The sequence below is a fragment of the Plectropomus leopardus genome, chromosome 18 (genome assembly GCF_026936395.1).
Source record: "Plectropomus leopardus strain MGB_pleo_1.0 chromosome 18, ASM2693639v1, whole genome shotgun sequence".
Lineage (NCBI taxonomy): Eukaryota > Metazoa > Chordata > Actinopteri > Perciformes > Serranidae > Plectropomus > Plectropomus leopardus.
The window spans coordinates 23,493,486-23,775,689 of NC_142193.1; the positions used below are offsets into that span (position 1 = coordinate 23,493,486).

General features: G+C 38.3%; 24 protein-coding genes and 1 long non-coding RNA gene across 33 annotated transcripts in view; 17 read left to right on the forward strand and 8 right to left on the reverse strand.

Annotated features, from left to right (window-relative positions):
- cabp5b (calcium binding protein 5b) overlaps positions 1 to 1,219 on the forward strand; it is a 7,772-nt gene extending 6,553 nt beyond the window's left edge. For both annotated transcript variants that reach the window (XM_088091030.1, XM_088091029.1), the window contains one exon: positions 1 to 1,219. This exon is cut by the window's left edge and continues 769 nt beyond it. The gene's annotated coding sequence lies outside the window, so the exon portion shown is untranslated.
- Positions 1,220 to 2,425: 1,206 nt separating this feature from the next.
- asphd1 (aspartate beta-hydroxylase domain containing 1) lies at positions 2,426 to 8,608 on the reverse strand. Its single transcript, XM_042505590.2, has 6 exons — positions 8,482 to 8,608; positions 6,078 to 6,550; positions 5,702 to 5,908; positions 4,926 to 5,133; positions 4,491 to 4,604; positions 2,426 to 3,865 (listed from the first exon to the last, which is right to left on the reverse strand). Exons 2-6 carry the CDS (start codon positions 6,528 to 6,530, stop codon positions 3,756 to 3,758), a joined length of 1,092 nt encoding a protein of 363 aa, XP_042361524.1. The 5' UTR covers positions 6,531 to 6,550; positions 8,482 to 8,608; the 3' UTR covers positions 2,426 to 3,755.
- Positions 8,609 to 8,636: 28 nt separating this feature from the next.
- sez6l2 (seizure related 6 homolog (mouse)-like 2) lies at positions 8,637 to 30,392 on the forward strand. The gene is made up of 19 exons (XM_042505588.2): positions 8,637 to 8,787; positions 9,537 to 9,617; positions 9,810 to 9,938; positions 10,053 to 10,268; positions 16,678 to 16,814; positions 18,054 to 18,246; positions 19,132 to 19,317; positions 19,409 to 19,592; positions 20,879 to 21,042; positions 21,735 to 21,929; positions 23,752 to 23,890; positions 25,246 to 25,442; positions 25,557 to 25,751; positions 26,683 to 26,877; positions 26,994 to 27,185; positions 27,416 to 27,454; positions 28,076 to 28,193; positions 28,340 to 28,451; positions 29,258 to 30,392. Exons 2-19 carry the CDS (start codon positions 9,560 to 9,562, stop codon positions 29,285 to 29,287), a joined length of 2,679 nt encoding a protein of 892 aa, XP_042361522.1. The 5' UTR covers positions 8,637 to 8,787; positions 9,537 to 9,559; the 3' UTR covers positions 29,288 to 30,392.
- Positions 30,393 to 31,227: 835 nt separating this feature from the next.
- Positions 31,228 to 38,169, forward strand: kctd13 (potassium channel tetramerization domain containing 13). Its single transcript, XM_042505636.2, has 7 exons — positions 31,228 to 31,650; positions 32,671 to 32,931; positions 33,727 to 33,896; positions 34,294 to 34,383; positions 35,155 to 35,207; positions 35,317 to 35,512; positions 36,705 to 38,169. Exons 2-7 carry the CDS (start codon positions 32,694 to 32,696, stop codon positions 36,942 to 36,944), a joined length of 987 nt encoding a protein of 328 aa, XP_042361570.1. The 5' UTR covers positions 31,228 to 31,650; positions 32,671 to 32,693; the 3' UTR covers positions 36,945 to 38,169.
- Positions 38,170 to 39,117: 948 nt separating this feature from the next.
- On the forward strand, positions 39,118 to 45,457 carry hirip3 (HIRA interacting protein 3). Its single transcript, XM_042505252.2, has 8 exons — positions 39,118 to 39,275; positions 39,927 to 40,047; positions 40,170 to 40,314; positions 41,890 to 42,285; positions 42,383 to 42,540; positions 43,055 to 43,202; positions 43,473 to 43,571; positions 44,475 to 45,457. The coding sequence occupies exons 1-8, from the start codon at positions 39,202 to 39,204 to the stop codon at positions 44,660 to 44,662; spliced, it is 1,329 nt and encodes a 442-aa protein (XP_042361186.2). The 5' UTR covers positions 39,118 to 39,201; the 3' UTR covers positions 44,663 to 45,457.
- A 61-nt stretch (positions 45,458 to 45,518) lies between these two features.
- On the forward strand, positions 45,519 to 50,160 carry antkmt (adenine nucleotide translocase lysine methyltransferase). Its single transcript, XM_042505719.2, has 6 exons — positions 45,519 to 45,596; positions 46,762 to 46,925; positions 47,009 to 47,113; positions 47,193 to 47,333; positions 47,668 to 47,718; positions 48,089 to 50,160. The coding sequence occupies exons 2-6, from the start codon at positions 46,764 to 46,766 to the stop codon at positions 48,320 to 48,322; spliced, it is 693 nt and encodes a 230-aa protein (XP_042361653.2). The 5' UTR covers positions 45,519 to 45,596; positions 46,762 to 46,763; the 3' UTR covers positions 48,323 to 50,160.
- A 187-nt stretch (positions 50,161 to 50,347) lies between these two features.
- xpo6 (exportin 6) lies at positions 50,348 to 68,934 on the forward strand. Its single transcript, XM_042505894.2, has 24 exons — positions 50,348 to 51,139; positions 52,858 to 52,948; positions 53,225 to 53,337; positions 53,771 to 53,968; positions 55,036 to 55,195; positions 55,873 to 55,950; positions 56,129 to 56,657; positions 57,971 to 58,097; positions 58,186 to 58,295; positions 58,485 to 58,593; positions 58,806 to 58,898; positions 60,075 to 60,144; positions 60,246 to 60,405; positions 60,663 to 60,755; positions 61,139 to 61,283; positions 62,106 to 62,255; positions 63,138 to 63,327; positions 63,434 to 63,589; positions 64,948 to 65,062; positions 65,239 to 65,410; positions 65,745 to 65,906; positions 66,132 to 66,230; positions 66,841 to 67,071; positions 68,289 to 68,934. Exons 1-24 carry the CDS (start codon positions 51,137 to 51,139, stop codon positions 68,388 to 68,390), a joined length of 3,456 nt encoding a protein of 1,151 aa, XP_042361828.1. The 5' UTR covers positions 50,348 to 51,136; the 3' UTR covers positions 68,391 to 68,934.
- A 1,282-nt stretch (positions 68,935 to 70,216) lies between these two features.
- On the forward strand, positions 70,217 to 74,223 carry nme4 (NME/NM23 nucleoside diphosphate kinase 4). Its single transcript, XM_042505896.2, has 5 exons — positions 70,217 to 70,397; positions 72,078 to 72,208; positions 72,290 to 72,391; positions 72,476 to 72,588; positions 72,718 to 74,223. Exons 1-5 carry the CDS (start codon positions 70,259 to 70,261, stop codon positions 72,836 to 72,838), a joined length of 606 nt encoding a protein of 201 aa, XP_042361830.1. The 5' UTR covers positions 70,217 to 70,258; the 3' UTR covers positions 72,839 to 74,223.
- Positions 74,107 to 85,324, reverse strand: eps8l1a (EPS8 signaling adaptor L1a). The gene is made up of 14 exons (XM_088069224.1): positions 84,923 to 85,324; positions 83,521 to 83,638; positions 83,297 to 83,355; positions 82,438 to 82,573; positions 80,376 to 80,464; positions 80,196 to 80,270; positions 79,968 to 80,116; positions 79,671 to 79,880; positions 78,403 to 78,511; positions 78,168 to 78,308; positions 77,885 to 78,023; positions 77,220 to 77,382; positions 76,550 to 76,682; positions 74,107 to 75,782 (listed from the first exon to the last, which is right to left on the reverse strand). The coding sequence occupies exons 2-14, from the start codon at positions 83,636 to 83,638 to the stop codon at positions 75,705 to 75,707; spliced, it is 1,599 nt and encodes a 532-aa protein (XP_087925350.1). The 5' UTR covers positions 84,923 to 85,324; the 3' UTR covers positions 74,107 to 75,704.
- On the forward strand, positions 78,240 to 82,431 carry LOC148186513 (uncharacterized). Of its 2 annotated transcripts, XR_015774832.1 has the most exons (5): positions 78,240 to 78,366; positions 78,749 to 78,782; positions 79,665 to 79,845; positions 80,379 to 80,531; positions 80,857 to 82,431. It is a non-coding gene; the product is annotated as an uncharacterized LOC148186513 (long non-coding RNA). The 2 variants fall into 2 exon arrangements; XR_015774831.1 differs by having other exon boundaries at positions 80,379 to 82,431.
- A 3,719-nt stretch (positions 85,325 to 89,043) lies between the features above and the next one.
- slc6a16a (solute carrier family 6 member 16a) lies at positions 89,044 to 105,147 on the forward strand. Its single transcript, XM_042505363.2, has 12 exons — positions 89,044 to 89,324; positions 95,552 to 95,780; positions 96,510 to 96,667; positions 97,685 to 97,811; positions 97,896 to 98,071; positions 99,141 to 99,251; positions 99,424 to 99,665; positions 99,800 to 99,983; positions 101,184 to 101,385; positions 102,968 to 103,127; positions 103,222 to 103,384; positions 103,955 to 105,147. Exons 1-12 carry the CDS (start codon positions 89,322 to 89,324, stop codon positions 104,306 to 104,308), a joined length of 2,109 nt encoding a protein of 702 aa, XP_042361297.1. The 5' UTR covers positions 89,044 to 89,321; the 3' UTR covers positions 104,309 to 105,147.
- A 1,385-nt stretch (positions 105,148 to 106,532) lies between these two features.
- On the forward strand, positions 106,533 to 130,291 carry slc17a7a (solute carrier family 17 member 7a). Its single transcript, XM_042505364.2, has 13 exons — positions 106,533 to 106,675; positions 119,894 to 120,146; positions 120,297 to 120,415; positions 120,532 to 120,646; positions 120,723 to 120,810; positions 121,808 to 121,894; positions 122,173 to 122,315; positions 122,493 to 122,642; positions 124,460 to 124,592; positions 125,034 to 125,144; positions 125,992 to 126,119; positions 126,210 to 126,279; positions 126,364 to 130,291. The coding sequence occupies exons 1-13, from the start codon at positions 106,614 to 106,616 to the stop codon at positions 126,657 to 126,659; spliced, it is 1,755 nt and encodes a 584-aa protein (XP_042361298.1). The 5' UTR covers positions 106,533 to 106,613; the 3' UTR covers positions 126,660 to 130,291.
- A 1,522-nt stretch (positions 130,292 to 131,813) lies between these two features.
- LOC121956927 (GTPase KRas) lies at positions 131,814 to 137,992 on the forward strand. The gene is made up of 5 exons (XM_042505366.2): positions 131,814 to 132,121; positions 132,357 to 132,469; positions 134,113 to 134,291; positions 135,119 to 135,278; positions 136,148 to 137,992. Exons 2-5 carry the CDS (start codon positions 132,359 to 132,361, stop codon positions 136,259 to 136,261), a joined length of 564 nt encoding a protein of 187 aa, XP_042361300.1. The 5' UTR covers positions 131,814 to 132,121; positions 132,357 to 132,358; the 3' UTR covers positions 136,262 to 137,992.
- Positions 137,993 to 159,667: 21,675 nt separating this feature from the next.
- On the reverse strand, positions 159,668 to 173,106 carry pold1 (polymerase (DNA directed), delta 1, catalytic subunit). 2 transcript variants are annotated; one of them, XM_042504939.2, is made up of 27 exons: positions 172,927 to 173,106; positions 171,462 to 171,650; positions 170,754 to 170,867; positions 170,277 to 170,417; positions 169,930 to 170,055; positions 169,375 to 169,543; positions 168,823 to 168,937; positions 168,566 to 168,695; positions 168,256 to 168,422; positions 168,015 to 168,119; positions 167,665 to 167,805; positions 167,431 to 167,541; positions 167,151 to 167,342; positions 166,976 to 167,064; positions 166,773 to 166,889; positions 166,009 to 166,122; positions 165,577 to 165,724; positions 164,186 to 164,281; positions 163,832 to 163,969; positions 163,318 to 163,493; positions 161,635 to 161,787; positions 161,451 to 161,553; positions 161,194 to 161,326; positions 160,455 to 160,568; positions 160,277 to 160,329; positions 160,032 to 160,129; positions 159,668 to 159,933 (listed from the first exon to the last, which is right to left on the reverse strand). In XM_042504939.2, the coding sequence occupies exons 2-27, from the start codon at positions 171,646 to 171,648 to the stop codon at positions 159,846 to 159,848; spliced, it is 3,318 nt and encodes a 1,105-aa protein (XP_042360873.1). In that variant the 5' UTR covers positions 171,649 to 171,650; positions 172,927 to 173,106; the 3' UTR covers positions 159,668 to 159,845. The 2 variants fall into 2 exon arrangements, with proteins under 2 accessions (XP_042360873.1, XP_087925642.1); XM_088069516.1 differs by lacking the exon at positions 172,927 to 173,106 and adding an exon at positions 172,853 to 172,873.
- A 2,479-nt stretch (positions 173,107 to 175,585) lies between these two features.
- On the forward strand, positions 175,586 to 190,004 carry gys1 (glycogen synthase 1 (muscle)). The gene is made up of 16 exons (XM_042504836.2): positions 175,586 to 175,746; positions 179,855 to 179,973; positions 180,277 to 180,458; positions 182,503 to 182,694; positions 182,979 to 183,164; positions 183,320 to 183,464; positions 183,714 to 183,831; positions 184,009 to 184,129; positions 185,060 to 185,166; positions 185,327 to 185,386; positions 186,141 to 186,333; positions 186,408 to 186,534; positions 187,233 to 187,328; positions 187,434 to 187,597; positions 187,687 to 187,767; positions 188,693 to 190,004. Exons 2-16 carry the CDS (start codon positions 179,856 to 179,858, stop codon positions 188,936 to 188,938), a joined length of 2,136 nt encoding a protein of 711 aa, XP_042360770.1. The 5' UTR covers positions 175,586 to 175,746; position 179,855; the 3' UTR covers positions 188,939 to 190,004.
- Positions 190,005 to 190,039: 35 nt separating this feature from the next.
- On the reverse strand, positions 190,040 to 194,178 carry aspdh (aspartate dehydrogenase domain containing). Its single transcript, XM_042504838.2, has 8 exons — positions 193,855 to 194,178; positions 193,686 to 193,748; positions 193,405 to 193,549; positions 192,741 to 192,825; positions 191,567 to 191,716; positions 190,759 to 190,982; positions 190,530 to 190,669; positions 190,040 to 190,202 (listed from the first exon to the last, which is right to left on the reverse strand). The coding sequence occupies exons 1-8, from the start codon at positions 194,024 to 194,026 to the stop codon at positions 190,165 to 190,167; spliced, it is 1,017 nt and encodes a 338-aa protein (XP_042360772.2). The 5' UTR covers positions 194,027 to 194,178; the 3' UTR covers positions 190,040 to 190,164.
- A 738-nt stretch (positions 194,179 to 194,916) lies between these two features.
- Positions 194,917 to 196,635, forward strand: tmem86b (transmembrane protein 86B). Its single transcript, XM_042505024.2, has 3 exons — positions 194,917 to 195,180; positions 195,342 to 195,585; positions 195,747 to 196,635. The coding sequence occupies exons 1-3, from the start codon at positions 195,130 to 195,132 to the stop codon at positions 196,196 to 196,198; spliced, it is 747 nt and encodes a 248-aa protein (XP_042360958.2). The 5' UTR covers positions 194,917 to 195,129; the 3' UTR covers positions 196,199 to 196,635.
- A 499-nt stretch (positions 196,636 to 197,134) lies between these two features.
- hspbp1 (HSPA (heat shock 70kDa) binding protein, cytoplasmic cochaperone 1) lies at positions 197,135 to 201,216 on the reverse strand. Its single transcript, XM_042505023.2, has 8 exons — positions 200,878 to 201,216; positions 200,509 to 200,639; positions 199,512 to 199,728; positions 199,166 to 199,390; positions 198,804 to 198,959; positions 197,981 to 198,077; positions 197,763 to 197,874; positions 197,135 to 197,401 (listed from the first exon to the last, which is right to left on the reverse strand). The coding sequence occupies exons 2-8, from the start codon at positions 200,626 to 200,628 to the stop codon at positions 197,321 to 197,323; spliced, it is 1,008 nt and encodes a 335-aa protein (XP_042360957.1). The 5' UTR covers positions 200,629 to 200,639; positions 200,878 to 201,216; the 3' UTR covers positions 197,135 to 197,320.
- A 520-nt stretch (positions 201,217 to 201,736) lies between these two features.
- tufm (Tu translation elongation factor, mitochondrial) lies at positions 201,737 to 206,732 on the forward strand. Its single transcript, XM_042505281.2, has 10 exons — positions 201,737 to 201,861; positions 202,587 to 202,633; positions 202,721 to 202,859; positions 202,977 to 203,143; positions 203,330 to 203,599; positions 203,792 to 203,924; positions 204,108 to 204,212; positions 205,295 to 205,446; positions 205,706 to 205,825; positions 206,303 to 206,732. Exons 1-10 carry the CDS (start codon positions 201,825 to 201,827, stop codon positions 206,471 to 206,473), a joined length of 1,341 nt encoding a protein of 446 aa, XP_042361215.1. The 5' UTR covers positions 201,737 to 201,824; the 3' UTR covers positions 206,474 to 206,732.
- Positions 206,733 to 212,346: 5,614 nt separating this feature from the next.
- Positions 212,347 to 218,242, reverse strand: kcnj12b (potassium inwardly rectifying channel subfamily J member 12b). The gene has a single exon (XM_088090975.1). The coding sequence runs from the start codon at positions 218,217 to 218,219 to the stop codon at positions 216,939 to 216,941; it is 1,281 nt and encodes a 426-aa protein (XP_087947101.1). The 5' UTR covers positions 218,220 to 218,242; the 3' UTR covers positions 212,347 to 216,938.
- An 8,222-nt stretch (positions 218,243 to 226,464) lies between these two features.
- LOC121957160 (uncharacterized) lies at positions 226,465 to 249,997 on the reverse strand. Of its 3 annotated transcripts, XM_088090973.1 has the most exons (22): positions 249,833 to 249,997; positions 248,825 to 248,885; positions 247,127 to 247,454; positions 246,808 to 246,910; positions 246,554 to 246,689; positions 245,126 to 245,224; positions 244,791 to 244,847; positions 244,627 to 244,695; positions 244,304 to 244,393; positions 242,572 to 242,681; positions 242,086 to 242,429; positions 241,037 to 241,275; positions 240,817 to 240,927; positions 237,737 to 240,592; positions 236,634 to 236,781; positions 236,389 to 236,494; positions 235,360 to 235,516; positions 235,115 to 235,204; positions 234,693 to 234,779; positions 233,931 to 234,072; positions 232,862 to 232,953; positions 226,465 to 232,762 (listed from the first exon to the last, which is right to left on the reverse strand). In XM_088090973.1, the coding sequence occupies exons 1-22, from the start codon at positions 249,850 to 249,852 to the stop codon at positions 232,706 to 232,708; spliced, it is 5,502 nt and encodes a 1,833-aa protein (XP_087947099.1). In that variant the 5' UTR covers positions 249,853 to 249,997; the 3' UTR covers positions 226,465 to 232,705. The 3 variants fall into 3 exon arrangements, with proteins under 3 accessions (XP_087947099.1, XP_087947100.1, XP_042361617.2); XM_088090974.1 differs by lacking the exon at positions 245,126 to 245,224 and having other exon boundaries at positions 226,466 to 232,762; XM_042505683.2 differs by lacking the exons at positions 244,304 to 244,393; positions 244,627 to 244,695; positions 244,791 to 244,847; positions 245,126 to 245,224 and having other exon boundaries at positions 226,468 to 232,762; positions 249,833 to 249,996.
- A 979-nt stretch (positions 249,998 to 250,976) lies between these two features.
- Positions 250,977 to 256,330, forward strand: natd1 (protein NATD1). 2 transcript variants are annotated; one of them, XM_042504968.2, is made up of 3 exons: positions 250,977 to 251,195; positions 252,664 to 252,782; positions 253,200 to 253,558. In XM_042504968.2, exons 1-3 carry the CDS (start codon positions 251,096 to 251,098, stop codon positions 253,263 to 253,265), a joined length of 285 nt encoding a protein of 94 aa, XP_042360902.1. In that variant the 5' UTR covers positions 250,977 to 251,095; the 3' UTR covers positions 253,266 to 253,558. The 2 variants fall into 2 exon arrangements, with proteins under 2 accessions (XP_042360902.1, XP_042360901.1); XM_042504967.2 differs by lacking the exon at positions 253,200 to 253,558 and adding an exon at positions 253,572 to 256,330 and having other exon boundaries at positions 250,992 to 251,195.
- A 2,299-nt stretch (positions 256,331 to 258,629) lies between these two features.
- tmem11 (transmembrane protein 11) lies at positions 258,630 to 263,136 on the forward strand. Its single transcript, XM_042505053.2, has 2 exons — positions 258,630 to 258,784; positions 261,511 to 263,136. The coding sequence occupies exons 1-2, from the start codon at positions 258,738 to 258,740 to the stop codon at positions 262,025 to 262,027; spliced, it is 564 nt and encodes a 187-aa protein (XP_042360987.1). The 5' UTR covers positions 258,630 to 258,737; the 3' UTR covers positions 262,028 to 263,136.
- A 1,826-nt stretch (positions 263,137 to 264,962) lies between these two features.
- Positions 264,963 to 271,381, forward strand: dhrs7b (dehydrogenase/reductase (SDR family) member 7B). Of its 2 annotated transcripts, none has more exons than XM_042505149.2 (7): positions 264,963 to 265,107; positions 268,258 to 268,447; positions 268,940 to 269,058; positions 269,623 to 269,833; positions 270,071 to 270,163; positions 270,496 to 270,648; positions 270,821 to 271,381. In XM_042505149.2, the coding sequence occupies exons 2-7, from the start codon at positions 268,294 to 268,296 to the stop codon at positions 271,024 to 271,026; spliced, it is 936 nt and encodes a 311-aa protein (XP_042361083.2). In that variant the 5' UTR covers positions 264,963 to 265,107; positions 268,258 to 268,293; the 3' UTR covers positions 271,027 to 271,381. The 2 variants fall into 2 exon arrangements, with proteins under 2 accessions (XP_042361083.2, XP_087947428.1); XM_088091302.1 differs by lacking the exon at positions 264,963 to 265,107 and adding an exon at positions 267,383 to 267,520.
- Positions 271,382 to 272,816: 1,435 nt separating this feature from the next.
- The window catches only part of cramp1 (cramped chromatin regulator 1), a 20,594-nt gene continuing 11,206 nt past the window's right edge, over positions 272,817 to 282,204 (reverse strand). For both annotated transcript variants that reach the window (XM_042505158.2, XM_042505157.2), the window contains exons 10-20: positions 282,056 to 282,204; positions 280,863 to 281,040; positions 280,301 to 280,473; positions 280,113 to 280,187; positions 279,855 to 279,936; positions 279,471 to 279,581; positions 278,585 to 278,742; positions 277,589 to 277,775; positions 276,795 to 276,962; positions 276,275 to 276,420; positions 272,817 to 275,929 (exon numbers count right to left, since the gene is read on the reverse strand). The exon at positions 282,056 to 282,204 is cut by the window's right edge and continues 793 nt beyond it. In XM_042505158.2, the coding sequence (XP_042361092.1) occupies positions 275,816 to 275,929; positions 276,275 to 276,420; positions 276,795 to 276,962; positions 277,589 to 277,775; positions 278,585 to 278,742; positions 279,471 to 279,581; positions 279,855 to 279,936; positions 280,113 to 280,187; positions 280,301 to 280,473; positions 280,863 to 281,040; positions 282,056 to 282,204 (1,541 nt within the window). In that variant the 3' untranslated portion in view covers positions 272,817 to 275,815. The remainder of the gene's footprint in view (positions 275,930 to 276,274; positions 276,421 to 276,794; positions 276,963 to 277,588; positions 277,776 to 278,584; positions 278,743 to 279,470; positions 279,582 to 279,854; positions 279,937 to 280,112; positions 280,188 to 280,300; positions 280,474 to 280,862; positions 281,041 to 282,055) is intronic.

Genomic DNA, 282,204 nt, shown 5'->3' on the forward strand with positions numbered 1-282,204 from the left:
TTAATGCAGCTTCTTGCCTGCTGCAGGGAGTGACTGCAGTGAATTGAATCAGATCCAAAGGACATTATCAATCAGCTGAGAATGTTAAGCATTGACCTCCCAAAAGAAAGCATTGACTCCGCCTTTAATGTGGCTGCAGCCACGACCCGGGCATAAAAGCCATCTGTCCCTCCGGCGACACCTTGAGAATATAATGTCAGCAGGGCCGACTGTCCTCTCCTGCCACTTCTTCACCTCCCATGCTTCTGTCTCACCAAGGTGTGAAGGCATCCCTCCGTCTGCAAGAAGTTTCTTTAAAAATGTTACCACTGGTTGAATGTGGCTAACTACATTTACTCAAGTACTATATTTAAGTATAGTTTGTGGTACTTTATTTGACTTTACTTGAGTATTTCCAGGAGGCCAATACTTTTTACTCCACCACATTTAGTTGACAACATCAGTTACTTGTTACTTAGCAGATTTATTTTTTTAGACAACATAAATCATCAAATAAATGTTGCTGGGTTAATAGGTTAAGTTAGGCCCAGCAGTTTGGTCATTTGTAAAATGATAAGGTGGATGGCATGTCACCCAGGTGCAGACGACTACCAAGTTATCGCAGCCCACTGTAGACCATGTCAAAAAATTAGCACGTAATTGCTGTGTTTCCAGCAACTTTTCAGGCACTAAATATTGGTGTTCTGTCCCGACCTGTCGCTGTTTTTCCAATGGAGATAAAGACATGAAAAATGAGGCTCTTTCATTCAAAATTGTATCTTTCCTTAGCCATAATCACGTAGTTTGTGTGCCTGAAACTAACCACACGTTAACCAAAGCATTGTTGAAACATAAAGAGTCAATATATCCACTACACAGTAACATGCAAGTGTAACATCTCCGTGGCTTGCATATGCAATGCCAACATATTTTTCCGGCGATTGGATCGTGCATTTTGAGTCAATCTCTTCATCCTTAAGTCTGTCCATCTATCTATCATTTTGTTCCTGAGCAACATACCGTATACCTTTCAAGATTGGAAACCTTTTCAGTTTGTTTTGATGATCCCTAATGATCATGTCTAGCACCTCTGTCAAGTCAAAAATCTGATCAACAGTTTGGACAAGTCTGCAGTGTGGGCTTCAATGGCACAAACATACTGATGAAGTGCGAGTGTAAATATCTATTTGTTTTTTTGTGTGTCAGCAAGGAAAATTCCAAAATAAAATGTCACAATCGATTTGTGTCTTGTGAGACTTAATAAGAATGGTGTGAGTACAACTGATTATTGCAGTGTTGATCTATCATTTTGTGGGATGTACATACTGTTGTAGTCAAAGACATATACAGCTCAACTACATCTTAGTTAAAATACTGTATATACAAAGTAGTTTAATTCACATTAAATAAGTATGACTGGTATTATTTCTAAATGGCAGATTGACAACAATATTAATAAAAATAGCATTTATTTTCCAACCACTTTGTTCATTTGGCATCTTTTCACTGAATATAATCCCTCTAAAGTTGCTAATGCTGTTGCATAACAAAAGGCCAACATGACAACTGTTGAGTGTGACAATAGCTATTTTTGTCTTTTGATAAACTTTCCGGTCCTAACCTTTAAAGGCTGTAGCTCTAATGTCAAGCTTGTCAGTGAAAAACACTGATGTCTGTTATAGAATTAATGTACTAACATATAATTGCTGGGATGCAAAACAATATTGTTTCATGAACATATGATATAAAAAAGATATTATTGCAAAATGTAAATCATAATAGTACAAATTTGCAAATGCCATCTCTTTTTGAAAACATCACATCGACACAGCGAGGTGCAAAACCTCACTTTGTGATGGTGTGGCGGACTGCAGCAATTTTAAGATTTAATTCCAAGACTGTCATTCTTTAATACTGACCTTTGACAGCGACCTCAGCATTATGTTATTTGCTTGTAAATTTGACAATCATTATGATGTTCAGCCTCCTATCAAACCCCCCACAGCTCATATAATAAATGTCTATTGTTGAACGATTCACACACCATGAAACACCATACATACCACTACTCTCAGGAATAATCTGTCTCTGTGGGTTGGATTAGTGCAGTCTCAGTAATCCTCATCATGGGACCCTCAGATGAACAGATGGCAGATAAGACAAAATCACCTCTAATTCTCATCTACTGACTGAAAAAAGTAACCCAAAAAAGCTATAGAAGCTTAATGAACCAGAATCTGTTCTTATAATACTATTTTATAGTGTTTAAATCAAAAGACATATTTGTTACAGATGTTTGTTTTTGTTGGGTTTTTTTTGTTTTGTTTTTTTTTTGCCCTGAAACAATTATACTGTCCATTTTGGAGTTCATAGAGAATTAACATGCTTTTTTTTTCAAAATAACAAGTAAAATAGTCAAAAGGTTTTTTTTCCTAATAAAAATAATATATTTTAATACTAAGTAGATAAAAGTGTTTCCTGCACAATTTAATGTCATATTTTGAGAGCCCTAACAATCAGCTTGGCATCATGCATTCTAGCTCAATAAAAGTGTATATATACATGTATTACTATGGTACTCTATTAATTTATGCACTCAGTACAGTACAATACAGTCAATGTTTTATTCGCTATTTGTTATTTGGATTCCAAGAAAAACAGAAGTGACAAAAAATCAGATGTATGCATGTCACACGACATGTAAACCACTATACTAAATATATTAATAAACAAAGAAAAATATATTTATAGATTTATATATAGAACCATACAGGCATCCATGTAGAGGTAATAAGGAGAGAAAAATTACCCACAGTATGCAAAAGTTAAAGGTCCAGTGTGTAGGATTTAGAAATGGGGTATTATATTCAAAAACTAACAAGCTCAGGGGCAGATTCACGAAAGGATTGTGCAGCTTTTGCGCAAATAAGAAAATTTGAATTTTCAGAATGCAATTATAACTGTGTTGCCAAGCAAACAGCATCTTGGTGCTCTTGTGCTATTTGCACCTTTAAAATGGGTGATATGCATACATTTGGCACAAAATTGGCCTCTGTCTTTGGCAATGATGCTCACTGCAAAAACCGTCCAATTCACAAAGATCAGCAGTATCATGGGCGATCCACATTTTTGAATCAGCCTCTGTAGTTCTCACAATAAGTTTCAGTCCTGCAACCTTACTGCTAGATGCCACTGAATCCTACACATGGGACCTTAAATATAGGCTTGGCATTATTTCTGTTAAACAAAAATAAAATCTACATTTATATGATTTTCACGTTTTCACAGTTTTTTGGTTAAGCCATAGATAATCTACGTACACTTCAAAATAAAACATCCCAGACTGAGTCGTGCACTCGTGCACATGCATCAGCAGCTCAAAACAAGGTCCAGTAAACAGGACAGATAGGTTTTGCATGCAAATAGCATTCACTAGCATAGTATATGATGTCAAGATTAGATTTACAGTAGTTAACACCTGATCTGCTCTTCTTAGGTTTGATCCTCATTGTGCTTTCAAGTGATGTCAGTTTGAAGCCTGCACCCGAATTGTCTAGCATCTAGCTTTGAATAACACCATCCATAATTATGTGCTCTTGTGGCACTAGGCCATAACTCCGACACCACTTGAAAGCGTGGCTAATGGCTTGTGTAATTCTTAGGGCAGATTCACACAGTGATTCATCGACTGGAATGAGATGTATGAACCACAACAAGCAGGGCTAAGATAAGGCATCCCTGTATGTTGTATGTTGGTAGTACTGGCAGGTGCAAAGTCAGAGATCAGGGCTGAACATGAAGTCCAGTGCTTGTCTTTCTGCTGCAGCCACATTTGGATGCCAGAGGTCCACACTCAAAATGACTCGGGGTCCAGCATCTGGAGGCCCTATAGAAACAGATACAGATACAATTTTAGGTAAAAACATTGCAGCTATTTAGGTTCACAAGATCATGCATTGGACGCCACTTTTATTAATGTTTTATTAATACATTTATTAATTTTATTATTAATTAATTTTATTAATGTTTGTGTAATCCTTTGAAACCCGCATCGACATCACTTTTCTTAAACTTTTTTTAACATGAGCAAAAACAAAGCAATCAGCAACTTGGTATGAAATATCTCAGAAAAAGATCATATAACTAGGGAAAGATGTCAAGAAAACTATATTTATAATCACTATATTTTTAAAATTCGGTTACAGAAAAAAATATATTATTTATTTCTTATTTTGTATTTTATTTGATCATTTTTCAGTTCTTTTCCTGTTTTTGTTCTTTTACTTTTCTTTTTTTGTAATAATTTCAGGTAATTTTCTTGTAGATTTTTACTAATTTCGTGCTCATTATGAGGTCATTTCTTGTTCAGTCATTGCATTTTTTTCCATGCTTTTGTGAGACATCAGGCAAATTCACACAAGTTTCAAGGGGTTAATAATGAGAATACAATTCGGAGCAAAAATGAGAGTAAAATGGATGTTAGAAGTACTGGTTTTTCATGATTTACTGACCCTTGTGGGAGACAGTGTGGAGAAAGGAGTCATCCACCAGGAGACAGTGTCCTTCCGACCAGCACTGAGGCTCCCCTCCCACCACCAGCTCACACAGGGGTGGAGTCTGCAGACCTAAAAGAGTGATGTCTGTTTTTAAACTTTGGAAACGAAATATGGTTTTCCTAAGCTAAGAAGGCCATGCACTCTAGCCCTGTCTGTTTAAAACTGAGAGGATTATAGCCAGACGGATCACAGAACAAAATAGGCTAAGGAGGAAATGAACCTAGACCCGGACCCAAAGTACAACATTATGCAATGTTTTACTATTTTTATCAGGTCATTTATCTTTGTCCACTTTTTTTTTTTTTGGTGTCATCAGTGGAGTCAGTGAAAGGCTTTTCAAATTTGTCTAGGGTGCAAATAAACCATGGTGAGTACATTTCTTCTACTAACCAAGGTGACAACGCAGGCGTGTATTGGTGGGTCCATATGAACTCCCTAATGTAGCTCCGGGCCCCAACAGCCAAAATCCAGCAGATCCCAATGAGTTGCTGCTTATAAACGTACGCAGAGAGAGGAGAGTCCGGTAGGTGCGGGGACAGGAGCGACAGTTTCCTGCCACAGAGACACCTGCACTGTACAAAGGAAAAACCGCCTGGCCCTGAAAAAATAAATGACCCACAATTAACATTTGACACCAAAGAAACACAAACAGCAGAGGATCAGTCAATATTCCTACTGATTAATTCATACTCCTATTTACATTAGGACCTATTAAAAAAAGTAAACAGTATTAACTAAAATTTTACTCTTATTTAGATTTTGTTTTTCATTTGGTACAATTAAGGATGACTGAACTACCTTTATTGTGAATGCAAACTAAGGGAACCACACAACCAAAATGTGACAATTTCCTATAACTGTCCTAGCAACAGGTTTTGTTATGGCATTGCTCGTGATTAGTCAGATGAGTGTATGAGTGGGAACTCGATTATGCAGGGATCACTGCTGCGCAGACTCTGGCTCCAAATGCTGTCACCAGTGCAAGATGGTGGTGGCTGTATCACAGATATTATGGCTTCATTTTGTCCAGTGGGAGGAAGTGGAGGCACATTGTCTATCTTCATATAGTAAAGTCATTAGTTTCTGCTGATAATATGAAACCAGCTTACACCAGTATGTTGCCTAACAGGTAATGATTTTTGTTCATAGGTCCTTTTCTTGTGTACCTTTGGTCCCAGACAGGTCCAGCCCAGTTTTGAGTCGATGCCCCTCTGATATACACCCTTGAATTCAGCCAGGATTACAGAGTAGTTGGCTTCCAAGACCTCAATGTCGTGCCGATGAGCATCTCGTGGGAAAAAAGGAACACTTGGGACATCTGGCAAGAAGAAGAGATGAGGCTTCTGAATCGCAGAGTGATCGTTCAGTCTGACCTACAGTGAAAACAATAAGAAATCAATGATTCATTTTTGATGATGTTTCCTTCCTCCACTGTTTGCCCTTGAACAAAAGTAGTTCCAAAATTACTGAATACATCATGTACACATGATTTACTACCAATGGCAAGTGCCAGCTTGTAGGCTGCATGGAACAGATTCATACCTGCTCACGTAGGCCTTTATGAATGCGGCCCATGCCCACCCAACTGTAGCGCTTGGCATACTCTTGCAGTGCTGCGTAGAGCTTCTTAGCCTCTGCAGATGCCTGGGCTGGGAACAAGGCATGACTCAGCACTGGGGTGAGGTAGCCCTGTCCCTGCTCCTCATCCTCCTCTGTTTCCATGGAAATAAATGGAGTAATTTGATCACTTCTTGACAGCTTGGATCGTGCGCTACACTTTGTACCAGCACAGCTACCGCCACGGGACATCATGGACCGCCTTGAGCCTGACTTGAGCTTTCCAGCATGTGCATGGCCTGGGAGTGGCAGATCGGAGCCCATCCGATAACAGTGCCACAGAAAGAGGAGCAGTAGAGTCCACAGAAGGCCACTCAGTGAATGGACACCCAGCTCAACATATGGAGGCAAGGGCAGTGTGTTCATTGACCAGTGCATCCCTTAAATTTGTGAAAATACTGAAATAGAACCAGATCAAGAGAAAATGGTAATACATACATATGTGCAATATGGCAAAGTATTTTTTTTCTACATCTACGTACTTGTTTTTTCCCTACAATTCAAAGACATTATTTTTGCTTGTCCCAGTCCTACGGATCATCATATAAGGGGATAGGCAGCTCTGTTTGCCAACAAGCACAGCCTAAATGGAATGAAGGATTGTCCTGGATTCAAACATCCCATTCATTCATTTATTTTCTTAATCCCCTCCAGGGTCGCAGGGAGCTGAGGTCTATCCCAGCATGCATTTGGAAGAAATTTGTGAAACAGGTTGCTGATCCATCACAGAGCCACTGACCCTTTGGGTAAGTTGCCTATGACACTGACTTCATGGTGTTATGTAAGTCCTGATCTTGGACCTCTCTTGGCAAACTAGTTGTGGATGTAGCGAAAGATTTCACTGCAGGCAATATTCTGAAGTCACACCAGGGCTTCTTTCTATCTCTCTTCTACACTTTTCCACCTTGGCTGCTAGTTTGGAGAATACCTATTTCTTCCCTTCCTGAAATTTAATTTAATTTTAAATTTAATTCAAATTACATTGAGGTCTACAAAGTAAACAGGCTACAGTTCAAGCACTTACCACTGGAAAGATGATCTTTTCATAAAACTAGGCTTTCTATGCGTAAGAAAGATACAAAATTCTTGAAATTGGTGCTACATGAAGAGAGTACACAGGAAAATGGTTGTTGCATTTGCTTTAGCCTAGGAGGTAGAACTTGTGCAACTTCAAACCGTTGAACACAAACAGCAAGTGTTTTTTTGAAGGCAATTTCTTTGTTGTTTTCAACTATATTTATTATTATTATTATTATTATTATTATCATATGTATTGTTGTTGTATTGAACTACTTTTCAGATAAATTTCTTGTCTTTTTGGTTTTTTTTTTTACTTACCTCTCACTAGTTTTTTGTCATTTCTGCTTTTGTTGCACATTGTCTTTTTCCCATGATTTTGAAAGAAATCTAGACAATTTGCTAAGAATTTCAATGGGTTAACTTCCCAATATTTCCCCCTATCAGCTATAACTTTTGTCCAATTATGATTCTGGCATTATGAACAAAGTTATAGCAATGAACTTTTTCCTATTAGTAGAAAAACGTGTCTTACTTTCAGCTATTGATGCTGACATGAAAAACATTTCTCACTTACAGTATTGACTTTTGGGGAAGTCAGTGTCATTCAAGATGATGATGTTAAAAGAACAGATATGAACATTACATCAGTGGCAAACTTTGCTATTGCATATTTTAAATGTAAAACCCAGCTACTTAAAATTTGCAGAACACCCATGACATGGACACTTATTTGACCTTGCAGTGCCAAAGTGAACCAAATGTTGCATGCGAGCTGTAAATGAATCATATTTTTAGAGAGTCGGAGAGGCAGACTTGAAATTTCATTATTATGATTTGTTTTTATTGTTCCCCAAAAGAAAACGTGCGTGCATGCACGATTGTGTGCACGTGCATGCATGGATGCGCGCGTGCGGATGTGTTTAAGGTGGGAGGGCTCTTTCCTAATAGGCTTATTCCAACGGATTCGTTCTGTAGTTGCATCAAGTACATGCTATGCGATGATACTGTCCACTGGAAACACCTACAGGCTACAGCACGGTTAGCATCATGAGGTGTTCCGTAAATTGTGGACTTGGGTCTCTCTTGTTTTGCATTCAATTCAGCATCATTTTGTTATTGCTCTGCGCCAGCCCCCATAGCTCAGCTGGCTCATGTTTAATGTCCGCATTCCGTGTTAGCGCAAACATCCACCCATAGCACGGTACAAAATGTTCGCCATGCATAGTTTGGCACATGCAGGCCTTTAAAATGAGCAAACAAACACGAATTAACCACTGCGTGCCGCATCTCACATCTCATGTCTGATTACCTTGATAAAACCGTGCAGCGCTGTGTCGGACACACTTCAGCACCGTGCTGGTGGACAGCTCCTCCAGCGCTCACACACAAAATGTGGATCTCTTCCCGCGCGCAGCTGCAGTTACCGCGTGCCACCGCTAGGGCGCACCTGGAGCTTCAACACAAATGCCCTCACATCATAGCCGAATGCGTCAACCACACGGTAACCAGCTAGGGGCATCTCACCAGCACAAACCCCGCCGTGTTCTCGGGGCCTAAAGCAACAGGATACAGTCCAAGTAGAAGAACACAGGAGGACGCAGCCTGGAAGACAAAGGTAAGCGGCAGACCCCTTTCAATGTAGCTGAGATGGTTGTCGGTCTCAGAGTGTAGATGACTGATGCCAAAAAATCGTCCTCCGCACAAAGAGGGCCGGGGGAGGTGCGAGTGATGCTGCCTCGTTTAGCCCCATCATTTTGTCACACACCAGGCTGGCATTTTCACCGAGGAAACGCCTCGAATCACAGCGGAGGTGCTTTTTTGACACATTACCATGAACAGGTTGATAAAAGATTAAGGCTGAGGAGCTACCTGCGGGCTCCTTGGGTGAATTTTGGAATAGCGCATTTTCGGGGCATGTTGTTGCAGATTTGGGTGAGAAAATGCAGGGGGGTAAGCCTGAATATTTCACCCACCGTGTGCAGTGTGTACCTGGCCTTTTTTTCCCCAAGACCTGCAAAATTACTTCTATGAGATTTTCATTTAGCCTGTATCGTATGAACTGAATGTATATTTCCCAGATTGTTGGAGCTGAGCTTTCACAATGATCTAATCCGAGTCATTGTGGCCTGTGTGATGTAAACATATGCTCTGTACCTGGATTGCGAGAGTGTTTGAAATGATGTGACTAATAATTTGCTATTCATTATACCCCCAGTCAGCATGGATTATTCCCATGCTTCCTGCAGCAATTAAAAGCTCCTAATAAGCAGTTACATTACAGTAGGAGATGCAGTAATTGTTCTATTTACAGCAGCCTATTACATAATAGTTTGCTAATCAATCTGCTCACTTTAACCTTCTCAGGTCATTCACTTTCATCCAAAGCCATGGGGTTCACACGCCTTGCTGTGATGCTTTCTGTCACCATGATCCACCTAGTTTCAGGTAACATTGTGTGTGTATGTTTTCTCTGAGCATGCATCAACCACAAACATGGACTGATGCAGACTTTTCTTTTATCAATACTGAAAAAAATACAATTCTTATGTGTTTTTTTTTTTTTTTTTTTGCCTTGTGCTATTTTTTGTTGTTGTTTTTGCAAATAACAAAATCACTAATTCGTCCTGCTTATTTCAGGTATGAGCGTTATGACTCCTGAGCCTGATACACCACCAACATCAACCCCAGACTCTTATCCTCTGGGTGACCTGATCCATGCTGCCCTGCAGAGCAAGGAATACTTAGGAGATGCCTCTGCAAGCACAGGTACATTAACACAAGCTTTTATAGCATTTTAGGTGTAGTGCAGCTTAAGCATCATATATAGATGAATGATTGTTTGAAATGACACACAGTGACTTGAACCTTTGGACTCTTTAGGTACAACCACCAACCCGACGCAGGCTGTGCCTGGGCTTGGGCAGACCGAGTCAACGGCAACAGTCATATCACCAGGTCTGCTCACCACAGCTTTAAGCTCGTCTTCTGCTGCCAGCCAGACAGGATCAAGAAATATAATGTCCTCGCTGCCCATAGAGGAGGAGACAACCACCACTCTGATCACCACGACAACCATAACCACAATGCATATGCCAGGTACCTGCATGCCATCATTCTGTTGTTTATTGGCGCGGGCTGATATGGTTCTGATAAAGCAATGTGAAAAAAGCGTTTGAGCAAATAATTCAGAATCTCACCCGTGGCTTTAAAAGCTGCTCAGATTTCGGTGGCAGTGGCATGGGCCGCGACGACAAATTCCCACTGAATTACTTTGGTGCTCATCGCGACTTCAGTCATTTCTCTTCCTTGCATGTCTTTGAAGAAAGTGTAACATGGACATCCTGACAGACAAGGTAACACAAAACAGTCATAAAATATTAGCAATGACACATCAAAGGGCTACTCTACAATTTGAGTTAATGCTAAAGAAAAATATGTATGTTTTAATTTGTTTTAGAAACACAGTTACATAATAAGTCTTTAGTGACTTCATGCTGATTTTTAGCTAGCTATGGAGTCAACAAAGCCACCTGCTAATAATGCAAAAGGACATTTTATAATATATTAAGTATCCAGTATTGGTTTAAGATTTTTAGCATGCTAAACACTAACTAACACTGTAGGATTTTTGTTTAGTAAGGGTATGAGTTGAGAAAGTTTAAACTCCAGATTGTGCCAATGTTTCTGGTCTTATTTCTGCAGGAATAATGTGCATCTTGTTCTTTCAGGATTCACGCTTTAAATGTTTGGAGGGACACAAATAAATACGAGAATACACTAAAAGCTGGTGAAGACAGTGAAGTTGGGAAAAACACTTTTTCTCCCCTATGGCTTCTCCATAACCTAAAGCAAGAAAGCAGCTTGGCTTACCAGCTTAAAGTGCTGTGAGATGACCGCAGCCAGATGTGCAGTATCAGTAATATGTCTTTCACAGACATGTGCATCTTTGACTCAGTTGATGGTGAGGATAGCTGGCATTGAAAGTAGTTGCACATATGGTGTGCACAGAAAATACAGCACAGGGCAGTGGAGGTGTCTGAGTTAGGTAAACAGGATGATTATTCTTTGCCATTAAATCGTGAGGATTTATGTGGTCTAAGTGACCAACTGAACCATATGCAATGTGCACTTTTCCCCATAGCTCCTTCTGTGAAGTACACTGATGATTTTAGTAAATAGAAAAAGTAAAAATCTGTATTCCTAATTTATTACTTAAGTAAACTCTATATCAGTCACAAAAGATTTATGGAGATACTGTATTTGATGTTGAAAGTTTCAGTTTTTATTAAGCATTTGCTAAAGGCATTTAAACAAAGTTTTATGCTGGACTTTGGTATATTCCATATTCTAAATATTGACAGAGAGATTTTCATTTTTATTGCAAATACATATCAGTTCCAAATATCAGTTATCGGCCTCATTAAGTACTGATGATCGGTATTGGTACAGGCCCTGAAAAAGTATTGGTCAACCCTTAGTTCACATTGTCATGTGAAAAGTTCTGTATCAGGAAGAATCTGAACAATAAAATCTAAATATACTATTTGTCCTGTAGTAATTATTGTGACAAACAAATTAAATTTAATCAGTGAGCATGAAAACAACTTCTTGCCTGAATAAAGAGCAGCCAGGTGAGCCCATAAATACTAATATCAGCACAGTTATAGTCCTAATAACATAATAAGAGAAGCATTAATTTGACAAATCAGTCAGTCAGCAATGCCATCCTGACCAGAATACTAATAGGGAGCGTTGAAGAGCAGGATAGCATCACTGTCAGAAATAGACTTAAGTGACACAACATTACTGCATCTCCTTTGGCTGAGGTGCCTGTGCAGCTCTCACTGCAGGTGGATGAGAGCTGTTACTCATTCTGGTCATGAAATAAAAGACACCATTACAGCAGCGGCTACAAATGAGAGAAATGTGAGCACGTAGGAGGTGGGTCAGCTGATTTAGAGAGAAATGTCATGCAAGATGAATGATCAGTGAGGTGTGTGTTGGTGTATTTGTCACTCACTAACACTGTGGTTTGTATTGTTTTTATTGTGTTTTTACAGGGAGTTGTCATTTCAACCCCCTATTAAATACCCTCTCATAGTGAGGAAATGTATCAAACGTGTTTTGTGCCTTAAGGGAGTAGTTTGATATTTTGGGATATATACGTCTGATGAGAAGATTGTCATCATAAGTCTGTTCAGAAATATGAAGCTACAGCCTACCCAGCTAGCAATTTTTGGTTCTGAAAACATTGTGAGAAAGTACAATGCAACCACTGAATGTTTTAGTAACGCTTTCAGTGGCGAGTTTCCTTAATGCTACCAGATTACCAGTATTTTCATCCAAAAAAAGAAAATGGTCTGTAATCCTGGTCTGAGTCCATTTTCTGAATGTCGCTTTGAAAACGTTCTTCCTTCGTTCTCATGTAACATTGTTGAAACGTTTTATAAAAATAACATTCACTGCTCTGTCACCTCTCAACATCTCCAAAACATCCTCAGAATGGTACAGTTAAAACGTTGTGTCTTAGTTAGCATTTAATCTTATAAGAACATTATTAATTATTACATTATTACTAATTAATGTGTTGTACCTTGTTTGTAAAATCTGTACAAAAACAAACTGGAAAACAACAAATTGTAGTTTTACATGGGGTTATGTGCTGGACTATTTCTTGATTAGTTGACCAGTTGCTGGGCAACCTGCGGAGACTCCAGGAGGTTCCAGCTACATATATTCAGCAAATAAATTAGAGTAGTAGGGTCAATCTTCACATCTAACTAGGCAAAAAAATGAAAAAGCCTATTTTCAATAAATGTCCAACTCTTCCATAACTTTTTCTGAAAAGAACTTCAACTCTAAAATGCACATTATGTGTTGTGGACAAAATTCATTATCAGCTGTGAAAGAAGTATGCAATACCACATCCTGAGAGGTGCTGCATCTGCGTAAGGGGACAGAATATTTATGTACTCCTGCATGCTCAGTTAACACTGTAAGCTGAATCACTTAATGGCACTTTTTTAAAACTCTGCCATCTAAGTGAAAAGTAATGGGTTGCTTTCCTTCTCTCTTCCCTTTCATTTTTTTTGTATCTCCTCATTGTTAGCCAAATGGACTGTAAAACCCTTTCCTCTCCTTAAGCCATTTGTATTACAATGGCTGATCAATAATTTGATTCTACCGAAGCATAGCGGCAGTTTCAGTCATGCCGCCGATAATATAATTTAATGCAGGGCAATCCAGTACACCACAGCTTCACCCAAGCCGGTGCTTCATTTCAGCGACTACTCATTGGAAAGAGGTTCTTTCCATTTTTTACCCATTTTAATTGGTGTACTGTTACTGACAGCTGCCACTAAGTGATGATAAACCAGATTAATATTATTGGGCTCAGATTGCATTTACCTGTTCCACAAGTCAAAAGACAAGGCAGAAATGTGCTGCTTGAAGATGCTGCTGAGATGAAGTGTGTTTATACGTAGTCATGGTAACAATAAATATCCTGGAAATTAGCCGCACATGAATAATGTGGATATTTTGGACAAGTATGTATACTTTTCATTCAGCCAAATCAGCTGAGCTACTCAACAATCTTTCCATGAATAGAAGTACCCTGTGTTGTACACATACTCCTAAATAATCGCTTGTTTAGAGTTTTGCATTAAAATATTTCATATTAGTGTCTTGCCCCTATTATGCAGCCATACCAATATGCAGTGGTGCCGCCAGAAATGTTTAAAAGAGGTGGGCACATGGTGCCACTGAAAGTCTTACAAGCCATTTCAGATGTTTCAGGAGTTTTATTATGCTGTTGTAGTATAGAGGCTTGTTGAAATCCATGTTAAGAGTGTCGGAACTGCATTCTGATATGCTTTGGTTTCCTATTTCAAACTGTTAATAACTATCACATGTGCATTGACTACCTTGTATGTTTCTGTGTATACATGTGTTAGGCGAGTGACACTCGTTTTGCTTTGCCTGGAGGCCACTTTTGGCAAATGACAAGACACCAGGGTTCTTTAATGAACAAATAGCAGCTCTGTGCAGTTTGCGATTTCCTTTTCCCATGATAGTGAAGGCATGGCCCGCACTGCTGCCTCTGATTGGCGTACTAGCCCTAACCAATATGCCTCAATTGAACCAACCCAAGCAACAAACGCAATGAACACTGGCCAATCAGAGGGTGACTAGGGTATGTCATGCCTTTGCTATCCAAGGAAATTTCAACAAATTTTAACATCTTCATTTTAAAATAATGACTAATAAATCTACCTTGTACCTTGAAATGCAAATTTGTGTGCATTTCAGCTGTCCCCAGGGGTGTTTCTGTAAGGGGTCTGGGGGACTGCACTTGCTTTTCCTGAACATGGTCTATCTTTGATGCTTTTTACACACATTGGACTTTATTTAGATTCAAGTACAAAAAGAATCAGCGTAAATTAAAATACTTTTATTGTGACTTAGAAAATGGTCGGCGGGCCACCTGGCACCCCATCATATGTCAGATTTTGTCCACAGGCCATAAGTTCCATATCATTGTGTTAGGCGATTCCTTGTTCTTCAAACAGGCTGGTTGTCTTTTTCTATATACAGACAAATAAACAGCTTTAATTTGAAGGAGTGGATTGATTGTAAGGAACAAAAGAGTTACTGGGAACAAGCCTTCTCAAGTTTAAAAACACCACACAGAGGCCTCCTGTTGTTTCTGATTATTTTCATGAGGGGAGCCAGTGATTGTATCAGGATGGCTGTCGTACCTCGCCAGTCTAAGGCGGTTGTGGTGCAGCCAGGTCACTTAATGCGTTTGGCATCAATCTGGCCTCAGCACTCAGATATATTTGCTTTTTCTCTCTACAAAGAAATGTGTCTGTGTCATTACAATAGGCCTCATTTGTCATGTAAAAACAAGTAAACCCAACAAAAACAAGTCTCGCCAGCAATGCACAAATAACCTGCAGCTGCTTGCTTAGAGTATCGGTACGTTTTTTTTTCCCATTCAAACACAAACTCAGACTGGAGCAATTCTGCAGTTATCATTTGCTGCAGTTTTATAAAAAAAAAATGCACATGTATGTATGTATGTACATGGTTACAGACAGTGTATGTTTACCACAAAAGTTTCAAGATTCTTGGCACTTGGATTTTTCTGGAGCTCATTGATGTTTCCCTTTATCTTTTGGGTACTTTGATGATTTGCACAGTAGGGGGTATGTCACTGGCTATCCAGCAGTGCACAGCTATTTTGGTGTCAAGGATGACTGTGATTTGCATCTCTCACCACTGACCTACTTTCTCAGTGAGGGTTGTGTTTTTTGTTTTGTCAATACTTGCATCAAGATGCACAGCCCAGCAGATCGGTTTTTTTTTAAACTCTTATGTTCATATTGTCTGTTTTCATACATTCCTCAGTAAGCGAGTGAATTTTTATGCACACCAGAAAAAAACTGTTTCAATTCCAAGCAGCCAAGCAGACTCTGACCTGTATGGTTATAATTCTTGTCAGCATCAGTCAGACACAATTGCTTGCAAGATCAAGGTCTGCCTTTCAGTTTACTAAATCACTACATCTGACAGCAGCAAGAGAGCCATTTCCCATCTGCACCCTCTAATTTGAGTAATCATTTAATTCCAGCACAAGTACACATGCCTCAATTAATACAGAACCTTGAATAAATGGTGAGTATCCAGCACCAGGTATTGCACTCCCTATGTGTCTCCTTACACATAATCATTTTTCTCATTACTAGGAATTCTTCATCACTTCTCAGTTTATGCAGTGTACATGTTCAGGAGTGTAGGAGGCATCTTCGAGAATCAGTGGACACACAGTTCACACAGTTCAATAAGAAACATTGTAACTTTTCTCTCATCTAAACATCACTGAACTCAAACAGCAGCAATCACTCCCACAAAACCTCATCCAAAAAACATAAGGTTACTGGGATGCAACAACAGAATGCCTCATCTGCTTCTTTCTGTGTAATTGTATTGCCTGCAGAAATGTTTTTTAAGTGGCAAGAGATGTACTGCACTGTTTGTGCAGCAAAAAACATTGTCAGATGTAACGTAATTTAATTTTAATCATTGTAAACAACAAAAGAGATCATTATTTTTTATTTTATAGCTTTTGGAGAAGTTGGTATGTTCTCTTACAAAACTGGCAGTATGCCATGGTGGGAGATGGCGCAGCTTTTAATGAGTTGAAAAGAGTTGATCGGATTTCCTCAGTGTGCACTGTGCTACATGCGTGTTGACTTGCCTTTGCACAGTGCAGCATTCACTGGCTGTGAAAATAGTCTTTTATGATCTCTTTTTTCTCAGAACTGCCAAGAAGACTGTGAACAGAGTTCTTTAACTGAATAAACAATTTAAAGTCACGTTGTTGCTGCAAAAAACCTGCATGTACATTCCCTGAAGATTTTCTGTATTTAAAAAGCAATAGATGTATTTCTGGACTCACATTTTTAATTTTTCTTTTCCCGCACTTTCTCTCTTTTCACAGTACAGTGCAATGCCACTTTGTCAGCAATGGAGGATGTTGTCGAGTCACCAGATCCTACATCATCATCCTCACCTTATTCCCCTCTGGAATGCACCTACAGCATTACTGTGTATGCAGGATACGGTGTGGAAATTCAGGTAATGTGCCCCATTTCTGATGAATCTGTAAACCTCATTCTTTTGGATATTACATTTTTTCAAATTACTTTTTCTACTGTTAGATAGTTTATTGTAATGCTTTCTTTTAACTGAATATGTAGGCTTCAGAATTATTTTTTTGTCAGAGGGAATATTTGCATAGAAAAATGGTGCCACACGTCCTATTTCATGTGATCTTAGATACACGTTAAATTAGGTGCAAATTTAGAAACGTACTCTGTGTGTCAATTTCAGTCTAATAAATAATGTGGCACAGTTGGTGGTGTATGTTGAGAAGGTAAATGATCTATAATTGGCTGCAAAGAAAAACAATGTAGCAGTCACATGGGAGAGCACTACAATTCAAATAGTAACAGTTGCAGCAGCAGTCGATCCGCCTCACTGTAATTACTTATAATTAAAGAGACCCAAGTGGAATGATAGTTAATTGTAGCCAAAACATACGTAATTCAGTACAACTTAATGCCTCTTATTATTAAATTTAATTAAATCAAGACCACAGTGTACAATCTCTTTATGTTTTCCATTTGTTTATCTTAAATATGCAATATCATAGGTATAGTAGTAGAGATTTTCCATTGGCACGTTTGACCACATCGAGTCAAACCATAATGTGCCAATTTGCATTTTCATTATCGGTTTTAAACATGCTGAGCCAAGCCCAGGTCACCAGGACCAAAAGCGCACCCAACCACCTTTAGGCGGATAGCAGTGATGTCTTGCAGATAGCAGCCAACCCCGGAAACAAGCGTGTGTTGTGAGACTCAACTCAAGCAGGAGATCAGAGAAAAAGACATTTTTAAAAATATCTATGTTTCATACCTCAGCACTTTTCTAACTTCTAAATGAATCTCTGTGATCGTGAGTTTAGTTTTTTGTCCTGTTTGTGCTTCAGATATCTGCTGTATGTTACTGTTCCATGTTCGTTTTCAACCGTACAGAAGTCATGTTAAGTTACTGCTGATGAAAACCCATCATTTCCTTATTTTGCTCTTTTCCATTAACAACAAGTCTACCAGTACCACACGGAGGAAGAGTAAAAGTAAAAACAGCAACAGTGAGAAGCCACATCGTGTGTATGGAAAAACTATGTCGTATCATGAGTTGGATCAGGATCAGTGTCAGTGACTTGTTGCTGAACAGTCTAGCGAGTTTATTTATATAAGACAGCTGTCAGAGCAGATTGTGTGTCATTACTTCCTCTTTGTTTCCCTCTAGGTTAGGAAGGTTAACCTTTCTAAGAAGGAGTCTCTGACGATCATGGGCTATGGAGGTTTGGGACCAGAGCTCTTAGCCAACGAGACCCTGATGAGAGAGGGTCAGGTGATCCGCAGTACAACCAATCAGGTGTACATACACTATCGCAGTCTCCGACAGACCAACCATGGAGTGTTCAGCCTCCACTATCAAGGTAAATTTAACTCTTTGGGTTTCAGAAAATAACTAGAAATGGCAGGTCTCTACATTAGTTTTTAGACCTACATATTTCAAAGCATGGCAGATGTGAAGCCAACAGTCAGGAAACAAACCACCCCTGTACTGTACTTTACATGTTTCTCTCAAGTTTTGAGTGTTTTTCGATGAGAATTTCTAAGCTGGGCATTCTTCGGTGAGTTCTCGGAGCCCTCCTTTGTTTAACCGAGCAACACTGAGCCCTACACTGTAGGTTGTTCAATTAGGAAAAAAAGATTAGAAACCATTAATAGTATTTCTTATGAAACAGGAAAGCAACAGAGAGAGGTTTTGGTGATAAGAATCATAAAACGAGTACCCATAATGATATTGGTGAAGAGACAGACGGTGGGAGATGGCACCTGCTCAGCCGAGTCATCTGGAACAATCTGTTGTGATCGTAGTGAAATTGTGGGAGGTGGATGGAGAGACAGACTGACAGCATCACAGACATCTAAAGATTTCAAGGTCACATCCAACTGATTATTTCATAGAATTTGGAGGAAAAGCTGAACTGTCAGAAACATATTAAAACTGTGAATGAGAGCTTTGACAGCATGCTTAAGTGTAGCTGACAAAGGTGTTAAAAAATAATGATCAGGGAGCTCAGAGTATATAACACAGAGTAAAATATATTGAAAATGTAAGAGAAAAGATTCTTTTTGAACTTGAACTTTTTATCTTCCACTTCATAAGAATATAAAAAAAAACAGTTCAGAGTGAGCTGAGGTGCTGGAGCTAGAAAACAAACAGAAAAAAGCATCTGCACACGCAAACTAATCAATTTAAGTCCCACTTCACAAATTTAGTTTCATTTTTCTTCTTGTCACATCGACATCCACAGCCTTTCTGCTGTCCTGCCCGTTCCCTCTGTCTCCTGAGGGCGGCGGAGTCACAGTGACGGACATCCATCCCGGAGGTCAGGCACACTTCCACTGTGATCCAGGTTTCCAGGTTCGCGGCCATGAGGTGGCCACTTGTGTCAACACAACACAACCGCACTGGAGCACTCCAGAGCCGCAATGCGTCGGTCAGTAAACTCATGCCTTCTTGTCTTGGTGACAGAGTGATTGTTACGGTGGCGGATTTGGGGAAATAAGATGTGTGTTATTTTTCCTCAGCTGTGTCTTGTGGAGGGTGGATTCGTAATGCAACAGTGGGACGTATACTGTCTCCACCTCCTCCATCTGTCAGCAACCACAGTAATGGAAATAACCTGAGCTGCCACTGGTTAATAGAAGCCAAAGAGGGACACAGACTGCACCTCCACTTTGAGAGGATTGCACTGGATGAAGATGATGATAAGTAAGTTGTCTTTATGGTTGTTTGTATTACATATTTTTTTGTTCTAGTATTTTTCTGCACAGTCTTAATATATTTGTTCTTACCCTCATTTAAATGTTGAAATCTGTTTTTATTTGTTGATAATTTAAAGCAAATTAATCCAGTTCAAAAGTTCACATCCCCAGACATACCAGATTTATGAGAGACAGCATGACAGTATGCCCAAAAAGACTTTTACTTACAGACTCACATGTCAAAAGACGTGTCTGTGAACCAGTGGATAAATATTTTGGGCGTCACAACCCCCGGGAAATGACTTGTTTCACATTTCCGACAACATTTGTCTGCAAAAGCTGCACCATTGAACAATATTATCCCAACTTAAGAAATCGCATTGCTAAACTGCAGGTTTGTTTGCCGGCCTCTGTAAGTGTGTTTGATTTAGGGGCATCACAGTGCAGAAGATCCAGGTAACTTCCAGGCCTTCAGGAAGGCTGTACATCTTTGCTTCCAATTTTTTCCTTTTTTTTTTTTTTTTTGGCTACTCACAGTATTTCAGCAGCAAGGAAAAGTCCTCTGTGGCCCAAAAAGTAATTATGACTCTTTATATTATCAATATTGAATCCATTGAGGTTGAATATTTGTAAAACTTTCAGCAGACCAGTAAGGGAAACATTCACTGGGCAGCTGGACGTGTAAGTAAACCAGAAAGCTAGAAAAATAATCTTCGGTATGTGCCAGGCGAGCAACTCCATTGGAATGAACAAGTGCCATCTTGCATGTGCTATCTACTTATTTTAATACGTCTATGGTAATTTCATAAAGCACAAATCAAGCTTTTTTTGTTTCTTGCACCTTTGAGCAACTTTCATAGGAATAAACTGGGCCTTCTGGCTAATACATAACAAATAAGTCAAATTGTTAGTGTGTTTTGCCTAAACTGACTGATGCTCTGCACCACTTAGCATTTTCACTATCATTTAAGGATAGGGAAACATTATAGGTACATTATCATAAATAATGCAAAAAGAAAAATGTTCATCTCATGTCTAAAAATGGAAAATAAACTTGTTTGTGTTGATTTTAAATGAAATGAAAAGTTTCGCTGGGGCCAAAGAAAACAAGAAATTTGACTTTGCTGTTAGCGTGCATCAGTGTCCTATATGTTACGCCAGACTTTGTTGACTTTGATAACCTTCAATCTACTATCCATGCACATTCACGCAAAACATATTCATACACTGATCAGAAAATGTTCCTTTCTTCTCCAGCTTACATGAGAGATCTCTGTGGTTTGTTCCTCTCAGGTTAATTGTGCGCAGTGGAAACAGCTCCCTGTCTCCACCGCTTTTTGACTCAGACCTGGATGATGTCCCAGAGCGTGGGCTGCTGAGTGAGAGCTCCACACTGTACCTGGAGCTCACAGCTGATTCTTCCTCCATCCCTCTGCTGCTGGCACTGCGATACGAGGGTGAGCAAAGAGACTTATATGAGGTCTTTTCCACATTCAGCAAAACACAAAGGCAGTGTGTCAGTGCACATCCTTCAGAACTCATTATTGTGTAATATTTAACACCTGGGTCAGTATTCTGCCTGAAAGCAAGTTTTTGTTATTGTGACCAGAATCCAACGATTAAGAGAATACAAAAGGTGATGTGTCACTTCCTACAAGTCATTTTAATCTAAGAGAAACTATCTGAAGGTTTACCTTTCTAATATTGATAAGTCATAAATAATTTATTTAGATCATTAATATGTCATTTATTATATCTAAAGTGGGAATGGAGTTCAATGGTCCATCTAAAAGAAAGAATGCTCTCTGCTTATTAATGTTTTGTCGTGTTTAAGAGAGCCATAATGAGCCACATAAGTGCTTACAGTCTGCCCACGCTTCACTGGGATTTATTTTTGGCTTTGGAGATCCTCACTGCTTGGGTTTTTAGCGCCTTACACCTGGGTTTTTTGTATTCAAGAGGGCTTGAAATTCTAGGTCATCAAGTGAAAAGCGACACTGCTCCCTCTTCAATTAAAAATGGTATGGCTGATTAATTTCGTCAAGCTGGAGAACAGCGACTAGACTGCAGAAAGAAAAAAACTAGGGGAATAGGAAATGCTTTTTCTGATCGGCACATTTTTCTTCTTTTTGTCTTTTTTTTTGTTAAGCTTTCGATGATGAACACTGCTGGGAGCCCTACATGCCCCATGGCAATTTCAGCAGCAGTGACATCACATATCAGCTGGGCACCACTGTTGCATTCACCTGCTCTCCAGGCTTTGTCATGGAGCAAGGCTCGGGGACGATTGAGTGTGTCGACCCCAGCAATCCCCACTGGAACGACAGCGAGCCCGTGTGCAGAGGTAAGACTTAGGACTGAGGTTCGGTTGCTTTAACGAATAAGTGAATCCAGTGGCATGAGGAAGTTAGTGCATGCTGTTATGCACAGTAGTCACTAGTTATGAAGCACACATGATTTACACCAGCTAAAATACTGTGCCAAAATATTCATCTTTCCACAGTATTCTTTCACATGAATTAGCATGGAGACTTTATGGTGGACTTTAGGGCATATGTAGCACCATTTTTAATTTAATGTGTGTTCTTCTTTGAGCACAGGCATTGTTGTTGGGTGTAAATGCACATGTTCTATAAATTTAGGGGTTGTGTCCAAAGTGCCCAAATCTACACCTATGATGTCAGCCCTTATGTCACAGGTTTATGAAAGTGAATCATTTTTTATTTCTCTAATTACAATTACAAACAGAATAATCTCATGTTCTGTTATGGGCTTCATTTTTCTTCATTTTACTAAACCTACTAATCTCCAAAAATAAGAGTTACTAATTTTCAAAACACATGGAGTTTTGTAAGTTTTTGCACAAAGTGAGAAAGTTGTTGTATTCATTAATATTCAGACTGTATTGTGTTGAGATGGGTGCCTCAAGCATCAAGATGTTGTAGCTTGAGGACTTCAGCCACGCCGACTGTGTCATCTGCTGATCTGCTGGCATGCTGTTAAAAGTGAGAGCAACAGAGAGACTGTGGCAGATTTAAAACTGGCAGAGACATTGCACCGGGTCAGGGACTGGCTGAAAACACAGGTGCTGTAGTTTCAACCAAGCGAAAGATATTCTGAAAGCCATATGCTGTGTGGTATTTCAGCGTGTAGCTTCATACACAGACAGTGGAGTACGGGGATGTGGATGGTGGGATACTGCGGACTTAGTTGCTCTGCATTGCAAAGAGTTTTTATGGTTCTTTTCTGCCTCCATGTATGGCGGAGGGCTATCTTTATTGGAATTAAAGCTGCTTAAAAATGAGGGCTCAGCAGGTAGTTGGGAGCACTTGTATCTGTTATTTGCTCATATTTGCCCGTTATGCTCTCACTAAAATATATCTGACAAATGTTGTGGTTAAAATTAATAGTTAAAATTATCCCAAGCAAATGTGTGTGCAATGCAACACTCACTGCACTGTTTTACTCCATCCATCTCTCACTGTGAACAATCCTGGATTTACTCTTCATCTGATGGCCATTTGTGATGTGTGTGTAAGTGTGTGTGTGCAGTTGCATGCCTCCGTTTTAATAGGGGGTGCTTCATATGAGAGCAAGCCCTGGCGTTGTGCTTGAAGTCAGCAGCATCCTCCAAACACAATCAGACTGAGTATGTCCTCACAGGAAAAAGGATTTGCATGGAAACAGAAGTGCTGCTTTTGGCTCCTATCACTGCAATTTGCACCCTTGAGTTGTATTCTCCCTTCTGACACACTTTCCTAGCTGTTTGTATTGTATCTCTGCAAACGCAGGTTGCTGTGGTTGATGTAAAGCAATGAGGTAATAGTGTCAAAATCGTCATCCGTTCATATTCTGTAATGTTTTTAATTACACCATGAAAACAGCACAGATGTGTAACTAATGAACATCTTAGGTAAGCTTATGTTGTCCTGTCCTATTCAGCGCATCTTTCTTCTCTCTCTGTGCCGTCTGAAATCTTTAGCATTTCTCCTTGATCGTTTTACGGTCTTTATTTTCTCCCCGTCCATTTATAATTCATTTTTCTCCAGTTGCTTTTCTGTATCCAGCCTCTGCTGTTATTTCATCAGCCCTTTCATCATTCTCTCTGTCTCCCGGTCGACGTCCTCACCTCACTTTCTCTCCTGATCTCTATTCCGCTCTGCAAGCTCTGTGCGGAGGGGAGCTGACCGAGCCGTCGGGTACCATCCTGTCTCCTGATTGGCCCCAGAGCTACTCCAAGGGGCTAGACTGTGTATGGCAGATCCACGGCAACGAGGAGAAACGCATTGAACTGGATGTCCAGATGTGAGTATTGCTGTGAAAAAGTAACCAGCCATGTTTTTATGTGTGAGTTTTTGGCATCAGATAATTAAATGATTGCATGCTGTCTTATTTTTGTCACAAAAAATCAAAAACCCAGTACCTAAATATAATAATATTGTCCCTTTACAGATGTTGCCTCTAATTTTCAAATTTGCTGAGTTCAGATTTTCACTGAGCCCAAGAGGTGCAATAGTAAGCAGGTGGTTATTACATACATGTGCTGTCATAATGACCTAGATACCAACTTTGTATTTCATGATCTGAATCAAACCACTGGAAAGCTAAATCTAGTTTGGAAATTTGTTGATTTTTATTTATAGGATTATGCAACGTTTTATATTTTTTGTTATACCACCCATGATCAGAAAAATATCTTAACGGATTTTGCATCCAAAAAACTGCATATCATTGTCTTAAATATTTGATGGCTATGATCTGAGTGCAAAATGTAAAGATTTGCTGGTTGGTGGGCTGCAGTACATGATGAAAAAATATGATATGCAAATAACGGTGTTGAATATCACAATAATATTATTACTTTAACTAGAAAAAACAGATATTTAGGTATACTCAGTTCTGGACTCAGAATTGCACAGTAAGCCAACTTTGCTTGTACCACTTTGTCTCTCCTTTATCCAAAACATTGTTAGACAGCTGACGTCTTATTTTTTTAAGTAGCAGTCCCTTTTTGGCATTTCCATTTTCCTCTGCCCTCCTTCAGTCATGCAGAGTAGCGCAGCAAAACATGTCCAACAAACCTTAAATGCAAATTCTCACCAATTAGAAGATCCTAAATGCTACCACACGGCATGTATCATACAAAATAGTGCCTATAGACAATGTAAGTTAATACGTTGTTGCTATGTAACAAGAAGTTGAAATCACACTGACATTAAAGAACAAAACAAAACACAGAAACACTGTTCAGTATATCTGCACTCCATGTAATGTACTCTCCTTTCAGTAAAAGGATCAGCACTCAATAAACTGCCAAATGAATTGTAAGTCTTTAACCAGCAAAAAGCGACTGAACCAGCAGCCTGCTGTCAAATTCAGCTCGCGTCACTCGGTTTTATTCTCCTTTAATAGCATGTTTATGATGATTATGTATTTACGGATTATGCATGGATTATACGGAGCATTCTGTGTACACACATGTTAATGTCACCTTAAAGAGAAAGAAAGACAACATGCTGCAGCTTTATGTAATCTTCTGCTTTTCCTCTCTGTACTGACTAATAAAACGCGTCGGGTGGGTGGACTGCTCGTCTTCGAAAGAAAGGATCTATCTGTAATAAAACCTCATTCATCTTTTTTATTCCCATCTCTCCTTTAAGATTAAATATCCGCCACACTGACGTGCTGACCGTGTTTGATGGACGTGATCTCATGTCCCACGTGATCCGACAATACCTGGGGTCCAAGGAGCGTTTTCAGGTTGTGTCTGGGGGGTCAGAAGTCACCATTCAGTTTCAGAGCGATCCGGATGATTCCAGTTTCATCCTGAGTCAGGGATTCCTCATTCATTATCGTGGTAAGCACACTCCTGAGTCGTAAATGTCTTCAACAAACATGTTTTTACATTGAAAATCAGATCATGAAAAACGTATTTTAATTTCTGTTATTGCTCTCTGGCCGTTTCGCGCAGAGGTCGAGCCCAACGACACCTGCCCTACCCTCCCTCAGATTGACTTTGGCTGGATCAGCTCGTCTCACTCGTCCCCTGTGAGGGGCAGTGTGCTGACCTATCAGTGCCAACCGGGATATGACATCCGCGGCTCTGACATCATCACCTGCCAGTGGGACCTGTCCTGGAGCAGCAGTCCACCCACATGTGTCAAAGGTGAGACACATGGCGGGACATACAGATTTTAACTGAAAACTGCATTAAGAACTTTTTATTTTAATACTAAGTTAAGGAATGTGATTGTTGTCTGTAAAGTTAAGATTTGATTGATGGATGTAAAAGTTTGATGTAGTTTTTTTGGTTTTATACTTAGACAAAATCCCCAGTAGTGGATGAAGTACCTGACAGCCATACTTGAGTAAAAGTACAGATATCTTACAAGAAAATGAATCTGGTAGATGTTAAAGTCACCTATCAGAGTATTACTTGAGTAAAAGTCTTACAGGATCTGATATTTATTGTACTTTAGTATCAAAAGTAGTTTAATTATTTTAAATGTATTTAAGTATTGGAAGTAAAAGTACACGTAGATGCTGTACTTAAAAAGCAAGCGGTCAGAATTTTGAGAATTTTGAAGTTTATTTTTTTGTAGCATACACTACCTTAAAAAAGGAGGCACACATTGCCCTTGAATAAAAAAAAGGCCTAAATAAATTAAAGTATTTAAAGAACAAAATACGGTTTTTACTTTCCTCCCATTCCTTCATTTTGTCCATCTGTCCTCTCCTCTGTCCCTCCCCTCCTTTCATATTTTCTAGTAGGTAACTAAAATGCTTAGTGGAAATGCAGTAAAAGTACACACTATATTTAGGAAATGTAGTGGAGTAAAAGTGAAGGTTGACAGGAACCTAAAAACTTTAATAAAGTACATATTCCCCCAAAAAACACTTAAGTACTGTTACAAAGTATTATTACTTCATTACATTACACCAATGCAAAACAGATCCAGCTTTTTTTCACTTTTGTCCAAAACATTCAGTGCAGTCATCACTCGTGCTGCTATTGTTCCTCCGTTCTTTGTTAAACCATTTTTGAAGCAGAATCCAGTTAAACGCTGTCATATGTGTCCCACTGTGTCCCCCCACAGTCCAGCAGTGTCCTGACCCAGGAGAGGTGGTGAACGGAGCGCGCTCTGTGCGCCCCGAGGCAGGTTTTGCAGTCGGAACGGTCGTCCGTTTCTCCTGTAATCAGGGTTATCAGCTGGAGGGTCCCAGCCAAATCTCCTGCCACGGACGAGACACCGGCACCCCCAAATGGAGCGACCGCAGCCCAAAGTGTGTCTGTAAGTCCCCGTCCTGCTGTCTGCTGTTTTATGTCTGTCCGATGCTTGTTGCTGCGAGTTGAGAAATTAACAGCAGTTACATGACTGTCCTTTGTGTGCTTTTGTGTTCTCAACAGTAAAATATGACCCGTGCCCAAACCCCGGCGTCCCTGACAATGGTTACCAGACCTTGTACAAGCACAGCTACCAGGCGGGAGAAACTCTGCGTTTCTTCTGTTATGAAGGATACGAACTTATCGGCGAGGTCATTATCAGCTGTGTTCCCGGCCATCCCTCTCAGTGGAACAGCCCGCCGCCTTTCTGCAAAGGTAAAGGTCATCATTGTCTCTGGACTGTCTTCGACAGCGGCTCCAAACATTCAGCTAGAATAAACCAGGTTACGTTTTTTGTTTGTTGATTGTTGTATGCCATCATTTTAGTAACAGAATGTATAGATCTGAATGAAAATATGGTAATGAGGTCCAGAAGGTGCATTTAAGATGTTTTCAGGTGTAATTTATAATCGTGTTTTGATTTTCTGTCTCTTCATTTAACACAGTGGCATACGAGGAGCTTTTGGATGATCATAAATTAGAAGGTGATTTATTTACTCTTTTCCTATTTGTGATGCGTATGAAGTCAAAAAAGGTCCTTTGAGACATGATTTATGGAGCCACTATATGTGGAATTTGAATTCTTAACTTTGGCAATATCTGGTGGTGATAGTTTGAACAACACTGTGATCGATGCTGCCGATTTTTTGTATTTTCGTACCCTGGAACACATGATCGATGCAACAGCTTTTACAATTAACATTTAAATGTGCTTTACCAAATATGTGGTGCAATTACTGCAGGAAAATATATTTTTTTAAAAACCCCACTTCACATAAGGCAACAGGGCTGTAATCAAAACCAATCAAGTAAAGTGTAATCAAGTCTAAGTCATGTCCAAAACTAGGACCAGTCAGAATCGAGACCAAATCCAAAGGCAGTCGAGACCACGTCCAGAGCAAAAAGTTAAAAGAAAATTACCTAAAAATAAGCACACAAAAAAAAACAAGGAGCAAGAAACATAGAAAGGTTTTCTTTTTTTAATTTAGCTGCCAGTCTAATGTGCTTGGCATTATTTTAGATTAATAACAAAATCCGCAAAGGAACATGAAGGTTGATTAAAAAAAAAAAGGTTTCTTTTTATGCTGACTCTGTGACTGTTTCAGTGTCCCAGTCCTTCGAGCCGTCCCATCAGATCCTGAGTGAGAACATCGCTTTGGCGATAATTCTGCCAATCATCCTGGTCATCCTGCTGATTGGAGGAATTTACATGTACTATACAAAGTAAGTACACCGAATACCAAAAAAATGACTTTTAATCCACAATCAGTGTGTCATGCTTTTAGTTTTCTTCACCTCAGTCCATATTATTGTACGCACTGTTAGCTTTATTCCTGCGTTCACGTGTCGCTTTATTTTCTCTCCCACAGCATCTGCAGACTAGAATGGAAGCCGCTCTTCTGGAAGTCTCTCTCTCACACACACTCCTACAGTCCCATTACAGTCGAGTCCGATTTCAACAACCCTCTTTATGAGGCAGGGGTAAGAAAGACGCTGGTACTTTTTTCCTTGTAATATATATTTGTTTTACTTGATAACTAGACTATTTTATATGTATGTTTAAAGGAAAAGCGTGTAAGATTTGGGGGATTTAGTCGCATATGACGGTGAGGATTGAAGATCGTAACCAGCTGAAACTGGTTAGGATCCCTCCAGTGTTCATTATTCAGGAGGTTTTTATTGGGAGCTGAATTATCCACTGTGGTGTCTTTTTCCAAAACAAACCAGTAAAAACACAGTTTCACATTACAAACCAGTGTCTCCTCAGTGTTGTTTGGCCTGTCAGAGTTGGGCTGCAAGCACCCGCTATTATGTGCTCAACTTTTTTCTCTGATAACTTAAGATCCAGATGTTCAGGAGGTTTTTAGCGGGAGCCAAATGCCAAATCCATAAAGGTCTCTCCCTCTCCTAAACAAATGGACCCATTGATTTCAATCAGTGAAAAACACTAAATAATTTAATAAATAAAAATAATAAAACACAATTTTTTTTTCCAACGTCAAAAGACGTGAATAGCGCTATCTAGAACCAGTGTTTGGTTTGTCCTATCTGGGCTACTGTAGAAACATGGTGGTGCAACGTGGCAATCTCTGTAGATGAGGACCTGCTCCCCGTGTAGATATAAACAGCTCATTCAACGGTAACACGAACACAATGGTTCTTTTTTTCGGGTGATTATACACCAAAGAAAACATAGTTATTACAGTATATGCCATATCCCCTTAAATCCTACACACTGGACCTTTAAATGATTTACTATGCTGATTTATTTCTTACTTTGCCCACAGGATACGCGGGAGTATGAAGTATCCATTTAAAGGAGGAAACGTCTTGGTGAGAACTGAAAAACCACAGAAAGATTCAATTCTTTTGGAAGATAAATTCCTTAGTATTATAAGGCCTCACTCCCCTCTTATCGTTCATTTCTGATCATCTTTCTGTTTGTGCCATCACTGTATCTCTGGTTTATTAATTTGTGGAAGTGCTTTATTTTTGATTTGTTGCACTGATGGTGGTTTGCCAAACGTGGGTCCTACTTCACGGTCCAACTTTCTGTATCATTAGGACTGGTGCCTTATGAAGGGTTAAGAAATTATAACTAATAAATAAAAAATAACAATGTGAGAGGCATACAAACAAGAGAGGTCAAAAGGATGAAGGGAAATTGATTTATTTGTTAAGCTAAATTATTATGAGGCCAAAACATCAGAGAACTTGGCAATACTTTATTCGTAACTATCAAAAGTGACAGTCGGGTGAGAGTCACAGTACACACTGAATGTTTTTTTTTTTTTTTTTCATTTTTAGAGTTGCTCATGTTACATTTTACAAAGTGTTACAGTAAAAGGGAAGAATATTTACTTTCTATCAGAAGAAAAAGTCTGAGATCAACACAGTCATTTTCTCTCTTCCTCACTTTGTCTTTCTCTGTGTAACACACACACACACACACACACACACACACACAAATTGAATGTAAATATCTGACTTAATATTGATTGAGGTTGATATATATAGTAAATTATATATATATAAGCCTCATATATACACTTATACATGGTTGCGGGAGGTTATATATTTTCATTATATATGTAATGAAAATTCAGTGCCAAAATATAATGTTAAATAATTTAATGTCCCTAAGTGTTTCATCTGTTGTTGCAATACTGTTTACAAAGGCAGTGTTAATTTTATTCTTCGCTGTTTCTGGAGTGCATCGTCACCCAGTGTCACATGACATATAAGGAAAAAGGTGAGGACATGAATGTCATTATGCTTAGAGCATGCACTGATTGTAAATTATATTGCTTCTGCTCAATCTTGCCATTATCATTATAGTTATTGACAGTTATCATTGTTATCAGATTTGATGTTGTATGCACTATGTTGATGAAAAATTACAAACTTGGCTGCTTGCTGTGATGCATTACGTATTTATTTACAACTGATTGTTTGAACAGTGAATGTAGTCTCATTCGCTGTGCCAAAATGAAGGATCTTGGAGACTGTTGCTTTGTAGACTTAATTCTTCTCCTATCATCAGTAGCATTTCTTTGCTTCATATATGAATACACTCTTTTGAAGGCAGTAAATTATTTGCTGAACTGGAAATAAAGTCTCTGTTGAATGGTGTAAAACTTGAAATTTATTAGCTCTCTTTCTCTATCATTTTACTGCTCTTACTCTATTTATCCTTTATCGTTCTGATGCCCTGTGCTGATCATCTTTTTATTTTTCAATTTATTTACTTGTTCATTTATCTCTTTTTTTATTTGTTTTTATCTTCTTATATTTGAAATAATAATAATAATAATAATAGTTTTTATTTTTATCTTTATTACAAGAAGAAGAAGATAAGGAACTGGACAATTTAATCGGCATTTCTGTAAATTGCTTTCTGGTCTTCAGTTTCGCCATTTTATTTTGAAAGCGGAAATGGCAGCACACACTCATGTCTGCATTTGCAGCAGCTTGACGAGTTGAAATGTTGCAATTCTTCACTGTGACCACAAGAGGGCAGCCGTGACTCTAAAAACATACAATTCACTTTTTTATGCCACATTAAAAATCATTACAGGGATAACTGATCCAAACACACTTAAACTGATGATAAAATGTTGCTGTTGGTATTTGCAATAATCACATTAGCATAAGTTATGAATATTTATATTAAAAAAATGATGATGATACACTGCTGCACGTTTCAGGTCCTAACGGTGGCGCTAATTCACATCACAATCTGCAGTTTAAAACTGGGAGAAGAAGAAGAAAGCAGCGGAAGCAGATGTGCGAGTTTCGTTTCCGAGTGACCTACTTTAGCGTTTAACATCACTTATAAATCTTTACGTCCAACAATGGAATCGGTCGCTCTTCACATGGCAGTTAACATTTCTTTGATGTCTAGTTTGTAAAATTTTAACTCAAAAAGCGACACAAAACAAATGAGCATAGCTAGTTTAGCGCGTAGCCAAACAGACTAGCCGCTGTTAGCCTCTTTGATTTAGCTAACTGCGATTAAAATGAGTTGTCAGACATCGGCTGCGCCCTAAATTCACTTGTTTTATTTGGACTGATCGTCGTATTTGCTCGCCTGCTGATTATAAACCGCCGGCTGATCAACATTTACACAGTTGGCTATCTCGGTTTCGCTCGGTCGCAGCCCCCTTGGATGTTCAGTGCGGTAAGTACATTTGTTACAAGCTAAATTGTTATATTTTGATCACGTTAGCCTCATGAATAAACGGCTGCTCCGTCAGTAAAGTTATGTTTGAGCTAACGGTGCTTGTGGTTGCAGCCAGCTTAGATGTTGGTGACATTTTATAGGTAAACAACAAACTTAAATGCAGCTTTAGATGTCTGTGACGCTGCTGTGAGACATCGGAGGACTCAGTCAGCTGACAGGACAGCCTGCACGTATGCAGCTAATGTGGGACAACACTTCAGGAAATAATGAATAAAAATAATAGCTGATGCTCTGAAACAACGCCGTCTGTATGCCACTGAGATGAGGTGTGCAAAGTTTTGTTGTGTTGTTTAGTTAATTTGCAAATACTCCTCAACGGTGTTTTCTGCTTAGTCCTCAAATTTGGATCAGTTATGCAATCTTTGTTTCGTATCTTTTCTTGAGTGATTGTAGGTATTTAGTAAAGAATGTATCGTACTCGGGGTTGAGTGATATTGTTGTTTTTAATGAGATCGATAGCCAATATTTGGAACCAATACGCATTTACAGAAAAAAATGAAAATATTCCTGTCGAAATGTTATAAATTGTAATATAACAATCAACGCAAAACTCTGTTTAATGCATTTAACAAATGTTTAATCAACGCTGATACTTTCATCATTATATGCATAAAGTTTCCAGCAACTTCTTTTTTTCATGAAGTCAAGTGAAATTTAAATAAAAAAACGAATGAATAAAAATACCTTCCTGAGGCTTTACAAAATAAAAGTTCCTCCCATGCTGACACTTTCTTTGCATGTATTGCAGACTGCTTTCCTCGGTGCTGGCTGAGTGTAATTCACACACTTTTTCCTCTATTAATTTTATAAGCAACCATTAAAAATAAAAGCAAAACGTCAAATGTCGGCTCCGACAATCAGCCAGGCTGATAATCTGGTGACCCCTAGTCTGTCACGCTGCTGTGGGAAAACAGTCTGAACTTGCACAACAAACCATCATATTCTTGTGTGTCACAGTCAGGAAGTGACTCCTCAGCCTCATGTCTGCTGAGGCTTCAGTAGGCAGTCATGCTGCTGACCCGGCCCAGTCTGCTGTTTCCCAGCCTGCCTGCCACGACACCGAGGAGCTCAAAAATCGGGGTTTGCTGGGGAGCAAATACGTCAAATTAAATGTGGGTGGCTCGCTGCATTATACAACCGTCCAGACGTTAAGCAAGGAGGACAGTCTGCTGCGGAGCATATGCAATGGAGGAACAGAGGTTTCCATAGACTCTGAAGGTGAGTGTCTGTGTGGTGAGCTCTGAACTTTTTACTGTATCCACACGTTACTGTTAAATGGATAACAGCTTAACCATTTTTATGAGTATGGAGTGGGATTTGTGTTTTCCGTCTTAACAACGTCGTCATTTCAGCGGCTCTGTTTTTAATTCATCCAAAATGCTAAATATTTGATTCACATAATTTCAGTTTTTCATCAGTTTCCTCCTTTAAGCCTTACACTTTTATCATTTCACATATTTTATTCAGATCTAAAAACATGATTTCTACAATGGAGGGAAATTCTGCCACTTTCATGAACTCTGACAGCAAGTTTCACAATCGTGATGTCATCACATTTTGTGTTGTAAGAGATAATAAATGAGGTCGGAGGAAAGATGATTCACAGTGAGACAGCACACGATTGTCTGCGCTGACTGTTATCAGCAGCCTTATCGTGTGAGGTCATAGTGCGGCCTGTTAAATCGTTTGTTTGACAAAGGTGCGTCTACACTAGCTCCAAACCTTTCAGTGTTTACAAACTTGGCGACGAACGGAAAACTGATTTCCGTGGATCCAGTTTTGGGGAAATAATTCCCAGCTGTTGTGTGTCAGAGCTCAAATGTGAGCGTGAGTCCGACACAATCCGGTTTCCAAATGTCCCAGCTAGAAAACGTTAAAAGGAGATTAGTATTGACACCATAACCAAAACTTCAAACGTGTCATTAATGTTCAGGTGCGCACAAAAACCACAAAATCTATGAAAGATTACTGAAGAATAAAAATGGCTCAACATAATCGTTCTTGCTGTTCCAGGTTGGGTAGTTTTGGACAGATGTGGCCGACATTTTGGACTGGTTTTGAACTTCCTGCGAGATGGCTCAGTGCCGCTGCCAGAGGACCACAGAGAGCTGGATGAGGTTCTGAAGGAGGCCCAGTACTATCGGGTCCAGGGACTGGTGCAGCACTGCCTCGGTGCCATGCAGGTAAACAGATGATATTTTATTGATCCTTACAGGAATCGACAGAGAGAACAACAGAAAAAAGCACCAAAGATAAAATTACTGAATGAAACCAAATCATACGGATAAAGCAATAAAAACTATTCGTAACGTAAAATTCAGATAAAAAATCATGGTGTGTAATGTGACTTATCTGAAAACAGTATAACAAATGTATGTAAGATGAGATTAGTCTTTATTGTTTCCCTTTGGAGAAATTCATCTTGGACATACGAGAGACACGTATGCTTACGTCCACATACATATATAAATATATAAAGTTTATACAGTTTGACATTAAAAATACTATTATTGACACAGTTAGCTGATTAATCGATACTTCCAAAAAGGGCTTTTAACTAACTTTCCTGTTTATCTTCAGAAACAAAAGGACGTCTTTGAAACGGTGTGTCGCATCCCGATGATCACCTCAGCCAAAGAAGAGCAGAAGATGATTGCTACGTGTAGAAAGGTAACTTATATTTTGTCTCCGTTAAACGGCTCGCTGATAAAACTGTCGTGTTCACAGCTGTTGAACCTGATGTGTCCGGTGTGCTCAGAGCTAAAAACAAACAGTAGATGGTGTAACCCTTAGAAAACAGAGCAAATTCGATTGATTTCTTTTAAAAACATGGCGAAAAGGCAAGAAAGAAGAAATGACCCCAAAATTTGCGCAAGAAATTAGTTTAAAAAAAAAAAAGTACAAAAAAATAACCTGAAAATCAGCACAAAAAACAAATAAACAAACCCAAAAAGTAATAATAAAAAAATAATAATAAGGAAATGACTCGAAAAACAATAATAATTCTGTTGTACATTTTAAATATACATTAAGAAATATAGTTTTCTGGACTTTTTCTCCAGCTTTAAAACAATATATATAAAATAATTCTAATTCAACTTATTTCTTTCAGTTTGCGGGACATTTCTTACCAAATTGCTTATTGCCTTTTAAACAACGCTTTCAAAAGGATTCAAACCAAATGTGCTGAGTTCAAAGGTTTAAATATTTGTGAGAGGTGTTTGAAAGCAACACTAGAAAAGTGACGTCGAACCAGATTTCCAAAAATTGTGAGCTGTGAAATTTGCAGTCTGCTGAGTTTGTTTTACAGATGTTTATCAGGATTTTTAAATTAACTGTCTGAGAATTAATTTCTCTCTCAAATTGTAACTCGTAACAGAATTTACGTTGTTTTTATTTGTACACAGAATTTGTGATTATTGCTTTTTCTTGTCTCTACAGCCGGTTGTAAAATTGCAGAACAACCGTGGAAACAACAAATACTCCTACACCAGGTAAAATACGTTAAAAGCTGAGCTTCATGAATCCTACAGTGCCAGACAAGATGTCGCCTCAACAAACGCTCAGTGTTTCACTTGTTCTTTGTTTCGCTCCTTTGACCAGCAACTCTGACGACAACCTGCTGAAGAACATTGAACTCTTTGACAAGCTCGTGCTGCGATTTAACGGCCGCGTCCTGTTTGTCAAAGACGTTCTCGGGGACGAGATCTGCTGTTGGTCTTTCTATGGCGAAGGTCGCAAGATCGCTGAAGTATGCTGCACTTCCATAGTCTACGCCACAGAGAAGAAGCAGACCAAAGTAAGCATGACGTTTCGTGCACACCAAACCCTTAAAGCAGCACTTCCACATTTTAGCACAACAATAATAAAAATAACTGTATTTATATAGCACCTTTAAAAACAGTTGTTTACGAAGTGCTTTGACAGACTCGGGGAATGATAAAATAAAAACATTAACAAACCTGCCAAAGAAAGGTCTGTCAAAGTCAAACCAAAAGGCGAGAACAAAATGCACATACGAAAGGTCAGCAAGAATAAAGCAAAAAAAAATAAAAATATGAGAAAGCAAGCAGATGTCAAAAGGCAGTTAAAGTTTTTAGAAATGCAAGAATAAATGCAATAAAAGACGATAAAAGTTATGTAAGAAATAATAAAAGAAGACAACATCACATCAGAAACAAAGAAAAGAAGATAAAAACAGATAATAAGAGATAGATGACAAGTAAATACATTTAAAACTTGAGCAGATGCTCATAACTGGACATAAGAAGGATAAGCAACGGATCAATAGAGTAAGAGCAGCAAAATGAAAGAATAGAAGATAAAAAGATAATAAATAAGTAAAGGTGACATCACATAAAAGCAAGTCTGTAAAAGTGAGTTTTTAAAGTGATTTAAAAGTTGTCGCTGATCCCGCGGCCGGAGTCCGCATTTCAGAAATGTAATTCGGGGCGAGACCCATATGTCAGTAAAATCTTAAAATCAACTCTGAAACAGGCAGTGGAGGGAAGCGAGGATGGGAGTGATGTGATGCCGTCAGTTAAAACCAGTAAGAAATCTATCTGCGTTTTCTGGACCAGCTGGAGGCGGGGGAGTGATTTTGGGATTTTTGGGTGACACCTGAGCGGAGGGACATACAGACACTTTGACCAGTGTTGGTGTGTCAGGGCCCAGACATACAGATATGAAAGTGAATTTACTTTTTTTTATCAAACCCTTTTTACAGAAAACAAACGAGATTATTTTCCAAGATGCAGAAATATTCCTTTAAGCTGTAGATGGAAATTTAATTATTTCTGAAATTCATTGTGCGACGGACAGACAGAAATAAACAGACAGCCATAGTAACACCAACAACAAAACCAAACAAAACATCAGTAGCTGTTGATGCCGTAAAAGAGCTGATATTACTGCTTTGACAAGGGTTGAGAATTTGTTTTTTGTATTGCACTAAAAAATAATAATCCTGAAACTGAACGTTTTGTTTTCAGGTGGAGTTTCCCGAGGCTCGAATCTTTGAAGAAACCCTCAATATCCTCATTTATGAGAACGGCAGAGGATCTGGTCCGGGAGGCTTACACCTTTTAGACTCAAGAGGTTCGGGTTCGTCGCTGGGAGCCGAGGAAGAAGGTGCTGCGGGAGGCGACAGGCGAGTGAGACGGATCCACGTGAGGAGGCATATAATGCACGATGAAAGAGGGCACGGTCAGCAAACTGTGTACAAGGACTAATCAGGTGAAAAGCGTGGGAGAGTGACTTCACGTAGGTTCGTGTTTCTTTTGTTGGTGATAGCGGAACGAGAGCGATGTCCTCGGATCATAGCAATAGCTCGGTAGTTATTTCCTGAAATGTCTTTGGACGTCACTGCACAGAGAGTTAGGAGGCGATGACTGATCTGTAACCGAAGTAAGAGTTGTGGGAAAGGCTTCTGTTTACAAGAAAAACAATTGTGTACATTATTTAAATAGGAAATGCTTGTAAAAAATTATTCGGGACAGGAAACTGGCATAAACATAACTTTGCTAACGTTAAGGAACTTCCTGCAAGTTACTGAACGGGCCTAAAAACCCAACTCTCGCCGCACCTGTTGGCGTGGGTGTTAATGATATGCACTGGCGCCTCCTCTGTGTTTGACTTATAGGAAACACTGTCAGTCTTTATTCAGGTTGTGAAACATCTGTTGCCTTTTCATACGTTGGACCGATGATGCTGCCCGACTGTGATGAACGGAGGACGGTCTAAGTTTAGCCGAGATATGTTAACACTGGAATAAAACTGAGGAGCCATTTTTAGGGAGGTTGTCCACGAATGAGGTTGTTGAGCAGCTCCATTTTTTCTTTGTTTAAATTATTACTGCTGTTGCTTCAAGATGTTTTTATTAATTTATGAACCTAATTTATTGTTTGGTATTTAATTTTTTTGTATTGTATGCAATCTTTGTGTTAATTAGTGCTCGAGTGAGTTTTAATTTTTTTTTTTTTTTTTGGGGAATGATACGATGCACTCTATAGCACACACTCAATTTTGAAATTTCTCCTGTAAATGACTAAATAGTGAACTTAAATTTCAGTTTAATGTTTCAAGAGGAACCGTGACCATTTCTTTGATAATGTTTTCTATTCTGAGCCATGATCTGTCACTTTCGCTTTATGTCTTACACCAAAACCCTGAAATGTGCTCAAAGTAATTGGCTATACAGTGATGTGAAAGGATATTAATACCGGGTTGTATTTTTATTTCTCTCAGGGAGAGGATGGATATTTTCTTTCTGAGATTCACCAGTGTCTTGTGTAAACCTAATCACTCTGAATACTGAAAAAAAACATTGAATGAGAGCAATATGTGTCTCAGACCCTTTTATAAAATCACCTTGGATACTTTAAAATATGCACTAATATGACTTCCGTCCAGAAGTGGTCATGGAAATGTTCTGAATAAATTACTTATGAAATTCAACTGTAGCTTCTTGGTTTTATTTTTCCCTTCTGTCCTAAAGTACAATAAATTTTAAAAAATGGAGAAAATCCCTTACATGTTACAGAAAACAAGTGAAAGTTTCCCACGGGATATTTCTTTACTTAGATGTAGATTTTGGAGATGTCAGAGTGGGCACATCCACCTCAATATTTACATGTGCATTTTTCACCCCTCAATAAAAAAAACGTTGTAGCAGACCTTTATTTTGTCAAAATATTAGACATGTATGCCATGAGTATTCATGGAGAAATGCCACAAATTGGTGCATAAAAATTAACCAAAATGCAGGAAATTATGTGTTTGATGCTCAAACTCATTTCATTATGTTCACTCTCATGTTAAAACAAAACACACGTGTATTTCTGTACATTTAATTCACTCAGATGGTTTATTATTGGAGACTGGATTACTTTTGACAAGATAGGTTACAGATTACTAGTTACCCTGTTCAAATGTAATGTTATGTAACTATTTTAATTACTCCATCAAAGAATTGTAATTTAGTACATCTGATTACTTCACTAACAAATATTTTATAAAGAGGTGAAAAGGCCTTAAAACCTGTGTAAATGTTGTGCTCAAATTTGTCTCAATTGTTTTACTGACCTGCCATGTCCAAAAAACATACCTAAAGATGGCATTCCTGCGCAACAAAAATGTGTAAATCAGCAAAAATTAATGTTTTATTCAACATGTAAACTTTCTACTGAAAAGTTTTATTTCACATGTAACAACATTTTTATTAGTAATTTATTTTAAAAAGATTACAATAAAAAATGTTTATTTGTTTACTGTGACAGTTGCACCCCAAAACCGATTTGGGTCTTGGAAATATACTTAATTTTAAATATAAGAAAGAATTTCAGTTTAATTTTAAGGGGGAAAAAAGTTCAAGCTGTTTGGGTCTAGTCAGCTATTATTTTGAAAGGGTGTGGCGCTACTCTTACGCCACTTCCCGTAACTTCCGGGGGTCCATCCGCCGCCAAAAAGGAAAAAACACTGTCAGAAAACATGGTGTCAGAGAAAGTGACAAAAAGTATCCGCAGGTTTGTGCGTGGTCAGCTCCGGGATGAGCCAGACCTCAGGTATTGTCGAAACACCGAGGAGTTTGTTTTAATGTTGTTTGTTTGTACCGGAAATATGTGAGAAACGGGCTCGCGCACTTTGTTTGTGTGTTAAGACTTAATTGTTGCTAACTTTGGCGGAGCAGTTAACAGTGATACACACCGTGATAAACAAACCGTGTCTCCTTTTCAAAAACTGTTACTAGGTGTTATTTAACTTCTTAGACTAGTTGCTTGATGCGTATTTGACGTCTTTATTGTGTCATTTACAATGAATATAAGTCAAAACATACGTGACGCAGTTTAACGATGCTGGCTGGAAATTGTATCTTTTAGTGGACCAAGAGTTAACCCTTAAAATTTGGAGCGGCGTCACTTATCTAATGCTGCTTTCAGGCACTTTTCACAAGTATTATTTTTTTGAGCAAATTGCCTTGATTTTCTTCAGAAACACAGGAAGAAGGCACTGACCGACTCAACAAAACAAGACCTAAATACTAGCAAGATTTTTTTTAATAGCAAGAAAATTAACTGAAATTAGCAGGTTTATTTTTTCAAGTTTATTTTTCAGTCTATTCAAAAACACAAGGGCTGAAATAAATTATTTCTGCTAATATAAATACCTGTCTCCCTCACACACCATGATGTGATCTTTCTGCTGTCCTATTCCAGCACACTGACCTTAGGAATCCTAAAAAAGCGATATCTGGCACTTGTGCAATGTGAATCACTAAGTCCAGAGGTGAAAAATATCATGAAACAGGTGGTTGCAGAGGAACTGATGAAAATGCAGGTGTGTGAATATTCCTTTGACAGTTTCTACCTGTTTCTTACAGTGTTTGAGATTTTTTTAGGTGGATCATTTTAGTGCTGTTGTTATGACTGTAATCGTCATCCTCCTTTTTTTCCTGCTAGGACAAAGATGAAAGTGGAAGTGATTTGGAGACCACAAAGCCCCCAAACAAAAGGAAGAGAGAAGAGGAAAATGACGAGGGGATGAGTGGGAGAGAAGATGAATCCGAGGCAAAGAAATCCCGTCGCCAGTTAAGCTCATCATCAGGTAGGTTATACCTGCTTGTTTTTTAATGCATTTGGAGGCCTGTATGTTTAATAAACTAGAGCATGTTCCTCTGTGCAGTTATTCGATGTAAAATGCTGTGGCTCAGAAAAAAGCAGGTCAGCTACTTATAGAGTTTGCAGTTTGATCCCGAGCTCCTCCAGTTTGCACCACGTATTGTCCTTGGGCAAGCCACTGAACCCCAAAAATTGCTCCTCATTTTTGTGCAATCGGTGTATACATTGTTTGTACATATTATATATATATATATATATATATATATATTTTTTTTATTTATTTATTTTTTTTTATTTAATTTTTTTTTAATTGTTTTTTTTTCTAGACTGTGGACTTTATTTTACTATTTTGCACCTTGTTTTTTTATTTACTTAGCACCTTGCTTTTTATTATTCAATATTTTTTATATTTGTAATTATTTTTTACTGTTATATTGTTCTTTTTAGCCTGTACCTCATAGCTTCTGTAACACTGCAAATATTCCCACTGTGGGACTAATAAAGCATTATCTTATCTTATCTTATGATCAGTCAGTGCCTTACATGGTAACCTTTAGGGATGCACGATAATATCGGCAGATATTAGCTTTAAAATGAAATACTGGAATTGGCTAACATACCGATTTCTGCCAATATCACAATCTAATATATTTTTTAAGATTATTATCGACAAAGTCAACATATGCAAAACATCAACTATAAGTTGAGGTATTTTTGTTGTTTTGCACAATGAGTGATTATTACATACACTGAAAAGCATTTTATTTTCATGTCTCCATGTGCTGGTTGGCCATCGAGATGAGAGTATGATGTTAATAACACTCCAAAAGACACTTGATAATCACTAAAATAAGGTATGAAAAAACAGATATATCGATATCAGTAGCGGTTATCGGCCAAATGAGTTGTTATATATCGGATATCTGCAAAATATCCAATATCATGCATCCCTAGTAGTCTTGCAAAAATTGAAACCCCTTATACAGCATATAAACACAATCTATCATTAACAGTAGGACGAGGGCTGCAAATAATGATTGTTTTCTGTATTGATTAATCTGCAGATACATTTCTCGATTAATTGTTTGGTCTTTAAAAAAAAACGATCAGCCCAGTGATATCAAAAAAGCTCTTCTTTAGTCCAACCAACTCTGCAAAACCAACAAATATTCATTTTACTTTGATATTGAAAAGATAAATGTTGAAAATCTTTATATTTGAGAAGCTGGAATCTACAAATCTTTGGAAGTTTTGCGTAAGAAAAGACAAACATTGCATGGATTATCAAAATAGTTGGCAAAGAAATTTCTGGCAAAGGACTAATGGATTAATCCACTAATGGTTGCAACTCTAATTTGGACATGTGCATTCACAATATTATGATTTGGCTGCATCTCAGGTCAGCTGTTCCACATAAAACCACACTTGTTGTTGGCATGCAGCTCATGAAAGGCCGTTTCTATTTTCAGATAGTCTTACTGACCCAGCACCTGTGTTAACCTTACCTTGTCTGTTTTATCCACACCTCATGAGTTTATTTTTGTTTTTGTTTTTTTTTCAGAATCAGAGGACAAAGAGAACCGCAAAACAGGAAGTGAAGAGAGTGAGGAGGAAGAGCAAATGAAATCTGAATCTGAGGATGAAAAGCAACAGGTGAAAAAATCACAGAAAAAAACAAATGGAAACAGTAAACAGCAGATACAGAACAATGAAGACTCAGATGAGGAAGTGAATGAGTCAGAAAAAAAGGGAAGTGAAAGTGAATCTGATGACAGTCCAGAAGAAAAGGTGATTAGGAAAGCAAAAGATACAAAGAATCGAGAGGCAAGAAGCAGTGATACAAGTCAAAGAAAGAAAACACCACAGAGTGATGGAGAGAAGGAAACCGACACAGATAGCAAGTCAGAAAAAAGCGACAAAATCAACAGCAGCGACTCCTCAGATGAGAGTGAAAAAGGTGAGTATGCAAACATGTGCACGTCCTTTAGATTAACGTACATTCATTTCATGTTTTTCTCTGTGATTGAATATGACTTTTTTCTTGTGTTCTGCAGAAGAAAAAGTCTTAGTTGAAAAGAAAACTAACGAACCAGATTCAGATTCATCGTCGCTCCCCTCATTGGACGATGAACAGGACAGTAAAAAAGAAAAAACACAAGATGATAAAAAGAAGAAACCCGCAAAAAAAGAGAAGAGCTCCAGTCATAAAAAGGTGAGCACATGAGTTATGTTACCGAGTAGAATCAGGAAAATAAAGCTTTTGAAAGTTTTAATTAAAGTGGTATTAGACAGGTTTTTTGCTGTAACTTATAATTATGAAGTACGTAATCTAATGTCTATAGAGTAATGATAGTCCCTGCGTTTAGATCGGTTCCCTTCAGCCTCGTTTTCACGATACAATTCTGTATGCCATCGGGTATGATTTCCCGGAAAAATTAAGGCTTGATTTACAGCACAAAGGAAGTGCGTCACTAACAAAAAAAACATTTGAAATTTGAAAAGTTGTCTAATTTCACTTAAAATGTCCAACATTTGTCCTCTCCCTCCAATATCGCCCTCAGAGCTCTGATTGAACTCAGGAGACAAAGTGCAGCATGAATGGTAGAAAGATGGAAGTTTTCAAAATAAATGACCAAAACATAAGTATATGTTGGGTAATCTTAAGAGTGGAGACGTAGCATAATCATATCTTTCCTTCACAATTTGTCCTCTGATCCATCCTGCAGGAAGACGACAAAGCAGTTGTGAGGCTGAAGCGCTACATTTCTCTCTGTGGTCTGAGGCCGAATTACAAGAAGCTCCTGGACGGCTGTCCCTCTACTCGGTCTCAGGTGGCTGTTCTGAAGAAGGAGCTTGAAGACCTTGGTGTCCGGGGTCAGTGGGAATATTTTCACATTTTAATAGACTTCACATTCTGGGAATCACTGTCTTGGTTTTGTTTTTTTTTTAATTTAAGTTGTAGAAAAAGTAGTATTGCACACAACTCCAAAAATATATTTATCAGCGTCAAATGATTTTTTTTGTCACTCTGAGGACGGCTTATTAGCAGAAACGCATCCATGATTGCCCTAACTAACTGAGTTGATGTACTCAGTGACCTGTGGATTTAAGTAATAAAGTGTGTGTGTGTGTTTTTTCACACAGGTCAGCCATCTATTAAGAAATGTAAAAAGGTCAGAATGATGAGAGAGCAAGCTCAGGAACTAGCTGAGCTTGACGTCAGCAACATCATTGCCACAAAAGGTAACTATCTGTCTCTTTTCTTGAGTTTTGACACCCATTACTGTGTGATCTTCCAGTTTTCTGGAGGAAAAGAGTCATTACTGAGTATTTATAAGTAGCCAAGCAGGATTTCTTATAATGATTCATTGGTCAAGTTTGCTGTCTGTGTGTAATAACATTTTTAACACTTTTGTGACTTGTTCATTGTGAATATTTCTAAACTATAGACGAAAAACAAATGTATTTCAGTCATCACTCAATTTGAATTCTGGAAAAGCGAACAAATATAAATGCATTGGACTTGGCAACTATGTGAGGGGGGCAGGTATGCAAACATTGTTAATGTAATGAGTATGCACAGTGGATGTAAACAAATATAGCACTAAAAAATGGCTTTTAAATTAAAGATCCAGTGTGTAGGATTTAGGGGGATGTTTTGGCAGAAACAGAATATAATAACTATGATTTCATTTGTATACAATCACCTGAAACTGAGAATTGTTATCTTAAAATGAGCCATTTATATCTAAATACAGAATCCTCCATGTTTTTTCTTCTGAATGAGCAAATGAAATGCTGTCTGTTGATATGCCACCGTAGTTTGCCTACGTGTTTGGCACGTTTTAGTTGGCTGCAGTCTTCAACTTCACCACTAGATGTCACTAAATCATCACAATAACAGTGGACCTTTAAATTGTTTTTATTGAAATTTACACATCTACTAGTTTCTTAAACACTAAATACTGTTAAATTGCTGTGGTTTATCACCTGGTTGGATCAAGAAGTGCACAATGCACCTACAGTACATTATTGAAGTTGTTGCAGCTGTGTCTCTAATTATAAGTAATTCATACATTTTTATCATATTGTTGCACATGCAAAATATCAGTTAATGAGACCTGTTAATGTGGATACCTCTCTCAGGTCGGCCGAAACGCAGAGCAGCCTCAGCGTGGGATAAACAACCCGACCCTCCGTCCTCCACGTACCTGCGTACTCTGAACTCCGGCTCTGATAGTGACGAGGAGAACAATACAAACAGGGGGCGCAAAAGAACAACAGACTGGTCCAACCTGCAGGGGATCATCAGTGATGATGCTGACAGCAACTGACAGGGACACTTCCACTTGTTCAGAGGCTACTTATATATGGACATTCATTTTTCTTTGTACAAGTTCTGTTTTTGTCTTTGCAAATTGTTTTGATATTAAATATTTTTTAAACCTTTTGCAAAAAAAAAGAAAATTGATATTTGAGGTAAAATGTACATCTTTGTTATATTTCAAATAAAATTATTGTGCGCTTATGGAACAATTATTTTATTTTAATCAGTGATTAAAACATTGCTGATTTAACTATTGGTTTCTCTAACTGAATGAAATGCTGCAGAGGCTCTATGGTCCCATAAAGTAATATTTTTATTTTGTGCATGATCTTGTACTGGTTCGTGTATATAAAACATGAAAAAACTTACAGGGTTGAGACAGCGTAGTAATGAACCAATGCCTATAAAAGCGTCCAAGAGCAAATAGCCACAATTTCATTTTACTCAGAAAGTCTGAGTTTAGCTACAACACACCAAAATTTGTGACCCAAATAGGTATTGCCATTGTATAAGTGTTTTATTATTCCTTGTCACATAACTTTATTACGATAAAAATCTTCCGGCATCACAGAATTGAATGTGTCACCATTTTCTGTGACTTGATAAAAGACTTTCTGCTACACTGCATCTGCAAATGTTTTTATCTTAATTGCATTTATTTTGATCGCTTTCCAAATATAGTGTCATTATTGTTCTTAGGGTTGCACATTTTTATAGCTGAGATTTGTGAAATTTGTCAGAATCTGTGACAATAGAATATATGTTAGGCCATATAAAAAAAAATTAAATCCTATTTTGGTGACAGTTTCTGATTTTGCAGTTTACCCTGAAAATGCGTGAGTCACACTTCCGGAACTAACGTAAGTAAGCCCCCTGGTACACGGGATGTTTTGCAGAGGGACTGGTCCTACGGGCAAGTGTGTCCGCACGCACTCCTTCAGGTCAATGAGATATTTTTTTGCTAATTATTTTAATAACAGCGCAGATTTTGCGGGATGTTTTTGTGCGTAGGGCAGCTGTTGTGTTGCTAATGAATGTGTTAATTCGTATTCTCAGTCAGACCTCTGGACATATATTAATAACTGCATGCACGTGACCCTCAATCTGCTGCACACAGCCCGTCTGTCACAGAGGCACCTCAGTGTAATAATTTAGAAAAGTAACGTTACTTTACATTGGAAGTGAAATGCATTAAACCAAAGGTTGATAAATTGTTAAAATGTATGGATTTTATGTTTTTTTAATCCCTTAAAATTAATACAATCTGACCAAGTGTTATTGTACACTTTATATAGGACGGAATGTAAATGAAGTTACACAAGGCTGTCTGACACATCCACACATTCACTACACTAGTAGAGTGTAAATAACCTTTTTTGTTGGCAAAATTACAACTAAGGTGTTTTTGTAAAACTGGCTGTGTGAGATGTAGAGGGATTGTTAAAAAAAACACCTAGTAACCTAGAAAAATTATGCATATGTAATAAAAAAATGAAGGTATAGCCTGCAATCACTGGGCAAAGCAGCCAAATTGGTGTACACACTATTTGCACAGAGTGAGATGACAGATATTTGGCATTTCAAAGTCTCAAGCCTTGCTGCCTTGGAATACACTACTTAACCCATTGAACCCTAAGCAAACTGGCCAAAAAATTGCTAAAAAATTAATAAAGAGTTACAAGAAATTACCTGAAAATAGGCAAAAAAGAGACAACCCTAAGAAAGTGCAAAAAACAAAATCAAATAAAGTCTGTCATTTTCCTCTAACATAATTTTAAGCAACACATTCCCTTTTTTATATCTAATAATTTCCCCTTAGCTCATTTTTGTTGTCAACATTTTATTTTATTTTAATTTTCTGGACATTCCTTGCCAAGTTATCCATTGCATTTTTTCATATGTTTTCAAAAGAAATGAAAACCAATTTTCTCAGGTTCCTTGGGTTTTATCGCTTGCTAAAGATGTCTGAACGTACCACAACAGAGCTGATGTCGATCCATGTTCTAAAGGGTTCATTTGAAGAACTGTGTTAAACCCCTTTCCCCATGAAATTTAGTATATTCTGTAAAATATTCCTTAAATTTTACCACTACACATTCCATGCAGGAATGGATGACGATGCACCAGATGAGGTCTTCGCTGAGCTCACGGCCAGGCCCCTCGGAGGATGGGCGGTTGCTCAGATAGCTGCTGGCACTGGGCTCGCTATATATGCCATGTGGGCAGGAGTCCTCCAGCCAGGCTTCCGAAAAGTCCCCTTGAGGCTGCAGGTATGGTCTCCATTTAGAGTATCATTTTATGTATTTACCAACTGTGCAGAATTTTAACAGAAGTTCTTAAAAATGTCTTCCAGGTCCCGTATATTCCTGCCAGCAAAGCTCAAGTAGATAATGTGATGACATTGCTTAGAGGTCGAAAGGGAGGCCTTGTGGATTTGGGATCTGGTGATGGCCGCATTGTAAGTATAGGCAACATATTTGGGCTCCTGTTTACTGGTGAGCAATGTGTGTTGACTGGGTTGATTTCTAACCCTTTAGATCTTGGAAGCCCATCGGCAGGGTTTCTCGCCTGCAGTTGGTTATGAGCTCAACCCCTGGCTGGTTCGCCTGGCTCGCTTTCATGCCTGGAGAGCAGGGCATCGTGGAAAAGTGTCGTACAGACGCGAAGATCTCTGGAAGGTTTGACATTTATCACTTGTGTTATGACATTAGTTATTCTACTGTTGAGATTTGCAAACAGTTGCTACACCTGAGTTATGACAACTCACAAAGTTCCTGTGATTTGTCTTGCAACAACATAATAGGTTGAATTTCTTATTAGCAAATGTGAAATGTGACTAAATATCTTTATGAGTAAAACAAATATGTTTTTCATAGTGGTTTGGCTTGCCTTACTGGTTTACTTTATTCTTTCCATTTGAATACTAAAAACAGATCATCATTGCATCTGTTATTTAAAGCTAAATTGTTCATAAAGTTGCCTTTTTACCACATGCCTCAAATCTTATTACAGGTCGACTTGACAGAATGCAAGAATATAACAGTGTTTTTGGCTCCTAGTGTGGTAAGTAATATAATGAACAGATCTATAAACTGTGAAATAAAGATCATATCAATTTAGCATATAGTTAAAAAAGAAACAGATGAATGTGAACCACCATTCACCCCCACATGGCATGATAGAAACTCTTGTTTCTAAATTGTTTGTTACTGTGTCAGCCAGATGGTTGCAACTTGTTAAGCACTTTATCAAGAATCCCATGGTTGAAACACAACCACCTATATTTTTGTTTTCTACACAGCCACAAATAAGTCCTAGGAAGAATCAGTCAGCACACGGTTAAAGTTGGAGTTGAATTCAGATGTGAAATCATGTGTAAATTTCAGTAAATTTATTTATAAGTATTGCAATGACACTTTTCTTTTCTTGTCAGCTTTCATTATTGCAGCAGAAGTTGCAGGCTGAGCTTGCCGACGATGCCGTAGTGGTCGCTGGTCGTTTTCCCTTCCCTGACTGGACACCTTGCAGGATTGAGGGACAGGGTGTGGACAGAGCCTGGGCTTACAGCATGCAAGCACAAAGACAGAACACCATGAAAAATGACAAGCTCACAGTTTCAGATAGTGACTCCAACAGTGGACTAACCAAGGAGAAAGGATCCACTTGAAGCTTCATGTTCCCAGTCTTTTTCCCTTGAGAGTGGAAACATGAAATGATACAGTAACATTAGCAAGCTGCTTTTGTAAGATAATCCTAAAGTATTGAGGATTTTTAATCTAACTGACTGAAAACATTTTGACTACATCTCCAACCTTCTGACAAACTTGTTGTTGCTTCCCACTCTACTGTGGCACTGAAATAACCAAGTAACAGCAAACATATATTTTTGCAGAAACACTCTTCGGGGAGTAAGCTTATAAATGTATTTAGAAGTAATTTTATCATCTGAATTGTTTTAAGTATATGTCACAGAAATGAAGACTAGTTTGTGTTTTTATGTGCTCTATTTATCATTATTAATTATTATTATGTAATATTTCTTAGACAGCTCTACGTGTAATTGTACACCTTCAGAGGAAAGTTCACATTCCATGGTGCAGCCAATTTTCTACAGGTACACAGAGGTAAAAATGTAAATGCTCTGTAGGTGATGGACTTCTCAGCTGTGAGAATGCCATCATGACAGAAAATGAGGAATGAGGCTTTTCAGGCTCTGGAGTTCACAGTGTTTTTCCTCAAATTTTACAAACAGATTGTAACACTTGCTTAAACCTCATGAGGTCCACAGTGTATAAAGGATAGTGGCAACAGTTTCCATGTGTATAGCACATCCCTTAAAGGTATACCCATATGATGTATACATGTGGGTTTGCTAACACAGTGATCGTTCTTATGTATTGATAATGAATTGTCTTAACTCATGCACCATGTGCAGGAAACTTCATTTGTCACCTTAACTCGGATGGTTTTTGTGTTGTGTGAAATTAAACTTTGGTTGACATTCAAAATTGGTTTATAGTGACTACAACATATCACTGCTGTAAGCAGCCACATATATTGTTCATAATAAATAACAAAACGCTACATAAACTGCACAATCCAAGATAAACTGAATGGTCTTTGTACAAAACTAACAGCATCTGGATGTTAAATATGAGAAATCAAAATATCACAGAGCATGGGTGGATTGTGAGATAATGGGCCCCTGGGTAAAAACATGCAGAAGGCCCCACATCCTCTCACATCCTCCCCACATCCTCTCCTGGGAGCAAGACACACAGACTTTTTGGTTGCTCTGCCTCTTTGTTGTTGTTGTCATTGTTGCTGTTGTTTCGCATCTCTTTCATGTTGTCTTTTGTGTCTTTTTGGTAACTGTGTCTCTTTGTGGTTATTATGTGCCTTTTGGGTCATTTTGTGTATCTGTAGTAATTTTTTGTAGTTGTTTTATGGCTCTTGAAAACTGTCTTTGTTTTTGTTTTGTGTCTCTGCTGTAATTTTGTGTCTTTTGGGATGTTTTGTGTGTCTTCGTGGCTGTCTCCATGAGATAATTTTGTGTGTCCTGCAGCAGTTTTGAGTCTCTTTGATGTAGTTTTGTGGGGTTTGGGTTTTTTGGGGACATTTTGTGTGTCTGTGGTTGATTTGTGTCTCTTTGGAGTATTTTTGTGTCCATTGTAGGAATTTTTATTAGTTTTTTAGTGGTTATGTTGTGTATTTTGTCATTTCTTTACATCTCTTTGCGTTCTTTTTGCATCCTTTGTGGTCATTTTGAGGCTTGCAGGTCGGCACGTTTACTTGAGTTATATTTTGCATTTGGGCCCTTGGGCCTGTGCCTTTCAGTAATCCATCTATACACAGTAGGTGTAGACTTTATCAAACTGTGCAATGTTGAAGGTCCTTCAGATAAGAAATCAGTGCTAAGAAATTACGTTTATTGTTCTAGTAGAAACACAATATTATGACGGCATTTTGCACATGTATAGAAGACGTTTTGAGTAAAAAGAGTTTCTTTCATTTATAACATATTTTTCAATTTATTTGCACTGATACAATGTAATCAAAAACGTTGTCTTTTGTATTTGTCCAAAAAAAAAAGTGCAGTAGTTTAAATCAATGATATAACCGGAGATCGTGCTCTTATTATTGTGACCGACTTGACACAAGCTGATTGGTTTTGGTTGATTTTTGCAGCGAAAGAGGAAGTTGCGAAGTAAACCCTGCAACCAGCAAGCTAGCTGTATTCTTGAGCCGCCCTAAGCATTGAGAAGGGGAATAACAGGAACAAGCGCGCATAGTATTATATATTTGGTGTTATAACAAATGTGTCAGATGTACAACTTAAGTGTGCATATTCACCCGCTTTGAAATTACAAACGGTAAAGGCAAGTTGTCGTGACCAACAGCCAGAAGCATGTCTAGGTTTGACAGCTAGCTAACGAAAATTATGCCTTCATCCTTCTAGAAAAGCTAGCGAGTTAGCCATCCGCTGCAACGTTAGCAGCTGGGCAACCTAGCCTCGAATCGGTTCACATAGAAAGCTAATTAACGTTGCACATGTCTCTGTGCTGGAGCCAGTGTTAGATGCTTAAAAAAAAACAATATCTCTATATTTAACCTAACTGTTAACGAAATTTACACGACAATGCAGCTAACCGACCAATTCGAGATAAGTTGGCTGATTGAATCTTAAGCCTACATGCTTGGTAAGCGAAAACGCGTTTTATTCGAGCAAGGTAAAAAATCAACTCAGTGTTGTTATTGTGAGCAAGTAAACGACAGAAACATTTGCTAGCTAAGTGTTTTGTGGAGTATCGACCGAAGTAGGCGAGCAGACCATGATGAGCCCCCTCTGCGGTTACGTTAGCCAGCAACACCTTAGCTAACGTTAGCTACAGAATTGGCTAGCTGGAGAGCTAATGTTGGCTCATTACTGTAATTAATCCGTGAACAAGTAAACTGAAGAAAGCACCTGAGCCAGCTAAACATGGTAAGTATAATTTAAAGCGTATTATTTCCCCAATGTTAGTTACTCCCGTTGTCTTCCTGTCTTATATGCTAATAGCTAACGTGGGTGTACAAGCGTTTGATTCGTGTTTTTTAAACAGAAAGACGCAAAGATATGTTAGTATTGTACTTGATTTCGATATCTTTACATATTAATCGTGTGTGATTGTATGCATTACGGTGTCGTATGTCTGTTAAGCCATATAACGGTTTCTGAGAGGCCAGGTATTTCACGGGATGTGACAGCTCGTTAAGCCATTACACGGTACAAGACGCCCATCTTGCAAAACCGAATATTTGCAGTGAGAAGTGTTGAGCCTCGGCAAGTTGTGGCTTATTTGAGGAATTCAGACCTGCCTGCCATAGGAGCTGCCCTTTAAAATCCTAATTTGCTATCTCGTCTATGCTAGGCAGGGCCCAGCTTCCTCCACCTGCCAAAGCCTGATATTACTGTCGAAGATACGAAACTGTTTTTATAACACATTAATTTGGCTTGTATGACCAAAAGTGTTATTGCAATCCTCAATGCTCAACCGTGTCTGAAAGTCAGATTGAGATAAGTGCAAAGCTGTGTGAAGTATTACCACGAGACTGTGCTAAAATGTACCCAACAATCACAGAAACGTGCGCAGCAATAGACATGTGAAGATACAGTACTGTGCACAACTCTTAGGCTACCTATAACTTTGTAACTTTAGCAAGGTCATATTGATAATAAATATCGGTTTCGCAGTAGTCTCAGTACTACAATACAAATAGCACATACAGGAAATATGTATACTGTACAAACGCAAATATTTCAGAGTTAGACAACTTTAGTGTGACAATATGGGATTTACAATAATAATCTTTCTGTGTATTTACACCAGGTTGCGTTCAAGACATGTCCGAAGCTCAATATTGATTGTTTGAGCTACCTTTTGTTATGGCTGTGTTATTTCCATGTTTCACACTAAATATTGACTACAGTCTGAAGAAGCCATTTTGTTTTTACATTTTTAGTGTTTTAATACATTGTTCGTGTATTCTGTGTTCTTTGTATCCTTATAAAGAGGCCAAGAAATATATAAATATAGAATATCTTCATTACAGTGGTAATGCATTGTCCTCTTCAATGTGAAGATTAGTTTCTTGTTTCTGGAGGGTCTTATGACTGGTCTTCAGTTTAGCATCTGCTATGCATGTATACTTCATGACATGCACAACACTGAATTATACCTGTCAAACAGATAGATACTGGTTTAAATTAGGGCTGGGCAATATGGAAAAAATTAAATACCATGATACTCATTAACAAATACCTCAGTATTAATATTGTAGGGTTGACTATTGGTGCTTTCACAAAGTATTTACACAATGAGATTTTTGATCAGTTAACATCAGTAATGTGGATATATTGATAAAGTGAGTATAGGCAAACAATAGAGCAGTCTGGTTCAGAAATGTTCATCACTTTACTGTAATGCAGCCTTGAAGCCAGGAAAAGTAAACACTTAAAATAATACACTGTCCAAAATCTAAGATGACATCTAGTCTCATATCACAATATCGATGTGTTGCCCTGCCCTAGCCTGAGCGTGATTTTTGTCATATTAATGGCTAGGTGTTTATGACAAAAATACAGTTAGGATTATGTATGTTGTCAAATATAGTCTAAATGTTCCTTTTGCAATTAATTTGACCCTTTTTCTTATCTACTAGGCTTCAGAGGAGGCATCACTGCGTGCACTAGAGAGCCTGATGACTGAGTTCTTTCACAGCTGCACAACCAATGAACGAAAGAGAGAAATAGGTAAGTGTGGCCTTGTAAAGCCTACCACTACACATAAGAAGCAAGGGCATGAAACATAACTAATAAAGTGTACTGTGCACTGGAATACACTGTCATGTGGGTTTAGGTTTAGTTTAATTTGATTTAAAAATTATTTGCTTTCTATTAAAAGTATTTTTTGTTGCTTTTTATACACTTCCTGTGTTGTGACGCATTACTTTCAGCCTGACTGCAAGTGAACTACTTCATTGTCATGTATGCCTGTCAGAGATCATGTCTACTTCCTTTTTTCTGCAGAAGAGCTGCTGAATAACTTTGCACAGCAGACTGGAGCCTGGCGCCACTGCTTGTTCTTTCTCTCCAATACTCGGAATGAGTATGTAATGATGTACAGCCTCACAGTATTTGAAGTAAGTCCTGTAGATGGGAGGTGCATATTTTCAGTTCCTAGTAGTGTCTGGGGCCTTCCTTACCCTTTTATGCTTTGAAAATAGGACAGTACTGGGTTTGTTTTGTTTGTTTGGGGGTTTTTTTATACTAAAGGAGCAAATTTCTTTCATGCTGTTCCTTTTTCCCAATTTCTTAAATTCTGAGAGCCAAGTTGGCTAAATATGCAATAGATTTTGCATGAGGAAGAAAAGGCTGAGCATCCTGTGACCACTTAAAACAACATACTTTCCCCTTATTTAATGTATATCTGAGTCATGTGTTTTTAAATGTAGGTTTTTCATATGCAGAATTATGTTTGTAACAAAAGGTGTGATTGTAAAAATGTCTTTCAGTGGGCTTTATATACTCTGTCAGACACAGCTTTGACAACTGATTGTTCCCTTTTGCTGTCAGAACCTTGTGAACAAGATGTGGATCGGCGTTGCTTCACAAGACAAGATGGAGATTCGCAGCTGTCTGCCCAAACTCCTACTTGCTCAGCACAAGTCGGTGCCCTATTTCATCCGTAACAAACTGTGCAAAGTCATTGTAGACATTGGTCGCCAGGACTGGCCAATGTTCTACCATGATTTCTTTACAAACACCCTCCAGGTGAGCCCTGTTGATGCTGTCTCTGCTTTTGAAAAGCTTTTGATGATGTGATCTTAAATACATAATAAAAGTGGGCAAAGATGCAAAAGCTACATTAAAATGACATGACTACAAAACCGTAGCTTCTGTTGCACTAAACATGTGTTTCTTAGTAATGTGAGGAGGCCCTAAAAGTGTCCCTCTCCCTGTACTTGTTGCTCATCTGTCAAACTTATTTAGACTGCATTTCAGGTTTACTTTCTTTTCTATCTTAACTGTAGTTTTTAAAAAGATATATTCTTGTTTTTTGTGTTTGCAGTTCACAAAAAAGAGTCAGTGTATGCTATGAGGATGTGGATATTTGTGAACAAGTGCAGCTATGTCATCACCCACAGGAGAATTACTGTCAAAAAACAAATGATCCTACAACATTGTATTACTGCTCAGATGACAGGTTGGACTGTTGCTCCAGAGCATGGTTACAAAAAGAGTTTTCCTGTTTGCCTTCACTGAATCATCAATGGGAGACAGAATCAATTTCCTTTTATTGCGAAATTAAAATGCAATAAATTACACTGATTAAATTGACACAGAAAAGTTATCACTCAACATGACGTTCCTTTTTGTTCAGAGCAAGTGGCTGGCCCCAGAGTAATATCACAGCTGATTAGACATGTCTAGTGTATATTTAGATACAATGTGCATATTAAGACATTTTTTCACTTTTCAGCAAGTTGTTTCCACACATCTTCCCTTTTTAATGTATATCACCAGAAAATGAGCAGAAAAGAAAGTAACAGACTAAATAAACTTCAACGTTTCCCACAGGAAATTGTTCAGCCAAGTTGAAAAACCACATACAATAGTTCCTTCTGCACCTTGTCCTGTGACTAATTTAGTGAGCAGCTGATGACCTAAGCATTCACACTTTTTTTACATGTGACATTTGCAGTGTGGAGATTAATATTTAGTGTTTATAAAAATGTATAAGAAGGTAGCAGAGATGGTGTTTTTGGTCTCGGTGGGCAAAATTCAGTAATCTTTATCTTTAGTAATGGAGATTTTTGTTTTTCTGTTGGAATCTGCAGTTGATCCAGTCCCCAGCTCTGGCTCCACTGGGGTTGGTGATGCTGAAAACCACATCAGAGGAACTTGCGTGTCCTCGAGAAGACTTGAGTGTTGCCAGGAAAGATGAGCTGCGTAAACTGCTGCTGGAGCAGGTTCCTACTGTGCTTGGACTGTTGACAGGTAATGACAACCTTCAATACTTTGTCTGAAGTGATTTCCTAAAATAATTATTTTTTCCCGGTTGTAGTAGCAACAGCATGTCAGTATAGACATGTTGAAGCCAGAAGATAGAAAAAATATTTATACTCTTTTTGTTTAATCTATTGCACTAAATAGTTATGGAGCATAAATATTGGTTGCTGCATGCAAATGGATGTATGTAGCTGAATGTGTTGAAGTCTGTATGAGTTAACAGTGTTCTGTGTTGCAAGTGACATTTCACAGATGTAGGACAGTCTGAAATCCAGTCCAATTTTCAGACAGAGGCACATCTACAGAAGTGCAATATGAATTTCAGTTGGATATAAAACAGCCTGTGGTACAACCAGCTAATGAGTGCTAAGTCTGACTTGTAAAATTCAGTTTCAGTGTATTTTTTGGTGTCCAAATGTAACTTAAAGGGATAGTTTGGATCTTTTGTGGTGGGTTTGTATGAGGTACATATTCGTAGTCAGTCTACCTACAGTAGATGGTGGTCGGCACACCCCCAGTTTGAGGAGTAGACAGGAGTACCGCCACGGAAATTAGGAATGTACTGCTGTGGACCCAAAATTAGAGTCAGACTGCCAGTCAGAAGAAATGTTTCGGTGGAAAACCTTCAGTAGGTTTGTAATTAAGTTCTTGTTATTGTTTTGCAGGTATCCTGGAGACCTATTGGGATAAGCACAGTGTCATAGCTTCCACCCCACCTCCCTCACCCACCTCAGGGGAAAGTAGTAAGTGCTTTGTCCTCAAGTTACATAAAACAGCAAAGACTTGACAGTACTTTGATGACAATTTATAGAGTAGCCATGGCTTGTTTTTATTTCCCGACATTGATGGCAGCAAGGGTTTTATCAAATGGTTTGTCGTAATGTGTTAACCAGATTGTTTTTTGTCTCTTCAATCCATCAGTGGAATTGCTGGGCAGTTTGTTTCAGGGCAGCCAGTACTCAAAGCTGCTTTGCCAGCCCATGGCGGCATTGGACAATGAGAGTCATCAGCTCTGTTGTCTCGTTTTGGAGTGTTTGGCTCACCTGTTCAGCTGGATCCCTCTGTCCACAAGCATCACACCCACACTGCTGGCATCCATTTTCCATTTTGCACGTTTTGGCTGTGACCTTCGGACAAAGGCCAAGACATCCTTCATCTCCTCGAATTCCTCCTCGTCTAATGGCCAGCTTAATCCTGGGACAATGCCACCAACATCGAACGGAGGAGGGCGAAATGGACAGCAGAGTGAGGGCAGCAAGGTGGATCGTGCCCGACTCGGTGTACTCGCCATGACCTGTGTCAATGAGCTTGTGTCAAAGAACTGTGTGCCAATGGATTTTGAGGAGTACCTGCTGCGTATGTTCCAGCAGACCTTCTTTCTCCTGCAGAGGCTGACACGAGAGAATAACGCTCATACGGTCAAGAGCCGCCTACAGGAACTTGATGAAAGGTATGTTTCAGTCCATGAGCTGACACTAATATTTTTGCATTTCTAGTGTTTGCAGACTTGCAAATGTACTCTGCCGTGACAGTTTCAGCATGAGGTCTGCATCGAGTCATTTTTACTATTTTTATACTCAAAGCGGTCAGAAGTTGCACTGTGGTATTTCTTAGTAGTCCATCTCTCAAAAACGCCTTTGTTTTCATCGCTGCTGCTTTCCACACTGGCTCTATACAGCGATGTACTTCAGCTCTGTCATGTGTATCAGTCGGATCTTTTCTTTCTTCTTGTTTTAAAAAAGTGCCATTCAAAATAACTTAAAAACGTTTAAACTACATTATGTTGTTCTGTTTTTCAGTTGACCAGTAGAATGATTTCATGACTCCATGATACAAAGTGCTGTGGGGATAACGTTTATTTTTAGGTCAATGAGGAAGTTAACGTCACCTGGTTGCCTCAACAAAAAGACGATGAATTTTTCCGTAGAATTTTGGATTATTGCAGAAAATGTGCTCTGTAGAAAAACAGTTTATGTTACCGAAACATTTTTGTTCAGCAAGATAATTTTCACAAATTAACACCACTCATTATTTTTGAAGTGTGAATGCAATCGCAAGAAGTCAAAAGCAGATGTTAGGCTATAAACAAGCTCTACCATAGTCGTTTGACTTTAATATTACCACCACAAGGCTGTAAAGCCGTTTGAGGCGTGATGATGCTTTGTCGTCTCATTTAGCTACTTGTTAGTAACTGTCTTTTTAAAAACGCATAAAGGCTGCAAAATTAACAAGTGGGGTGTTTACTGATGCATTTTATGTCCCAGAACAAAACATGTAAGTGTCTTAAGCTTGTGTGAATCACAGACCTCATTTCAGGCATCTAACCGAAGACCCATTTAAACCGTAATAGACTTTGAGACAATGAAACAAGGAGTGCTAAAATGCTAACTCATTTATGGGTTTTAGGACTCGTGCTTGTACCACTCTATATATTTCTATACTACTTTATTATAGTGGCCATTCTGGCGGTAAGTCATTGAGCTTCATTTTATCACCTCACCTCATGTGAGACATCCCAGTCGTTACCAAACAAGCTTTATTTTCTTGGGTGATCTTTTAGTATGTGCAGATACACAAGCTTATTGTGACTGTGCATTCTCAACATTGGAATTAGGACTGAGTAACGTAAAATTGTTTGGCAATGTGGGCACCCAGCCTTAATTTAAGACATCTTAATATTATCAACCTGCATAAACTGTATGAAATAACTTCTGAGTGTAAGATGTATGTGGTGACTTTAATGTATTCTCTTTCATCCTGCAGTTACTTGGAAAAGTTCACAGATTTTCTGCGCCTGTTTGTCAGTGTTCACTTGAGGCGGATTGAGTCCAGTCCTCAGTTTCCGATAGTAGAGTTTCTTGCCCTGCTTTTCAAGTACACCTTCAACCAGGTAATAATAAATGTTTCAAGCAATAATTCGCTCATTCAGTGCAGCACAGGCTATTGATTACAAACCCATCTTCTCGTTGTTTTAACAGCCTACCCATGAAGGCTACTTTGCCTGTTTGGATATATGGAGTGTCTTTTTGGATTTTCTAACAACCAAAATAAAAAGCAGACTTCCTGATAGAGAAAGTGTTCTAAATAGGTAAGTCACCCAGAAAACCTATTAATGCCTTTTTAAACTTCAACACCCAGTAAACTAAAAATTATGATGATCTGCAACCTTATGACATATAGACATTAAGTGTATGAAACACCTGATGTATTGCTATTAATTTGTTGCTGCTTTTGTTTAAAATGTGCATGTTAAATATATTTGTGCATGGTTGGACAGGTACAAAGATGCCTTAGTTCTTCTGTTAAGGGAAGTTCTGAATCGCATACAGTTCAGATACAACCAGGCACAGTTAGAAGAACTGGATGATGAGACTCTGGATGATGACGTAAGAACAATTTTTATATGTTTCACAGTCTGTCAGTTGCACCTTTTTAACTGAATACTGTATGTCCTGTGTCTCTCTACAAGAACTAGAATTATATCAATTCTAGTTTATTGTATCAGTAACATATTAGCCCCTTTTAGAGGGGTGCACATTACGATGGCCTATATCTTCACTTCAGAGTCTGAATGTTCTCCTTTGCTTGGTCACTATAGCAACAGACAGAGTGGCAGAGGTACCTGCGTCAGAGTCTGGAGGTGGTTGCCAAGGTGATGGAGTTGCTCCCATCCCATGCATTCTCTACTTTGGTAAGGGATCGCTGTTGACTTATCCACAGTAAATTTCAGTTTTAGAATTGCAAAATAGCTGCAGACATAGATTTTCTTTAACACTGACATGGAAAAGCATTTGCTGGTTTCTTAATTTGTTAGGTGGCTGCAAGAATGCCTTCAGCCTTTTAAATACCAAACAAATTCTCTGTACACTTTAGCTTGCCAAAACATCAAGGTTTACTTACTCCTCATTATCATACTAGAAGGAAATCATTTCAAAAGCATTTTGTAAAGTATGCAGGGTTCCCACAGTCACAGTCCTGAACAAGTTAATGGAGTTATTACAAATCTTTGAAAGTTTTGTCAAAACTCTTGAAATTCTATTGTTTGTAATGGAATTATTACAGTAATCTTCTGTGGATAACCTTCCACGTAATGTAACATAAATGCAAATGTATTTTCTTTAGCTGTCTAACATAACGTAGCTCTAATATGTGTTGATGTGTGAAAATTTGTTTAGCGTCATGTACATTTCTTCTTTTTTTTTCTTGCTTCATCTGTCCATTTTTGCATGCCTGCTAGCTGAAATGATGTTTTGACTTCATCGGATATGTTTCGGGAAAAAACTACGCTACTAAAAAAAAGTAGTGCAAAAAAAAAGATCCCTTGAAAAGTCATGGATTTTTGCCATGAAAATGTGTGGGAACCCTGAGTTTGTTATATTTAAATGGGGGTACCCTTAACAATGATACTTCATGCTACATTACTAGTTCACTCATTGGTGAAACTAATGGAACAACAGGTTAAACTGGCTTAAAAACAGGTGTTATTAGATTGAAAAGTGATGCACAAGGTCGAGGTCAAGTTTAAGTAATTTTGCATCAGTAGTAAAAGTATTAACATGGCATTTAACTCAACCTAAATGATTTCTTTCATCTGAATGTCACATTTACAGTGAACTAAAACTCGAGAGTGCAATTTTACAGAAGTTATGTGCATGTTTCACACATGATAAGTGTAAAATTTAGAGTCATGTGTTTCACTCTGTTTTTACAAGAGACTGTCAGTTCAGATGAGAAACACAAGCTCGATAGCAAAGCACTATACATCATTATGACATTTTATAAGCATATAACACAAGTCAAGAAATGTATGCTGACAAAGGCTAGTCAGCAGCACCTTCCTCCTAATTCCTTTTTTCTCTCTCTCTAGTTTCCAGTCCTCCAAGATAATTTGGACGTATACTTGGGCTTGCAGCAGTTTATTGTCACCACTGGCACAAGTAAATATTTTTTGTTTGTGTTTTGTTTTTTGTTGGTACATTGGTTGGTTCTTAAATATATGTTATGATTGCAGTGACTTACCAAGATGTCCTCATTTCAGGTCGGAGGCTTAATATCACTGCAGAGAATGACTGCCGTCGACTTCACTGTTCTCTCAGGGACCTCAGCTCCTTACTTCAAGCTGTCGGACGCTTGGCTGAACATTTCATCGGGGAAGTTTTTGCTGCACGTTTCACTGACGCACTGGCAGTGGTGGAGAGGTCAGTGCTCTAATACTCTTCCAAAACATTAAAAAGGGATTCATGTTTCAACATCTCTCTTGTAGTACTCACTCGGCAGTCAGTGTTACTGCATCTCAGCTTGGCTGGTTTCTTTTTGGGCATTTCATTTAATTGTTAAGTGTTAAAATATATTCTTTGTTTCATACTATACTTAGTGATGTCTTTACTAATAATATGTTGTTGTGGTTGATTTCCTGTTGATTGTTGCTCAATCAACCACGTGTTTCCTTTTCAAGGTTGGTCGAAGTGACTTGCTACGGCTCTCAGACCAGCCTTTACGACTTGGAGACCGTCGTGCCTTCTGTCCTCAAGCCAGACCTCATTGACGTGTGAGTTATCACATGTTTAAACCAGCGCCCAACCCCGAACATTGATGTCACACTATTTGTACATGAGAATAATAATTGTTTATAAAAGTTTCAGCTTCAGATTAAAATAACTAAACTTTCTTAACTACATTGTAAAAAGCTGATAAAAATGATCGGTCTGTAAAAGTACCTAATTATACATTTATAGTATAAAAATATCAAATAAAGGAGGAAAATGCCTACAAAACATGACAAATAAATCAACAATAAAAATACCAACACTGGAAATGCAAGTTTTCAACAAATGGTTTTAAGCTGTTCAAAAGAAGAACTAAATGTATTTTTATTGAGTTAATCATAACTACATGTTTTAACTGTATGTGTTGTTGCATTGTTCATTACAGACACGCACAGGCCCTCGCTGCTTTGCAAGCCTACTCTCATTGGCTTGCACAGTTCTACAGTGAGGTCCACAGTCAAAACCAGAGCCAGTTCGTGAACCTCATCACATCTACAATAGATGCCAGTAGTCCACTCATCACAACAAAGGTAGCTTGCATCATACTCATACCTTTACATCTCTTTTTTGTGTGTGCATTGATAGGACGGACTTATATTAATGTAATTGAGGTATTAAATTTTAAATGGCAACTTTGACATTTAAAAGAGCTTTAATGTAATTAATGCAGAGTCTGTTATTTGGATCAGTAAAGGCATTCAAATTGATTATAGGTCAAATATAATCAAGACAAGTTAATTGAAGTTTAAAAAAACAAAACAAAACCTGTTGGTTTCATGTTGAAAGAGTGGTTCATTAAGGAGGAAGTATGATATGGGAACCTGCACTTTAAACCTTTAACCCATGTTCATCAGAGTATCTTTTTGTTTTTATTTTCCACCATATTTATTTGGTACTTTTTGGTAGTATTTCCCTCACTGGAATGTTATTATGTTAAAAAGATGTGATTTCATTAATTCATATCTTGTACATAACATACTAATAATCTGCAATACTATAGCATTATTAATAGAAAACAAACCTTGTCAAATTGTTGTAACATGCAGAAAGGTATGTCATCAAGAAAGTTGATTCTGAATGCTAGAAAACATTTCTTTGTATAAGTTAAAAAAAATAGATGACAGCTAAACTTTAATTTGCTCTTTATTTATTATAAGTCATGTAAAAATTAATTTTGTGCCCATTTTATAGCTCCTTTCCACTGACTGCTTAATATTTAAATTGAAAGCAAATACATTTAACTTGCAAGAGGAAGGTGTTATGGGTTGAGATAGTAAAAAGAGAAACAATGCGGAGAGTGTTGTTACCAAACGGTTCCTCTTTCAACACTTACATTCTGTCTTTATCTCCAGGTACCTGACAAGTTGCTGCTCTCAGCGTGCCATCTGATGGTTTCTATAACCTCTACAGTGCGACCTGTGTTCTTGGTCACTTTGCCAGCTGTTCAGAACATCTTCAACCTCATTACTACAGAGAATCAGACCCGCAGACTTCCCCCAGAGGTATACGTTTGCTGCTTTCACTTTGCATATGACCCAATTATTTAATAGGTTTAATCTGTTTTGATAAGTAGCGAAGTACATGTACATTCACAGGATTTCATAGCTTATAACAGGGTTCCCTCAGATCCATGAAGTCTTAAAAGGCATTGAAGTCATTATTTTAAACATAAGGCCTTAATTGGTATTAAAGTAACTTCAATTAATCTTTCAAAAGTCTTAAAAATGCTCAGACACGGGAAGCTAGATTTTATCATTAATATGTTATAGATATTTTATTTTATTTTTTTGATGTTGCATTGTAAAATCTCAAAATAATTTGTAACATCTATTCTTTTTTTCTTTTTTTTAGTTAAGTAATTTAATAAGTTCATTTTCTTAATCTCGTCATGATGGAAATCCAAGCCGTGGCATCTCACATGCAAAGCGAGAAACACAAAATCGTCCAAAAAAAACAAGCAAGAAATGCCAGACATTTTGTACTTCTGTTGGTAAACCAAAAAGATACCTTTATGATAATGTATCATAAAGATAATGTAATATGTTCAATGTCTTTCATGTGTTCCACTCTAAAAAGGTTTTTTTCCCCCTAACATTTAACATAGGTAATCTAACTTGCTGGCTGAACAAATAAGTCCTGTTTTATATTACAATAAACATTTGGGCAAAATAAAACTTATTAGAGATTCGGTCCTAAACTTAATTCCGAGTGGCATTAAAATAGTCTAAAAAGTCTTCAATCTACCTTGCCTTAAGCTGCAGGAACCCTGTTATAAGATGGATGATTTGGAAATTTAGATCTTTTTCTTAGAGTTTAAAGTTCTGAAAATTTCCTCAATACATGAAGTAATTACTCGTTGTATGTGTGTGTTCTTGCTCACACAGGCTCACATGTTGGTGTGCAGGGCTTTGTCCAACATGCTGCTGCTTCCGTGGCCAAATTTACCAGAAAGTGAGCAGCAGTGGCAAACACGCTCCAGCAACCATGCCAGCCTAATGGCAGCACTTACTCGAGAATATAAGGGAATAAGAGGGACTGTGAACATTACTCCCCGGCAACCTGATCTGGCCAACAGTCAGTAATTCTTCCTCATTCTTTTGTGTCCCTGCCTCTTTTTCCCACCCCTTCATTCTTTATCCTGCTCTAATTGTGTTTCCTGGACATCTTTTCTCTACTCTAGTGAAAGCAGTGATACAGCAGGCCCTGCCTGTGCTCAGAGACATAGTGGACAGCATCTCTGGGGAATCCACCAAATCACGTCAGATCTGCTACCAGAGCCTCCAGGAGTCTGTCCAAGTGTCCCTCAGCCTTTTCCCAGTGTTTATTCAGCAGCCAGGTCAGTGTCGTTCTACAGTTATGCTGTCCTCGTCGAATATGTGTTTAATATTTGATTACATTGTGTAGATGATCAAATCCATTCGCTTTTCTGTACCGACTTGTCTTGTCACGGGCACTGAGGCCTATCCCAGCATGCACTGTACTGGGTTCCTCACACCTACTAGTTACATTCATGATAATAACATTACATGTAACAAAAGGCCATATTCATAACATTATACAATGTAAACACTTTTGTCTCAACTTAAAAGTTCAGTATTTAACTTTTTTTTTGTTAGCTAAAACTGTCATTATTTCCTGCCAGTTTTTTAACAAGGTGATTATGATATGAAAAATGTAAGGTCCTCTTGCTCCTCCTAGTGCTCCAAATGGCATTTGCATGCATGAATCCACCATGCCTGAACAGACAACAACCAATTTAAGATATTGTGCTTGAAACCCTTTTTACACATCCACAACTAACCTGAACTTGTCTCGACACTATCTGGCAAGCTACATGAGTAAATCATCATGTCCGAATCAGTTGGATAGACTAAACTTAAACTGTCTTTGTCCTGCCAGCTCCTTAGTACAAAGTCTGTTTGATGTCTGATTGAGCCCATGTGTGAGTAGAGCAGGTAATTGTCCGGTGAATTCTCAGCGAGTGAGTGGGCATGTTGATGACATTCCTATAAGACAACTCGCACAAAACCAAAAGAAAACAAACCAAAGTTGATGAAGATGAAGGATCATTTACACAAAGAAGGCAACAAAAAATGGAGAAACGAGATTTAGGGACTACTGTTTTTAAGTGCCATCAGACAAAGTCAAAGACTGTTAGTGACCAAATTACGAACCAGCTGTGTGACTGCGGTGTAATCCACACGCTCTATCCAGGCGCCACCCTTCGCTTGGACAAAACGGAGTATTTTCACAGTAGGTGAGAATGCTTGCTGATGTGGCCAGTCTCCTGTTGTGTGCTACATGTGTGAAAGGGAATATCTCGACATTGTAATGGGAAAAAAAATAAGTTTCTTTAAAGTATGGGAACCTGAATCTGAGGAAACAGCAGTGTGCAAACATCAACTTCTCTGTCTCTGTATTTTGTTACTATAGAACCTGCACAGAGAGCAGTAAGACGTATGAATGCCAAAGCTTAAATTGAAATCCTATCGGTCACATAAAAGAAAATATAAATTTAAGAAGAGTCCAGTGTCACAAGTTAAATACAAAACTACACCCTGTCTGTATAGAAATAATTGATATCTAAATACAATTAATGATAATTAATACACATAAAAAAATCCCTTTAACAAACTTTTTCACAAAAGGTTGTCTGAATGGCTGGCTTTGTTAACTGTCACATCTCTTTCCCAGATGTGACAGACGAGATGTTGGCCTTCTTCTTGACACTGTTCCAGGCGTTGCGAGTCCAGATGGGTGTTGCCTTCACAGGACAAATCATCCACACTTTTCTCAGCATGTTCACCAGGTAAAAAAAAATCCCCACCTTATTTACAAACAATAGCTACTTTTATTAGCTGTAGTCCCAGTGATATCACATCCTGTCCAGCTGAATAAAGGTTGAAATAGCATGGGGCAAACACTGAAAAAGCTGCTATCATTTTGAACACTTATGAATGTAATGTCCATTTGTATGTGCTGCAGGGAACAGCTGGCAGCCAGTATTTTGCAGGAGGGCAGTGCAGGGTGTAGAGTGGTACAGAAGTTCCTGAAAATCCTGCAGGTGGTGGTGCAAGAGCCCGGTCAAGCTTTCAAGCCCTTCCTACCCAGCATCCTCTCTCTGTGCATGGAGCAGGTTTATCCGGTTGTGGCAGAGGTCAGTTGATGTTCACCTGTTTTGAATTAACATTCATTCTGGGGTTTGACTTTGTTTGCTTCTAGATTGATTACCCTACTAGCACCTAAAATTAGCATGTGGTGTAATTTCTCCCTTTGGGAATCATATAAAAATGCACTCACAGTCAAAAAAATAGTTTACTAAGTAAGTAGTGTGTGGAAACAAGACAATAGGCACAAATTGGTTCCTTGAATTCTAATGAAAATGAAGTGTCAGGTACTTAACAGTGATTTTCTGGTGCTATTTTTTTGTCTTTTGTATTCATTAAATTCTCTGGATAACAGATGGTCATTCACTCTCTTGTCTTTGATAGCGGTCTTCCCCAGACGTCAAGGCAGAGATGTTTGAGTTGCTATACCAAATACTTCACCAAAACTGGAGGTACTTCTTCAAAACATCTGTCTTAACAAGTGTCCAAAGAGGAGCTGCTGAAGATACCATGGAAAACGAGGCCCAGTTCACAGCTGCCATGCAGGTGTGTGTATGCATGTGGCTAACGTTGTCATCATCATCATACCTTTTAATAGAACAAAAATAATCTAGGCTCCGGTCATGGTTGAAGTTTGGTTTTTTTTTTCAGGAGAACAAAAGTTTATATCAGACTGTAAAATGATCTTATTGCACCACAGTCAATGGATAAAGTTATTGTTAAGTCAATCTCTAGTCATTTCCTGACTTGTGCTTGAAATGTCTTTTCTAGGCTTTTGGACAGTCTTTCCTGCAGCCTGACATCCACATCTTCAAGCAGAATCTCTCCTATTTGGAGTCACTCAACAGCAAGCACAAGTTGTATCACAGAGTAAGTTGAACTTTTTTATCGGTGTCTTTGTTTTCAGAGGTGAATCCTGTCATGGAGAGGAACTGATCACTCACTTTCAAAACCTGAATTTCAGTCATGCAGATTGCCCTTAAGGGAATTCTAAATTTGGACGTTTTTGCGGGACCATAAAGGCAGCACAGGCGAAACTCTTGACAAGAGGGGAAGCTGATGAAGAGTGGGTGAAAGTACACTTTTAGACTCTGCACAGTGAATTGTTACATTTCACTTTCACTGGTGCTCCGTACAGTAGTAGGCTCTGCACCCTGCAAAATGTTTCAAAGCATAACCAGATGACATATATTCCATTTGTGCTAAAAAAAAACCAAAACAGTCCAGCTCCAACACTAGAAAATCTATTCTTAGCAGCAGATGTTCTGATCTGCAACCTGTTTGGAAACATAAGTAAGTATAAAGCGGCAGACTACAATGTAAGAAGAGGCAAAAAGGACTAAAATGCAATGCAGAAGTTGAAAGAGCTAAAAATATAGTATTTCACCAGGGTTGTGCCGTACCTTGTATGATTTCATGTGACAAAAATTATTAATTGTATTGACTCCTTTGTCATTACTTTCTTTTTATTGTGCTTTAGAAGCTTTTCCGGACATCGATGCTCTTTCACTTCATCAACGTGCTGCTGCAGGTTCTTCTCCACAAAAGTCATGACCTCCTGCAGGAGGAGATCACCCTCGCCATTTACAACATGGCCTCCGTCGACTTCGATGCCTTCTACTCGGCCTTCATGCCGGAGTTCCTCAATGGCTGCCAGGGTGTGGACACCAGCCAGCGAGCTGTTCTCGCACGCAACTTCAAGCTTGAACGGGTGAGAGTGAAATCTCTCACTAACATTGTTTTTCTTCCCACTTTACTGAATAGTACTGCATTTACAGCTTCAAACCAACATATGCATCCAGACCTGTGTGTTTGTTAGTTATTCTCTACCTAGTGGGTTACCATGGCCAAGTATTTTGCAGGCTGTTGACACATACTCTATGTTGCGTTAGATGGAGGCAGAGTTAACCAACTTTTACATGTATGATGTGGCAAGATGTGTCGATTTCTTCACAACATGGTGCAGTGAAATGAAATATAAATAAAGACTACCGTCAGTGGCATTTAAAAGTTTGTCCAGTTTTCAATACTGAACAGTATTTTAAGTTCCTCTAAGCAAGTGACAAAGTGCAGCCTTTGTCACTTGAAAAATCCTCGTATGTCACACACACAAGTCTTAATCTGTTTCCCTATCAACAAACTGACAAATATGTCTGCAATCTCAAATACTTGCACTTATGTTTACACTGTTGTATTTTTTTGGCTCTAGTCTCCGAAAAATGTTACTTGATTCACAGAAATGTCTTTGTGATATCTTTTGGAAATGAATATTCACAGATAAACACCATTGCTTCCTTTAAATGCTTGGCACACACAAATTACAAAAGTATTTTCTCACTTAAGCGCCAGTGTTCATGCAGATAGTTTTAAATAGTTTGGCCAGGTTTTGAGACATCAGCTTTCCCCACTAAATACCCTTACATTTTACACACTTGACTTTTAGATAAAATACTGATATAATAAAACAAATCAAAGCTGAACCACTTGTGCTCTAATTTTAAACCCAGCTCGTCTTGGGCAGGAAGTGCTGATGTTTTTGCTGTGAACTTGAAGCTTGGCAGTTAGTGAAAGGTTAAGTGTTACATGTGAGGATTTATTCACTGTGAGCAGAAACAAACTATCAGCTCTCCTTTTTATATATCAGTTGTATTTCCAAGTTGCACTGGTGCTCCATTTTCATAAAATGCGCCTTAATGCTGCTCACTCAAAAGTGTGATGCATAATGTTTGTAGGTCTTTTTTTGTCCTTAAATAATGCATAATTGTTTTAAAAATTGATATTTAAGATTTGTAGAATCCCCTGCTGTGCCAGTATCTTTTTATTTGCCTGTTGTGTTAAATTCAATTAAGTTTTCTTCTCTGCACTATAAACACTGTCAGCTCCCGTCTGTTCTGTAAATAACTGTTCATTTTTCTCCTCTTTCTTAAGGACTTGCCTTCGTTCACTCAAAGCGTGCAGCGGCTGGTGAATGACCTTCGCTACTACAGACTGTGTAACAGTAGCCTGCCCACTGGCACCATAAAACTATAGCACAATGACTGCTTGAACCACTCCACACATCAACCATGATCTTCAAGGACTGCCTGTGCTGACCACTTTGCCCAACACTCCTTCTCCAATCCAGCTTTGCTCCTTCTATTCAGAGGAATACGAAGGAACAACACGCATTGTATTGTTGAGTAATTGGAGGTTGAGGATGCTGCTGTTGATTTTTCTTTGATCTCTACTGTAGAAGGTTGGCGCTTTTTTTTTTTTTTTTTTGAAGCAGCGCCATCCAAATGTGTTGCCAATGATAATTTGGCAAGAAATGTAAACCTGGTCTGCAGTTGGCTTTTGCCCAGACCTGGAGCAGTCTGAGCCAGGCCTTCTTTCCCACGCCTCCGCAACAAAGCTGGGCTGGGACTGAGCACTTTCAACTCATTTTGAGTTTTTAAAAATGTCTGCTTTTATTCATTTTGCCTTCAATTTTTTTCATCTCCAAAGGAGACGGACTCTCAACTTAAGATCTTTCATATCATTCCATTCTGAAAAAGAGAAAACCTGCTTGATTAATAAAGTGCTTTTTTTAGAAAAACTCAGGTATTGACTAATTTATGATTTTGTGGCCAACTCTTGCAGAGTTGTGACAGTATTATTACTGAGAATAATGATATATCAATACATTCAAGATGGGTTTTTTTTGTTTTTTTGTTTTTTTTTTTAGAATGCATTCAGAAAAAATCAAACAGTCTGCTGTGGTCTTCAGAGAGCCACAAATGAAAAAAGGCAAGGTGGATTTTAATTTTAAGAAGGTGAAACAACTTCACAAACTCAACACATCACTTCATCCTTCTGTAGGTTGAACTTGCATAGAGGCTTTAATGTTAGCGTCTTTTGCTGTCTATCAATATTTTAGGTATTAAGGTGTTTAAGGGGAGACACTACAGGTGAAAAACAGTTATTTATGAGATGGTCAACTTAAAATATCTGGGTTATTTTGCTTCTGTCACATGTTTTTTTTCAGACAAGCAGAAAGAAAACAAAGTGCACATTTAGGTGTTATCTTAGTTAAGAATTATTCTGTTTTGGAAATGTAAGCAAAAGATGCACATTTAATTAGATAATGCCTTGTTTGCATATTTAAGCATCAAATTTCAGAAAACTTGGAATGCAAAAAATAACTTTCTTAGTGTACATAATCAGTTGGGGAGTTTGTGGATGATATCTGTTAAAATGTAAAATACTCAAGGCAATTGCCCGTTCATTTATGGTTTTGGCTGAGCATGCATAACAAAACGTTAAAGCCTTTAAAAACAGTTGTGTCTTGTGTGGCTGTCATGTCAGACAATAATCTTAGCTTGCTTTACAAACTGTGTATGGATCTTTAAGTGTTTAATGAAGACGCCATTTCTTTGCATTATTGTTAATGTAGGATCCATCAGTTTTGCTTCTAAAAAAAGGTCCAAGATATTACTATTGATTTTTTTTTTGTTGTTGTTTGTATGTTTTTGGAGGTCCACCAGCTTCATGGAAATGTTAATAATCAGCTTTTAAGTTGGATATGCAGTAAAACTATTCATGTTTTCAAATCTCTAGCTGTAGAAAATGAAGTGCAGTGTGTTGAAGATTAGTGCATTTATTGTTAAATCAAATGATGGGATCAGACAAAAGTACACGTGAGGAAGTTCTGAATCCTCTGCCAGTGCTGTTTTTTTGTTTTTTTTTTTGTTTGTTTGTTTTGTTTTTCAGATGTAAGATAAACAACAGATACATGTCTGGCATCAGTGGAGTTAAACATGTTGTAGTCGGAGGTTTGAGCGTCGATCAATCAGGGCGGGCAGACGGGGGGATGACTCGTGAGTTTTGATTGAGGAGGCTTGACTTCTCTCTCCAGAGGCTGCAGAAACACACGTCAAAACATGGTCATGTTGCAGAGGTGCGTTTTAAACAGAATTTTCCAAAAGTTTTATTCAGGAAATCAAGAAAGACCTCCAAGTTTGCTGTCAGCTGGGTTGCTGCTGGGTGGACACAGAGCTGCTGGGCACAGGAGCAAATCAAGTAAGTGACTGAATTCATATCAGCTGGTCAGTGAAATCGTCAATTTTACTTTTCTTTTTTTCCCCCTTTTCCCCATTCTTTTCTGGTCTCTTACGGACTTAAACTGTTATTTGTTTTTTATTTATTTTTTTGTTTAGTATTTGATCAAATATATAATTCAGAAACTGACCGATTGGCTTGAGAAATCTCTGTTTTTATTTACATTTTGTAATAGACTGTTCAACATTGTTGGCATCGAGTCAAAGAGACTTTACCTCCGGGGCGCAATGTTCATTTGTTCCAAACATAACGGGGACATTTGCGAAAACAAATTTGCTTTTCCAGACTCGTTGGGGTCATGAACTGGAACTGGGTTAGAGACACAGAGAGATGATGTTGGAACAGTGATGTTGGGGAAACAGCGACCTGCGGTGCGTAATCGGGCCAAAACCTCTGCGCGTTCTGCGTAAAGCACCGTAACGTGTATGACACCCGAGCCTTTTTTCTCAGAGGGGCACTTCCATCCAGCTCGAGTCGCTGTACTTTACTGGCACAGACGGTCTAAAGTTAAATGCCAGTTGGTTGAGTTACTCCCGTGGCGGGTCACGTGACTGTGTAATTGATCGCATTCAGTCATTCATTAGCTCCTGAGTTGTGTTGCAGCTGCTGTTCTGTGGCTGTGCATCTAAATACATACAATATCTGATGCCACAATTTAATTATGCTACCTCATTTTAATGCAGTCTGTCTGTCTGGCTGCCTGTCTGTCGTAGATGTGTCCCTGCATGTCCCAGACTTAGGGTAAATATTTGTCCTCCTCCCCGTAGGTTACAAATACTGGCAGTGTATGAGGGTCAGTGGTGGAGTCAAACTTTGTACATTTACTCAAGTACAAATTATAGGCACATGTACTCCTTTTTATGCCTCTTCATAGTCCAGGCCTGCTTGTATTCCACTACATTTTGGAGGCAAATATTGTCATTTTTACTGCACTACACTCATTTTTAAGCTTTATTTATTTTGCAGAATAGAATTGTTCATACATAATTGAAATCAACTAATGAATTATGACACATTGTTATTGATTAAGTAGTAAATATCTAAAATGATACCTACCTTTACCACCTGAAACAATAAAGGGCTGCTTACACATTAATCCCTCAATATTTATAATTCAGTGATTTTTTTAATTATCCATTTGGATAGTAAGTAATTGAAGTATACTTTTATGTAATTTTACTAAAGTAAGATTTTAAATGCAGTACTTTTACTTATATCAAAGTATTTTTACACAGTGGTGTTAACCTTCATCCATGTGGTGTTGGCATCACTGAGAAAATTCCCTTAAACACCCCTTCAAGTCGGAAAAAACTCATAAAGTCAGCAAACATTTTGGTACACAAATTGCCAAGTTGATATCAAAGGTAAAGCAATATTTTAGTGGTTTTAGGGAATTTAGGCTACTGGCGCAACAAGTCTTGTACAAAATTACTACGTAATCTAAAACTTAAACCTGTTTCACCAGTCTTGGATAGAAATATGAATCTTCACTGTGACTATAAATTTGCAATGCTTTTTGGTGTACTTATTGTTTCCACAGTATTACTTAACAGCTCATGAACACAACATGGTCAGTAGAACAAATTTGCAACTTGGAAAAATAGGACTATTAGAGGTTTACTGCTGTGTCTGTCCCACCAGGTGTTCCAGATGTAAGGGAGCGGACTCTTATTGCTGTAAAGCCTGATGGAGTTCAGCGCCGTCTTGTGGGACAAGTCATTCAGCGGTTTGAGCAGCGGGGCTTCAAACTGGTCGGCCTTAAAATGTTGCAGGTAAAGAGGTCTGAAATAAATGCGTTTCAGGATGTGATGTGCAAGATTTCTGTTTAATTTTTATGTGTCTCTGTTGTGAAGGTGCCTGAGGATCTCCTGTCTCAGCACTACTCTCAACTGAGGACTAAGCCCTTCTATCCCCGGCTGCTGCAGTACATGACCTCAGGGCCGGTGGTTGTCATGGTGAGGGATCTTGTTTCTTCCACGTAGTTGTCTACTCCTGTATCTTACATTATTGGATTTTTATTTTTTAAATTTTTGTCATAGGTGTGGGAAGGGCACAAAGTTGTCCAGGCGACACGAACAATGGTGGGACATACTAACCCAGCTGAGGCCCAGGCAGGCACCGTCAGAGGAGATTTCAGCTATCATGTCAGCAGGTAACATTTGGTCTCATTATTTGTGTGTATGTTTTAAACAACAACTTCATGAGACTGCCACCTTCAAGATAAAGCAGGGGATTTTTCTGTCCTGGAGGTAAAATAACAGTGTGTGTTGGTCCTTTAAAGGAATGTGGTCCATGCCAGTGATTCCCTGGAGGCGGCGCAGAGAGAGATCCAGCTGTGGTTCCAGAAAAAGGAGCTGCTGAACTGGGACTGCATTGACCAGACCATCACCTGTGAGGTGTGAGGGTGCTGAGAGTTGGGCACAGTGGGAATGAATAATAATACCTCTTCTCTTGCTGCTTAAAGGTCTGTCTATTGTGGCAGTGTGACGACACCGCAGTTATTTAAACAGATGAGGCAGTGTTCCTACCAAATAATTTACCTCAGTAAGTGTACTTACTCACAGTCACAGAGATTTTTGTTGAAACACATGTGACTTGAGTTTTTTTTTTTAATTGTGTAAATCATGCTACATTAGCAACAACGCACATATAAATGTATAGCTATTACACCTTTAACTGAACAGCCATAACAGGAAAAGTTTGGCCTCAGGGTGAGATTTGTGAAGAGATCATTTGTGATTTAGATACAGTAATTCTGCAGGGTGGAGCCATAGTGGATTCATTTAAAGAAATAATTCACCCACAAAATTATTTTGTATATCATTTACTCACCCCGTGTTACATTGAATACATGAAGAAACCTTTTTTTCTTGCCTCCAAGGTGAACGAAGAATCCAAAAGAACTGAAAAAATGTATGATGAATTGAAGTAAAACTATATAAAACCATCCATTTACAAACTCTCAATCAACTCATGCAGATAAAGATATCACAAATAAAATTTTGCAAAAATATGTACTAACTGTAAAGCAATAATGATAAATAAGTGAAATACACTTTATTTGTTTAATAAATGATATGTAGTAGTGTTGTTTTGGGAGCAGCCTAATAAGCACACTAAAAACCTTTATTAGGAGTGTTTACTTAAAGCTACAGTATGTCCTCAAATAGCCTACTTTGAGTGTAATTATTCTACTTTACTTAAATTGTAATCATGTAAATTTGTGTGACTAAGATTTTTAAATAATCCTCCTGCCCCCGTTTAAAAGAAAAAATAAATAAAATAAGAGCGTGAATAGTTTCAGGTTCCCACCTCTCTTAGGAATTGTCTAAAATTGGACGAGTTGTTTATATTTTAGCCAAAATGTGCTGGTGCTATCTGTGTCAAAGTGTACTAAAGTAACATGATTATGGTAATTTACCTCCAGCTGCTTTCACTGAACACTGAATGATTCCACTTTCGTGGATGTTGACATCTTGAATGTCACTTTTTGGATTCTTAACACAGCTCAATATCAACTATAAAATGACTTATCTGTAATTATTAACATAATCTTTTCAAATTGGTATGTTTTGATCATATAACTTGTCTTTGTCATAATACGGAAAAAAGTTTGGAGTAAGCTCAAAGATGTGATACAGAAACGATATAAAAATACACATAATTCATGTTGTATTTCAGCCAGTATATTATCAGCAATGTGTCCTGTTTGTTTAATGTGTTGCACATTTTGTCATAATATGCTCCAGAGCTGAAGTCACAATAAAAAACACAGAATCAGAAAACATTTTAGTCTCCATAGAAAGTCATAGAAAGAGTCAGGACAGAAATTGTCATGTATCGGTTGAATGTGTATTTGGTTGAAATCAGCATCTAGGTTAGAGACTGATGTGCAAGCAATATAAACTCTGAATAATCAAAAATCTGCTCTGTAGTGTCATGGACATTTTTAACAGAATACACTTTTTTATAATGCTCTAAAAAGCAGCGTCAGTCCATCGTTGTTAACTCGTCAAACTAATCAGCAGTATGCGGTCAGGTTTACTGTACTGCAATTTTTAGATATTGCCTAGACATAGGATGACAGAAATATTTAAATTAAAAAAAGAAATTAAAGGCCAAATTAAAGAACATCAAATGGTAAGACGAGCTTAAAGGAGCTGTATACAATATTCAGAGTATATATGATTCAGATTGTCAGCACACAGCTCTCAACAACAATCCCTGATAGCTCAATAAACAGTGCTAACAGTGACAACAGTGGTGACAGAGCGGACATTTGTAATCTGTGTGGAAGCCAGAAAGTGGTCGCTACACCTCAGCGATGATATTGCGGGTCAGGGTGGTGTTACCAGCGGTAACTGTATTATGAGTGCAGATCAGAGCAGCTTTGGAATACACACACAAAGACTTATGGCCAAAAATGTGCAACGTTTGCTGCTGCATTTTAACCATCTGAAACTGTTGCACCGACCACAGAAGCTGTTTTTGCCCATATGGGCACAGCGCTGTTCAACATTTTTCTGTGGCTGGTCTGTTTTTATTCCTGTGTGTGTGGCTTTGCGGCCCTCCAATACGTAAAAACCACATAGATCTGTTTAAAAAACAAATACAATCTATTTAAAATTGATACAAAATTAATACCTCAGGGTACCATAGACAATGAGAAGCAGCACAGCTTTGTGTGTGTTTTTACATTAAATATATCAGTAAATGCATATTATAATAAAAATTATCCAGTTAATTAATTAAACAACTGTATTATCCATTGGCAAAACTCGATAAACAGTCTGTGCCCCATGTATTTCTGTCGTTACATGAACAAACATGCACACATGGCCGGACCGGCTACCACAACAGCAAAAAGGGAAGCTCGACTTAAAAAGCAAAGAGGTAGTGTGACTTAATTGTCTGCTCAGGACGTGATTATTCTACCAAATCTTTTCAAGGCAAATAATGTTTTGCTCCTGTTTTAATACTCTGAACATCACACACAGAACCTTTAAGTAAAACTATGGCAAAAAGTTGAAGTTTAAAGCCCTTCAGTCCTAAACACATGTAAAAATCCAAAATAGTCCCAAGTCAATCAGCGTATTAGTGAGTGAGCTTTACTTCTAGCACAGTTTGGTTTTGTTGTTGAATGTGTAGCACATAGATACACAGCATGTATGATTAAAAGATTAAATTCATCTGCAACATCACTGTATATGCAAGACTACATTTATCTCCATTGATCCTTGTTGCCACGTCTGTATTAGTGGATGTCCGTCACACTATGTCACTCTCCTCAATCCTCAGCTTTTGCTTCTCCATGGCTCTCTCTAGTTCGGTGGTTTTGCGCACATCCTGAGGAGGACACAGGATAAAATGTGATTTGGCAGAGAAATACCATAGAAATTTTCAAGTTGTTTTCAAAAGAAGCCTCCTCTAATTATTTGAGAGTATCATTGGAAAATAACATAAGCACTTAAATTTTTACTCGTATTTTGACACATTTTAAACCAATGTCTGTGCAGTGAAGGTCAAATTAACATGGGCCCCTGAAATATCCATGATGAATTTCTTCGAGTACCAGACCAAGAACAAAAATGCAGTGTAAGAACTGATATACATTTCAGGTTTTGTACATTTTGTAAATTGTAAATATAATTTTTTAAACGGTTCAGTGGTCAGTGATATTGTTTTAAATGACGTAGGGTACAATACGTCTGATCATAAATCAAGGCTGAGCGAACAGCCAGCTCAGAACACATAGATCCATGCATACCCACAAAAACACACACAAATACACACAAGAACACACAGTACAATACACCCAGAAAACTAAATACAATATTCTCTTATTTAATTTTTACCCATTACATTTATATTTTGCACACTTGTGGTGTGATTTATAAATATCTCTTTTATTTCTTACACAACCTTTATAATTTTTGTATATTTTCCTATATTGAATATTTATTTGTATGTAAGTTTGCACTTTTTTGCATGCTTCTTATTTCTATTTTCTCATAATTTATCTATGCCTATATACAGTATAAGAGTAACTTTAATGTGTAAGGATTTTTGAATCTGAATTATAAACCTGGAAAAACAAACAAAAAGGGACAAACCTCGAGAAGGGCCTTCTGCACCATAATTTGGCTGTAGACTCTTGAACCCTCGTCTGGTGACACTGTGCGGAGTTCCTCTTTATTCAGTGAGAAAAGCTGAGCTCCATTCAAAATGGCCAGACTCTGAACCGTCCTAACAGAGGAGGAAGGAGCAACCAAATCAGTGTTAGTGTTTCATTGTTGAGAAATATAAGAATCAAGTTGCACCAACTGAAATAATCGAAAGAGATCTAAACTTCTGAATTTAAAAATGCTATACTGACTGTTTACGTCCACATTACCATAGTTCACAGTGAAGTTGAAAAACATAACCATTGGCAGGGAGGATTTTTTGACATTTGGGGGCGCTGTTGTGCACTACACAAAATTGCGGTGTGCCTTTGCAAGTTACATGTGCTGCATTTACAAAAGCAAAAAACTACAGAGATAACTTTGATTTTAGCATTACAGCCCAGGCAGTGCTTGTGCACTGAGTAAATAAATACCACGTCTTATTTTATATTTCCTGATACGGTAGAGTCCTTGACACTCCTGGATCATTTTCATTTAGTAGATCTCATGCATAATGTTGGTAATAATATCATAAATGATAGAAATACATAGATTGATTAATTCAGGCATGTTGGACATTCTTTTAATATCACTTGATATTGATAAAGTGCACACATACTGCTGACTGAAGCCCTTGGTTGTGAGCCAGGCCTCCACCTCAGCAGCTGGTGAGTGATAGTTCAGGGGAGTCGAAGTGTCAGCTGTGCGGGGGACCACCAGTGGACGGGCTGAGTCTCTTCTCACAGCAAGCCGCTGAAGGAGCTCTTCATTCATTACCATGACTGCAAATACAAAACACACACACACACACACACACGTCTTTTTCTATTTTCTATTTCCAGTCAAATTGTCACATATCTTCAACTCAAGACTAACACTCAAACTCTTGGGTTGTTTACTGTTTAAAATGACAAATGTTCATGAAAGGTGTTAGACAGACAGCATCAGAAAAACACTGTTCTGAAATGTGAAACTTGTTCACTTGTTTTGGAGATTTGGCTCCTGGTAAAAACCTCCTGACTCATGAACACAGAAGTTTCAGCTAGTTGCAATCTCCAGTCCTCACTGCTAGACGCCTCTAAATCCCCCTAAATCTTTAGCACCTCTTACTTTGTGTGACAGATGAGAAACAGTGCAAACTGCTACTGCTGTAATGTGCTAAAAATGTTCCAAGAAGTTGACAATAAGAACTTCCTGTGATCCAATGTGTTTGTGAACTTTACTTTCACCAGGTTCCTCTTATGTTTGTACACGTGATTTGCTGATCTTTCACATGTATGTTACCTCGGTCGCTGTCTTCTCCCGGCATTGTTGGAGACGGTAAAATCATGCTCTGTGGCCGCATTGGGCTTGTAGGGCTGGTTCCAACTGGGCTTGGCGGAGCATAAGAGAAGTACTTTGGCCGAGGGGTAATGGCTGTCTTCTGTTGAGGAAAAGCAGGAATGAATAAAAGCTACAAGACAGTATGAGGCAAAAAAACCCCAAAACGTCCATGTGTGTAATATTTGAGCCTCTGACGCGAACAAGAGCAAAACTCTGTATATGTGTGTTGTGTGTGTACTTGTACCTTTGACTCTCTGCGTACGACCGGGCTGTCTCTCCCAGTGTTATTCAGAGCAGACAGAGGCTCCAGGATATTAAAAGGGACGAATCCAATCTGGTCGAAGCGATTCCGACATTTCCACCATCTCTTCGATGACTCGATGACCTAAAGAAAGATCACTGGAGTTCTGTGATACATTCCAGGAATACATCTACTTATTCAGGTGGGTCACTAATCACCTCTAATTATGGATGTGTACCTCTAGTGTTTCTCCTTGTAGCACAGAGAGTTCACTGCTGTTTCTAGCCACAAAATCATAACTGCAGCAGTAAAGTCTCTCACCCTCTGGTGGGAGCCCATTTCCATCTCTGAAACAGAAATGCTGTTTAAAAAATATGCAACATGTTGACAAAGTTTAACCAATTTAAAAAACTGGAATCAATCTTAATCTCTGATGGGAGACATTGGGCTTAATGCAGTTGGTGATATAGGAACAAATTCCCTCTTATTTTTGTCTATATCCATGATTTGTCCTTATTTTGATGGTACCCTTTGATTTCTGCAATTAACCAATGTTTTCTTATTTTTGCTTATTTCTTAGCTAGAATTTTGCAGGTAGTCGAGAGCACTCCTACCAAGGTAATTAAAAGATATAGTTTTCACAAGCTGTTGTCCAATGCGAGGAAACATAAGATTTAAATATGAGAAACATGATTAAAAAAATGCATGAATATCATATGGTCAACTTTATATTAATATATGTTTGAATACTCAAAATGATTGGATTATTCATTTTGTGGGCCAATACATACTTTTGGTCCATTGATCTCAATTAAAACCATAGAAACACCCTTTTTTTCCTTAGAATTTTGTGTCAGACTATTTTCTTTTAATGTCAGTTACTATGCATCCCTCTGCTGACACAGCATTTACAAAATAACAGATTCCCAGCATCACAAATGTTTTGCTGTTACAGGGTTTCTGATTCTCTTGTAACACCAGAAGCTCTGGAAAATCTCTTTTGCTTTTTTAAAATAGTCATCAGTATGTATGTTATGCAGAAGTTATTCTTCTTACAGCCTTTTTGGTGGCATCTTTCCAATTCTTGGGCATGTGCCAAAGTTTTTGAGCACTGCTCAACACCTGCCCTGAAATAATGTTCAGGGGGCATAACCATGCTAATAGGTTATTATGATCAAGGGGGATTCATCATTCAGCACACATGGGTTAGAGGACATTTGGTTGGTTAAGAACATTTGGTGCATCTAAATCTGTCTTAATTTGTTCTGAACAGAAAGGTGTGAGAAATTATAAGAGAGATGTGAGAGACTGTTGCTGCATGTGGCTCGTTGATATGAGTTACAGTCAGAATTTATAACCTCCAGACTGATTTTATTAGGTAACACTGGTGTGCTGTTAATTATAGCTATTAGGAATTTGGCTGGCATTGTAACTCCTGCTATAAAAAAAAAAACCAAACAATTGTGCCTGGTTGTGTAACACTTTTTTTTCTGTCTACAGACTTACACTTCATCAGTGCTGTCACCCAGGCCCTCCGCTGTCTGTTGAGCTTGGTCCTGAGGAATTTGCGCCTCCCTTCTTTCCCTGTAAGAATCTTGTTTGTGCTGCGACTCAATTGGATCTTCGAAAAGCTGTCCAGTTGAGTCATAAGCCTGAGGCTGCCACCCATCCAGGAAGACAGGTGAGTATGGAGGAACAGACACACTAAGTTGCGAACTAGAAAAGAGGGCAAGAGGATCTTGTCAGAGCAACATCTTTTAAACTCTTAAATCAAGATGTACACACAAATATAAACACACAGACCGGGGTGAGGTCCAGTTGGGCCCTAATGAAGTCCACAGCTCCCTTTCCTCTTTAGTCAGATGCTCCTGGAGCAGTGATACAGCACCGCTGGTCATAGCAGGACTAAGCACTGATGCTCCTAACGCTGGCCCTCCAGTGGTTTTCACCATCTGTTAAAAAAGAGGGTCTTTACAGTTCATATCATAGAGAGAGAGAGAAATTTCTAAATGAAACATAAGAAAGACTAACCAGCCTGAGAGGTACAAAGATGGAATGCAGCAGCTCTGGTGCATCAGGCTGTTTGATGGACGACTTGAGACGGTCCTAAATAAATCAGCAAATGTGGTCATTTGCATTGTCATTTGCAGCAGTTTGATGTAAATTTACTTGTAAATTTCCAGAGTTGCTTATTGACTCATGATATCTCACCAGCAGACAGAGGGAATACTTGATTTTCTGAAAGATTTCCACAAACTCTTCCTCTGATGGAGGGAGAGCTTTCAGCGTCAACAAATCATCTGCACACAGAAGAACACAATCACAGCTAAAACTTAAGAGGTTACATATGAAGCACATACAAATATTGTAAGTACTGTTGTTTTTATACACTTGCATTGATTTTTCAAAATTAAGTGGTATCAGAATAATTTTTGAAGTATTATTTTTAATGATCAAGAGCCATTTGAAAACTGCAATTTACAGCTTAGTTTTATCTAAATGTCCAAAAAATAATAGAGGAACAGAAATTGAAATAGCTAATGAAAAGAAACTCAACAGTGAAATATAATCTTCAAGTTAAGGTGTGGAATGCTTGTTCTGACTTGCTCCAACAAGTACACCTACAAAACAAATCTTGTGGTTATTTCATTATTAACACATTCACATGTATATATTTGGTTTTTTTATCTAGGGTCACACCTATCCAAGCATGCACTGGCCACAAGATTTGGAAACACCCTGGTCTTGTTGCACTAACAACAGGTGAAGACTGATAGCCATAAAACACTCAAACTTTCATTAACATGTATTGGGAATTTATAATGTCTAATGATGAGGTGACCAAACTTTCTTCCTGTACTGTGGAATAGAAATTGCCCTTAAGGTAACTTATTTATTTATCCTCTGGTCATTGAGAATGTTTGTTATGAATGTTTTCTCCGTGCTTATATTATTGGATAGCCACTTAAAGGGACAATTCACCCAAAATAAAAAACACATAATTTTCCTCTTACCTGTGGTGCTATTTAGCAGTCAGTGTTGTTTTGGTGTGAGCTGCAGAGTGTTGGGGATATCAGCTTGCAGTACAAGTGCCCATGAAATGCATGTGAAGAACTCAACTGCAATGTCTCTTTGCAGAAATTATGACCCAGTTACTCAAGATAATACACAGGCTGTGTTGTGAGCAGTTTCATACAGGAGCTATTTTCTTTTTACCAAACTACGCGCACTAACCGTATCATTGCACAGATGGGAGTTTGTATCTACTTGTGTACAAGAGACGCTTGTGAGAGTGCATGAAGTAAACATTAACGGCTTCCTTTTCAGCTGATCAGAAACGTTAGTTAGCTCAGTGGTGATAGGTGAGATTACAGTAGATGCACTCTTCCTTCAGACCAGTGATACGGTTGTTAGGTGTAGCTCAGTAGAAAAAAAATATTCCCTACATGAAACTGCTCACAACAAGGTCTGTGGATTATCTTGAATCATGATTTCTGGAAAGAGACATTGTGGTAGTGTTTTACCAAATATTTTTTTGACACTTTGAGCACTACAAAAGGAGTGGCATCTATTTCAATGATATTGGAGAGAAGACAGATATCTCTACAGGTGATATCTCCAACACTTGGCAACTCACACCAAAACAATCTAGATAGATAAACAGCACTTCACTTTAGAGGAAAAATATGTATTTTTGATTTGGGGGTGAATCGTCCCTTTAATGCCAGATGCTCTGTCAACCCAACAGAATAAACTGGTGAATTGCCTTTTTATGAATCAGTGGAAAATTTTAAAGACATTGTCTCAGTGGTGGTTCATAATCTTTGAGGACTGACTTGGCCCAAATTTGAGTAACATCTTTGTCATGTTTCTTGTCCATGTTCTTGTCTTTGGCAGTCTGCCTGTTGGCCGGCTTCCAGCCTGTTAAATAGTGTGCCAATAGTAAGCCTTTGTCTCCAGTTTCCTGCATCTACTCTTCACCTGCAGCTCTAACAGAAGCCAGCATTCTTTAATTTCCTGTAGTCATCAAGCACTTTCTACTTCATCTTCCCTCCCCCGCTACCAGCTTAACATTTCATCCAACTTCATAGCTACCTTAAACATATCATCTGACTATTGTACATTTTGTTATTTGGATCTCTGTTTGAAGAGTCTGTCAGGCTCGATTGTCTACGTTCAAGCAGTTCTTTTTTAGAAAGTATTTCATTTATCTTGACCATCATAATTAAACGATGGCCACAGCACTTAGTTGATATGACTGGACAACTCTCACCATCTTGATCCTCCTTCTTCTTGCTCTTTCTGTTTCTCTTCTTCCTCCTTTGGTTGAGAACAGTCTGGGCCTCAGCTGTCTGTTGCAAGCGTGCCATGAATCGCTCCACATCATCAAAACAGTGATTCATAATCTCCTGAGGAAAAATACATTATGTTGACAGACACTGGTTATTGTCTTGACCGTGCATAAATACAGTACATGGTTTACTTACATAAACTTGACAGGATGCAGTGGTGGACTCAAGCTCTTTTAGGAGCAGGGGTTAAGCAAATAAAAAATGGTAGCAGCTGCATGCAGTGGGGCATTAGCATGCAGTTGTCTATTGAAAATGTTATAGCATGTAGGGCAGCCTATAGGGCCCTTTATTGCACTTAATCCATTGCAAGGGCACTGTAGAGGGCCCTGCATCATATTTTCACCACTGGAAAGCCACCCAAGAAGGGACCTAATTTTCTCCACTGGAGGGGCACCTTAAAGGGCACTTTCCTATATTTTCTCCCATAGAAGGGCACCCTAGAGGGCACTTTATCATGTTATTGTCACTAGAAGGCCATCCTAGAAGGCCCAGCATTGCATTTTGCATTTTTTCCCATGAAAAGGACATCCTTTTGGGCCCTGCATCACATTTTTTCTCCACTGATAGAGGCCACTTGATTGTACTTTCTCCATTATAAGGGCAACCTTGAGGGCCCTTCATTGCAGTTTCTCCAATAAAAAGGCACCCCAGGGGGCATTGCATTGAATTTTCCCCACCAGAAGTGCACCTTAGAGAGTGGCAAGTCCCAAGTTTTATTTGCAAACAAATTTTCCCAAACATTTGAAATATAATATCAAAATTATTTATGCAAGTACATACCACTTCTCTCTCTGCATTCAGTTGATTTGTATAATTTGTGTCCACGCTGGCACCGTTCTCTGAGCAGATGAAGAACAAAGCCATTAATGCAAACTTGGACAATTATGCAAAAACACACGAGGCTGGTTGCAAGCAGCAGGATGACATGTAGAAAATGACAATATACATCTTTGTGGCAACAGGCCATGCTCGCACATACATACGCATCAGACGGATGAATATACCTTTGCTAAAACCTCTGTAGACAGGCAGGCCACCAGGAGGAGGCTCCTCCCCTGGAATTATCATCACTCGGACACCTGAATGCTTTCTGGGGAGCACCGGAGGCGGTGATGCAGCCATCTGTTGTGTGTGGATACAGACATTAAAAGTTTAATCGGGCATATGCATACAAAAAAAGAATAATGCTCAGGTACTATATCAAAAAATTTTTCTTTTCCAGGTAAATATTGGCCAACACCTTACTTCCCCTTCCCTGGGAAATGTTAAATCCATCTATACATTGTCTCATTTTTACATGAAAATCCAGTTTTTAGGATTTATGGGATTAATGGCAGAAATGGAATACAATATAATATAACAAGTATCTACATAGGAAGTGGGTGCTCATCCTCTGAGTCCTACATGTTTTCTACATCATCTTTCTACAGAAGTCCAGAATGGACAAACCAAACAGGCTCTAGAGAACAATTTGCTTTTTTGGGTTTTCATGTTTTCATGTGAACTGCAAGCAAAGATCGGCATGTGTGAGCTCCCCGTCTCTGCCAGACAGCATTGGAGAAACACTGATTTTGGAGAGGAAGAACATCTGCTGATAATTTGGCTCCCAGTAAAAACGTCCTGAAACATGAACACTGAGGGAATTCTAACCAGGAGAAGTTTCAGCTGGTTGAAATTTGCAATCTTCATCACTATATGCTACTAAATTAACCGAAATCTTACACACTGGACCGTTAATGTGAAGCATTTTGCTTCTTCAATTATGATATATATGTTTTCAAAATTTCTGAGTCGACTAGTCTAGATGTGAAAGTCTTTGATAAACTTTTATCAAAACAAGCTCCACTTAACTCAATCTGACCATTGTCAAAAAATGATAAATGTGAGTTCAATATTGTTACATTCCACAAACTGATTGCAAGAATGCTGAGTATCCACTACACGTAGGTTTGCATGCAGTGACAGTGATGGATGCACACGACAGGAAAAACCACTGTCATCAGATGCATGGTATGCAGATGACACAACCAGCAAAACATAATAAAGAAATTCTTCTAGCTGAATAATAACGTTTGATTATAAATTTGTGCTCTGCAAACACATTGTAGCTTTTTACTCTGGTATCTTGTTTCCTCTTCCAACATACTGATGAAGCACTGAATATTGCATGGACCTTCATAAGTGTTAACAATTTTTCATAAAATAAACATTGCAAAGACAAAGCCTTCTTGCAATTAGAAATCATGAAATATTCTAATGTATCAAGATGAAAGTCTCCTCTGAGCAGCATATCACTGACACAAGCTGTCCTCCATAAGATAGGTGCACCTGCTTCTGCAACCCTCTCTCAGACATATTCACACATACTATTTACAGTAAATTAAAACACAGAATACATCACTGTACCTTTTATTGCGGTTTGAGTGTTTAAATCCAAGACACAGAGACCAATCCTCGTGCCTAGTTGTATGTGCACTGAGCTTAGCTGTTTACACGAGGACGTCCCACCTTCTTGAGATATGCAGAAACAAGAAAAACAAGTCTGGCTTTCCTTTCGAAGTTAATCTGTGTTGCTTTCACTCTCCTCTGATCCTCTGATACACACACACACACACACACACACACACACACACATTCGCTCCCTCCCGCCCATTCTTCTTTCTGCATCTTTGTGAGCGTCTCTTTCCTTATGACAGGCATTTCTGTCAGCAACTGCCCGTGGCCTGTGCCAAAGGCTAATGTGATCTGTAACACATGCCATTCCAGAAATGTAATGCGGTCTTCTTCGAACTCCCCACCTCCACAAATTCATTGACATCAAGTTTCGTTAGAGACTAGGCCAAAATAAGGATCAGAGGTGACAAGGGTAATTAAAAGTTCAAATTAAGAAATGTCAGCAGGAAGAAATAAAGATTTAAATGCAAATCATTGTTTAGATTTTCCTCAAATGAGAAACTGTTTGAAGTTGGCTTCGCTGATTTGATGTAAACATTCCTCACCTTTACGGCTATACAACCATTTATACTCATATAGTCTCATAGTAAATAGCCAATTTTCTTCACCTTGAAATGGTTTGTTCTTTATATGTTCTCATTGGCTAAGAGAATTCAAGGGAAATCTTTAAAGTCCAAAACATTTAATCAACTTAGAATCTGTCAAATCAAATGTATAAAATGAAAGATATGTTTTGGTAAAAAATAAATTACTGGTTGAGAAAATAACAGAGATCAAAGTCTGAGGGCTCTGATAACTTAACACTGAGTAACAGGTAACACTGAATATGTTTAAAGCAACAGACAGGTAGTCAAGTATTATTATAGTAGTATTAAATGATATGTGAGAAGTTGTAGAAAAGGATGTTGGCAAAACACAAGGTATCTAGTTTCTGATGTGAGAAATTTTTTTCAGAACACTCTATCAGTGATGCTCGTGTGATCTTTAGCAGTCTGAAAGATGGATAATGAATTAATTAGCAAATGCACATTGATAATAGAGACTATAGTGGATGTGTGTGGTTTACTGTATCTTGTGGATGCCTGGTGCTTACGTTTAGGCACATTGTTGCTGCCTTTTTAAAAAGTCTTGACCTCACCTAAGCACTGTGCGGGTAAATACCCATAAAAATCCCAAACATAGAAAAAATTGAGAAAATAAAATGCAGGTGAAGGGCAGATAAATCCACACTACCACACATTTCTTCTTGGTTAAAAGTGATGATTTAGAGGATTGCTTCTGTCTATAGATTGTTTGGGGGAAAATCCTGCATAGTATACCACTAAGTTAGGATTGCGTCTCCATGATTTTAACAATTTATAAACTAAAGTCACTAAGACACTGGCAATTCTCCTTCTAGTTCTCCTGGATACAAGAAAGGCAGGCAGGGTGATGGTTTTAGGGAAAACTGAGCTGCTGTTGCACAGTGACACCAACTGGTTGTTTTGGGTTAGACACCATCTGTCCCTGCAGCAATCCTCCTGTGAATTTTGCACATGTGGGGAGGTTGTAAACAGGTGTTCAAACTGACAATCAAAGACTTGATGTTGTTAGCAAGGGGTAAGGACAGACAAAGAATAGCAAGCATAAACAATGCACTTCAGTGCTCCATGTTTTTCAACACATTGGTTCAAGCAACCTTGAGTTTTGGCACTGCACGCCGAAGAAATTCACTGCATGTGTCTAAAAAAGAGCAATTTTGCCTTTATTATTGTTGATTTTGTACACATAACTTTGAGCAACAACAGGTCTCATCCCAGCTGCCTAAGAGCTTTTCAGTTGATCTCCACAATTAGTGGAGGATTTACTGTACCGCTGTGAGGCCTGCATTCATTCCAAGCTTTGACTTCTAGAGGGACACTTATAATCTGCATCCCAACAGTAGGAGTACAAGGCTGCTCCTGTGACATACACAGGAGGACAAAGGGAACGCCCCCATACATGCACTTTTTTGCACGAGGTGGAAAAGTTTCTCAGTCATCACAAGTTGTCTGTATCATCCAGCTGTATAAAAGGGTATGACCTTACTGTTACAAAATAGGCAAAAAATACACAACGGACAACTCGTGTCACAGATTTATGATTTTTATATGTCCAGTGTGTCTGTCTGATTTTCTGTAAATGATTGTTAACCCCAGAGATTTCCACGTTACACTTGAATGCTAAATGTAGAAAGATATGGACCCATGTTATGGGAAACATAGGAGCTGTAGGACATGCAAACTGTGGATTCCTGAATCATGCTTTTAGTCATTTTGCACATTTTTTCCACCAGGGGGGAGAGGACATGTTCCAGGAATTAAGCCAACAGTTGGCTGAAAGTGCAGTACATGTTAAGGTCAGCTGTGTGACCACAGAGGCTTGGCACTTAAGTGTTTCATATACTATTCTTAAGCTATAGAGCTTTAGCTGTACTGTTTTCTGTGCAAAATTATCTTTTGAAAAATTAGCATTTTGCCCAATACTAAGACAAAAACTTGTCCTTCTATTTTTCAGGACTTCTCTATTAGGGCCTGTTATTGACATAAATGACCCAGTTGACTGTGCAGTGAGTTGGTGGTGATGACTTCGCACAGTTCGTTTCTTTGATTCCACATCTGTTTGACAGCTACTTTGCAGATTAGAATTTTACATACAAACTATATGATTAAGTGAGTTCGAATGAGAATCAATTCACCTCCTCACAGCTATAAACTGCTGTTTGTCATGGGAAAAGTTATATCTGCATTGCCAAAGCAAGTGCGGCGTAAAACCCAAAAACTCTGTACAATAAGTAAAGATAAGTAAAGATGTACCAGAATTCTTTAATGTCAACGTTGCTGCTGTTTGGGTACACCTCTTACACACCCACCAAACAGAAGAAAACATATCTCAAAGCCTATTGCACACCATTTTACACTATTTTAAGAAGCACGTTGTTCAATCTGGAAACTGTAGCAAAATGGTACACACCATTTTGAGATTGAAAATCCCCCAGGAGAAGTTTCAGCTGGTTGCAATCTGCAATCCTCACCACTAGATGACACTAAAACTGACTAAGAAACTAAGAAATGGGACTTAATGAAGAGAAGTTGGCTGATGCATTCTGAGAGGAACAATATTGCAATATATGTGCCTTGTTTGTAATGTTTAATTTCTTTATTATTGTATTATTTAAATGAATTTAACAAATTATTAGTTGATTGGATTATGGATTTGTTAAACTGTATCACTTGTATGGAATATGTTTGTTTTTTTTTGTGCAATTCGTTTGACTGCGACATATTTCTACAAGTTCTTAGTGTTTGTCCAGTAGTGTTGCATTTTGTTTGGGGTATATAAGAAATATAATATTAAATTGCATTTTTACGTATAATACACCAGTATGTGTGTTCTAAACCAAGGTGTTTCAGTATCACTTTAAATTCACAATGTGTCATTGTGTATGGAAAGGAAAGGATGATGATATATACCAGTTCAAGAATAGATGAGGAACTGGTGGCAAAACAGAACAGATTGCAAGGGCAAAAATGCTAGGGCGGCTCTGATTAGCCATTATTCTGTTTTGTATATGGCTTTATGTGGAATTAACTGGGATTGAAATTACAGCTGAGTTTGCTTTTCTCACATAAATCCCTCTGAACTGCCTCTATTGAGTTTTTCTTTACTTTTCTTCTTGCAACAATCAGTCCAGTCAGAGCACTAATATATCTTGAGCTGATGGAAGTTATTTAGGATTTAATTGGGAGTTAATTGAGCGCTTAATTGGCGTAGGCAGGATTTGATCTGCGCTCTCTGGAAGAGACTTGAATTGAGCTGAACTGTACCCTAATTGCACGATTATACGCGCTTTTAGAATTGGCGGTTTTTAATATTTTGTGTCTACATTCGGTATAAAGCAGTACAGTGTGTGTGATTACAGTCAGGGAACACAACTTTCTGCAGGCGTGATTTTGTTAAGTCTCCAGGCTGCGCACCGTAACATGCAGCAGTGTGTATTCTTGTATTGTCCAGCCCAGCTGAGAGTTTTGGGGCAGGGCAGTTCAGCCCCCTCAGTCCTCCCATTGGCTCCATCTGCGTTAACTTCTCCTTCATGTCCTCTCGGGTTGGTAACGACAATTTGTTCCATCGCGTGAAACGTGGCCACAAGTTGTCAAACTTACATGGTCGGGACTTTTCTCCCTATGCAGATTGCATTTGTTAGCCTATAAGCAAAATCAAAGAAAGTAAAAGTTTAAAAGAAGCTTTGTGAGAAAGAGACAAAGTGACGAGCAGGGAAACCAGCGCCAGGACTTCTGGAAACTCTACTCCTGTCTTGGACCTTGCTGTCAGCATGGTATGTCCACAGCACACCGAGGTTCTGCTTTTGCACTGATTAACTTTTTGTGCTCTAATGCCCGAAATTAATCTGCTTTAATTGTTCACATGTTTTTGCGTTTTCCTTTTTTTTCATGTGCGAAGTTTGAGACTCATAGGTTGTATAATGTACCGTTACTAGACTCCATTGTTACTTAATCGGTCATGCATAGGCTTTAAGGCTGTGGTTTGTCCCTCACTTTGGATAATCTCTGCTGTGCAGCTGATTTTCTGTGCAATTGTTCACAGGAACCCCCCAGCTGGCCAATATGTTCAGACACAGATAAGTTTCAAAACCCACAACAGTCAACCTTTACAAGTATGCAACTATAACATCCGCTACATTTGAAATAACAATAAAGAAACTGTATACTATACACCACTTCAGACCTGCAAAAATAAATACGTTAATGAATGAATAAATAAATAAATAAAATAGATACATTAACAATAATAATAGTAGTAATAATAATAGTCGTTTTTATTTTGATGTGTACAGTTAGATTGGTCCCTTCATTTTGTGGTACCCTACTGACTGACATATAACATTGACAACTATAAATTACCTTAAATTAAAGCTTTAAGGCAGCACTTTAAGATTGTAATCACTGTTACACTTTAGATCAAATGTAATGTCAGAGCAGTGGCCTACTGTGCAGTTGTCCACAAACTAACAAATGGCATTATTAGCAGTATGCAGCCTCAAATATATTGCCCCCCATAAACATGTATACTCTTGCAAAATTAAGGTAAAGCATACTGTATAGAGGTATTTTTTCATGGTATCCCATAGGCTGTAAACTACACTGAATGGGGGGGGGGTTATGCAATACTATGGGGAGTGTGGGCAAGCGTATCGTATGTGTATTTGCTTACCTGCACAGGCTGTTGGCATTTTGCCTTTAAATAAGTGTATGTTGGAGTAGATTCTAGCCGTAAAACATGTTGAGACAGGCAGAGAAAGTGACTTATTTGTTGTGATGAACTAGATTATAGCTGGTAATATACTAGCTCCTGCAGCGTCTTGGTGCAGTCCACACCTAATTTATTTGTCTCTGCTTCTCTTAGTTCTTTACATGTAATCCACAAGATTTTTTTTCTGTATTTTGTGGTTGCTAACATGTTTATGCACAGTCACTTGTGTGATGTTTTGCAAAAAGCAGATATATGAGCACTGCAATAGATCTCGCGAGCTGCTCATTTTTAGTCTTGAGCTATTATAAAAGTCAACAGTACTCTTGATTAATTCCTGTTTTGCTGTTTGAGCTTCATCCTGCAGCAGGTGGCCTGAATGAAAGTTAACTATGGCAAGTTACCTGATGAGTGTGATTGTTCAATTTACTTTTGAGCCAAGATGGATGATTACAGAAACATAACTATGTCCTGCAGGCAGATTGCCAAAGAGACTCTGGCTCCTTTTCAAACATGATGTGGACATGTAAAAGTGCACGCATGAAAAGGTCTTTATTCTGGCTGTTTGTGGAGGGCTGGGGTGTCTGCAAACTGAGACGCATGTCCAGTCGTGCTGCGTAAGGCTTATTTTAAAACACATAAATCAAAGTGCTTCACACATTGAAAATGTGTAACAATAATTTATTGCCACTTTATGGCTTTGTAAGCGGAACTGTCCTCTAACATTTCTGAATCATGAAACATGTTCAGTAATGTTTCACTCCTCTCATACAATTTAGGTAGCAGTAAATGTCTGAATACATGAAGGCTACATTTGACTCCACTGGGCTAACAAGAGAAATATAAATCTTTGTACACTGTAAAGCAGTCATGTTGTAGTTTGTAAAGCATTTAATTTTGTTGTTGACACTGTCAGAGGGGTGCTTTGAATTCATTTTATGGTCATTTTTAGGTTGCAGTTAATGTTGTTGTTATAGAAAATGGCATAAATATACTGGTCCTCTATATTTGGATATTCTGGTGTGATGCAGTAGTGTCCAACAAACAAGCAGCAATTTCAAACTTTTATGATGTAGTTTGGGCAGTTTCAGGTTATTGCATTGCATGACATCAAATATGTGTTTCTTTTTGTTTCTGTCTTTTTTTATCACTCTATGCAAATTTAACAGTCTATAAGAACAGATCTAAAGAGTCAGAGTACTAAGAGGGCATTGTTATAAAAAAAGAAAACTGTGGCACAGCTTCACTATATTATCAGCTATAATCTAGAAGCACTGAGATGTTCAAGATCAAATTTAGTCACTTTCTCTTCACCTCTAACCATGTGTCATGATTTGAATCCATCCCAATATACATTTATTTATTTAAAGTAAATCTGCTCACACATTGTACAGGTGTACACAAGCAAATACACATGTTGTGTGCTTCCCCACTCTCCCCATAGTATTGCATAATCTGAATAGCTGTCAGTCATGAAACCACTCACATTATATTATACAACAACACACGACAACTCACACCAAAACTGTCTATATTGATAAAATGCTCTACAGCTAAGGGGAAAAACATGCATTTTGATTTGGGGGTGAACTGTCCCTTTAACATAGTTATCTTCTTTTAGTAGATGCCAGTTAATGGTTGTAAATGCATTGACCCTGATTAGTAAAAACTTCACAGTAAAAAAACTTAATTTATTTATTTTTTTGTTCTGTCTCTGTTCACTGAGGACAAAAGTGTGGTCGCTTGTTTTCCAAATGTACCCAGAGATAGATCCTGGCTGACCAGTAGGCGAAAATTTACAACCACTCTGTGTGTGTGCTTTGTGCCTCTCAGTGTGTGTGTGCTGGGGGAAGGGGGCTATGGGGCAAGAAGATAATTTAAGGTTAGCCAAGTATAGGAAAGGAGAAATATACTGTAGTTTTTCTCCTAAAAGACTGTAACAAGGCCCACAACTGAAGAATAAGCATGCAGAGTTTCTTTGAAGCTGTGTGAAAAGTGTAAATTGGTTGAAAAAAACTACAAGATGACCTTATTTAGACTTGCTGTATTGTTGAGGAGCAATTGAGGAAACACTGAAATATCCAAACACGTACATCTGACCAAGGTTTGCATTTTATCAGCATTTATATACAGATCTGTTTGAATGACAAACTTTACATTTTGTGTTCATGTTGGTTCTCTTGTTTTCAGTCGTTTTGAAGGGCTTTTCTTTTTCTTTGAAAGGAAAGAGCTCCACCACCAAGGTTAATCACACATCTGATAGCCCAACTTTATCAGTTCACAATATAATAATACAGAATCAGGCTCTGGTAACCTTGGTCAATTGCTATCCAAGGTTAGCTGAATCTGGAGGTAACTAGGGCTGCAATTAGCAATTATTTTCATCGATTAATGATAATAGTTTAGTCTACAATGTCCAAAAATATTGATATCTTAACATTAGGGGTCAACTGCCGATAACGGTTATTAGTAGTAAATGAGACCGATAACCAATATTTGGAATCGATATGCATTTACAAAAAAAAAAAAATCTGTCTGCCAATATTTAGAAATTTCAATGTAACAAACTCCAACACAAAACTTTTTAAAAATGCCATAAGCAAATATTTAATCAAAGCTGAAGGCTGAACTTTTTTTAAATAAAGTCAAGTGAAAGTTTGAAGAAAAAGAATAATAAATGAAAGCTTAGTAGATAGCTAATAAAAGTTCCTCCCATGCTGACACTTTCTTTGCACTTTTTAATTAATTAATTTTACAGACGATCATTAAAATTAAATGCTGATACAGATACTCTGCAAAATGTAAAATATCAGCCCCAATAATCATCCAGGCCGATAATCTGCCGACCTTTACTTCAAACGTCTTGCTCTGTTGGACTATTAGCTCAAACCCAAAGAGGTTTAGGGAAGAACCAGTGAATGTTTGGTTTATCTCAATTCATAACCTGTATGATTACTTGATTTTTGAAAATTGTTGCAAATAAATTTTCCCAATTACTGACTCCTCTATCAACCAATGAATCAGTTTAGCTCATTATGTAACATTTAATGGTGTTTGACACACGTGACTGACAAAACAAAAGTTTTTGTTGGTCCATGATAAGAGTCCTCAAAATGTTGACAAATTCTAACAGACTTTCTCCTGCCTTGTTACCAACTATATCCACCACATGGTTCACCCATGCACCTCGGCACCACCCACAGTGTGAACCAATGTAAACCGAACACCTCCCACTGGATTCCCCCACCCACACGACACCAAAGACTATCCCTCCTTCACCCAGCCAGAGGTCTGCCTCATGGCTAACTGCTCATACCAACTTCCCTCCTCTCTATTTGTGTACGCAAGCATATTTCAGTCACTCTCGCACACTCTTCTATGCATGTGTGTATACATATTTGTGAAATCACCTGACATATCTGGCCATGTGTCCTGCACGTACCAGCCACGTTCTTCTCTGGGTCATACAGCTCCTGTAACTTTCCATTCTCAAAAGCTGATACCAGCAGTGGCACAGCGAGGACATGTCCTTAAGCCAAGTTAAGACATTTTGGATCTAGCCCGCGCATTTGAGCTGACTTTGTTGGTGAGAGTGTGGAGGTCAAGTGTAGTCTGACGATCTCATGTTTTTGAGCAAAGAGAGTTTACTGACGCAGAATATTCTGGTGGTCTAATCACCTTTTATTTCGATAATATTCTTATAACAAACTACAATACATAACACATACAATCATCTATTCCTTGAAAATGTTGCCTAAAGATGCAATTATTGACAGTGTAAACTTATAGTCTTTTGCAGGGCAGGTCGAGTAATCAAATTTGATTTTCAATGATGATCTTGGTCTCCAACGATTATAAAAAAATAAGCTAATGAAGAGAAAACAATTATTGTGCTGGATTCCATTTTGCAGTTATCCCCCTCACTGTGTTTTGTGTTATAAATCCAACCTACCCCTTTCCTTAAAAGTGGTGTGCTTTGACCCCTTCCTAAAAACCCAAACTCTATCTCTGTGGCATGTTTAGTTTGGCTTGAGCCTTTTTTGCAGCTGAATTATATAAACAATAAAAATTAATCTAAATTAATAAATGCATGATGTTTTCTAACTCAATATTTAATGGTGTTAAATAATTTCTCTCAATACTGACCAAATTAATCATATTTTTGATTCTTGCCATAATTGAGCAGCGGTAGTCTATGCTCTACCAAACAACATATTGTTATTGATGTTAAAGTTGTGTACCCTAAAATTTCAGTCTTGTTATGTTATGTCATAAGGTGTGGTGACTGGTGGTATCAGCGAGTACTGAATAATGATTAATACATCACGTTTTCTTACTGTTTCACAAGAAAACCCAGCTGAGTTTTGCCAGTTGAATTGAATTTTAATGTGATGCAGCACCAGCAGGAAATGTTGGGTTTGCATGAGAAGCAACTTAACACAGCTTTGAAACGGCTGTGGGACAGTAAGCTGTAAGTACGACCGAAAGTAAAATTCTGCATCATTTCCTGTGAGTTCCTTATCAATGTAAAGGAATTTTGAATCCAGCGTAAGCATGGAGGACTCTGCCACTAACAATAAAAACTACTTTTGTGAAATAAATGAAATGTAAAAACACTGATTGGCAAAAACAAAAAATTGCAGCCATAAATAGTTTAAAATACAGGGTTCATTTCATGAAAAACATTTCTACAAAGTTATTATAACATTGCTTTGCTTTTTAAAAAAAAAATACTTATGTTTTTGCGCTACCCCCTTTGCTATTGTAATGCTGCAGATTTCACCGCTGTGGGGCCAAAAAACAAATGATCTTTTTTTGTTTTATTTGTAAACCGCTCATTGTACAGACAGGATCTCATATTATTCTCCTTGTTTATTTATGAAATTGAAGAGCCGGATGAGTTACAGTGCATATGTCTTACTAATGTGTTTTCACGTGTCAGATGAGGGGTGGAGGCCGTGCACGTTTTCATTCCCTCCTCCAGACTCTCAGTGGTCTTTAGTCATTTCTTGCAGACACTGCGCAGCTTGTTCAAAACTGTTGTGGTTCCTGATAAATGATAAGCTGGACACGATGGGTATCTGCAGACATGTTGAAGGCACTTAAACACATGTTGCATGTGATTCAAAACTTATTGTTTGCAGGTGTGCGTGGAATATTTCATCTTTATGCATATCTTTTCTTCTTCTTTTCTTTGCAAAAAATATGTTTACGTTCATCGGTCGATAAGAAACTTTATGTCAGCTGATTATTAATGGCTGTCATTAATTTTCTTTCTTCTTTGTTTATGAAAAGACGGAGAAACCTCCCCTGGACAGCAACGAGGAGGACGTAGCCTGGCTGGGCGAGGGCCAGTCTGAAACTCAGCTTGCAGCTGGGCTCGGTCCAGATGGAGCTGAAGCATCTGATGCAGACCGGCCAGCATGGGACTCTAAGATCCAGTATGTGCTGGCCCAGGTGGGGTTCAGTGTGGGCCTGGGGAATGTGTGGAGGTTTCCATATCTTTGCCACCAAAATGGAGGAGGTGAGTGTCTGAGGGCCCTTACACAGTTAGTGTCTGGCTGTTGGAGAGCACCCATCCTAGTTTTTGCAGTGTGTCCCGCACTGTTAGCCTTTGTCGGCCCTTGTTGGCCTTTGAATAGCTGTTTTCAGGCAGATTCAGCATATTTAATGGTCGTCAGACCCAGCTGAGCCCATCAGTGAGTGAAATCACTCAGTGCAAGAGAAGGAAGATGGAAGTTAGGGAAGCAAACAACATCTAAAGTCAAGAGGGTGTGAGACCAAAACAACAGAGATTATTGTTTAGCCAGTAAGCTCTTTAGCAGAAAAGGTTTGAAAATGTTTGTTATTGTTCACTGGCACACGTGAAATTTAATTTTTTCTTTCAACATAAAGTTGTGTTATTAATGCACTAACTGGCGTCATGACGGTCTTCTGGTTTAATGACGAATACAGAATACCACTGCCTGCTTGTAAGGAGGTATTTTCTGTCACACAGGCACAGAATGTACGTACAAGATGGCTCTGGTCTTTGCAGTGTGTTTCCAAAAAATATGTGTATTTAACTTGTTGGCTTTGACTGATTGATCACAGTTGCTCTTTGAAAACCAGTAACTGACAACTTAAAGTTTTTTATATGAGTTTTTCTATGCTGAAAAGTAAAGCAAAAATAAGACAACATAACACATAAAAAGAAAAATTTGTTCAAATATAAATGCCTTCATGCTTTCAAATCTTCCTTCCCTCTCTCCAGGGGCCTTCATGCTGCTGTATGTTTTTCTTTTGCTGATTGTGGGAGTTCCACTGTTTTTTATGGAGTTGGCGGCCGGCCAGAGTATACGACAGGGCAGCATCGGAGTGTGGAAGCACATCTCCCCAAAGCTAGCAGGGATTGGTTACTCCAGCTGCATGGTGAGGATTTGTTTATTTTTTGTTCCCTTTTTTCTGTTTTGGGTTTGAGATCATAATGTTCATGTATGAGTGAAATGTTGGATTAGTTGTGAGTTGGGGGACAAATAAAACCCAAAGTGGGGAATCAACAAATCAGAATCAGAAATGCTTTATTGATCCCCGGGGGGGAAATTGTGGTTCGTTACAGTCGCTCTGATGCCAGCATGAAGAATTATAGCAAGTATATATCTTTACACACACTTCAGCAAACGTTTACTGATAATATCTCTGCTAGACTGCTGTGGTTCAGTAGCTGACCGTCTGTCTCATGTTTGGGCTTTAAAGATCACCAATATTTTGACATGAGCCCCAGAACAAAAAGATTCATAAGCATGAATGTCTTCCTCCATTGGTCTCATTAAAAAGCCACTGCATGTATACTACCTCATTAATCACCTCTCTGTAAACAACTTTCTTTTTTTATTACTAGCCACACTGTCTGTATACTTAAAGAAAGGACCCTAATGACATCCTGCCATGCTGTAATGTGAGAGAGGTGGTGCACTGAAGTGCTGGCAGTTTGTTGCGTAACACTTTTCTGTACAGACAAGAAACAGCAAACAGAGTGGCCAAGAACTTTCTGTGCACATACGGCATACAGACGTGTACTTGTGTGCATAGACGCCCATGTTTTTTTTTTTTTTTAACTTCTTTTCCAAAAAGCCTCATTGCTCTGTAAGTCCCAGTCAGTGTCACAAATCATTACAGCCACACTTGAAGCATACAGTGTCAACAGGCTCATTATAACTGTTGGGTCATGCGTACATGAAATCAGAAAAAAAAAATAAATCCTATTTTAGGTCACTTGATGTTTGCTGTTTTCACATGGAAAACAAATTGTTAACCTTGAAATAACATTTCACAGACTGCACACCATACAGGTCAGCACATACTGCATCCAATATCACAAAAAGACTTGCTATGTAAATACTGAAAATTTATAAGTAAATCATTAATGAGCTCTTTCTTCTCCCCTAGGTGTGTTTTTATGTGGCTCTTTACTACAACGTTATCATTGCATGGAGCTTGTTCTACATGGGAAATTCTTTTCAGTATCCCCTGCCGTGGGAGCAGTGTCCAATCGATGCCACCACCAATGAGACAGGTGCTGACAGAGCTGAGAAGTTGATAAAAATTAGATTTCATGTAGATGCCAAATATCTATAATGTTGTCTGTCCTAATCAACAGTGAAAGAGTGCGCAAGTTCTTCTGCAACGTCATATTTCTGGTTTCGGAAAGCCCTTAACATCACAAATTCTATTGAAGAGTCTGGAGAGTTTAACCCCATCATGACAGGCTGTTTATTGGCTGCTTGGGCAATAGTCTCCTTGGCTATGATCAAGGGCATCAAGTCCTCTGCAAAAGTAAGTAAACCTCTCCTCTCTTTGTCAGCCCAATAATAACCTACTCAGTTTTATGCTTGTATCTCTGTTAAAGGAAGACTATAACTTGTTCACTTTCTGGCGGAGAGTTAGATGAGAAAATTCATACCACAAAATATGCCAAAGCATCAGTGCCAAAAACTGCAGTTCCTCAAATGACCACTGGAGGCTGGCTCCAGGAGGGAGTCAGTCCCCATAGAGCCCCATCTTAAAATAACCAAATTTAATGCAGAAATAAACAGGTTTATAGCCTTGTACAAACATAGTTTTAGTATCTTGTGAACTCAGCCGTTTAAATGTTATTTAGACTTAAAGTGAGTGACAGCGACATTTTTGGTTTAGTAACATAACCATGGCATAACCCAAGATATACAGACTATAGGTGCTGCCAAAGCTGTGGCTATTTGTTTTAGAATTTTTCGTTATTTATTAAAGTAGTAAACTGGATATTGAGATTTTGTGTTACTATTTTGTTTTAATGGTTTTAAGACTTTTTTTCTTGAGTAAAAAAATAGCAGTAGCATTATCATATTTAACCATAGACTGTAATTACACCAAGCTAGCAGCTAGCATTAGCGTTAGCTCCAACCTCTCGTCCAACTATAATCACTTCTCATTACTTAAAAAAAAAAAAAAAATCACGGTGGCTATGTTATAGTTGGTCCTGGCCCTATCCAAAGGCAACAAAATCCATCTATCAACACTCTTAAAGATCAGCCAAGTAATCGTTTGGAACATGTAAAATGGTGAATTGTAATTTTTACATGTTGGTTTTTGTATCAAATAAAGAAACAAATAATGTGTGAATTAGTAACCTCTAGAGGCATTTTTTGTTACCTCCGGATTGAGTCAGACAAGCTGCGTTCCCGTTTCCAATCTTGATGCTAAGCTAAGATAAGTAGATCCATTACATCATATGTGGCAGGCAGACATAAGAGTGGTATCAGTCTTTTCACTCAACTCTCCATCAAAAAGCAAATAAGCCCAAAATGGAAAGCTATTCCTCTACTGGCACATAAATCATCTCCCATTTTTTTCCCCCAAAACTTAGGTAATGTACTTTTCCTCAGTCTTTCCCTATGTGGTGCTCTTTATTTTCCTGATCAGAGGGTTGATGTTGGACGGCGCGATGGAGGGAATCACCTATATGTTTTATCCTAAAGTAAGCACAGATTTCATTGTGTGTTTGATCACATTCATGTCTTGATATTTATTGTTGTCTGAGGAATACCAAGTAAAAAATGTTTAGAGTGTATTTAACACTTGCTTCAATTTGTAGCCTTTATAATAATTAAGACTTAATGAGATCTTATTTTGTGGTATTTTTCTTTCAGCTGGAAATTTGGGGTAATGTGCAGGTGTGGCGCCAGGCTGCTACACAAGTGTTTTTCGCCCTCGGACTGGGCTATGGCTCCGTTATTGCATATTCTTCCTACAACCCAGTCCACAACAACTGCCACAGGGACGCGCTGATGGTCTCCGGCATCAACTTCATGACCTCAGTGCTGGCCTCACTGGTAGTTTTCGTCGTGCTGGGTTTCCGCGCCAAGACTATCGCACAGCGCTGTGTGGCTGAGTACGGATGTGTACATGTGACTATTGGAGATTGAAAATGTTATTTGACTGGTCTCGATAAATATTCACGATTAACTGTAACATTGGAGTGAATGTCTATCTTATATTTTATTTTTGCACTTAAACCCCTTGCAGAAATCTTGGTCTTCTAAGCCTCATGTCATCAAACCAGCCCTCTGCTGGCCTTGGTTGGCCTGGAATCAACATAACAGATCCAAGCTCTGTGTCTATAGCTGAGTACAGAGAGTGGTACAGCCACCACAGCTCCATGGTGGGGGCTAACATCACTGACTGCAATATGGAGGAAGAGATGAATAAGGTATACTTGTTATTACGTCATGATTTTTTTCTGTTGTTTTTTTATCTTTTTTATCATAAAATTCTGCAGGTTTCCTTGTTTTCCTTGTCTATCCTTGAATATTTTCCCCCTGTTCCTGTCATGGTTGTACCTGTCAGGCCACTCTTGTTTTACTGATTTTTTTTCTCCAATTAAAAAAAAAAAAAAAGATATCCCTGAGAAATAATTTTAATTGACTTTCTTTATTTAGGGGTTAGACTTAAGTCATAGCATACTTCACAAAGAGATTAAAAAAAAGTATATCCACTAATATGTAGTGACCACTGCTATCAGCCCTATTGTTCAACACTAAGATGTAACCGGTTTTGTGTCACTGGTGAAAATCTGATTTATTTATTTTTTAGCCATCAAGTACCATGAAAAGTTTTGATGCCACTGCCTTTTCAAAAATACATTTTCGAGAGAGAAAATAACTGCCACATGTTGCTTTATGACGAAGAAAAAAAATTACAGATTCAACAAAGATGGATATTTCAATAACAATAGTAAGAAGGTTTGGTGCTGAGGTTCCCAGGACCCCCGAGGCATCTGTGAGGCACTTAAAAATATCCAGCTGGCAAGAGGAAGAAAACATGTGGGACACAGTATCTAGTATATCTCCTGGAGAGATGGGAGCAAGCTGTGATGGAAGAGTGAAAGTAGAAACTAAAGAAACAGAGGATGGGGTACAAAAAGTCATCTTATCTAATAGTGTTTGTTTTACTGAAGAAAACTACTAAAACCCACTGCAGAGACTACTACAGGAGTACTTCTGGTGGTGTTATTGAATTAATACTACAAATAGGACTCAGGATTGGGTAATGTCACATATCGCTGCTGTTGCTCTAAAATTACTATTTTTCAGGAATTAGGAAAAAAGCGCTGTGTTTGTAGAAGGATTCAAAGGAGATAGGAGGTTTAGTCACAAGCTTTCTTAAATATTTTTTTTAAAAATCCACTGTTAGACGTAGAGGGGAACCAGTAGACTTAATTTATGAAAAAAAAAATGAAAATAGTGAAACGCGAAGATTCAAGGTTTGCACACGACAACAACGATATCCTATTTTATCTTTGGGTGTGCATAATCTTAATATTTGTTTGCAATTTTCGGTCTACATTTATAAAATTCTTGTTGAGACTTATTCCCATTTTCTTTTCTGTCCTCCCTTCGTGTGAGCGTAGGGTGTTGAAGGGACGGGCCTGGCATTCATAGCATTCACTGAGGTGATGGCCCTTTTCCCTGCCAGTCCCTTCTGGTCCACACTGTTCTTCCTGATGCTGCTCAACCTGGGCCTCAGCACCATGTTTGGGACTATGCAGGGAATCCTCACACCTCTCATGGACAATTTTAGCGTCTTGGGCCGCCATCGGACCCTCCTCACTGGTAACGTACACAAGTAAAAAAAAAAACTCACACAGTGCTTTATACTGAAGGCGCTTATCATCATCTCATCATGCATTTGGTTGTGCATGTGTGTGTATCTGTATGTTTACAGCTAATCTCACAAACTACTGGATCAATCAGCTTAATATTTTGTGTGCACTGTATGCTCGGGGATCTCTCATGGTTGTGGTAATTGAAATTTTTTGAAAAATTGTGTAATTAACAATTTTATACTGTCGTTGATAGCTGACTCATCACTCCTCTTGACCAGCTGGTAGGGGCCAGTTTTTCAGAAATCAACTTGACTCAATGCAATAGGCCTTACTGTCTATTGCAGGCCAAATTTTGGCCTTTTTTATAGTTAAAAAACTGACACCCATAGAAAGGTTTGGTCTCATTTTGCACTAAAGCATATGCAGATTATTCCGTACCGATTATGTCGTGATCCACTAAAGTTAGGTATGTCACAAGATGAATAAGTGCCTGTTTTTGTTATTTTTGGCACCATCTTGACTGTAAGGCAGCCAGAAAGGACACTTCCCCCAGGCTCAATTGCGACCAGATTTTGTTCTGTCACTGCGTCATACCACACCGGGAGCATTTCAGAAGCAGCCTGCCAGATTTTGTAGACTTTCAGGTTTCCTTGATAATTCTTCTTCTGCTTTAAGTAAATAATCAGGCTATGTAGCTAAATAATTTTTTTTTTTTTGTCTCTTTAAATTGTTCTTATTGCTGTTATTTCCTACTTTGTTGTGTTGTAGTCTACAGAAAGAGTCGATACAAGCCAAAGCCCAGTCATGAATGACATGGATCAGATGAAGACTTCTGGCTGTGTTTTAGTCATTAAAAATAAATCTATTCTCATAATTACAGTGTCTATATTTCACATACTGTTAGCATCTGTTAGCAGGAAAACTCGATATGTTCTGTTTAACCACCATAGCTCTGTCAAAAATAGCCAAGGCGTGTATTTTTATGCTTCTGACAAACCTCTGAAACACAGTGTGGCGCCTCCACTGAAAAAACAAGGATTGTCGAGAGTGGTTGCGATCATCTCACGCGGCAGCTTGGTAGAGATATGCACTGGACTGAGTGTATTTTCAAGTTTTCGTTAGAGATTGCTCTTGTCCAGGTGGTTAGGATGAAGATTTCTACAGTAAAAATGTAAGTCCTCTCTTTGCAGGAACTTAAGTCACTCGAGTTCAGAGCTGATTAAAATGACTTTAAAGTTGTTTTTTGGTGTCCAGCTAAATAATTTTTGGCATAATATCATTAAAGAGGCAATTCTTTTTGTTATGTTTTTTTCTACATAAAATTTGAACTTAAATCTGACCTTTAGCCTTGATCTTATTTTGAAGTTAAGGCACTGTCACAAAATAGATCAGGTCTCTATTGTTCCACAGTAAAGGCCTTGTGCATTTTCACAGTAGTGGCTATAAGCTTGACAGCATGTTCTTCTTTTTTTTTATCTGCATCTGCATCTTGAGACTAATAAAATCAGTTTGCAGTTAATGAAAAATCATTAAAAGGTTCAAATATCTACTATTTTCCAACCCTGCCTGCCTTCTTGTTTGTTTTTCAGTGTCCAGCTGTGTTTTGGGGTTCCTAATAGGACTGTTGTTCACTCAGCGCTCAGGCAACTATTTTGTGACGATGTTCGATGACTACTCTGCAACTCTACCATTAGTCATAGTAGTAGTCTTTGAAACCATTAGTGTGGCGTGGGTATATGGAACAGATCGGTAAGAAATCAGCTTTTTGCTATTCAATTATTTTTATCATTTCATTATTTGTTATTTTGAAAAGATGTATCACCTGTGTTTCCCCTCACTGCAGTTTCCTGGATGACATTGAAGTCATGCTCAAATGGCGCCCTCCAGTGGTGTACAAATATCTTTGGAAATATGTGTGTCTGCTGGCGATGGTTGGTCTTCTTGCTGCTAGTTTGTTGCGCATGGTCTTCAAAAGGCCCACATACACCGCCTGGAATCAAGCCACGGTAAGATACTGCACTGCTCTCTGTCCCACGCTGAAAACTTAAATCTAAAAATTCTCTTATAGGTTTCAATATACGTGACATTCACCAAGATTTGTAAATTTGTACAACTGTCCCTAATAACTATAATAATCAACTCAACATATTACTTCTATTGTCAATGTGTTTTGATGTCTCAATTATTTTGTTTAAAAATGACCATTTGCATATCTACTAGGCTACTCATGCCATATTACCTTATTTTTTTATGAAATTTTTTAAGAAATCATAGTTTTCTGGAAAAAAAAATTGACCATTTTTCATGAGTGTTTTCTTCAATTATTATGAATTTTCTCAGTTTTTGAGATTCTTCACTCACTGTGGAGGCCTGTGAGAAAAATGTTTTCTTCAGAAGTTCAACATAACAGGGTTACTAAATATGCAAATAGTCATTTTGCCGATGAAGTCTTTAATCTCAACTTGTCTATTTTTTCAGTCTCGCCAACAAAAGTAAGGGACTTATTTGTACTTTGTTAAAGATGGTTAAGTCTTGAGCAGTACTGTGCCTGCTCATGCCTGTCTCCCTCTCTTCAGGGCTCTGAGGTCAGTCTCGAGTACCCCGGCTGGGCTCTTGCTATGATCGTCATGCTGATAGTCTTTGCCAGCTTGCCCGTGCCTATTGGCTACATTCATTCCACACTGAAAAACCGCAGGGGCCGCATCACTGGCTCTGAGGAGGGAGGCGGCCAGGAGATGCACCGCGAGTTGTACACCAAGTGCAGCTCGACTGAGCTGCTGGATTCCAACTCCCACCTCCGAGTTACTTCTGAGGAAGAGGAGGCTCACCCCAGGACTGCCTTCCTACCGCTGGGCAACGAACACTACCGGCTTCTGCCCCAGCAGGAGGATGATGAAGATGATGATGATGAACAAGATACAGGGGTGTGAGCATGGCAGTCGGAGGATGAAATGTTTAGATGTTGAACCTCAGAAAGTGTACAAGCCAGACCCTGCAAGAGAGATTGCAAAGTGAAGGGAGAGCAGAATTATTCTTAATCAAAGGAAGAGTCGTTGGGAGGCACCCATTCATAATATTCAGCAAGCTCTACAGCGTTGACAAGCCAAAGTTATTCTAACTATTTATATTTTTAAAGATACATTACCAGTCAAATTAAAAGGCTTTTAAGATTCTGTAGTAACTACAACTCTTCCTTGTACCTCACTCCATTCATTTTCTGAACTGCTCAAAGTGTTCAGAAAGTAAAAACACTCACATATACTTGGGAAAGAAATAAGCTGCTATATTTGAAACAAGGAGTTCTTGAAAGGTTTTAAAAATTGACAAGCTTCCACCGTGTCAAATTAGTCTTTTGTTTCTTATTTTATGTTGAGTAAAACCTGAATAATAAGGAAGGCAGCAATGGACAATGTACGCTTTATGATGAGTAATTTTAGTTTGAAGCCAAGTATGGATTTGCATGAAAACATTCTACCTTGCGCAACTGTGATGCGTGTTTGAGAGTGTGCCTGTGTGTCTGTTTGTACATTTACGTTCGTTTCTGTTGTGAATCAGTTTGGATGTGAAATAACAGGTGTTAATATGTCTGTAAAATAACTTTATTTTAAATTTTGTGAGTATCATTTTACCTCATATGACCACAGCAATGTTTTTACATGTGTTGACAAAGTGCTCAGTGTAGCAGTATTGTACTGTACTGTACTGTACTGTATTGTACTGTACTGTACTAGATGAGGACTTAATAAACCTCTAGATGGCAGCAACCTTATTGGATGATGCCTTTTTATGATTTATACGTCACTCAAACCTGTTAACACAAAAGATAATATAGATAAAAATGTAGAGTATGCACATAGGATTTGATGTGTTTTGGCCGTTGTGGCTCTGGAGGTACAGCGGGTTGTCCACTAATCGTAGGATCAGTGGTTTGATCCCCTGTTCCCCCAGTCCGCTTGTCAAAGTATCCTTGGGCCCCAAATTTCTGTGTGTGTGTGCAACTGTTTCAGCTGTGTATGAGGTGGCACCTTGTATGGTAGCCTCGGCCACCAGTGTGTGTGTGAAAGCACTTTAAGTGCTTGGAAGACTAGAAAGGCACTATGCAATTTCAAGTCCATTTACCATTTATTTTAGGAAACTTAAACCAGAGTAAATATTTTGACTTTTAGGCAATTTAGTTTTTTTTTCTGGGCAGTGCAAATTATCATGTCCATGTGCCTTTTACAGTGGGGGGCTTTGGTGGGACTGACCATTGTAAATTAACATTTTCTTGCCAAATAACTGCAGCTCAAATTCTCTTGACTCTGATGTTATTGTTGTGTATATATATCTAATACATAGTTTTTAAAAATGTTCTATTAAAATGTACTGAATAATATTCTATGTAGTTGAACTCATCACGTACAAATGTCAGTTAAAGTCATTATTGGAGATTATTAAAGCAAATAAAAATAAAGAAGCTAAATGAAAAATAGGCCTGAAATGGCAAACGAAAAACAGTCCTCCCAATCATGCACATAAAAATTGATTAATTTTTAGAACGTGTGTTTGTTCCCCCAATTAAAACATGAAAGTAGCAGAGGACTATGTGTACATACTAAAAACATTTACACCATAAAGTGATGCTTAAAAGGCGCTAATTGTGCATAAAAAATCAACAGAATGCAAGAATAAATGTTTGATCCCACCCTTGGAGGTGTATACTGTTTATGCCCCTGTCAGTCATTTTGTCCTGAATTTTAAACTTGTTTTTCTTCTCTAACATGGACAGACTAAGCAGTTCATCAGGGTGATGGTAAGTAACACAGGTTTAGAGCTGAATATTAAATATCCATATTCCAATATTAATGATCTAAGTATACTATTCTTACTGGTCTCTCTACTTTTTTACCCTCTTGTTTTGTTTATCATTTAAGATTACTGTTAAATCTTGTCCTTTTTTATGTTGCAGTCTTATTGTTACGCACTCCAAGCTGAATCCCTTATATAGAAAGTGCTTATTATTGTTATTACCACAGTCCACATGTCTAATAAAGACTAACTTCATGTCTTTCCTCACAGTGGACCAGGAGGGCCTGCATCTCTGTGTGGCCCATCTGAGAGTGAAGTGGAGGCTGGTGTGGGCAGGGAGGGATGAGAGAGAGGGATGGAGAGAGAGAGGGAGGACTGTGCGCGCTCAGGCAGGACAGGAGGGCGCGCGGGACATCAGCACACCGGCCGGGTCAAGAAGCTGCAAGGATGGAGATCCGACCAGACAGGTTTAAGGCGGTCGCGGGCAAAACTCTGGGGAAAATTCACAGGTACACACCTATTTCAAATATTCCTGACTCCACCTCTGACTTTCCCCATTTTCACTCGTTTGGTGATTTTGTTCTGCGGGACACAGCAGCTCATCATGCTGCGGGTTTCCACCCTCTGTCCTCTAAACAGTGACTCTCTAGTGGAGAAAAAGTTTGTTCGATGTTGATTTGAACTGGGAAAAGTGACGACTTTTTGTTTTAAAGTGGCAAAAATCATGATAGCGGCAAAAGTCGTGCTTTGCGCAGCGCAGTGATTGCATTGGAGTGGCTGAAGTGGGTGCAAATGCTGTCTGTGATGGTGAAAATGTTTGGTCATATTTTTATGGTAGTTCATTCTTATTTGGGGGAAAATAGGAAAAGAGAAGTCAAACATGGCATGTTATCGGGATAAAAGTGCGCAGTGAAAGTGGACTCGCCACAGTGTGCATGTGGGACAAGAGGGAGGTTATGCCATTATGATTTGATGCTTTATTGCTCACTTTTCCTCTAAAAAATCAATAATGATGCTGTTATTTCTAGTGTTTCACTGTTAATTTGTTTGCTCTCGTTGGTCTAGCTTAAAGTGGCCTGAGTGTATTGGTGTTTCAGACTAGTGTGTAAGTATGGTTACATAATGTTTCCGTGCGTTTTCTGAATGAGAGCGTTGATCAGATGGAACCAAAGTCAAATATCTATCTATCTATCCATCTCTTAGTTGTATAGTTTGTCAAGTACAAACTATGGGTTTTTACACATTAAGTAAAATGATGCAGTAGGCTTGTCTTTTGTAACGTTTCAGGGCATTCTCTTACAAAAGTTACATCTCTGATCAATGAACCATGACATGTATGAAATTTACCAATGAAAGTAACGTAATAACCTAATTTTATATAAAGATGTGAATCAACAGAGGCCCGACAATATATCATCACAATATTTTAGTCAAAATGCAAGATTTTTGCAATTTCTATCATTTTCAGTATTGCAGTAACATATATTGCTTTATTTTGTGATTTATTACATTTTCTAACGATAAATTGTGTCCCCAAAGAAAAACTTTGCCAGCATCTGTTTAATGCAAGATAAAGTTTTAAAGATGACGTGCAGCCAAATGTTTCTAGTGGACTGAAAAAGCCATTGATTTTATTATTTTAGTAGGCTACCAAAAGTTTAATTTGTATTTGCAGTAATAATAATTTATATAATTAAAAAACTCAATAGTTTGGGTCCATGTATCAATATTACATTGCCACACAACATACTATAATACAATGCTACATCGGATTTTCCTCCTCTATAACTCTATAAAAAAATCCTATGGTGTAATATAAAAAAAAAACAGACATACAAGCCATAATAATAATCATTATAGTAATACAAATCTGAAACAATAAATTGGTTAATCTATTAGTCAATCAGCAGAGACTTCATTGGCAAATAGCTAGATAACTGATTTATCTTAGTAATACTTTTCCAGCAAAAATGGTAACATATTTACAGCTTCTATAGCCTCTCAGCTCTACTCCAGACAGTTTTCTTTGTCTTATATGACAGAAACTTGAATATCTTTGGGCAAAGGTGATCCTAGACTGGACTGAATCCTCTGTCATAATCTTGTTGGTGATATGTGAAATCTAAATTTTGCTTCTCTGTGCTCGGACTCTGCTGTATGAAGCACACTTTCAGTTTCAAATTGCAACCGTCGTCCAGCTAATAATAAATCTTTTTTTTTTTAATGATGTAATTGGCATACAACAGAAAACCACAAAACATTAGTAAGACTGACTACTGCAGCAGGCCTATCGTTGTCATAGCAAAATGCGCCATTATCATGTCATCAGGGGCACCTTTCTCCAAAATGTTCTTGGGGGCTCCACACATTTGCCTGGTATGCTGCTCCTCACGGTGCACGCCTTATTTTTGTGGACTGCTGGGTGGACAAAACAAGCAGTTTGAGGCTGTTGCCATGGACTGTAGGAAACTGTGATGGACTTGTTTTATTTTTATTATTGTTTTCATTTTCTGCTGCTCTATTGTGATAAAAGGAAATCTGTATCACCTCTACAGCCTGTCTATGACAGATACAGTGGCTATTTGAGATAAAGTTGACCTTGACTGGTACATGTCTGTGCCAGTTTAATTTTTTACGAAAAGATCAACATGCATCCATGCAATCTCTTGTTTAGCAAGTTTTTAGAGTGCCTGATATACATAAATTTGTTACATATCAATACAAATGTTGCAACACAGATTGGTGTGCTGACAATATTTCAGTAAAAAAGAGAGAGAGATTAAAGACACTGATAGAACCTCATGCAATAACCATTGCTTTAAGCTTTCGCTCTCTCAGGATTTGAGGTAGCAACCAAACGTATAAATCCCGTCCTGAAATAGCCTGTTTTTCAGTCCAGCTGTCGGGCCACGCAAATCCCTAAACTCTCCCCTCCCACTCACTCCATCCCAGCCCATGTCACTTCCTCCAGCCGCTCCCTCCTCCTCCATCCTCCATCCATCCATCCATTGAGCCACTGAGACACGCGCACAGATAACTTTCAGCCTATCGGGGTCTCCCAGATTAACAGACATGCAAATCTCAGGCTTTTTCTCTTTTACTGGTCGTGAGCCATGCATGTGCATGGCTGCAGCTGATGCTGTGAGAGATGTGATGTATAAGATTTGATCCAGATTGGTTTTAGTGGGCGTTTCCTCGGCTTAGCCACTGAACTCTGTTTCTATGTGGCCACAGTGTTAGACACAGGCAATGGTTGCAAAAGAAAAAGTGAATATTTTTGGGAAATTTATGTGCACAATGCATGTTTTGAAGCATGCATCTTATTGTGTTTATACGTGGAAATATGTTGCATCCTGAACACAGGACATCCCTGCACTGTGTGAATAGACGAGTGTGTTTGTGTGCAATCTCACCACCTCAGACAAAATCCCCCCCTGATGAAAGCAGCCAGGAGTTCATCTATTATTTAAACATTTTCTCCATCAGAATGCATCTCCTGTTTCTATATTAAACTCCACTAGGTAAGCATAAACTTCTTCACTGTAAGGTCAAGTGCACTCTGCATTTCTACGCTTGCTATCCCTTTTTTTAACAACTTAAAATTAATCCTTAAATATCAACTATTCATCTCCTATTTTCAAAGAATTTCTCCACAGCACTACATGATTGTAATTTTGACTGCGTGTTACAGTTTGTAATAGTATTTCATTTTGCATCTCATAAAACAGATTTCTCAAAAGGCTTCAACGGATCAGGCAATTGCATCTTCAGGATTTCACAAGGAGAGCTTGTGTTTCACTACGCAATGCAAAATATAACAGGTTATCCATTTTTAATCTATTTTTCTGGCGGTGGAGTGCTACATTTTCAGTTACACACAGTGGTCTGAGAAGAGGTCTAAATGAAATGTTCAAAATAATGACATGAGACCTTTTTATCATTCAGGCTTTTGCAAACATCAAATGTGATGTCATTTTAATTATAGCATCCTTATCAATGTTAAAATTGTTGTCATTGTCTTATTATATTTATTACACTGTGTTGTTGGCATAAATACTTTAAGTACACCCAGAGACAGAGCAGCTTTGCTACTTGACTTCTCAGAGGGGTTTCCTGATAAATGAGTGGTTTGTATCACATTTCTGAAAACCTCTGAAATATAATATTGCAGTTAAGTTACCTTAGTTTGCATTTATGGGTAAAGGCTGTAGATATCAAATTTTCACTAGTTAATTATAGTGAGCAAAGAGATTCATAATACAATAGTAGAACTTGAAAATTATGATAGTGTTTTCAGTCAAGTTCATGTTTTACTTTGTTTATTGTGCATTTTGCATTTCTTTTTTTTGTGAAATTAATAACACTCTAAATATGAGTGTAGGGCTGTAGAGAGGCAAAGTGACAACATAAAGAAATGGAAAAAATTATTTACACGACAACATCATAATATTTAATGTCTGAATATCACAGTTATCACAACAACAACTCTGACATAAAGACAAATCCATTTTAACCTTTGACTACCCCAGTTACAGTTTAAATATGGTGACAACGGCAGTGATGTTAAAGCTATTGGACTGGTTATTAAGCATAAAAATGACAGAGGTGAATTCTGTGATACTCTGAAGACTTAAATATTTTTTTAGAATTCACTAAAATGACACATTTGAGACATTCTGCTTGTGTTCCGTATTGATCTTTTGTCTTTCTGTCTTTGCCATCGAGTCACTCTTTACCCGTATTGTAAGTGTGTGTGGAAGTGGCTAAATGTACACAGGTTTGCTGAAGGATCCCCTCAGATGATAGATTAGTCGGAGCTAAGCAGTTTGTTAAGTCAGCTGCAGCCGCTCAGCATGCACGGTTATTGGCAGTGAAGCCAATGTATCCATGATGTCAGCTATGCTTCGTTATTTCATATTTACGCTGCCTCCCTGTATTGTTGGATGTGACAAAACAGACCTGGAGAGCAAAGAAACATTTTTAAAAAGTTTTTTAATATATCTTTCGACCAAGCTCAGTATAGGCCCTACTGTTAGCTTTCTGATAAAGGTAGTGAGAAGCAGTGTGTGTGTTGTGGTTAGATCCAGTCAACACTCAGAGTGATTGAGTTATACTATGTGAGTATTTAGATAATTTGTCTATGAAGGTCACATGTGTGAGTATTTCAATACAGTGTGTGTGTGTGCATGTGTGTGTTTGTGTGTTTATATGTGCGAGTGTGCATGTGCATGTCCACAGGAAAGAAGGGAAAAAAAGTAGTGTGACAGGATGGGGACGAGGGTGTCTCCCTGGGTGACACAGTCCCACAGAGACCCAATCTGTTCACTTCAGGGAGAGTGAGAGGCTCATGCATAAAGGGGGAGACACCACTATCGAAATGACAAAATAACAGCAATTTGAAAATAAAAAAATCCTCGAGCTATAGCCCATTATTTCAAACACCTGACCTACAAAAAGAGGAGTAAAAAGGGGGAAGTATTTTTAAGATGAGGACCAGAGTGGGTGGGATGACATGAGGAGAGAAAAGCATGTTTTACATACAGCACAATGAAGGATCAATTCAACACACGGATGTGGACAAATAATGACCAGGGCGTCTGCCGTTATATAATATTTTTACTGTCAACCTCCGTCACTGTCTCGCTCTCTCTCTCCATCATCCTCTTATCGGAGGATTACGCAGAACGCTCTGTGAATTTAATATACAGGGTAACAAAAGTCCCAGGTCACCAACCAGCACGTGAAAGTCACGGTGGTATTTTTTAAATGATTTAATATTGCAAAATCACAAATTATACAAAATTATTAATATATTTTCCCATAATTAAACAGCAAATATTTAGTAGAAGTTCCCTTTATGCATGTTGTCACTCCTTTCACCTGCTAAAAAATAAAAATAAAAAAAATTATGGTCTATCACACTGGAAGTAAACAGAAATAGCATTTGAGGAGTTTTACATTATATATGATTAAATATTCCAGGGTTGATGGGAAGATTAGTGTGTGTGTGTGTGTGTGTGTGTGTGTGTGTGTGTGTGTGTGTGTGTGTGTGTGTGTGTGTGTGTGTGTGTGTGTGTGTGTGTGTGTGGGCTCAGGTTTTGGGGCTGGCTGCACATAAATGCTTAAAAGCTGCAGCGATTAGTTGAATGTGTCATAAGTCGATCAACAGAAAATAAATCTTCAATCATTTTGATAATCAAATAACAGTCTAAGTAATGTTTTAAGCAAAAAAATGCCAAATTTGCTACTTATAGATTCTAAAATGTGTGGATTTCTTTGTCATTTATATCATTAAACTAAATACATTTGGGTATTCAGTTAATTGAATAAAATACATTATGTGTAAAAACTCATAAACTTAAGTTGTAGGAATTTTAAAAGTGCTATTTTCATTATTTTTCTGATATTTGATAAACAAAATGATTTATTAATTAATCCAGGAAGTAATCTATAGTATTAACCCCATTTGAAGGAGCTGCAGGCAACAAAGCATTAATAAAGCAGCAAAACATTTTTTTTTTAAAGATGTGGTGGAATAATGGCATCCTGAGCAGAAAATGAAGTCATCCTCCATCTTTGTGTGTGTGTGTTGTAATCTGAGCTTCTCTGTGGTTTGTTGTGGCAAACTGGCCCGGCCGCATGTGCATGTTAGTGCGTATGTGTTTCCCTGTTGCTAGTTTATTGGCGCTGCTTTGTGCAGTAAAAGTTCCTACCGTTATGACACTTTCTTTATACTTTTTAATTAATTTATTTTATCTGTGATCATTAAAATAAAATGCCAAATCAGATAATCGGCAAAATGCCAATCTGACATTTTTATGTCAGATTTGTATTCAGGATTACATTGAACTCTCCTCTCGTGACCAGGTGAAAAGCACAGATATGAGCTCAGTTTTAGGTGTGAATAGTCACTGACTCTCCACTGAGCCTGTAACTATTGTAATTATGATATTCCAGTGAGCCTGAGGTCACGGGACTCCTGCCTGCTCATGCTTTCTTGCTCATTAATTGTTGCCAGCTGAGACCTATCGGGTCCTCGCTATGCTAACAAGAGAAGCTACATCAGCTGAGTGCAAGCTCACCGCATTGTGAGCCTCACACGAAGGCACGCGTCCAGAGAAAAAGCTTCTTTTTTCTGTGTCTCATACCTTTACTTGCTCAGTGACCTAGCACTTTTTATTGTTTTGTGCCGGCTGGCAGGCATACTGCTGATTTATGTAAAAATTAATGTATTTGTTTGTAAAGTGAAAGTACCAGTAAACATCTTTACTGCCACATTAAACACCATATCAGTAGATAGCCGGCTATTTTGAGACACTTACACACGAGAGTGAGATTGCCCTTTAGTGGGAGGCATCTGTAATTAACGGTAATTTTTGCTGTGGGCTAGCCTCGTTAGCTGGTAGCGTATGTGTAGGTGTCAGGCTGCAATCTGTCATGAGGTTTAATGAGGATCCTCCTGCAAACTTCACCAGCTCTGAAGCAGGATGCTGAGCTCTACTCAGGGGGCGAGTCAGCACGTTTACAGGGAGGACAGCAGCGTATGTTTGGCCAACTGATTCAACAGAAAAGATGTGCACACCTTGCTTTGTGTCACATCAGCTTTTTTGATCAGCTTTTTGCTTTGATTTACAGAATTGGGCACAATTTCATCTTTCTTTTGTGTTGTATAAAACACTATGGTGCACATGAAGCTCCTTGTCCAGAGGCCTGTACACCACCTATCAAATATAGATCATGTGCTGTAACTTAAACACAATTGAGAAGCTCTGCCTCCTAGAAATTATGCCCATATACAACTGATTTGAAATAGTAAATACATCTTTAGGGAAAAATAATGCTGAGCATATTATGTTTTCTATTAACACAATGAGGAAATGTTGCACATTAACATATGTTGCAAATCGCAATTTTGTTGATCCTGAACAAATCACCAAACGTCATTCTGTTGTTTTCAACCAAAAAAGGCAATTGTGCAATGCAGTATTCACCGATATTGACCTGCCTCTTTTATGCCTTTGCACTGGCCAAAGCCATGGCTGGATTAGGGACTTTCTTCAAATAAGTCACAAACGTCCATTTGGACTCAATGATGAACTGATCAGAGTTTGGTGGTCAAAGATCAATGTCACTATGACTGTCTGTCTCATTCTTGTGAACGAGATATCTCAATAACACCTTGTGGGCATTTTTTCAGGTTTGGCACAAACTTTTACCTGCACTCAAGGATTTAAGATCAGAATTTGGTGGTGAAAGGTTAAGGTCAGTGTGACCTTGCACCTGTCTCATTCTTGTAAATGTAATATCTCACAAACACCCTGAGGGAATTTCTTCAAATTTGGCACTTGGGCTAAACAATGAGCTAATTGCATTTTGTGGTCAAATGTCAAGGTCAATGTGACCTTGCATCTGTCTCATTCTCTTGAATGCAATATCCTGAGAACACCATGTGGGAGTTTCCTCAGATTTGGCTCAAACGTCCTCTAAGACTCTGAATAATCTGACTAGAATTTGGTGGCTGACTGTCAAAAGTCAAGGTCACTGGCTCTAACTCCAGAACCTATACACTAATTATGACAACATTTTACAAAAAGCCAAAAGTTAACTTCACCGTGACATCCTAATCTCCTGCAAAAAAAAAAAAAACTTTTCTGGCCATTGCTTAACATCATAACTCAGAAACACAGTGGGAGACATTTGGTCAGATCCAGAATTCTATGGTAATGGTAGAACGGTAATTCTAGTTATTCACATTTAACCAAAATCACAGTCTCTCCCTAAAGTTAACCATAGTGCATTTGATGCCTAAACCTACCATCTGTTATTATGTCTTTTATTATTATTAAAATCTATATGTGAAATTTCCATCTATTTATTTATTCTTCATTGTATTTTTAAACACATTGTTTCTTTTTTTTACTACAGTTTTAATATTTCTGAGCCAATTGCATTGTAATTTCATTCTAAGGTGCACTGTTGTGTATAGCTTGAATGAAAATAAAGTTGATCTAAAGTCAAAACTCTAAAATGGATCCACAATCACACACTTTCCCAAACCTTAATCAAAGTGCATTTGTTGCCTAAACTAAAGAAAGGGAGTCTGGACAGGAACCTGAAGTACTAGTGCCAAGATCCTGCACTTGTAAGCTCGCCATCCTCTCCAATCACTTCTTACCAAAGCCTACGTGGTAATTAAATGGAGTCATTTGTTACCTGAAATAAACGATAACATAATTAAGAAGGCTGTTTAGTTACATACAAACAATTTCTACAGGTGGACGGGGTTAAACATTATAGAAATCATTAGATATTTGACTTGAAACATAAAATAACAACATTTACTGTAAGTGAAAGTAATCCGTTTTGCCAAAGGACTAAAAAACTGAATCAAATGCCAGCATGAACCTCAGCAGTGTGTCGTGATTGAGGGGGAAGCATGGCCAGCCACGCCCAGCGCTAGTCTGTCCTTCCATATTCATTTCCGGAAGTAAATCATTTTTGTAATCCTAATCTGAATGTTGTGACAGATTAAGAGAGAGAGAGAGAGAGAGAGAGAGAGAGAGAGAGAGAGAGAGAGAGAGAGAGAGAGAGAGAGAGAGAGGACACAGCCTCTCTAATCTCTTACAAATTCCAAAACGTTGCTTCACAAAGTATTACTTTTCTGTTGCCCATTGTGTTTTACTTAACAAGCAGAATATCTCATGATGGACCGATGTTTAGTTTCTCTATCGTTATACTGGCATGTCTTTTATTTTGTGTGTTTATTGATGGATTGCATGGATGTAAAAAGAGATTATGCAGAGTCTACTGTGTGAAAATGGGGGAGGGAGTGAAATCCACATGCATAACTGAGAAATATAACGACTGGCTAGATGAGACAGAGTGTACATATGCAGACAGCTAACAGATAGATAGATAGTGACAGATCATGGTGTAAAAGCTGCAGTGAATTATTTATCCCACCCAAAAACACATCAATAATTTAGCAGTGTCAGAGTCTGACTTGTCTTGTGTTAGCGTGCGTGAATAAGTTATCTTGGAGTTTCAGTATGTGCTGAAAGCCTGAGAGAGATGAATTGTCTTTGCCTGAAATACTGAGCTGCATTCAATGCAGTAAACACTTGTTTCTGAGGAATGTATTGAAGCTCAAATTTTACGAGTTTTTTTAAAAAAGCAACCGTCCTCATCAAATGAAACAAATGCTTGTGATGGTCGTGCCCGTTTCTGTGCATAATTCTCCAGCTCACTGACTAACTGGATTAGCTCAATGGAAGGTAGACGGGTGACACACGAGTGCACTTCGCTGTGAACTCACACAAAAACGAACACTCAGGGTAAAGCACATAGAAAGTGTTGCACTATGCCTGAGTTAATCGGAGAAATGTATCTGCAGAAAGCATTACGTCTACCGTATTCACGGTGTGTGTGTGTGTGTGTGTGTGTGTGTGTGTGTGTATGTTTAAAAAGTGGGAGATGTTGTTGAGAGTATAGAGGTTATGATAAACAGATGGCCGCTCTCCTGACTTCACTGTTTGACTCTTGTGGAAAAAACGTGACACTCCCCTTTTGACAAAAAATGGCCATAAAAGCCTAAAATAACAACAAATGTTGGTCTCTTCTAAGACAATTATTAACAGAAATTATAATGGTTAACACAGAAATTCCTTTCTTTTGACAAAAAAAAGCATTTAAGATTTATAAAAATTAAAAGTGACAAAATGGATGTATTTTTTTTACTTAAAAAATTGATTATACTCTCTTAAATTTTGCAGTCAGTGAATAGGTTATTTAATCTTCCCTTCTTTTAGGTCAACTTTTTTTCATCTGTGCACTCACACACCGTCTGAATGACCTCACAGTATAAACACACAAGCGCGTCCTTTTGGTCGTGTGATGTGGTTAGATGTTGGTCTCCAGTGATCTCTTGTTTGGACCTCTTGTAACTGCACCAGTACGGCAGCAGGTCCCAGTCGTCCTGAAGGAAAGGACACTGGGGAAATCTGCTGTCGTAGCTTACTCGGCTCCTTGGCTGTAGCGACAGCTGCTTCCACACACTGGGACGTGCTGAGTCAGACACGACTCCAACATGGTGCATGTTGTCTGCGTGGAGGTGTGCATGTGTGAGAGAGAGTGAAATGTGAAAAGTAGACAAATTCTTTGTAATCTCTGTAATAAAAACTAGAATTATCGCCTTACGGTTGTAAGCTTCCACAGCTTTGAAGGAATTTAACAGTAGTACAGAGCACTGATGAATAGCTTCATCTCCTGGTCCAACTGCAGCTCAATATCAGCAAAACCAATGACAGAATAAGACACAAAGTTGTAGCCATAACAGTTGGCAATGCTTTGAATATTTTTGTTGCCGCAAAAAACGACACATGTTGTAATGCGGATACATCACTCAACCTAGCAGCGTAGAGCAGCTTTACAATGAGCACAGTTTCAAGGTGGATGCCCAAGAGAAATATCGATTCAGTATCCGACAAAATGTCTTTCCTTCTGTTCCTGAGTTATGACGTTGAGTAATGAGCACAAAAGTGTTTCTGCAGAACACTATGATGTCACAGTGAAGTCGGCTTTTGACCTTTTGGATATGAAATGTCATCACTTTATCATTACATCCTTATGGACATATCTGCAAAATTGTATCGTACTTAGCACAGGAATTCTTGCGTTGTGGTAAAGAATGTGTTTTGTGAGGTCATCATTACTTCTGATCTTCAAAATATAATCAGTCCATCCTTGAGTCTAAGGCTGTGTTTCATTAGTTTTTTGACTTTGCCTCATTAACTTTCCCTCAGCCCTTGTTGTTACGTAACAGCAAAGAAGCCACTTGGAGGAGTAGGGCATTACAATGAATCACACCTGCTCTTGTACACCTAAAGCGCAAACTATCACAGATCAGCTACCAGTTGTGAGCCAAGCACAATGCTGCTTTTCAACTCCATTAGTTTCTGATTTGAGTTTTGGTTTGTGATTTGACTATTATTACTATTATTACTCAGGGTTCATCTTCTTTTTCTTCAGTGGTCAGCTGTTTGAGTTTTATATACATTCCTGCTACCTGACCATGTATGTATCAAGTATTTCCTTGCACCAAATGCATGACTGCAATGCACTGTTGGTGATTTAGAACATCTCTGGAGTGACCGTCATTATGGACTCATGGTCAGTCCTCTGAGAGTTGATGTCAACAAGTTCACTTGAGTTTTTCAGACAATGGAATGACACTTATGATGGCGAGGGCGAGTGCAGAGTTGAAGTCAAGTAAGGCATGTTAAACAGCTAATAAAACGCAGCCCATATTGACGTTTGTACCAGATTTAAAGAAAATCTCTCTAGGCGTTACTACGTTCACAAGAATGGGATGGACGTGACCTTTGACCTGTGTCTGCCAAGCTCTGATCAGTTCATCCTTGGGTCCAGGACTGTCGTCAAATAGTCTTTTTCCCTGAGAAGGTTCCTAACTGATTTAAATGAATTGGAAGTATCTAAGTGGCAGCCATGATAAGAGCTGGGCAAATTCTCTAAATGCTAACAAAAAGTTCCCCAGTCCTTGCTTTCTTATATCCTTTAGCATAGCGTACACTGGAAACATCCTTTACGAAAGGAAAGCAGATAATGCTATCCTACATTTCTTTTTGTCAGCAACTTTTAAATTGACCCACCATCGCATAATTACATTATGAATGTAAGTGCAGTTGCATTATCATTTGGTACTGGGGTTGTCTTCTCTCAGTCCTTATATTTTTTTCTTACTTCTTTCCTGGACTTCAGGACATTTTCCATTAATGTCAATGAAAAGGTGTTTAGAGAAGACATAGAATATAATTTTTGAATATTCAACTGCAGCCCAGGTGTAAATTGTGCCATATAGGAAAGAAAAAAAAGAGGAAAGAAGTAATTCCTTCAGGGCATACATAAGATATTGCATTCCTGAGAACCTGATGGTTGTATGGACAATCCAAAAACATTACGCCTCTAACCACGGCTGCCTAAAACACAGAGGCATAAAAATATGCATGGAAAAATCTAAATCATCCTTGTCACAGCATCAAAATAGCAAAGCAAAGGTTCACAGCATTGTTTGGCTCAAAGATATCTGCTGATTCCAGGTTGCCATGCTTCCTGCATTTCCAGCTTTTACAACAAATTTCTTTTTTAAGCATCATTAGCTCACCCGAACCAGAAATCTTCCCCAATGGTCCCAGGAAACCCCCTTTTTAGCCACCATTTCCATGTCATGCAAGTTTTTGTCTACAGAAGAGGTGTGCGTCAGTGTGTCACCTCACTGTCATCTCTCACTCTTTTCATATTTGATTTGTGTGTGTGTTTTTTTTTTTTATTTTTTTTTTTTAGGGAAATGCCAGTCTACATTCGAGATCCTAAATGAGCAGTTGGACCAGTTGCATGTTTCAGCAAATTATGAATGACAACAAACAGAATGTTGTCCATATTATATTCTCACAGTGATGCACTATTAGAGCAAATATCCCAATCAGGTTGTGTTGAGAATCAGATTATAAAGATGCATGATAATTTCACAGTGTTAATTGTTACTCCATGTTTGACTTGGAGTGGATCCATCACTGCAAACTTAAGTTGAACCGTTTAAATCAGCAGAATGTTACATCAGATGGAAATAGACTAGACTTGATTTTCTTAAGTGCAGAGGCTGGTTTGTTGTTCCAATTTACTGCACGTTCTGTCTCTGTGTCTCCCCTCAGGTTGATTGAGAAGCGGCAGCCCAATGGAGAAACCATTGAATTGTCAGCGGAGGGCCGTCCTGAGCTGGTGGAGGAGAAGGAGCTGCCGGTGGTAGACTGTACTTGCTTTGGCCTGCCGAGGCGGTACATCATTGCCATCCTGTCTGGCCTGGGATTCTGCATCTCTTTCGGCATCCGGTGCAACCTGGGTGTGGCCATTGTAAGCATGGTCAATGATCACACTGTCTACAAAGGCAACAAGGAAGTACTTGTGGTAAGTGGCAAAATAGAAATTGAAGCTTTTAGATGGATATTGTTTGAGGGTTTATTTCTGTTTCTCTATGGCATGCTTTATTTCTGCTCATATGACTGTGTCTGCAAACCTTAAAGTTAAGTTTAAAGTCATATATCTTCTTTTCTCCAGGCTGCACAGTTCACCTGGGACCCTGAGACGGTGGGGATGATCCACGGCTCCTTCTTCTGGGGCTACATAGTCACACAAATACCGGGTGGCTTTATATGTCAAAAATTTGCAGCCAATAGGTAGAATTTCGGCATTTTTGCAGTATTTCCTCATTTTTGGCATTACTGTTATCTTGTATATTGTAAAGTGAATGTATTGAATCTGAGGCAGCTTGTTTGTCTTTTGTGTGTTTCAGAGTATTTGGCTTTGCCATAGTGGCCACATCCACCCTCAACATGCTGATTCCATCTGCTGCTCGCTGCCATTACAGCTGCGTCATACTGGTCAGGATATGCCAGGGCCTTGTTGAGGTACAATATGTGTAGTGCAGGGCTCAGTGTGAGAATACATGCATGAGTGTTTCACTGACTGTATTGTGTCCTTCAGGGTGTATCATACCCAGCCTGCCATGGGATCTGGGCCAAGTGGGCGCCTCCTCTTGAGAGAAGTCGATTAGCCACAACAGCCTTTTGCGGTAAAGTTACACATGACTGACACATTTCTCCAAAGTTCAATATCTGTGATATTTGCAGAAACATTCAGATCTCTGCCACAGTTAAAGTACCTTTATGTAACATTCAGACAGGCCCAGAGAAAGTGCATTGGGCTTTGAAGCCAATTTTTATAGTGCCCAGTTACTTGAATTACATCTGTCACGTTACCACGTGGCACAAAAAGACTTTTTCCTTTACCAGTTTATCTGATGAAGGTCTTTGTACCAAAATGTTGTTATTAAAGTTCACTCTTGATTGCAAGTGAGGTAAACAGTGTGCCGGAATTTTTGTTCTGCTTTCGTTGGTCTTCTCCTATGCACCTGACCCACAAGTGTGCACAAATTTTCACACTTTTAAAAAGATGACTCTAAATCAATAGATTATTTATAATTTGTTTTTAGGTTTACGAACCCAGAGAAATAACGTGTTACTAATCACTATCGAGATTTGATACATTAAGTCTGACAACATTTTGAAAGTCTAGAGGAGGTGCATGATTAAATCATTTTATTCCCATTCAAGTTAGTGGAGCACTCACCTCTAGTGCAGAATCAGTACAGATGTTTAACTCTGTTGACTTCATGCACCACTGAGAGAAATTTTATAGGAATGAATGGTACTCCACTTTCAACACTGTATCCAGATATCTTTATACATCCATACATTCAGAGCATTAATACAGCAGTAAAAAACTATTTTGTATGAAACGATGTATTGAGGTAATGGCGAGAGAATAAAGTCATGCTCTTTCTTTGTGTGTTGTAATCTGAGCTTCTCTGTTTTTTGTTTTGGTAGCCGGTTTACATACAGCTCCTTTCTTTTCTTTTAAGTTTAAGAGATTAAAAGTGTTGAACATGTGAATTTCTTTGACCACTAAATGACAATTAACAATAAATGTTTTGAGTACTGAAATTATATTAGGATTTTAAGGAAAAATGAATAAATTGTTTCTTGTCTTTCTGTGTAATGCCTTCTTAGGATCCTACGCAGGGGCGGTGGTTGCCATGCCTTTAGCTGGGGTACTGGTGCAATACACTGGGTGGCCTTCAGTATTCTATGTCTATGGTTAGTATCCTTATATTCTAATGTGTTTGCTTGCTGCAGTACTATGAATGTTTTGCCAAGTCCTTTATAACTCTAGCACCAGTTCAGATGCAAATGTTTCCAAATCTATCAGCCAGTGTATGTCAAGTGCTTTCAATCAAGGCCAAATGGTTTAAAAGGCTTTTATGTGAATTTTAAAAACTTAATATGTGTCTGCATCAGGTGCTCAAAATCAAATCAAAATAATTTCTTCCCAGCCTATTGCAGATGTTGTACAATAATCTCTGTCCCTCTCCCAGGCAGCTTTGGGATATTCTGGTATATGTTCTGGATTCTGGTGTCGTATGAGAGTCCCGCAGCCCATCCCACTATCACACCAGAAGAGAGGAAGTACATTGAAGATGCAATCGGAGAGTCTGCGTCATTTCTAAATCCTCTCCAAGTATGGCCTGATAAGATGCTCATATGTAGCTAATCAATCTAATGCTGAAAATCTCTTAAACGTGCACATTAACACAGATAATGTGAATGCACACTTGTATTTACACACACTTAGCTGACTCTCTGATTCTGTGAAGTGAGTGGATCCCAGTAATATCTTATTACTTTTGGGTGACAGAAATTTAAAACCCCATGGAGACACTTCTTCACCTCCATGCCAGTCTACGCCATCATTGTGGCCAACTTCTGCAGGAGCTGGACCTTCTACCTGCTCCTCATCAGCCAGCCGGCCTACTTTGAAGAAGTCTTTGGCTTTGCAATTAGCAAGGTGAGATTATATTATGCAGACAGCTGCAAAGGATTTCTCTGCAGAAGTTATAGTTTGAGATTTTCCAGAAATGTCTACTCACAATTGGAATATTCCCAAAGCTAAAGTCACCCACTGCGGTCAACTGCAGTTTCACTGGAGAGTTTGAGTGTTAAGACTTTGCTTAAGGGCACTGAAACTAATTCTGCATTCGCCACCTCAAGCATTTTAAATGATTTATGTAAGATATAACTGTTTTTGGAAAGTTTCAGGAGATTTTTGTCTCTTGCTGTGATGTACATTGCTTTGCCGGAGCCGTATTTCCCAAATCCGAATGTTGTTTAACGAGTTCAACATTATTATGACCCATAGTCACAGCACTCGTGATTAAGTAAATAAAACCCAGGTTGAAAAATACCAGAATTTGTCTTTAAAGGATTACCTCCACCACCAAATGACTGTTGTTTATCAATGACTCACCCCTTGTTACCTCGACTTTGTGGAGAAAACGTTGTTTTTCTCAAATGCCTCAACAGTAAATGGAAAATCAAAAAATGGCATTCTTGATAAATTAAAGTAAAGGCGGCTGCATTTAACAAACAGCCAAACTATATCAAACCATCTGTTTACTTACTTTCATACAGCTCGTACAGTATAATCCTAGTCTCATTTATCCAATGATATGCTCTTTTTATTTTTTGCTACAAAAAAACCTTACTATTTAAAACACGACCGCATTAACAGTCTCTCGCACGGATCAGAAGTGTGCTTCAGTAACTCAATGGAAAAAATAGGCAGAGTTCAAATGCACACACAAATGCAGACCTCTTTTTCCTCATTGATCGCTGAGGTGTGCGAGACAGAAAAAATGTCCCTACAATTCCAAGCTAACATGGTAATAACTGATACGAAAATGGTCATTTTGTAGGTGAAGTGTAAGAGCCGAATGTGTGATTGAACTAACCAGACAGTCAATGTTATTCACAAATTGTACATTAGGTGTCACTGTGCTGAAATCTGGGGCACACTGACAGAAACAAAGAAACTGACATTTATTCACCTCTATGCATGATGGTATGAATAAATATGACGATTGTTCTGCAAAGTGGAGCCGGCAGATCATTTTCTGAACAGTACACGCATCACAACAAAGGAAAGCTGTTGCATCAATCTGAAGCACGCACATCAGCCAGGTTAGGCCGGTTTAAATAGCTCAGAAAGTAATAGACTTAGCTCCTACACAAGTGGATTTGTGTGAGTCCCATACCCAAATTTTATAGCAGTTTCGGGGAATTAGACTATCACTAGAGTTACAGACAAATCAAATACATTACAGTAACACGTGGTTGTGGAAACTAGTGTTGTCATATTTTTATGCTGTTTTTTGTTTGTTTTTTGTTCATGAAGATATAGTTTTCCATATTTAATCCAAAAACAAGAGCAAGAGTCTGAGAAACTGCCTGACAAAACTGTTGGTATCTTTGTGGGTACTGGAAGATAGCAGACAGTGTAGACATGACAGAAAATGCCTGGAAATAGGGGAGTGTTGGACTGGATGTATGGTTAATGTCAGCCAAACCACCACAACTAATCTCTTTTCTTTGACATTATGTCCACTTTCAGGATATCTAAGGTTAGTTTACAGAAGCAATAATCAGCATAAATATAAATATTATGGTGATCAATGTACTAGTAGTAGAGAGTAGAGATTTTAATCTTTTTCGACCTTCAACCTCCAGTCATTCCTAATACTCAAATGAATTAAAACACTATTTTCGTGTCTCTTTCTAACATGCATATACACATCTTCTCTCACGCTCTCCTCGTTTTTCTTTCAGGTGGGCCTGGTGTCAGCTTTGCCCCATCTGGTGATGACAATCATCGTGCCTATTGGAGGCCAGTTGGCAGACTACCTGAGAACTCACAACCTGATGACCACCACCAATGTCAGGAAGCTCATGAACTGTGGAGGTGAGAGTGTCAAACAGGAACAGATGAGAGTTGGAGGAGGGTTAGAAGGGGTTAGAAAGAAAGTCCAAGACAATGCAATAAGAGGAGTTTGTATAAGATCATTGCAAAAAGTAAAAAATAGGAAAATATGATTCATTTTCCTGACATTCAAGGACCTTCCATATAGTGACATCATTTGTCTGGTAGCTTTTACCCAACAGCTCATAGTCAGGGGGTCTGAAGTGCAGCAGCTGCCAGCACTGGAATAGTATTAATATTTTAGTACACTTAAAGGTTGCATCAGCATTACTTCTGTATGTGCGTAAACACATTTCTAACACAATTAGAAGTCACAACTGTATAACAGGTGACAATTGCTTGTTGAGACCGAGTATAAAATAGTGGATGCTTTTCCTCATTCGTCCTTTTTTAAGTAGTTTTTGATGTGTTTATGTGTTTCAGGTTTTGGGATGGAGGCCACCCTCCTGCTGGTGGTGGGATACTCTCATTCAAAAGGTGTTGCCATTTCCTTTTTGGTCCTCGCTGTGGGTTTCAGTGGGTTTGCTATCTCAGGTGAGAGACGTTATAAACAAGCATGCTGTATACCTGCCAAGAGATAGTGCAGCGCATAACACTCTTAAAAAGCATTCATTTCCACTGTTTATGATATGCTATGAAAACCAGCTTTAGGCTTAAGCAACATATTTAATGTAATGTACAAGTAAATAGGCATGTTTCCCCAAATGTCAAGCTAGTCTGTTTTTTTTCAACCTGGACCCTATTTTCCCACGATTTTGTATTTTTTGTTTTAGTGACTTATGGGAACTACAGTTCTTGAAATTGTTCCATCATTTGGCGAGAGTTTTTGCTATAGACAGGCTCAGATTTTTAGTCCAAGTGTGTGACATTATGGAAAGTAACTTTTTATAAAAGAATGAGATCCTTTTTGTTTAACTACAAACAGCCCCAAAATTACTATTGCCTGACCCACCTGACTCCATATAAATGAATTGTAATTTTATCAGCATAAAACACACTTAATTCAAAGTCAAAAGAAACAAAATAAAACTCACAAGAATTTTCTTGGTTCAGCTTCCCACTATTCCAACAATCAACAACTCTGGTTTTGGTTGAAATAAACTCTTAATTCACCCACTTAGATGTGAAAATATTAGGCCTGGTAAAAAAAAAAACAAAAAAAAAAACTATTCATCAATGCATTGCAATATGTTTTTTTTTTTGCCAATTCAATATTGACTCAATAATGAGGGCTGACTTGGCTTCATGATAACCAAAACTGCAACTTCCCCCCTAATTGATGTCACTTTATTCTGTTGAGAGAAATGTCAATAACATTTAACAGTAAACTTTAGGAAAGAGGAGAAATGATATTGTGCACTGCATTTGTTCTTTCACTCAGGGTTTAATGTCAATCACTTGGATATCGCCCCTCGATACGCCAGCATACTGATGGGCATCTCAAACGGGGTGGGAACATTATCTGGAATGGTGTGTCCTCTCATTGTGGGAGCAATGACCAAACACAAGGTAAAAAATGTTTCACTGTACCGACTTTATCATGTCAATTAAAAAACTTTCAATCTCACCCGTGTTTGATGTCTTTTTACATCATTTCAGACACGTGAAGAGTGGCAGGGTGTCTTTCTTATAGCTTCCCTTGTTCATTACGGAGGAGTCATTTTCTATGGTATGGCTTGACCTTGAATATAATTTTTTTTGGAGGTGTGTGCACAAGATCCCAGTCTGATCATGTTTTTTTGTTTCTCTCCAGGACTGTTTGCATCAGGAGAAAAGCAGGCATGGGCAGACATAGAGGACACCAGCGAGGAGAAGTGCGGTATTATCGATGAGGATGAACTTGCCAATGAGACAGAGGAGATGTACCGTGGAGGCGGGCAGTATGGGGCCATAAACCAACCAGCTGTTGGTTCCAACGGAGGAGGGGCAGGAGGAGGAGGTGCTGGGGCTGGCTGGGTGTCGGACTGGGATAAGTCTGAGGAGTATGTGCAGCCTCCTGGATACAACTCTTACATGTACGGGGGAGAACAGGAGAGGGAGCTGACATAAAAGATCGACATGATGCAAGTTTGAAAACAAGATGAAGAAGAGGAAGATTGTTTTTGGAAAGGGATTGTAAGAGAGTCACTGCTTTACTGAATGGACCTGCTGCGTGCTTTTGTACGATATTAACGATTGCACATATCAAAAGTATGCATCTGATTCATTCCAGTGTGTGTGTGTGTGTGTGTGTGTGTGTGTGTGTGTGTGTGTGTGTGTGTGTGTGTGTGTGTAGGCACGTGCATGCAGGTGTTAGAGTGATCAGTGTACACAAACACATACAGTATTCATTAGTAAAAACTGAACTCATATCCCAGACTTCCTTCCTGCTTCTGAGCTCGTTGTGATTGGTCAGGAGTTCTGTTTCCATGACATCACTGAGGAGATTCTGTGTGTGGGGGTGTGTGTGTGTATGTGAATGTGCGTGTGTGTTTGGGGGGGGGGCTTTTTGCCTGTGCAGCAACTCTCTCAAGCCACAGGCATTGTGTTGTGTTTAAATTTTTATGTGTAAGCCACACATTTACTTTTTTTTTTTGCTGGGAAAGCACCTCTGGGGCCTCAGGTTTGAAACACAATACTTTTAAGTTCACAACATTTTCCAAAAAATCACCAGAATTATGGTATTGAGTCAAGTGACTTAGACTCGAGTCACAAATTTGATGACTTTAGATTTGGCTTAAAAGACTTGCAGCTCAATTTGGACTTTCACACCATGACTCGTGACTTCACTTGAACTTTTACTTGAAAATACTTGATACCTCCCTCCAAGCCCAAAAATTTTAAAGTATGTTACATAAAATGTGTGCCACTAATCAGTTAATTGCCCTTAATTTCCCAAATAAACTAATATAAATGCTTCTCACTCCCAGCAAGTCACACTTAATTCCCTGGTTCCACTTAGTTAAAACCAATCCGACATCCTCGAATCAAGTTGCAGGAGATAACAACTAATGTTATATTAACGGGCACAAGTTTGATCAAATTTAACCAAAATTGCAGTATGCAAAACATGCGGGTGAAAATTACAGATGGAGACACGACAACTCACAACAGACCTGTTTTAGAAAATAAATAGAACTTTTAAAAAAACAATCATTTTTGAACATCATTATTAACCTGTAGTCAAAATGGCATCACATTTGGTGAAGATTGCATTTAGACTTGTACCTTAAAGACTTGAGGCCTACTTGTGACTTGCAAAACAATGACTTGGTCCCAGCCCTGAAAAATACTGAATATAAAATGTGATGCTACTTTTGTAGACTGCTCACACTTTCTAGTCTATATTACTCTCAAGGTTCTCAGCCTTATTAGAAATCACATTGAGCATATGATATCAAAAAATCAATACACAAACTAAAAGCTAATGTGTTCTTATGAGAGAAGCCGCTTGTGCACAATCCTGTCCAGATGCTAGTGATGCATCCAGTTAATTTTCCATTGCCAATGCAACATTATGTTTCCAAAGCAATGCATAATTAAAGTATGTGTGCACGTGACAACTCTCAATTATTGAATCAAAGAAGAAAAAGGTGCTTCGGTGTTGTATCAGTCTGTGTTTTTGTGTGTAATGCTGTAAAGCTTTCGTTACAACAGGCTCCCCTTTATGTGTGTGCGCAATGGAATGCGCAAAGGTGTGTGTTTGAGCTTGCATGTGGTGTCTAGCTGAATCTCACCTGGGTCTGACCTAAATAGGTCACATCCAGCCACGTTTATGGGTCACATGAGTAATCATCGGACATTTGTGACTTTCCATTTAGTGTGTGCGCTCCCGTAAGAGAGGTGGCCCAGAATGACAAGTAGAGTGTGATAGTTGCTGAACTGTTCCGCTGCGTAATCAGCCTGGAACAACAGTTATAATATTCCCAGGCACCACGACACGTGCTGCCTCCGTTTCTGCCTTTTTCTGTGTCTCTGTGGCTGCCTCTCCCTCCGTCTTCCTCCCTGTTTGTAACAGGATGCTCTCTGTCTTCTCCTCTCTGTTAGTGTTGTTTCCATGTCTTTTGTGCAGAGGCAAATAAGAGACTTGAATATCTGAATCTTAATCTTGATACTTAATGTTAGAATTTCGGCACCACTGAATTCACTGCATTCAGGTGTTTTACTTTGAAAGGGATCTACCTATCTAGCATTTTTGAAATATAAAAAATAATATATATATATATATTTTTTTTTTTAACTTGAATTATTTTTAGGTCTGAATTTGAGCAACCTGAGTCTTTTTTTATTTTTATTTTTTTATTTTTAACGATAAAACTTGAACTTTTGGATCTGAATTTGTGAAAAAAAATTCACAAAAAACGAAACGAAAAAAAATAATTCTATTGTAATATTTTAATTGAAAATTGGTGAATTCAGTACAAATCGGTTTAGATACATGGTTTCCAAAGAAAAACTTTTTTCATGCTTAGAATTCAGTGGTGTTCACATTTCAAAATTAATATTAAAATTTCAAATACTTTTGTCTCTTATTCACTTCCATACTTCAGTACCTAAATATCAGCCATGTTTGAGTTGGTGGGTCAGAGCTTTTCAGATTGTTTGTGTGTGTGTGTGTGTGTGTGTGTGTGAGTGAGTGAGTGTGAGAGACAATGTGTGTGTTGTGTTGGGTGCAGGTGCTGAAACATTGTGCGGTGAGCATGTTTTAATGAGCACAGCAGTGCAGTATCCCGCCATCCCTCTCTTCTTTCTACTCACACACACACACACACACACACACACCCAGGGTGCTAATTTCATGCAAGCATAGTCAAGTGCACCATGCACAGTGTGCAGAGGGAGTGGTGGCACATTATTTGGTATTTACGTGGCTGTATGGTGTGAAGCGCACCCATGGAAACAGGAGGAATCTATTATCATCCATTATCACAGGGTGTGTTAAGGTTTGGTCACAATAATGGATTATAACATCAGCTCCTCTCATGCCCTTTAAAAGCAGCACCCTCTCCATCTTGATGCACTGACAGCTGGGTAATGAAGTCCAGAGGTGCTTCTCCTGAGAGGACACTAACATGCTCATACAAGAGAGCAACTATCACGGTACAACTCTCTACGCCTGCACATACAGTAGTTAGAGCCGACATACAGGAAACAACATGTGCATGCACACACACAACTTCTGCCCTCTGCGTGTACTCACAAGTCATGCCAACACACATGATTTTTGTTTTTTGTTTTATTTGAAAATACATTTGCAGACGGCTCTTTTTCAGATCAACTTGTAGAGGGTGAGCTCACTTTAATGAGAAAAAAAATACACTGCTGGAATGTTAAAGAGAATTTATTTAATTCAGATGAGGGTTTCATGGTAAAATGTGTTGGTATGTCAAAAAATTATTTAAAAAGTGATTTAGGCAAATTATGAGTGAAATGTCTTAAAGACATGAATGATTATTCCTGTGAACAATTTTAATTTTAAGTGTTGTATCGGTGTATTTTTAAATCAAGTTTCTCTTTGTCTCAGTTTTATGGCTGTTCCAATGTTGTCCTCCTCCTTCTTGATGAAATGTGTGGTGGGAAATCAGTGTAAAAAAAAAAAGAAACATATTTAAACATGAAAATGTGGAGAAAAAAATCTATGTATAAAAGATGTATATGTGAGATATCCTTGTGTATAATAAAACTTAAGCAATTTCAGATGATGTCACTATTTCAGCACAGTCATGTCATCAGGATTTATTACCCACAGCATGATGACGCATTAAATTAGTGTTGATTTTTTTTTTTTAACATCATGAGCCCAATGTCAGTTCTCTGTCTTTCTCTGTCTTTCTCTCAGGACAGATGGATGCAGGATTATCTCTGTGATTTTAGGCAAAGATTAGATGGGAGAGCAGATGCACTCAGTGGGAGAGTGAAGCAGAAACATGGACGTCACAGACAAGGGAGGTGAGGATGACGGACCAGAGGGTGGGGCATGATGCCTGCTCTCTCTCTCTCTCTCTATCTATCTATCTATCTGTGTGTGTGTGTGTGTGTGTGTGTGTGTGTGTGTGTGTGTGTGTGTGTGTCCAGTGCCATGCAACTGAAAGTAAACCTTTAAAAAGCATTTTAAATTAGTATCCCCCCTTGACAGTCCTTGGTTATTCTCACAATCATGTCATCATAGTTTTTTTTAATAATAATCTGTTAGTCCGTTTCTGATTGCTTTAGTTTGGTCTTTATTTTTGAAATAATTCACCGGAAACATGAGCACTGTCTTAATTTTACTGACGCCACCACGAATGTGACGAATTTAATGTAGTATTGTCGTTCATCACTAGATGGCGTCAATAAGACATTATTTTGCATAGCCAGAAATTGCCTTAACACTGTTATGAGCATTTTTAGAATAAATAATAAATAAATGAAATATTATATTATATTATATTATATTATATGTGCTAGAGGGCAAGGAGCAGAGACTTGTAAAATCAGATACACTCAATTCAACTGTAAACTGTCTTGACCATAGACCATAAAACTGTTTTCCACAGTTATTACCAATATTAGTATTACTAATATTTTAACATTATTTTCATTATATTACTGTGGTTTACTGTCACTGTAGTATTTCACACTGATAATGAGTCAACCTTTAAAATAATAATAATAATAATAATAATAATAATAATAATAATAATAATGATAATAATAATAATAATAATAATAATAATAATAATAATAATAATATAGTAGAAACCAATTTAAATGTATTGTAGTTGCGCATTGTGACCATTGGAGGGCAGTAAACATATTTTATCGACACCCAGGTCTCAAAAAGCGATAACAAGTAAGACGCCTAAATTTCCGGTGATATGCTTCAAAATAAAAGCCCTGTGTGTAAATTAAGACGGTTAAAGCATTTCGTAGTGATTGCCGACCTGTTTATTTAAATGTAAAACATGATTTAGAGGTTTGTAAAGTTTGCAACTATGAGTATAGATACACTTTGTCATCAGTTTGGAGTTTAGGGGAAAAAAAGTTTAGAGTTGAGAAGAACCATCAATGTAAAAAAAAAGAAGTTTCCCATGTAGACCACGCCCAATTAGGGCTACTCCTATTTTTGATTGGACAGATTCACCAGTTTTGGGTGGGGTTACACGCTAAACCTCAATCGTGATTGGCCCCTTCCAACGTCTGTCTGCATGCGGTCTGTTGATTGGTTGTTTGACGACGGGATTAACGTGGAAACGCTCTGCTTTCAATGAGACCACAATCGAGACAAAATAGGAACTCACACGGGTTCAAGCTCTTTATTTATTCATTAAATGACGTTAATTTTTCATTAGTAGCTCCGTAAATCCGTGGCTCACATTTTGACACGTAATTAGAGTGAGTAAAACAAGTTGCGGGCAGATCCTGAAAGTTTGTCTACAAGTGTTTGGAATAAGGAAATCGTCTCCGGCTAACGTTATGTAGCAAGCTGATCTCAGTTATCCACTCGTAAACTCTGCTATCATTTCACAGACTGTTGTAAATCGCACTTAAAGGTAAGTAAACAAGCAACACTTTTACCACCTGCGATCATTCACATCGCTAAGAAAGAGTTAACATAAAGATACTAGCGGTAACGGATAGTAACCTAAAATCTGGGTCAGTGTCTTCGCCATGTCAGTGTAGGGAGGAAGAGGGTTATATCAACTGGTTTGATTTGTCCACGTGCACCTTATAGTCGGCTAATCCGGTGTAAAATCACGACTACCTGCTGTCTTAATCCTCCTCCAGGCATGACCGAGTACAAACTTGTGGTGGTCGGGGCAGGAGGTGTGGGGAAGAGCGCTCTCACCATCCAGCTCATCCAGAACCACTTTGTTGATGAATATGATCCAACCATCGAGGTGAGACAACATTAGACACTGTTTCATGGGGAAGTTAAGTGCGATTTAGTTCAAATACAGAATCTAGAATCTACCACGATCACACTTGGGTGTGTTTATAGATGTGTTTAGAGTGGATCTCGATTTAAAGGGAAAAATCACCTAAATAAAGAATCCCAATTTGTTATTTACATAGCGAAGGAAAGTCCAATCAATATTTGTGGACATGAGCTAATCTCTCAAAGCCAGAAACAGAAGTAAGCCTCAAACTTGTGGCGTCATGCAGCAGAGATACTCACCTTGTTTTGATTGGGCAAAGTGACAGGAGGCCAGACGCAGCAAAGCTGTACGTGTTTCTAGGATTTTAGGATGACGCACGTTTCTAGAATTTTCACAGATTTCTAGGATTTTAAGACATTTCTAGTTCAGGAGGTTTTTAGTAGTTAAGTCAAGGATTTTATGATTTTCTAGGATTTGAGGATGTTTATAAGATTTTAGATTTTTCTAGGACTTTTTTTTTTTTTTTTTTTAGAATGTACCCATGTTTCTAGGATTTTAAAACATTTCTAGGAATTTAGGAAGTTTCTAGGATTTTGGGACATTTCTAGAACTTTAAAGCATTTCGAGGATTACAGGACATTTCTTGGAATTTAGGACGTTTCTAGGATTTTTGGACATTTCTAGGACTTCAGGATGTTTCTGGGATTTTAGGTCGTCTCACAGGTTTCAGCACATTTCTAGGATTTTTGTGTCTTCTCTGACAAATGTTTCCTTAATGATACAGTATTTTTGTGTGTAAAAAAATCAACCAGGGCTAACTAGGCTCTTTTATGTACTAAATAACCAACTAACTAGGTAAATGTGGCAACACAAAAATAATAAAGTACTCAGAGTTCTACATTAAAAACCTTATCCAAAAGAAATCTTATACAAAAGTATAAAATAACTGTCCACAAAAGGCACTTAAATGTCAAAAGTCAATGTATTAGTTACACAGCAAAAGGGCCTCATCAGAGTCATATTATTATACATTTAATTATAGTATTATTAATACTGATCCATAAACATCTAAGAAGCTTTTTAATGTTGTAGCTGGTCGACGTTGAAGCTCATTTTAACTTCTTCATGCAGCAGGGCAGTCTGTTATGAAACAATGCTTCTTACCTTATAAACTGTTTGTATGGCTTGTCTCGACAATCTTCATCTGCAAGGTGAACAGTAAGATAGCTGTCAAATAAATACAGTGGAGTAAAACATCACCGTGAAAAGTGGTATCATAAACACCAGGCTATGCCGTCCAAAAAAATCTACAGCACCATCAGACGGGACAGTATCAGCTATTAAACAGCTCTCTTGCAAGCCCCGATCAGTTTCAAATGATTTCCTCTAGCAGATATATAAAGCAACACTGTTCACTCTGCTGTGTAATCTCTTTAGTTTCTCACACTGTTGCCTAAAAATTACCACAAGTTGGTTGCAAAACTTTATTTTCTAACTGTGTTATATCTGCAAGTTCATTGCAAAACTTTCCATTCTTGCTGCTACATGACACACCACCAGTGTGTCTGTACAAAAAAATCTCTGGAATTAACATGATGCAATCCACTGTCAGGTTTCTTGGCAGATGCATTTGCCTGCATGATCAAGTCAATGCTGTGTTGCAGGACTCGTACAGAAAACAGGTGGTGATCGATGGAGAGACGTGTCTTTTGGACATCCTGGACACTGCAGGTCAGGAAGAGTACAGCGCCATGAGGGACCAGTATATGAGGACAGGAGAGGGCTTCCTCTGTGTGTTTGCCATCAACAACACCAAATCTTTTGAGGACGTTCACCTCTACAGGTACAAGATGCCTCACACCGCTGGTGACTTGTATCAGTAATAAAACACAGCTGAAGAAAGAGGTAGAAACAGTACAGTTGAGGAAAGATTAATAGTCTACTTCAGCAGTTCGTGTTTAACTTGGCACAGTCCGTAATCCAGCTGTGTGAGGTTCAGACAGTCTAGCACTGCAAAGACTGCTTCCTTATCAACAGGAACTGCCCTTGTAATAATTTGCACCACTTATCTATACATGTGCTGAGTGTGGTTACAAGTTTTTTGGGGCATTTTTGCACCATGATCTAGGTCATATTTTTGCACTAATCCAAATATATAAGCAAAACTGAAGAACAATTTCGGTTTTGTAATGATAAAAGCAGGGTTCCCATGATAATGAGAAACCTGGAAAACTCACTGAATTCCACAATAACATTTTCCAGGCCTTGAAAAGTCATTATATTCGTCAAAATCATTGAAAGTTCTGGAAAAATAATGACATTTTGTGTAATGAAATGGTTGCTTTTATGTTCCAGGGATAACCCTAATATACACCGATGTGTACAATATTTGGTTTACTTTCACGTATGTTTCTTCATTCTCTGCCTGGGTTCTTTTCTCACTCACTGGATGCCAGCTAAAATTATGTTTGAGCAGAGTTTTAGTAGGATATGTCTGAAAAACATCCTGCCAGTGGAGCAAGCAGTAAAAGTCTTTATTATAATTTATTATAAGTGCTGGAAAAAGTCATGAAAAGTTTAGAAATTTTGTCCATGAAAATGTGTGGGAGCCCAGTAAAAGTAAGGCTAGCCTCAGTCTCTTAAGCACTGTGGCATGTGTCTCCTCTTTAGAGAGCAGATCAACAGGGTGAAGGACAGTGACAGTGTTCCCATGGTGCTGGTTGGGAATAAGAGCGATCTGAGTACCCGTACAGTGGAGACACGGCAGGCGCAGGAACTTGCACGAAGCTACGGAGTACCGTTTGTGGAGACATCTGCCAAAACCAGACAGGTTTGTAGGAAAGACTGCGACTGTTTATCAGCACGCCGTTGTTCCGAATACGAGTCATGTAAACAGTATGTTCCATTTGGATATTCCAAATCAGGCCCCTGTTTGAAGGTAGCATTTTCCAGATAAGAAATGGAATATGCTGTTATTATTAAAGTTTTTAGGAGCATTCATTGGAAATGTATTCAGTGCATTTAGAAAATGCATCTCATTGTGGGGTTTTTACTGCATTTAGCAACACAAAGCTTCTTGCCGGTCAACTCTGCGTTGTACACAAACCAATAAGGCAACAGTTTGTCAGGCTGGTGTAGAGAGGCATGCCCAACAGAAAAGAAAAGGAGGAAGTAACACACTCAAGTCTTTGATAGCAGCATGTTTTTGGATATGCGCAAATATTGTAATGTTGGCCTTTTCAAGAAGGTAGTTAGAGGAATGAAGGAGGGAGGCTGTGTTTGCACAGTTCAGAAGGTCCGCCACCAGTGGAAAACTTTAAATTGTAATTTGACGCAAAGAACCAAAGTGGCACAAGTTGCTGCGGTCGTTCCACCTTCCCATAGTTGACATGATGAACAACATGTTAGGGCACGATAATCGAAGTATGCACAGCTGCATGTCAGCAGTAATATTAGTGAAATATTCTTTGTCATTAGCCAAAAACAAACAGCTTGGTAGGAATATTATATGTCATATTATAATTCTTTTGGAATATTATATGCATGTAAATTCAGTAACACCTTCATTTAGTCTGCAATCATGCATTAGCCTTGGTTGAGTAAGTACAATATTTGCAAATTAGTGTCTCAAATGAAAATCATCTCAAACATAATCGTTATTCAAATATGAATCTTTGTTTTTGTGTGCCCGACTTGCAGGGTGTGGAGGAAGCTTTTTATTCGCTAGTGCGGGAGATTAGAAGATACAAGGAGACCAACCGTAGCAACAAGAAGAGCAAGAAGAACACTCAGAGACGTTGTGTAATTCTATAGCAAACCACACACACAGCATACTTTACAGCACTTAACGCACGCCCCCACACACTGCACCTCCTCTGTCACATTGAGGACGTCCTGCACAGCTCAGGGCAGGGAAGCATATGTGGCAAAAATCCATGTTTACTGCAGTCACACTTTCCTCTTACGGTATGTCACCACAAGATTTGCCATTTTTTCATCCAGTGTGCAGTGTCTGTTTAACGCTGTGAATTCAGTTCGGATTTTCTTTTTTGTTTGGTGACCAAACAAATAGGAGTTTTTTAGGGGTTTTTTTTGTTGTTTTTTTTTGGTTAAGCATTTGTTCAAACTTAATTTGAGTCTGTGGTAGAAAGATTGAATTTGTTTGTGAGGATATTTCTCCTTTTACTAATTATAATTTGCCCCGCCAATGACTTTACAAACTGTTCAGCTCCTTCACGCTGAGAATGCGGATGCAGCTTTCGCTTTGGTCACACAGGGACGGGATGGCTCACGGCAGTGACCCCAGTACCCCGTATTCCCGCAGTATCCCCCACAGGACTTCCTGAGTGACACGATCGTAGGCTTTCACCAAGTCCACAAAAATGTTCCTTCCACTGCTCGACAATATCCCCAGTCCAGGTCACCAGTGCTCCTCCCCTGCTGAGGACACCCTGAGACAAGCCCTGCTTTCCCTTCCAGCGGCATCTCACGGTTTGCCAGAACTTCCTTGTGGCTGGCCGAAAAACCTCCATGGCCTCCCTGAACTCCTTCCACACCCAAGCTTTTGCTTTGGCGACCGCCTCAGCTGGCCCACCGGTACCTGTCTGCTGCTTCAGGAGACCCCTGGGCCAATAATGCCTGAAAGGCCCCCTTCACCACTGGAGTCCACCAGCAGGTCCTTTGGTTGCCGCTACGACAGGCATCGACGACCTCCTGACCACAGCTTCCAGCAGCTGCCTCCACAATGGAGGTTTTGAATAAGGACCACTTGGAATTCATATCCCCAACCTCCCTGAGAGGGAGTTGAAGACCTCGCAGACAGGGGCATCTCCCAGATGTTCCCACTTTGCCCTTCCTACATGTTTGGGTTTACCTGGTCTGTCCAGCAGCCTCCCCCACCACCCGATCCAACTCATCACCAGGTGGTGATCAGTTGACAGCTCTGCTCCTGTCCTCACCTGAGTGTCCAAGACAAATGGCTGCAGATCGGATGATACCACCACAAAGTCTTTCATCAATGTTTGGCCAAGGGCAAGCTATGCTCAAACATGGTGTTCGTTATGGACAATCCATGACTCGTCCAATAACATTCCTCCCAGTCACGCCCCTCCAGTGAAGTTACAGAATTAACGCCTGACAATGATATGCCACCGGCACCATTCAAGAATTTAAAGTTTGCATCCATGTCTGAGAAAACATGGATGTTTCTACATGGATGTTTAAGTTGGGCAACCAGGATTGTTGTCACCAATTCAGTATCTGACCAATTCCCCCCCCATCTGTTCCTGAGTTATCATGCTGAGAAATGGACAGAAAAGTATTTTTGCAGAACATTGTGAAATTGACCTTTAGCCTTTGAATATAAAATGTCATCACTTCATCATTACAACCTTGGATGTCATTTTAAAAAATATACATATAAAAATGTCATAGTATATTATGTTGTTAAAAAAAATCACACTATAGTTTGTAAAAATAAAAAATATGTAAAAGTACAGTATGTTGTTTTAAAAAAAATTATAAAAATGATTCCAAAAATCATAAGATCGTCATCGTAACATTTGTAATTCAAAAGAATAATAACGTCACAGTAACATATGTCTATCCATAAATCGTAAAAATGTAAAAGTATAGTTTGTCAGTCCAGTCATTTGAAAAGTCGGAAAAATGTCATACTCAAGCAAAAATCTTACAGCATAGATGTTTAAAAAAAATGTCAGAGTATAATTTGTCACTGAAAAAAATCATGAAAACATCACGGAAGATAAAGTAATTGAAAAAAATGTATGTTGAAAAAAAATCAAACAAGTCATAGAACAATATGTGGTCAGAAAAACTGAAAAAAGTTTCACACTATAGCATGTTGAATCAGATCCACTCATCGTCATTGGATCTACTCAACGTCCCCACCTCCAAAAGCAAATTGCTCTCTAAAAAATATAGATTAATATCAGTCAGATAAAACAGCCTCCATTCCATTCGTAAAATGGCAGTTAGATGTGTCGATCTCTCCTGATGCTGTCTTCTGGAACCAAATATGTAAAAACATCTACTACTAAAAGTGTTAACTTACAACTCATACAATATAAAATTCTCCACATTATATATTATTATATATCATTACGCGGGTCAGAAAATGTTCAGAACAGGGTATGCATGAGAAAAATGCTCACACTGCACACAAAACCGCCCAGACCATTACATTCACGTCATCTGGTATTGTACACCTGTCAGACATTTTTGGGTAATCACAAAATCAATATCCTGCTTCTTAGGCTGCCACATCCCACTATTCCCATCCCTCTGTGTACTAGGTGACATCTCCAACATGAACCTGAACAAAACCAAAAGTAAATTACCCCTCACAGACCTAACGATTGCCAAGAAAACAATCCCGTTGCCGTTAAAATAAAAAAAAAACTCCAAAAACATGACCCACTGGAAAAGCTTGCTGTCAGATCACATATCACTGGAAAATAAAATACCCTTCCCTGTCAGAGACATCACTACTCAATCCTCCTTCATCTGGCAATCACTAGCTCATTTTCTAAAAACATAATGGTTTTTACCTAAAGGTTAAAAAAAACTGTACTATAGTATGTCATCCAAAATGGCATAAAATGTAATACTATAGTATGTTGTCAAAAATGGCAGAAAAATGTAATACTATAGTATGTTGTCCAAAATGACCTGCTTTTCTGGCCTTTATTTCCACTTTGTATAATATAATGCGTCTCTACAAGCTGACAGCTGTTCTGTTGTTTTTAGCCATTTTAAGGAGCGGTCAGATTTTGACTTTTGTCAACATACGACACTATTGCCTTTTTTGCCATTGTTTTGAAGTTTGAACAGTCTTGACATACTGAAATTTGAGGTTTTTTGCCTTTTTTGGCCTTTATTTTCACTTTGTGTACTATGACACGTCTCTACAAGCTGTTCTATGTGGTTTTTAGCCATTTTTAGGAGCGGTCAAAATTTGACTTTTTTCGACATACTATACTATTCCTTTTTTTGACATTTTTTTTGGCATTCTAAATAATGAGGTTTTGGACTTTTTTAGTCTTTATTCCCACTTTGTATACTATGACCCATCTCTATAAGCTGTTCTATGTCGTTTTTAGCTATTTTTAGGGGCGGTCAAAATTGGACTTTTTTCGACATACTATACTATTGCCTTTTTGGCTATTTTTTGAGGTGCTAAATTCTGAGGTTTCTGGCCTTTATTTTATCTTTGGATACAATAACACGCCTCTACAAGCTGTTCTGTGTTGTTTTTAGCCATTTTTAGGAGCGGTTAAAGTTTGACTTTTTTCGCCATACTATACTATTGCCTTGGTCGCCATTTTTTGGACATGCTAAATTCTGAGGTTTTTAGCCTTCTTCTACCTTTATTTTCACTTTGTATACTATAACGCGTCTCTACAAGATAATCTATGTTGTTTTCAGCCATTTTTAGGAACGGTCAAATTTTGACTTTTTTCGCCATACTATACTATTGCCTTGGTCACCATTTTTGGACATGCTAAATTAATACGTTTTTGGCCTTTTTTGACCTTTATTTTCACTTTGTATACTATAACGCATCTCTACATGATGATCTATGTTGTTTTCATCCATTTTTAGGAGCGGTCAAATTTTGACTTTTTTCGCCATACTATACTATTGCCTTGGTCGCCATTTTTTGGACATCCTAAATTAATAGGTTTTTAGCCGTTTTTTGACCTTTATTTTCACTTTGTATACTATAACGCGTCTCTACAAGATAATCTATGTTGTTTTCAGCCATTTTTAGGAGCGGCCAATTTTTGACTTTTTTCGCCATACTATACTATTGCCTTGGTCGCCATTTTTTGGACATGCTAAATTCTGAGGTTTTTAGCCTTCTTTTACCTTTCTTTTAACTTTGTATACTATAATGCATCTCTACAAGCTCATCTATGTTGTTTTCAGCCATTTTTAAGAGGAGTCAATGTTTGACTTTTTTCACCATACTATACTATTGCCTTGGTCGCCATTTTTTGGACATGCTAAATTAATAGGTTTTTGGCCTTTTTTTAACCTTTATTTTCTCTTTGTATACTATAACGTGCCACTACAAGCTATTCTATGTCATTTTCAGCCATTTTTAGGAGGAGTCAATGTTTGACTTTTTTCGCCATACTATACTATTGCCTTGGTCGCCATTTTTTGGACATGCTAAATTAATAGGTTTTTGGCCTTTTTTTGACCTTTATTTTCACTTTGTATACTATAACGCGCCACTACAAGCTATTCTATGTCGTTTTCAGCCATTTTTAGGAGGAGTCAATGTTTGACTTTTCTCGCCATACTATACTATTGCCTTGGTCACCATTTTTTGGACATGCTAAATTCTGAGGTTTTTATGGCCATTTTTGACATTTATTTTCACTTTGTATACTATAACGCGCCACTACGAGCTATTCTATGTTGTTTTCAGCCATTTTTAGGAGCGGTCAAATTTTGACTTTTTTCGCCATACTATACTATTGCCTTGGTCGCCATTTTTTGGACATGCTAAATTAATACGTTTTTGGCCTTTTTTTGACCTTTATTTTCACTTTGTATACTATAACGCATCTCTACAAGCTCATCTATGTTGTTTTCAGCCATTTTTAAGAGGAGTCAATGTTTGACTTTTTTCGCCATACTATACTATTGCCTTGGTCGCCATTTTTTGGACATGCTAAATTAATAGGTTTTTGGCCTTTTTTTGACCTTTATTTTCACTTTGTATACTATAACGCGCCACTACAAGCTATTCTATGTCGTTTTCAGCCATTTTTAGGAGGAGTCAATGTTTGACTTTTTTCGCCATACTATACTATTGCCTTGGTCACCATTTTTTGGACATGCTAAATTCTGAGGTTTTTATGGCCATTTTTGACAATTATTTTCACTTTGTATACTATAACGCGCCACTACGAGCTGTTCTATGTTGTTTTCAGCCATTTTTAGGAGCGGTCAATTTTTGACTTTTATCGCCATACTATACTATTGCCTAGGTCGCCATTTTTTGGACATGCTAAATTAATAGTTTTTTGGCCTTTTTTTTACCTTTATTTTCACTTTTTATACTATGACGCGTCTCTACAAGCTATTCTAAGTTGTTTTCAGCCATTTTTAGGAGCGGTCAAATTTTTGACTTTTTTCGCCATACTATACTATTGCCTTGGTCGCCATTTTTTGGACATGCTAAATTAATAGGTTTTTAGCCCTCTTTTACCTTTATTTTCACTTTGTATACTATAACGCATCTCTACAAGCTAATCTATGTTGTTTTCAGCCATTTTTAGGAGCGGTCAAATTTTGACTTTTTTCGCCATACTATACTATTGCCTTGGTCACCATTTTTGGACATGCTAAATTCTGAGGTTTTTAGCCGTTTTTTGACCTTTATTTTCACTTTGTATACTATAACGCGTCTCTACAAGCTATTCTATGTCGTTTTCAGCCATTTTTAGGAGCGGTCAATTTTTGACTTTTTTCGCCATACTATACTATTGCCTTGGTCGCCATTTTTTGGACATGCTAAATTAATAGGTTTTTAGCCCTTTTTGACCTTTATTTTCACTTTGTATACTATAACGCGTCTCTACAAGCTATTTTATGTTGTTTTCAGCCATTTTTAGGAGCGGCCAATTTTTGACTTTTTTCGCCATACTATACTATTGCCTTGGTCGCCATTTTTTGGACATGCTAAATTCTGAGGTTTTTAGCCTTCTTTTACCTTTATTTTCACTTTTTACACTATAACGCGTCTCTACAAGCTATTTTATGTTGTTTTCAGCCATTTTTAGGAGCGGCCAATTTTTGACTTTTTTCGCCATACTATACTATTGCCTTGGTCACCATTTTTGGACATGCTAAATTCTGAGGTTTTTAGCCGTTTTTTGACCTTTATTTTCACTTTGTATACTATAACGCGTCTCTACAAGCTATTCTATGTTGTTTTCAGCCATTTTTAGGAGCGGTCAATTTTTGACTTTTTTCGCCATACTATACTATTGCCTTGGTCGCCATTTTTTGGACATGCTAAATTAATAGGTTTTTGGCCTTTTTTTGACCTTTATTTTCACTTTGTATACTATAACGCGTCTCTACAAGCTATTCTATGTTGTTTTCAGCCATTTTTAGGAGCGGCCAATTTTTGACTTTTTTCGCCATACTATACTATTGCCTTGGTCGCCATTTTTTGGACATGCTAAATTAATAGGTTTTTAGCCCTTTTTGACCTTTATTTTCACTTTGTATACTATAACGCTTCTCTACAAGCTATTCTATGTTGTTTTCAGCCATTTTTAGGAGCGGTCAATTTTTGACTTTTATCGCCATACTATACTATTGCCTTGGTCGCCATTTTTTGGACATGCTAAATTAATAGGTTTTTGGCCTTTTTGACCTTTATTTTCACTTTGTATACTATAACGTCTCTACAAGCTATTTTATGTTGTTTTCAGCCATTTTAGGAGGAGTCAATTTTTGACTTTTTTCGCCATACTATACTATTGCCTTGGTCGCCATTTTTTGGACATGCTAAATTCTGAGGTTTTTAGCCTTCTTTTACCTTTATTTTCACTTTGTATACTATAACGCGTCTCTACAAGCTATTCTATGTCGTTTTCATCCATTTTTAGGAGCGGCCAATTTTTGACTTTTTTCGCCATACTATACTATTGCCTTGGTTGCCATTTTTTGGACATGCTAAATTATGAGGTTTTTGGACTTTTTTTGACCTTTATTTTCACTTTGTATACTATAACGCGTCTCTACAAGCTATTCTATGTTGTTTTCAGCCATTTTTAGGAGCGGCCAATTTTTGACTTTTTTCGCCATACTATACTATTGCCTTGGTCGCCATTTTTTGGACATGCTAAATTAATAGGTTTTTAGCCCTTTTTGACCTTTATTTTCACTTTGTATACTATAACGCGCCACTACGAGCTATTCTATGTTGTTTTCAGCCATTTTTAGGAGCGGCCAATTTTTGACTTTTTTCGCCATACTATACTATTGCCTTGGTTGCCATTTTTTGGACATGCTAAATTATGAGGTTTTTATGGCCATTTTTGACATTTATTTTCACTTTGTATACTATAACGCGCCACTACGAGCTATTCTATGTTGTTTTCAGCCATTTTTAGGAGCGGTCAATTTTTGACTTTTATCGCCATACTATACTATTGCCTTGGTCGCCATTTTTTGGACATGCTAAATTAATAGGTTTTTGGCCTTTTTTTTACCTTTATTTTCACTTTTTATACTATGACGCGTCTCTACAAGCTATTCTAAGTTGTTTTCAGCCATTTTTAGGAGCGGTCAAATTTTTGACTTTTTTCGCCATACTATACTATTGCCTTGGTTGCCATTTTTTGGACATGCTAAATTATGAGGTTTTTGGACTTTTTTTGACCTTTATTTTCACTTTGTATACTATAACGCGTCTCTACAAGCTATTCTATGTTGTTTTCAGCCATTTTTAGGAGCGGTCAATTTTTGACTTTTATCGCCATACTATACTATTGCCTTGGTCGCCATTTTTTGGACATGCTAAATTAATAGGTTTTTAGCCCTTTTTGACCTTTATTTTCACTTTGTATACTATAACGCGCCACTACGAGCTATTCTATGTTGTTTTCAGCCATTTTTAGGAGCGGCCAATTTTTGACTTTTTTCGCCATACTATACTATTGCCTTGGTCGCCATTTTTTGGACATGCTAAATTCTGAGGTTTTTATGGCCATTTTTGACATTTATTTTCACTTTGTATACTATAACGCGTCTCTACAAGCTATTCTATGTTGTTTTCAGCCATTTTTAGGAGCGGTCAATTTTTGACTTTTATCGCCATACTATACTATTGCCTTGGTCGCCATTTTTTTGACATGCTAAATTCTGAGGTTTTTAGCCTTCTTGTACCTTTATTTTCACTTTGTATACTATAACGCGTCTCTACAAGCTATTCTATGTCGTTTTCATCCATTTTTAGGAGCGGCCAATTTTTGACTTTTTTCGCCATACTATACTATTGCCTTGGTCGCCATTTTTTGGACATGCTAAATTAATAGGTTTTTGGCCTTTTTTTGACCTTTATTTTCACTTTTTATACTATAACGCGTCTCTACAAGCTATTTTATGTTGTTTTCAGCCATTTTTAGGAGCGGCCAATTTTTGACTTTTTTCGCCATACTATACTATTGCCTTGGTCGCCATTTTTTGGACATGCTAAATTAATAGGTTTTTGGCCTTTTTTTGACCTTTATTTTCACTTTGTATACTATAACGCGTCTCTACAAGCTATTCTATGTCGTTTTCAGCCATTTTTAGGAGCGGCGAATTTTTTACTTTTTTCGCCATACTATACTATTGCCTTGGTCACCATTTTTTGGACATGCTAAATTAATAGGTTTTTAGCCCTTTTTGACCTTTATTTTCACTTTGTATACTATAACGCGTCTCTACAAGCTATTCTATGTTGTTTTCAGCCATTTTTAGGAGCGGTCAATTTTTGACTTTTTTCGCCATACTATACTATTGCCTTGGTCGCCATTTTTTGGACATGCTAAATTAATAGGTTTTTGGCCTTTTTTTGACCTTTATTTTCACTTTGTATACTATAACGCGTCTCTACAAGCTATTTTATGTTGTTTTCAGCCATTTTAGGAGCGGTCAATTTTTGACTTTTTTCGCCATACTATACTATTGCCTTGGTCGCCATTTTTTGGACATGCAAAATTAATAGGTTTTTAGCCCTTTTTGACCTTTATTTTCACTTTGTATACTATAACGCGTCTCTACAAGCTATTCTATGTCGTTTTCATCCATTTTTAGGAGCGGCCAATTTTTGACTTTTTTCGCCATACTATACTATTGCCTTGGTTGCCATTTTTTGGTCATGCTAAATTATGAGGTTTTTGGACTTTTTTTGACCTTTATTTTCACTTTGTATACTATAACGCGTCTCTACAAGCTATTCTATGTTGTTTTCAGCCATTTTTAGGAGCGGCCAATTTTTGACTTTTTTCGCCATACTATACTATTGCCTTGGTCGCCATTTTTTGGACATGCTAAATTAATAGGTTTTTAGCCCTTTTTGACCTTTATTTTCACTTTGTATACTATAACGCGCCACTACGAGCTATTCTATGTTGTTTTCAGCCATTTTTAGGAGCGGCCAATTTTTGACTTTTTTCGCCATACTATACTATTGCCTTGGTCGCCATTTTTTGGACATGCTAAATTAATAGGTTTTTATGGCCTTTTGACCTTTATTTTCACTTTGTATACTATAACGCGTCTCTACAAGCTATTCTATGTTGTTTTCAGCCATTTTTAGGAGCGGTCAATTTTTGACTTTTATCGCCATACTATACTATTGCCTTGGTCGCCATTTTTTGGACATGCTAAATTAATAGGTTTTTAGCCTTCTTGTACCTTTATTTTCACTTTGTATACTATAACGCGTCTCTACAAGCTATTCTATGTTGTTTTCAGCCATTTTTAGGAGCGGCCAATTTTTGACTTTTTTCGCCATACTATACTATTGCCTTGGTTGCCATTTTTTGGACATGCTAAATTATGAGGTTTTTGGCCTTTTTTTGACCTTTATTTTCACTTTGTATACTATAACGCGTCTCTACAAGCTATTCTATGTTGTTTTCAGCCATTTTTAGGAGCGGTCAATTTTTGACTTTTATCGCCATACTATACTATTGCCTTGGTCGCCATTTTTTGGACATGCTAAATTAATAGGTTTTAGCCCTTTTGACCTTTATTTTCACTTTGTATACTATAACGCGTCTCTACAAGCTATTCTATGTTGTTTTCAGCCATTTTTAGGAGCGGTCAATTTTTGACTTTTTTCGCCATACTATACTATTGCCTTGGTCGCCATTTTTTGGACATGCTAAATTAATAGGTTTTTCGCCCTTTTTGGCCTTTATTTTCACTTTGTATACTATAACGCTTCTCTACAAGCTATTCTATGTCGTTTTCAGCCATTTTTAGGAGCGGTCAATTTTTGACTTTTATCGCCATACTATACTATTGCCTTGGTCGCCATTTTTGGACATGCTAAATTAATAGGTTTTTGGCCTTTTTTTGACCTTTATTTTCACTTTGTATACTATAACGCGTCTCTACAAGCTATTTTATGTTGTTTTCAGCCATTTTTAGGAGCGGCCAATTTTTGACTTTTTTCGCCATACTATACTATTGCCTTGGTCGCCATTTTTTGGACATGCTAAATTAATAGGTTTTAGCCTTTTTTGACCTTTATTTTCACTTTGTATACTATAACGCGTCTCTACAAGCTATTCTATGTTGTTTTCAGCCATTTTTAGGAGCGGCCAATTTTTGACTTTTTCGCCATACTATACTATTGCCTTGGTTGCCATTTTTGGACATGCTAAATTATGAGGTTTTGGCCTTTTTGACCTTTATTTTCACTTTGTATACTATAACGCGTCTCTACAAGCTATTCTATGTTGTTTTCAGCCATTTTTAGGAGCGGTTAATTTTTGACTTTTATCGCCATACTATACTATTGCCTTGGTCGCCATTTTTTGGACATGCTAAATTAATAGGTTTTAGCCCTTTTGACCTTTATTTTCACTTTGTATACTATAACGCCTCTACAAGCTATTCTATGTCGTTTTCAGCCATTTTTAGGAGCGGACAATTTTTGACTTTTTTCGCCGTAATATCCTATTTCTTTGGTCGCCATTTTTGGACATGCTAAATTAATAGGTTTTATGGCCTTTTTTGACCTTTATTTTCACTTTGTATACTATAACGCAGCGTCTACAAGCTATTCTATGTTGTTTTCAGCCATTTTTAGGAGCGGTCAATTTTGACTTTTATCGCCATACTATACTATTGCCTTGGTCGCCATTTTTTGACATGCTAAATTAATAGGTTTTTGGCCTTTTTGACCTTTATTTTCACTTTGTATACTATAACGCAGCGTCTCTACAAGCTATTCTATGTTGTTTTCAGCCATTTTTAGGAGCGGCCAATTTTTGACTTTTTCGCCATACTATACTATTGCCTTGGTCGCCATTTTTTGGACATGCTAAATTAATAGGTTTTTGGCCTTTTTTTGACCTTTATTTTCACTTTGTATACTATAACGCATCTCTACAAGCTATTTTATGTTGTTTTCAGCCATTTTTAGGAGCGGCCAATATTTGACTTTTTTCGCCATACTATACTATTGCCTTGGTCGCCATTTTTTGGACATGCTAAATTAATAGGTTTTTAGCCCTTTTTGACCTTTATTTTCACTTTGTATACTATAAAGCACCTCCACCAGCTATTCTATGTTGTTTTCAGCCATTTTTAGGAGCGGCCAATTTTTGACTTTTTTCGCCATACTATACTATTGCCTTGGTCGCCATTTTTTGGACATGCTAAATTAATAGGTTTTTAGCCTTTTTTGACCTTTATTTTCACTTTGTATACTATAACGCACCACTACGAGCTATTCTATGTTGTTTTCAGCCATTTTTAGGAGCGGCCAATTTTGACTTTTTTCGCCATACTATACTATTGCCTTGGTCGCCATTTTTTGGACATGCTAAATTAATAGGTTTTGGCCTTTTTGACCTTTATTTTCACTTTGTATACTATAACGTCTCTACAAGCTATTCTATGTTGTTTTCCGCCATTTTTAGGAGCGGCCAATTTTTGACTTTTTTCGCCATACTATACTATTGCCTTGGTCGCCATTTTTTGGACATGCTAAATTCTGAGGTTGTTAGCCTTCTTTGACCTTTATTTTCACTTTGTATACTATAACTCGTCTCTACAAGCTATTCTATGTCGTTTTCATCCATTTTTAGGAGCGGCCAATTTTTGACTTTTTTCGCCATACTATACTATTGCCTTGGTCGCCATTTTTTGGACATGCTAAATTAATAGGTTTTGGCCTTCTTGTACCTTTATTTTCACTTTGTATACTATAACGCGTCTCTACAAGCTATTCTATGTCGTTTTCATCCATTTTTAGGAGCGGCCAATTTTTGACTTTTTTCGCCATACTATACTATTGCCTTGGTCGCCATTTTTTGGACATGCTAAATTAATAGGTTTTTGGCCTTTTTGACCTTTATTTTCACTTTGTATACTATAACGTCTCTACAAGCTATTCTATGTTGTTTTCAGCCATTTTTAGGAGCGCAATTTTGACTTTTTTCGCCATACTATACTATTGCCTTGGTCGCCATTTTTTGGACATGCTAAATTAATAGGTTTTTGCCCTTTTTTGACCTTTATTTTCACTTTGTATACTATAACGCGTCTCTACAAGCTATTTTATGTTGTTTTCAGCCATTTTTAGGAGCGGCCAATTTTTGACTTTTTTCGCCATACTATACTATTGCCTTGGTCGCCATTTTTTGGACATGCTAAATTAATAGGTTTTTGGCCTTTTTTTGACCTTTATTTTCACTTTTTATACTATAACGCGTCTCTACAAGCTATTCTATGTTGTTTTCAGCCATTTTTAGGAGCGGCCAATTTTTGACTTTTTTCGCCATACTATACTATTGCCTTGGTTGCCATTTTTTGGACATGCTAAATTAATAGGTTTTTGGCCCTTTTTTGACCTTTATTTTCACTTTGTATACTATAACGCGTCTCTACAAGCTATTCTATGTTGTTTTCAGCCATTTTTAGGAGCGGTCAATTTTGACTTTTTTCGCCATACTATACTATTGCCTTGGTCGCCATTTTTTGGACATGCTAAATTAATAGGTTTTTGGCCTTTTTTGACCTTTATTTTCACTTTGTATACTATAACGCGCCTCTCTAAGCTATTCTATGTTGTTTTCAGCCATTTTTAGGAGCGGCCAATTTTTGACTTTTTCGCCATACTATACTATTGCCTTGGTCGCCATTTTTTGGACATGCTACATTAATCGGTTTTTTGCCTCTTTTTGACCTTTATTTTCACTTTTTATACTATAACGCGTCTCTACAAGCTATTCTATGTTGTTTTCAGCCATTTTTAGGAGCGGCCAATTTTTGACTTTTTTCGCCATACTATACTATTGCCTTGGTCGCCATTTTTTGGACATGCTAAATTAATAGGTTTTTAGCCCTTTTTGACCTTTATTTTCACTTTGTATACTATAACGCGCCACTACGAGCTATTCTATGTTGTTTTCAGCCATTTTTAGGAGCGGCCAATTTTTGACTTTTTTCGCCATACTATACTATTGCCTTGGTTGCCATTTTTTGGACATGCTAAATTATGAGGTTTTTGGCCTTTTTTTGACCTTTATTTTCACTTTGTATACTATAACGCGTCTCTACAAGCTATTCTATGTTGTTTTCAGCCATTTTTAGGAGCGGCCAATTTTGACTTTTTCGCCATACTATACTATTGCCTTGGTCGCCATTTTTTGGACATGCTAAATTAATAGGTTTTAGCCCTTTTGACCTTTATTTTCACTTTGTATACTATAACGCGCCTCTACAAGCTATTCTATGTTGTTTTCAGCCATTTTAGGAGCGGCCAATTTTTGACTTTTTTTTAAGCCATACTATACTATTGCCTTGGTCGCCATTTTTTGGACATGCTAAATTAATAGGTTTTTGGCCTTTTTTTGACCTTTATTTTCACTTTGTATACTATAACGCGTCTCTACAAGCTATTCTATGTTGTTTTCAGCCATTTTTAGGAGCGGCCAATTTTTGACTTTTTTCGCCATACTATACTATTGCCTTGGTCGCCATTTTTTGGACATGCTAAATTAATAGGTTTTTGGCCTTTTTTTGACCTTTATTTTCACTTTTTATACTATAACGCGTCTCTACAAGCTATTTTATGTTGTTTTCAGCCATTTTTAGGAGCGGCCAATTTTTGACTTTTTTCGCCATACTATACTATTGCCTTGGTCGCCATTTTTTGGACATGCTAAATTCTGAGGTTGTTAGCCTTCTTTGACCTTTATTTTCACTTTGTATACTATAACGCAGCGTCTCTACAAGCTATTCTATGTTGTTTTCAGCCATTTTAGGAGCGGCCAATTTTTGACTTTTTTCGCCATACTATACTATTGCCTTGGTCGCCATTTTTGGACATGCTAAATTAATAGGTTTTTGGCCTTTTTGACCTTTATTTTCACTTTGTATACTATAACGCGTCTCTACAAGCTATTCTATGTTGTTTTCAGCCATTTTTAGGAGCGGTCAATTTTTGACTTTTATCGCCATACTATACTATTGCCTTGGTCGCCATTTTTTGGACATGCTAAATTAATAGGTTTTTGGCCTTTTTTTGACCTTTATTTTCACTTTGTATACTATAACGCGTCTCTACAAGCTATTCTATGTTGTTTTCAGCCATTTTTAGGAGCGGCCAATTTTTGACTTTTTTCGCCATACTATACTATTGCCTTGGTCGCCATTTTTTGGACATGCTAAATTAATAGGTTTTTGGCCTTTTTTTGACCTTTATTTTCACTTTGTATACTATAACGCGTCTCTACAAGCTATTCTATGTTGTTTTCAGCCATTTTTAGGAGCGGCCAATTTTTGACTTTTTTCGCCATACTATACTATTGCCTTGGTCGCCATTTTTTGGACATGCTAAATTAATAGGTTTTGGCCTTTTTTGACCTTTATTTTCACTTTGTATACTATAACGCATCTCTACAAGCTATTCTATGTTGTTTTCAGCCATTTTTAGGAGCGGCCAATTTTGACTTTTTCGCCATACTATACTATTGCCTTGGTCGCCATTTTTGGACATGCTAAATTAATAGGTTTTTGGCCTTTTTTTGACCTTTATTTTCACTTTGTATACTATAACGCGTCTCTACAAGCTATTTTATGTTGTTTTCAGCCATTTTTAGGAGCGGCCAATTTTTGACTTTTTTCGCCATACTATACTATTGCCTTGGTCGCCATTTTTTGGACATGCTAAATTAATAGGTTTTTAGCCCTTTTTGACCTTTATTTTCACTTTGTATACTATAACGCTTCTCTACAAGCTATTCTATGTTGTTTTCAGCCATTTTTAGGAGCGGTCAATTTTTGACTTTTTTCGCCATACTATACTATTGCCTTGGTCGCCATTTTTTGGACATGCTAAATTAATAGGTTTTTGGCCTTTTTTTGACCTTTATTTTCACTTTTTATACTATAACGCGTCTCTACAAACTATTTTATGTTGTTTTCAGCCATTTTTAGGAGCGGCCAATTTTGACTTTTTTCGCCATACTATACTATTGCCTTGGTTGCCATTTTTTGACATGCTAAATTAATAGGTTTTTGGCCTTTTTGACCTTTATTTTCACTTTTTATACTATAACGCGTCTCTACAAACTATTTTATGTTGTTTTCAGCCATTTTTAGGAGCGGCCAATATTTGACTTTTTTCGCCATACTATACTATTGCCTTGGTCGCCATTTTTTGGACATGCTAAATTAATAGGTTTTTGGCCTTTTTTTGACCTTTATTTTCACTTTGTATACTATAACGCGTCTCTACAAGCTATTCTATGTTGTTTTCAGCCATTTTTAGGAGCGGCCAATATTTGACTTTTTTCGCCATACTATACTATTGCCTTGGTTGCCATTTTTGGACATGCTAAATTATGAGGTTTTGGCCTTTTTTGACCTTTATTTTCACTTTGTATACTATAACGCGTCTCTACAAGCTATTCTATGTTGTTTTCAGCCATTTTAGGAGCGGCCAATTTTTGACTTTTTTTCGCCATACTATACTATTGCCTTGGTCGCCATTTTTTGGACATGCTAAATTAATAGGTTTTTGGCCTTTTTTTGACCTTTATTTTCACTTTGTATACTATAACGCGTCTCTACAAGCTATTCTATGTTGTTTTCAGCCATTTTTAGGAGCGGCCAATTTTTGACTTTTTTCGCCATACTATACTATTGCCTTGGTCGCCATTTTTTGGACATGCTAAATTAATAGGTTTTTGGCCTTTTTTTGACCTTTATTTTCACTTTGTATACTATAATACGTCTCTACAAGCTATTCTATGTCGTTTTCATCCATTTTTAGGAGCGGCCAATTTTTGACTTTTTTCGCCATACTATACTATTGCCTTGGTCGCCATTTTTTGGACATGCTAAATTAATAGGTTTTTGGCCTTTTTTTGACCTTTATTTTCACTTTTTATACTATAACGCGTCTCTACAAGCTATTCTATGTTGTTTTCAGCCATTTTTAGGAGCGGCCAATTTTTGACTTTTTTCGCCATACTATACTATTGCCTTGGTCGCCATTTTTTGGACATGCTAAATTAATAGGTTTTGGCCTTTTTTGACCTTTATTTTCACTTTGTATACTATAACGCGTCTCTACAAGCTATTCTATGTTGTTTTCAGCCATTTTTAGGAGCGGCCAATTTTTGACTTTTTTCGCCATACTATACTATTGCCTTGGTCGCCATTTTTTGGACATGCTAAATTAATAGGTTTTTAGCCCTTTTTGACCTTTATTTTCACTTTGTATACTATAACGCTTCTCTACAAGCTATTCTATGTTGTTTTCAGCCATTTTTAGGAGCGGCCAATTTTTGACTTTTTTCGCCATACTATACTATTGCCTTGGTTGCCATTTTTTGGACATGCTAAATTATGAGGTTTTTGGCCTTTTTTTGACCTTTATTTTCACTTTGTATACTATAACGCGTCTCTACAAGCTATTCTATGTTGTTTTCAGCCATTTTTAGGAGCGGCCAATTTTTGACTTTTTTCGCCATACTATACTATTGCCTTGGTCGCCATTTTTTGGACATGCTAAATTAATAGGTTTTTAGCCCTTTTTGACCTTTATTTTCACTTTGTATACTATAACGCGTCTCTACAAGCTATTCTATGTTGTTTTCAGCCATTTTTAGGAGCGGCCAATTTTTGACTTTTTTCGCCATACTATACTATTGCCTTGGTCGCCATTTTTTGGACATGCTAAATTAATAGGTTTTTGGCCTTTTTTTGACCTTTATTTTCACTTTTTATACTATAACGCGTCTCTACAAGCTATTTTATGTTGTTTTCAGCCATTTTTAGGAGCGGCCAATTTTTGACTTTTTTCGCCATACTATACTATTGCCTTGGTCGCCATTTTTTGGACATGCTAAATTAATAGGTTTTTAGCCCTTTTTGACCTTTATTTTCACTTTGTATACTATAACGCGTCTCTACAAGCTATTCTATGTTGTTTTCAGCCATTTTTAGGAGCGGTCAATTTTTGACTTTTATCGCCATACTATACTATTGCCTTGGTCGCCATTTTTTGGACATGCTAAATTAATACGTTTTTGGCCTTTTTTGACCTTTATTTTCACTTTGTATACTATAACGCGTCTCTACAAGCTATTCTATGTTGTTTTCAGCCATTTTTAGGAGCGGCCAATTTTTGACTTTTTTCGCCATACTATACTATTGCCTTGGTTGCCATTTTTTGGACATGCTAAATTATGAGGTTTTTGGCCTTTTTTTGACCTTTATTTTCACTTTGTATACTATAACGCGTCTCTACAAGCTATTCTATGTTGTTTTCAGCCATTTTTAGGAGCGGCCAATTTTTGACTTTTTTCGCCATACTATACTATTGCCTTGGTCGCCATTTTTTGGACATGCTAAATTAATAGGTTTTTGGCCTTTTTTTGACCTTTATTTTCACTTTTTATACTATAACGCGTCTCTACAAGCTATTTTATGTTGTTTTCAGCCATTTTTAGGAGCGGCCAATTTTTGACTTTTTTCGCCATACTATACTATTGCCTTGGTCGCCATTTTTTGGACATGCTAAATTAATAGGTTTTTGGCCTTTTTTTGACCTTTATTTTCACTTTTTATACTATAACGCGTCTCTACAAGCTATTCTATGTTGTTTTCAGCCATTTTTAGGAGCGGCCAATTTTTGACTTTTTTCGCCATACTATACTATTGCCTTGGTCGCCATTGTTTGGACATGCTAAATTAATAGGTTTTTAGCCCTTTTTGACCTTTATTTTCACTTTGTATACTATAACGCTTCTCTACAAGCTATTCTATGTTGTTTTCAGCCATTTTTAGGAGCGGCCAATTTTTGACTTTTTTCGCCATACTATACTATTGCCTTGGTCGCCATTTTTTGGACATGCTAAATTATGAGGTTTTTGGCCTTTTTTTTTACCTGTATTTTCACTTTGTATACTACAACGCGTCTCTACAAGCTATTCTATGTTGTTTTCAGCCATTTTTAGGAGCGGCCAATTTTTGACTTTTTTCGCCATACTATACTATTGCCTTGGTCGCCATTTTTTGGACATGCTAAATTAATAGGTTTTTAGCCCTTTTTGACCTTTATTTTCACTTTGTATACTATAACGCGCCACTACGAGCTATTCTATGTTGTTTTCAGCCATTTTTAGGAGCGGCCAATTTTTGACTTTTTTCGCCATACTATACTATTGCCTTGGTCGCCATTTTTTGGACATGCTAAATTAATAGGTTTTTGGCCTTTTTTTGACCTTTATTTTCACTTTTTATACTATAACGCATCTCTACAACCTATTCTATGTTGTTTTCAGCCATTTTAAGGAGCGGTCAATTTTGACTTTTTCGCCATACTATACTATTGCCTTGGTCGCCATTTTTTGGACATGCTAAATTAATAGGTTTTTGGCCTTTTTTGACCTTTATTTTCACTTTGTATACTATAACGTCTCTACAAGCTATTCTATGTTGTTTTCAGCCATTTTTAGGAGCGGCCAATTTTTGACTTTTTCGCCATACTATACTATTGCCTTGGTCGCCATTTTTTGGACATGCTAAATTAATAGGTTTTTGGCCTTTTTTGACCTTTATTTTCACTTTGTATACTATAACGCTTCTCTACAAGCTATTCTATGTTGTTTTCAGCCATTTTTAGGAGCGGCCAATTTTTGACTTTTTTCGCCATACTATACTATTGCCTTGGTCGCCATTTTTTGGACATGCTAAATTAATAGGTTTTTGGCCTTTTTTTGACCTTTATTTTCACTTTTTATACTATAACGTCTCTACAAGCTATTCTATGTTGTTTTCAGCCATTTTAGGAGCGGCCAATTTTTGACTTTTTTCACCATACTATACTATTGCCTTGGTCGCCATTTTTGGACATGCTAAATTAATAGGTTTTTGGCCTTTTTTGACCTTTATTTTCACTTTGTATACTATAACGCGTCTCTACAAACTATTCTATGTTGTTTTCAGCCATTTTAGGAGCGGCCAATTTTTGACTTTTTTCGCCATACTATACTATTGCCTTGGTCGCCATTTTTTGGACATGCTAAATTAATAGGTTTTTGGCCTTTTTTTGACCTTTATTTTCACTTTTTATACTATAACGCGTCTCTACAAGCTATTCTATGTTGTTTTCAGCCATTTTTAGGAGCGGCCAATTTTTGACTTTTTTCGCCATACTATACTATTGCCTTGGTTGCCATTTTTTGGACATGCTAAATTAATAGGTTTTTGGCCCTTTTTTGACCTTTATTTTCACTTTGTATACTATAACGCGTCTCTACGAGCTATTCTATGTTGTTTTCAGCCATTTTTAGGAGCGGTCAATTTTTGACTTTTATCGCCATACTATACTATTGCCTTGGTCGCCATTTTTTGGACATGCTAAATTAATAGGTTTTTGGCCTTTTTTTGACCTTTATTTTCACTTTTTATACTATAACGCGTCTCTACAAGCTATTCTATGTTGTTTTCAGCCATTTTTAGGAGCGGCCAATTTTTGACTTTTTTCGCCATACTATACTATTGCCTTGGTCGCCATTTTTTGGACATGCTAAATTATGAGGTTTTTGGCCTTTTTTTGACCTTTATTTTCACTTTGTATACTATAACGCGTCTCTACAAGCTATTCTATGTTGTTTTCAGCCATTTTTAGGAGCGGCCAATTTTTGACTTTTTTCGCCATACTATACTATTGCCTTGGTCGCCATTTTTTGGACATGCTAAATTCTGAGGTTGTTAGCCTTCTTTGACCTTTATTTTCACTTTGTATACTATAACTCGTCTCTACAAGCTATTCTATATCGTTTTCATCCATTTTTAGGAGCGGCCAATTTTTGACTTTTTTCGCCATACTATACTATTGCCTTGGTCGCCATTTTTTGGACATGCTAAATTAATAGGTTTTTAGCCCTTTTTGACCTTTATTTTCCCTTTGTATACTATAACGCGTCTCTACAAGCTATTCTATGTCGTTTTCATCCATATTTAGGAGCGGCCAATTTTTGACTTTTTTCGCCATACTATACTATTGCCTTGGTCGCCATTTTTTGGACATGCTAAATTAATAGGTTTTTGGCCTTTTTTTGACCTTTATTTTCACTTTGTGTGCTATAGCGCATCTCTACAAGCTAATCTATGTTGTTTTCAGCCATTTTAAGGAGCGGTCAAATTTTGACTTTTTTCGCCATACTATACTATTGCCTTAGTCGCCATTTTTTGGACGTGCTAAATTATGAGGTTCTGAGCCTTCTTTTACCTTTATTTTTCACTTTGTATACTATAACGCGTCTCTACAAGCTATTCTGTGTTGTTTTCAACCATTTTTAGGAGCGGCCAATTTTGACTTTTCTTGCCATACTATACTATTGCCTTGGTCGCCATTTTTTGGACATGCTAAATTAATAGGTTTTTAGCCCTTTTTGACCTTTATTTTCTCTTTGTATACTCTAACGCGTCTCTACAAGCTATTCTATGTCGTTCTCATCCATTTTTAGGAGCGGTTAATTTTTGACTTTTTTCGCCATACTATACTATTGCCTTGGTCGCCATTTTTTGGACATGCTAAATTCTGAGGTCTTTGGCCGTTTTTGACCTTTATTTTCACTTTGTATACTATAACACGCCACTACAAGCTATTCTATGTTGTTTTCAGCCATTTTTAGGAGCGGCCAATTTTTGACTTTTTTCGCCATACTATACTATTGCCTTGGTCGCCATTTTTTGGACATGCTAAATTAAAAGGTTTTTGGCCTTTTTTTGACCTTTATTTTCACTTTGTATACTATATGGCATCTGTACAAGCTAATCTATGTTGTTTTCAGCCATTTTTAGGAGCGGTCAAATTTTGACTTTTTTTGCCATACTATACTATTGCCTTGGTCGCCATTTTTTGGACATGCTAAATTAATTGGTTTTTAGCCCTTTTGACCTTTATTTTCACTTTGTATACTATAATGCGCCACCATGAGCTATTCTATGTCATTTTCAACCATTTTTAGGAGCGGTCAATTTTTGACTTTTTTCGCCATACTATACTATTGCCTTGGTCGCCATTTTTTGGACATGCTAAATTAAAAGGTTTTTGGCCTTTTTTTGACCTTTATTTTCACTTTGTATACTATATGGCATCTGTACAAGCTAATCTATGTTGTTTTCAGCCATTTTTAGGAGCGGTCAAATTTTGACTTTTTTCGCCATACTATACTATTGCCTTGGTCGCCATTTTTTGGACATGCTAAATTAATAGGTTTTTGGCCTTTTTTTGACCTTTATTTTCACTTTGTATACTATATGGCATCTCTACAAGCTAATCTATGTTGTTTTCAGCCATTTTTAGGAGCAGTCAAATTTTGACTTTTTTCGCCATACTATACTATTGCCTTGGTCGCCATTTTTTGGACATGCTAAATTAATAGGTTTTTAGCTCTATTTGACCTTTATTTTCACTTATTATACTATAACGCGCCACTACGAGCTATTCTATGTCATTTTCAACCATTTTTAGGAGGGGTCAATTTTTGACTTTTTTCGCCATACTATACTATTGCCTTGGTCGCCATTTTTTGGACGTGCTAAATTCTGAGGTTTTTAGCCTTCTTTTACCTTTATTTTCACTTTGTATACTATAACGCGTCTCTACAAGCTATTCTATGTCGTTCTCATCCATTTTTAGGAGCGGTTAATTTTTGACTTTTTTCGCCATACTATACTATTGCCTTGGTCGCCATTTTTTGGACATGCTAAATTCTGAGGTCTTTGGCCGTTTTTGACCTTTATTTTCACTTTGTATACTATAAAACGCCACTACAAGCTATTCTATGTTGTTTTCAGCAATTTTAAGGAGCAGTCAATTTTTGACTTTTTTCGCCATACTATACTATTGTCTTGGTCGCCATTTTTTGGACATGCTAAATTCTGAGGTTTTTAGCCGTTTTTGACCTTTATTTTCACTTTGTATACTATAACGCATCTCTACAAGCTAATCTATGTTGTTTTCAGCCATTTTTAGGAGGGGTCAATTTTTGACTTTTTTCGCCATACTATACTATTGCCTTGGTCGCCACTTTTTGGACGTGCTAAATTCTGAGGTTTTTAGCCTTCTTTTACCTTTATTTTCACTTTGTATGCTATAACGCATCTCTACAAGCTATTCTTTGTCGTTTTCATCCATTTTTAGGAGCAGTCAATTTTTGACTTTTTTCGCCATACTATACTATATTGCCTTGGTCGCCATTTTTTGGACATGCTAAATTATGAGGTTTTTGGCCGTGTTTGTCCTTTATTTTCACTTTGTATACTATAATGCGTCTCTACAAGCTAATCTATGTTGTTTTCAACCATTTTTAGGAGCGGTCAATTTTTGACTTTTTTCGCCATACTATACTATTGCCTTGGTCACCGTTTTTTCGACATGCTAAACTCTGAGGTTTTTAGCCTTCTTTTACCTTTATTTTCACTTTGTATGTTATAACACATCTCTACAAGCTATTCTTTGTCATTTTCATCCATTTTTGGGAGCGGTAAATTTTTGACTTTTTTCGCCATACTATACTATTGCCTTGGTCGCCATTTTTTGGACATGATAAATTAGGGGTTTTGGCCTTTTCTGGTCTACATTCCCACTTTGTATACTATGACGCGTCTCTACAAACTGTACTATGTAGTTTTTAGCCATTTTTATGTGATTTTGACACTGGAAATATTTATGCCATTTTGGACGACATACCGTACTATCACATTCTCATACAATTGTGGACATTTTCATGTCATTTTGGACAACATACTATAGGATCACATTTTTTTGTGCCATTTTAGGTCATTTTGTCGTCATGTCTTACTATGAAGTTTTGCGTCATTTTTGACCACATACTGCAGCATCCGGTATGTTAATTAAGTCACTTCAAATTACTGCAGTAATTTTTAAATAAGGATCGTACATAAGACCCCAAAAAGTTTTATCTTGCTTTGGGATTTTATTTTACAAAAACACTACTTGTCAGATTATTCATATTCGAAAACATAGAAATAGTGTAATATATATATATGCATTTTTACAAGCATCAAAAGATATAGAAAAATAAAAAAGTGAAATAGGAGTCCATGGTCATTCATATTGAGGCATGTGCACCTCTCACCATCCAAACCGATTCACCAGCTTGCTCTGGTCATCCAGATCTTTCTGGACCTTCTTCCTCATGTAAAAAATGGGACAATCGCGGCTGTCAAGGAGTCAGGAGGGACAGCGTTACTGTGTGCTCAGCCATAACTGTGCTATAAACAGTTATAATAAAAATGTGCATGTGGAGTGTATATGTACCTGGTACAGAGCACATCCTCATGGAGGGAGCCCTGACATCGTTGACACTGAGTCCACAAGCGGGAGAAGCGCTCCTCCAGAGTGTTCAAGTGAAAGATCTGTAATTTACAACCTAGATGTTAGTAATTTATCAAACATGACAAGGGAAAGTAATGTTTGTTTTTAGACATTAACTCGATTATCTGTTTTCTATTATCTGTTAATTACAACACCAACAGTATGAAGCCATCTGTATTCCTGCCTACCTCTTTTTGATACAGTTCCGACTCCTTCTTCTTACAGAAGTCACACACAGCCGCTGCAATGGCACAAATGTTAGATGTCACACACATGCAGGTATTCAACACAGCTCCCACCCAAAAGGTTGCACCTAACCTTATTAAGTGGGTAACAAGATAGGAAAAAATATCTGAGCACACACACCGTCCGTCTTGAGCACAGCTTTGCAGCCGATACAGGTGCTCCTCTTCTGAGCAAATGCCATGAGACCCCCGACCTTTGAGGTTAACACAGTCTTACAACGCGTGTGGTCGCCCTCTAAAAACACACCAGAAAATCAACAGAAACGATGAGTTTTAAAGCTTCAAAAGAAGGTAACACATAACTAGCACATCTATTTTGTTTTTCTGTTAAGTTTTTTGGCTGAACTGTGCAGCTTTGACATATGTTTTGGTTGTTATTAGACTTTTTGCATGGTACGCAAAAAGCCGTGATGCTAATTATTTTTATTATCAATTTATAGATTACGCAGTTGACTGTGTTTGTAATTTTGTGTTAATCAACAAACCTCTCATTTTACTTATACTCACATAAGTAACCGAGAATGAAGTACATATCAGCTAATTGTCTAAATTAGGGTCCCCACACATTTTTGTGGACAAAATTTTGAAACTTTTCTGTGACTTTTTAAGGACCTGTAATAAGATTGGATGACCATTCACAGTGTTTGAACAGAACTGTGTGGTATACTTCACTTAAAATGTTTATTATTGAATGAAAGTTATCCATGGAAGAGTTCTGTTACAATTATTTAATTACACACAAAATTCCATGACTTAACCAGGCTCAGAAAATGGCATTATGAATTTCCAAAACTATTCCAGGTTTTCCATGACTGTGGGAATCCTAGTAATCATAAGATTGTGTTTGTTTGTTGACTTACTGAGCAGGACGTTCTCTGCCTTGGTCTCTCCGAGGATGGGCTCAAATATTCTCATCAGGGGCTTGGACAGCTGCTGCTCCAGGTAGTATTGTGTGTCGATGGGAATGTTATTCTCCAGCACATAGATCGGGTCCTAGAGGAACACGTGGAAGAATTGGGATTATCATCTGGATTAAACACATATTATATGAAAAAAAAAGATGCACAGATAAATCAAACGTCCTTATTTAGAGACAATGAACGACAACGCCACAGACCTCTGACTTCATGTATGCTGCGACTCCCTTTGCAGCCTTGATGATGACGTATGGCACTCGGTCTCCCAGGTGCGGGGCGCTGCCAGCATCTCTTTTCTTCATCCTTTAAAACATTAGTATTGAAGGGTCAGTTTACCCATATCACACATAAATTCCCTTATTTGAAATCTCAGTGTTTTCAGACCTCTCAGCGAGCTCCACGTGTGCCTGTTTGCCAGCGTACTCCTGAGCGGTTCGTGTTAGCTCCTTGGTGATGACAAGCTGGCTGATGTCGATGCGGTTACACAGTAGGTCGGAGATCACTTCTTTAGCGTGAGCCACAGCACCCTGGGGATCCCTGGCAAAACACCACATCAGCTGTTAACTCTTACAATGAATTAACAGCTCATAGTGTAATTAAGATTAAACCTCACAACAAGCCACACAGTGAGCTCAACATCCGCATATCAAGTTTAGACCTTTCTGGAAGCTAAAAATATAATAAAAATAGTTGCAGGATCATGGAGTTCGTAAAAACAGCTACAAGGACTTTTTTAACTGGTTTTGGAAAAGTCTCAATTAAATATTGATGCTTCTGTACAACAAACAAAACCATCTGCAAGAAGACTGACTTTTTCTTTTACACTAGGATTGCCAACGGGTTAAACTTACCCACAGCTGTTTTTCTTTAAATTGTATTCAACTTTGTTTCAATAAAACATTCAAGTCCCCAAGAGTGTGACTTTTCCTGAAAGTGTGTTATGCAGCACCCCCTGTCGTTAAAATGGTGAAGATAAAGCTGGATGTGTTTTTTTGTTTTTTGTTTTAAATGGCAATTTAGCGCCAGTGGGTAAAATTAACCCTACAGAAAATGTAGTCATTTTTGCACTTAGACATCTTATGTTGCTATGGAAACACATTTTGTCTACTACTGTGTGTAATACAACAGCATCATAACCCACAAGCTATCCTTCACTATAGACGGGAGACAGAGTTTATGGATGTACATCAGACATTAGACTTTTTCAATGCAAGTTTATTATTACTGTCATATAATATTTTAGTAGGAAGCATAAAGGGACTACTACTACCACCACTACTACAGCATTTCATTATGCAACCTTGTACTGTAGCATTAACTTGTACCTACAGGTACAAGGTTCATTATTTTATTGAGCCTATGTTTACATTTTCACAGGCAGTTTCACAATGACGAGTACATTAACTAGTTAAAATGAAGCATGACGAGATTGTATTTTTTCTGTTTGATAATGCTGATACTGGGGCCTGGAGCCAACATCAGTCAATCATTCAACAGATGAAGAAAGCTGTGAGATTTGAAAGAATTCATAACCACTCCTGAACTGTCCCTGTTTCTCATATATAGGTTGCAATATGTCTATTTTATTGATTAAATACACTGTGAAACATGGTTGTACATTAATGTAAAAATGTGTTAAAACAAAGCAAGATAACACGTTTATCTTATTTTAATGTCATGTAGCTGAAGTTAGCTGCGTCTGTCTGACAAAGCAAGCGCCCCAAAGCTTTCTGTGATCATGAGCATAATGACCAGCATGCACCAGGCAACTGACAGCAGTCCTGTTAATGACCAGGCTGAGCTCATTCAGTACTTTTAGCAAGTTTTGATCGCCAAAACTGACCTTAGGTAATGTAAGCGTTGCAAGGCTAAGCTCTGAGTAACATCTATTTTTCACCTTCCAAAATAAAAGCACTAGCCAAATCAAGATCTTTAAGATATGAGACATTGAAAAGGCAAATTATTACAAGATGAGCTAATAATGAAATAAATACAGTGTGTGTGTGTGTGTGTGTGTGTGTGTGTGTGTGTGTGTGTGTGTGTGTGTGTGTGTGTGTGTGTGTGTACCTGTCTATTAGGATTTTCTGCAGACAAGTGTTGATGAGGTTAGCCACCAGAGGACAGTTGTCTCTGCGGACCGTCTCAATACCTTTGCAGTCCATCTTGTCATGTGTGTCTGCACTGCTGGAGAAATAGAGACCTGCGTAGCGCTTCTTGTTGATCAGCAGGTACGGGTAGTACACCTGAGGAAATGACAAATATAATATAAGCCTGCATTAGCTGAGAAAACGTTCCAACACTCCTGTGGTCCCAAACTGTGCCTCAGTTGGCTGATTTTCAAAGCCATGCATCGGATAGAAGTGTTGTTGCATGTCTAACTTGTCCTTTCAGATCAGTTCAAATTAAAATTCAATAAAATCACTGTCTCAGCCAACAATTTGTCTTCTTACTACATGAGAACATTAGTGTTTTTTTTCTGTTACTCCAGTGTTGAGATGCCTCCACCCACTCTAACCATCCTAATTAACAGAAAAATTACAGGGATAAGTGCTTTAATAAATAAAGTGGACAAAAATTTTACCTTCTCAAACTCCAGTTTGATGGGCTTTACGAAATGGGATGATACCCACTCTGCTGCCTCTGTCCCGATATCCATGGCTTCCTTCACCGTGGCAACACCAAGCTTAACCATGACGGAGTCCGTGTCCCCATAAATGACCTTTAAAAATCATTCAAAATAACATTTAAAATACTTGGAAACAAGGAGGCACTTGGTTCCACACCTTTAGTCAGCTCAAAACTCCACAGCAGTTTTTCTTGAATAAATGAAGATGATATGTTAACTCATATTTGTTTAACGAGCAGAAAAGGACAAAATGAGACAGAGGAGGGAGGTATCTGGGTCAGTGCTGGTGGGCGCAGCTATATTTCTCACCTTGGCATCTGCTTGGTAACCATTGGAAATGGTGTATTTGGACTCAACCAGCTGTTTGGTTTGCTCGATCATCTGTCTTCCGAAACCAGTGACACTCTAAAGGAGGAAACAAAAATGATCTGTGGTGTTGGAATAAGCTTTCATTGGAGCATAATTAGACACATTACAGGTCATGAGTTTGAATAGCTGGGAAAAGGTTTGGCACTGAGAAAGCAGTTATCTTCTGAGCTCTCTGTGAGGGTGTTGTGTAACTACGTGAGGCAACGTTCCAAAAAAACGGTCTGTTCTGGTTCATTTTTACACTTTCTGTAGTTCTTTGTGATTTCCACCTGTTCTGTGGTTTCTATCTCAATGCTAATCTTTGCTCTACATCTCTGCTGTTCACCGTCTATGCTCTGACTTCACATCTGTGCAGCACAGTGGGAAGAGTGTCAACGAGTCAGGTGGAGACAACTTCATTTAGCAGGAAAGAAAAGCAGTTGTATCGGGACAGAATTTTAAACATCTGATATGTTTAGAGACAGACGCAGTTAGTGATTCTCACACCAGCAGCAAACCAGACCAGAGTGACGTCTGGATTTCTTTATGTGCCATACCTGGCCTACAACCTAATGTTAGCAGTGTACTTTTCCCTTGTGAATATTAGTTTGGTGACTCGTTTAACCCTTTAAAACCTGGATCAGTATTCTGTGTTCATGCGGCTGTCACGAATATCAAAACCTCTAAGAAAACTGGTTTTATGTCTTCAAAAAACTGAGGAAAAACCACGATGAGTAATTTCACAAAAACATTATCTGCAATAAATTCATAAACATTGACAAGTAAAGAATCTGATAATTAGCCAAGGGGCAAAACTATATTTATAATTATCCTAATTATATATTTCAAATTATGTTGAAGAAAAAAAATAAACATTTTCTTGGTTTTTGTTGTTTTGTTACTTTTCTTTTTTTTTTTGTTTATTTGCATGTAATTTTCTTGTACCTTTTATTAATTTCTTTCTATTTTGTTGGCCTTTTCTTGGGAATTTGCACATTGCCCTCTGTCCATGTTTTTGGAAAAAAAAACAATCAAGCCGATTTGTTTAGGTATCACAAGATTGCCTAGTTACTTCAGTGCAAGAGAAAAATTGTTCATGTTTTTAAGTTAGATAAGAAGTAGATTTTAGCAGGAAAACTCATGTGTTGTTCAAAGTCTTGTGTTGCGTCACCGGCGGCTGTGACCGTCTGCTCTGCTGATCGAAATAATCATAAAACAAAAATAACATCAAATTCTTTCTTTTTAAGAGAACGCAGGACATGTTATTTACAGGGCAGACATGTTGTAGCAGACCTAAATGTAATTTCAGTTGAACTCTGACACCATCACGGGACCCAGAGTCAAGCACTCACCTGTGAGATCTCAAGGCAGGGCAGCTTGCCCACCTGAGCACCTGTGAAGCCGTAGACGGAGTTAGCGCTGATTTTGAGGGCCAGCTGTCGACCGTCCAGCACCTGCCTCTTGAAAGGGTCCGTTTCCTTCTTTAGCTCTGCTTTGGCCCTGTGGACAGACAGTGGGACACACTGAGAAGGTCTGACAGATTTACAGGCACATCACAGTCTTTTTTTTAATCATCTGCAGAAATAAGGCAGCCCTATCTTAACTGATTAAGTTTCGTGCTTTTGTTTTTTTTAAACCTAATTTGTAGTAATCTTATAATCTTGTAATCTTAGCAGCAAGTTAAGTTTTTAAACATCATGGGACTGAAGCTGTATTTTCAATTGCTAACTTTTTACTTCAGTTTTTTTTACTTTCATTTTGTGATATATCTGAATTATTCAAACCTCTTCCTGGCAGACAGCAGGTTCTCCAGGATCTCAGGCAGAAGTCCTTTACGCAAAGAGCTCTTCACAAACATATCACCAGTTGGAGTCTTGATGAAGTCCTCTGGTGAGAGACTGAAGACACACAGCCGCTTCAGATATGTAGAATAGGTCATTTTATGAAATACAGACATCTGTCAGAATGGACCACTAGCTGTATAAATGTAGTTAATTTAAAGTGGGTCTTTCTGTCAGGTAAAAACATCTATCAGAATGGAGTATAACCTGTATAAATGTAATCTAAAGTAGAGTAGTTCATTCTGTCTGGTACAAATATGTATCAGAATAGACTACTTAGGTATTAATGTAGTTAAATTTGAAGCGGGTCATTCTGTTAGGTACAATTATTTACCAGAATAGAGTATTATCTGTATAACTTTGGAGTAGGTCATTTTGTCAGGCACAGATATCTGCCAGAATGAAATATCACCTGTATAAATATCTACATGCTGTATAAATGTAGATTAGCTCATTCTGTCAGGTACAAATATCTATCAGAATTGACTATTTCCTGTATGTGTTGTAACTTAATAACTTTTTTTCCACTTCGCCAAGTTTGAACTTGCAGACTGCCACAAAACTAAAGCCATTTTGTTGTGGATTTTCAAGATAATCTCTCTCTCTCTCTCTCACACACACACACACACACACACACACACACACACACACACACACACAAACACAAACACAAACACAAACACAAACACGTGAAACGCTCCACTCACTTCTGTCTCTCTGCTGAGCCCTTCTGCAGCAGGGTGGTGTAGCACAGATTATGAGCCATCATGATGGACGGATACAAGGAGGAGAAATCGAGGGTGGCGATAGGAACGCTGTAATACCTACACAGAAGAAGGATGTGATGGAAAGGTGTTAATAAAGTTTGCATCTACAAAACCATCCACACCGAGGGCAGATGTATACATACCCTTTCTCTGGCTCTATGACAGTCGCTCCAGTGTAGTCTTCTCCTCCCTCTGTCCTTACAACAGGCATGACCAGGTCCTGTTTCATGGCCTAAACATGTACAGACACACACAATTTCCATCGTTAAATCTGTGACAGGCGCACAATAACTGCCCCGTGTGTTTTGCCTTTGTTACCTGTCGCAGCAGCTGAGAGACGACTTTGATCTGCTGTCCTCTTGAGAGCAGGTAGGTGAGAGGCACACCTGTCACTCTGGCCATCTCCATGTAGTTAATCACACACATCAGCTTCTGCAGCAAGCGCAGTGGGAGGTAGGCGTCTTTCAGGCAGTAGACGGCCAAACGACGACGTGTCTGTTCGTTGCCGTTCTGTGATGGAGAGAAAAAACAGGTGAGGCCGTTTGAAACTGAATCAGTTTTTAATGTCAACCAACTCTCTTAGTGCTTTGTAATTTACCTGCAGATCAGTGATGATGGAGTGCTGCACATCCTCCTTTTGTTCTTGCAGGAAATGGAAACTCACAGCGTTCAGAGTGTACGAGCGCAGTTTATAATCCCTGAGGAGCACCTGAAAGACACGCAACAACAGGACTGTTTGTAGTTCCTGAAAACACTCTACCTTAAGCAATGCACCACACATTAACTGTATAGTGACAGTTATATGACGGTTTTCGCTGTAGTTGAAGCTGACCTGCAGTAGATCAAACTGAACCCGGCCCTCCATGTTAATGGTCTTGTTCTCTCTGCGTCCCATCTGCTTGCTCTGGAAGTTTAGGTCTCGCAAGACAGACTTGATGCCACGCACTCGGCCGAGGTAGGGAAATAAATTCACCTGAAACAATTGAAAAAAGCGTGTTTTTTATTGAGTAAAAGGTGAAAAAGATGAGGAAAAAGATGTCTTACTCCAAACAGAAATCTGAAGCATTTTTATTCCAAATACATTCTTCCAGAGTTACTGCTTAAGTATTATGTGCATTACTCTTAATGAGGGGATTTTTAGGTATTGGTATTGCAGAATAGATAAATGTGATTTCATCTAACCTTTAAAGCAGCTGCCCTGTTGAGCAAATATGGAAAGTCAAAGTTTTGGATGTTGTATCCAGTGATGATGTCTGGGTCCACCGTCCTTAAAAACTCCGCCCAGCTCTGCTCACAGAGACAAACACAGACGCACAATGACATGAAAGACGATCAACAAAACATTAGCAAATGGACAGAGGAAAACACGTCTGAAAATGTATGTATGTATTTCACAGTATCTTACTGAAGCTTGTGTGCGTACCTGCAGTAGCTGTTTCTCCTGTGTAAAGCACAAAATCTGAGAGCCCACAATGCTGGCGCAGGACTGAAGCGTGAAGACGGTGCGAATGAAGGGCTCTGTCTCACCCTGCCGCTGCACCATGGACGCTATCTGAATCACAGGGTCTTTGTCTGCTTCTGGGAAGATTCCTGGAAAGAAAGTTGTAATCAGAGTAAATTTCTGTGTTGGCTTTCATCAGTTATGATCAGATTTTGCAGAGGAAAGGGTGTGTTAGGGGTAATAGTTTCCAAGCAGCCTGATAAGAATGCCACAGACAAAGACATAAACTCACCTTTTCTTCCTGCACACTCGATGTCAAAGCTGAGGACCCTCAGCGGTGCGATCCTCTGCCAATCTCCCTCCGCAGGGTGACTTATCAAATCTGTCCATCCCACATCCACCTCATACTGACACAAAGACACCTAAAAGGACAAAAGCAGGGAGAGTCAGTTCGTAAAGATGGTTGGAAAAAGCCTGACAGAACAAATTTTATACTGAGGCGCTAAGGAAGAAGTAAACCACTGACACCGCCGTGTGAACTCAACCCACCATGCCAGGGCATCGAGAATCTGTGTCCCCGCTGCTCTTCTCTTCACGCACTCTGTATTTGTTTTTGGGAAGTTCAATCCAGCAGCATCCGACCACGTCACTGTCCACCATAAACCTGACAACACAGAGAAGCTGAAAGCTGAATAATATGGCGTGTTGTATTTGCTCATCAGTTGTTTTTTAAGAAAACCATTTTTAAAAACTAACACATATAGCAACAAACCCCCTCAATGACTTTATGACCCAGAGCCATTTCAAGAATAAAATTTGCAAGATTTTAATGGTAGTAGATGTCAGCAGAGAAAATAGAATATAATCCAACAATATGACAACAAAATGACTCAAATCTGCCCGTTTAGCCCGACAACCGCAAGAACACGACATTTTACATAACGTGTGACGAATCAGTGTGTTTCATTCACGGCCTCGAGCATATTCTGTGTGCAGTCTCACACAGCTGACTTGATGATGAGGATATGCTTTTAATTGTTGTCAAATCACCTTCACCGCTTTATACAGCACAAACACACACATACACATACATACACACACCTGATCTCAAAATCTATGTTGGCTTCATAGGACTGGTAACCCTGGATGGGGAAAGGTCCAAACTTGAAGCCCTGTTCCAGCAGTCTCTTTGCCGGGGCGATGAGACGAGGCATCGCCATGGTTATCCGCAAAAAATCCAGACTGCGGTTCCCATGGTAACCATACATGCCTGCAGGCAAAACAAAACAAGAAGTTTAACTCCAAGAATCATGATGAACAGCTAGTTACTTTTTCACTTTGCGTTTAAATTGAATGTCAAATGTGTTTTATACCCATGATCAACCCTCTGAGTTCACAATCATTTGATTAGTTTATATTAAGGGAACAAATGCACATGAACATTTGCACATTACCTGCAAACTGAATGTTTTAAATCCAGGCTAAAAAAACAATACCTGTTTTCTGATGCTTTCTATGTGTTTAAAGTATGTCAATATGTGTTTTTGTCAGTCTTTGTGTCGTTTATCAATTCCATTACTTTTTCCTTTTTGCTGTGTAACCTCTGTTAGTTTTTAAACTGCGCAGTATGAATAAGATGACTCGACGTGTACTTACTCTCTTTGCGGGTGATGTCCACAGCCAACACTGTCACAGAGATGTTGTCCTTATTGGATCGCATGTCCTTCAGGACAACGGAGTTCAACTCTCTTTTAAATTCACCCAGGTGAGCAGACGTGAACCCTTTTCAGAGGAAGTACAAAGAGGAAAACATTGTATGATTATAAACAATCCCCTCTAAAACAGCTGAAATCCTGCAGAAAAACAACATGCTTTAAACAGAGAAATGTCTTCTACTGAGAAAAAATTTAATTGTAACTTACTGAAAGCAAATTCATTGAGCAAATGTGTCATATAAATATTAAGATTAACAGATTCCATGTATTGAAAAATTAAGTGCTCACCACTCGGTGCAGGAACATAGAAGTAAGGCGCAAAACCGTGGACGTGGCAGCACACACTGTTGCCACTGTCAGTGACCCCAAACATGCGAATGATGGGGACTTTCCCCTGTGACTGACCAGGCATGCCTGCCACCGTCGTCCCTGCAGCACACAACAGTGGAAACCAACTTAGAGACAGTTTCCTCTCATATACAGTAACACAGGGTTCCTACAGCTTAAGGCAGGTTAGATTTAAGACTTTTTTAATGCCTAAAATTTAAGACCATTAAAAAAACAACATAAATTATTCCATTAGGGACATTTTGACTGTGTATTATAACATATAACATGACTTTGCATTGTGTTTTCCCACTCTGTGGGAACCCCATAACAACATTTGAGCAGGTGGATTATGTCCTTCACTCTCATTTAGATCTAAACAATAAAAAAAAAAAGTTATCTTGTTTATAGCTTTAACAAAAGTCCTTTGATAACTACCTAAATAATAGTCGAGATCAATTTGCTGAAACACCAAAGCATCAGATGACGGGTCCAGTGGAGGGGCAGGAGGCCGCCGCCAGCGAGGGTTAAGGTCTGCTGAGAAGAGGTCACCTGAAGAAACAAGGTGGTAAGAAAGACGTTAAAAGTGCATTATTTATTAACTCAATGGGTTTAGCCGAGCCAACTGTATTAGTATTGTCAGAAACTGAACCAACAGAATAAGGGTAATTTCCTGGAATGATAATCATCTTGTTCTGCAGTTGTCATTAACTGTTAGCACACAGTTACAGATTATTCACAATGTAAAGCTGCTTATCCATCCATTAGCTATACCTGCTCAGCCTTTAGGGTCATGGGAAAGCTGACAAGCTAAGCATGCTTTACATACTTAAGGCATGATTAGATTATCAGTTTAAACTTATTTGTTAGATTTAACAGTCACACAAAGTACTCACCTAAAATAAGATAAATAAAGCTGTAAAATGAACACAGTTATTTTTCTACAGGTAGCTAAGTTCTGCAGCAAAAATGTGTGCAGTCATTCTTGTTTAAGAAAATGATAAGCATCCATGTGTGACATAAAGACTTTAACAACAGTGTTGATATATAGGTCTGCAGGTCATTTAACTTAATAATATCCTCCTGCACCAGAAAAAAACATTCATTTCTGCCATCTATGAGTGTGTGCTCATCTGTAACACTCACCCACGGGGATGACATCGTGACCTGCCTGCCCCTCCATCTCCTCTGCGTCCATCTCGGCATCTTCAAACATGGACAATTCCTCTTCAAACTGCGATGGACTGTCCTCCCATTCACCACCTGTTTTACCCCGCTTGGCCTGAAAGCCACCGCCAACGAAAGGGCCACCATTGCGTCTTTTATGATCCATGCCTGCAGAGACATTGGAGGCAGAAGACACGCTAGGTAGGGCTGCACAATATGCAAAAAAAAAATTAAAAAATCAGTTTGTAATTATTTAAACAGATATTGCAATATTGCAAAAATGCTTAATTCATAACAGTGACACATTTTACTTTATCAAAAATATATATGTATAATATTATGTATATGTCATACTGTTGTCATGATTGCCCACCAGCAGATGGAGACATAAAAACAATGCTTTTCAATGTATGTGATATTCATTCATTGTGCAAAATAAGAAAAGTAGTTCAACTTAGAGTTGACGTTTTGTACATGCTCACTTTGTCATAAAAAAAGAAAGAAAGAACATCAGTTTGTCATATCTGCAGAAATGTTGGCCAGATATCTGCAGATACCGATGACATGCGGATATTATCGCACATCCCTAATTATTTATTGCTTAAATCCAAACAAGACAACAAAAATAAAAAACACCAGCATGCCCATCAGACATAATCAACAAACATTAGTATTTCATGTCCAAAAAGGAGCAGCAAGAAGTGAATACTTATCAAATCTTATATATACACACACACACATATATACATACTCGCCATATTCAACATTTCATGTATTTTAACCCGTGACAGATAAAATGTTTTTAAGTGTATGAATGTCTGTTAAGTGTTTATGTGTGTAACTGTCTGTAAAGTTTTTCAGTGTATAAGAAGCCAAAGATGAATTTCCCTCTGAGTGGATATTAAAAATGTATATATACTGTTAAATTATGTTACTAATGTCAAAAACGGAAATGTCATGTGGTTGATAACAAATACCATCGAGTGAGAGACAACCTTCTATACTGCACATACTGCTGCCATGCAACTAGCATGCCCGTTGCTGTAAGGTTAGCCCTCCTGCTTTTGTGCATCGCATTTTACATTTGACAAAACAAGTGTTAGCTTATAAAACTGTAACATGTTAGCTAACGTTACATTGCAAGTGCTGTTTCAGTCTCGTGTTTAACGTTGATAACTTATCAGTGCTGCACTTCCACATTCATCGTGTCTCTGTAAGAGATATTAAAACGCACTCATATTCCAGCTGTAAAGTTTATGTCGAGATACTTTTCGTCCAAACTAGAGAGGCTGGTTTCTTTTGTGACGCGCTACACAGTAAGCTAGCAAGAGTGTAAACACGGAACAGTCTCGCGCCAAAGCTGGTCTTACCAAAACGTTAGGCTATCACCGTGAAACCCGTCAACTATCAACGGCTGCTGCGTTTCGAGCAAAGTTAGAAATACCTTTCAAAGTTCTTCAGCACAGACCCCCGGTGGACACCAGCTCCCGCCAAACTTCTTCAATTTGTGAACTATCGCCGACGAAAGCGCGGAATATTTCCGTTTTGTTACGACGTACTATTAAAAAGGAATGGACGCTGACGCCACCGACAGGGCGGAAACTCCGTGGTAACTAAGGAGGAAGTAAAATGCGGCCTGACCATGCCTTGTGAATGAGAAAAACCGTGTGTGCGCGGCAAAATGACGTCAGCACGTACGCAGCAGCGAGGGAGGGAAAAACGTCTTAAAAATGGGGGGAAAATCTTTGAATACAATCATCCGTAACACTTGCCCGGATTTACAATATCTTTGTAAATTTTAATTTTATTTATGGTATGAAATTACACACTAAACAACACAAGAATGAGGAAGTTAAACACTTAAAATTACGTTTTAGGTCTGCTTTTGGTCTGTCCCCTGATGAATATTTTTAGTTGTTTTGTTGTATTGTTGACAAAAAATAAAATAAAATAAAATAAAATAAAATAAAATAAAATAAAATAAAATAAAATAATTAACTGTACGATAATTGGTTATATTATCGTACTTTTAATGTAAATGTTTTCAGCATATCTCTGGAACATTTTCTCTGTCCCTCTTGTATAAATCTGATGTGATGTTACATCATTATTTGGTGGTTTTGAATATTAATGATAATGCAGTATGTATAGGGAAGGCTCTATATTTTGAAGTAGCTTGTTTATTAAGAAAGCTTCATTGAGATCATAATCTCTTCCGTGAGAGGCCTAAAGACAAATACAATTGAGTCACATACAAAAAAATCAACTGCACACACTGACACAATAATTAAATCAATATCAATATATATTAAAAATATCAGCAAGAAAAATATAAATATCATAAAGTATAACTACCAAAGAGACAGATGTCCCTAATTTTAATTTTAGAGTTATAAAGATTAGTCAATGACTTGATTAGTCAACTGACAGAAATGATTGGTGGGGGATTTTTTTTGGGTCATTCTTAATCAAAGCAAAATTATTTGATGAGTCTAGTTCCTCAAATGTAAGAATTTGCTCATTTTTAGTCTTACATAACAGTAAAATCCCATGGGTCAAACTCCCCAAAACACAGAGAGCAAGACTTTATGAATGAAAACTCATATGTTGATTCATTTTTTGACATCAGTTATGATGACCATGCGATATTTTCAGATTTTTTGTGCACCCACCACTGAGTGTATGTACTTATCTCTGAAAGTTGTTGGTGCTTCCATGTGAGCTCAGCTGTCACCCCCTGCAAACACACACAAAACCAGTGGTAGAAGAAGTATTCAGATCCTTTACTTGAATAAAAGTACTGTTAAAACTTCACAAAAATACTCTGTTACATGTAAAAGTCCTTCTTTGAAAATGCTACTTCAGTAAAAGTCAGTACAATCAGGAAATATACTTCAAGTATGAAAACTAAAGTATCGAATACAGAAAAATCTTCAAACAAACAAACAAATAACACAAAAAAAATACCCCACCCAAAAAAACTAAATTTTACAAAAAAGAAAAACCTTAAAATAAAATAAACTAAATTTTTCTTTAAAGAAAAAAACATCAGAAAAATATCAAAATCATTTTTAAAAAAAATAGAAAACACCCCAAACTTCAAAATAAACAAAGATAGAACACCTTAAAAATACCTTAAAAAGAAGAAGAAAGATCCTAAAAACTCAAAATACTTAAAAAATATTTATACAAAGACATAAATGCTTCTCAAAATAATTGGCAATTACATTACTTTTCTGTGAATTGACTGATTTATATTGACTGATTTTGTATAAACCGTTGCTTAATTAACTAACAACAAAACATCATATTTCACTGTTGTACTTTACTTTTCTTATGTTTTTTTAAGTAAAAAGTGTAATCTGTAAGATAAATGTAGTGAAGTAAAAATACAATATTTCCCTCTGAAATGTAGTGGAGTGAAAGTATAACGTGACATGAAAATAAAACACTCAAGTAAAGTACGAGTACACTGAATTCATTCTTAAGTACAGTACTTGAGTAAATATACTTGGTCACATTCCACTACTGCATGACACACACACAGTCAGAGGTCAGAGGTCATGCTCACCGACACCTCAGCTGTGACCCCTGTGACTTTAGGGCAACTCTTATTTTCAGCTGCTTCACTATAGATCATGTGGTCGGGCCTATAAAGGGTGGAGGGCGTTGGGGTTGGCAGTCAGTGGAAAGGGTTAGTAGATCACAGAGATATGTCGAGGGATTGGGTGTCTTAATGTCACTGGTCACGTTGTATTCTCAAAACTATGCTCTCCATGACCCTCAGGACATATTATAAATAACCCCCTTGCTCTTCTCCCTCCTCACTGGAAAAAAAGGAAAAAAAACATTCCCATGACTCCCCTCTTTTGTATGGATGAAAAGATAATTCACCAACCACTGCAACTGTCAAGCCTCTGCTCAGCCAATTGCGTCTCTCAGCTGAGGAAAACTCCCAGTTCCTGTCATGTTGTGAGCAGAGGCGGAGACAAAAAACAGGCTGAGGCCAATGGGAGTGAAGCTCATGAATAATGTGACAGCGCAGACCCCGCATACACCAACCCAGCCTTCTTCCTGCATCTCAGTCTGTGGGCGTCCTGTCCCTCAATCTGACAGCAAACGCATCAAACCAATGCGCATCGCTGGCGTTTAAGTGGAGCCGCCGCCCCCTTTTCCTCACTCTCCGCTGGCTGCGTTTTCTGGACCGACTGCGACAGCTGCTAATGCGTTGTTCATCCTGGTGAAGTTGGGACAAAACCGAAGGGTGAGTTAAGAGCTGTGTCTTGTTGTTTTTTTTTAAATTTCCACAATGACAATAGTCGGATACTTCCTCAACAGGCGGGGGCGCGCATCAGGGACGCGGTGTCCTTTGCGCGTGTCCGCGGCTGCAGTAGGTGCCTGATGTCACGTTTCGTTTCACAACTCATGAGACACAAAAGACGATACATACAGCAACATGCACAGTCAGCCGGGAGTTTTCCTGCTGGTTTTATGGTGCTGTTGTCACCTGTCGTGTTTGGAGCTGCTGCTCGTGCGTCCGTTATTGCCCGATATGGGAAATATTTTTGATAGAGCCTAATTTGGGTCTTGCCCTTTCCCAGATCCGTAGGCCTACTGGATAGTTCAAATCAAAATATCTGTAAAAGGGTATGAAACTGATGAGGGTATGATGGTGATTATTGTGACTGCATGTCAATGTGAGCGTCAGAAATTCACAGTAAAGCATCCATAAAGTGGTGTCCCAAACAGGTGAGGGTTCCCACAGAGAGCCCGAGGGAACCCCAGGGGGTCCCCAAAGAAATGAGCAGAGCCCAGATGTTCAAAAAAATGTAATCCAGTGTTTTGCTATCCAGTACCAGCTAATCCAGTTTACCTTTGTACCAGTTTTTTCAAAGCCACATTAGGTTGGATCACCCTGATCCAGATTCAAACTTTTCAAGATTACCAAATCTAGAATACTGTTGCTCTAAAATGGGATCATTTCACTATGTAAGTAGCTATGTGAAGAACAACAGATGTTTTCTTTTATTGAAAGTGTCAGATACACACTCCTGAGCCTGTAGACCAACCTCTGAAGTACTCTCAGAAAGAGGAACTGACTGGACGTGCAATAAGGGATGCCATTGTTTTACACCACGCTTGATTGTGTCATTGAAATTAATGCGAAGTGATAAATGAAAGATGAAATAAATTTAGTTTTATATTGTTTGCTATTTGGGGACAAAATCGTTCTTATTTTTCTTAACTGTACTGAAAGGATTAATAAGTGTCCTAATGTCCACTTTATCTACTTTATCACTGTAACGCTCAAACAAATAAAGTGCAAAATATAAATAGATGTGTATGTACTATATGATTGTAGTTTCCTGAATCCACCCCTCTGCTGGGATCAGGATAATCCGTTGTTTTTTTTCATCAAAGGTATCAGTAGAAAAGTTTTGAACAACATAAACTGAAGATTTGATCAAATCCAAGATTAGATCTCTCTAATTTCAGATTAGTTTCCATTAATTAGTCTCTTTTAAAGGTCCAGTGTGGAGGATATAGGGGCATCTGTTTGCACAAATGGTAAATAATATTCAGAACTATGTTTTCATTGGTGTATAATCACCTAAAACTAAACGTTGGTGTGTTTTCGTTTCTTTAGAATGAGCAGTTTATATGTACACACGGAGGCGCTCCTCCATAGATAATAATTCAATAATACACCGAACCAAAGATGGAGCCGTTTCAATCCAGTGGAGCTGCTCGCCTGGTGGAAATGCTAAAAGAGTTTTCTAGCCCACGGGTTTACCTCCACGGTAAACACACAAATCAAACACTAGAAATAGACAGGGTCATTTGTGTTTTTCTGTCAGCTGCCATATTTCCTTTGAATGCTACTAGATGCAACTAAATCCTGCACACTGGACCTTTAACGTCCCCTTAAAATCAGAAAAGTGTTTTGCTTTTTGGTTACTTCACTTGGGTGTTTTAACTTTACAGAATGTGCTTTTTGCATGTAATTTGAAGGATTTTCAACAAGTTATTTGAACTTATTTTGTGGGGGGAAAAACATATCAAACGCACAATAAATTAGAAATACTTAACATTTTGTTTGTTACGCTCTGATGCCAAGCATAGAGAATTATACAAAATATAAAAAGGTACTAGCACAAAGTATGTAAAAATATAAAATAGAAATACGGTTATAATAAAAAACAATTAGCACTAGTGTGTAGATATTTGAGATTATAAATATTTATAATGTGCTGAGAGTGTAAAGTGTGTAAAAAATATATAAAACTATGCGTTATGCTGAAATGCGATGTATCAAAAACTAGGATGTGAAGTAAGAAATAGAACATACTGTATGTGTATGATGCAACAATGCACAACACAATATATAATGAAGTACCACGAACAAGAATATATACAGTATATATAACACGAGGGAGGGTTTATTTGAGGACATGTTTGTGTCAAATTTAAACGGCACTTTTCATCAGTCTTGTTGTGTTTTATCTTTCAGGAGAGACAATGACTGAATGTAAACTCTGATTTGTTTACTGCTATCAGCAGCAATTCAGCACAATCAATTAAGAATTTAAAACACTGATGGGATTTGTGATGAGCAGTGCAAAAAGGAAAGTTGTGAGAGTATTTCCCTGAACCCAGTGTGTGCAGTGGTTTTGTTTTTTCATGTCTCAACTTCATCTGATTGCATCATTTCATAGTAGCATATCAACAGTGTGATTGGCTGGATCAAGTTTATACCTGATCCGGGCCCTCGTCTGCGCTTATCTGCATCCTTGCTTACACCACTCCTCAATTTTTCAAGAAGAAGCTTTTCTTGTGCATCTCATACTTAGTCATTGGGAATGCACTCCTCGCTTCATTATTCTGTTGAAATGCTTTTCCTGCCAACTTCCTCTGTCGCAGTGGGATGCATTGACTAGAGTTATGAGTTATTATTGTGCATGTTTGTTGAGGAAGTTTAGGTAAAATTTCACTAAGTAAACCTGTAGTTTTTGTATACAAATAGACGTGTAGTTTATGGTCTTTATAACTGTACACGTGTGTGTTGTGTAATCAGTAGTAGTAGTAAACAAAAGAAGCCCCTTGATCATCTCGGATTATAGTCAGAGCGAAGTAGACAAACAACACACACATAAACGCTGGATTCCTATCTCTCAAAGGGCCACTTCAGTGTGTTTCCTACATTATAAATATGTCTGAAACACACAGTGTATTCCCACAGCTGGATTTTAAAAAAGAAAATTGTAAAAGACTTGAAAAAGGTTGGGTTTGAAAAAAAACATCGCAGTATGTTGTGAAATAGGATGTGTGGCTCTTTGATGACATACCTGCAGATGTGTGAGGAAACATTGGTCAAGAGAAAGTTTAACTGTTGAAAAAAAATGTGTCATTTACTCATCAGGATTACCCAATACTGTATTCTAGAGAAATTTCTATGAATAAGTTAGAAATTAGTCAGAATCATTCAGTTTCTGTTATCACATGCCATTCGTTCAAATGGATATTTAGGATTTTTTTTTTTTAAAGTGGGGCTGTATGAGGTATTTATCTATAGTCAGTATATTACACACAGTAGATTGCAGTAGTTTCAAAAATATTCAAATTGCCTGAAATACCACCACATGTGAATGTAAAAACTTTTTTAAAAAAATAAATGGGAGTTTTTTCTAAATTGATGTGTTTCCATCAGACGTATTTTATATTTGCAATTTCAATTTGCGCAATTCGAGGGTTAATGTAAACCTGCCTAGTAACAAAATCTAACCAAAGCATTTAAGGCAGCGGTAGACCAACAGCTCCACCAAACTGCGGTTTTTGTCAGTGGAGTCTGTGGCTTTAATGAGAGCGCAGATGAAAAACTGAGGCTGTTAACAGGCTCGCCGTCTGAACAGTCAGTCTGATGGAAAGGTGAAGTAGTTTAAGTATTTGAAATATAGCATACACTTCAAAGGTTATGAATCATTTTCGGCAGGACTTGTTTTAGGTGTCTAATTTACATTTGCTATTATCCTTCACCCATAGCAGTATGTTGCTTAACTTCCTTGTTGGACTCCTGCCTGCCTCTCTAAAGCGGGTGCCGTGCTGACTCACATCAGCTGTATTTAATAATACAATGATATACACACCCACTTCCAAATATCCCTTTAAAATCTACATCATTGCAATTGTAATAAATGTTTCCGTATCCCAGGATTAATGGGATATCGCTGAATTTCTTTGGAATTAAAACAAAGAGCAGTTTTTGCGTGAAAGAGACTTTTGGTAAATAAGTTCAGTAAGTGACAAACATGTAAAGTGTATAAACTGATAAAAGGTGCTCCCTTCTCAGCTGAGTGTGTTTTGTGTTTACCCAGCATGCCGCTGGCTCGCAGCCTCTCTGTCACGTCCCTGTCAGGGCTTGAAGAGTGGGACGAGGAGTTTGATTTGGAAGACGCTGTTCTTTTTGAAATCGCGTGGGAGGTCGCGAACAAAGGCAAGTGTCTGTTCGTGTGTTTACATGTTTGATCCTTGCTTGTGTGAGGAAATGGAAGAAAGAGTCAAAAAACGTTACTAAAAGTAGTTTTTCCTTGCAAAACCTATAAAGATAGTTTATATAGTTTGTATGCACTGTCATGTCTAATCTTGTTTATTCACACAGTTTATAATCTTTTGGGAAATTCTAGTTCGTAAAATCGATACGTCACCGTGACGTTCCACACGTATCAGGTTGGATCACATTATATCTTTGCCTTGATTTTGTGTGCGTACGTGTGGCATGTTTGCTGCATGTGTGAAGTTGGAGGCATCTACACCGTCATCCAGACCAAAGCCCGTCTGACCGCAGAGGAATGGGGGGAGAACTATTTCCTGGTGGGTCCCTATGTAGAGAGCAACGTGCGCACACAGGTGGAGCTGATCGAGCCCACCAACCCCGCGCTGAAGAGAACCATTGACAAGATGAACTCCAGTGGGTGTAAGGTACTACCACATGTACACAGTGAACACATACGCCTCTGAGTTAAGTCTGTATGTTCCACTCAAGGACAGAGCTTCTTACTACACGTGGTTGGAGAGATTAAAGAGTGAGATTTGTGAATGTGCGCTACACTTTAAAAAATGTTCGAGATCATCATTAGCCCCGCTTTCATGTCCGACCCAACCACACGTCTCTAAACCCAGTGACATTTCCTCGCAAAGGTTAGAGGTTGTATCAGTGTCTCTGTGTCTCTCTTTCAAAAACACACTCCAGAAATAGATAACTGCCAGTGTGTGTGTGTGTGTGTGTGTGTGTGTGTGTGTGTGTGTGTGAGAGATACTTTTAAAGCTTTGTGCTGTGTCACTCTGGACGTGCTGTGGAATTATGGGTCAAGACGAGGAGTCGGAGTGGGACTATTTTAAAGTGATAGTGCAGTCTTTTCAAAGTGTCTGGCTATCTGGTTTACCTTAAGTCACATGACCTTAAAGACCAGGGCAGACCAGCACCAGAGTACAAATATTTCAGTTTAAAGCAAAGTTTTCTTAAAAGATATTTAGGGCCTGTAGTATAACATTAAACTAAATCCTCTTTCCAGTTTATGCCTGCCCCACGTCAAACGGCTTTTAAAGCGATTTTACTGTTGATTGCAGACAAATTTTCAATGATGCACTAAAATGAGTTTTATCTCAGTTGGTGCACGTTCCAACAGTTTGTTTAAGGTCATGTTTTATACTATCTTAACCCTCTTTGGTATCCTGTTGCCTCTCTGTAACATACCTATCCTTCCTGTTTACAGTCAAATATGTTGCAATACTTGGAAAAAAAAGAGCCAGGGCCCTGAGCAAACCAGCAGCACTATATATATATATATATATAGATATATATATATATAGATATAGATATTGACATGACTTTCTGTAGGCCCCGTTAAATCCCTTTTTTGGGGCCTTCCTCTCATGATTCAGCCCATTAACTCTCTCCACAATAATGGTCTAAAAAATGTCTCTCTCTGTCATTTTAAAATCTTGAAAAACAGATTCACAATAATAGATGAGTAGATTTTAATTTTTAATTGTTTAATGCACTAACAGAAAATTACTGAAATGCAAATGTTGCCTTGAAACATTGTGCCATTATGGAATCCCACCATAACAGTTTTTGGTTTTGTGTATTTAGGTTTATAGCATAACAGTCGTCATCATTTTCCTTTATTTCTGCACAATAACCTAAGATCCCCAGTCTGTATGTAGGTAGTATCTTTAAAGTCTTTTGGTGTATGGTAGGCACTGGTTATACTTGAAGTTTGAGGAGACGTACTTTGACTGCGATGCTGCGTCAAAGTTAACCTTGGATAGTTTGTTTGGAATATATTTTTGATAGTGGAATTAAAACCTTGCCAATAAAGTTCTTTTAGATTAGAGACACAAGGACGAACCCATTTATCTACATATAAAACAAAACATGGTTAACGTAAATAGCTGATTAATGTATGTAATAAAAAAGAGGAGTTGCTGCTGCAGCTGCAACTCCTTCTGTTAAAATGAATATAAATATGTATTCTGTGGCTGTTATAAATTATATATATTTTTCTTAACATTGGAGTCGTTTATACTATTCTTACTGTAAAATGATGACTCGACTCCCCAAGTGATCGACCACAAAGCATTCAGCTTTCCTCATGAAACTGAATCAAAGTAAAAATGGTAAAAAAGGAAAGAATGTGCCCTAAACCATGAGTGGTGTTTAGCATTAGGGCTGCAACTAACAGTTGTTTTCTGGATAAATAATTTACTTGTTTGGTTTTTAAAATAGTGAAAAATGTTGATATGTGTTTCCCAAAGCCCAAGATAACATCTGAAAATGTACTTTTTTGTTCAAATCCCAAAGAAAATCAGTTAACTGTCATAATGGCCTAAAGAAACCAGAAAATTTTCACATGAAAAATTTGCTGGTGACTCCTTTAATAGTCGACAACAAACTGATGCATTTTTTCAGCTCTATGTGCTAAAAAAGAATAACTCACCCTTTTCTTCATTTTGCCTGCAGGTCTATTTCGGGCGGTGGCTTATCGAGGGCAGTCCGTATGTTGTTCTGATTGATGTCGGGTTCACCGCCTGGTCTCTGGACAGCTGGAAGAGTGAGCTGTGGGAGCTTTGTGACATCGGTGTGCCGTGGTTCGACCGTGAGGCCAACGACGCCGTGCTGTTTGGCTTCCTGACCGCCTGGCTCCTGGGAGAGGTCAGCAGTTCACACTCAGAAGTGACAAGAATCTCTGTGAAGATTAAAAGCAAAATGTTTTATCTCTGTTGTGTCAAGAGGAGAGGTTGCATAATTTATATTTACGTGCAAATAGAAGATGGATTATCTGTAGGCCCTTGAAAAGGTCTTAGAATAGATATCCAAATAATCTAAAGGTTTGAAATGTCAAAACCTTGGAGGACATGAAAAATAAGATGTGTTTGAATGCACGTTGGTTTGTACGTGTGTAGTCCATACTGACCGTATTTTCTCCTGTATCACAGTACGCAGCCCAGAGCGAGGAGCCTCCGCACATCGTCGCCCATTTCCACGAGTGGTTGGCCGGTCTGGGCCTGGTGTTGTGTAGACACAGACAGCTGCCGATCGCAACCATCTTCACCACTCACGCCACACTGCTGGGACGATACCTGTGCGCTGGGAATGTGGACTTCTATAACAACCTTGCAGAGGTGTGTGTGTGTGTGTGTGTGTACATTTTAGTGTGCAGGAATGTAATAAAATAAAGGAGAAATAAGAGAGGGCAGCCATTTCACAGTCAAGTTGATACTTTTTAGGCAAAATAAGGCAGATATTCAGCAAGTAATCGTACTCACTCTCTCCGCAGTTCAATGTGGATAAGGAAGCCGGCGACAGACAGATCTACCACCGCTACTGTTTGGAGAGGGCGGCTGCTCACTGTGCCCACGTCTTCACCACTGTGTCACAGATCACAGCCATCGAGGCGGAGCACCTGCTCAAGAGGAAGCCAGGTGTGTGAACTGAAGCGTGAAATTCAGAAACGAATTATCCTTATTTGTCACTGCAAGCAGGTCTTAATGCGCGGGGACGAGATCTCTTTCTCACTGCTTACTTACTGAATGTCTCAGTGTAGCATTCTGAGGAATACAATAATTTATCTATCTAGTTAGATACTTACCTAAAGTTAAATGGATTTATCTGTCTCTGTAGGTACGTTTTTTTTTCCATGTAATGCCCTTTAACTCTCCCATGATCCACAGACATTGTTACTCCAAACGGGCTCAACGTAAAGAAGTTCTCAGCCGTGCACGAGTTTCAAAACCTCCACGCTCAGAGCAAAAATCGAATTCAGGAGTTCGTCAGAGGACACTTCTACGGGTCAGACACCATGCGACGCTCACAGTTTTCTCGCTTGTTGCATGTTTTTTAATTGAATTAATTCTGTCTAATAAGAAAGAGACAAATCCAACTCAGAGGAGTTTTGTTTCAGAACGTGTTGACTGTAAATGCTGCGCTCCTCCAGCTTGTGACGGATGTTGGTGTGTGTTTGATCAGGCACCTTGACTTCAACCTGGACAAGTGTTTGTTCCTCTTCATTGCTGGAAGGTACGAGTTCTCAAACAAAGGAGCCGACATCTTTTTGGAAGCTTTAGCCAGACTCAACTATCTACTGAGGGTAAGTGTGCGCTGTGTAGCTGTGTCTACAGATGTAAGCATGTATTCAAGTGAGTGAGTGTGTGTGTGTGTGTGTGTGTGAGAGAGGGACAAAGGTGAATCTTAGGTAATCCTTTAGTTCCTCCCATTCTTCATTTGTCACTGTGACCTTCACAGTATTATGGAAAAATGGCCTAATATTCATGAAACCTGGTTGGAAGATGTCGCATAAGCCACAGATGAAACCATTAAATTTTGTAGTTGATCAAAATTATTTTGATTAACATTGCAAAATAGGACACTTGGTCTTGGCATAATAAATGCCATACATCCTAAAATTCAGTCAGTGGTTGTAAAGATCTGTCGTGACTAAATACAGCCAAATGTAGAAATACAAGAACTCCTTGTCACGGTGGTTTCATTGAAGAACCATTAAAATTGTGACGTTTTTTTGTTTCTTTTTTTTTCCAAACTAATATGTTGCTGTGGAAAAGTAAATGCACACATCATGCAATTACCTGCACTCCTACTTACATACAAATGCGAATTTTCTTCAATAATCTCATCAGAAATATTAAAGTAAAATGTTCAAACTTTATGCTTTACAAGAAAAAGCAGTAATATTGACCATGAAGTTTACCACGTGTCATTCTGATCCTCTGTCAGCTTGATCTCATAGTTTTGGAAATACATCCACACATAAATAGAGGTTGTTCTTGCAGATTTGAATATAAAGGAAGAGTGGATTTTTGGCCTTAACGGAGGTCTGCGCTCTCTGAGTGCTGTTTAAGTTGTTTTGTTTTTCTTTTGTTATTGCTTTTACTGATTCTCTTACTGTCTTAATTACCATGTAAAGTGCCCTTAAGTAACTTTTTAAGCATTAAACAAATAAAATCAATTTTTATTATTAAAAAATTCAACCCTATATTCCTCTGTGGTCTGCCTGTTGCAGGTTAATCACAGTGACGTGACCGTCATCGCATTCTTCATCATGCCAGCTCGGACAAACAACTTCAACGTGGAGACCTTGAAGGGCCAAGCGGTCCGGAAACAGCTCTGGTGAGGTCGCTTCTAACGTTAAACAAGGAGATAAAATATCTAAAATAAAACGGTACATTGTGAGCCTGACAAACAAAATGCTGCACTCATTTATACTTGACTTCATCGTGGAAAAATGTTTGCAGTTGTCTTATTTGTATTCTCTATTTGTCCCTGACAGGGATACCGCGCAGACTGTGAAGGAGCGTTTCGGAAAGAAACTTTATGAGTCACTTCTAGTGTAAGTTGAGACCTTTCGGGCTTCGTCATGAAACCTGTATAATGTGGAATTACATGTTTTTATTACTCTATCAAATCAAAAAGATGAAGAGTTAGAAACAACCCACTCAATTAAAAAAGTCTGTTAGGGACTGTTCGTTATTTATTTAGACTTTTTACTGTCCCGAAGCGACAAATGTTTGACTGCATGACCCTCCTCCACCATAAAGAACAGTATTTTTATATTCACACCAAAAGCAGGCAGCAATTTGAGCCAATGCAACAAGCAAACAGCATGGAAGGAGTAAAAGTTATCATTAACCCTTTGAAACCTGAGCAATTTGACTTTGTTTCTTTCAAAAACATGAGCAGACAACTTAAGAAGAACTGAATTAATTAATGAGAAATTAGTCAAGAAAAAAAGTACAAGAAAATTATCAATAAATAAAAAGAAAAAAGAAAGTAAAAAAAATAAACAAACAAGGAAATTACATGAAAAAAGTGCTACACATTTGTAAGAATTCTGCAGCATAATTTTAAATATGTAATTATGATAATTATATAGTTTTCCCTAGCTTGATCTTTATCCTTTTTCTTTTTGCCTACCTTTAAAAAATTATTTTCTACATTTTCAAATTTCTTGCAATTGGTGAACATTTCTTGTTTATTGCTTTTTTCCCAATTTCTCGTCATCGTTAAAACGAGGTGGTTGAGTTTACTCATACTAATAAATATTCTAATGTAGTCAAGCTCCTAAATCAAGCTGCTTTCATCAGTGGGCAGCTGCCGGATGTGTCAAAGATGCTGGACAAAGAGGACTTCACCATAATGAAGAGGGCCATCTTTGCGACTCAGAGACAATGCCAGCCTCCAGTCTGCACCCACAATATGCTGGAGGACAGCAGCGACCCCATCCTTAACTGTGTCCGCCGTATCGGCCTTTTCAACAGCTCTGCTGACCGTGTCAAGGTACATCACACTGCTTCCTACAGCAAATCCACAAATATCTGCCTCAGACACTGAACGGCTTCTCCCTTCTTCAGATTATCTTCCATCCCGAGTTCCTTTCGTCCACCTCTCCTCTACTTCCGATGGATTATGAGGAGTTTGTAAGAGGCTGTCACCTCGGCGTCTTCCCCTCTTACTACGAGCCTTGGGGCTACACTCCAGGTACGACCCGTGCACACTGACAAGGTGTATTTGTGTTTGTAGGCAGTGGTGGAGCAACTAAGTACATTTACTCCTTTTACCCCACTACAGTTCAGAGGGAAATATTGTACTTTTTTACTTTACTACATTTATGTGACAGCTTTTGTTGCTTTACAGATTAAGGTTTTTGCAGAAAAACGTAAGTTTATAAAACATGATATTTGGTTATAAATTACGAAATAGTTTAATCAAGGACAGCTGCAACAACTAGCTGATTAATCGGTCAAACAGAAAATGGACAAAAAATTAATTGCCCACTATTTTGTTAAACATTAAAGTTGTTTTTTTCTCTTAATGTTTTGGGGGTGTTTCTTATTTTTAAAAAATCACTTTTATTATAAATATTTTATTTATTTTTATTTAATTTATTATTATTAGTAGTAGTAATAGTATTTGGATACATCAATTTTTTAAATATAATTTTGAGTGGATTTTCTTTTTTATTTTGAGGATTTTCAGGTGTTTTTTTGGTGTCAGGTGTCTTTTTTCATAATTTAGATTTTTTAAAATTATTGTTATTATTTTGCATTCTTCGGGTGATTTTTTGATCATTTAGAATTTGGGGTGTTTTTTCTATTTTTCTATAAATAATGTGGAAATTTAGGGTATGTTGTATAACATTAAAATGTTAATCAGACTACTGTTTCTGTCACCGTCAGCTGAGTGCACAGTCATGGGAATTCCATCAATCTCAACTAACCTGTCCGGCTTTGGCTGTTTCATGGAGGAACACATAGCAGACCCCTCAGCATACGGTGCGTTTCTCATATTCCTTCTGTCAAATTCTCAAAGTTTGTCTTTAAAAAGATACGCAGGGATAACTGAGGCTTTCTTTCACATCACGCCGCTTCTTCTTTCAGGTATTTACATCCTGGACCGGCGGTATCGGGGGATCGACGAGTCGTGTAACCAGCTCACGTCCTTCCTATTTCAGTTCTGCAAGCAGAGCCGGCGCCAGCGGATCATCCAGAGGAACCGGACTGAGCGTCTGAGCGAACTCTTGGACTGGAGATACCTCGGCAGGGTGAGATTACAAATCCTGAAGACTCACGTTGTTTATGTGTCCTCTTAAAGAAGAATTAATGTTGTTGTCTTTCTTGTTTTCTCCTCTAGTATTATATCTCTGCCCGTCATATGGCTCTGGCTAAAGCCTTCCCCGATACCTTCGTGTATGAGCTTCACGAGCCCACCTCAGTAAGTCAACTTGTGTGTCTTTGGCTGGGAGATGTACCAGGTTTTTATTCTTTATTGTTATTTTATCTTATTTATGCATTCATGAAACCTAAGGTCCAATCCTGTTTCAAGTTTTCACTTCGATCCCTTATTTTCGAGGTGTAGTGATTTAAATCTGCCCCTGTGAAATGGGACATCACCTAAGACCCTATTGCATCATCAGTAGTCGGTAATGCTTGCATTTACGTAAACAGACGTGAAGAGAGTTGCTGGACATTGCATCTACGCCGCCTTCTGCTGTGGTTATTTCTATTTTTATTTCACAAAAGTGATCAAATAAAAAGAATACAGCTTCATTACCAGGATACTGGTGGTGCTGTGGACTAATGTGACCAACCCTGACATAATATCCGTGACTCAGTGATTATACCATGTGGAGGGTTTTTCCTAAATCCTACATGAAAGCGATAAGCTGCAGTTAAGAAGCCAATATTGTCAGCACTCACAAAGCTTTATTTTTTTAGAATAGTGTCCCTGAAGTGAACTGATGACACCCAAATTGAACACTTTAAATTCAGCAGATTTGGATCATAATTCAAAATTCGTTATGTAGCCTATAAATCATCATATTACGCAGATATTTTTTTAATCAACACTAGGAACTTTTTTCTTTTTCACCGCCATCTACTGGCCAGAATCTGGTATAGTCAGGGAGACTAATCAATTATTAATGACTAAATTTACAAACAATATCATATTTACAATATCATTCGCCACTTTTTATGTCGTTATAGTTGTAGTCGTATAGTTATGGACTCCGCCATCCACTTAAGTTGGAGCGATTTTTAAAATCTTCTTCTTGTTATAGTTCTTGGTGTTGACGGCCCTTAAAGTCGTCACATTCCCACCGATTACGACTCCAAAACCTTTTGATTGTCTTTCTCAGGCCTCGGGTTTCCGCTACCCTCGACCAGCCTCTGTGCCGCCATCTCCAGCTCTGTCCCGCCACTCTTCCCCTCACCACAGCGAGGCTGAGGACAACGATGAGGACGAACGCTACGACGAGGATCTAGAGGCCGAAAAGGACCGGGTGAACATCCGCCAACCCTACGCGCTTCCATTCAAAAACAAGTCTTCTGCCGTCTCTGGGGCCAATGGAAACAGCAATGGTGTCACAAGCGATAAAAACTGAAACACACACACACGCTAAACCTCACTAGTAAAACTCTCATCTGTGGCAGTCGTTAAAGTCATCCATGTTCTTTATAAATGAGTGCAGTTGTGTGATTGCGAGTGATACATTTAATATCGACTTGTTGTGAAAAACTGCGTCACTGTCAGTGTCTTCTCAACCTGTTCGTACCTCAGAATTTTTAGAAAAGTTTCTGTCCGTTTGATATGTTTTGGTATCGTTTGAGTTACACCAGCAGCGCAAGCAGTGGTTTGCTTTGTGGAGTAAATACAGCAGCTAGAAAGGGCTAAACGACGGCTCAACGTGGAAATCAGGATTGCTGGATTTTGTAGTGTACTAACACTGGATAACACACTGTAGGTCTGAGGCATCGAAACAATAATAGAGGGTTATTTTGAGTTTCTTGAAGGGTTTTTATACTTGATTAAATAGTGGGTCCGAGCAGGGAACTTAACCCTCCTTTTTACCAGATTGTCATTACACTTTCAAAGCTATTTTCCAGGAGAAAAAAAAGATAATGTAAAGACAGTTGCTGTGAATACCCACACAGGGCAGCCATTCTTTTTACTTGTTCGGCTTAAAAGTGTGTAAATGATACAGCGCTTGAAAGTCCACCTTGTAGCATCTTTTCGCCTTGTTTACGACAAAAAAAACTTCTGAGAATGGAAATAAAATGTAGACACACACACATCACCAAATAGCATCAAAGCCCTCTCATTTTAAGAATAGTGTGTGTGTGTTTTCATTTTATTTCCACGCCTTATTGTATCGCAGCCTTTCAGCGACGATCACCGACGAACAACCTCACACCCCTCTTTATCTGTCTGTGTGTGTGCTTGTGTGGATTAATACTGGGTCTCCATAAGTATTTATTTGTGAAGGGAAAAAGTTGAGACAAACAGATAAAAAGGGACAGATGGCAACCATGAGTGTATTGACTATTTGTAATGGAAGAAGGAAGATGGCAGGCATAGACTCACACTCCCTGTAAGAGTTTATCATTATTTGTTACAATCTTGCACCAAATTAACTAATAATAAAGTTTAAATATATATATATATATATACCTATTAGTGTTTTCCAAATGATAACTGGCTCCTCTTTCTTTGTATGCATGCATTTTATTGGAACAAATGTCCAAACTTCTCAGTAACAAACTGATCCAGCAGCACCGTCCACACAACATATCCACCCTGAACCATCTGCGTTATCTGGATCTTCTTGCTTCAGCACAAGTAAACTCGACCCCCATGACCTTTGCAAACTGTAATTAAAAAAAAGAAAAAAATGCAAGGGATAAAAACTGAATTGATTATTAACTTATTTGCAAACTCAACATCTTTTCTCTACTTTTGAACTAAACTGATATTTTCATGACCTATTAATTACAGCGTTTACAACTCCAGTAAACAGTATCTAAGTACATTTACTCAAGTACTGCACCTAAGTAAAGTCATTTTCTTGTACTTTAAAAAAAACAAAAAAAACTAATATTTGGGTTATTTTTTTCTTAAGTTGTTTGTTGCCCTCTTCCCATTTTTTTAAAGACATATAGCTCAGGTTTCAAAGGATCCGACTGCGCAGGACTCACCAAGTAAACTATTCCAGAAGGAGTTGTATGTCGCGCTGCCGGTTACAGCTCCGAGTTTGGCTGGATTCCTCCTCACTGTGTTTACTGAGAAGCCACCAGGTCCAGTCACCTCCACCTCCACCACGTGGTAGTCGCTCAGCCTGGGGCACGAAAGGTATGAGAGGTATGTGTGATTTCAGCAGATACGAAAGGCTGCATCAGGACAATCAGACTTCTCAATGAGACTCACGCTGTGTCTGACACGATCTCTCCCTGGACGCCAGTAAAGCCGAGCGCTCCTGCTGCCACTGCTGCTGCTGCCATGGTGTTAACGTTGTTCGGGGCAAGTGGGCACAACTCCGCCACTGAGCCTCTGAATAAAACACGCCGGCCCTCTCCCTCCGTCCAGTCGGAGAGGACGTCTCCTGTCAGCCGGAAGCAGGATGGATGCTTGGACATTCTTATAAACAAAGCCTGAAAAGAGCGTCAACAGTTTAATCAGAACACAATAAGGTTTACTGAAAAACACTCACAAGCACTAAAATAAAAGTGGTATATTTGCCATTTGACGGCTGCGCTTCATTTGCAACGTCTAAACCCTGTACCACACCTGCACAATAAAAAAATACAAATAAAATGAATAAATAATAATAGAGTAAATACAATTCAAAGAGTATTAGCAGTAAAAACAGAAATAAAAGTACAAATCATAGATCAAGACATAATAAAAAAATAAAACAAGACAAATTAAAATAGATGACATCATATAGAAAATTGTCTATAAACGCAAGTCTATAAAAATGGGTTTTAGGAAGTGATTTAAAAGAAGTCGCTGATTCTGCGAGCCTCATCTTCTCAGGCAGGTCGTTCCAAAGCCGAGGGGCCCTGATGGCGAAGGCACGGTCTCCTTCAGTTTTAAACCTCGACTGTGCAACGGCCAGAAGGGCCCCACCTGAGGATCTAAGGCTGCGAACTGGCTCATATGGGATCAACATTTCTTTAACCCAAACGAGCTTTAAAAGCCATCAGTAAAACCTTAAAATCAGTCCCAGTGTTACCTTCAAGTTCCCACTATCATTCAGTCTCTGGATGTCCTGGCCTCCCCATAATGCACCACTGGGGACATAGAGCGTCCTACCATACTGCTGAGCCGCCTTACGCAGCGTCAGGTTCAGATCAGGATCCGACAGGGCCGAGGGAGAGCCCACCTGACAGAAGGAGAAATAAAGTCACAGAACAGGATCTCAACAGGAACTGATGAAACTTTGAGTCAGCTTATGTGTTAAAGGGACAGTTCACCCCAAAAATACATATTTTTCCTCCTACCTGCAGTTCTGTTTATCAGTCTGCATTGTTTTGGTGTGAGTTGAAGAGAGTTGGAAATATTGGTTGTAGAGATGTCTGCCTCTATGGAGCCAGATTAAAGCCAAAATGTTTGTTAATCTGGAAGAAAAATCTGATTGGAAAATAATCACAAATAATAAAATTTGAAACTTAAAGTTCAAGCTTTGATCTTGAATTATTAAAAAAAAGGTAGGAAAAGGTTTGTTTCAGTTTAAATATATTTTTTTATTTAATTCTGATATTCTAAAATAAACAAGATATATTTTTAATTTTCACTTCTATAGAATTTCACATTTGAATTGAAGAAGGACAATCCTGCTTAAATGTTTATGGTGACATAGGACATGACATTTTTATCCAGTAGGAGAAAAAATCCCTTTTTACAGTGGAATACATGAATGACAAAGAACATTTTATATTGTAAAAATCTATTTGGTTCATCATCATCACGATCATCCGACGTGGGAAATACATTTGCTGGCTGGTATTCTTGACAATTTTGTCGTATCTATTCTGTATGTGAGATCCACTGCCTGGACACTTATCATGGTGAGTTTTAAGGGGAGGACTTTGGTAAATTATTTAACAAAAGAAAAAAAAAAAAAGATGTTACCAGTTATTTTGAGATTTTACAACGCAAAATCATAGAAAACAATCTATAAATCCTACTTCTCCTTTCCCCAATTCTTTTAAAGCTTTTGAAAGATTGATTAAAGACATTTTTAAAAAATAAGGATTTTTATAGATGAATGAATTCAATGACTTTTTAAGAATCTGTGGTAACCCTGTTTGGGGATGAACTGTCCCTTTAAATTAGCAGCACAAAAATAAGATAAAAACTGCTTTTGCAGCCACTACATTTCTCACACAAACAGAGGAGAATCTTACCATGAAATGAGACTGAGACAGGAAGTGAAACCCAAAGTCTTTCACTATCTTTGGATGGCACACCTCTACGATCACATCGCACCGTCTGTAAAACACAGAGATTATTTATTAACCCTTTAAAACCTGGACTGACATTACTTTTCTTGCGCTGCTTTCAGATGCGTTTCACAAATATTTCAAACTTTGAACCCTGAGTAAATTGGTGCGATTTCTTTCAAAAACATGTGAGAAAGGCGATGAGCGACTTGGCAAGAAATGTTCCACAAATTGCAAGAAATGTGTTGATTTAGAGAATTATTTTTAAAAAAAACTTCTAAGGGAAAACAATCATGCATCAAAATGATTATAATTTTTTAGCACTTTCTAGATCATTTCCTTGTTGTTTTTCACTTTTTTTCTTCTTTTCCCTTTTTAAGTAATTTACAGGCAATTTTCTTGTACTTGCAAATTTCTGGGTCACATCTTTTGTTGCTCATTGTCTTCTGCCCAAGTTTTGAAATCATCCAGTTTGCTCAAGTTTTGAAGGCTTAAAAAGGGTGTCGTTGAACATTAGGTGCATGTTGTCTGTGGTAGCACAAAGATATGGATGCTAATACTGTTGCATGACTTTACATTACTTGTTGTGTGTGTGTGTGTGTGTGTGTGTGTGTGTGTGTGTTTGCACCTGTCTGCAAAGGATGACAGGTCTCCAAGTATGAGGTCATCAGGAACTAAACCTTTGAGCTTGTCAGAATTTCTGTTCCAAACGAAAGCCAGAGTCAGACCGAGAGCCGCACCATCTTTAAGGATCCTCTCCACCAGATACTGCCCTGAAGCATGCACACACACACACGCACACACACACACGCACACACACACAAATATGATTTTAAAAATTACAATAGATTACTAGATCTAAAATATGTCAAAAAGTGTGTGTGGAGTTTCATAAAGGGGACTTCACACCTAGATGTCCGTATCCTACAACTCCAATCCTTTGGGAAGAAGAGCCTGTTGCCATGTCCTGTGCTGAGAAAGAAAACCAACCTGCAATTTACCAACAACAAACCAACACACACACAAACATGTATGCTTTTGACCTTACTTATCATCTTGTATTTATTGCTCTACTCACCAGATAATCCCACACCGCTGCAGAGCTGAGCGTCTCCCAACTTAAAGCACAACAACCGGCCCGCCACTCCGGGAATGGTGGGCATGCACAGTACAAAGTTTGACTTCAAGAGGCCTAAGTTAATCATTGTTAGTTCGTTAACTTGTGTTAGTGTCACATGCTGCTCCTCCATTCATTCAGACAATCTGAGTATCAGACACATTCATTCTCTTAGAAAGTGAAACAATTAATTAAACTTTATAACTTTATAAATTTCTGCGCATATTAAGTATTACAAGGTAATTCATTTAATGTAGAAAAATTTACATCAATTAAATCAATTAAAAAGAAAATCAGCAAATCTTCATATTATAGAGGCTGGAACCATGAAATGTTTTTGCATGAAAAAAGTCTTAATTATCAAAGTATTTTTGTAAATCTGTCTCTCCACTCATCATCTCAGCTGCAATTGTATTTACAAATGTTTTGTGTGCAAAAATAAAGTAACTTATATCTAAAGTTATCAAATAATTGTAGTGGAGTAAAAAGTACAAGATTTCCCTCTAAAGTGGAATAGAAGAAAGAAAGTCGCATGAGATAAAAATACTCCATTAAAGCAAAAGTACCTCAAAATTGTACTTAAGTACAGTAGTTGGGTGAATGTACGTAGTTTCATTCCATCAAACGATGCAATATATTTTTTTCCTAAGCCTAAATGTGTCATATTTCACATATTAAATTGAATTTTTGGTTTCTCATTAAACAGTTTTGAAAGATGAATGGTGTTACTTGGTTGACGAATCTACGCTTACGCCTTCAAGCTTTAGAGATATGATGAAAAAAAAATTCCCAAAAGGAAATCCTTTTCTGGACATTCTCCCATAATTAATTTGTCATTATCAACAATCTTTAGCGGTTCGCAAGTAAAGAAAACAAGCGTTATCGTATATGAGTTTACTACTCGTTTAACTTTGCCCTTCGTGTGTTGATGTCACCAATATATTCCAGCTGAAGAGGTCAAAGGTCAGCTGTTTTTCCATACAAACTCAAACCAGGGAGAACATTGATTATCAGAGCACAATCAGACAGCAAGGATCTGTCCAAAGTTCAATGCCGTGAAAACGCCAACAGACTGAGAGACACAGCAGAGAATCGCGACAGGAGAGAGCATCTGAGGATTTTATGTGTTGGTGAACAAACACTGCAGAGACAGAAGAAAACAGAAGGTGTGTAACAGGACGGGTTGCTTCAACTGAGACGTCTGCTGAAGTCCAAGACAGTGCTGACTCTGAGACGATGGACATCCTTGAGACACATGCCTATGACAGGCGGCAGAGGAGAAACACGGTACCTAAAAATCATTTATCCCTATTTGTAGTCCTTAAAAAGATGTATATGTTACTTAAGTTTCTCTATGTGGAAAGGAAAAAATGTCTAAAACGTTCATTACTGAATATTAATATTGTGACTCATCTTTCCGTTTCTTTTTGTTCCTCCCTTTCTATCAGTCCTGTGTTCTCTTTTTCTCTCTTTTGCCTTTCTTTTTGTCGACAGCTTTGTATTTCTACCTGTGGACTCCCGACATGCCGGCGTCCATCACCCACGCAGGTGTGAAATCAGCACCAACACTCCTACTGGCTGCAGCAGTGCTGAGCTGGAACAGAGGTCAGAGTGTCCTGGGTGTGGCGGGAGGACTGCTCTTCTCTGCTGTTGGCGACTGCTGCCTGGTGTGGCCCGAGCTTTTTCTGCATGGTAAGGGTTTGCACACGAGTGAAAGACAAATTAGGACATTTTCAAGATGCGATTTAAATTGCAGATTAGCCTACAAGTTAGAGAATATAAGTGCATTGCATATAAAAACATAATTATAAAACTTATTTTAAGTCCTTAACATCTCATATGTCTGTTTTCAGGAATGGGTGCATTTGCTGTGGCTCATCTGCTGTACTCACTCGCATTCGTCTCCAGTCGTTATGCAGCATATTCCTCTTCCTCCGGGTCCCGTTTTCTATATCTGATCGTGTTCCTTGCTGGAGGAGGTTTCTACATCTACGTACTTCCATTCCTGCAGAAGGCGCCAAACTCCGACATACTGATCCCAGCTGTAGGGGTCTATGTCTGCTTACTAGCTCTGATGGGGGCATTAGCCATCAGAACCGGCCGTACTGTGACACTTTTGGGAAGTTTAATCTTTATGGTGTCTGACCTGTCACTGGCTATGCAAGTTTTCAAAGTGACAGCGCCAATGGAGCATGGTCACACTATTGTCATGGTGACATATTATTTAGCACAGCTGCTTATAGCTGTGGGCGATGTAAAAGCAGTGGAGAACAACGATGATTTTTCAAAATGGAAGAGGTCCTAAAATGCATCCCTGTGGTATCCCTGAAGTCTGAAGTAATGCCACCTGCTATTACTACTATTACTTCTACTTCTTGTAGGTCCTGGAGTTTTTAATATGAAAATGTAAGTTTTGTCATGGAGTAAAATGCAGCTTGCAAGGTCAATTTATTTAACGGTTTCTGGTTAGCATTTGAATGATCATATTAAGAGTCAAAACATTTTAAAATACCATACTCTACAAAAAAAATAAAAGAAACTTGACAAATGTTAGTTAAGAATAATATGTGTATTCTGTGATTTGTGCCAATATATTGCACATTTTGCATGGCATACATATTTATGTGTAGGTTGTGATTGTGGTTTGGCATTGTTTTCCACTTGTGAGCTGCCCATTACATGTATATAAATACTCCTCTTTGTTTTGTTAATAATAAATAAATATGGTGTAAAAAAATAAAAGCCCAATATTCTGAGTCGTGTGTAGGATTTAGTGGCATCTTGCTGTGAGGTTGCAGATTGTAACCAACGGAAACTTCCTGCATAGGAAAACTACATAGCCGATGCAAAAACACAGATGGCCCTTTTTAGAGTCAGTGTGTGATTTGTGCATTCTTGGCTACTGTACTTTTTTTTTTTTAAGGCCGTTCATATCTATCTAAATAGATATCAACTGCTTAATCTAAAGTAAGACAAACAAGATTCTTACTTTCAGGTATTTATAAACTAAAGAAAATATCAACTTCTGCCAATACATCCCCCTAAATCCTACACACTTGACCTTTCAGAGGCAGTCGACTAAAATCAAATGAATACTTTAAGTCAGAGACTTCACACAAACCTAACTTACAATTTAAAAAAAACATGTTGCACATGGAACTAAATCAAAATTGGGCTGTTGATACATTTGGTGTTACATTTAAGATATAGACAACTGAAAACAATGGACTTAAATAACAGCTGACTTGAAAAGTATTTTATACTTAAGAGTTATTTACAGAGTAAAACTGAGCTCCTGTTTGTCATGCCAAATATGGACAGCACCTGTCGCAACAGACAAAAACTTGTCTTAACATCCTCGATCCGGATCGTGAATGTTGTTACATCTTTGCACACTGATACCAAAACAAGTGAGGTAAAGAAGACTTCAGCGATCCATCCCATTGTCATCTGACTGCTGCCCGCGGAAACAAATAACCCTCAAACGCTCACAGAAGTCCAGTTCTTCCTGTTGGAAACAAAAATGTGGCTTTTAAAGCAGTTTCGTAGAATATGGATGAACTTTTAAACTGAGATCTCCACGGGGCAGAAATTTAAATTCACCTCTATTCAAGTGTCTAGATGTTTGCTTCTGATCAGCTTTTAAAAAAATGCATATGGTTGAACTTACAACTGTACACAACATTTCCATAATGCATTCATTCAGTAGTAATTTTGTACATGAGCAAAGACAATTGTCTTATCACCATCTCCTCTGCTTCACTGGAAATGAAAAAAGGACTGAAGTGCAATTTTAGGTCTAAATTCTCACAATACTTGAACCCAGTTTTACCATTTTTTACCAAGGGAATAAAAGATTTTGGAATCACCTGACTCTCTTCTTTTCCTTGGAGCTCTCTGGATCGCTGTCGGAGTAACTCCTCCAGACCAAGAGCAGAACTCCTGCAGTCTTTCAGACCCAGTGGACAGTCTTCTACCAGACTAGACAGAAATCAGACACACAAAAGGTTATAATAACTCGGCTGAGTCATGAACTAATGTCAACTTGTGGGTGTTACAAAATAGAAAGGTAGAGAGGATTTCTTACGAGCAAAGGGCACCAAGTACATGTTCATGAAAAGGTGAGTGAGGTGTGCGCAGAACAGATACCAGCTGCTGAACCATACCCATGGAGACAACTGTGTCTGCAGGGAGGAGACAGATAACATATCAGACCCAAAATGAACTTTACATCATCAGCACTAACATGCTTAAAGGAGCAAAGACTGAGATGACAAGCATCACTCATTAAGACCAAACCAAAACAAAAGTATTCAGATTCATTCTTTGGATCTGAAAGCACCTTTACTGAATAATCTAAAACCAGATTAACAACAAGTGTCATTTTAAATAGATCCTGATATGATCAGATCTCATTCTAATAAGCCATGTAAAGTTGTATGCTATAACAGAGGATTAGAGCCATGCCAAAAAAAAATTATTGTTAGATTTCGAAAATAAATTCATAATATTACAGTAATAAAGCTGTAATTCAAAGGAAAAGTTGTAATATTGTTGGGAAAAAAACTTGCACAATAATGAGAATAAAGCTGTAATAATGCAAGCTTACAATCGTAAATTTACTAGAAAAAAATCGTTAGCTTACAAAATTGAAATTATACATTAACAAGAAAAATAGTCAGAATATTATGAAATTCATCCCCTCTCTATCTCTTCCTCATTCACTCGACGCTTTCCTTCCAATTAAAGGCCAAATATCATTCAAACATAAATAAATAAATAAACTGATTAACTGAACTGATGCTTCTTGACACTCACAAAAAATAAAAAAATAAAAAAATAAAAAAATAAATAAAACCCACAGCTTTGTTGAACAACACCGTCCTGTTTTGATGCTTGTTCGTTCTTACCTTTCTGTTCGGGATGTGACGTCAGCAGGTTGAGCAGGAGGAACGCCGACTTTGTCCTGAGCTTCTCGTTGTCAGACTGCATGCCTCGCATCAGCACTGAGAAGCCATCATGGGACAAGAACGCCTGCAGTCCTGCCTCCTGCTCTCGAACCAGACCTAAAGTCACCACACGATACAGTTACTGTTTTTTTCTGAGGTGTTCTTTATCCTGAACATCAGGTGACACAAATACAGACAGTATTACAAAGTAATGTAACTCGTTCAACCCTGAAACCAATTAATGCTCTTAATTAAACTGAGTGTCAGCATCATTATCACCCAGTTTTGTAGTGATTTTTTGCAGCTCTGTCTTATATACTTACATGAGACAGCATAAAGGGCTTTTACTCTGACGGTGGGGTGGGGGTCTGAATCTGTCAGCTGCAGCAGCTTTGGCAGCGCCCCGATGCTTAACAGGTGGGCCTGCACCTGCGGCATGTTCTGGGCACAGGAAGCAATGAGCTGTGCAGCACGCCACCTCAGTCCACTTTGAGCATGACACAGATACTTGGAGACGCACAACTGCAGTCCACCAAGAGTCATGAGGTCTGTGAAGCACAGGAAGGGTGACGCAGTCAGGATGGAGACCACATTTGTATTTTTATCAGTTTTAACAGTAGATAACTAGACTGTGGGAAAATGTTGATTCTAGTATTATTTCTTACAAACCTCTAGCATTGTCTAGGTTCTCACACAACTCTGAAAGCATCTCAAAGGCTGATTCACGCTCATCTTCATCCTCTTCATCCCCCTCATCCTCTCCCTCTGTCTCCCTTTCGCTCGCTCCCTCTTGGTATAAGATGGCCAAGCACTGCTTCATCTGCTCCACTTCATCCATCTGCCCTTTGCAGACGTCTGCGAGAGCTTCTCTCAGCCATGTTTTCCTCTGCAACAAAGAAGAAGAACAAGAACGTTTCTCAGTTACGACTAACGCAGGGTAGAAGGCTTCCAAGGTCCAATTAAAAATGTGTACTCAACCTAAAGAGGATGCTGCCTTCACAGTCTGACCCAAACCCAAGATGGACTCTCCTTTCAGAACATCTTAAATACACACAAAAATCACAATGGACTAAAGAGTACCTGGACTGAACACAAATTGACTGAGAAAAGGATTTAATTTTGGGAGAACCCTTGGGGAACATAAGAGAACGTACATAATTCCACTTTTTAACGAATAATTTCAACATTTATTCTCATACTTTTGACCATTTTTTCCATTCAATTCGTTAACCCAACTCTTCAGTCTTAATCTGTGGCTTTATTTCTCATAAAGTTACGAGTTTAAGATTATAATGTTACATTTTTTCCTTATAAATTCATGAGTTTAATCTGATACTATTGCGCCTCTTCATCTTGTCAAGTTCAATCTTGTAATATTACAGCTTTATTTTTATGGATTTACAAGAATTTTCTCATAGTATTATGACTTTTTTCTTTAAACACCACCTTTATTCCCTTAATATTATGACTTCATTTTATAAATCTCATATTTTTTTTCTTTAACATGGCCCTAATCCTCCAACATAGACATAAGTCCCTTCCAACAGCAGAAACAATTATTCAACAAAATATAAAATTATAATAATTCTGGTGCAGACCCAAAGAGATGTGTGGCTCTGTCCAAAGCCTTCTCGGGTTTTAAATGTATAACAAATATGACCTTTACCTCCTCTGACATGGGTTCAGCAGGGGCAGGTCCCTCTGAGGCTGATCCAGCATCCACTGCCAGCTGCAGGACCCCTTGCAGGTTTTGGGGATACCTCCTGGGCCGTCTGTCCTCTGCCATGATGTTCACAGCTGGGGAGAAAGACAAGAAACATCAGCGAGACACAAACAACTTGATTCAGACATAATGTTTGGTAGACAGGGACTGAAAATGCGAATCCTAAAAACCCGGGAACAAACAGTTCGTTAGCTTACAAACCTAAACTCACGCAGAGTAACAGTGAGAGTACAGCAGACCTGTATAACCGTGAAGTTTAGCGAGTTTTCGTTTAACTCCAGATAACATTAACAATTCGGTTATTCCACTTACCTCTTCAAGAGTACTTTAAATCAGCGTTGATTGAATGGACGGAGTGTCCTGTAACTCCTTTTAAACACACAAACATGAAGACACTAGAACATTCTAGCTAGCTGAGCTCATGAGCGCCCAGGAGGCTGCCATGCTGTACCGTAAACCCTGAACCAAATGGGCAAGCAAAAAATGTTTTTACCGAACTCTGTCCTCACCTGAAATTTATTTCATTCTTAACTTTTTCTACGGAAATTCAGTCCCTAAAAATTATAATGTACTGAAACTGGTGGCAATATGAGCTTGGCATTTAAATGGCACAACAGCAAAGTCCTCTATATTAGCGTATTTAAGTCAGATTAGTGACGTATGTACGTGCGGCATTCAGAGAGTATTAATAAACGAGATGATTACCTCATGGTCTCGACTTCACTGTAATACGCATGCATGAACTCCCCACGCCAAATCAGCGGAACAGTGTCAACTATGAAGTGACGTCACCACATTTTTTTTGTTTTTATATATTTATATGTTTTATATATCTTTTGTTTTGTTGTGTTTTATATATCTTTTGTTTTATAAAAAAAATTAATAATAATAATAATAATGATAATAATAATGCACGACATTTGTCCCTCCTACAAAACATATACGATAAACATCTTGGATGAATAAATACAATCCAGCTTTTACAATAAGTTAAACAATTAACTACTCCGTATTGTTCTTTCAGATGTCCTCCTAAAACCTGCACTTTGGACATGTATTTTATCAAAAGACTTCAATGAGTAATTTCTTGATGTATAATATTATCATAAATAGTAGCAGTAGTGGTGGTTACGATAGCATTTTTACCGACCGCAGCACCCGATAAAACCACTCGTTTTGCAGCTTGTGGCGACAGCTTTGGGGCTGAACAGGTACTCTCTTGCCCTTTCGATCGTCTTTGTTCTGCCAATCCATCCAAGATGGCGGCGCTTGTGGGACTGCGTGCATGTTTCTCCGGTAAAATCGTTAATTTCTCCTATAGTTACTGACTTTATGTGCATTTCTTACAGCTTTTTGATACATAGCACACCTATTTGATCTGCAGTATATGCCGAATGCGCGTGTAGATGCATAATCTGTCATTTAAAAGAGATGCTGCTGTCTTTTCGATAGCAGAGCAAGGTCACGTTACCAGTGAGTGTTAGCTAACGACACAGCAGGCCGAGGATGAGGACTGATGACTGAAACATGCGAATATTATAGACAGTTAATAATATCGAGGCCTCACTGTTTACAAAACTAACAGCAGCTTATTTGGAGAATGACACTGTAGAGTTCAAAGGGTTTGTTAGCTGAGCTTGTCAGCTGCTTTGAATTCTCTCTCCTATATTTTTATTGTTATACTTTCAGGGGCGTAAATGTATAAACTTTACATATTTATGTATGTAAGCACTTTATATAATGTTAGAGAAGCCCCATTGCACATTACACAGTGTGATTTTTCTTTATATATACTTGGGATGAGCACAATTAATCAATGATCAATTAATCTGCCATAAACAATTTAATCGAATATGTTAAATTTAATGGATTAATTTCAGTAAGCATCAATAAAGTAACAGTCTATCTCATGTAACCTGTAAATCTGACGCAGTCCCATTCCTATCATCAGATTAAAAAATCTTGTCAAAAAATCAACTGTGATCTAACTTCATTTAATATTTTCGATTTTCTCCTCTCAGCTCTTCAGCTGTCCTCGCCAAGCCTCCTGCACAGCTCCTTTAAAGTGGTGAGCGTTCACACAAACTGCAGTCGACTTCCTGTTTCACACTGATTTCGTATCTGTATAATTCTTGGGTTTTTCTGTGTCTTGTAGTGTGCTGTGCCTCTGAGTCGGCGGACCTTTGCTGCGGAGGCTAAGAAGACGTACACAAGAGAAAAGCCCCATGTAAACATTGGAACAATTGGCCATGTTGATCACGGAAAGACAACCCTGACTGCAGCCATCACGAAAGGTACCTGATCTGAAGTTAGACCCACTGACATACGACGAAAAAATCGAAGCCACACTTTTCTAGTTTTGTGTAACATGAAATCAGAAATGTAGTTTTGATGTGTTTTTGGGTCCTCAGTGCTGGCTGACGCTGGTGGTGCAAACTTTAAAAAGTATGAAGACATCGACAACGCCCCGGAGGAGAAGGCCAGAGGAATCACCATCAACGCCTCTCATGTAGAATACTCCACAGCCAACAGACATTATGCTCACACAGACTGTCCTGGTCATGCTGACTACGTCAAGGTAATCTGCTCTACATCCAAAATTCCCGCCCAGGAAACTGCTGAACACGACGCAGCTTTCTTGTTATGTTAGCCGATCAGAATTCTTTTCTTTCTTACGCATTTCAAGCTTATTTATTTACTTTATAAATGACTTAAAACACAATTAATGCCCTTTTTAATTACCCTGACCTCTTTCCTTTTCCAGAACATGATCACAGGCACAGCTCAGATGGACGGCTGCATCCTGGTGGTGGCGGGAACCGACGGCCAGATGCCTCAGACACGAGAGCACCTCCTGCTGGCCAAACAGATTGGCGTCCAGCACGTGGTGGTCTTCATCAACAAGGCCGACGCCGTGGAAGACAAAGAGATGCTGGAGCTGGTGGAGATCGAGATCCGCGAGCTGCTCACCGAGTACGGCTACGATGGCGAGAACGCACCTGTTGTGACTGGCTCGGCCCTCTGCGCCCTGGAGGTGAGAGCGACGCTGGCAGATATTTCTCTTACAGTTTAAGGTGTTAATCTCAGCCGCCTCTGTCAGCTCCTCTTTTGTTGTTTTATCGGTTAGCTGCTCAGTTTTATAATCTTGTAACTAGTTGTGGTTCAGTGTGGCATCTGGATGTGAACTGACTTTTCTTTTCTTTTCTTTTTTTTCCCCTCATATCAGAACAGAGAGCCTGAACTTGGCGTGAAGTCAATTTTGAATCTGCTGGACATTGTGGATTCTTACATACCTCTCCCTGAAAGACACCTTGAAAAACCGTTTCTTCTCCCAGTTGAAGGGGTTTTTTCAATTCCAGGTATGAAAAACATATAAAACCCTTTGTTTCAGTGATGAAATATTATAAATGATTTGCACTATTCGCTTTAAAATGCCAAACTTCAAGGTTGCAAATAGTTTGTCTTAAAAATTGTAAAGACCGAGTCAGATGAGGGTGATGCGAAAACGTTTTGTGCTCTAAATCTGAGTGTTATCATTGCAGGCAGGGGTACGGTGGTGACGGGCACTATGGAGAGAGGTGTCATCAAGAAAGGTGACGACTGTGAGTTTGTGGGCTTCAATCGCAACATCAAGTCAGTGGTTACAGGTGAGTGACGGGGAAAGAAACACAAATTCAGAGGTGGAGCTCCAAGCACGTGAACCAAAACGTGACAAATATACAGAGAGGTGACAAATAAAAGAAAAACCTGAATAAATGAAAATTTAGCAATTCGGGTTCTAGTCTGATGCTTCATATGTGTTTCGTGTTCACGCAGTCACGGGAGTCAACAAGTCTGCTGACCATTTTAGAGTATATCAGGGCTCATCATCATCATCATCATCATCATCGGTCTTAATCTGTGACTTTAGTTGTCATAAAGTTACGAATACAGGCTAATAATCGTATAACTTTTTTTCTCATAAATTCATGAGTTTAATCTAGAACTACTGCGACTTTTCTTCTCGTATATTTTCAAGTTCAATCTTGCAATATTACGACTTTATTCTAAATGTAAAAGTTTTTTTCTTGTAATATTACTTTTTTTCTTGAAATTTTGACTTAAATAATAAACAAGTCTGCTGACCATATTAGAATAAATCCGTGCTCATCGTCATTAAAACACAAAATGACAGAATATCTTTTGCAAGAATGGTGTTCTGCAGCATTTATGCCAAAGACTTTAAAGCTTTTTTAGTGGCTCACAGTGTCCTAACATCTTACAAAGACACCTTCTGTGGGTTTTATTTGTCACCTATAAGTCGTCCACCAGCACTTTGTGTATTAATGAAGTAAAAATGAGTGCTATTATCAGCGCAGAGGTAGGGGTGGCGATATGGCCCTAAAATATCAAAATATTAAACAGCATTTTGTTCTTGAAGAAAGCACAAAATATATATAATATACTAATTTAGAAAAAAAACAAACAATTAATTTGTTTAACGTTTTTGTTTTTTATGTTAACATAAATGTTAAAGTTTGCCTACAAATATTCAGTAAAAACTAAAAATTATCTCTCATTTCTTTTGTTTGTAAACAACAGAAGCAACTCAGACTTTGTATAAGTATAAATAGTATAACAAAATAAAATAAATCACCAATCACACAACTAAACAGTTGCCAAATACTTTAAAATGTAATATTGGTGTATTCTGTTTGAGTATTTCACCTCGATGTCCTGTGTCGTTTAGGTATCGAGATGTTCCACAAGTCTCTGGATCGTGCGGAGGCGGGAGATAACCTGGGCGCTCTGGTCCGAGGACTGAAGAGAGAGGACCTCAGAAGAGGGTTGGTGATGTGCAAACCAGGATCCATCATGCCTCACCAGAAAATCAAGGCCCAGGTCTGAGAGCACAAAGTAACAGCAGTTATTGATTAATTTAACAGTTTTGCACAATCTGTAAATGTAAATGGCTGTTTTTAAACCGTTGACTGGTCACATCTCTTTCCGTGAGTATTGGCCAAAGAGCGGTTTTAAAGGCAAACTGGAGACCAGGCAGGTTCACAATAATGACTGCGAGGTCATTCACTTGATGTTAAAATCACTGTCTGCCGACAAAGCTAAAGTGTGTGTGGACGTATTTGTGCTTCCTGTGTTTCAGGTGTACGTCCTGAGTAAGGAGGAGGGCGGCAGACACAAACCGTTTGTCAACAGCTTCATGCCCATCATGTTCTCTCTCACCTGGGACATGGCCTGCAGAATCGTTCTGCCCGAAGACAAGGTTTGTGTGTTTCGTTCTGTCAGTAAACATGTTTGTCAAATAGCGTCAAGTCTGCATCCCATCCCCAACCCTTCACCCAGCAAGTGCATGAAGTTAACGTCTTATTTTAAGTAACTTCATGATGTTTGCAACCGTTCATGAGTGGTTTTTATAATACGTGGTTTTATGACCCTCGGCACCCTACTTTCCTGCATAAATAATAATAATAATAATAAATATATCTAAAGATAATTAAAACAATGTTTGCATTTTTTCAGTTTTTATTTTTTAAAGGTCACAGAAAATGACTTTTTAAACTCCCCATGACACAGAATTTGAAAACAACTACAACTGTAAACGATTTTCAGTGTTGACGAAAAAAAAAGTTCCTTCAGGTCTAAAACGCATGTCTCTGTCTGCATAAAGACTTGAAAATTTACCCCAGTGCAACAATCAGACTTGAAGTAGCCACTCACCTGTCTGTTGTTCTTTGTTTAGGAAATGGTGATGCCAGGGGAGGACACCTCCTTGGAGCTCGTGCTCCGCCAGCCGATGGTTCTGGAGAAAGGCCAGAGGTTCACCCTGAGAGACGGAAACAAAACCATCGGCACCGGCCTGGTCACAGATATCCTGCAGGTTAGAGATGATGAAGAGTACAACTGGGGCTGAAGAGATACTCTGCAGAGAGGACTGGGCTCGGGGGGGTGGGGGGTGTCTCTGTCTGGTCAAGTCAAATAAATATGGAAATATACAAATACTGTACATGAACCAATGCATAAACCACAAACAGGAAAGGACTCAAAGAAATGCATGGCTCTGTTCAGATCCATTCATCCAAAATACCTGTCATGTTTAGCACTGTCTTATGTTTGAAGGCTTGACTGTCAAAATTGTCATTTATGTAATAAAATGTATTTAATAATAAAAATGCCTTTTTTTATTTGTGATACACAGCCAGATGCTTTTCCAAAACAAACACAAATTGTAAAAATCTGTATTGGCGTTTTATTTTAATGATGGCAGATAAAATTAATGCACCAGGAAAGGCAGTCTGCAATACACGCAAAGAACGTGGCAGCGCAGGAGGATTTTCTTTTCTTTTTTTAAAAAAAGGAAACTATTTTTATTCATTAATTTCTATTATAAATTTCACCAAACTTTTTCTTAAAATGTTGCAGGGAATTGCTGTAGATGAGGTTGAAAGTGTTTTCATTTGCTAAAGGCATTTTTTAAAAAAAGTTTTATGTTGGGAGTGTTTAATATACCAAATTTTTAATTTCAACAGAAATATTTTCCTTTTTATTGTAAATGCATGTTGATTCCAGTTATCGGTGTCATTAAGTACTAATAATCAGTATTTAAGGTACTGCTAATGGTGCTGTAATGATGGCTGAATTCAAGTGTTCCAAGTGAGAGTGGGGCAGCATGCACAAAGCAGCTAAATGGAATTCAGCCATCATTAATGTCATTATTTACATTCATGTTGGTCCTACTGTGGCAGGTGAAAATGTCTGCTGTGAGGCCTGTGGGATGTGCATGTTACTGCCACATGAGAGCAGCAAAGAGATGCATCAACAGGCTGTTTTTAAGCTCTGTCTCTCTCTTGTGTCTGCAAAAATGTTTAAGACTCACTTAAAGGGACAATTCACATCCACAATAAAAAATACATTTCCTCTTAACTGTAGTGCTATTTATCAGTCTAGTTTTTTGGTGTGAGTTGCTGTGTGTAACACAATTTAGATTGATAAATAGCACTACAGGTAATTTAATTTAATTTAATTTGGGAGTTAACTGTCCATTTAAACTTCAACAGCGTACAAAGTATTGCGCACATAATTAAATACTTAATTAATGCATCATAAAATACAATTTCTGTCAATATCTTACAGTGAAATTATAATTATTTTGCTCCATTTACAGCCTTTTTTATGCAAGTTGCACGACTAAATAATAAAATAAAGTAGTCAATCCACTAAATTTACCAATGAGACAAAACACAAAGTCTCTGACCAGTAGCATCAGCCTGACAGAGAAATAATCCTCACATGCATGGTTGACACTGGAGATCTTAACAAGTTGTAATAGTTTTTGGATGTATAGCGTCCTTTCACAGATCATTTCAGTGTGATAAGCCAGGCTGACCCTGTTGGTGTTTGTCTTGTGTCCTCTGCTCGTTCATCCCCAGCAGGAAGTTCTCCAGTTGCTCTGTTTGCTGTCGGTATTTGAGTCAGTGCCTGTAATCCCATCAGCCTGTTGCTGTAATCAAATACTGTACGTCTGCAGGAGTTGAGGCTGGAGCAGCTAGTACAACTGAGTGATGTGCTCAGCTGGAGGACAAATGTCCCCATAAGCAAAATAACTTAAAGAGATAGACGATCAGATGGTAAACACTGCTGGTGGTCAGTGATACTGGCTTTAACTGCCCCCCCAACACACACACACACACACACACACACACACACACACACACACACACACACAAGGGAAACTGGGGTTTCAAAAAAGAAAGAAAGAAAACAGACTTTGTAAACAAAAAACAAATAAAAGGTTTACGCAGAAGACATGGATCAAGAGAAAGGGTGGGGGTCCACAAAGACTGCTTATTCATAGAGCCCTGAATTTACACATTGATTTTTTCCTGCTGTTTTTAAAGGTGATTAATATCATCCTTTGCACAGCTTCACATGGGACAGTATGACATTAGTTTGAATTCCAGCCTATTACACCCTGATTTAAAAAAAACTGTTTCCTCTATCACATTTTCCCAGTCAGGGAGGGTTTTTTTCCCACCAGCGATCTTCCATTCACAAGTTCATGTCTCTAACCTTTAAGCTGTCCACACCCCACAAAAGAATAACACGGCACAGCCTTAGCTATTTGATTCAGCTGTGCATGGAAAGGGAAACTGAAATATAATATCGCAAAGATGCTAAGACGGGGTTTCCTTAACTTGCTCTGTCCTGATGAGATGTCACGTCCCCCTGCGCCAAGGACGATAAGATTTAAGGCCAGCTAACCTTCAACATGGACGCTCTTTTCCCAACAGTGACTGAGTCTCTTTAGATCAGAGTCTTTCCAAAGACACACACAATGAGCCAAAGAGCATCAAAAAAATCCAATTGACTTTTTTTTAGCGTATGTATGACGATAGTATTGCATGTAGATTGCATTAACCAACAGCCAAGAAGTGCACCTACAGCTTTTCATTCATACCTTTTATTACAGAGTGAGCAAAACTTGCAAAACAAGACTTTGCTTTGGGAATCTTTTAGGTTTTTTTTAGTACATTAGCTTTGGTTAACCCTTTGATAACTGAGCTCACTGGCTTGACTTCTTTCAAAAACATGAGAAGAGGAAAAAAAGCAACTTACTAAGAAATGCCCCCACCGCCCCCCAAAAAATGCTAGAAATTAGTAACAAGTTACTGAAATTACCTGAAAATGAATACAAAAAAGAAAAGTAAAACACTCGAAAGAAAATAAAATGACCTACAGAAAGTGCTAAAAAAAATATACAATTTTTCTTTTTTCTGTGTCGGAAATTGTCGAAAATTATAAATGTAGTTTTCTGGAAACTTCCCCCCATTTTTTAATTATATCTAATAATCCCCCAACCAGGCTAATTTACAAATCGGCTCCTCTTTACCTTTTACTATTTTTTGCAGTTTGTGGTAGATTTCTGGCAGCGTTGTTCAGATTTTTTTCCAGTGTTTTTAAAAGAAATCAAACCAGTTTCTCAGGTTTCAGAGGTTGAAATGCTTGTGCAAGGCATCTAAAAGCAGCACAAGAAAATTGATGACAGTCCAGGTGTTGAAGGGTTAAAGATAAATATTTGGTCTTTTTTGTGTTTTCATAAATCAAACAATTCTAAAACTCCAGTAAATAAGTCAAATTAGAAACAATATCTTCTTATTTTTCTCAGTTTGAAGTTGAAACTTCAGATACGCAGCATTTTCATCCATCAGTAACGCAAACAAGTTCTAAAGTGAAAAAGTTAAAAAGGTATTTGTCAGAATTTAAAGTTACTAGAAAATTCAGGAACAATTTGATCCAGGTATAAAATGTCTGGAGTTATCTTAAGGAGAGGAAGTGCAGCTGTTGCATCATGTTACTTTTTTTCCACCCTCCATCGCCCTCCCTCTGGCAGCTGTGGGAAACCAGCGCAGAATAGCACTGCTGCAATTAAGGCCAAAATTGGCTTTCAACAACCCACTCTGCATGCAGGAAGACTGACCCTCCACGGCTTCTTCATCCTCCAACACTGCAGAGTGGGTGGGAAGCATCCCAGTTTATCCTCAGTGCTCCTTCCATCACACGGCACCTCTCAGAGGATACAGTACTCTTAAAGTACGAAATTAGACTTTCATTTGGTGCTCAAGATAACTTCCTGGAAGTTAAATGCATGAAAGGGGGGACACTTTATTCTGTTATATGTCACTGTGATGGGACTTAATGCCAAGATTTAATATCTTACACGCCCACTTGTTTGCTCTTTAGCTGACAGGTCGTATGAAATGGTAATTGAGTAAAACCAGATCTGGGTAATATTATGTTTAGATAGACACACCAAAAACACATGGTAGACACAACTGTAATTTTGCTTATATTCAACCCAACTGCCAGAATATGTGTCAGTCTTGTACACTTCTGCAAGCCATGGATTTTTATTTTGTATGTTTCATACATAACAAATATTTTGAAACTTTACCAACATATAAACACTTTTTTTTTTTCTTATAATCAACCCAGTTGCCACAATAAATGTTGATATTGTACATTTGCATGAACCGCAAATATTATTTTAGTACGTTTCATATATACTGGCTGTTGTAACTCTACATTTTAAATTTCAATTTTCAGTTTTATGTTGTGACAGTGCTGTGGTTACTGTATAGTTGGGGCAGAAAAAAAAAACTCAGTTATGGTTAGAATAACATGTTTTGGCTTAAAACACCAGAAAATACAGCATGAAAAATATATTTAAATAATATATGTAAAAAAAAGAAGAAAATGTAAGTATTAAAAAAATAATTAAGAAAATTATTACATATAATAGAAATAAAAGATACTGATAATTAAAATAGAATTATGGAAAATACGTCTGGTAAAAATAAGTGCTGAAGTAATTTAATCTAAAGGTTAGGGGCTAACAGATCAACAGGGAAACCGTCTTTGACACAAAACCTGTTTATATTAATGTTCCCATTAACAATGACACAGTATTCACATTGCCTACTGTACAAGAGTGGCATAAAAAAACCACAAGTGGTTCTGAAATGTAATTTAAGTTACTACACATCAGAGGTTTATGTCCAGTATCAGAATCAACACATCCTGAATTGTGACACAGCGACCAACTTTGTCTCTGCTAGCATTTAGTTAGCGACAATAAAACACACACGCTAATTCAACACAAAGCCAAGCATCAATGTACACTGACTCACCAATCTGTAGATGTAGGTTACGTTAAAATAACATCCATCTGTGGGTGAAAACATCATTTTCGGCGTTTTAAAACTTCTCACGAGCGGGATAGCAGTACCGTCGCTAACTGCTAGCATAGCCGCATACAGTAGAGCCATTTTTTCTTCTGTACCAGTCCGTTTAAAAACACTTTTCTGTCCTTTTTTTGTTGGTGCAGGTCGGTTAAGGCTGAGGTCGTCCTCCCTCTCGCTATAATTTCCTTTTTGCGTTGAAAATGCGTTTGCGTTGGTTAATTCGGGTGAATTTAGCCACCAGTTAATCTTTAACACCGCCATAACGTCGACGTTGACTTACGTTAGCTACAATGAACTCTGACGTAATGACGTTCAAATCCAACTGCGCACGTTTCCAGTGTGCGATCTCCATTGTACGTATTATACGTAACTAATGGCATTTCATTTCGGCAATATTTACGTAAAGAGGAAGAGTTCTGCTTTTTGACGTTGTAGAAACGTTGCTTTTCTCGTTTGTATTCACAATGAATGGGGATTTGAAAAAAGAATAGCTTCTCTCCTGAATATTTCCATACTCAATGATGCACAAATAGCTACATTTCTCATCATAACGTCTGAACTGTTGAATTAATACACAAATGAATGATGAAAATCATAAAAATAAACAATAAAAATGGAAGTTTATTTTATGAAATATTGGTTCAGAAGAAGGGTTTACAAGGGAGACGCTTGTTGCCTTGCCTAACCTGACTGCATGTAACTGCCACTTGATCAGATTTTTTGTTAGATTCTTGGTAGATTTCCATTAACCCTCAAACTACGCAATTTGAAAAAAAGCCATTTATCGCAAAAAAAGTTTTTACATTTGAATTAGGTGGTATTTCAGGGGATTTGAAAAAGCCACATTTCACAAAATTGCAATGGAAACTCTTTTTTTGCTGTTTGGCTCCTTCAGGCATGATGCAGCAGGCGCCACAAGATTGCATCACATGACTATTCAAAAGTTGAGCCATGTGCTTTTGTTGCATAAGGAAATAGATTTAAATACAAGGTATTTATCATCATTGTAAGTTTATTTGGAAAAGACTGTATACATTCAACGAGTAGAAACTGTACATTTACTGTAAAAACAGAAGTGTATTTTGATAAGACAAAAGGCAAAGATTGTCACTGTTTCCTGGAGCGTCAACACCAGTTGGTATCTATAGCGTGTCATATGTAGACGTGAAAGTCCACTGAACAAGCAGCGATATTTGATGAGTTGGATGACAATATATTGATTTGGTTGTTACAACAATGGCTGCACATCCTGAAATGTCGTTAAAAAACATCCACTTTGTTGGTCTCAAACAGTGTCCTGCTGCGTGCCACACCATCTCCTATCCGCTCTTCATCTCAATGAGAAACTCAGCTCATATACATGTAATCTGAACTATGTCATATGTATCAAATGCATAAATATAACTGCGGTTTGCAGAAATGTACAATAGAACGTACATTTTATTGTCGTGAGTGGGCTGGTATATTTGTGCCTTTTACAGGATTTCTGAGCATTTCCAGTGATTGGAAACTGTGATGATGCCTTTGTTATTTATGGTCCAGCATTTCAGATATTAAATATGTGTGTTTAATTCAGCTAAAGCTGTCAGCTGATATAGATGTCATGTTGCTCAAGCTCACACCGCTCAATTAACTAAAGCTATTTCATGTTAAGTTATAATGTGTGTGTGTTTGTGTGTGCATGCTTGTGATCCCTTTTCCAGTGTTCAAGGTTACAGGGCAGAGAAATCATGCGGGACTGCCAAGTCTTGTCTGCACTTATGCAAAGACATGCCTGATTGGTTGCATAAGAGGGAAAGAGTGAAAGGAGAAACCTCTGACCCCAACCAGATACCGTCCCACCGAATCACAGCCATAAATTACTCTCCGTTCCTCCGTGTTTGTCAAACACCTCGCTCCCACTTTCTCGTCCCACTTATTTGTTTGAACTCGACAATAAATGTGTTCAGAAGATTCTTTCTGTAAAACAATCCCTGCACTTTGTGTCCATCTGCATGAAGGAAAAAGAAACCATTTGGCTTTGTGAGATATATTTTATTGTGGTAATCAACAGATGATTTTTTTTGTATTTGTCAATTTATAAATTGTTGTCTCACACAACAAAGTAAAACCCTGTGAGGAGAAAACAAGGTGCAGTCAAGATTGCTTCAAATGCATTTAGTGGAAGACAAGAAGAGGTTGTTCAGTTAAGTCCATCAAGCAAAGAGAGTATTTCCGATTTCTTGTATTGATCAAGAAACATACGATATTAACACTGATTCTTTTAAAATAATGCATAAATACTTAGAGTTTATTCAGCCAGAAAGATCATAAATCAAAAATAATAATACTTTATTTACAATAAGGACCTGACAAATGTACAATTCTCCCCTCTAGCTATACAAGCAGGATGTTGTTGGCCCTGCTCTTGGTTCAAATAGCAGTGGAACCACCATTTGTTTTCTGGAGCGAGCCCATTCGGATATTTTAAGCACAAGTCAGCAAGATAAAAATACTAATGTGTTGGAATTTGCTGAAATGGCAGTTGTGGAGCTTTTAGTTTGAGAAATGTGGAGGGAAAACTAATTCATCTCACCTGGGATAAGTGAAATAGTGGAACACAGTCTGACCTCATATCTTTATCACATGTCCTATTAAAAAAAAAAGAAAGAGACTAATGCCACTAGCCAAGAACACAAAAACACAACATAAACCACTACAGGATATCAGTGGATTCAACACTAGAACTTTACATATAAAGTGCATCAATCCTTTTTTTTTTTTTTTTTGCCAAACAGCAAATGAATGTATTTGTTGCCATGAAGCTCAGTCACCAAAATGAAATGTTGGCATTGTATGTTTCTGTAAATCATGCATGCTTCATACACATCATATCAACATTTTAAAGTGACGTACTGTATGAGCTGACTTTGTCATCAGGAGGTGGGGAAAATGTTGGCTGGTGAGATTCCTGCAAAGCTATAGACTTGCAGACAGATGTTTGACACCAACAATCACCAGCAGTTTTAGCGATTCATTGCTGTGTTTTCATCAGCGTTCCAGCCACAAAACGTGGGTATTTTGTAGTGACCCATCAGTACGTTTCCATCAGCTTTTTAGGCCCCAAACATGAATGTTTTGTAGCAAGTCACTGCTGTGTTTCCATTGGCTTTTTAGACTTAAAACATGACTGTTTTGTAGCAACCTGTCAGTGTTTTTTACCGAGATGTTGGCTGCATTTCCAGTGGGGATTCTGCCCCCACACCAGGGATTTTAAGCCCAAATATGATCTTATCATTATTATACAAGTGGTTTTTGTGCCTAAGCCTCACCACACTTCATTTAAAGTTTCTACGCATCTCCTACATAAGAAATTGCATATGTAACATGTCAGCAGTTTGCAGAAATGTACAATGCCAGCATTTTTCTGTGTTGCCAAATGTATGATCAGCATGAGCAGCTCAAAGTGAAACCAGGGCAGTCTGTGTATATCTGAACCAAACAAATGACTAAGTATTTTCTTAGTCATTTCTACTGTTTTTCACATATACTTTAATAATATACCAAAGCGTTTTCTCAGGATAAAATTTGATTTGTTTGCACTGATTTTCAGACATTTCATTTTTATTATTACTGTGACATAAGCTTCAAACTCATTTCTTACTTCTTCAAACTTTTTTTATATTATTCATACTTTTTAAATTGGGAGATAAACATGTATCCTGATATAACATTTATCATGATACAATAATGACACTATAATGCATCTAAATCTGAGCTGTTAAAATGCCCCCAAAATATGTTTTTTTTCCCACAGAACATGAAATGTGACAAACTCCCATGAGCATCTAAAACATTCAAGAGTCATTATGTTTGCTTCATACCAACATTCAAGTACTTAAAGAAATATTGTCAGAACTTTATTTTCATGTTACATCAAGGTTTCTCTTTGGTCAATATGTGTTTATATATATATATATGTCCTTTTAACTTCATACAGAGCACAGATGTGATACAATATTACTTAATTCTCTCTCCCATAAGCCATGTTGGCCTATGTGACAGGATTTCATTTTAGATCACTTTCATAAGATTGTGTGTGGAGGCCTTAAAAAATCATGTGTCAAGTCTTTGATTACCAGTATGTGAGAGTCACGGTTATATTCTCCTGTTCTTATTGTGTTTTAATGTGTAGAGGTCACAGAAAGGGATGAACTTTGAGGTGCTTGTTGTCTTTGGATTCTTCTAATTTTGTGCACATATGAGGAGAGAAGAGCTCATCTGTAACATATGGAGTTAGTGTGCAGCTTTTTATTTCCCTTTAGAATACGTATTGCATCTGAGAAGAATTACAACTGAACTCCCACTTCTGTGGTGAGCAGCATCTCCTCTCCTCCTGCCTGTCCTGCTCACACCTACTTCCCGCCTGCAGGACAAGAGGAGAGAGGGGGAGATCCCATGCTAAAGAGCCTTGAACTGCGATTTCTCTGAGCAGCATGCACGGGAATAAATTACAATACATTTCACGTTTTTTTCCAAATGGTCTGAATAAGTCAATACATTTTTGTCGCTAGTTGCATTTAAGAAATAAAGTGGTTAAGACAGTCTGAAAAGTTGCTAAACCTAACTTTGCAAACGCTCAGCACTTACATAACATAATATTCTATTATCACATACATACACATTACATATATTTGAGAGTTTTTCCTGAAATTTTACCACTTTAATCTCAATATCCGAGATTGCCCAGTGCTAGCCCTATATGGCCCTAATTTTCAAGTATGAGTCAATCCCACCATGCAGTGGGATCCAAAATAACATGTCATAGGGATGGGTGTAAATAGCTGAAAAGCTGCAGTGGGACTTTTCTCACCCAGGCACAAGCAGACACAGAAATATTTATCATCATCTGCTCAGGTCAAATGTTTCTCCTCTGGCTGAAATGTAAAGACAATAGTTTCCTCATTAGTATAAATAAATGACATGATGCACCATCAAGGTTGTTTTCCCTTTTTGTGATGGAAATATTTCAAACCCTACCTTGTCATGTGTCTCCATGGTTACATGCAGTCCATATTATGTATGTATATCAGTTGTATTTATGCCAACTAACTCCATTATCCATGGACTTTGTATAATGCATAACATTTAGTCTTTTTACACCTAAGTTATATCATTAAGATGAAAATCCACTGTTGATCTACACCTGTTTTTACCAAATTAAAGAGAAAGGAGAAATATTCAATCTGTTTAGATTTCTAAACATCATCTGCAAAGTGTCAATGTCACTCCACACACTTGCAAATTGTATATTTGTGGACTGTGAACCTATAGAGAGTCCCACCAAAACTATGAAACATTTCTCAAAATATCCATACAAAACTATGCTATTGTCATGCAATTTATTACTAGGATCATCTGTGAGTTGAAACAGTTTTGTTTGCACTTGATAAAGCTCCATAACCATCTCAGGGAAGCGAAGGAGTTAATCCAGTGAGAAATCTGATGAGTTTCATCCTCGCTCGTCTGATGGAGATCAGTACTACTGTCTCTCCGACTTCACTGGTGTCCTCGTGTCTGTAAAACGACAGTCATAGGGCTCTTCATATGTTGGCTGCATTGCTCTGCATCCAAAAACAAAAAAAAACAAGCAACAGGTTAAATCTCTGATTCTCTACGGGAGGACTTTTGATCACGTCCAGGAGTGGCCTGTTCATTTCCCAGTGCCGATGAACATCGCTTCTCATCCTCTTTCTCCACATCTGCCTCCTCCTCCTCATCCCTGCTGATGAAGGCCAGCTCGTTCTCATAACAGAAGGAGTTGGCACCGGATGTTGGGAATTTCCTTTCCTCCATGTCCTTGGCGCTGCATCTGGGGGTGGATGGTACTTCAAATGTTTTGTGAAAGTAGGCGTAATCTATCCTGTACTGGCTCCTCTCCTCAAAGATGACGGGCTCGAAGCGGTGACCCCACAGGATCTCTGAGGGCAGGTAGGAGCTGCGCGCCTGCGTCGTCATGGCTGTGGCCTCCACCAGCCCTTCAAGTATAATCACTATCTCAAAGTCAGATGTTTCCAGATCTTGCTTGCTGATGCCAAACAGTGGACTTTCTTCATCAATCTCGTGTATGACGGTGAGGGGTGCAACCAGGAACAGGCGGTCTGTGCCTTTGTCATAACCTACGTTCATGTCAATCTGATCCAAGGGGATGTATTCGCCTTCCTCTGTGTATCGCGGCTTGACGAGTTGGGCTCGCACATGAGCTTCAACAATGTGGCTCTTCCTTAGATTAGCAACCCTAAACATGAGGCACAGTTTCCCGTCACGCAAAGCGATGACTGCGTTGTGGCTGAACAGTAGAGTCTCTGCACGCTTCTTGGGCCTCGCCATCTTGGCCATGATGGCACCGATCATGAAGGCGTCGATGATGCAGCCCATGATGGACTGAAAGACCACCATGAAGACAGCAGCCGGGCATTCCTCTGTCACACAGCGAGCACCATATCCAATTGTTGTCTGGGTCTCAATGGAGAACAAGAAAGCTGCCACGAAAGTGTTAACCGCCGTGACACATGGAACAAAGCTGTCGTCCCCTTCGGGATGGTCCATGTCACCGTGTAGGAGGCCGATGACCCAGAACGCCAGGCCGAATGTCAGCCAGGACACCACAAACACCAGGCTGAACAGCAGGAACATGTATCGCCAGCGGATGTCCACGCATGTTGTAAAAATATCAGATATGTACCGCTGCGACTTCTCGTCCATGTTTGCGAAATGGATGTTGCACTGGCCGGCCTTGCTGACGAACCGGCTGTGGTATTTGCGTCTCGTGTGAATCTTGCCATTGCCGAAGCTGCCCACAGCAGGCATGGTACTTAGTCTCAGGCCTTCTTCTTCACAGGACACGAAGCTGTGGTGGTGGGCCCTTCCCACACTCATGCCTCAGTGGGGCACAGCTTCACACGATCAGCCTGGCTCATACAAAACTGACCAGGCTCACAGGAAGTGCGTAGCTCCGTCCAAAACAGACTCAGTGTTAACTGGAATAAACAGGTGAAGCACAAAAGTAGTTTCCTGTAAAGGAAGGACAGATAAAATATTATTATATAGTATAAGTCTATCTGCATACAATCTAATTTTATTAGGGGAATAGCTTTCACCTGTAAAAAGGAATATGAATGCATTTAAATTTGTTTAAACAGAAAACAGTTAACAGTACAGCAATAGTTTTCGATACTAAATTAACGTGTTGGTGCTTCTGGCACCAGAAAATTGCACATTGTGTACACTGGAAATAAGCCAACAAACATGATGTAAATTTCCACTTAGATTCCCCTGTAAGCAGCGGCGTCTTCAAGGAGGGCCAAGGTGTCCAGGAGCCACCTGATACAATTGATGGCAACCCTACTGGCAAAAATACTTTGAGGCCAATGTTACTGTCTTTATGAGGCTGTGGCACAGTAATTGTTTATGCCAGCATGAAGACAGCGGTAAGTAATCCATTAGTACCAACCATGTCATGCTCGCTTGCCAGGAAAAAGAATATGCAATGTTTTAAATTAGGTTTAAAAAGTTTGGCGATGGAAAAACTGGCATGCCAGTTTTCAAAGAGGTCCCTTGATCGACTATTTTATTTAAACAATGAATCGTCGAACATGTATAGATACTAACACATTAAAACAGGATTGTTGTGGAACTCAAAACATTAATTGTACAGGTATTAGACTTTAAACATCAAATAATCATTAACATTAACTGTAAAATAAGAAACCAAAGTATATCATTATGTGATTCCTTAAATGAATAGTGTGTAGAGTTTAGGGGGATTTAGTAGCATCCACTGGTTCTCCCTCTTCCCAATGTAAACAGATCAGGCAATTTGAACAGGTAAAAACGCTGAATAAAGCCATTTTAGTTTAAAGAATCAGTGTTTTTAGGATGCTGTTGTTGCAGAGAGGCTGCTAACTATGGTGGCCAATGCAAAAATGTAAAAATAGCCCGACAGAGCCAGAGTTTGGTTTGTCGGTTCAGGGGTACTGTAGAAACATGGCGAGGGTGAAGACTTGCAAACTATAAATGACAAGAAAAACACCTTTATTTTCAGGTGATTATACAATAAAGAATACATACTTATTGTATTATATCACATTTATCCAATATATATCCCCAAATCATACACACTGAACCTTTAACTCACGCTGACATGGTTTTTAATTAGCCTATATACCTCAACAGCATAATCAAATCCCTGATATTCAGATATGACCGGTGTGCCAACCCAAGATTTTCAGTGGCCCCATTTTACCGCCCCTATAAAAAATGTATGAAGACACCACTGCACGTAAGTTATTCCAGTGTGAGATAAAACAGTTTTCTTTGTTCGTTTGTTTCTTTGCAAAGTTTAAGAATATTACATATTATTATATTACATAATATTATATATTTCTCTTTGTTCCAGCACATCATTGACTATAACTACTTTTTGACACTTGTTTAGAAGAGACGTCTGCTATTTATGATGAAGTCAAAAATATCTAGACTTCTGTAAGGAGTCCCTCACTGTCAACTCAATAGTTTTAGGAGATGTTTCTAATAATAGCTGATTGTTTACAAAGCTTTTCCAGCCAAAGTTTGTAGGATTTCCACGTAATCATTCGTTTTTATTGATTTGGTAACATAATTTGATTGTGTTTCCTCTTAATATTGTCAAAATGTAGTTTATAAATGTAATTTACAGTAATTTTCAAGCTGTTAATATAATGATTCATTTATGCTGAACAATTTAGGACATGTTGGAAATTATATACATTTTTTAAGCACAGCTACTTTATTTGTAATATATCCTTTAATAGCAGACGTTTGATTTTCTGTCCTACCTCTCTTCCCCCCCTGCTCTTTTGGAAATACTCTGGTGTATACAATACATGTTTCTCTGATCAACAAGGTACAGAAATAGCCAGCTAATCCAATGCCCTGCCATTTTATATGACGTATCTTCTGTTTCCTCCAGCTGGCACAACTATTAGAGTCACTGGAGTACTGTGATGAGGCTGTGTGATTCCCCTGTGAGGCCAAACTGGAAAATAATATGGGCTGAGAAAGACGGGGCAGAATTGGGTATCATAGACGAGACAGACTCAGATACAAATGGTTTGTAGGCAGGAATCAATGGAATCACTTCGGGTGCATTAATGGAAAATACATTTTTGAAAAAGCGGAACTTTACCCCAATCAGCCCTCAGCACAAGCCTATGCTGGATTTGTTGTCCTAGAAATAAAATGTGTGCCATCTTTCATATGAATTACAGCAAATTGTGTGCCATAAAGCTTTGATTTAAAGTTTTTTTAAGCATGTAGTGCACAACCAGGATTATACAGTGCATGTATTAAAAATCAGAACATCCTGTTCCACAAACACATTGCACCAAAAGAGAAATCTGTGATCCCAAACAAGAGTCTACAGTCATGCTAATGACCCCGTGAGGCTGTAGGCTTTGCTCTCTTATGCTAAACATTACGTGCATGCTGACATGCTCACAGGGTTTAGCAGGTATGATGTTTATTTTCACCAGCTTAGTTTAGCGCATAAGCATAAACCAGCCCAAAGCACAAAGTAGGCCTACAGTTGAGGCTGATGGGAATGTCATTAGTTTTGCAAATGTATGTCCAAAAACCAAAAGTATCAGATTGAAATTTTGACCGAATGATGGCACTAAATGAAAGGTACTTAAACAACATTCATATCCACCTTAGAATGCATTGTTTAACAACTGTAAACAAAAAATATCAAATCATTCACTGAAAAATTACACAGCTCATGCAGTATAATCCATGTCTTATTTATTCAGTTATATGCTCAGTTCTTCCCAAACACGTGTTTTTGCTAAAACCTTATTATTTAAAACACTTCTGCAACAATCTCACACAGGGATGAAGAACATGCCTGGGCAAGTGCGTTCATTTCAACTCTGCTCAATGAAATGTACGAGCAGAGTTCAAATGAAGACGCTTACCCAGGTGCACTGCTCATATGCACAAGAGTTGTGAATAGGAAGGTTTTAGCAAAAATGCATGTGTTTGGGAAATACTGAGCATACGACTAGATAAATGAAACTACGTTTGAAAGTTTGAAAATAGATGTCTTGTTATAGTTTTCTGTCGTTAAACTTGGTTCCCTTTTGCTCCTATTCATGAATAATGTTTGCCGTTTTTGGATTCTTCGTTCACTGTGGAGGCATGCAGGAAAAATAACGTTTTCTTCATCAATTCAACGTAATTTAGGGTGAATAACTGATGTACAAAGGGTCATTTTATGGGAGAAGTATTCCTTTAAGTTCAAGTTAATGGTGACATGTATAGGAGCAGTTAAATGCTTGCCCTGTCATCTTTTGTGAACATGTAAGGCATTAAGAAACAACAGAAAATGTCCGACATATTGAAAGAAATTAGTCGATTCAGAAAATTGTTTTTTGTAAAAGCTAAGGAAAAATGTCCAGGGAACTATACATTTATAATTGTCATAAGTATATATTTTAAATAATTTTACAGAATTATTATAATTTGAAAGCAGATTTTCAGGTGACTTCGTGTTATTTTTAATTTATCTATTATTTTACTTTCACTTTTTTGTTGTTTGTTGTTTGTTTTTCAAATTTGTGATTTTCTTGTAAATTTGAATAATTTCTTGCTAATTTCTGGGTATTTTTTTCTGAAGTTGCTCATTGCCTTCTTCGCACGTTTTTGGAAAAAAAAAATCAAGCCAATTTGCCCAGGTTTTAAAGGGTTAATGTCACTTGCTTTAATAATGTTCAGCTGCTCCGATTCTTCATTTGATCGTTTTATTAACACAGATTTAATTCACTGATGGAACTTCAGTCATTTCAAATCATAAAATAAGACCCTGTCACACCATCCCACTGCAGCCTCGAGGGACCCGGAGGGAAGCACTTCTTCAGCTACAGATCAGCACAAGGTGCCGTGCTGGTCAGCAATCATTAGTATAATTACTGTAGTTTATATTATATTTTCTTTTAGGATATCTGAAAACAAGACTGGCTGGGTATACTCAGCTCAGGAACCATGGTAGAAATGTTTAACTCCTTGAAACCTGGGCAAATTGGGTTGATTATGAGCAACTTAAGGAGAAATGCCCCATAAATCAGCAAGAAATTAGTAAAAAAGTTCCAGGAAAATTACCTGAAAAAAAAAAAAACACTGAAAAGAGAAAAGAAAACAAGATAATGTCCTTTCGAGAATAATAATAGTATGTTTATTTTTTCTTTGACATAATTTTAATTACATATTTAAAGAGTTATTAATGTAGTTTTCTGGCAATTTCCCCCCTTTTTTGCTGTTAATATCTAAAATCCACCCCCAGCTAATTGTCTTTTTTTTGCAATTTATAGGACATAGTATCTTGCCAAGTGGCTACTTAAGTGTTTTCCATGTTTTAGAAGGAATCACACCAATTTTCGAAGGTTTAGGTGGTTTAAATGCTTGTGCAGCACAGGCAAACTGATTTCAGATCCTACAGGGTTAAGAATATTGGTTATGGGTTTTTTTAAGAGACAAGGTGCAGCCAACATCAATTAACATACCTCAGCGCTTTGAGTCTGTGCAGTTATAAAGCCACAGGGATTTCATCTTTCATAAAACTTCCAAATGGGGTCACTAAAGCTGTGGTGTAGGAGTCCTCAACATGAATACTCTATAGCTATGGATAGATAGACATGCAACAGAACAGGTATGAAACATGATGAATTGTACATAAACTTTCTGCGCAGATTTAAGTTGAGGTACCCTCAATCGTAACAGTTTAAAGTACAGGTTCCAGGATGGCAAATGACTGGCCAAATTTGACATTTTTGCATGTTTTAGTATGTGTATGTATGTATTTTTACGCAGTAGTTTTTCATTGCTCAACAGTAGTTGCTAGGAAGCAAAGGATATTAATATCTAATATTCTGTGCGACTGCTCCTCAGCTCTCACAGGAGCCACACGCTGCATGCTGGGCTGTGAGCTCGGTGCTGGAGCAGGGATGAATCTATTTCTCTGCTGACGTTTGTCACAATTAAGACAAAAAAATGAATTTGACTTGAACAGTGACAATCAACAGGTCTCTCATTGGAAGGGTGTTGGCTCCAGTTTTATATTTAGTTTTGTCTAAAATCACAAGCAGCTTACCTTGTGTGCTCAATAAATGTTGATTCCCAACTTTCTTCCAGATCTCCCAGTCTTTTAGCCAAACTGCTGCATGTTTCTCCTCTGGCTTCCTTCAGCTCTTTGTCTTCTGTTACGGGTAGAACCACTCTATCCTCCTGAGGCAGAAAAGTAAACGTCCACAGAGTACCATCATGCCTGTGCCTCCTAGTTTTAACGTGTCTCTTTTTTCTCTCAATAAGCAGAACATTACAATCACTCCCACTGTCAAGTCCTCCAAAGCTACAGTGCGATTGATTTCCAGCTGATCAGAAACAGACAAGAAAATAGGAAATGACTTTGGTGAAGCAGTGAATTTTGACCCTCGAAATAGCACAACAACTTGATCACAGCTATCCCAAATGAAAAGTCTGTAAGGCTCACATGGCCTGAAGTCCGATCCAATCAAAAAATCCGTCTCTCACAGCTTATTTTAGAGTCATGGGCAGTCGACAGTCTCACACTTTCTTGGTATATCTGCTATCTGATCTTGTTCTGCTGCAGAACCCACTCTGTATCCCACATCCAGTGAACTATTGCTCACTGCTCAGCTCTCGTCCTCCCCCTCCCTTTCACGGTGTCACTGTAGATACTTGGCATTTGGAGACTACATGCTCTTCCCCTAACAAGTGTTACACCGGTGCTGGTCAGCAATGTTCAGAGTTGAAAGAACCAACTGGTTTACTCAGGACGGATGGAGGTAGAGACCACAAGCGGCTGGAACATAAACATATACATTTGGATTTTTCTGGTTTTGATCTGATTTTGATTACGTTTAACTATCTTTCCTTGGAGGTATGTCTTATTTCGGGACAATATTACTTTTAAAGACAGGAACACACCACTGCTGTGTGGAGTAATATGTCTTTAGAGCCTTTCTTTCTTTCATAAAAGCCAAAATAAAGACACTCTTTTGGTACATTACTGCTCCAGATGTTTAATCTACGATCAAATTGAATTGAGAATGTTTTTTTTCTTTTTCTTTTTACTGCCCTAAATATGACGTTATAAGGGATTAACTTTGCAGTAAAATAGCCTCCATTTATGTTGATTTATTTTGGTTGGATGACTGAAAAATCTGAATTATGTTTAGAAGGGGAATTTTTTTTGTTGCAGACTGTTTTTCGGGCCTGGGAGAGAAGGCAGAGTATTATGTTTGGTGACTAAGCAGTAAGATAACATGTATTTTGGACTGGTCACTGCAACATTATTGTAATGGTGTCTTGGAAACCCATGAGGGTTGGGCAGTATGTTTGTGTGCAGGACACAGAATAAAACATTCAATCAAATCCATCCAAAAAGAAGTGATTCCTACTTCTTGTTCACTACCATACTCTGTAATCTTATCTTTATTTTCTAACTAAAACCAAACAGATCACGGAGTGGGTGGTGTGGTCTCCATTTTGACTCATTCAGAAAGCGAAGCAGCTCCTGCTGAACACGCTCAACTTTGAAAAGCCCATGTAGGCAGTCCCTTGTTGAACATCACTCATGCGTTGTGTGTGCATGCCTGGATGGCAGAGGATATCGGTGACTAACTTGTGTACCACAGGGCTAATAAGCAGTTGTTCCCTTGATAGTTGTAAAACAAGCATATGAGGGGCAAAGATTGCGGCCGCGGATGTGCACCATGAATTGCACATCACTTGCAACAGCTATCTGCCTCGTCTCAAGGTCTGATTCACTAAAGATGTTGAGCTACAGATATTACAGCGCAAACACGGCACACTAGTTTTGCAGCTGAGTGCAATTTGCCCTTTTTTTTTTTTTTTTGCAATTATCCATGTGGCGAAGTATAAATATTGCCTTTGCACCAAGACCACAGTGGGCAGAACAAAGAGCAGAGAGTAAGATTTTTTAAAATTTCAGATGTTTAACAGCAGGATCTGACCGACGTGGTGCAAAGGAATTCCTAAAAACGTCAGGCAGAAGTATTTTTAACATGACCTTTGAGACTATAGTGCTGTTTGATCTGTGTTCACTAAACCAGTATCATCATATATTTTCATGAGGACAAGCACACACATCTATGAAGAGACGTCACAGTACATATTTTTAAAAATAATTAACCTTTTCCTACAGCACATTTCGAAACTGTAAGACTGTGTGTGTGTGTTCCTGTGTGTGGGTCAGCTAAAGCTCTGCATCCACACTATGTTTCTGTTACTGTAGTGTCACCATGGTGCCAGGCCTGTAAATGGGTTATGGGTCCAGTTATGTGATGGCAGACCAGATGGGGATGTGAAGTGTGCTATAGGGACACAGAGAGCCCGGCCGATACCTCGTACCCAGCGAGTTATTTAAAGGCCGCCTCACTGCGGCAGGACAAAGTGGGCCAGGCTCGACCACACTCAGGACACGAGCTGCAGTTTGATCACCTTTCAGATAATCAGCACGCACTCTAATGATATATATCGAGTGTTACGTCATGTTGTGGTTATCCCTGTGTGGTACAGGACACACAGGATGTTTACTTAAAGCTCAGTCAGAAATAACCGGTTCTGGCAGGACACTCAGGATCAGGAGCATGGCAGGTACTCCAATTGTACAACTGTGTAACCGTCTGTTTGGTTCAGTCCACCAGCACTCCTGCAGCTCATGCTCTCTTGCTGCAGCTACCACTCATTGTTCTATTGTCTATAATATCTATCGCTGTAACACGTGGTCTTTAATTTTTTTGGGAATAAAATTAATCACACAGTCAACCCATTTATGTGTTAACATGGGCATGTGCACAGAAAGACCCCAGGAGGACCTCAAGCACCTGCACTTTTGCCCTCTCGCTAGATGCGAGTGCACTTTTTGCAAGAAATTTATTCTATTGCTCTGCTAACTTGAATTGAGATTAACTGATTTAATCTTACATCTCTTCAAGAAAAAACAAATGTTTTCATTCAGATTGTAAAATGTCATTATGCAGGGGTAGCAATTTTCATAAAAATGTATACACCAATTTAGACAGTAAATCTGTCTTTTATGTGGAAAACAAACTTAGCAGAGGTGGAGTTTTTTTTTTTAAAAAAAATGTCATTTTGATAGACAGCAAAAAAAAAAAAATTCAATGTAAAAAAAGTGACAATAAAAGTAATGAACAAACAACCATACAAACATGCAATGCCAGGGGTAAATAATAAAGCTCAGTACAAATACAAATTTAAAATGGTGCAATAAGATTAAAATAATAATAATAAAATAAAAGGTATATACTAAAACTTAATCAATACATTAAATTTGAAGCACATATTTCTCATATTTCTGTTCTTCACAACTTTTCTATCTCTATTTTTCTATATCTTAGGTAGACAGTTTTCGAATGTAGTACTTCCTTTTTGAAGGGATAAAAAAAGGGTTTGTTTTCAACATCTTACATTTGTGTATATTATCAGTGGTGAAGTGCAGCCTGCAGCAAGCTGCCATGTCTGTGGAAAGCTGTGACAGCCGCTCAGAGCTCAGGAAGCTATGGCCGTTTGATTTTGCAGCTCAGGGCGGCCAAACTGACAGCTGGGGATAGTTTAACTTTTAGCTGCAAAGTGTGGTGAGAGAATATTCACAGTCTATCAGTAAACAGAATAGTGTAATTATTGCAGTGAGCCACACTTGCTGTTAGACTTGTTTTTGGCAGTAGTCTGTGCTTCCACAGTAGGTCACAGTAGCCCAATGATGAAGTTTTTTTTTTAAACTTCTATGGATAACAAAATGTTTAAAATAATAACTTGTACCCATCTTAGGAATAGAGCTAACTTCAATGCAACAACCTCCGAGGAAATGGTTGCAACATAGCCGTGATCACAAGGAGGAGAGATAAAACAAAATCTAGAGATATGTAGAGAGGGATATTCATGTCTCTGTTGGCAGCCAACACCGACAAAAACAACCTGAGTGGGGAAGAGAGGCGTTGTGCTCCCACCCAAGAAAGAAATGCTGCATACACAAGACACAGGAGTTTTTTTAGGGAGCTGTTCACTAACCTTCCTGCTCCAGTTAGGGAGCATGCTTCAGGCTAATCAGCATCCTGCGTTATTATTATAAAGTGCCCTAACCTTATGATAAACAGAGAGATTGTGTTGATGTTACACAAAAATGTCAGGTCGCTCTTACTGTCAGACTTTGATTAAAACTTTCTGTTCTTTTTCCTCCAACAAGTGGATGACAAAGTAATTTCTCCTCACATAACATAATGTTAAGAATCAGCTGTGTTTTGCTTTGCTCAGACATGTTTAATTTCATTTATTGTGAGACTCTTTTTCATGACTCTGTCTTCTTTTTAGGGCTGCCTTGCAGTGTAGGCAGTCTCTGACAATGCTGGAATAGACACTTTTCTGCCACTGAATCAGGCTTTCACTGAAGGGACGTGCACACACATCTGCATTTTCAGAACAGCCAATAGGAACACTCTCCCTCTGAAATGACCTGTGATTGGCTGAAAAAGCCTGAAAACAGAGCCAAGAGGAGGCGTATAGTTTTCTTCCAGTCTAATAACGTCACAATATGCTCAAAGTTCATTATGGGATTTTTGCCTAATGACACCAAAATTAAACTGCCAACCCACCTTTAACTGATTTCGTATTGGATCTAATGGAAATATGTTTCTCATCTATTTTTGCACTAACAAAACTTTGCTTGTTTGTTTCTGACACATTTTACTCACAGCACATGCAAGAACTGACTGTATTAAAGCGCTTTCCCAAATACCAATCAGCCTCATCATCCTCCATGCCGAGGCCAGCGTTGCCAAACTCATGTTGGTGCCAAATTTATATTTGTCTCAGATGAACAACGTAGGATCTATCCATTGTCATGGAAACACTGATAAATTTGAGTTGCATGTAGGTCACACGCCTCTGGACCTGATTTTGTAACACCGTGATCCACATCAAATTAGGGAAAAACAAGCCCATGCAGCTCCTTCCTGTTCATTTAAAAACACAAATGCAAACCTGTGTTACGTGAGAGGAAAAATAAGCAGAGTTGTGGTCCCGTCAGCTGCATTTTAAATGCCACTGAAGTATATCATTGGGAAAGCAGGCTGTGCTCGCTGATCGGACCAGCCTCTGTGCTGGTTGCAGTAATTGATCTTTGCATGACTAAATGGGCCACTTATTTTTACAGCCTGAGCAGGTGCAACTGTGCGCTGGTGTTTCTACATCAGCCGCTGATCAGTCATGAGGGCCGCGAGCATTTGTGGGGCAGCTCGTCTCAGAACAAACCCTGCAGGTGCACACACGCACTCACACAGACTTTTCTACACTACTTCACACACAAAGGAACGCAGAAACAAACTGAGAGAAGTTTCTATTTGAGATTTGAGAAAAATGCTTTCCTTATTCTTATCTCATGCTGTAATCAGCATAAATGTCACAACATGAGAAACTAATGTAGAAGAAATAATGAAGGAGAAAACAAAAAGAATGACAATACATTAAAATAATGCAAGCAGCAACTTTCAGGGCTGAAAAATGAAGCCAATGCAGAAGTGCCCAAAAACTGCAGTCCCTCTAAAGGCCACTTGAGGCTGGCTCCAAAAGCAAGTAAATCCCCATAAACACCGTGTTAAATTTCCCAACTTTACAGCAGAAATAAATATGTGGTACAAAAAAGAGAAAACGTGGTCTCTATAGCTAGTTTTGACATTCTGTGCAGGGGCTTAATTTTTATAAAACTTGCCCGTTTCCATTTTACTAAGACTTAAACCTGTGCATATTTAAGAGCAGGACTGTCTGTAAAGCGTTGCTACAGTCTGTGAGTCAGATCCACCTCTCGCTCTTCTACCCTCCAACTTTTGGCTCAGAAAAAACAAGATATTGAAGGGCGAAGCACTGAACATGAAAGAAGAAAAACTGAGAAAAAAATGCAAATCCTCAAATTTGAGAAGCTGGAAACATTTTTAAATGACTTAATGATAATCAAAATATTTGCTGATTGATTTTTTACCCCATCACTTCACAGTTATTTCACTAAATGTTTAGCTACTGTTTAACCACAAGCTTTTTCCTGCATTTTCAACTAAGTAAGAATGAACTTTCATGCATGTGATTATTTTATTTTATCAATAACAAACATATTGTATGATGAGTGGATACAGTTTGAACTCCACTTGGCAAGTTAGGGTTTACATTTTTGATGTTTGGTGTTTCAAAATGAATCTCACCTTCCTGATGTGGAAAACATGTTGGTTTTCAGTTGCAGAATTGGTGTTTATGATGTTTTGAATGTCAAAGCAGTCCAAAGGTGTAGAATTATATCCATGATGATAACTCTGAGAATCAGCTTTGCTCTTTCAAAAGAGTCATATCACATGACTGCAGCTTCACACGCGGGAGTCACAGGGAAGGAGAGAGGAGTGTTGGGTTTTAATGAGGTGCGATGTTCCTCTTTAGGAATATGACTCCAAGGAACATATTAGGTCTTCTGCAAGGATGCTGAGAGCTATGATGTATAATTTACACAGAAATCAGATCTCTGGGATGTAGACATTTAAAGGGACAGTTACATTTTTTGTCTCTTACCTGTAGTGCTATTTATCAGTCTAGATTGTTTTGGTGTAAGTTGAGTGTTGGAGATATCAGCCATGGAGATGTCTGACTTCTCTTCAATATACTGGAACTAGATGGCACTCAGCTTGTGATGCTCAAAGTGCCAAAAATATGTTTAAAATGCTCAACAGCAACGTCTCTAACCCTAACCCTAACCCTAACCCTTTCTTTCTACCAAACTACACCCATCAACTGTATCACCTCTCAGAGGGAAACATTCTAGATAAGATTTATTAACCCATTGACACCTGAGCATATTGACTTGATTTCTTTCAAAAACATGGGAAGAAGGCAATGTGCAAGGAAAGAAGAAATGACCCATAAATTAGTAAGAAATTAGTAGAAAGTAAGAAAATTACTAGAAAATTTTCAAAAAAAAAATAAAAAGGTGCTTAAAAATTGTACATTTTACATTTACATTACATTTTACTGTAGCTTTAAAAAAAAAAATCGAGATCTCCAATTTCCTGCACTTTTTCGGATATGTCATACCGAAATCCTCAGTGACTTTTTCCCACGTTTTTAAAAGAAACTGCACTAATTTTCTCAAGGTTCAAAGGTTTAAATACTTGCAGCAAAAGAAAAGTGTTGATCAAGGTTTCAAAGGGTTAAGCATTAGGGGTTAACTGAGGCAACCTGTAGCAAATCTCTGAGCAATGTAAGGCAGCGTGTTCAGCGTTGTAGTTAGCACACAATCATTTAGACGCGATTGCCAAATGTTTGGGATCTCTATGCTATGACACCAGGGTCCCCTCTGACTCTCCTCCTTGTGTTTGACGTCTGAGTCCTGCTGAAGTGTGTTATCACATGCAGGCTCAGTGCAGATGATGCTCCACTAATGAGGTACTGAAATGTGCGCTCCCTCTACAGCGGACATCAGAGTTGTCCTGCTCCAACCTCCTCGTTTGCTGCTCCTGAGAGCTCGGGTTCATACTGTGTCACACACTGTCACCAAGTGTTGACAAAAGAACAATGCACGGTGGCTCAGGTTTTTTTTGGTTTGTTTGTTTGTTTGTTTGGGTTTTTGTTTTTGTTTTTTTGACCATACATTTAGTTCTCACATTTATTATGGTCCTACCAACTCTGCTATATCAACATGTATGTAACATCTGTACATGTCTATAACAGCTCTTTGTCCTTAAACAAATTTGCCAACTTTAGGCAAATATTGACACGGTTCTTTAGCTTTAATATAATTTCTTATCCAAATGTATCTGTAGACTTTTTTTCTCACATTTATGCTGCACTCATATTCTCATTATATAGTCCTCTTTCCTGAGTTAGGAAGCTGTTCTACAGTGTGTCCATGAGCTTTAAGTCATAATGTGGAAACAATATGGATGCTGCAATAATAGTAATTTATCACACTGAGCTACATGTTGAAAACAGTTTCAAGCTTTATATCACAAACTGAGACTTGCTGCTACACCAGTGCGTTCCCTAAAACTACTAAATTATTACTTTACCTGACAGATGCTAAGAGATAACTTTTCTATCTAATTCAGGTCGCCCTGCAGGGACAGCAACAAGCTATTACAACCTTATACCAGTTTTCTAATCACACACAAAATGTGAATTAATAAAAAGTTTATCATGATCAACAGAACATTTATTTTTGTCCACTGTGTTTCTACATATAAGACATCAACTTGTGTACTAAAATTTTCACAGACTTTCTGAGTTTTTATTCTGACTTGAGGGGGCATTCCCTCTCCAAGTCAGGAACTAATTTTTTCTAATTTTACAGCGCCACATAAATGCAGCATTGTATCCCATAATAAGGACCAGAGCTGAAGACTGTGCTTTTAGGGACATGAATACATGTGTAGATGCGACCAAGTGTATATTTCATGTGTTGTGTATGTCTGTGTGGAGCATTTACTAGCTATGGAAATAAATAAATAAAGATTTTCTTTACAGTATGCTACTGATAATAATGTTCATACTTTTTGAGACAGTCACTATCAGATCCTGTCAGAGGGAAATGGGGAAACATAAATAATGTGTTTTAATTAACAGACAATTACGTTATTGCCTGGATTTACATAACTGAATGATGCCAGGATACAAAATCTTCACACATCATGACTAATATTTTTATATGCTGATTAAAAAATGGCAATATTCTTAAAATTCTTGACCTTATTTTTTTTGGTGCTGAAATATCTTTGGTCATAAAACAGCTGGATGTCAGCAGAACAGATTTTAAAGTTTAAAAACAGATACAGCGACATCACCTCTGTTTCAAAGTCACCTCTGCTGGGAAAGTAAATGTTGTATGATGCTACATCTAGTGGTGCACTATGTCAATAACAGTTTTTATACAACTGATGCAACACATGGAGAAATACAATAACTTTGTGTATAAATTAAACTGTGCAATGTCACAAGGACTAAAATATAAATTACATACTTTTGTCTAACTGTTAATAACTGTTTTCATTTACAGTAAACTTTTAGACATGTTTACCTAAAAAAGTCAGTGTTTGCTGCTCCCTCTAGTGGTACTCTGATGCTCAAATACATTTTTCAAAGAACATAAAAGGTCAGCAACAAGCAACAACAAATCATAATCACAAATAAACTCTTTAAAAGGTAAAAAAGAGTTGCATATGACACATATCGTGTCATAGCAACAGAAAAGAGACATCTTCTAATAGTAGTTTTACTCTGAAACGCTTATCTTGTTTGGATCAGAACGACTCAAACAACTTCATTTTTTCCTCGACAGAAAGGCCTTCTTTTAAACTCTGCAAGCAAGACACACATAGAAAGAAGACATATAAGAGATAAAAGAAAGAGTGAAAGAAAGACAGAGTAAAAACAGATGATGCAGCAGCAAAATTTACCTTTGATCTCACTCCTCTGAGCTGACGTGTGAAGGAGGATTTCTCTGTTTTCTTCAGAAAAGCAGCACTACTTGTGTTTGTCACAGAGTCCTCTGAGAAGGACAGAGAGGGAGGGAATTAAAGGAATGCTTCAACATTTTGGGAGATACACATAGTAGCTCACGTTTTTGTACTTGAAAGCAGATACAAGTGTTTTTAATGTAGTTGTTAACAACTCTAACTCCTGTTCAGGCCACTCAAACACAGATAAAAACACATTTGTTCAATGATTTTGTTGTGAAAACGTCCCTATTTATAAAATATCCGTCAATTAAAAGACAAATCTATGTAAAATTACAGAGCCAGTACTTATTTTACTGTTAATTTTCACTAATACTGTCTAAACTTAAGTTTAACAATTTATCTGATAAAACATAAAAAAACATAAAAATTTATTTAGTTGTTTTATTAATTATCATTAATTTTCAAATGTATTTTTTTAATTAGGGTGGAAAAAACTAAACTAAACTAAAAATCTCTATAAGAAAAAAAACCATAACTACAGCAACCTAAACCATGACAAATAGAATTACATGAACATATGATGACAGATGAAAAGATGGTCTACGTATATTAAAGAACAAAATACTCATAAAAAAGAGAGAAAATTAAAATTTGAATAATTAAAAAACCCTTCATGAACAAACTAGATACATCTACACAACAGGTTCTCAGCATCAACATTAATCCCTGTGATCCCACCCCCACATTAATTTACCTGCACAGAGTAGATATAATGTACAAACAGTGTGTATACAGCCACTTTAAGGCGCATTTATCAAAGTGTAAGAAATCAATATATAATAAAATAACATATTCACTCTCTTGAGTTGATGAAGAGATCAATAGAGGTGCTGATTAGTGCTTTTCATTTCTTTTGGACAGAATCAGACGAGCTGTTTCCAGTCTTTGCGCTAAGCTAAGCAGGAGAGCAAATTAACTTATTTCTGCTGGCTTGACTGTCAGTGTGAGTGGAAATCTCAAAAGTTATCAAAACATTTTAAAACGTACAAAAGCAAAAGTGTCTCACCGAGGCTCTGTCCTGAGGCGTCTCTGCTCGGAGACCAAGTGGCAAACTTCACACCTTCACAGAGTTTGTTGACATTGTGATGAGGTTCATCCTGGCTGTTCGTATAAAGAGCCTTGAGCTTGTTCTGGGCGTATATTTTGTCCTGTTATATACACAAACACAAACACAAACACACACATAAACACACACACACACACACACGTCAGTATAAAATCACAGATTGTGTTTTAGTTTTACAGTTGTTCTTTTCATATAAATAATGGGATGATATGATGATGATATGTTTGAATTTTACGCTTTATTGCATTCTCCACTTAAAGTACGTGATAAATCATACGTATCATTTTATGCAGCTGGCTTAATCAGGTTATCCTTATCATGTTGTATTAATATGCCTCAGCCTTAAAAAAATAAATGGAAGAAGTGTGTTGATATTTTTAAGTGTTTCGTTTATATTCATGCATTAATTTCACTAAATACAAAATGAAAAATATTTTTCAAGCATGAATACAAAAGATTCTTTTCCGATGCATCTTGCAATACAACCTAGGACTGGCACGATATGAGATTTTCACTACACGATTATCATAGTTAAAAGAGTTAATATATATATTTACTAATGGTATCAGTAAAATTAATCTTTAAATGTGTTAATGGAGTGTTTTTCTATTTTTTTGCAAAGGAATTACACTCAATATATGAGTGGAGGGAGGTGGAGAGAGTCTGATAATTACAAAATCCTAAATTAAAAGATTTCAGTACCATTCGAGCAATCTTCAACTCCTCTCTGAGAGAACGAGCTTCCTGTCTGAGAAACTGCATTTCTGCCTCCCTCGCCCGCAGAATCACCTGTAACATAAAGTTTATTTTAAAAAAATACATGTTATGTTTCTTCAGTTATTTATGTGTTGTGTGTGTTACAGGAGTAAAGGAGACTGAATTATGTGTGCTAACATTTACTATATACCTCACAAAATCATTATTCCAACTTTTCCTTCTAGCACTTTGTATACATATTAACATTAAATCTAAAATGTGATTATTCATAAAAATAAATACAGAAAAGTTAAAGACAGAACAGTAACTCAAGCTACCGGTCATTTTTTTCTGAAAACACAAATATTGTCTTGAGGTTTTATTTTGTGTGACGAGTATAAAGGTTAAACTGTTGTCCAGACACTCACCTCCATCTCATAGAAGTCGTTTACTTGAGGAACATGTGACTGTTTCCCATTCAGCGAGAAATGTGGCTGAGACATTTCATCTGTCTCTCTCTTAAAAGGACGACGGGGGACAGCAGGAGAAGATATATTATACGAATGTTTTTAGAATTACACAGTCATTTTTTATTATATCAGCATGTCAATATTTTATTTGAAAACAAATGGAAGAATATTCGGCTGCTTTTGTGAAAAGAAAATGTTTATACCTGTTTCTTTTTGAGCTCCTGGTTTTCTTTTTGGTACTGCATCAACGACTGTCTCTCGTCATGCAGCTCCTGGCTCAGCTGAGAGTTTTCCAGGCATTTCTGAGTGTGCTGCAGTGACAACACCTCGAGCTCCTTATGCATCAACTGGAGCTCCTTCCTGCAGCGGCAAAGCAGAGTGTACAGTGAGCAGAATTTCAAGATAGAGATTAAGTGAAAATACTATTAATAGCAAGTTAATCTTTTGAAACCTAGAGCGACATCACTTTTCTTGTGCTTTCAGATGATGACAAGTCCTCACAAATCTTTGAACCCTAAGCAAATTGGTGCATTTTTTAAAAAAAACATGGGGGAAAATGCAATGAATAATTTAGTAATAAAATGTTTCATGACTTGCAAGAAATAGGCAAGCATTCAGAAAACTATTTTTAAAAAGCTAGGGGAAAAAAGGAGAAAAAAAACTAGTGATTTTTTTTATAATTAACATAATTAAAAATGTAAATTATCTTACTGAATTATCATAGATTTAATTTTTTTTTTTTTTCCAGCTCACTGCCTTTTTAAAACTTTCTTTGTTTTTTGTCTTTTCTTTTTAATTTTACGGTAATTTTCTTGTACTTTTTGCCAATTTTTTGCTATTTTTTTGGGTCATTTCTTCTTTCATTGCTTGCCTTCTTCCTGTGTTTGTGAAAGAAAGTGTACCAATTTGCCCATGTTTCAAGGGTTTAAAAGTTAATTTAATGCTATATTGAGTAACTGTAGAAACATGGCTTATTGGTTATTTCTTCTTCATGGAAAACTGACAAACAAAACTACAAGAGGCTCAGCCGGAAGAGCAATGGGAAAAATTGCCATTGAGGAAAATACTGTTTGTGTATTTCCAGATTGGTATTGATCTTTCGGTAAAAAACTGTGAGCACTGTTATTATTATTAAAACATGTCCTAATAAGTTGCACAACAATTTAAATGCTTCTGACCAGTCTGTGTAAAATAAGAAATTTTGTGCAGTTAAAGGACTAGTGGTCACTCACTCATATTCGATTTGCAGTTGTGTGATGTCAGCGCTCTCCTTCATACGCTGACACTGTCGGGTTTTCTCCAGCTCCTGTTTATGGGCTCTCCTCATCGCTACAATGGCTGTAGGAAGATATGACGACTATCAATCTAAACACTGTTACAACTTCTGTAAAGTTCCCATCACAAAAAAGTAACTAAAAAGACCTAATAGGCCTACAGCGCTTTTATTTTGGAGGATTTCTTGCGTAAAGGTGTTTACCTGCCATTGTGGCAGCTGTCTCTTCCTGCAGCAGCTTATCTTTTTCCTTCAGCAGTGCTGCCACCTCCGTCTGATGCTGCTGCTGTAAGTCACCAATCTGCTGCCTGTGCATTTCCTCCATAGCAGTAAGACTTTGATCACAGGATGCCTGTATTGACATTTTGAAAAGTCTTCCTGATTAAAAAATGATAATTACTTACTTAACCCCTTGAAACATGAGCAAACTGGCTTGATTTCTTTCACAAACACAGGAAGAGGGTGATGAGCAACTTCATAAAAAAGGGTCCAGAAATTAGCAACAAATTAGTAAAAAGTTACAAGAAAATTACCTGAAAATAAGCAAAAGGAAAAAAAAGACAATTAAATATAAGAAAAGTTTAAAAATTAATAATAGAATTTTTATAAAGTCATTTTTTTAACTAGAAGAATTATAAAGATAGTTTACTGTTCATTTTCTTCCATCACCTTTTAAAATTTTTTTTGGCAGTTTGTGGGACATTTTCTGCTAAGTTGCTGATTATGTTTTTTCCTCCCATGTTTTCAAAAAAATCAAACCAATTTTCTCAGATTTCAGAGGTTTAAATGCATCTCCTGGTTAGATTTCCTAAAGTGTTGTTCAGGAGCTTTTTACCAGGACCCTTATTACCTTCAGAGGTCTCTTCTCAAAAAAACAAAAACAAAACAACAACCCAGATCCAATTATTTAAACTGCTAAAAACACTAAATAAATAATTTTCACATTAAAAATCTGTGTTTTTCTGACACTGCTTGGCTCGTTGCAGAGGGGATGCTCACTACAACCAATGTGAAAAAACAAAGGGCCTTATCTAAAGCCAGTGTTAAGTTTGTCTGTTCTGGGCTTCTGTAGAAACATAATGCAACATGGAGGACCCGCTCCCTATGTAGAAATAAACAGCTCATTCTTTGGTAACAAAAACACAACAACATCTTATTTTTGGGTCATGATACACTAGTGAAAACATACTTATCATATTTTGTTACATTTCTGCCAATATATCCCCCCCTATCCCCCTAAATCCTACACACTAAAGATTTAAAGAGACAGAGCATCTGATAAAGAAATTAGTTCTTTGTTTACATACCTCAAGTTTTTCTAGATCTTTCTCGTAAGCTTCTCTCATGGCTGCTGCACCATCTTCCACCATTGGTTTTCTCTCCATTGCAGTCTGGTCTGGTGTGGAAGAGGTACTTTCAGGGAGAGCAGGTGCCTCTGTGCAGGTTTTGGTCTGTTTTTCTTTGGGTGACTTAGTGTAGTAACCATGCAAGTGTTTCATCTCCTCTTCATGTATCTGTTGTAGTTCCCTTATCTTCTCCTGAAACTCAGTTTCCAGTGTTTTCATCCGCTCTTCGTGATAGTCTTCGATTTTCCGCATGTCTTCCAGGAGTCTCTGGTTCCCGGTCTCAACAGATGTTATCTTTTGCTCCGCATGCTGCAGTTCTTCTCTTAAAACACTGTTGTCCTCCTGAAGCTGACACAAGGTCTGATTAAAAGCCTCTTGCTCATCCTTTAATGTGATATCCTGCTCTTCGCACAAAGCTTGCAGTTTGTCCTTTAACACCTCACTCTGCTGCTGCTCTAAATCAGAGTGCAGCCTATCTGACAGATAAATGAACTTTGCCTGCTCCTGCATCCAGTTCAAATCAGCTGCAGAAGCATTTTCCCAGTTATCCTCCACATTACACTCAGAAATCTCCTGGCAGAGTTGGCGAAGGAATTTAGCCCTTCTTTGCAGCCTGGATATAAGTCTCTCTAACCACTGTGGTTGTTTCTCTGCCTCAACCTTTAGGGCCTCAGACTGCTCCTTTTCACCTGGTTTTGCAGCTCCCTCTGAACTTCTACCCTGTCCTACCTGCTCCTTATAAGGAGCCAACTCAGGGGGGTTGATATCTGCCAGACTCTTCCTTTTATCCTCCTCGTCTTGATCATTTGCTTGAGTCACACTCTCATATTGCTGCTGAAATTTTAAGGCTGCGTATATGAGCTCAGCTTCAGCACAAACTCTGCTGATGGCCCTCTCTAAAGGCCCGTTGTTGTCACTGTCTGCTCTCCCAGAATGAGTCATTTTTTCCATTTTTAACGCTATTCTTTGGGAGATTATGTTTTTATACCTGTGCACTAAACCCCCCTCATTCTCTCTTGGTGTCAAGAAAAGTTGCCCATGTTGACTCCTTAGAACAGACACCATTTTTTCTACCACAAACACCTCCCTCATTAAACACGACCCAACACTTTCCATGTCAACATCTGAGGGTGAAGTGTTAATGACTTTCATTTTAGCACTAATGTCGCTCTCAGCTCCAGCTAAAGCCTCATCATTGAGGATCTTGTCCTCTCCTTTGCTGGCATTGTGTGACTCATACTGCTGTTTCTCTGCATCTTTCTCTCCTTGCTGAAGGCACGCAGCAACGGTGGCTAGTTGCCTCTCAAAGTCTGTAATATCAATGGGAGTGGTTTGGAGCCTCTCTCTGCAGGCTTGTATGATATTCAGTGCGACCTGAAACCTCCCGACCAGCATCCTACAGCGGTTTTCTGTCTCCTGGGCAAAGCGCTGGCTCTGCTTGGCCTGACTGTGGAGCAGCAGACTGAGGTGCTGAGCAGTGGCTCGGCTCCGGGTGAGCTGGGAGCAGAGGTGGGGGTCCTGGCAGCTGATGTGACTGTGGTGCTCCTCCAGTCTTTGCATGATATCCCGTAGCTTCTCCTCTGTTGCATAAAGCTTGGTTTCAAGCGTATGGATCACAGTTATAAACCTTTCACGGTCGTCTCCTGCATGTTCAGCTGCATTTGAGCTGTTGGACAACTGGTCTGGTGTCTTTGGCTTGCTGTTGTTAACACTGAGAAGATCACTTGACTGTCTCTCATTTTGGTGAGCAGGCTCATCCTTCAGCTGCGAAGAGGCACAGGTGCAACTTTTTAATACACTGTTCAGCTTCACTTCAGTCTCCTCCAGGCTGTTCCCTAAGACTTCCATCTTCAGCAAAACTTCACTTAGCTCTTGCTCCTTCCTGTCCAGGAGTCTCTCATAGCCTTCTCGCATGTCCTCTGTTTCAGTCTCCTTTTGCTGCACCTTCCCTAAGGCCAGCTGCAGCTCCTCACTAACTCTCTCGTATGAGTGCTCAAGATTGTAGTAGTGCGTCTCATCTGTTTTCAAACGGCTTTGCAGCCTGCTCACCTCCCCATCTGCCTCAAATAACTGGTTCTGCAGCTCCTGACAGCGACGGTTGAGCTGCTCTCTTTCCTCTTGAAGTGTCTGCACAGCAGATACTGTGCGAGCCAGCTCCTCTTGAAGCTGTCGCTGAGCTTCCTCAATGTCCCTGGTCCAGATCTGAGTTTTATTCAGGCTCTCTACCTGCTTTTCAGCCTGATCCAGTCTCTCCTGAAGGTCTTGTGAGTGTCGCTCTGCCTGTGCCAGGCTGGCGGCCAAGCTCCTCCGCTCTCTGTCCTGACTCTCTTGAAGGAGCGTGAGGTGCTTCTGCAGGCGAGCCTCTTTTTGAGCCTGAGCTTCCTCATTAGCATGAAGTTGAGTTGTCACCTCTTGGAGGTGTTTGTGCAAGCGTTCGGCCTCCTGCTGGAGACTGTGGTAACGCTGCAGCTCCTGCTGCAGCTCTGTGAAGCGCGACACAGCCTCCCTCCTCTCCTCCTCGCTGGCACTCAGCTGGGACTTCAGGAGGGCCACGCTATGCTCCCACTCCATCTGCTTCTCATGAAACCGCCGCCGATCCTGCTCTAGATGGGCTTGTGCAAGTGCTGTGGCATCACCCGTGACCAGTAACTGAGCTTGCTGAGCCAAGAGATCGACTCTTCGGCGTAGTTCAACTTCCCTGGCTTCCTCCTGTTTCCTCTTTTGAGCCTCCAGCTCTAAGTGAAGGTCTTTGTTTATCTTCTGCAGCTGCTGTATAGCCAACGATTGTTGTGGAGACGAGTCATAGAGAAGATCCTTCTATGGGAAAACAGCAAGCTTTAAATACACTAAAATGTACTTCATGCTTATATTTTGATGATGAATATGAATAGACTTAAGAATAGAATTAACATTATTTTTCTGTGTTACTACATTAATTACAGTGTGCATGTGACTTGTTTTTTGCAGGGCATGAGTGTATTGCCTTAAAACTAATTTAAAATAGTGAATATTTAAATGTTTTGGTTTCTTCTGTGCTATACCTGTGGATGAACTGCTTCCCATGAATGACTCTCTCTTTCTTGTTGCAGCTCTTCCTGCAAACTCTTATTTAACTGCTGGAGTCGAGATAATTCCTTCTGTGTTTGTTCTAGCTGCAGACAAATAAAAAGACCAAACAGTAAGAGACAGGTATTTGTTTTCAAGTGAACATGCTTTAAACAACTGTTTTAATTGCACACACAATCTTCAAGATAAACTCACCTCTTTGACAAGTTGTCCAGTTTGCTGCTCACAGGGCGGTTTTTCTGTCTCTTTCATGCACTCATGGATGATGTTGATTGATGCCTGTTGCTCCTCATTCTGAGATGTAGTTTTACTTTGTTCAGTTTCACTCTGTGTATTTGAATGTTCATCAAAACACCCAGCATTCAACGGCATTGTTGTAGAAGCAGAACTGTCGCTTCCAGCTCCTTCAACGTATGATGATGCATCTGTCACACCTGGTGCATAAAAGGTTAAATACAGAAATTAATTTATTACAATGGGATATGAAATGTAACAATTTGTAAACATGTATGACTATGTTTGATTATTTATGGTACATGATTGCAAACCACTAATAAAGCAGCGCCATTAATATGAATTATTGAAATGAGAAGCAGTTTATATTCATAAATACAGTTTTCTTTGTATTTCATTAAGCCATGGTTCCCACACATTTTCATGGACAGCATTTCAAAACTTTTCCATGACTTTTCAAGGACCCATAATAAAAATGTTTTCTGCAACATATCAGATTCAAACTCTATTTAAACAGAATGTCAGCTAGCTGACATACATAAAGGGAGTGAGGGAATGCCAGGAGAAAATAAATAAATGTACGTGATGGTAAACAAAATGTATTGCATTGACATATGGACTATTTGAGCGTATTTGCGTTACTTTGGGCATTGTTTTGCTTCTCTCTGTGGTTGTTTTGTACAGGTTTTTGGGGTTATCCCTACGGTTACTATAAAAATTTCATTATGTGCAACAAAATTTCATGAGTTTTCCAAAACATTCAATGATTTCTAGTAATTCCATGTCTTTTTTAGGCCCTTAAAATGTGATTGTTAAATTCCATGACTTTTCCAGGTATTTCATGACCATGGGAAGCGTGTTCAGCACTATATCAATAACTGAATAGGGTGGTGAAATAATATATGTCTTATACAGTGAGTATCTACATAAAATTTTAGTTTGCACCATTAATCTTAAAGAGCTATACAATTTGTACAATACAATACGTCTCAATTTGTTGAACGACTCACCAGTTTGTGTGGTTGCAACAAGAGGCGTGTGCTGAATACCAGACACACCTTCACCCTCGTCCACCTGCTGGGGAGGATTAATGAGAGACGGAGCAGAGGAGGTGGAAGGTGAGACGGAGGAGGACAGAAGATAGGAGGAGATCGCAGACGATGCAGAGCTTCCATCAGCACGACTCCGCTCTGTCACCGGCTGCAGTTTGAGTTCCTGCTCTTTCTGTGTTTCCTCTGCACACTTGCTGGTTTTGTGCACTTGCAAAAAGCTATTTGAGCGTTCAGCTGTCTCCAGACCTTCTGTCGACTCTGGATGCTGTGATTTCTGCTGAGTCTTTTGCTCTGACAGGGAGCTGTGAGTAATGACAGAAACGTATTTATTCATGTATACTAAATCCACTAAGCCACTATGTAGCTTGTGGTGAGTAAAGGTACTTCATGATATAAACTACTAACTGACACCAATTATACAGCACTTTAAACAATTTTATTTACTTTGTGATGTCAGGTGGGATACTGGGTCTCACATTCTTCAACACTGCTTGGACCCAGTTACGTTTCATCCCAGAGGTCATCGCACAGAGTGTGTACACGCCATCTTTGGTCTGCGGAAACAGAGACATTATTAATGGCACACCTTAAAGTGAAAATCGGTGGATGTGTCGGCTTTAAAAAACGATTCCCAGTTGTTTTTATGTATTATGTATTAACATCTTGTAACAGTTTGTCTAAAATGTGGGATTACCGTAATCTACTCTCAATATTGGGTAATATCAAAGGAGAATGACTTATGCTACCCATCGCTGTTAACATCCATAGGGAATTCTCTTAAAAGGACAGTTCACACCCATATAGAAAAATACATATTTTTCCCCTTACCTGTAGTGCTATTTATTTATCTAAATTGTTTTGGTGTGAGTTGCCCAGTGTTGGAGATATCAGCCGCCCTCTCTCAAATATAATGGAACTAGATGGCAGAGTGCCACAAAAATACATCTGAAAAACGCAGCAGCAATGTCTCTTTCCAGAAATCATGACCCGGTTACTCCAGGTAATCCACAGACCTTGTTATGAGCAGTTGATAAAGAACCTATTTTCTTTCTACTTAACTACAGCCATTAACTGTATCGCTGGCTGAGGGAAGTGTGCGTCTAATACTAGCTCGCTGAGGAACACTGAGCTAGCTAACGGCACGGCTCAGCTAAGGAGGATACCGTTAACCCTTTGAAACCTATTTTGACATTAGTTTTCTTGTGCTGATTTCAGATGCATTTCACACACATAAAAATCTTTAAAATGTGAGCAAATTGGTTTGATTTCTTCCAAAGACGTGGGAAAATGGCAATCAGCAAGTTGGCATGAAATGTTCCCTGAATGCAAAAACTTTGTAAAAGGTGACAAGAAAATTTACTAAAAAAAATTGCTAATAACAGAGAGAGAAAATCATTAGAAAAGTATAATAGAGTTGTTGTAATTATGTATTTAAAATAAGGTTACAGGTAACTACAGGTATATATTTATCATTATTTCAATGTATTATTTCATTTTTAGTAGGTAGCTGTGGTTTTTTGTTGCTATTTTCAGGTAATTTTCTTGTAACTTTTTACTAATTTCTCTGTAATTTTTGGGTCATTTCTTGTTAAATTGCTTATTGCTTTTTTTCTATGTTATCAAACAAAACAATTCGGGTTTTAAAGGGTTAATGTTTAGATCTCACATTGTCGGGAGCACAAGCCTCTCATCCATGAGTAGATGCATCCTATTGTAGAGAGTCAATAGGGACAACAGTGGCGATTTGTTTATGTGGATCCCTACTCCAGACTTCAATAAGTTTAATAAGTAACTTGCCTAAAAAATGTTTCACCAAACAGTCTCTGCAGACTGAGACATTCCAAGTGGAAAAGCCTGAATGAGCACCATCACACATGAGCTGCTGGTCCAACTGTTTGCAGGACCAACCAGTAACTTTAACCAAGAGTGATGCTGAAAGATACTTAATTCGGTCTGGTTAGACACTGCCACAAAACCATTTGGCCTACCTGCCCGTGTAGCGGCCGAATAACTTTATTTAAATGCTCTAAGTATTCATTTAACCACAAAGGTGTGTTTTTAGAACTTCTGCCCTGCCCATACCTCATTAAAAGCCATTGCAATTATTATAATATATGTCCCTCTATATACATTATTAATTTATTTGACTGTAAATTCAAGCAGCTATTGAACTCACATGAATTTGAAAACCACAGTTCTTCTGAGCTGAGTAGTCTTTGATGTCAAAACATGTGGACAAGTTTATTTCACCGTCCACATCAGATGCCTGAAATGAACAATCAAGGAACAAGAGAGCTTAGGGCAGTATTTGTATCTGTAACATGAACCTGCATTCAGACATTCACTCGCAGTTAATGTTGAGTGAAGAGTCATATGTCTGGGTCGTGTTTTTTTAACCTATTCAAGTTGGCTTTATGGTCAATCTCCATATGGGCAGACATATGAGCTTCTCCTTCAACTGTTACATTTATTTTTTAAAATCAGAATAAAGCAGCGCACCTCCTCAGCTATTGAATCTTTGTAGAACCTCAGGATTTGGTCAGTCAGCACAAACCAGTGTTTCTGCCACTATAAGCACAACAAGACAAGGTTATTAGCTTGTCAGACCCATAATCATGCTATTATTCCTAAAATCTTAAGTGAAAGTGAATTGACTAATTCACCTGTCCAGATGCATCCTGCCGCATCATCCATCCTTTCCTAAAGTTGAGTAGGTCAGGCTAAAGAGGAAGTAAAGCATCTTATGTACCATACCAAAGAAATACTGTACATCAAAATCATGAAGTAATCCACAGATATTATCTATCACTTCACTGATGTGACCGACATTATCGTCATACAACTTAAAAGCAAAATATTCAGCCATCTCAAACATGCTGAGGGCTCTAGATAACTTCACTACATGCAGATTTTTACTGCTACTTCTATAAGAGGCAATATTTTTCTTAAACATATCTCAGACTTTTGTGAGACTTTTGTGTTTCATGATCAGACTCACAATCGCAGAGGCCTTAACATTTCTGCACTCGGGGGATTTGAGCCCGCGGTAACGAGGGATGGATGAGCGTGAGATGTCAGGAGCAGAGCGTTTCAACTCCTGGCACAGAAAAGAGGATATAATTGCAGCTGAGGTTTCATTTTTTTTGTTTAATTATTTAATTATGTCATGTTTTTGTCCTATAGTGAGCCATCAGTAAGTAACAGCAATTAGCATTGTTCTTGCATGTTTTTGTTTGTTCTAAAGTAGTCAATGCTTAATTCATTTCCAATGTTTTTAACACAGAGATATGGAGTCCTTGATCATCTACAGACCATTTTTCTATAGAGAACTTTTTAACTTCAGAGCAAATGTTCTCTTAATGGCATTTTTCTTAAAATGACCTTAAATAAAGTTGAAAAAAAATAATAAACTGACTGTGAAGGCAGCCATAAAAGACAGTGAAAATTAATATTTGAATTGCAAGATAAACACAGACAGTTACTTGAGTTTCAGGCATTTTTAGGTACATTTTTCTTTTTTAAAGTCTACAATCACTTGTTTGGTATTCAGAGTTTCTAAAATATTTTAAATATATTTTTTCTACTTTTTTTTATTGTGTGATAATACTCCAGTGACTTCAACTGATTAATATGTTTGGAGGAAAACCCTGCATCATTTTAGAGATTTGTAGCGTAATTATTTGTGGCATGACAAAACATGCAATTGCAGAGATATAGAAAGAATAAGAAACATTGCAAATACACAAACCAGCAGTCTCATTCTCAAGTGCAATACATCCAGAAACAATAAAGATATACGTCCTTGTATTGACTTCAGCTGATGAGCGCTTCATCACTCAGAGAGGCAATGTGTCATTTTTCTGTCTCTGGATCTCAACAACAGCACAGATTTTGTTTGGCACAACATAGCAATTTAAGTTAATAATATATCTTGCATGGCAATACGGGAGTTCTTACTTAATGGCTACCTGAGCAGAATCAGCAACCCAGTCTTTAATAATTTAGCACAGAGGAGACACTATGATTTAAGTAAATGGTTGACAGCACAACATCCAAGATGCAACATGCCTTCAGTCACCAGCAAGAAACCAGACTAAACAATCCCTTCAATCATGTACTCCTGCACACCTAACTCATGTCACAGTACTTACTGAAACATGGTAACAGCTGAGACAGAAACCAAACTAATATGGATTTCTTGCAACCTCACAAATATATATTTTTTTGGGATAAACAGGACATCAACGAAATGTATGATTAAAATGACGACAGTGTCCACCTTAATACAGAGAGGCTACACCAGTAAGTTCCAATCAACGATGCAAGAAGATATAAAACAGTCAATATACCTATGACTGGTACAGGCAGCAGCTGTTAACAGTTACTTACATATGTACACAGAAATATAAATTAAAAGTAAAAGTACCTCTTTTTTCACTTTGTCGTAGTGATGATGACATGCAGTGGTGGCAACCAAAGAGGAGGAAGACTCCGGGGGCTCTGAGGAGCTGCTTGTTTTCATTTTCTCAGCTTTGTCACCATGACACTGGTCTTTGTTATCCCTTTAATGATGGAGACATAAACAGAATAGACAAAACTGGTTAAAACATTTCATTTCAAATATAGCCCAATAATAAAAGCTAATTCTTTTGAAAAAACGTTTCAAAAACAACAACAAACCTGATTTGCTCCACAGAGGAGGACCGCTGGCCAGAATTCAGGGCTTTGTTTTCTGTGGTTTGTCCTGTTTTTACTTGTGAGCTTGAAACTGCATGGTCTGAATCTGTTTCAGAGACATCAGGAAAGAAAGAAAGGCAAAGAGTTTAGTTTTAATCAATCTTTGCTGTGGTGCAACTTCAGAAAAATCCTTCAGAGCTAAAAGTTAAGAATGAGCTACCAGATTTAGATTTTTAGACATATATAGATTTGCTATTGTAATATATCTTATTTGGATTAAAAAATCTCTATACACACATAAATAAATCATGAATGAAATTACCGTCTCCAGTGGCTCTTTGGTCGAGTCGGCTGAGAGAGCGGCTGCTTCTCATGAAAGGAGCAGCAGTGAGAGAGGAGGTGTTGAGTGATGAAAAGCTCCGGCTGCTGCAGAGGCGGAGAGCAGGTCTGGATGGGCGAGATGCTGGTTTGGTGCCCTGGTGGCCTTGGTGGCCGAGGCTGCCTCTTTTCAAGCTGCCACCGGCCTTGTTGCTGCTAGCTGTCGACTCACTCCCTCTGCTGTTGAGGCTGTGGCTTCTTCCATGAGTAGCGCTGGTTTTACTGCTGCCAGCCTGTTTACTTCCACTAGATGCAGTTAGTGCTGCTGATTCCTTTAGGAGAGAGAAAATAGAGAAAGAGCAGAAGTCAAAGAGTGATTTCCGATAAAACGTAACTAAAAGACAGATTTGTAGGTATGAAGTTCTGTGTGTTTTTTCAGGATAGACGTCAAACATCGCACCTCCAGCCCGTGCCCACCCCAACTTAAAGTCTTTGACACGTGCAATCCAATCACCTCTGGAGAAACCTTTTAATCCTCAAAAGAGCTCTTAATTCGCTTAAGTGCCATCTGACCGACACTGTGGTCATGGACAGACACACAAACACACACTTGAACTTAATCACACTTGAGCACTGGAAAGCCATCAGACATTTTGGGCGGTCTATTCCAGTCTCTAGAGATGCAGCCTCACCAACTGCAGAGGCAATCAATCTGTGGCCGGACCACAAGACAGAGAAATCAATTAGAGGAGGCTCGGAGAGTCCTGACTTAGCGGCTTATGCAGGTTGTAAATGCACCGACTTGAGTTTCAGCCATTAATGGCAACATAAATAAAACCAAATGCATGCACATCCAGCAAGAGACATCCACCCACTCTGAGGAAATACTGTCCATGTTAGATTAACAAAAGAACACTGTTAATATAGTCCATTTGTTTTAAAACGCTTTTATGTACAGAGTTGGGGGACGTTGTTATACAGTAAGATGCTGTTATTAAACCTTAAAGCCAAATTAGCAAAGATATTTGCCAGCAAGATTAAAACCAATTATTAAGAGGGGAGTCTTTAAAAAAGGACTGGAAGATACCAATCCTGTCATGCTTTAGAAAAAGGTTGCATGAACTTATTTCAGTTATGCACATTGAGAAGCTGCGATTCAATAATTTAAAGATAAATAGGAAAAATCCAGGGCCCTCTTCTTGCAGTCTGACTCCATCTTTATGTATATACTGTATGTGTATATATGGATCAGAACTTTTCCTTCTGTAACTCGATCCCATAATTCTGTATTTATTTTGTTTACACCAACCCTAGCTAGTGGACAATGAATACTGTTATTATGAGCTTGTGTCCTTTAGACACACAGTTGCAATGACCTTTGTTTGGGTACCAGTAACTTTTGCATATCCTACCCAGGTGCCCATTGACTCATAATCAGCCCCTGGTTGCACATCATAAACTGGGAGGGATATTATCAGATCTTTATTGTCCCTTTTTGAATGTATAATGATAAAATTTACTCTTTGTCCACATGTTTAAGTCATATTTTAAAGGTCACGTGCAGCCTAATGCTCATGATACTTCATACCTATGTTAGAATACATGATGAATCAGATAAATGTAAGACGGTTAAACACCTACTTGAGGTCATAAGCATCAATAAATTAGCAAACAAGCATTTCTGAGGAGAGTGTGCTCTTACCTTGCCTGCTGTCTTCTGTGCAGGTTTCTTGGTCTTACAGTTTACCAGGGTCTCATGCCACCTGTTATAGATCAGATTAAAACAGTTAAGCAATAATAATCCTGTAACCCTGCACTTCCAGAAAATAATTAATATGTGTGGCTCATAATGTTATTATTATAGTTATTATTATATTTTATTTGGCTATATGCATAGATATAGATCCTTATGTGTATCATTTTACTTTTTTAAAATTATGTTTACTTGTAAGGCGGCTCATGATCAGCTTGTGGATGTGACCCAAATTAAAGGAAATAGTTTGTAGTTGGCAAACATCTGTGTCAGTGATTGTTGGTGTTTCAAAGGGATCCAGAAAAGGACTCTGACGCACTGGTGGAGTCAGGGGCAAAAATAAATAAAAGGGCGCAAGCTGCATGCAGAGCAGGGCACCCCAGAAGCCGTTTTATTATTATTATTATTATTATTATTATTATTATTATTATTATTTATTCATTTTACCATAGGGGCATCCAAGAGATCAATTTTACCCTCCAAAATCAGCTTTTCTTAATGTCACATTCGGCACTGTTTAAAAATAAGGCAAAACCATTACTGGAGGTCAGATACCAAATTCTTCTCCAATTATTTTTGGATTGCCTTTTCATATTTACATTAACATGATTTGGCAGCCATGTGAGTGTAATACAGAGTCTGTGCACAGTCTACAATGCTAAGAATAAAAAAAAAACTAAACTATACCACATTTATCTCTCTCGCATCAAGAAAAAGACAATTCACTGCCAGTAAAGTGATCACATGCAGAAACAGAACAAGGTTAATACTGCAAACTTTTCCACAAAGAATTGAACATGCTTACTGTTCCTTCTCAATATGTTACTAATGTATTTAACATTTCAGCTGACGTATTATTATTGAGAGATGTAATGGTCAATACAATCCAAAAATAGCATGGAAAATTTAGGCTATACTAGCAGTAATGTAGGAAACAGCTAAATAATGCTGACTTACCTTGGCGCCTTGGACATCATTTTTAGCAGTACAATGAAAAAACCACTGACTATTACAATAAACGTGAAAAGTTCTGCCTGATATTGTTATCCATCTGTGAAGGAGATGTGCTTCCTTTTCACTCTGGCATAAACAGGTCTATACGACAGTGTCCCTAAGAAACACACAATCGCACACACAGTTGACAAACAGCATTAGAGTTTTGCAGGATTAGGCCAACAGCTTAACAGGATTACCTCACTGTAATGTTGGTGATCTTGACATACCTGCCTATAATGTCAGGAGATACTTAAAATGTCTGTCAAGTTTATATCATTGTTTACAGTAACATACATGAGTACATTCCACAACAATAATGGAGAGAAACATATAAACTCTCTCATGACTAACTGAGAAGGATTTAGCTGCTGACTGTACATTTACTCTGCTGAGGACACAGACTCAGCTGTCACTGCGGATCTGTGAGCTGTGACCTCACCTGAACTGTCAAAAACAGTGTCTTAAATGCATCATTAGTCTACATAAAAGTCCATTTTATACATCAAGAAAACATTCATTGTGTCATTTAGCCAGTCAAGGCAAAAGTGTAAAGCAGTGGACTGAGGTGGATATTAAACTGAAGACAAAATTGTATGAAAAGAAAAGAAAAAAAATTAAAATAGCCTAAAATAGAATCTTCCTAAAAGACAACTATCCCGGGTCTAAAGTCATCAAAATTGTGACTTAAACCTGACTCGAGTCCAAGTCATGTGAATCAAGTCCACACGTATAATCAATGTCCACCCAGACAGTGTGTTTCTTTTGCTAAATTTTAACTACAAAAAACCAACCAAACACGATTTAATTAAGCTAAGCTAAGGTAAGCTAAGCTAGCCGATCTTACGTATTAAACTCGTTTTTTTCCGATAAAACTGCACTTTTACACGAACCTTGTGTTTTCCCAGGTGACTCGAAGGCTGCAGGTTTAGTGGGTCCAACTCCAACATTTCTGTAAAACATATAAACTACAAAATGTCGCTGGTTATTAAAACTTTGTGTAAGTTAATGATACAAATATTCAGTTAACTAACTTTAACATCTGTAGGCACTGCACGCGCCTGACAGCACCGGCGCTGATTGGCTGGCTGTCACGTGACCTCACAGCTGATTTCGTTGGGTGAAGTGTTTTGCTTTGGCCGTTCATCATTTTAAAGTAGTTAGCCATTTCTGGTTAGCACCGCTGCAGGGTAGCATAGCAGCCATCGGCAACTGTAGCAAGCTACTATGGCACAGGCAGCTCAGGCTAATGTCTTCGACGCCAACAACGCTCAGATCCAAGTGGAGCACGATAAAAAGCGTCGGCAGTTTGTTATTAGACTAAACGGTAAGTTCAACATGTAAACATTAGCATGCTAGCTAGCTGGCTTGCTAATGTTAGCACAGCGGTTGGTGTCGCTTTTCTGGCTGCCAGCATCGTTGTCGTGTCCTTATTGATAACTCCAGCTGCCATTTCAGATACGGTGGCGTTATTCGTTTCACACAGACGAGATGTCACGTCTTCACTCGTATGTTATTTCGTGTCAGGAGCCAAAAAAAGACGACTGTGCTTCTTGGTCAAAGCTGCAGACTTCCTTGACTTGTAACTTCACCAGCTTGTTTTTCGGCTACATTTTCTTCATTACAGCCCTGAAAGCAAATATGCAACCATTAACAGCGTCCAACACAAAAGACAATTTAATATAGATCTTCCTGAACATAAATATAAGTGAAGTTCACTTATATAAACCTAATTCACCCCCCCCCCAACCTTTATCAGTTGTGCTTAAAACACCAGTCATTTCAATTTCCCTTATTAATTAATACCCATACAAAGCACTAACTTTTTGAAACGTTCAGATCAAATCCTAAGTATTGACAGGGTGATTTCGTTAGGTTATGTTTCAAACTCATTTTAATTTTTAATCATATGAATTTAGATGTATGAAATGTATTCAAAACGTGGAGGCCATTGTTCCCTGAATAAAGGTCCTTATCATGTCTCTGTCTCTTTACAATTGGCTACTATCCCTCCCCGCAAGTCTGCACCACATCACATGGTGTAAAACCAGTGACTCTTTTGTTTTTAGGTGACTGAATACCCATAGAGTCAAATTATTCTTGTCCTGACTGTCATGTCTATGTCTATTGTGCAGCCATGTTTAAGTCTTACATGTTGGTTGCAAGCTGTTACTGCAGCTTGGTCAATAACTTAGCTTATGGCTTTACACTCAGATTTAAATGCCAAAACTTTATAGAGTCCTGTGGTGATTGTCAGTTGTTACTGTGAGGATTAGATATGAATCTGCTAAATGAGTTTTGCCCTCAAACATCAACAATTGCCGTAATACGTATTATCATTATGTATCCTCAATGTCCCCTATAAAGGTGGGGTCAAGTTACTTTTGGAAAGCTGTAAGAAACTGGTCAGGGGGAGACAAACTTAAAGGTATACTAAGTAGAAATTTTCCTGAAAAACAATATATGGGCTCACACACAAGTAATCCTCCCCAGTCATCCCCAGAGACACTTCCCTTTTGCCTGTACTTTCTTAATTTCTTCCTGCACAGCCCAGATGAATTTGAGACTTTATAAAAAGGTTGCAACCAGATGCCAGACCATAAGCAACAGGCATCCAAGAGGAAGCTATAAAAAGAGGACACAGTGCAGGAAAAATGCAATTATAGAGCCAACTCCAATTGGATAACGCTGGGGTTGACTTTCATTTTTGCCGGTGATACAGTTTACAAACAGTAACCAACAGTTCCTGCATGGTGTACCTTTAACACAACAAAGAACTTCTGTCTGCCCTGCAGGATCTCATGATCGTGCAGTTCTCCTGTATGAATATGTTGGTAAGAAGACGGTGGACTTGCAACACACTGAAGTTCCAGATGCTTACAGAGGGAGAGGAATAGCCAAGCACCTTGCTAAGGTAAAACTCATTAAGACTGTTTTTTTTTTCATCTTTCGTCATGTCAAGTTCTCTCTGTTCATTTCTTAAAGGCTGAATGTGTAATATTTTGATCTTATAAACTGTGACATGAAAAAAAAACTTTAAACATCATAGAACCGGGATACTCAACTTGCTTTGCTTGTAGGCCACTTTTGCAAATTGACAGGGGGCCAGGGGAATCCTAGGGGTTTTTATGATTTTAGGATATTTCTAGGATTTTAGGACATCAGTGGCTTAGGTAGGACCTCTGTCAGGGGCTGCAGGGGATCGTCCACTAGCATTTTTTTATAAACAAGCTCTATTTTGATACTGTGTAATGCACTCTTGCATGTTATGTATAGTAAAAGTACACAAACAATTTACAATGTGAATCACTTTATTTTTATTGTCAATTAGAAAATGGTTGGGGGACCACCCGGCACCCTATCGGGGGCCAGATTTGGCCTGCAGGCCATAAGTTAAGTATCACGGTCATAAACTGAATAGCATTGCATGCTCATGATCCCAAATTACACTAATGATTAGCTGAAGGGCCAACTTACTTTAATTTGATAAGAGTAAGAGAGTATCTTACTTTGTGACTTCACCAGTGATTTTACCACTCATCTGAGGAGCGTACTGAAGAACACTGCACATAGTTGAATTAAATTGTACAATAATAGGTACTCAAATATTAAAATCAATGACTTAAGTGTCCATCTAAACTGCTGTCTGATTAAATGCCTGTCCGAACCATGTAGATGTGATTTTCTGCTTCTGTGATGGCAGGCAGCCATGGATTTTGTGGTGGAAGAGGATCTGAAAGCCCACCTGACCTGCTGGTACATTCAGAAATACGTCAAAGAGAATCCGCAGCCTCAGTACAATGAACATATTTATCAATGACACCACATGGCTCCGACAGAGTACCAGGAGAAAAGAGACTCCAGGAGGATTTATACCATGCAGCATCATGCTTTGGAGATACGGGCTGACATACAACAAGGGACCTTCCAGGCATTGTTAACAGGAAATTAAGTGACTCCAGACACAACTGATCTCACGGTGAAGAAGTCTGTTACTTGAACTTTGGGTCTTGGGGTCAGTAACATGAGGTTACACACTCACCAGAAACAGGAAGTGAATCAGCTGGACACGACATGCAAAACATAAGCAAATAAAGTAACCAAAGCTGAATCCTGTTACCTCAGACAGAAACAATCAGGAAGCGGATCCATCACTGACTGGCAGCAGGATTTAGACCTGTAATGAGAACAGATGTGAGTCGAATCTTATGTTGCAAATTTCCTGTCATTCTTTGGACTCACTGGTGTTAAGCAGCGCTACAAGATGACCAACCCAGGTGTCTTTCTCCATGATAGCTTCATCAGAAGCAGTGACAGCTTCAATGACGCTTCAACAGCAATTATTCTCATATTTTAAACTCCTTTTGGTATTCTTCGGCTTTGTTGTTTGTTTGGGTTTTTTTAAAATTACTTCCCCTCCTCTCTTAGCAATAGTTTTTGTTAGGGTTGAAATGCTAATTCGGTGAACTGTGAATGCATTTTGTTAAGCTACTCAAAGGTTTTTTGGGGTTTTTTTTTCTAGGTGATATCAAAGATTTAGAGGCATAAATTTGATGGGTAATGGGTTAAAATATATATGTATAATCTCTAATTGGAGACATTTATCTTCCCAAACTCTCGATTTGGTTCGAGCATTACTATAATCAATCACATGCTTCCCAGAAACAGAAATGCACTGTTCATTATTGGACTCATAACCTGCTTAGTTAAAGGTCCAGTATGTAGGATTTAGGGGGATATTTTTGCAATAATGAAAAATAATATAATAAGATTGTTTTCATTAGTGTAGTATCACCTGAAAAAGAGGATCATTTTGTTTTTGTTGCCTTGGAATGAGCCGTTTATATCCTCATAGGAAGCTTAATCCACAGAGATCGCCATGTTGCACTGCCACGTTTCTACAGTAGCCCAGAATGGACAAACCAAACACTGACTCTATATAGGACCACTCATGTTTTCACGTCAGACACTGTAGTTTGCAGCTCCTCCAAGACGAGAGCATCAGAAAAACACTGATTTCTTTAATGTGAAACTGCTTTATTTAGTGTTTTTACCAGTTTAAATTACCCAGTCCATTTGCTATGGAGAGGAAGAGACGTCTGCAGATAATTTGTAATTCGCAGATAATCATCTGAATCTTAAGATGATTTGGGTTTAAATCACAGAGTCCATTTGTTTTTTAAGAGCAGGGCTCTTGTGGATAATTGGGCTCCCACTTTATTTTGATTATTTTCAAAAGTAAGACTTTTTACAAATACTTCCATCAAAAAAGTGGTTTGAAGTTTCAGTTAGAGTAATAAAATGCTTGTTTTTGTTCCTCTAAGGGGCATTCTGACTGATAATAATAATTCTATAATACCATGATACCGCAATATTTTCTGAGACGGTTATCATGCCGTAAAAATCTCATATCTTTGCAGCCCTTGCTGTGATAGTAGCCTTTCTGTGACGTGCCAAACAGGATAGGAGAAAGACTGATTTGTAACGTGAAACTTTTATATTCAGTGTTTTTACTAGTTTAAATAACATGGTCTTTTTGTTTTGGGGAGGAAGAGACCTCTGTGGATAATTTGGCTCCCATTAAAAACCTTTTGAACAATTAACTCTGAAGAAATTGTAACCTGGAGACAGATCAGCTGGTTGCAATCTTCAACACTACATCCCCTAAATCTTACAAAGTGGACCCTTTAAGGTGCAGGGGTTTGTAAACCAAAGAACAAAAACCGAGTCTAACTCTTGAGACAAAACTCCTTTTATGCATTTTCTGTGTTAAATATTACAGACACTCGTGATAAATTGGGTCTGAAACTTGTCACTGTGTGGTACAACAGTTTAGTGTGGATATGGATCAATATCTGTGCTCATACCAGCATTTCAGAAACAGCACTGTAATATTCAGGGCATTTATGGTGTCCACTGTCTTTTGTTCTGTGTTTCAGGAAAATGACACTGGATGGCCAAAGCTTATACACTTTTTTCCTTGTGTCCACAAGGCTGCTTTTATCAGCTAGTGTCAAAATGATAAAGGTCATAATGGAAGAGGATTTTTACTGAGAAAAATAAGGTTTACTGTAGTTTCCCTTTTTTGGCTCTTCAGGAGCTTTTTGCTGTCGACAATCTTAAGTGTTGAGGAAACAAATACCTCAGGTTACTCGACACTCTGGCAAGACATCAAACTACAAGGCAGACTGATTCTGCTTTAATCACGTAGAGGTAATTACAGGAAACCACTTTCCCTATGTGAATCTTTTCTTTAGGTGACACACACCTTTTGATAGGCCAAGGTTTTGTTGCATTGTTTTGTGTTTATATTTGTGTGTTTTCTTGAAAGGAAACAAATGACTGATTTAACTGTTTTGAGCAGGTGGCTCGACCAAAATGTACCAATTTCTTGTATGTTGTTATGTGCTGTTTTTTCATTCTTGTTGTCTAAAAATAAATAAAACAATACTCGTCACATTATCTCTATGTCAAATATATATTTATAACAAAGCAGGGTTGCATATGGCCAACTAATTCGAAATACATCATAATGAACACAGAGGCCTATGAACATCCTAGAACAGGCATGTCAAACCGGTCCACAGGGGGGCCGGTGTGGCTGCAGGTTTTGTTTCCAACCAAGTAGCAGCACACCAGACTTGACTCATTTAATCAACTGATCTCCGTCTTCAGACAGTTGATTGGTCAAACTGTGTGCTCTTGGTTGGTTGGCACAAAAACCTGCAGCCACACCGGCCCCCCTGTGGACCAGTTTGACATGCCTGTCCTAGAACAAACAGCACCAGTTTTAAGAAAAAAAATGAGTATTTTGGCGCCCTCTAGTGAAACTATCAAGAACAACTTGAACTCTGTGTCACATGGTGTGCTAAAATGGGGGAAAAGGTAAATAAAAAAATCTGCTTGCTTCATTTAAAAGAGCAACAGTTCAATCACAAGCCCAGCTGAGACACCAGAGTCATCAGAATTCATAAACTACAGCACATTTTCTAGTGACTAAAGAGGAACCAGAAGACGTTTCTGTAAAGTGAAGCAGATTTCATAACATCTCATAAATTAAAAACACAAACGTGTACAGTTTAACTAATGTCCCAAGTCCTCTTAAATTACCAAATATCAGTGTCAGTGAGAGTGATTTAAGTCTGCAGCCATGGCCTGTGTAATGACATGGCTTCCACTGAGGACATTAAGGTCATGTCCTCTGTAAATTTTGGGGGACATTGGGGGGTTTTAGGCACCTCAATGATAGTTTATGATGTATATTCAAAACTCTGCTCATAGCATTGATTTGTCAGGACACTTCCAGTTTGTTTACATTGATTATAGTTGAATTGAATTAGTTTGGAACAAAAAACCCTAATGAATAAATGACAATGCTGTGCGTTATTATCAGTGCTTCACACTTCAAACATGTCTTAACCATTTTCTTTTTATATGATAAAGCATGCTCAGTGGTATAAAAAAATTTGCCTGAATAAAATGTACTTCAAAATTTAAATCAAGAACTATCTGAGCCAATATTTAAACATAAGAGTCAAATAAGCACGTTTCCAAATAGGATATAAAAGGATTCTTGCTTTTATGTTAAATATTTGAGGTTCTAGATGGAACAGAGTAGGACGAGCAATCATAACATCATTCAAAGATCACATCTTTATATTATTTAATGATTAGATTCGTCATGCACGCATCTTTTAGCACTCTTCATTATAAAGTATTTTTTGTCACAGGCGCAGCATTTGGTTTCAGCTGATCGCACATTCCTGAACGTAGCCATTATAGTTGTTACATCCAACGCGCGTCGGGTTACAGCACGCAGACAGGGAGCCCATACGCGCGGGGACACAGAAACAGAGCACGCAGAGCACAATATGGGTGAGTGGCAAATCCTCTCACAAAACGAGATGGTTGGGACACTATTTTACATAGTCTACTCTCTAGATATTAAGATTTATATATCCAGTTTTAATATACCTGACTAATTATTATATTTTAACAAACATACTTCCTTTATTTGTGTTATTTTTATTCATAAGGTGGTGTGACCCTTTTTTTATTATTATTATTCTTTATTGACAAACATACATACGTAAAACAGCCTGAACACGCCAGGGGTATATACAGAAGAAAAGACAAAACAAAAAACAAAAATTGACATAAATAATTAAAAGTAATACAAAATCAAAATATAACCTTTTCAGTTCATGTAAATTTTTTCAAAAATGTTCGTCATAACTGCCTTTTTGTTTTTAAGGCCTCTTATTGTGGTGCTATATTGTTTAAGTTCTTGTAAAAAAAAAAAAAAAAAGTTTTAAGTCTGGTCTGGAGTCTGCACTCCTCATCTTGTGTATGTGGAATTTTCCTAAAATTAAAAGCAATTGCACAAAAAATGAATAAATCAAAATAAAAAATGAAATGACATTTGAACTGCATAAAAGCGTATTTCTTTATATTGTATTCTGCAACTTAATTTTAATTTAAAGTTAAACGACCAACCAAAATATTCTGGTATACCTACAGTTATAAAACAAATGCTAAATTGCCTCTGTTTCTAAATCACATTAAGTGCAAGAATATGCAATATCAAACATAATTATTTTCAATGTCCTTTTTGCTGTATATATTAGTCGCAAGATTTTATGGAAAATCTGTTTAACTTTTTTATTAAGACTAAATTTGTTGGTCTGACCTCCCAAACTTCTATGCGCTATTATAAAATACGTAAAGGCAGGTACTCTTGCTTTTAGCATCATGGGAATTGTGGTCCGCATTCGACTCGAGGTGTTGCGTCGACCGCGTTAACACACTACATTACCCAGAAGTCTAGGTGCTCTCAAACGTCAACTGCAATCACGGTTGTATCTCCAACATGGCGTCGCTGGGAAGGAGGCGCGGTGTCCCAGTAAGCAGGGAGAGGTCAGTTACTCCACATCTTTGTTATAAAACGAAAATGTTATAATATTATAAATCATTTCGTTGGTGTCGCCCTTCACCAGATCCTGGACACGCAGATCTATTGGGACTTAAAGTGAAATGCCAACACGGCAAGTCGGAATTTTATTCCAGGGTTAGCTAACGTTAGCGGGCTAACGTGCACAGCTAGCTAACGTTAGCAAGGAAACAAACTAGCAGCTCATGTGATGTTTTGGTTATTTCACACCAGCCGATTAACCGTGAGAAAAGTTACGTTATACCGTTATTGAGAGCGGTAATGGATGTGGTATGCCGCTATATATGTGCTGCACAATTGTGGCTGAGCTAACCGTGTTGTCCGCTGTGTTTGCCGACCTGTTTTGAAAGTAAAACGGTCCTGAACTTAGCTGGCCAGTCCTCCAACTTTTTACCATGCGATCGAGTTATCTAACCGACGCTCAGGTACATCATGTTCTCTGCATAATAATCCTAAAATGATTTTCACTAGTGTCCTATACTCTTTCAGCCAATGTCCGCCTGTCTTTGAAGCCTAATTAGCTTGGTGTCTCTCTATGTAGTCCTTAGGGTTTGTTTGCCATAATGTCAACATTTACTGGAAGGCCTCGGAGTGTTGACATTGAACGCAGACATGTGTTTGTCATATACAAAGATAATATATACAAGAAACCGAAAAAATGTCAGTTTGCAGAAAATATTAGTCGATTGATCATCAAGACGGAAACTACTTGCTAGTCGTAATTTATTTGTCAAGACACATATCAATAATAATTACCAACTTTATTTATAGAATTCTTTTCACACAAGGGATGCAGCTCACGATGCTTCACAACAAAAATGCAACCCAACAGCAAAACAAACAAACAAACAAAAAAGCAACAACATGTAAACACCATTTGTTGATTTTGACTTTTTATGAAGAGAATGCAAAACAACAAGGAGCCAAATTGCATATGCAGCCTAAGGGTATTTGAAATAATTGATGTCCACATGTTTGGTGACACATAATGCTGGGTATGATTTAGAATACAAATTGAAATGTTAAGTTTTAAAAAAAAAAAAAAAAAAAGGTGCTCAGCATACTCATGCCCTGTTATATCTTCAAGGTCCTTGCGTTACCGATATCAAGTTATTGGTCATGAAAATTGTCTATAATTATTATTTTAATTTAACCTTTATTTAATCAGGAAAAGGTCATAGAGTGCAAGCTCTCTTTTACAAGGACACCCTGATTTCAGTACACATGAAATCAACTAGGGCACACAAAAAGTTACAGTATACATCAAGTTATTAAACAATAGTTATGCAGTAAGTGAAGTATGTACCAAATGCAACAAATTACCATGAGTGCTTACACTGACATTTTTCAATAGGAGATAACATGTATGCCGTGTTACTTTAGGTTTTGTTTCTACTTCAACCAAAATATGTACTTAGTATATGCATATTTCAGATTCCATTTTAGTTATTTTAGCTATATATATATATATATATATATATATATATATATATACACAAACACTCCTTTATGGTAACGGCACTCATGGCAGGACAGTGTGCCATGCTACGCCAGAAAAATAGTTCAGGAATGGCCCAAGAAATGAGACAAAGAGCTCAAAGCATTGACTCAAAGTTTCCCAGCAGAACTTTGCATGAAAGCGAGATGATCAATGTTATTCACTTCTCCTATCAGTGATTTCAATGTTTTTGCTGATAGATGTTTATACACATACATGTTGTAATTTGATAAATCTTCTGGAATTTCAAGTCAAACAATTTAGGTTGAATAACCAAATGGGAATGTTTGAGTCTGTTCTAGATGAAAAATATTCACAGGTCCATGGAAATGGGCAAGTTTGTGTAAAAATGTAGGCAAACTGGTTTTAGATGTTTGAAGTCTCTTCACACCGCTCTCTATCCTCTGTCTCACTGCTACGCTGCCATGCACACCATTATTCCCCTATTATTCTGTATTTGATAATATTTTGAATTTGATGCGGATCATATAAACAGGATATTCTGTTAAAATATCCTGAATTAGACCGTTTTCCTTTAAGACGTGGGATATCATTATACAGTGCTGGTATTATTCGGATTTTAGGAGCATTAATTGGGCATGCATACAACCCATTTGGAATATGAGTTTGCGATATATGGCTTGTTGTCTGTTTAAGTCAGTTCTGTGCGTTGTCATGGACACGCTGTACACAAACCAACTCGTCAACAGTTTGCAAAATTGTGGGGTAGAGATGAATGCAAAAGAAGATCCCACATTTCTGGTGGAAATTAAAAACAAACCTGCTTTTAAATTTCATGAAAGACTTGGATATCAACAGATTTTTGAATATGCGCAAATCTTGCAGCACTGACCTTTTTTAGAAGGTGATGGAAGGAAAGAGAGTCCAATAAGTCTGCCACCAGTAGGAAACTGTGAAAAAATGCTATTTTGATGCAGAGAAGCAAAATGGCAAGCGGCTCCAGCTGTTCTGTTTTTCCATGTTTTGGCGTGATAAAGGACATGTTAGAGCATGTTAATCAGCGTATGCAGAGCTGCATGTAAATGGGAGTGGTAGAGGAATATTCATTTTTATTAGACATGTAAACAGCTTAGTAGGAATATTTTCTTTTTCAGAAATAAGGGCAAAAATTGGACTGTTTTGCACACATAAAAGTACTCACTGTCCCTTGCTGTTTTCTCTGTTTCTGAACAGGGGAGTGATGGCGGCGACAGACTGCTACATTGTGCATGAGATCTACAATGGGGAGAATGCGCAGGACCAGTTTGAGTATGAGCTGGAGCAGGCACTGGAGGCCCAGTATAAATACATTGTCATTGAGCCCACACGCATCGGAGATGAAACGGCCCGTTGGATTACCGTGGGCAACTGCCTGCACAAGACGGCCGTGTTGTCAGGCGCAGCTTGCCTCCTGACGCCACTTTCACTGCCCGTTGAATACTCGCGCTACGTGGCGTTGCCCGCTGGCGCCCTCAGTGTGGCCTGCGCTGCCCTCTACGGGATTTCATGGCAATTTGACCCCTGCTGCAAGTACCAGGTGGAATATGACAGCCAAAAACTCTCGCGGCTGCCCCTGCATACACTCACCTCCTCAACGCCCGTGGTATTGGTACGCAGGGATGACATCCACAGAAAGAGACTCCATAATACGATAGCACTGGCTGCCCTGGCGTATTGCGCCAAGAAGATCTACGAACTCTATGCGGTATGAGTGCACTCTGAAGAGGGTTTAAGAACCAACAGAAAAAAAGGAAAAAACAAACAAAAAAACAGAACCTATCCACCCCCAGATGTAAGAAAAGTGGAAGTCACGATCAGGCCCAGCAGTTAGCTCCACACTTGTGGTGGGTGCTTCCATTTTGAACTTTGATCAGAGGGATATAGTTAAAACTAGAAGGAATTGTTTTTTTCCCTTGCATTTCCTTTTACTTCTATGTGACAACATCAGCACACTTATCTCCGTAGTACCCTTGCGCCTTCTCCCCTGCGTCCTCCACCTGCATCCTTGACACACAACAAGCAAGTGCACAAGGGTACGGCAGCAGTTCCTCCGGATCGAAATGTATCGCAGTTGAAACGGACCGACTTGTTTTGAGCTCTTTCCCCCTTTTCCCTCGTAGTTTTACTGTACCCCTTTCTTGCTGATCAGTACATCACCCTTTCATTAAACATTAGGATATTTCAAACTAACTTTTCTGTATTTTATTTTACTTTTTTTCATTAAATGGATTCTACATGATGTCCAGAAAAGAGCAAATAGCTGCAACTTATTTGAGATTGTGTCTTGTTCATGTAGATATTCTTGTTTAAAAGAGTGCAAGAAAGATCTTATGCGACAATGCTGTGGCTCAATGTCCTCCTTTGAAACACTACACAAATACTAACTTTTGAAAAGTCACATTTCGCACATGCTTCTAATATAATGTATATTGTATTGAAAACAAGCCAAACCCGACACTAAAGATAACAATACACAGCAAAATATAAATTCATACATTCTTAAGCAGTTTGAAAATTTGAGGTCTCAGGAGGACATAAAAGTACGTGCAAAGTGAAGGATATTAATAAGAGACCTGCAACAGCTAAAGAGGAATTAAGATATGAATTCATTGAATACCAAGAGCGACAGTAACCTTGTTAGGGTCAATGATAAAAAACACACTATTCAAACAGCCATTATTAGCAGAATAAGGATTGTTGACTTTGCCAGCAAGATTTGAGCAAATTAAAATGCGCTCATTAAGAGTTTCCCAAAGAACTGTGTAAATCCCTCAAAGCTCAATCAAACAATGTATCAAATAAATTGTAAACAAACTTGAAGGTTTGAAAACTGGTGGTGTTTCAGTAAGAAGTGTGATCATATTATGTGTCCACAGACAGCTCTGATTGGTAGCGGTATGAAGAAAATGTAAGTGCCTCAAGTTCACAACATTTTGTCGGCAATTTCTTTACATTTACAGGGAATCTACAACAAAAACTAGTAGTTACAAAGCAGAATGGCATGGTTGTAAGTAGCTCAGTTGTTTTTGAAAATGCTCAGCTGTTGACACTGGTAATTATCACCCTTGTCCTTTGGTGTCCTGAAGCTTAAAAAAGGTGCTTCTGTTTTATTTAACTCAGTAAATGGTGCATATATAGATAAAACCCATAGTTTCTTAATAAATGTGTACAGTGTATGAAAGCAGCAACAGACCAAGGCTACTGGCTTTAACCTCGTGAGTATTTACTTTGAAAACTTTGCCCAGCTCTTTGGTTCCTGCTTTTGCATTTTGAGTAAAATAAAATACAATTATGCACACACTATGCAAAACCTTCCAATGCAGTTTAATCACACAATGTACAATGTACCTTTATGGGATGAGCAGAATTGAAATGGGGAGACGGCAACACTGAAACAGAAGGATGGATGTTCAGGAGAAGACATGGGACAAACTCATTAGTTTGCTGATTTGTGGCCAGAGCTGGCCAATTATTCATCAGCTGACCTTCTGCTGACACAAGGGCTAAATGAGACTGATTGATGGCCGTTTGGAAACCATTTTAAGGTAGAGCTGCTGGGCCTGGTGGAAAAAGTAAGCCCAGGTCGTCATACGATATTTAAAGTATTCCTCTACTGACAGTCGTAGTAGAAGATAGCCCTGTCTAATTTGTTCCTCCATCACTTTCAAGTAATGGTGTAGTTTTAGTTGATAAGTTGGGTGTACTACTAGGTAGACAGGTAGGGTACAGAGGAAGAAGGGAGTATCCTCTATTACAGCTTTTTGGTTGAATGGTGGGTCTACGGTTTACACCTGCATATATGCTCCACTACACTGCTTTTCACAATGTCCAATAAAAATTCTGAGTTTTTCAAAGTTTTATTCATAGATCCATATCAGGTTGTCTGCAGTGATGGAAGCAAGGCAAGACAAATTTATTTATATAGCCCATTTTATGCACAAAGGTAACTCAAAGTGCTTTACAGATTTGTCAGGTCAAGTCAAACTTCATTATGGCCCAATCACAAAGCATGCATTGGTACAGACATCAAATGTCTGTACTAATAATAATTTCAATGTCATTTTAGCTATAAAGCCCAGTGTCATAGTATTGCATGTCATCCAAAAAGATAATAAAAATGTCATAGTATGTTGTCCAAAAAATCATGAAAATGTCAGAGTATAGTCTGTCATTCAAAAATCATAAAAATGTCTATACTATAACTATAGTATGTTGTTAAAAAAATCAAAAATATCATAGTGTCATTAGTTTTTTACAACATACAACACCATTCTGTTCTTGGACCCTCACGGGGGATAAAGAAAAACTACCCCCTAAAAAAACCTTTTAACAGTGAAGAAAACAAGGTTAGCCAAATTATTGACACACTGATGTTTTTTTTTTTTTAAATTCATGCCTCTATTATCTTTATACAAATATGAAAAAAACTTGTTTCCAACCTTGTGTGCTCTTGAAACAACCCAACCATTCCCAAATGGTTTTAAAACTGTATTTAATCATTGAAGTCTTGTCTTAAGTATAAAAACCAAATAAAGTCCTGTAGGTATATTTGGCTGTTTATGTTCCACACAAAGTCCGTCTGACAGACACAGAAATGGGCACTATGACCAGGTAAGTATTCCAATCGGCCTACTGGAGTACAGAACTGCAACTCCCAGAATTCCTAGCGGGCAGCAGAGCCGGTAGCCCCTTAAGAAACATCCTCCGGTCGTCGGGTCATAGTCAAACGAGCCCGGAACTGCTCATAACATCGACTCACGCTGCTGTTCATACAACAGGACAGAAACTCAGGTGAGCTCTAACTGTACTATACATAATCATTAGTGTATAGTTTAGTCCGTTATAGCAACGTGTAATTTAGCTAATGTTAACATTAGCGTCCCCAGACGATTAGCCTGCCTGTGCAGAGTGCATGCCAAGCTCACCGTGCTCTTTGATTTGTAAGCCAAAATTTTAACATCTAACCTGTTTACTTTTTATGCTCTTGTGTAAGGTGAGAGCAGACATTATCATAATTGTTAATAAATCAGGTATGTCACACTAAATGTGCTAACTGACACAGCTGATATATGCAGAATGGAGCAACACAACTTAGTTTAAAAAGATTATCTGATCTGGGGAACATGTGGCTTAAATATGAAGTTTATATCATTACAGATGCTTTAGTCATCATGCTCCCAATTAGGGATATGCACAGCTGCAAGGACACAAAAAAAAATCAGAGTATGCATGCTGTTTTAAACAGTGTGCCTTTTCACTTTGATATTCAATATGCAACTGGTAAAATCAAAAAATTAAATTCAGCTTTACTGTCATTTCGCCATATATTTACATGCAGATCAGCATAACGGGGCATTTCTCAGAAATATCAGGTGCAAAATATTAAAATAAATAACAACAATACACATTAAAAATATCCTCACTGTCAATAGGAACAACCCTATAAACAATAAAAAAAAACATCCACTGTGAACAAAGAATTAAAGTACTGAAGACAAATCAGCGTGTACTGAAAAAATGGAGAGTATTATAATTGCCTATGTCTCTATGTACCTATGAGATCCCAGTTGGAGAATATGAAAGTCTTGCCACTATTATTATAAATCAAGGGACTTTTAATTGACTAAATGTCATATTATTTTCTGTATTATCTGTCTATTACAATTTGGGTTTCCTCTTTGTAAAGAAATTCCTGATATCATTGCTAAATATTGTCATTTTATGTAAGTGAGTGTGTCTATGCTCATTATATACTTGTCACTGTTGCCATGCTGGTTGTTTGTGTTGTGCTTTGGAAACGGGACGAGTGGAAGAGGCTTAGCTAAATGCACTGGACATTAAAACATTCTCGTCTCTTTGGCATGGGGGCTTGAGAGCTTACAGAACACATGTCAAGGTCACACTGGCTTATTTAAAGCCACTTTTTGGCGATTTTATACATCTATTTTACTTATTTTTATCCTAATGTGATATTTAAGGAATATTACACAAGAGGGAGTGCTGTTGTACTGTATATCATTACATGATATAAGCTAATATGCAGCACAACAGCAGGACCGAGTGTGATATTGCGACAGTTCAATAAGCATCATTTATTGGTTAACTGTTATACACTACAACTGATTATGATTTGTTTATTCATGTAACTTCATGGAGGGAAAGTTAAGTTACATTTGTGCAAGTAATATGGGTAATACTTTTACTTTTCACTGTCCAGTCATGCTGACATTACAGTGTGCTAATAGGCGCTTCATATCATGTGCCATGAAAATACTGGATGGAAATTTCTGTCTAGCTAATGTTATCTTACTGTTAAGAAGCCAAATTTACACAAACAGGTATCCTTTGGAAACAAACTTTCAGTAGCATTTACACTAAATTGGTTTACCCTAATGAATCACAAAACCCCAACATGAGTTTGTCACCAATTTTAAGTGAATCTCACCTTATCAATACATGTTCAATTACAGTTTATTGTTTCAAAGTTGAGTGAAACTGGCATGTTAGCATGGTAAAAGTACATTTTTAGAGGACTTTCTACAGCTTCGGGACATTGGGAAACAGTATAACAAGGCTATTGAATAATAACCTCTTTTTATTTTAAATGCTTTGTTCTCTTATAATTTGTACATTTGACCTCACGCTTGTCTGTTGTGTTTGTGACTCTCCATCATGCCAGCAGTTAGTGTATCTTCTGAAAAGTTAGTTGGGCACGAGGTCTCCTGTGAGCTTTATCATGGGATTAAGACAAATATCAAGTAAATAAGCGACTTTTTAGCTTTGCTAGCTTCACAGACAAGTGACGAGAAGCCCCCAATGCGAACTGACGGCAACGCGGATCGCCGCCGACACAAATAGTTCCACAACCAATAGAAGTGATAGCTGTTGCCTAGCAACACAAACCTTTTTTTTTCGCCAAGGAGCCTGCTACTTTGTGTTAGTTTGGTTTACACGTTTTGCTGAGGGCAGCTGTTTAATATCTTGTACAATTATTCGTGTTTTCAGTGAAATAAGTTTTAGCCACTTGAGTTGCTGAGGCAAGTATGAAGAATCCTTACCTGCTCCTAACTGCAGTCAACCGCCGCCTCCCGCTCTGACGCTGACGGTCACCTCCAGCTGCCTCACCCGGCTGAGGAAACTCTGGCCCCCGTCGCCAATGAAGGAAGAGGGCAGGTCGACCGAGGGTGTCTGTCGGTTTAAAAGGGTACCCCTTCGGCGCCACATCTTCATAACGTAGTTTGGTAGCAGCACGCGGGGTCGACTAGCTAGCTAAACTGAGGCAGCTAAGCTAAAAACAGCAGCACGGCTAACGGCTCCACACATCCGCAGAAAAGCCCTCACAGCGGCTTGTCGAAGAACACTGCTGCTGCCAATGTGACCCAGCGTCCTGGGTTTACCTAACTGGATAATTAATAAAACAATAATTGGGACAAAAGACTTTACAGCTCCGAAAACTACCGACCGTTAATGTAGGAGCAATTAACGATTTTTGACACCTGTAAAGCGGAGTGATACAGGAAGAGTTAAAAGTCCCAGTGCTGCTATACCCAACCAATCACATTGCTCGGTCGGAACTAACTGTCGCCTAATTGTTGATAGACTAAATTCTAGGGCAGCAACAATACATTATTTATTGCCAAATATACAGTATGTCTAGTAGTTTTTAAATGATAGGCCTACACCATTTTGCCTGTAGAATGTCTAAATGATAAAAAAGTTATTACAAAATTAAGTTAAAAAGTCATATCTTATAATCACATAATAGCTTACTTTGAAGTCCAGCTGATAAAATCCCAGCGTCCATCCAAAACTTCACATTTTAATAGCCAATAGCTGTAAAATGAATATCATTGATGAGGGATCAGGTAAAATTGTTCCCAAATCAGCAGTTGCAGTTGGAAATAACTTTTCCCAACTAAATTTTTGATCTTGTATCTGCAGGTCACTCGCTTGGAGCAGGCAGGGTGATTGTCAGACATGGAGCGCGTCATGGGAGGAGGAGTACTACAGCTGCTCTTAGCCAGCGCGGGGATCTTGCTGCTTTATCGGATACTTGTTCGCCTTAGACCAGGAGCTGCTCTGCAGGATGCTGTGGTGGTCATCACAGGGGCCAGCTCTGGACTGGGGAAAGGTCGGTCCCCCCTAATCATTTCTTCTTCTCTTCAGATTACATGTAGACGCTTTCTACAAATCAAATCACATCAATATGCAGCCCTTCATTTCAGTTAGGTAGAAGTGCTTTACAACAAAGAATAACCTGCACCAAGTACTTCACATGAAAAGACATAAAGACATAATAAAACGTGCATGTAAAAATAAGATCAGAATAGAATACGTAGAATGCATCTTTGCATGGATAAAACGCATTTGATAACACCAATAAAAGTGAAATAAAAATAAGGATGAAAATAGAATTCACAGAATGCATAACATAAGATGGAAAATAAAACCCACAGAGATAATATTAATAAAAATAAAGCTAAAAATAGAGTGTATAAAATGATGGAAAACAACATTTTAAAGAGGTGCAGCAGTGTGTATTTCATTTTAGGATTGTGTTGCATGTGCTAACATGCCCTGGATGGATTTTCATCATCAGCTACATGTGGTTTTTGTGTTGCAGAGTGTGCACGGGTATTTCACGCTGCAGGTGCACGGCTCGTGCTGTGTGGACGAGATGCAGCCCGCCTGAAGCAGGTGGTCCAGGAGCTAACAGAAAGTTCAACAAGCTCACAGCGGCAGGTGCACACACACACATGCGCACACTTCCACACAGCCAGACAAAACAAAAGACCAAACAGTGTCAGGTTCTGAGACAACCATAGTTCCCTCCTCTTTGTATCCAATAATGTTGTCAAAATATCGATTCAACAGTACAAATCAATCCTGAATATTTGAAATGGTTTCAAAAATTAGTTTTCCCCATGATGTTGAAAATAAAAGCAGTTATTAATATATTTCAGGTATTGTATGAGTTAGATATTCCGGTAGCGTGAGAAAACTAATCTCAAACACCATTATACGACTGTATAACTTCTATTATTATCTATTAAAACACCTATTTTAATTAAATGGAAAGTACTTTTTGTCTTTCAAAAGTAGCTCTAGGATAACATTTTTTCTGCATCATTAGTATCGCTATTCACTCCATCTTTTCCAAGAACACACCATGAAAGGAGAAACTGTTTTTCTCATCTCTGTGTATCAGCTCATTTTTAAGCTCTAATGATAACATAATGAGTTGAAACAGCATGAATACTTTTGCAGACAGATGATAACTGCTCTGTTTTTTTTTCCCACCACCAGACTTACACTCCCAGCACTGTTATATTTGACCTGGCTGACATGGACACGGTGGACAGAGCTGCAGAGGAGATCCTAAAATGTTATGGACAAGTGGATGTCCTCATCAATAACGCTGGAATCAGTTACCGTGGCAACATACTGGATACCCACCTTTCAGTTCAGCGGGATGTTATGGAGACTAATTATTTTGGGCCCATTGCTCTGACTCAAGGTTAGTGAGGAGTGCCTTTGGTTGCCAGATCTGAGGGGCCTTTATAGCAGTTTGTAAATAAATGTGGGAGCCCAACCGTAGAGACGATATTTGAAGGATCTTAAATTTAAAATAAGATGGGGAAGTGTTTGAGGCATAAATGTCGCAGAGCCAAATTTTTTAGACTTCTGTGAGAGGAAGCACAGTATTCTACACTAGCTAGCTGTTTATTTTTCTACCTTTTTTCTCCTTTCACAGCTCTCCTGCCCTCAATGGTTCAACGGCACAGGGGCCACATCGTCGTCATCAGCAGCATCCAGGGCAAGATAGCCATCCCTTACAGATCAGCTTGTAAGTTATCTTTGCTTAATATTGTTTATTGAGTGATTTTAAGAAAAGTAAAAAATATGTGTATCAACATAATAAAATGAGGTATACAAACATATATATATAAGCCTGAACGATACCTGCATACAAATTTGTGCATTTTTGTTCCGAAACCATATTTTTGCCGTAACATAAATTGACGAATCATAAATGAAATATATCTTTAAGAAAACCAGAGAGAAAAAAATAGAAAAATAAGAAGAAAATGGTTGTATTGGGGCCTAAAACACAACAACAGTTTTTTTTTCAGTGTGTATGGTTGATTGGAAATGAAGCAGGACTATCTGCTCACACAGATGCAGCCTCTAAGCACGCCACCCAGGCCTACTTTGACTGTTTACGGGCCGAGATCGAACGCTATGGAATTCCAGTGACCGTGATCAGTCCTGGGTACATCCGAACCAGCCTGTCGGTCAACGCTGTGACGGGAGACGGCTCTAAGCACGGAGGTGAGGCAGTGAAACAAGTGTGTGTTTACACAAACAAAAAGCTAATGTCAATCACTGTGACAAATATGCATTATAGACATACAAAGACCTTAAGATGACATACAAAAGATGATGTCAAAAGAGATACAAACAGACTAAAAATAGTTATTCTTGTTTGTGCAACACTCTTCAGTTTTGGATAAAACCACGGCGACGGGTCGGGACCCCGCAGATGTGGCTCAGGCTGTGCTGAAAGCTGTCCGTCAGAGGAGCAAAGACGTCGTTCTGGCAGGACCTCTGCCCAATCTGGCCATCTACCTCCGCACACTGTGGCCTGCGCTCTTCTTCAAACTCATGTCCTCTCGTGCACGCAAAGAGCAGAAACCCAAAGAGCAGTGATGCAGCAGCAGGTACGAGGCTCACATGGACCAAAACATGAATTTAGCTGCTTCACATGGAGGCCAAATGGACAGGAGGTGTGAAAAGATGCAGCTCTTCAGTAATACAGACTACAAATCTGTATGTTGTAACAGGATCTATGAGTGTTTTTATTATAGTTTTGACTAACATCTGTGATCAAACAGGTAAGCAGGGCGTATTGTTCAGCAATTTCAGTGATTTACTGTTTTCAAAATCAATTTAAAAGTTATCACTACTGACAAGACTTGAAACTGGGCTGTAAAGACGTTGTGATGCCATTTTTCAAATTGACTCAACATAAACTTGGTTCCCAAATAAAATGCTTGGACTGTTATCAGTTTGCAAATCAACTAAAGTTGGACTTTTACATGTAAATGAACATTCGAGAGAGTTCACACAACACTGATGAAGTTTATTGCCGACAGGGAAAGCTCTCTGTGTTTTGCAGCACACTGGAGTTACGGTGTCTGTGGCGACTTTTCTGCTGGAAGTGAAGCATTTTCCATCAACCAGCCAGAGCTAAAGGAGGCAGTAAGGGGGCGAGAGAACATGGAGACGGAGCAGCAGCTCAGAGTTTGAAGGAAAATCCTGAGAACGCGTCAAAGAGAAGTTTCTGAACTGGATGCTTAAGAAAAAAAGAAACATGGGGGATGCAGAAAGCTTATCTGCAGGTATTAGTCATGAGCAGGTGGCAGCCTTTGGGACTGAAAAATCAAGCGCTTCAAGGGAAGTATAAATACATTTCAGTTCCTCTAACTGCCACTTCAAATTTCGGAAGCCATTCAGTCCCCAGAGACCACCATGTTAAAACGCCTTTACTGAAACTTTACATCAGAAATTAAGATGTTTACAACCTGGTACAAGAAACATTTTTAATCGGTAGTTAATGACCCTTCATGACAACTGTAGGGTGGTGATTTTATTTTATTTTAAGGCCTTTATTGTCATGAAAGTGGCAAGAACAATGCTCTTGTGGCATTAAATTACTTTTTTTTTCAAATATTTGGACAATAATTACTCTCTCTACCTGAGGGGGGAGACAAAAGTTCAGCACTCCAGCTATGTTTGTACTGTACCGTCAGGTCTGTCAGGTCTGCGTTGTACTATTATCTCACCGTCTCCTGGTGTCATACTCAATTTTATCACCACTGAAGGCCTACAGTAACATTTTAATGACTGAAAGGAGAACAGATTATTTCATTTGTAAACATCACGGTGAACTGCTGTTTCTCTGAACAGTAGAAACAAGGATCTGAGACTTCATCTACAAAAATAAAAAACTGTTTTGTATGCTGTTTTGGTGGAGGATATAGCCACAGTTACAGATACACATGCTATGGTTTAGAAAAGCAACAATCTTCCATCTTTCTTGGAGATGTGGTACAGCACCTGACATGCTGTTTATGGGTCACCTGTGCATAACAGACAAACGCCACAGTAAATGACTGAAAACAAAGTGTTTTTAATATCTGTTGAGGGGGCTACTGTTTAATTGCTGTCCAGAAAGTGTCCAATTTCAGTCGAGATTATCAAAACGCAAATAATTCTGTTCAGTATATCCCTGTTGAGTTAATTAAAATGAGCTGTTTTGTTCTGATGAGTGAGAATTTATTTTCTTTTGGTCAGGAATTCAGTTCAGCTCTCTCTAGAAAAGCTGACAAACCTGAAACCGTTTGTAAAAACCCAAAGGCCACATACCGTTGTTGCAAAAGTTTGCATATGAACAGGTTTTACCATGAAGTACACACAATGAATACAAAAGGCAAGTATTTTGTTTTTATAACTATCTTTATACACAGAATAAAAACACCTTTAACAAACTGAAAACTTTAAGCAGGTTTTTCCTTTTTAGATGTCATCTTAATATTAAGTTAAACAAAACAAAAAAAAACACGTTTTCTGAAATGTTAACAATAAATAGTCCAAATAACAATTTATGTTACAAAAGCGCAGTGAATACTGGAATTGACATTTGTACAAATAAATCCTTCAACAAAAAAAAATATAATAAGCCAGATTCAAACACAAACCTGCCGTTTATTCATTATAAAGCATCATCTTCATTGTGTCTAGTGTGAGAAGATGAGGCCTTTTCACAAATGAATAAACATCACAAGAGCTTTTACTTTGCAGAGTCGAAGCTCTCAAGGTGCTTGAAGGAGACAAACATTTTCAAATCCCATTTGTGGAATGACAACGAGCTCTCCGACAGTACACGCTCAGATAAAGTTAAACATGTTGATGAGACAAAATGATCACAATACTGCATATTGATGATGCTGGTTAATTGAAATTGGTAGTAAATCTGGATGTAATCAGTCTGGACTTCATGTGGTGAATTTGTATCTGCCGGGAACGACAGTCCATCGCAGCGGTGAAACTACATGGGAAAGGTAAGAGAAAGCACATTTACCTTTACCTTCACCACATGGAGAGTGGGCTGACGTTAAAGGATGTTAAGAAACCAAATCACGTCGGCATTATAGCCATAGTGTTTTTTTAGCATCCTGTAAGTCAATGGCGAGTTTATGTTTTGAGCACAACCAATCAGAAGGTTCTACTAGTGATTTAAGAATGACACATAACTTAAAATAAGAGTGTCAACTATGGCTTTTAGTGTTTGATTTCATTAGATACTTCTGACTGTTTGCTCATGTGGAAATGGGAGTGTAGCACTACTGGGAATTTGAACTTGGTACGCAGGCATTTGTCATTTCAGTCTGTTAGTGAATTATGTGGATGGTTGCATTAGGTCTGTGTGTTAAAGGGTAACACTGGTATTTTTCAACCTAGACCCCATTTTTCCACATTTTTGTGTCTAAATGAGTGATCGAGACAGGTTTTGAAATTGGTCCAGTATTGAGCGAGAGGGCGACATGGGAAAAAGGCTGCAATTTAACCATTTGTTTGCTGTCAGTTTACATCGTGCTTGTTTCTTCTGCTGACAGGCTCTGATTGTTGTTCTCAGTGTCTCACATCATGGAAATGATCCCCACAGAGAAAGACATTTTTGATAAAAGGTAAGAACCTTTTTATCTTCCAGAAACATCTAACAAATCGCCGGCAGTGGCGATGCGATGCAGGCTGCAATGTATCGAACCAATCGGAGCATATCAGCATATTCAATGTACATATGTTAAATGTACTCGTTTTTGCCACCGACACTGATTGTTATTCTAAGCGTCTGGCGACATAATGGAAATGATCCCTACAGAGATAGACCTTTTTTTTTTTTTAATAACCAAACACAGCCCTGAAATCACTGCTCCAAATTCACCAGACTCCGTTTAAATAAACAATAATGTTATCATTGTAAAACACACTTCAGTCAAAGTCAACAGAAACAAAAATGAAACTCACAAAAGCTGCATTGGTTTATCTTTCCATTGTTTTAACAATTGGTTGAAATAAACCCTTAATTCACCCAGTTAGATATGAAAATAATGCTGACTCTATTCACACTAAAATTAGTCTATTTTATGTAGATTCTGGTGGCCTTGGTGATAGCAATTTTAGGATCTTTCTGTGATTTATCTCTGTAGGGATCATTTCCATAATGTTGTCAGTCATTTAGAATAACAATCAGAGCCTGTCAGTGGCAAAAAAGAGGACTTTTAGTTGACGTAAACATGCCAAGAACGTTTTTTTTTCAAGAACATGGAAAAATAGGGACCAGATTGAAAAATACCAAAGTCGCCCTTTAAGACCTTGACTGAAAACAGCTCAACTTGCCTCTTTGTTTGAACTAATGAGGACTGCAAGATATAAGCATGAGTAAAGTTATTTGTCACAGAAGCTGAGTGAAAAAACTCCCAACTACTGTGACAGGTTATTTAAAATAATGAAATGTTGATAAATCAGTATTATCATTTCAAAGTGTTAAAAATGATGAAACCAGCATGAAGAGACTGGCAATGGATTCAATTCCAATGTGATTTCAGCACACACTTCAGAGGTCATAGCTGCAGATGATTACATCTGCAGAGCTACCACCAAATGAAGGAGAATTAAAAAAAAAAAAGCTGCCATTTTTGTATGTGACATCTGACAGTAAGAAATGACAAACCTGATTCCAAACAAACATGGCAGGCTGTGTTCCTAAAACACAACCAATAAAACCTGAACTGATTCGAGAGCAGGTGAAATGGAGGGCAGTATCAAAAAGGATTTCACTTCTACCTGCCCTGCTGTGTCGTGCTCTACTTCTGCAACTGAGGACGCAATAACAGCTGAACAGAAACATGTATCGCATCACATTCAACCTCCTTCTCACTGCCATTACTTTTAAACACCACCCTCCAGCAGCCGTTTGCCACCAGCTGCACATTTTGGCGGATTTACACATTTTGTGGGGTTAATCTGAGAGAGTAGAAGACGGACAAACACACAAAGAGCAGGAAGAGACATAAAAGATCAGTGAAAATATTTTGTTCAGATATGGCATAGTATTTTCCTGTACATGAGGTTGTGTTTTGTAAACGCATCTGTTTTTCTAAAGTGTTTGTTTTTAAAGGGCATTTCAACTTAAAGAACAGTTCAGTGAAACCAACAAGTTTCGAACTCGCTTTGAACAATGGTCAAGGTTCACTGGTATTATTGCACTTTTACAAACAGGGCAGGGATGGCTTTTGGAGGGGGGGGGGGGATCTGTCGTCCTCCACAGCCGTCTTTTCTCCTGAGCAGAAGGGACGGTGTGGCGGCAGTCTAGACAGAGCAAACTCATGTCCTCCAGGTGGCCGTGGGTCGCTGAAACCAGGTCCTCTCGACCTCATGGCGGAGGGATGGAGGGCTCGGTCACAGCCAGCTCCTGAGCCAGGTCATTGAAGCGAGCGATGTAGTCCACGCTGCTCTCACTCATCATACAAGCAAGCTGAGAATCCATCTGCGAGCACAAACACAGACACAACAGAAAAAACATGAAAACCCCCCTTTTCCAGAGAATTCTGTAATTTTTAGTTACAGTTGTAAGGATGTTGTCACCATTGACAGAACCAGGCCAGACGTTTCCCCATGTCAGTTCTTAATGCTGAGCTAAGCAGGCTGTTGGGTTGGGAAATACTATGTGCAATGGTAGAAATGTGTCCAGGATATTAGCAGACATCTGATTTGATTTTATTTTATTATCAGGAAAAAAATATGGAGAAAAAAAAAGCGAAATTTCTAATTTGTGCATAACTCAATAAAAACATTCTTGCCTAATCACATCCCTTAGTGAAAAAGGACTTACTTCTGCCACATCAGGAAGGCCACGGGACTGAAAGGAGTCATGGGAGTTGCAGTCCAGGAGGCTTGGACCAAGCAAGGCCGTGCCGCTGGAGGGGCCAGAGGGGGTTAGGGTGGTCCGCTTGCCCTTATCAGGAGACACCATGCTGGCTGTAAGGGAGACAGACAGACAGTAAATAGAAGGGACGGCACACATGAATAGTGGAGACAAAGTCGTCTTTATGGATGCAAGAGGAAGTCTACAGCTGTGTCAGTGTTTCTGTGCATTAATAAGAAAAAGAAAGTTTGAATGCACAAAAAGGCTTTTATGAAGGCTGAAAATGTGTGTGCATTTTTAAAAAATTGTCTCATATTAAAGCTAGTAATCATTGCTGTACAGTTAATTTAACGGTCTTTGATTTTTCAGAAAATAGAAAGTAAACCCTCGGTGTGTTCAGCATTGGAATTTCTCATTTGTAGCATCAACTCTTTGGATGAGGAGCAGAAAAAGACAAAGAAAAACACTGACAAAGGAAAAGACTTACAGAGGAGGCATCCCAGTGTGGAGTCAGATGAGTCGCTGGGGTACCACTGGGGGTCGTGGCTGGGCGATGGGATCCAGCCTCTGGACGGGCTGACCGAGGGAGACGAGGTCAACAGTTTGGAGCCGTCGTTGTTGCTCAGCTTGGCTGGAGAGAGAGTGGCCTCCTCACCTGCAGCAGAACAATCATTAAATTACACACGCGTTTAATAAGTCTGACTACTCAGAAGTTTAAACTGTCTGAATGCAACTAACAAGGTTCCTGTCGCCCAAGGCAAGTGTGATTTAAAACTATTTAAGACTTTTTAATGCCTCTTGGAATTAAATTTTGGATAAATTTTACAGAGGCCAGTACTGGTGGAAAAAAACACGTATCGACAGCTATTACTTAAAGTTAGGGGGAATTTTTTTTTTTTTTTTTCAAATATTTATTGCAACATAAAACATGACTCTTGGTGATGATAATGCAAGAGGCATTCAGCGAATTATTATTATTTTTAAATGACCCACTATTTTAAGATTTTGCAATGCAATGTCAGGAAAAAAAAAAAGACTTATAAAAATCCAATGTCAAGGCAATTTTAAGACTTTCGTAAGACTGATTTAAGACATGACCTTGTTTTTAGATTGATGGATTCAATGCCTTTCAAGACTTTTTAAGGATATGAAGTAACTCTGAACACAACCTCTCATTTCTAACCTGTTGTCTCTTTAATATCAAACTATAAATATTTGAATTTCGTACAAATGCCTGTAATTTTCACTTTTAAAGAAACAAATATAAACATACGGACGCACCGTAGTGGGCAGAGTTGATGGCAAGCTCTATAATTGAGTCGCTGATGTGTGTCTGAGGTTCTCCAGGGGCCAGAGCTTCTTCAGGGGGGCCAGGGAGAGAGATGTCCAGGAGCGAGGCGACACTGGGTGGAGAGAGGAGAGAGTCCCCACCACCTGTCACCCCAGGAGACGGTGGAGGCTGACCATTCTGTGGAAAGAACAGGTGAAAGCACTTAATTTGGGCTGTTTTGTTCGATTCTTTAAAGTTTCGTTCACTAAACAGGTAAGTTTTCAACAACATATGTGTGTTTTTAACCCAGCAGGCCAGGCTTGTGGATAGAATGACAAGAAATTTGCAGACAAAAACTTGACATTGTGCTGTTTTGTTTTGTTTTTTTATGAAAGATTATTTTGGGTGATTTTTCTCTTTATTGACAGGACAGCTATAGACTGACAGAAAATGGGGAAGAGAGAGGGGGGATGACACACAGCAAAGGGCCACAGGCTGGCACTGAACCTGGGCCGCTGCAAAGGCCTCGGCATATGGGGTGCAAACTCTACCAGGTGTGGTCGCCCCGCCTTTTTGCTTTTTTGAGTCCCAGTTCAACATCAGCATTTTATCGTTTTTTACACTAATAACATACTTTAACGCAGCTTATATCATGCAGCTTGCACATGCAATATTTTATGGTATTGTAGGTTTCACTGTTTATCCTGTAGAAATGTGAACTGCATTCATGTTGAGCCGCAGATATTCAGCCCAAAGTTTAACCAGCATTGATCTGGTGTGACTGAACATGATAACCACTAAATCCATCCACACATCTGACCTAGTGATTTGCAATCAGAAACTACTTTTGATAACATACACTGAGACTTGTGGAATTGCCATTTAACCTAAATGTGGAGGTGAGGAAGAGACATTAAACTGAAGAGATGGAGATGTGTGGATAGACACCTTGTGAAGCAAAGCTCCCAGTTTGTATTAGTTTACGTGTTCAAATGTGCGCTGCTGACCTCTGGGACATTGTCCTGGAGGAGTGGAGAGTCTGCTTCAGCATCAACAATGGGTGTGGTGGCCAGCAGGGCGCTGTTATCGACAGCAGGAGAATTCAGCTCCCGGCGGGGACTGCCAGGGATGATTCCTGCAGACTTAGCTGCCAGGTCAATGGCACCTGAAAGAGCGTTGACATTTTAGAGACACAAGAGACTCGCCACATCAGCATATTACTGAAAATGAATGGTATGAATAAAAAGATGAAAGCAAGAAACAAAGCTGGTAAATGTTCTCTTTGTCTTTTTACTCCTGCACAAGAGAGTATTTGTTCAAAACCCTGCTAACTGTCAGAGATTATGTGGGAGTAAAGATGCCAGTTATCTTCATACACTTGAAACTGGTACTTGATTTTGGATAAAAACACAGAGAATGTAGAGAAGAGTGTCTTACACAAAAATAATGATTTGATTTGACACAGAAGGAAAAAGTTGTGCGTCTGTAGACAGATTTTATCAGTGAAACACAGCAATAGTGCAAGATGCAGTCATGAAACTTTACAGGCGTGTAGTTGAGATAAAAAAAAAGGTGGAGTTTGAAGATGGATGCAGTGAGCTGAACAAGTGAGCCAAAAGAACACGTGCACTGTATTGTAGCTGGAGTGATTCCTGTTTTGTTGAGTCAATTTAGTGAAGGAGCAAAAATATGTAATTAAAACCCAATTAAAGGAGAATTTCAAAATACAAGAAAAAAAGCATACATATATATGCTATTGTGTTTTGTTTTGTTTTGAACGTGACAAGAGGATAAAGAATGGCAAGTGAGGTTAAACCAATACTCAAACTTCAATACTTATACTCCACGTAACAAAACAGAAAAATAGAATAAATAATAAAAAACAGTACATACTGGAAAGCTGGCTGGCCGTTGCAGAGCTGGTGGCTGCCGGGGAAGTTTTAGACAGGAGGGGGCGGGAAGAAGGAGCCAGGCGAGTGTGGATTGGCCGGAAAGATCCAGTTCCTGAGGGAAGAAACAGGAAGTGAGAGAGCGAGAGATTAGCAGAGTTGTTTTTGAAAATGAGAAATTAATTTAGTTATGAACAAAGAGCACAGTGAGTGAGTGTATTACCGACTGTTACACAGAAATACGCCTGTTGAAGGACCTAATTTCAAGAACACATGTCTGTCGTAGTGTAAAAGTAACAGTTTTAGGTTACACTACAGGGAAAAGTATAATCATTTAAACATTTCTATCTTTTGCTAACAACAAATTGTGCGGATATCTACAGCGTACCTGTGGCAGAGGAGTTGGAGAGGATGGAGAAGGAGCAGACATGCTGAGGAGTGTCTCCTGTAGTTCGGGGTAGGAGTGTTCGCTGTGGACAGAACAGAAGAAACTGAATGCACAGTTTATTAACACAGTGCAGAGAAGCACCATGAAGACATTTACAGCACTGTGGAGTTCGTACATGTTAAAGACTCTTTTTTTTAAAATAATTTCTAATGCAAACTGAACATTCTTATGTTTTTTACTTCAACGCCACCCTCTTACCTGAACTACAAGTGGTTTCCGAAGCTGTCTGTTTCGAGGTTTTCTCTGTCGTGAAAGGAAAAGATCTGACTGCATCTGCAAATTTGAAAAAAAAAACCCAACTTACTAACATTTGTGCATATTTCTGTGGACAATATATACACATTTAGTCTTTGCACAAAAAAAAATACCGCATTTCTGTGTCTTACACTGATCGAGTCGAGCTGCTGTTTGAGAGCGAGCTCAGCCTCTTTGTTAGGGGAGAACATTCTGTTGTGCCGCGTGCTGTTGGGGGGCAGCGTTGTGGGAACCGCAAACACACCGCTTTCTGCCTCGCTGCCCGCCGTTGACCCCAGCAGCGAGCGAGGGAGGTTGCGCCCGCCTAAAGAGGGGAGGAATAAGTGATATATGTCATGTGGGGAGGGCAGTTATTTAAGTCTAATGTTTAAAGCCATTGAGCAGCATACACTGATTCTTTGGGTTCACTTGGTTTGCACTGGGGTTTTCAAATATTACAAAATACAGTGCAGAGATACTGTATTCAAACAATCACCTATGAAGCAAGAAGAAGTTACACGACATAACTACGTACTTCTCATTGTCAAAAAAACAACCTCATCATCACGAAGATACATTATCATTATGCAAAAGCCAAGTAGCTACTGTGCTAAAGCCTGCAACTACAGCCTTTACAGGAAATCAGTTACACTGAAGCTAAATGTCCATGTAGCGTCTTGTAGTGTTGAAAATGTGAGAGAGAGCCACAAATACCTGAGACTCCAGCATTTGGCAGGTGTAACCGGGCCCCTCGGACAGAAGCCTGCTGCCGGCCACAGTTGGGGCTTCGAACACCTGCTATGGGACCCTTCCCCGGAGGTGTGACGGCCTGGTTTTGCTCCTCTTGCTGGTTCTTGAGTGGTGATGTGGCTGTGGAGCACAGCTCTGGAGCCTGCAGGAGAGGACATATTGTTGACACCATCTGCTCACATGTCCATTGTTAATGTCCCTGTCACACATGCACTGAAAATCTGAACTTATCTAGACATTAGTTGGAGGAACTGTATGTGAGGAGTCAACCGGTGGACCAGACATTTGACTAACTCCTCTTTTTAATGTCCATGAGAAAACAGATCATGTAACTGCCAAGAGAATTCAAACCAAATGGACAGCTGGATTACATCATGCAGCTTGCATGAACTGGTAGAAAACAAACATCCAAGGGTGAAGAACAAGGGCCATTTACAAGAAGATAGCAACAAAAATGTCTAACTGGAGAGAAGACGAGATCGGGGAACTTCTGTTGGTAGGGATGAAGCGAAAATTGTCAGACAAATTAAAGGATCAGAGGAGATCCTGTTGTTTATGACCAAATTACAGACCGGTTTTATGACCACGGTGTAATCTGCGTCATGTCCTGCTTCCTGCACACTCTACCCAGGTGCCACCCCTCGTCTAAACCAAATGGAGTATTTCCAATAGGTGAGAATATTTCTGACAATCTCCTGTGCTATATATGTGAAAAGCAACTCTTGACAATGCACAGACCTGATTCTCTGGACATTGTCCAGAGTTTATTTGAGAAAACGGCTAAAGTGGTGCTTTCAAAAGAGGTGGCAGAACAATTCACAACCTACTGCCAGTGTTACATGAACATGAATAAATTCCACATTAAATTGTACTCTCACTTGTGTTAAAACTACAACTGTGCAGAATTCATTGAAGATGAATCCACTTTGCAGTTTAGTGAATCCACAGGTGTTTGCACCCTGCATGCTGCCGTCACGCTGTGGCATGTGATTGCATATGTGGTTGCATGTGGATGCATTCATTTCACCATCTTTTTGTCATGTTTGACTGTTTAACTGCTTATTTGTAACAAGTGTGCACAAATAATTATGCCATTTAGAGGTCCAGTTATCTGGCAACCAGCAACAACACTGTAAGGAGTACGAGTTGATTCCTACCAAAGGTTTAGGATTGACCTCAGTGGCGACCAGCTTGAGTAGACAGCGCAGAACGCGGTGTGTCCTGTTGGGTTTGATCTGTGCCATGGCCTGTCCGTTTTCCTCGTTGCTGAAAGGAACTGCGATGGGCTGCCACTCGTACTCCAGCT

Excerpts from the sequence above, each read along its gene's own strand:
- asphd1 (XM_042505590.2), bottom strand. The coding sequence starts at position 6,530 with ATGCACTGGTCAATGAACACACTGCCCTTGCCTCCATATGTTGAGCTG. Across the intron at positions 5,909-6,077 it reads ATAAAGGCCTACGTGAGCAG|GTCAGACTGAACGATCACTC; the intron begins GTATGAATCTGT and ends TTTTCACTGTAG. Across the intron at positions 4,605-4,925 it reads ACGCCTGCGTTGTCACCTTG|GTCTGCAGACTCCACCCCTG; the intron begins GTTAGTAGAAGA and ends TCACTCTTTTAG.
- sez6l2 (XM_042505588.2), top strand. The coding sequence starts at position 9,560 with ATGGGGTTCACACGCCTTGCTGTGATGCTTTCTGTCACCATGATCCAC. Across the intron at positions 9,939-10,052 it reads AGATGCCTCTGCAAGCACAG|GTACAACCACCAACCCGACG; the intron begins GTACATTAACAC and ends TGGACTCTTTAG. Across the intron at positions 27,186-27,415 it reads CCCGCCGCCTTTCTGCAAAG|TGGCATACGAGGAGCTTTTG; the intron begins GTAAAGGTCATC and ends CATTTAACACAG.
- kctd13 (XM_042505636.2), top strand. The coding sequence starts at position 32,694 with ATGTCTGCTGAGGCTTCAGTAGGCAGTCATGCTGCTGACCCGGCCCAG. Across the intron at positions 33,897-34,293 it reads ACTGCCTCGGTGCCATGCAG|AAACAAAAGGACGTCTTTGA; the intron begins GTAAACAGATGA and ends GTTTATCTTCAG. Across the intron at positions 35,513-36,704 it reads CAGAGAAGAAGCAGACCAAA|GTGGAGTTTCCCGAGGCTCG; the intron begins GTAAGCATGACG and ends TTTTGTTTTCAG.
- hirip3 (XM_042505252.2), top strand. The coding sequence starts at position 39,202 with ATGGTGTCAGAGAAAGTGACAAAAAGTATCCGCAGGTTTGTGCGTGGT. Across the intron at positions 40,315-41,889 it reads CCAGTTAAGCTCATCATCAG|AATCAGAGGACAAAGAGAAC; the intron begins GTAGGTTATACC and ends TTTTTTTTTCAG. Across the intron at positions 42,541-43,054 it reads AGAGCTCCAGTCATAAAAAG|GAAGACGACAAAGCAGTTGT; the intron begins GTGAGCACATGA and ends TCCATCCTGCAG.
- antkmt (XM_042505719.2), top strand. The coding sequence starts at position 46,764 with ATGGATGACGATGCACCAGATGAGGTCTTCGCTGAGCTCACGGCCAGG. Across the intron at positions 47,114-47,192 it reads GATCTGGTGATGGCCGCATT|ATCTTGGAAGCCCATCGGCA; the intron begins GTAAGTATAGGC and ends CTAACCCTTTAG. Across the intron at positions 47,719-48,088 it reads TGTTTTTGGCTCCTAGTGTG|CTTTCATTATTGCAGCAGAA; the intron begins GTAAGTAATATA and ends TTTTCTTGTCAG.
- xpo6 (XM_042505894.2), top strand. Across the intron at positions 60,406-60,662 it reads GCACTGGCAGTGGTGGAGAG|GTTGGTCGAAGTGACTTGCT; the intron begins GTCAGTGCTCTA and ends TTCCTTTTCAAG. Across the intron at positions 63,328-63,433 it reads GCAACCTGATCTGGCCAACA|TGAAAGCAGTGATACAGCAG; the intron begins GTCAGTAATTCT and ends TCTCTACTCTAG.
- nme4 (XM_042505896.2), top strand. The coding sequence starts at position 70,259 with ATGGTCATGTTGCAGAGGTGCGTTTTAAACAGAATTTTCCAAAAGTTT. Across the intron at positions 70,398-72,077 it reads TGGGCACAGGAGCAAATCAA|GTGTTCCAGATGTAAGGGAG; the intron begins GTAAGTGACTGA and ends CTGTCCCACCAG. Across the intron at positions 72,209-72,289 it reads TCGGCCTTAAAATGTTGCAG|GTGCCTGAGGATCTCCTGTC; the intron begins GTAAAGAGGTCT and ends TCTGTTGTGAAG.
- eps8l1a (XM_088069224.1), bottom strand. The coding sequence starts at position 83,638 with ATGGCTGCATCACCGCCTCCGGTGCTCCCCAGAAAGCATTCAGGTGTC. Across the intron at positions 78,024-78,167 it reads TCGTACGCAGAGAGTCAAAG|AAGACAGCCATTACCCCTCG; the intron begins GTACAAGTACAC and ends TTTCCTCAACAG. Across the intron at positions 77,383-77,884 it reads GGGAGAAGACAGCGACCGAG|TCATGGTAATGAATGAAGAG; the intron begins GTAACATACATG and ends TTGTATTTGCAG.
- slc6a16a (XM_042505363.2), top strand. Across the intron at positions 97,812-97,895 it reads TGCCACCACCAATGAGACAG|TGAAAGAGTGCGCAAGTTCT; the intron begins GTGCTGACAGAG and ends CCTAATCAACAG. Across the intron at positions 99,984-101,183 it reads TGGAGGAAGAGATGAATAAG|GGTGTTGAAGGGACGGGCCT; the intron begins GTATACTTGTTA and ends GTGTGAGCGTAG.
- slc17a7a (XM_042505364.2), top strand. The coding sequence starts at position 106,614 with ATGGAGATCCGACCAGACAGGTTTAAGGCGGTCGCGGGCAAAACTCTG. Across the intron at positions 120,647-120,722 it reads TATGCCAGGGCCTTGTTGAG|GGTGTATCATACCCAGCCTG; the intron begins GTACAATATGTG and ends TGTGTCCTTCAG. Across the intron at positions 126,120-126,209 it reads GAGCAATGACCAAACACAAG|ACACGTGAAGAGTGGCAGGG; the intron begins GTAAAAAATGTT and ends ACATCATTTCAG.
- LOC121956927 (XM_042505366.2), top strand. The coding sequence starts at position 132,359 with ATGACCGAGTACAAACTTGTGGTGGTCGGGGCAGGAGGTGTGGGGAAG. Across the intron at positions 134,292-135,118 it reads GAGGACGTTCACCTCTACAG|AGAGCAGATCAACAGGGTGA; the intron begins GTACAAGATGCC and ends TCTCCTCTTTAG. Across the intron at positions 135,279-136,147 it reads CATCTGCCAAAACCAGACAG|GGTGTGGAGGAAGCTTTTTA; the intron begins GTTTGTAGGAAA and ends CCCGACTTGCAG.
- pold1 (XM_042504939.2), bottom strand. The coding sequence starts at position 171,648 with ATGGATCATAAAAGACGCAATGGTGGCCCTTTCGTTGGCGGTGGCTTT. Across the intron at positions 168,696-168,822 it reads ATTCTCGATGCCCTGGCATG|GTGTCTTTGTGTCAGTATGA; the intron begins GTGGGTTGAGTT and ends TTGTCCTTTTAG. Across the intron at positions 160,130-160,276 it reads CGGAACTGTATCAAAAAGAG|ATCTTTCACTTGAACACTCT; the intron begins GTAGGCAGGAAT and ends TGTAAATTACAG.
- gys1 (XM_042504836.2), top strand. The coding sequence starts at position 179,856 with ATGCCGCTGGCTCGCAGCCTCTCTGTCACGTCCCTGTCAGGGCTTGAA. Across the intron at positions 184,130-185,059 it reads GACTCAACTATCTACTGAGG|GTTAATCACAGTGACGTGAC; the intron begins GTAAGTGTGCGC and ends TGCCTGTTGCAG. Across the intron at positions 185,167-185,326 it reads GCGGTCCGGAAACAGCTCTG|GGATACCGCGCAGACTGTGA; the intron begins GTGAGGTCGCTT and ends TGTCCCTGACAG.
- aspdh (XM_042504838.2), bottom strand. The coding sequence starts at position 194,026 with ATGGAGGAGCAGCATGTGACACTAACACAAGTTAACGAACTAACAATG. Across the intron at positions 193,749-193,854 it reads CAGCGGTGTGGGATTATCTG|CACAGGACATGGCAACAGGC; the intron begins GTGAGTAGAGCA and ends TTTCTTTCTCAG. Across the intron at positions 190,983-191,566 it reads ATGATAGTGGGAACTTGAAG|GCTTTGTTTATAAGAATGTC; the intron begins GTAACACTGGGA and ends CGCTCTTTTCAG.
- tmem86b (XM_042505024.2), top strand. The coding sequence starts at position 195,130 with ATGGACATCCTTGAGACACATGCCTATGACAGGCGGCAGAGGAGAAAC. Across the intron at positions 195,181-195,341 it reads GGCGGCAGAGGAGAAACACG|TCCTGTGTTCTCTTTTTCTC; the intron begins GTACCTAAAAAT and ends CCTTTCTATCAG. Across the intron at positions 195,586-195,746 it reads GCCCGAGCTTTTTCTGCATG|GAATGGGTGCATTTGCTGTG; the intron begins GTAAGGGTTTGC and ends GTCTGTTTTCAG.
- hspbp1 (XM_042505023.2), bottom strand. The coding sequence starts at position 200,628 with ATGGCAGAGGACAGACGGCCCAGGAGGTATCCCCAAAACCTGCAAGGG. Across the intron at positions 199,391-199,511 it reads GAACCTAGACAATGCTAGAG|ACCTCATGACTCTTGGTGGA; the intron begins GTTTGTAAGAAA and ends TGTGCTTCACAG. Across the intron at positions 197,402-197,762 it reads AAGGAAAAGAAGAGAGTCAG|GAAGAACTGGACTTCTGTGA; the intron begins GTGATTCCAAAA and ends TGTTTCCAACAG.
- tufm (XM_042505281.2), top strand. The coding sequence starts at position 201,825 with ATGGCGGCGCTTGTGGGACTGCGTGCATGTTTCTCCG. Across the intron at positions 202,860-202,976 it reads GACTGCAGCCATCACGAAAG|TGCTGGCTGACGCTGGTGGT; the intron begins GTACCTGATCTG and ends TTGGGTCCTCAG. Across the intron at positions 205,447-205,705 it reads ACCAGAAAATCAAGGCCCAG|GTGTACGTCCTGAGTAAGGA; the intron begins GTCTGAGAGCAC and ends CCTGTGTTTCAG.
- kcnj12b (XM_088090975.1), bottom strand. The coding sequence starts at position 218,219 with ATGAGTGTGGGAAGGGCCCACCACCACAGCTTCGTGTCCTGTGAAGAA.
- LOC121957160 (XM_088090973.1), bottom strand. The coding sequence starts at position 249,852 with ATGATGTCCAAGGCGCCAAG. Across the intron at positions 246,690-246,807 it reads TCCTCTGTGGAGCAAATCAG|GGATAACAAAGACCAGTGTC; the intron begins GTTTGTTGTTGT and ends CCATCATTAAAG. Across the intron at positions 241,276-242,085 it reads TGTTGCAACCACACAAACTG|GTGTGACAGATGCATCATCA; the intron begins GTGAGTCGTTCA and ends TTTATGCACCAG.
- natd1 (XM_042504967.2), top strand. The coding sequence starts at position 251,096 with ATGGCACAGGCAGCTCAGGCTAATGTCTTCGACGCCAACAACGCTCAG. Across the intron at positions 251,196-252,663 it reads GTTTGTTATTAGACTAAACG|GATCTCATGATCGTGCAGTT; the intron begins GTAAGTTCAACA and ends TCTGCCCTGCAG. Across the intron at positions 252,783-253,571 it reads TAGCCAAGCACCTTGCTAAG|GCAGCCATGGATTTTGTGGT; the intron begins GTAAAACTCATT and ends CTGTGATGGCAG.
- tmem11 (XM_042505053.2), top strand. The coding sequence starts at position 258,738 with ATGGCGTCGCTGGGAAGGAGGCGCGGTGTCCCAGTAAGCAGGGAGAG. Across the intron at positions 258,785-261,510 it reads GTCCCAGTAAGCAGGGAGAG|GGGAGTGATGGCGGCGACAG; the intron begins GTCAGTTACTCC and ends GTTTCTGAACAG.
- dhrs7b (XM_042505149.2), top strand. The coding sequence starts at position 268,294 with ATGGAGCGCGTCATGGGAGGAGGAGTACTACAGCTGCTCTTAGCCAGC. Across the intron at positions 268,448-268,939 it reads CAGCTCTGGACTGGGGAAAG|AGTGTGCACGGGTATTTCAC; the intron begins GTCGGTCCCCCC and ends TTTGTGTTGCAG. Across the intron at positions 270,164-270,495 it reads CATCCCTTACAGATCAGCTT|ATGCAGCCTCTAAGCACGCC; the intron begins GTAAGTTATCTT and ends CTGCTCACACAG.